Genomic DNA, 216619 nt, shown 5'->3' with positions numbered 1-216619 from the left:
CACTCCTAAGCTCCTTTGCAGGGGAATGTCATCCAACTCCAAGTCCTTTAAATCTTTGGCTCTTTCTGCAGCAGGAAATGCTTCCACTACATTGTGGTCATTAGAGGCTATTTTATGTAACCTTAAATTTGACTGAGCCAGCATGTTTTGTGCCTTTGTGAGTATGTCAACAGCTTCTTCTCTTGTTGCTGTGGATGAAAGACCGTCATCAACATAAAAATGTTTCATTATGAACTGCTTTGCATCATGACCAAACTCTTCTTCTCCCTCAACTGCAGCGCGTCTCATACAATAAATAGCTACAGCTGGGGATGGACTATTACCGAAGACATGAACCTTCATTCGGTAGTCACAAATGTCTTTGTTGGTATCATTATCCACATACCAAAGGAATCTCAAATAATCCCTATGATTCTCTCTTACTTCAAAACAGTAAAACATTTGTTGCACATCAGCTGAAAATGCTACTGGCTCTTTTCTAAAACGCATAAGAACACCTATTAGCGTGTTGTTTAAGTCGGGTCCCCTTAATAAGACTTTGTTAAGGGACAGTCCTTCAAACTCTGCACTTGAGTCAAAAACTACTCTCAGCTGATCAGGTTTTTGTGGGTGGTACACACCAAAGGATGGTAAGTACCAATGTTCTTTGTCTGAGTCCAAAGGTGAAGCAACCTCTGCATGGTTGTTGTCCAGCATGTTTTGAATGAACTCTGTGTATTGTCTTTTCATTTCCGGCTTCCGGTCCAGTGTTCTTCTGAGTGACTGGAGGCGTTTGAGTGCTTGCTCTCTGTTACTTGGAAGCTTTGGTCTAGGAGAGCGGAATGGCAAAGGTGCCACCCAGCTATTACCTTCATTCTGGTACACTTCCTTTTCCATAATGTCAATAAACTCTTTATCCTCTACTGACAATGCTGGTTTGTCATCATTTTTTGTTCTGTCAAACACTGTTTCTCCCAGTTGACTGGTAGCTGTGTTTTCTATGTCCTTTTGGAAGATAGGTGTGGTGCTGAGTTGGTAATTACAACCACTTAACTCCTTGACTTGAAACATATTAGGGCATGGGCAGAAGTAAGATGCACGGCCGTTCTGAAGGACATGTGTTTTGAGCACATTCACATTAGTAGGTCTATGCGTCTTCCCCATGCAGGCTTCCCCAACTATCACCCAGCCTAAATCTAAACGCTGTGCATAGGGCATGCTGTGTGGCCCATTGATTCTCTCTCTGACCTTATGAACTTGAATAATGTCTCTTCCCAAGAGCAAAAGAATAGGTACCTGTTCTTCTACAGGAGGCACTTTTTCAGCTATTTTCTGTAAGTGTGGGAACTTCATAGCAACTTGTGGAGACGGAATCTCTCTTCTGTCATCTGGAATCATGTCACACTCAATGAGGTTTGGAAGTGGGAGCTTTACTCTACCATCTATTGACTCAATCGTAAAGTTTAATGCTGTTCTGCCAACATTATCTGACAGTCTGAGCATGTCCTGAGCTTATAAGTGTCTGAGCGTGTCTTAATCTTAAAGAGCTCAAAAAACTGAGACTTAGCTAGAGACTTGTTACTTTGTTCATCAAGCACTGCATACATCTTTCTTGCCTGTTCTCTTTTTCCCTCTGGATAGACTAATACAGGACTTATTTTTGAACATGAATGTGGGATATCTACATCACCACAGACTTCTGTGCATTTAGAAACAACTGAGACATTTTCTCTATCCTGCGTCTCCCCGCCATCATTTATCAGCTTCACAGCTCTCAGCTGGAGCAGGGGGTGGACCTGGATGTAGCACTGCTAAATGTCTGTCGCTGCCACAGTCCATACACTTTATTTGCACCTTGCAGTCTCTTGCAATATGCTGGGTAGAGCCACAACATTTAAAACAGATTCTGTTTTCTTTTAAAAACAACTTGCGCTCATCTATGGGTTTTGCTCTGAAACTTTTACACTTTTTAAGTGGATGAGGCTTCTTATGTAAGGGACAAACCTTGTCAGGGCTTTCTATAAGCTTACTGTAACTAGTTTGAGATGAACTAGCCTCTGTAGGGATGTCTGTTTTGTGTACAGTAATCACTTGCCTGTTGTTGCTTTTGAAGCTTTTCTCTTTTTTGAAGCTTACATTGGCAGAAGGTGTGATATCAAAGCTTGGGTCATTTCTTATTTTGGCTTGTTGTCTTACAAACCTTGAAAAAACACTGAAAGGGGGAAAGGTAACTTTATGTTCCTCTTTGTACTTTGCACCCGTTGCGATCCATTTTTCCTGTAGTCCATAGGGTAACTTCTCCACAATGGGGTTGACTCCGCGAGCTGTGTCCAAATATGAGAGTCCCAGTAAGTATCCCCATCTTTTGCACATTCAATTTCCTGCAGAATGTCACCCAGCTCTCTTAACTTTAGGTTGTCTCTGTTGTTGAGTTTGGGAAACTGCTCGATCTTTTTTAACAGTGCATTTTCCACTACTTCAGGAGAACCGTAAGATTCCTCCAGTCTTTGCCACACAAGGTCCAGTGCTACAGTTGGACTAAAGATGTTGGCTGAGCGGATTCTTTTTGCCTGTTGTCCAGACTCAGCTCCCAGCCATTTGACCATTAAATCTAGCTCTTCTTGGGCTGTAAGGCTCAAATCTTTAATAGCATTTTGAAATGACGTTTTCCAAGACCAGTAATTCTCGGGGTGGTCATCAAACTGCAGAAGTCCTGAACTTAACATTTCTCTCCTTGCGAGATACTTAGTAATCTCCTGTACACCTTGTGCCTCTGTTGATGATTGAGGAGTGTAGAACGGATGTAGTTTGGGGGGGTTCAGTCGCTCTCTGTGTTGTGCTACGTGCGCCACTTTAGACTTAGCTGTTTCTGCACTGTGTGAGCTGTTATTGTCCATTTCTTCTTTCATAGCTTTTTCACACTGTTCACGTGCAGCCTTATGGCAGGCAAGTGGATCTGTTGGCAACAAAAAGCCTTCAAAACTAATGTCTGAATGTTTTTGAACATACTCTGCCGTACGCTGTTTTGAGCTGGCAGGTGGTCCCACTAATGGATAATTCTGTTCAATTTTTGAAAGAACCTCCTCCTCTTCGTAAACTGCAACTTCTGCTTCTGCAGCTGCAACAGCCTTCTGAGAACTCAAAATATGCAAATTAGCCTCGAGTTCGGTTTTCTGCTTCATCATGGCTGCTTCTTTTTCTGAGAACGCCAACTGAGCACGCGCAGCCTCTGCTTTTGCTCGAGCTTTTAATGCTGCAGAACTTGTGGACGAACGTTTGGACGTACATGAGCGTGTAGACTTAGAACATGCGTCTGTATTGCTTGCGTTATCCTTGTTCTCCATGTCATCTGCTTTACCAGACCTAAGGCTCTTGAGTGATGTGCTGAGTCTCTCCTTGTGGTTGCGGCCCGCTGCGCTGTTGTTCTTTACTATGCTGTCCTCGCCCTGAGTTCTCAATTTCTTCAGCAGCTAGACAGCTAGACAACGATGCTCCAATAACCAAACTTCTTTCCTTTTTAGCGGTTTATTGAAGAGTGGCCTCTGACCACTGCCATCACTTTAGCCATCGTAAACTGAAACATACAAAACTGCGTATTAGCAAACGAACTAGCGTTTTGTTACGAGCTAAAATAAAACATTTACACCAAAGTTACATAAAACAAAAAGCAATTAACAGATACTTACGAACAAATCTTGTCCGACACACAACGTACGAGAATAACAAACAGCGTAACTATGAACCGCTCGGTGCTGCGTTCCACCATCTTGGATATTCTCTTTATGATTCAACGTCACTAAACAATATAACAAAATATCCACCAGGGGTGCTCTAGTGCGGTTTTCAACTTACTGGTCAGGCTTTCCTTACAAAAAAGCAGCACACAAGGATTGAAAGTTCAACGCCACAGTAGCTCATATTTCATGACACTTTGTGAGGATGGTCACGTAAGCTACTAGAAGCAGTACGTGAAGGGAAATGTGAATTGTACAATATCACGAGATGTTGCAAGAACTTTGGAAAAAGCAACAAAAAAATCCCTTATTCCACTTTAAAATGATGCACAGCTGTGTGTGCATATCAGAAGTGAACGTTGGCATAAAATCGTGGCGGAAACGAAAAATGCGTTCAAGTTTGCTGTTATAACTTGACTAGATGTCGACGAGTTCAAGGCTTGCAAATACTTTTCCGGAGAACCGTTTCAGATTTGGCACCAATATTTATACTTAGCCTTGAGCGTCTCCCTTGTAATAAAGCCAACACTGTTACACTGACTCAGCCCGTCTGGGTTTCGCACGTGAATAAAACCTCTGAAATATCGGATAAGTCACCATGTTCCAAAGCAGGCCATGATAAATCAATGAAATGTATCCAAGAAAGGCCTTAGAAATGTGTTTGAGTGAAGTTCAGGACATTGTTATGTTCACTGGTGTCCAGCTTAACCACAACAGTAAAAAAAATCATATTAAAGACCCCTAATTTTTAATGTAACTGGGAAAATCAGTCTTGCAAACAGAAAACACACACAAGGACAGCTTAGTCATTTATTTTTATTTTTTTACAACTCATGTCCATACAAAAAGCAAGAGCTGATTTTTTTTTTCAGTAGAAACCCCAAATGCCCCCCACCAATTGTAAGGGAGATGCATGGCATGTACTGATAGCCCACCCTTTTTTTTTTGGAGGGAATTCAACAAAAGCAAACTGATTATGTATCAAACACCTCTTTTATACATGCTTTAACCATAATCCTCGAACTTAAAACATAGTACAAGCTTCTTATTTACAAAAGATAAAAAAAGTTTAAATCAAAACAGATTTCATACTTGATTCCATAGTTTCTTTGAAACAAGCGACCAACCAATCCATCCGAGGTTAGACAATTTACTCCCAATTTTGTAAGGTGAAAAACACCTTACATGCGGTTACTTTTTCCATTGTAGGTTCCTCAGTTTTAATAATAAAAAAATGTGAAAAAGGAAAAAAGAGCTTTGTATGTAATGCTTTACAGTCCTTTACGACTTATAAGGCGTTTTAACTCAACACTCCACAGGAGGTAGTACTGCTGACTCAGATGTCCATCTCAAACTGGCTGTCATCTGCAAAGAAACGGACAAAAAAAACAAAAAAACAATTAGCATTTTTAAAAAAACAACAACAAAAAAAACGGTTGCATCAGATAAAATCACCCCATACGGTCGCGCCCTAATGGACAACAGAGAGGCGAGACACCGCCGAACTTATCAGCATGCTGTGTTTACAGACAGACGGAAGGGAGGGGAATAGAAATGAATTTTGACATCTGAACCATTTGAAAACCTTCAAAGCACCGACCCATATTTAACCTGAAAGCATCTCAACGTCTCTTTAGATAAACCATCACTGTATTTACCTTCAAAGTCAACAGCTCAGACCAGTAAACCTGTTTTTATGAGCTGCTTCTCCTCCGGAGCCAAAAAAAAACAGCCACATTTGCACACACGCATTGAGAAAACAGAAGCAAAATGGGGAAATATTTACCTCCGATATCCTTCTCTTCCTCCTCGGCTTCCTCTTTGAGGTCCTGCAGTTTCCCTATATGGTGCGCGTGTGTGGCCGGTACCGTCACTCCGGGGATCTGCGGCAGGCAGCACGGCGGCGTCTTGGCGAGAGGGGAGTTCCGACAGTCCAGGAGGAACTTCCTGTCATAGATGATGCGGGTGCCTGCGTTTGGAGGAGACGAGAGAGTGAGAGAGAGTGAGAGCGAGAGAGAGAGAGTGAGAGAGAGAGACAGAAAGACTCGTGTTCACTCTTCGGCGAAGAGTCAACATGAACTTCCTTTGCAAACAGGGATGTGGATTTATGTCGTCTTTGAGGCAAAAAGAAAACAAGTTCGACGTGCTTCCCTTACCTTTTTTAACCCCCTAAGCAGTCAAATCCACAACAACATTTTCAAAAACCCTCCAGCTTAATGATAAAAAAAAAAACATGTTGACATCCTGTGATTGAGAGCTGTACATTCAGGGTCAAAGGCACCCACGGGTTATGTCATAGATGATCTGTTTTGAAAACTTGCACCATGTGGCATTGGGAGCGGTCTGTTATTCTGAACTGGAGTTTGAACTGTTCTGCGAAGTATCAGCCTGGCTGAGAGAAAACATGTTATGTAATGGGGCTTGGACAGTTGATCCTGGACAAAAGGAAGCTGAGGAGGAGGAGTTCAGCATATGGTTTATGACGAGACTGTGCAGAAGAAGAAGAAGAAACATGAGATGGAATGCAAGTCAAAACACAGTGGTGGGATCTCTTGCGCAACTTGTGTAATTCAAACAAACAAAAAAGTCTCCCCTGCGCATTAAACATTCACTCCTCTTCCTCTCCTTTTCAATTCGTACAGCATGTCCTTTATGCACCTCTAACTCAAACGGCTCTGATCTGAGCCCCAAATGCACACCCTCTGCAAGTCACGAGTTTGAAACTTCCTTTTGTTTTCATGCGGGAGGATTGGGGTGTTTGTTTTCTCTAGCCGTTTTTAAAGGACCTGTGCGGGAGGAAACGAGCCACATTAAGCGTCTGACTGCTTAAAAGAGTGAAAGAGTTTAAGAAGAATACTTTAAGATGAAACACTTTGAAGTAGGAAGTCTTAAAATGTTTGGGTGACGTCAGCAAAAAGACATCACGGATAAAGAAACTTGTTGCTTATGGCACGCGTGTACACTTGTCAGAACTATGTTTTGCTTTCAATCCACGTGTTTTGCATTCAACGGTGTTATCGCGAGAACACACGGGAAAAACAATAAAAACCCGAATTGGCGATTTTAATACTTAAATTACTCGAGCTGTGTGTTACGTTTCTGAAGGGGGGATACATTTGCACTTTGCAATAGTGACAAACAGAAGCAACGCAGCAGTGAGTCGGTTTTCTTACCTCCGGGCGTGGTGGAGAAGAGGGTCCCCCCGGGGGTCTGGCTGTAACAGTCGGGCAACTGGGACCAGTCCTTCAGGGTGAGGACCCTGGTCGGGATGGGGCAGCTCTTCGCTTGTTTCGTGCCAGTCGACATGTTCGGTTTAGACGTATCAGCCCAGTTTGAGTCGCGGCTTTGCCTCCTCTCAGCTTTCCGCGCCGTGAAAGTCAACTATTGCAGCGCTTTGTGGCCGAAGTTGGTTTAAAAGTCGCAACGCGAACGACGACAGAAGCTCGTAGACGCGACCATGTACTGCGTTTGGAGCCCACGCAGCTGCTGCAGCCAGACTTGGATGTTTTTGTGCAGCGACTCTGTGACACGTGGGGGCTGTAATTATGAGGTGCGAATCTTTTATTGCACGGGGCAGCCTGCGAGGGCGGTGCTACGACGCCGGAGGGGACTTGGACAATAAGCGTACATGCAGGTTTACTGTCGATGCTAATCTCAATAAATGGCAGCCAGTGCTCCACTTGTAATCACCTCTTTACACTATTTGAAAGATTCACCTCGAACCAAATTAATGATAATGCTTTCTGTCTGAGGGCGGGGTGAGGAGGTTGTGTGGGTTTTGCTGGTATACAGAAAAAGAAGAAGCGCATCTCCTCGTCATGCTCTCAATCATAAGTGGCAACACTGCCACCTACCTGTGAGGTAGGTGACCAGGAGGGGACACGTTTCTCACGAAGCGCTCATCGCAGTTGTTTCTGAACTCGAGTGTCGTCTCTGCTTGTGACGTGTTTCTCTGGGACTCAGTGGCTCTGCAGAACCGAGCTGAACGGGACACAAACAAACTTGGTTTTGTATACAAACTAAGGACGTGCCATAAGAATCTGAGTATGTTTTTTGACTCATTTTTAAAGATTTCATTGCTATGTTACTGGGAGGAAAAAATACCAATACATTTTTTTAGACTCAGCTGCAGTTTTCCTTTTGACCTCATCTGTTTTGTACATCCGGGGATAGGGGCAGGTGGATGCTTTCAAAAGAGGAAAAGAAGCACTTGCACTTGCCAACCACTGGGAGGCGACGTTGTCCTGACCAAATTTGAGGCCTTTCATCTATAATTATTATTCAAATTGATTTTTCTGCTGAGTGTTTCCCCCGTGATACAATGAGATGCATAAATGATAAATTGAAGTTAGAATATTTTTTCCACAAAAGCATATATTAATCCAAGCATTTTCATATATTTTTAATTCACTATCAGTGGTAATAAACAAAACTTTACAAAAATCATGTTGCACATGTTGCATATTCATATCTCTGCGAAATATTAAAGTTAATTTGTATGACTATAAGGCTGTATATAGCCAGTAATAAACGTATTTATAAATGTGTTTAGGCTGCATGTGGAATACAAAACAATTCTGGAAACATAAATACACACATTGTGGTCATTTGCGGAGCTTAACTTTTTCTAATGTGGTTTTGACTTGAATTTACAGACGTAAAATATGCTAAAACAAGGTTTCGCTTGTACATTAACAAAAAAATAATAATGACGACAAGAAGTTCAGCCGTGAAATAACATCAACATTTGACCGAGACTTCCTGTTGTATTTTTCTTCCTGCACACGTAAGAGACACAAACCGCCGCCGTCTCTGATTGGTTCAGAAATATGGAATCAGATGACGTAAGACGTCAAAGGAAAAAGGTAACTTTCGGTCATTTCTGGTTCAGACACGACTGGACTCCTTGTGCTGCGCTGCCGCCGGCGAGGTAAGAACGTGCCGGACACGCCGGGATGTGAGCGTCTCAAACCGAAACCGAGAGCCCGTTGTCGCCTTTCTTTCGAGTCGCGTTTGGGGTAATTTAGAAGGGCCACACCGAACAGCTTCACACCGCGTCCTCGGCGGGCGAGAAACTTGCTCAGTGGTACCAGTAACATGAGGCGGCTTTTCTTTTTCTTTTTGGGTCAACGTTTTGTCTGCTGCTTCCCTGTTTTTAGTCAGTCCCTAAAGAATATCCTCGTTAAAATGTGACCAATTTCCGCAGCTTTTTCTTTTAATACGCCTTATTGTGCTGGCAACTTTATGAGGATTCTAAACTAGATTAGGTTTAGGCGGAAATAACGCAGCAACTATATATAAATATATTTTGAAAAGTCTTATTTTTCTGGGGTATATTCGTCTAAAACTGGTTGTCACCATGGCGAGGGCTCGTTCACGCGCTCCTGTTATGTTGCAATTGCGCACAGGTGTTATATCAGTGAAGAGACGGATGTAACAGAACATTCTGATATTATTGTGGGGGCAAAAAAAATGAGCTTATTTGAATATTTCTGTATCAGGCGCCAGGCTGACACGAACCAACATGCGGTTTCCACAGGTGCGTCATTCTCCAAAAATGAACACGTCCCATCATTACGTAGGTCCCCCAAACCCACCTGGCCCTCTCCCCTGTTAATTTTAGCATTAAAATAAGTATGCTGCGTATATTTCAGTGTAAGCGAATTTAAACGTACTGTAATATGGGTCAGAGAAAGAGACAAATCCAATTTTTTTTAAGTTATTCAATTTAAGAACAAATATATCAGAGGTCATTTTTGTCATGCTAACATTAAAGCTAAATCAGTTAGGTCATTTCAGTTTGAAACTGATGTAATTTTTTCAAGCTAATTTTTAAACTATGATTGTGTTTTCTCTTCCTCTTCCAAAAGTGCTTTCTGTTATCTGTGCTAGTGCGAAATCAGTGGTGGCATGAATGCACCACGTATATAGAGGCTACATTCTGCAAAGCAGCTTCCCCAGCTTTTCTTCCCATGCCATTTTAAAAATAGACGTTTCTGGTTCTGTAAAAATCTTTAAAACAGTCTTAGTTTTGATGCATTTATTAAATAGTTTTTATTTTTTCACAAAAAAGGATCTGTTTAAGGGGAAACTGATTCAAATCTTCAACATGTGGTCTCAAAATGTGTGTCGGCGACACTGTTATTTTTAAAATGCAGAAAAAACCTCAAGTTACGATAACGACGCAAGTCATAGCTGAGCCATATTTTCCACAGTGATGTTCGCACCATTCTCTGTGAGCTCTTTCAGTCGGTTTCAATAGTGAGCATCAAGAACAGTGAGGGTTTGTGCAGAACTGGTGTCGTATAATATTCCAAAGCAGGTTATGATTTTAGGGAACCTAACATATAGTGGCTTACCAAATATTGCATTGAAGCAGTAACTGTTTGGAAATTTGCAAATTTCAAGATAAGGTTTCCAAGCAGTTGGACGCACATGTCACTCCACCCTTAGCAACTGCATAAATAATGAATACTACACGTTACAATTAACCCTTTGTTTAAACAGACTCCAGCACACATTTTTATGTTTGTTCATCCTGGTTGTGTGTTCAGCCTCTTTTGTTTTTTTAAATCACACTTTCACTGGTTTTCATCTCCTCTACATCCGCTTCGGTGAGGTCATTGTCGAGCTGAGCTTGACCTACAGTGGCCCTTCCACTGACCACTGAGTGGGGTGAGCCTCAAGAGCATCGTCATTGGTTGTCTGACGCTCTATCCCCTCCAGCATGGCTCCAACGGCTGTTATTGGACGGCAGCCAGCCGGGCCAGTGAGGACGACGTGTCCACTCTGCTTCATCCCTCTGTGACCTCTCAGATGACCCCCTGCCTCTTTAGTTTATGAAAGACACCAGGTGTTTCGAGTGAAAGGGAGGGATCAGTTGTGACTTGAGAAGGTTTTACTTAAAGCTAGAGGTTTGCTGCCTGATTTTTACAGAGTGAGGGAAGAATCTGGTAAGTGATGACACTGATTGTTGTTGTGGCGAATGTAGAAATGTCTTTTCTGCTTGCAGTTGTGTTGGTTAGATTTGTTGGCAACTTGTGAGATTTTCACTTCTTGGATTTTAAAACAGTTATTTTTTCTAGTTCTATTTTTTTTTCTTCGGATCTCAAGTCTGCCATAATTGAAAACTTCCCTTTTTTTACTGGTTGATGCGGCGGAAGCGTCATACATCAACAGTTTAACATTAAATAATTATTGCTCTTCACTAAATCTAGATATAGGCCAGTGAGAGAATCTCTCAATATAATAACTTTGTGTAAAAATAACGCAATTGACCAATTATGATACAAATAACTTACCCATGCCTACCTCGGTAAAGACAAATAAGATCAAACTTTATGATGCAAACTAAGTCAGATTTTTTAGCATTTAAATTACATTTTATTTTAATATTGAAGTGTTTTTATGTGTGTGTTTCTGGTTTTAGCTGAATCTGTGGGGACATTGGACCAGAAACCTTCATTCTGCGCCTGGGAGACCTTGTGAAAATCTGTCTGCGGTCCTTTCCTGTGCCAGGATAAAGGTCCAGTCGCGGTTGATAAACCAAGGTCTGCTTTTCACTTCCCTTCTAAACGCACCCAGAGAGCATCATGGGCGCCCAGTCAGACTCAACCCTCAAGTCAATCCTCCTCTTTCCAGTCCACCTTCTGATCTGGCTGTACTCCCTCATATCCTTCTTGCCCTGGTACTTCATCACCGGAGCCGGCCAAAAAAGGACGCAGTCTACGAGAATGAAGGCCCGCTCCACCACAGGGTCCCCAGAGGGGCCGTACCGCTCTGTGGACCACTTTGATTCCCTGGCCACAGAGGACTTCCCAGGGAAGGACACGCTGGACAAGTTGTTCAAGCACGCAGTGGAGCGCTTCGGACCAGCCGATTGTCTCGGCACCAGAGAGGTGCTGAGCGAAGAGAACGAGATCCAGCCCAACGGGAAAATGTTTAAAAAGGTAGGACTGTCTAATTTTTCCACTCTTACCTGTTCGGGGGCGTCTCTAAAGCTTCATTCAATTGTTTCTCCGTGGAGGTGATACTGGGAGAATACAGGTGGCTGTCCTACAACGAGCTGGACTCTATAGTGAGCGAGTTCGGCAACGGACTGGCGGCTCTGGACCAGCAGCCCAAAAATACCATCGCCATTTTCTGCGAAACCAGAGCAGAGTGGATGATAACTGCTCAGGCATGCTTCAGGCACAATTTCCCATGTAAGGAAAACCCACTGCAAGCTGATGTCTTGAAAAATGCATACAAATAAAAGGGGGGGGAAAAAACGAGCTGTATTTAACTCGCCGTGTTTACAGTGGTGACGTTCTATGCCACACTGGGAGAAGATGCGATTGCCTATGGACTGAACGAAACTGGAGTCACTCACTTGGTCACCAGCGTGGAGCTGCTGGAAAGCAAACTCAAAGTGAGTTGATTCTTTTAAAGCCGTGCTTGAAAATATGTGTGTCTAATTATGTGGTTTTTAAAGGCCATCATGAGACCTAGAAGAAGACAGGAGTATAATGTGGTTTATTGTGCATAAATCAATTGAAGACATTTTAATATGTGCAGAAATTAGATTAGGCGTGACTTTAAATGAAGGCTCTAAACTGTTTTTGATTGTAAAGTTTTTCTCCAAGCATGATATCATAATGTTCACGTCACTCTATGGGAGATTTAGCAACTATATAACCATATTCCAAAACAAGGAAGGGTTTGAGTGAATTCATTCAGGGATAACAAATATTGCAATCCTTTCTGAAATCACAAAAATGAATATTGTAGTGCCATTTATAAATCATTTGGAATACGTCAGCTGTTTTAGTCACGTTTTACTCAAACGGGTTTTGCAAATTCAGAAAGTCTTACATTTATTTAACTCAGTTTTGGCCCATAAAAAAATCTGAAATACACAAAGAATTTCAGAAATTTTGTGGGGGCGGGGGATTTCACAGGTGAAGTTAATTTTGTTCCATTATTTGTGGTATTTAATCGAAAGAGGCTCGTTATCACACTGCTGTTAAATCATAATGCAGGAAAGTAATAAACACTGTTGGAAAGAGAAGCGTCCTCAAAGAATCAGCCCTCAACTGAATCAACCTGCAGAAGAATTGTGTTTCTGAAACTGGCCTATTAAAATCTAAACATTATCATCATATCAGATATTACCAGACTTGGCTTTAACACAGGGAAATCAGTAATTGGCTGAAACCTGTTATTGATAACTTTCATGAAGGTTTCTCCACACTACAGAAAGATATTAAAATGGAGTACTTGGATTTCAGTTTTCTTAAATGGTCAGTTGAATGAAATATAAGTTAAGTAATTTATCATAACTAATTCATGTTCTAGTTTAGTATCAAGTCTTAAACTTTAAATTAGTGGAAACCCCGGATCAGAGCTGCAGGATGTTGATTTAACACAACAGCTGAACGATGCAGCGCAGAACTTTCCAAACAGCGCTGGACACCCGACGCCTGTAACATGCTGTACTTTCCCCGGATAAAAATGCCGACGCATGGTTGTTTGTTTTTTGTGATCTGGAAATGTGCCAAGTGAGGATGGCGATGGAGACAGACTGACCAAACGGGTCCAATTGTAAAGTAAACTAAACGACTCAGGTTGCAAAGAGGTTTGTGGGACGAACATCTGATTGAGGCGTTAACGCTGAATTGGATGTTTGCGTACAGAGAGTCAATCAGGTTGATCAGAGATCACCGGGTGTCATGAATCAGCCAATGAAAATAGACTAACCTTTATGTTGAATGATTCACATTGACTGTTATATTTCTACAGAAAGTACTACCGCAGATTTCCAAACTGAAGCACATCATCTATGTGGACCAGAAGAAGATGAACACAGAAGGCTACCCAGAAGGACTTTCCATCCACAGCATGCAGGCGGTACGGGACCTGGGCGTCCTGCCGGAGAACGGTGTGCATTTCTTCAACTTAAGTCGTTTTTAAATTACTGCCTGCAAAAGACAGTGAATGTTTTATTTCTCCTGCAGCGGCGAGAGAAGTAGTGACGCCGCAGCCCTCCGATCTGGCCGTGGTGATGTACACCAGCGGTTCCACAGGCAGACCCAAAGGGGTCATGATAGTCCACAGCAACCTGATCGCGGGGATGACAGGCCAGTGTGAACGCATCCCTGGACTTGGGTAAGTTTCACCAGTCATCATCATCATCATCATCACTCATTTTCAGTGATTATGAAATAAAAATTCTTCAACATATTCGATGTTGAAACGTCAACATCGAATATGTTGATGTGTCAGGGTGGTAGATCTGGAGGAATGCCTGACAGTGACCCCTGTTCACCACTCAGTTGATTTCAAACATTGTGTTATTGTGACAGCGTGCATTTCAAACCACCGGCTAGGGAACTGGTAGTCAAAGTTCCTCATTGTTCAGATAAATAAGTGGAAGAGAAGATGATCAGTAACGACTGGATGTATCCTGTGTGTTTTGACAGACCTGATGACACTTACATCGCATATCTGCCCCTGGCTCATGTTCTGGAAATGACAGCGGAAATCTCTTGTGTAACATACGGCTGCCGGATTGGTTACTCATCCCCCCAGACTTTGTCAGATCAGGTAAAAATGGCTCACAGTGTGACGCAGCCCTGTGTTTTGTCTCGTAATCATGTGAAAGTTTGTTCATAGGAGTAGCCTCGCCCGTTTTGAGTGAGAAAATTATTGCTGATCTTGTCAGTTCATTGGCCTCTGTTGCCTTTAGTCCACCAGAATAAAGAAAGGAAGTAAAGGAGACTCCTCTGTCCTCAAACCCACTTTGATGGCAGCGGTGCCGGTAAGAATCTACAACTTTATTTTGCAGCTTTTTTTTTTCTTTTCTTTTTTACTTTTTCATTTTCCAATAAAATGAAATCCATTCATTTTTCCGCTGAAACAGGAAATCATGGATCGAATCAACAAGAATGTAATGAGCAAAGTGCAGGAAATGAACTACTTTCAGAAGACACTGTTTACTCTGGGCTACAAATACAAGCTGGAGCAGGTCAAGAGAGGCCATGACGCACCTCTCTGCAACAAGTAAGAAACCTAAACGCCGCTTCTTTCCTCCCCCACATTAGAGCGCTTTTTTCCTGGCACATGACGTGATGCTTGTTTAGCCTCAAATCCAAACAGTCCGTGATGCGTCTGTGCAGGTTGCTGTTCCGGAAAGTGAAGAAACTGCTGGGCGGGCGAGTGAGGATGATGTTATCCGGCGGAGCTCCCCTGTCCTCGGCCACTCAGAGGTTTATGAACGTGTGTTTCTGCTGTCCGGTGGGCCAGGGCTACGGCCTCACCGAAACCTGTGGAGCCGGCACCATCACAGAAGGTATGTTGTTGGGGGTTTCTTTTTGGACAGAGGCTGATGTTTGGCCAGAAGTCATCAAAAAAACAAAACATGGACACAATGTGGAATGTTTTCAACATTAAGTACTGGTCAGGCTTTGGAGCCTACATCCAAATGCACTAAACTAATTGTGGAAAAATTTGGATTATGTTCAATAACAAAATTCACTACAAGCAAAAAAATGAGCAAAGATGTAAAGTGGCATACAAAAGTGTTTTTCATGTATTCAGCAACAAACCATAATGACATTTAGTTGGATTTTATCAGTCAAGTTCATTTGTATAACATTTCAGCAACAAGACACTTCCAAGTGCTTTACATAATAAAAACACAAAACCAAAATGTCGCAAACACAAAAGTCAGTCACCAATTTGAGAACAAGCACGACATTTAATGAGTGTCATCATTAAATCTGCGTCCCATTCATTCACTGACATTGAAAACTGATTGGCTGTTTCTGGAAGTTTCTTCCAGATTTGTGGCGCATGCAAGCTGAATACTGCTGATGTTGCATTATCCGATTTCCCGAAATTAAGAAAATTGGTGCTTATTTTTCAGGGAACCCCTAAATTTGCTGAGAATGAAATCTCAATAGTGTTCAGTGACCAAATGGGGTCCTGGAATCTCAGGAAGATAGCAGGGATATAATAGTGGAACAGTTGGGAGGGCAGGAATGACCGGCTAGTAACTCTTCAGAAATCCCATTATTTGAAATTCATTTACCATCTGTATTGAGATTCATATTTTTGCAGTAATTGACAGATAAAATAGTTTATGTCTGACTGACTTGAAAAGAAGACGAAGGAATAACCCAGTGACCGTCTGGTTTTGCAGTCGCAGACATCAGCACCGGCCGTGTTGGAGCTCCTCTGATTTGCTGCGAGATCAAGCTCAGAGACTGGGCTGAAGGTAGAACTCTGCAGCACGCTGCTACATGCTGTAATCGGCACAACAGCAACTATTTTTTAATAGGGGATAATGAGCAACCTGACTGCTCTGTTTTACCTCTCAGGGGGCTACACCAGCAAAGACGAGCCACATCCAAGAGGGGAAATCCTGATTGGCGGTCCCAACGTTACCATGGGTTACTTCAAGCAAGACGGCAACGATCAGGACTTCTTTACGGACGAGAACGGCCAGAGGTGGTTCTGCACCGGAGACATTGGAGAGGTTTACCCAGATGGCTGTCTGATGATTGTAGGTGTGTATGTTGCCCAGTCTGCTTCACTCAACGGTTCTGTTTGCAAAACACGCGCACACACACACACACACACACACACACACACACACACACACACACACACACTGCTTATTGATTTGTAAAAAGCAAAGCTGGACTTTCACACCTATTTTTTGTTTCCGAAGATCGCAAAAAAGATTTGGTGAAACTGCAGGCGGGGGAGTACGTGTCTCTCGGTAAAGTGGAATCTGCTCTGAAAACCTGCGCTCTCATCGACAACATCTGCGCTTACGCCAACAGGTGAGCCACAGATCTGATGTGTGCTGATATAAAACATTACGTACCGGTTAACTGCTATCAAGAGTTTTTTTTTTTTGGTTTGTTTCCAGTGTCTTATACCTTTAAGGCTTTTTGTGTTTACAATAAATAGGTTGAGCTGAACCGGGATGTCCAGCGTAACCGGTCGTGAAAAAGCTTCAGGCTCTTTGTATGGTCACATGAAAAGAGCCGCATAATGGAGCAGAACATGGAAACTGTCCAACTATGTCTGGGTGAAGATTCAACCAGCAATATTGAAATACTGGGACTTTAATCTAAAAACAGTCAGTTTGTTAATGGGGCTGGACGACGTGGCTGAGAAATGCATCACAATATAAGCATTTCATAAGCTGATATCGATAATTATTGATTAGTTTTAAATGTCTGAAATACTGCCAAACTGTCGCCATGACCTTTTCCTCTTCAAGCAGAAACCTTAAACCGATGCTGCGCATTAGTCAAGTTGTTGCTAGGTAACCAAAGAGCACGCGAGTTAGTTGATGCCACCAACTTTGCTTTGCTGATCAGGGACGGCTGAGCAGCTAAAATCTTTCCTCTGCCTACATCCCCCAGAACGCCATGCGGTTCTGGATCGGAGCTCTGTGAAATTATGAAATATTCTACCAAACGCATCCAAATGGTGATCTGTCATGATATATAGTCATTGATTTATTATCCAGCCCTCGTGGTCAAATAGTTAAGTTAAAGGCTTGTTGTTTTCGGCTGACATTAACTTTATACTGTAGAGCTTTGGTTAATTCGTACAATACTGACACAACCTGCCGGAGCAGATTCTGTGTGGTTGATCTACACTGACTCACACAGAGCCTCATTCATGATATATAGACATGAACAGTCCTCTTTGAACAGTCCGCTGCCAGAGCGGCACTCAGAAATCCCGCTCGACTCCTCGTACGTTTGCATATGCAAATATAGATGCAGAGATAACCAGTAGTAAATGCAAATGAAAACATCTTTAAACAGTGTGTACGGTGAAAATATTTGGTAAAGCACTTTTTATAGCAGAGTCGTGTTTGAAAAATAAATGGAGTTTTTTGATTTATTTATTTTTTTTGCTTTCCCCACGAATAATTTTCATTGGCTTGATCTTTCAGTGTTTGTGCCATTGGACGGCTATTGTATGAAAATAAAATGTTGACCTTCCTTCACGTTGACCCTGTTCCTGCTGTTTGTTCCTGCAGTGAACAGAACTATGTGATCAGCTTTGTGGTTCCGAACCAGAAAAAGTTGACGGAGCTGGCCAAGCATAGAGGCATCGGGGGGAAGTGGGAGGAAATCTGCAACCATCCTGAAATGGAAAAAGAGGTTCTGAGGGAGATCACCGAGGTCGCAGCTAAAAGTAAGAGTTAGCTGACAGGATGCCTGAGTCTGGATTGAATAATTTATGTTTTTGATTCTTGATACTAATCCAATTTATAAGAATAGAAATTTACTGAATCCAAGTTGTTTGTGATTCCACATTTATAACTACAATTTTTTTTCTGTTTTGATATGACTCCTTGATCATTTCTATGCCATTATGTGCAGACAAAAAGGCAAAAAATATATTCTCTTCCTTACTAACTTTAGTGACTTGATTGTCATAAGATTTAATGACTAGCGTTTCAGCTGCTCTCTGTGCAGCCGAGTTCAAAATGTGTAATGGCGTACATCATAGCTTCCCAGTCCAGCAAACCAGAATAGACTCTTTACAATTAGCTGTGTAAAATGTGGTTTTTATGGCTGGGAGTGTGGCTAAAACATGATTTTTGTTTTTTTAGTTAAACTCCAGCGGTTCGAGGTTCCGGTAAAGGTGCATTTGAGTCCCGAGCCGTGGACCCCAGAGACTGGTCTGGTGACAGACGCGTTCAAGCTGAAGAGGAAAGAACTGAAGAACCACTATCTCAACGATATAGAGAGGATGTACGGGAGGAAATAGACATGTTTAAATACCACAGTAGTCGATATTTGTTCCTGTAAATAATTAGCCAGCTTTGCCAAAACAATGCACAAAGGGAAACGAGTCTGGAAGAGTTCACGTCTCGGTTTTCAGGAAATATATCTGACAGAAACGTACGCTACTGTAGGCTGCAACGTTCCATAAACGATTTCCGTCCATCTCTTTCTGACGCGTTACGAGATTAAAGATTATGTGATTTTGTTTTTGTTTTGGTTTGGGGGGGTTTTCCACGTCGGAAGCAGCCATGGTGGTCGTTTACCAAAGTGCCTGAAAGGCTCTGCCCTGAACACTTTGGTTCGGTTTTCAATTCTGATTCCCAGTTTCAAGCTGCCGGCGTACCACAGGATTTAAGAGGAAAGGAATAATCTGAAGCTGTACATAGTCGTTGCTGTCGATCCGTATGTGCTGCTTTTTATTTATTTGTGTAGGATCTACGGCGGTCTAAAGAGATGCACTGAAGTAGCGGGTCTAATTTCATCAAAAGGGTCAGAGACTTTCACAGCACTCCACTGCCATCTGCTTAAATCTACCACTAGGTGATTTGAAAAAAAAAATACCACTGTTGTCCATATGTTTCTAAATAATTGCTGTGACTTCCAATACAAATATTAACTAAGGTCATCCTCGGAAGAGGCTTGGTGTGCGCTTTTTGTACAACTGGAGTATTGCCGTTACTGTGCCTTCAGTCTGCAGTACTTGTGGTAGAACTGTAGGAAGAGCCAAATATGGAAAAAACAAACCAATGTTTCAAAAAAAAACTTTACTGCCGTGTTGAGTTTACATATTTATTGAATATTATGCCCAGTTAGAGAGAAACAGACAATGATCACTTTTTGCTTTTGTTTTTTATGCAAATAATCATGTCTGCTTGTCTTTTTTTTTTTTTTTTTTTGGTCAACTACTGTTTCTTCTTTTTGTAAAGACTCAAATATGTAAAGAAGGTCACTCAGGAAGAAAAGTAAATATATAAAATTGTGAAATTAATTGTCAAATGAGCGGGTCGGGCTTCCATAGGAACATTGAAATGACAAAAATTTTCCGGGCACCTGATTTATTTAAGAGCCGATGCGCTCAACATGAAGATATAGTCCCAACTGCCCCACTGTAATAGTCTGTGCATCTTAGTTCAATGTGTACACTTGGTCCACACGTCATCATCTTCAGAGTGTTTTTCTACATATTGTACCTGTTGTTGTATTGACGGGTTTTCGCCGTCGGGACTTTGAGACGATGGCAACCACTTCCGGTTGCGTTTGTCACTCCAATCATGACCGCGTTGTATCTGTTCAGCATTTCAGAAATAAACACTTTTTGGTTTTTTTTATATTTGTGTTTTGGTATTTCTCCACTCTTCCACCCTTTTTATTAAATGTTGAAATACAAAGCGTTGAGGCGGGGAGACTGAAAATATGTGGATTGCTGCCAAATCAAGTGAAAAAAATAATTAAGCACATCGCGTTCTGCTTCCACCTCAGAGCCACGCGTCGCTTTGTGTCGAGCTGACCTGTTTAACTCCCAGTGAAACGCACCGCTCTCGTCGGTCGTGAAAGGGCAAAAATGTTGATGACTTTGAAGAGACTTTCAGCTGAGTGTTGAGAAACCGCTGGCACGCTTTTCCAAGAGTAAGCGCAACTTGATCTGTCTTTTGGTTTAAATAAACCGGAGGACCAGATAAGGTGAACAGTAAGCAGGAGCAAACAGGCAGTCCAGTTAGTATCAGATGGTTTGGAAGGGATTCAGTTTCATTTTGGTAGATTTCTTTTGTACATGTCTGTAGAGCAGTTTTTTTTTTTTTTTTTTTCTTTTTTGTGCAAATTCCTGTGCCACCGGTGGCACAAATCTTTTCCTAGTGCTTGTGGGTTTCCAGTAATTCCCTTGCTTCCGTTTCAGTTTTTGAGAACTGACCCTGACTTCCAGGAGAAGTTGTTATTATTACTCAGGACGTTTCCTAAAACGGTGACCAAATTTGAAAGCTCTGATCTTGGAGCGTGTTTTAGACCTTTTTGCCTCATGGTGGAAAATACTCAGTTGCCTCATAAAGCCTGGATTGTTGCCTTTGGGAGATGTCCCGTTATTCATGGAAAAGTTTATAAGCCCACTCCCGCGGATCAGATTATGCGTCAGTGCCGTGAACGTTGACGCAACAGGATGCGTTATTGACTCACATGCCTTAGAAGAGAGCCTTCTGTGGTGAAGTCAGAGGGATAAGTCTGCTATATAGAAGAAACTTTTTAAAAAAAAATTTCTTTTTTAGCAGCAGTTTCTTTGTTGCAAATCCTGCTGCTAAGTTGGATAAACTCATCCTGTTGTGATTTTACCCAAGTAAGGCTCGCTGATGGTTTTTGTAAAGTTTTAAGCCAACACGTTGGCCTGAATGTCTGTCTACAAATTCAACACGATTATCTGTGAACAATCTGAAATACAACAAAAACCGAGCCTATACAAAATGAGGAAAGGTTGGTGCTAAAACCTGAGATCACAACATTCAGGACCTGCTGTGGATTCCTCAAACTCGATGCGTCTCCTCTGATTTGTCTAAGATGCTTCAGCTACAATCTAAAATACTTCAAATTAATTCTGAAATCATTTTTAACATCACTCAGCCTTTCCTGTGAATAATAACTCCAGGCATTCAGTAACTTTTCAGTACATAACACTAAATTTACATTTTAACTTTTTACTCGAGTTACAATGTTTACACCCAAAAAGAGCATATTTTATTTTGTAGAAAAACAACCAAAATATTATCAATAACTATCTGTTTTTGTTTTTTTCCCCTGGTATTTCCTGGCAAAGCACAACAAGAGCTGCAGGAGTGGGTTTTCCACAACTCTGGATTTGTTTCCACAGCATTTTCAGTGTAATCAATTACAGAGGAAACTGATATTTAGTTTTCTTAGAACACTGGAAAGAGAAAAAAAATAAAATAAAGATCAGGACACAATCCTAAACACAAAACAAAAGCAGCTGAGGTGAGCTGGAGTTATAATGATCTGCGAAGTAGAAAACGCTGAACTCAGCAATGCTGCAGAATTAAGGACAGTAAAAATAATATAAAACTTCCACTTTATTTTGTCCACTTTTTTTCCTTTTCTTCTAAACACAATATTAATAGTCTAAGTGTAAATCCAAGTACAGATTGTTTTTGATGAAAGCCACATTTACAGAGTGACTGAACTCTAATCACCGCGGGGAAACAAATCTGCATCATTATCACACTCAAAGAAATCCTCCTGATTCAGGCTGCTGAGCATCTTCAACTTTTGCAGTAATTTGTAGTTTCAAATGTTTGAAATTAAAACATTTCAAGGCTCTTTATTGTCGCGTGTGACTTCTCAAAATTAAAATTATTGGCACTCGATTTATACAGTTTTACTTTACAGAAAGTAAAAAAAAAAAAAAAAAACAAGCCTCATGAAAACGTAGCTGCCGCCGAGCGTCCCGAGTTTATAAACGCGGAACACGAGGCTCAGCTGTTCCAGTCTTGAAATCGGAAACAGTCGCTGGCGATCTTCCAGACGGGCTGATCGCTGTTCGGCGAGGCCTGAGCTGTGAGGAGGAAGTTCTGGTTGAAGAATCGCTGTTTGTTCCCTTCGAACTTGACGATCCCGCCAGTCACTACCAGCAACGTGGTCTGGCCTTGGGTTGCTTGCTCTGTGAAAAGACAATGTTACGAGGATGTTATGAGTTATTACTATTCCTTTTTTTTTTTTTTTTTTGCCTAAAAGTGATTTAAACTTCACTCACCGTGAACCGGCTGGCAGTCCAGAGTTTGAACCTGGAACTCGCTGGATGGCAGCGACTCGAAGAACTCGCCCAAAGCGTCCTGTCCTGAAACCGCATTGCCGTTCCACACCAACGTGGCTTTGTCCAGGTAGAGCCGGGTCAGGTTCTGGAACACACAAGTCGGTGATTAACAGCGGCCACGAGTGACCCGCACCGCCTTAAAACAGAAATTCCTCTCCTCTGCTGGACTGGGTCTGAAAGTGTTGGTAATCTCCAGATAATAACGCTAAAAATGAACTGAAGTAGTGGTTTTCTGTGTTACTATTAAATTGTATTCCATTTTTTATGTGACTTTTATATTCCACATCCAATAAATTAGCACATTTTTTAACTGTAAAAAGATTTTTTAAACTAATTGAGCAGTCACACAGTTAATGTGATTGTCACATTTGAATTTTTACGATTTTTATGAGCATCTAACTAGCAATTTATAACTTCCTGTTTCCTCACAGGTATAAATCTGATGATCTTTTTTGCAACTAGGCTCGATGAGTCATATTTATCAGACGCTACCTTTCTCATGCCTGAAAAAAGCAAACAAAAGGCCTGCCCTACCATAATAAATGTAAATGTGAGTTGTTTGCCTATTCAAACGGGACTATAAAAAGGGTGCGAGTCACTTTAATAGAGGGTGTACCACCATCAACTCTTTGAAATTTGAGATTTCCACTAAAAATCTGTTGCATTCTGTTGAAAAATTTAAAATGATTCAAAACATGACAAATATAAATACAGAAATAGTTCATCATGGATTTAAAAACAAAAAAGTGGACAAGTCAATCTGTCCTGCTGTGAACTTGTAGTGCTCTCCTGAAGTGGAAAAGGAGTTAAAGTATGGAGAGCTTATATAGAAGGACATTTAATCATTTTTTTGTGTGAATATAATAATGCAGCAAGAAAAGATGAACTTATTTCGATTGTTTGTTTGTTTCTTTTTGCACAAAGATTTAGTCTGCTAACAGATCTGAAACAAAGATGAGTCCTGGATGCCACTGCTCCCTGCTGAGGGAACCAAGCAACAGCACATCTTTACCAATATATACAAACACGTCTCCAGACTGCGGTTCTTCCGCCTGAAACAGACCCACACGTGGGCATGCAGGGTACACTACAACTCGAGGGGACACGCTTGAATTTTTCACTCTGGGAACAAAGTGCCCACCCTCCTTTTCTTGTCCACGCAGTCGTAGTAAATGTTAACAAACTCCTCGGCGTATCTGCAGGACTGGTCGGCGTGGGTCCGGAAATCCTGCAGGCAGACAGAGAGATTTAAGGCGAAGCAGATACATTAAGAAGTGAGAAAGCACGAGGAATTTAACTGGTTATTAGATTTGTCCCCCCCCCCAAAAAAACGAGGAGCACGCGCACAGAAAAACAGCTAGCTAGTTAGCGGTTTTGAAATGAAAATAAACTTGATAAACCTACCAGAGTGCTCGCCATGTCTGCTCATAAATGAAACGAAACAAATAACAAGAGGAGACGGTAAGAGTTTGTACGTGTTAATTGTATTTGATCTTCCCCCCTCCTCTAATTTATTCGGCTAAGAGCGCGTCCATCTTGCATGTTTTACTTCCGCCTTGCAAGTTTCGTGACTACCAAAATAAGATGTGCGCGTTGTCGTTTTAGCCAAACCCAACAGCGCCACCTAGTGTGGATGCTTTGAGGATGCCGGTAAATTGTCTTTTAAAACATCTGACAATTATTTTTTTTTTTAAAAACTCTTTGAGGAGTGATATTTTATTTAATTATTCTCTTAATTTATTTTTTAATTTTGATCAATTACGATTATCTAGTTGTGAATTTTCTTTATAAGAATATACTTTAGTATATATTTTTATAATCTTGGTTTTTGACGTCGCAGTTCAATTATCAGTGGCTGCCGTCTGGCCACTCCTTAAACACCCCCTCCCCCAATTATTAATGTTTCTATGAATAAATATGTTTTGTGAGGAATAATTCATAATAATGACTAATAAATGATTAATTTATAGACGCACAATTGATGCATTCTACGTCTATCAAAATCAAATGTATTGAAGATCAGCGTCTCGTCAGGCTGGAGCAGTGGCGGACTTTTATTTTGAAGAGACCGACGTGCACGCACGTCGGACGTGAAGCTCACGATTTCCTGAGTCATCCTCCAGCTTTCAAACGCTACAACTGCGGGCCCACCGTCACCGAGCGATGGAGAGCTCCGTGTCAAACGTGGAGGTCTGCAACTTAGCCTTCGGCGGGCAGCTCGACAGATTGAAACAGGCCATGCTGTCCGACAAAACGCTCGTCAGCAAAACGGACCAGGTCAGCGTCCCCGCCTTTGTGCACTCTGCATCCTCTGTGACCGGTGAGGGAGGGGAGCTAATGTCGGCTGTGTGTGGTTTCAGGACGGCAGGACCGCTCTCCACTGGGCTTGTTCTGCCGGACACACCAACATCGTGGAGTTTCTACTCGGCCTGGGAGTCGAGGTCAACCTGCAGGATGACGTGAGCTCAGCTTTGAATTGTGACGCGTTCCTCCCTCGTGACGTGTTGACGTAAAGGGCTGTTATTTCAGCGTGATGTGTGATCCACTCCCCCAGGCCCTGTGGAGTCCTCTGCACATCGCTGCATCCGCAGGAAGAGAGGACATAGTGAGATCTCTGATAGGCAGAGGAGCCCAGCTGAATTCAGTTAATCAAAATGGATGCACCCCTCTGCATTATGCCGCCTCCAAAGACAGATACGAGGTACAGTTGCAAAAAAAAAAAAAAAAATTAAATGCGAAAGACTCCATACTTGTGTATGGGAGTGTAATTTTATCCCTTTGCATTCTTCATCTTGTCACATTTAGTCAGCTGCAGCCTTGATTGTATTTTGTTGGGTGTGACCGATCAACATAAAGCAAAGTGACAACTGAAGTGGTTCTCAATAAAAATCCAAAAAGTGTGGCATGCATTTGAGCTAAATGCTACATTTACAGCCTCTACCAGTATGTTTATTTGTGCTTTTTTTTTCTGAAGTTTTGCCACAGATTCTTAATTGGGCTTATGTCTGGACTCAAGACATGGAAAAAGCTTTACTCTAAATCATTGCATTGTACCTCTGGCTGTCCATTTATGGTAGCTCAGCTTGAAGTTGAACTTCCACCAGTCTTTTGCACACGCCCGAAAGGTTTTCTTCCAAAATTCTTCCATCTCCTTATCAACTTTTCCTGATGATGGTGTTCCCATAACAGAATACTGCCACTGCCAGGTTCTAGTTTTAAATTTAACAAAACAGGCTTATTAAAGTGAGTTGGTGGGGAAAAAGTTAATGGGAAAGAAATACATTCTTGAAGTATAAAGAGAAATTGATTGTTAGAGTAAAATCTTTTTACATTACCTAAATTATAGCTACTCTATTGTGGTGTAGAGATTTTTTGCGGGATAAAAATGCAGCAATGGCGGCATTAAAACAGCCTTATGCCGTTTACTTTTTTTTGTCTTGTTTTGAGTAAAAAAAATATTATTTTCTTCAGGAGTGACTTAAAAGGCATTCTATTTGTGTATTAAAATGTCACCCAGCCCAGGTACTTCTGGGCTGGGTTAAGTCCCAGAAGTAAATCACCTCTGGGCTGACCTGTCAGGGGTCAAGAATAATCGTATTAATCACTTTACTGCTGAGGTGAATTTACAGCTATCTCTGATATAGGTCTCCCTGCACCAGTTCTTCTGATTAACCACAACCATAAACCAGGATGTGAGGGAAATTCAATGTAATTCAAATACTTTATTCGTCCCAAAGGGGAAATTAAATGTTGTAAATCATATCATCCAAATATTGTTAAAGTGTCACTGTGGTGAAGTTCTCAAAAGTCAACACTTGAAAGAAAGAAGGAGAAAAACATCTATTTACCTCTTTTTGCATATTATAAACACTAATAATGGATATTTTGTTTTGCTGACTTGCTTTGTAAAAAGAAAAAAAAAACGATGCTGTCAGAGCTATTATACACAGAAACACAATGAGACTGTAAGTTTCATCATGTTGTAATCATTCAGCTACAATTGGCAGCTCTTGAAAGAGGAGATGCAGACAGATTAAATGTTTTAGATTTGAGTACAGATTCTTTGAATTGTAAGGTGTGAAACAGTATCCACTGCAGTGTATGAAGTGAACAATGCAGCTTTTATTATGCTTGGGTTAAGAATGCAGGTAGTCCAGCCTCACCTTTGTGATGTGAACTCCGTGAGAATTTTTAATGCAGGCACAAAGACAACAAGTAACCTTTACCCTTAAGTGCAATTTAAAGAATCACAAGAGAAATGCACACAATTTAAAACTCTCGCAGTTTCCTGCAGATTACAGATCCACCAGGTTACTGTGCCATCTGAAAGTCTTGAATGTGATGGAAACGATTGTAAAAATCAGTTCCAAATTGAACAATAGAGACGCAAAGACATTTGAAATATATTCACTTTTGTTTGTTTTGAATCAGCTTAAATATTTTAGCTCTCCTGTCCTTCCTCATGAAAGAAACCGATGAGTGTGTAGAGAAACAATCTGTAAATAATAAAAAAAAACAACAGAAAATCTAGTTGAAATGGCATCGTGTTGGGTCAAACAAATGCCACAAATGCACACTGTAGAGAGAGATGATGTCGATAAGGTCCGCTCTCCTTCGCCCAGCGAGAACATATCAATACATTGCCACCCTCTCAAAATGACAAGCCAGGAGACGAACAGACCGCTTGTGGTAACCGGAAGAGTTGCTGAGGTCAACAGCCATGTTAGTTGTTCGTTTCAAAAGAATCTGGCCTTTAGTGTGTGCCAAACCAAAAGAAATCCTGCTGGGATTTAGAGGAACCAGCAGTCGCTGTGGAAGGAAGTGATTCGATCAGATGAGACAAAAATAAACCAACACTCCCAACACTTTCCCATTGGTCTCGGCACTGAGGACACAGTGCCGCAGTGAGTCAGGGGTGGCAGCATCATGATGTGGTAGGCAGAGCTAAATATAGGGTGGTTTTAGAGAAGGGTTGGGAAATAGTCTCTTGCTGAAGAAGGACTTGGAGGATTACTCCAAACATGCAGATAAATGCACTAAAATAGTTTTAAATTCAGATCAAAACTTGTTTGTGTTAAAATGACCTAGTCAAAGTCCAGACCTAAATCCAGTGAGAAATCTGCAGAACTTGAAAATTGATGTTCACCCGAAAAGACCTGGAGTTATTTTTGTAGCAAAACATTGTAAAGTTTTCCTTCCAGTTCCAAAGACAGTCCGACGGCTTAAAGAAAGAAAAAAAATCTAAAGTAAGTTGAATAAATTAGTCACATTACGTAAGGTACTTTTTTTTTTTTTTTTTTTTTTGTCCATTACTACCAGTGGAAAACTTCTCTTACAGTTTCCCAGTGGTCTCGGCCAAGCCACCCTCTAGTTTTGCTCTCACATCCTACGCGTTTGGTTTAAATTTCCCCTAGCAAGTGGCGATCGAAAGAGGCCCTTGGGGGCGGCGAGACTTTGGATGAGGAAACGGGCTTTTCTCATTTGACAGGAAGCAAAGTTTAAAACGGGGTTACGGGCGACTGGCATGCGAGACAATTCTGTCCCCTGTTTGCAGATCGCCTTAATGCTGCTGGAAAATGGAGCGGACCCCAATGCCACAGACAAGTTGGCCTCCACTCCCCTGCACAGAGCGGCGGCCAAGGGCAACCACCGTCTCATCCAGCTGCTTCTCAAGCAGAGTGCCTCAACGAACATCCAGGACTCGCAGGGCAACACGGCGCTGTACGTGGGCAAACACGTGTCCAAAAATGTCTCAGCCAGCGTGGATTTAAATATGTAGAATGAAAGTCGTAACCAGACCAATATGTCATCAGTTGAAGTTTTAACCTGACTTTTATAAAAACATAAAGGCACCAATTTATGTATCTTCTCTCTTACAGCCATCTTGCGTGTGATGAAGAGCGTGTGGAAGCAGCCAAGTTGCTGGTAGAACACGGTGCCAGCATTTATATTGAGAACAAGGAGGAGAAGACCCCCCTCCAGATAGCCAAGGGTGGTTTGGGGAACATACTCCGCCGGATCGTGGAGGGGTGATGCTTTCACCGACTCGCTGGTCGTGGTTTGGTTCAAACCGCTACCGTCGCATCCCGATGAAAACCATCATCTCACTCAGTCCTTCTTGAGCAGGCCCATTGTTATTTGGTGTGGTCGGTGACATGTGAAAGAGGCACTGGTGATGAAAAGGGGTTGGACTGTTTTTTGAGGCTGATCAGTACCTCCTGTTGGGGCTTTCAGACCGACGTGTCTAAGCACAGTTTTTGCAGCAGCACAGCGCGTTTTCTGTGAAAGTTGAAGTGCAGAAATGGCGAAAACGAAACATGAAGTGGCAATGAAATCTGGTTGGAATAAATTTGTTGTACTTAAATAAAAAAAAAGTGACTTTGTGATTGTTGAGGCTGTTTTATTCCTCACTTTTTATTACTCTATTTTGTAATGGAGTCACAAATGGCTTTGTGCTCTGTGCCATTCTTTTTTTTTTATATCTTCAAGGACCAATTTCTAAAGTATATTGTCTTAAGTTTCTTGTTACGCAAAGTGCTAAATTTAACTCCTGGTGACTGACAGTACAGCTTCTGAAGTCAAGCTTGACCTGAAACATCAGTAAGTTAGAATGTACAACAAACAGCTATGAAATCCAGTTGGGTCCAAATTGAATTTCAATGAATCCAATGCATTCCACTGAAATTCCACTCAACTAAAATATAGTTCATATGTGACGATAACTTTGTAGCTGACGGCCATCTTTGTAGGTGTCATTTTTGCATATGAAAATGCATATAGAATCAAAATGCCAAAGATGTTGCAAGTAAGACCATACAGTAATCACTGCATCAACCAATGCATTGTTTTAACAACAGAATAAAAAAGCTTGCATTTCTTTATTTTGTACTTTTGTTTTAATACAACCTGATACTTAAACATTTTTAATCAAGGCTGTCCCTGAAGAGCTGTTTCGGTAGACAATGGACGTATTGTGATTTGAACAGTGGGAGTCAGAATAGCTGTTTTACTAGTAATACCTAGGAAGTTTTGTCAGACATCAGTTATCGCGATAAGTGGAAGACCCTTATAACCACGTAGTGCATAATAGAGTCAAGACACGCCAAACAGGCGGTGGTGGGAAATGGCCATGAATGACTTTTAGCCGGTAACAAAATTGCCTCATCAATTTCAACCTCCTGGCCTCAGTCCAAATCTGTTTCTACATGAACAGTTTTGGACTGAGCCTATTTCGGCATGAACAAAAAAATTGTAAGTATGTTATGAATGTTCCCTGTAACTGAAACTATTTGTTCTGAGGAAGCTCATGAAGTCATATCAGTGAAATTCATACAGCAGGTGTTAGTTTCACACAGATGTCAAGAATCGTCCTTCACGCGCACGGACACATCTACAACTGTTATATGAAAAGAGAGGAAAAAGTACAGCTTTTTAATAAAAGGACTAAGTCTGTGTGTAGTTAAGTTGCATTTCTGGTCAAATTTAAATAAACTCAGTCTGCTAGGGGCCTGAAATATACATTAGTGTAAAATGGTATTTTTCTCTAGTTGTCATATTCCATGACGACAACCCATATTTCACATTTTGAAACAAGTTTTGTCAGACCTAAACAATTTTTTTTTATGTTTTGTCTAAATATTTCACAGACTCACTTTACAGCAATCTGCAATGATGCAACTCTGCATTGAATTTCTTTTTTACCATATTGGTATTGGTCCAATTAATAACATTGGGCCAATATTATCAACCAATATCTACTTCCAACTTGTGGCTGGAGGGGTAGGATAGTAAAGGTGAACATTTTAGCATGTCATTTATCGTTATCATTTTTGTCACAATAAGATTTAGATTGATTGTTGTCACAATAAATTCCAACTGATGTTTAAACACCCTAAAAACTGTCAACATTTTTTGAACTGTTCATTTGATCAATTTCAGTAAAGATGTACTCTGAAACATTTCATAAATATCACATTTGAAAATACAAGTAAATGCAGTTAACTGAAGCAGACACTGTGGTAAAGTCAGTGGTGTAATTTTTTCAAGGTTTCAAAAGCGTAGTGAAATATATAAACAACATCGGTAAATCTTGATTATCAGTCACAGCTGTAATATCAATATTGGTAATCTATCAGCTCAAATTGTCATCGGTGCATCACTATTTTAAATATGTCACTTTATAGTGAATCAACATAAAGCGTTTTACTGTTTGAATTTCTTAAATAGTTTTATTTTTTTATTTTATTTTGAATTATATTCAAACTTAATGTCAAACATTTTTCTCATCTTTTGAGTGTGGTCCTCCATTGTAAATGTGGTCCCTTAACTCCTGCAGAGCCCTCGTCCACTGGAATGGACATGATCTTTTTATTGGATTAAACCAATAAAAAAAATTAAGGAATTTGTTATTTGCATGATGGACCCTGCAGATTGGTTTCTTATTAAACGAAAACAATGAATTTTAGACTCTCAACTTGACACAAGTGAGTTTCAGGCGTCAGGCAAGATAAATATGTGAATGAAAGCTTAAAAATTCCACGCAGGCCTTTCTCGTGACGTCATCACGCTCTGAGAAGGAGGAACTGCCCGGGTTGTTTCCTCGCGTCCAGAGGGGTTATAAAATAAACGGGCTCCAGCAGTCATTGTACTTCGCCGTGGGTGGGGATATCATTAAGACCGAAAGAAGTAAGAAACGACGGACCCGTCCAAAAGACGCGAAGAAGGTAGATGTTGAGTTTTTCTAAGCTATGCGGAACTGCGTATTTGTACAAAGTAGCATCATGCTAACCTAACTAGCAAACATAGCCGCTGTTGCTACTCCGCGGTTTAAAGGACACCGCAAGAAACAGGAGCCAAGGTTAAAGTCCGAACTGAGAACTTCAGCTGAACGCGTTGCTGCGAATGGTTTTAAGAGGATACTCTGCTTTGATTCCCATTATTCAGAGTGTGTGTAATGTGTCCCGTGGACCGGGATTGAGTAATCAAGTTTGCTTTCGTCTCCGGCTTTCAAATTAAAACAGTTTTAAGGCTAATGTCCGTTCAAAAATGCGGGCGTGCGTTTACTGGCACATGCTGGGAAAGTACTTTTTACAAGTTTTCACTTTCAGTTTTGGTGAGGGGGTGGCATGAGAATTTAAGAGCTTCCTGCTCCGATCACAGCTCTCTTGGGAGGAATTTTGACACGTATGCAGAGCAAAGATCACAGTCCATAATGTAAACACACCGCCTTTTACAGCAGCTTCACCCCATCCCCAAACCGATCAATGCTTGTGTATAATTAATAGGTGCGAGCTGCACATCCTGATTCAGAGGCATATTCACACCGGCGTGACAACAGGGAGGTTGCAGTTAAAGCCACCCTGATTACGCAATTAAATTGTTGCCATGAATTCCTGACATGCTTGCCAACTTCCTGAGTGTCAAGAACACGGTGTGCCATTCCGTCCATAAAATAGGTTGTGTGCTCATCTATTTGCATCTGTATTCCTGGAAAGGAAAAGTGTTCAAGGCTTCCCTCGGTGCTCTGTGTCGTCCTTTGAGAAAAGTTATTATTGCTGCCTTGTAATGGAGTGCCGGGTTACTCCCTTTGAAATGCCCATCCCACACATGGTCTATTCAGCGTCTGCATGTGATGAACGCTCCGGCTGCCTCTCTTAAAGGGCCCATTTCCAAGCCTACATATTACCCAACACTTTCTGTTTTCCCTCCTCAGATATCCTGCCTCTCTCCAACTTTTACCCACCCAGCGATTTCCTCGCCCAATTATGTCTGAGCAAGGCAATTTGGAGTCAGACTGCTGCATTGACTTCTCAAAGTTCGACAATCGCTTCCAGTCTTTCCGGGGATCCACCCTGGCTCTGCAGGTCCCGCCTACACGGCTGGCGAGGGCGGGCTTTTACTTCACTGGCAATGCAGACCGAGTCCAGTGTTTCAGCTGCAATCAAACGGTGGAGGACTGGCATAGTGGAGACACGCCTTTGCAAAGGCATAAGGAGGTAAATATATTTATTGGTTAATGTAAGAACAACTTGTTTTCTTTTTTGTAACAACATTTTTGATGTTGTAACTGTATGTTTCTTGCTTGTGCAGGTTTCTCCATCATGCCGGTTCCTCGAGTGCTGCCACCCAAACACCATGAAGCCGAATTATATATCCCCTGTCATCTACGACGAAGTTGTAGAAGATATGCAGTACCGACTGTCCACTGGTGAAGTGGTTGACGAGACCCTCTACCCACGGATACCTCACATGAAGAGTGAACAGGCCCGCCTTGACACCTTTTCTTCTTGGCCCTCCAATTCGCCCGTAAGACCCAGTGACCTGGCTCAAGCCGGCTTCTACTACTTGGGACAGGACGACCGGGTGGAGTGTTTCTGCTGCGGCAACAAGCTGAACAGCTGGGAAAACGGAGACCGCCCTTGGGAAGAACACGCCAAGCACTATCCCAACTGCTTTTTCATCCTCGGCCACGACGTGGGGAACGTCCCGCTGCTGGACAACGCAGATGAGCCGATTTTGGAAGATGCAATCGTGAACCAGGGGAAAAATATGGAGACTTTCAATGGGAGGCTCAGTAGCTTCGCTCATGTTCGGCATCCCGTCGACCACGAGAGGCTCGCGAGAGCTGGTTTCTACAGTACAGGTAGAGCACAGATATGAAATGAGAACAGAGAAAGTGTTTAATGCTATTGTGGCATTGACATACAAATGTTGGCATTGTCTCTTTTTTTTTTCTTTAGGGGAAGAAGACAAGGTGTTATGTTTCTGCTGTGGTGGAGGCCTAAGAGGCTGGCAGCCCGATGAAGACCCCTGGGTAGAACATGCTAAGGAGTACCCTGGGTAAATGCTAACTTTTTATTTCTGGCTGTATTACTATAGTCCACCCACAGTGATATTCTTGTTGCTGTATTTCTTTTAAAGCTTAAATGTATGTGGGTTTTTCTTTTGATTAGCTGCAGCTTCCTGCTGGAAGAAAAGGGAGTTGCATTTGTCAACAACATTCAACTAAAAAAACATGAACAAAGTAGTGCTGTGAGTATTTATTTAGTCTTTTTCCATTCTATGTTTATCTGATACAACATGATAATCATGTTGGCTTGATATTTTATTACTTTACATGTTTGGACAAATTTATGAGGAAAAAAGCCCTCAGTGACAAATGTTTGAGCTTCCAGACCTTATGTTGTATGACGGTGTCAAAAAAAACAGTTTGAATTTCTAAGGAATAAAGCTTGACATCTTAATACATCTATAAATTGTGTTCAGTTTCAATTTGTCACATCACAACTTAGGTTTTTAAGTAACTGTCAAAATTCATAAATTAACCATTAACTAAATTCTATTGTCCAGGTTTTCTTTGTTCAGGATTTTAAGCTGGACTTTAAAATCCTGGTTCTTAATACAAAGCAGATTTCTATTTTTATTTATTTGCAAAACAAATGTGAAAACAAAGCTATTACATTTGTGCTTTAGAGATTAGGCTAACTCGGGCCTCGATTTCTCATTAAAGGTGCTCAAATTTGATCTTAACACCATTAAATTACGTAAAATAATCCTACCACATTGTCCAGTGGATGCTAACAAGCACTGTGCTAGTGTAGGATTTGTAAAATATAGAGATAGCAAAAGCCAAGGAGTTAATAGTTAATATTTTCCTAGATGTGACAAGACCTTGAAATTTGATTTGGGCAAAGAATGAAATTTTGGATTGGAAAATATTAACAATACTGTGATGTTGGTTTTAAATGTAACTTTTATTGCTGTCGTTGGGTTTCAGTAAATCTTGTACATTTTCTTTTGAGTATCTAATGTCATTGGTTAGATCCCAGTATGAATTATTTGGAATGTGTTATCACTCATAACTTTCAGCTATTTTAACGCATTCCTGAACATCATGCTGCATTGATACTATCTAGCGTAGCATTGATACTATCTACTGTGTTCTTTTGGTAACAAAATAAATTGCTGATCTTTTGCACCTCTTTATGTATGTGAATGTGCTTTTTACTGTTATCAGCACTATTGTTGTTTCTCTGCATCAATTTAGTCATGTGCTGGAAATGACTCCCTGTTTCTTCTTCTAGGCTACAAGTCATGAGAATGGATTTTCAGCCAATGAAAAAGGTAATTGTTTATATAGTGTGATTTAAATAGAAAGCCTGAAAATGAACTGAAAACCTAAAAAAAAAAGATTGGCACCATCCATTGAAATTAATTGGGTTCTTCATTAATAACTGTCAGAAAATATTCTAAAATTACCATACTATTTTTTATTATTATAATTACTTTTTGGAACCCTGTGCTATTGCTTACAATTCTGTGGATTTCTCTTTTTGTACAACACACAATGTACTGATCTGTAGTAGAATTTCACACAAGTAATTGGCCATCGTCTAATTTCTTCCACCCGTTTCTTTTAGATGAGGACCCGATGGAGAAACTCATGAAGCTGCAGAGAGAAAAACAGTGCAAAATCTGCATGGACAGAGATATTTGCATCGTCTTCATCCCGTGCGGTCATCTGGTCAGTTGCAAGCAGTGCTCGGTGTCGCTCGTCAAGTGTCCGATCTGCTGCGGAGCCATCACACAAAAAATCAAAACCTATGTCGCTTAAGGGAAAATAGAAGCTGCTGTCTATCATGGATGCTGCTTTATGTTCGAAATGTAATAATTTAAAGCAGGTGTGGTAGTTAAGTTATTCTCGGAGGGAATTTCTAGGTTTTCACAAAGATTAGCAGCATATACACAACAGATTAAGAGGTGGTTATTACTTTATTTCTTTTTTACTGACTGTTTCACTACTGACATGTGTTTGCATTTATTTTTTTTTTTCCACTCACAAGGAAACTATGCTTCAGCACCATGTTGGCCTAAAAAAGTGTGTGTGTATGTATAATAAATTAATGTACTAGTTTGATAATTCATGTATATTAGATACCCTGTAATATGCTTACTGTTGTAAATGCATTTTAATTATAAATATATATTTTAAGGAACCAATATTTTCACAATAGCTGTATATTGTATGTATAGCATATTGTTATTGTGTCTTTGTTTTAATTGGTGTAACATGCATGTAAATAGACTTTTTGGGCAAACATGGTTTTCTTCCTTTCTCTAGTTTTGTGTGATGACTCTAATTTTGCTTTATCCTAAGTTAAGTGGCTGAGAGGTTTCATTCACTGTTATTTCTCTCACATCGCATAAGCTAATACACAGGCTGAGATGGGATTTTATCATAATGTCTTTATGTTGGAAGATGTCTATTTTGCATCTTTTCTGTAAATTAACTAAATAAATCTTGAATAATTTGACTTGAGGTGCATTTGTGTTTTGTTTATAGCTTCAATGTTGACTTTTTTACTGTGACTGCAGTTTCAAACAACTCCACACCAACTTTCACCCATTAGGCAGGAGATTTGACAACTATTCCAAACAGTATAGTATATTCCTAATTTATATGTTGATTTGAAGACAAGATTTGAAATCGGATGTCTTGATATGATGGCATGGGCAGCAAATCCATTAAAGCGGCTCAGCGGCAAACTGATCTTTTACTCTGGAGTGCGGACATAAGGTCAGCCAAATGAATTGATAGTAAATTGATTGCAATCAGTGTTGTAAGCTGATTTACATACATTGAATGAAGAGCAGAGGGGTTGATATTTTTGTATATTCCTAATGTTCTTGTGGACCTTTTGAAATTCTGGTTTATTACACCTTGTTTTAAAGGAGTATATAACTTCAGTCACAATTTCTTTTAATTTTTTATTGTTTGCACTTCAACTATGAACTGTTTTCTGTTTACGTTCTAAACAGAGTATTTTAAAGGAGTATATAACTCCTTTAAAACAAGGTGATACAAGTTACACAGTAATTACCCAGTCTTACTGGTTTAAATCGGCTATAATCGGTTAAAAGCCTGTTTGTATGTCCATTCTGTTTAATTGTGCGCTTTAAATTTTCCTATCTGTGCAGAAGGGCAGGCCCCCCCCGTTAAAATTCGGTTGTAGTACCCATCGGTGGCCACTAGATGTCAGGCCATCGGCTGTGTTGCTAAAGGGGTCGGTCGATGTGGCCGCTAGGTGGTAGCTCTGCACCAGGATTTCCTCCTCCTAGGTCGTCGAAACAACAAACCGAACTACGGAGCGAGCGGGGTGAGAGAACGTCCGAAACTGCCTCTGACCGCGACTTTTAAACTCTTTTTTTAACAGATTTGTAGCGGGATTGTGCGAGAGACTGGTTAAGAATAAGAAAAGTTACGATTGTGCCCCGACTGCATTTTACAACAAGGTAAGTTAGCTGTAAAATGGCGGAGAGCTATGTGGAACTTAGTTGATTTGTATTTTGCTAGCCAGGCTAGCTGTGGAGGAGCACAGAGCGCGGATGTCTGCCTTGAACCGAGTCGCTGCGCTAGCTCGCGGTACAGAGCTAATTTGGTCGCTAGCTGGCTAGCGGAGTTATTTTTCGGCACAACCGCTGAAATCACACAATTTGTAACACGAAAAAACGCTCTATCGTTTTTATGTAGACATTTACCCGCAATTTATTTGTAAACAAAGTGTTTGGTGCTTATGCAATACGGTACTGGAACTCCCGAGGCAAGATGGAGGACGCAAGGACGTGATGTTTTTTTTAGGTAAGGCTAGCGTTAGTTGTTAACATGGCTAACTAGCGGTACTTGTTATCTGCTTGCTAAATGCAGTTTAACTATTAATATGTGCTTACTCTGGGACGCATTTTGTCTGTAGGTGTTACGTGGGGGAAAAAACGGACTTTATTCTCGCATTCAAATGGTTGATTAGCGTCATTGTGTATTGGCTAATTTTTTTTCCTCTTTAGCTTAGGCTAGTACAGTAGAGCTTACGTTGTTTTGTTATGATGTGGTCCCACGGACGTAGCGAACGAGTTTTTAGCTGGAAAATCCGTCTGAAATAATCCGTAAATGTTCGCCGCTTTGCTCGTTCGACGACAAGCAGCGAGTTCTCGCCGAGTCGTGCGTGCTCAGTTCACCGAGTCCCGACAAGCTAACGTCGAGGGGGGGAAAAGACGCGGAGATCCTCGGGTTCCTTAGCTGGTGGCGCTAGCACCAGCGGCGCACCGGCGTCAATTTTGACAGGAGCCGACGAAGAGCGCAGCTGCGTCGGCGTGCTTGGAGTGAGTTGAGACGGTGATTTTTTTTTTTTTTTTGAAAGTCGCCGTTAGCCTCCGTTCGCAAAGACCCGGTTCAAGGCTTCGCCCCTCTCGACGCGATACTCCGTTGCAACTTTACAAGCGGCGCAGCCCGATTTGGCGCCACTTTTTTCAGTCTACACCCATAAAACCGGGTCGACTTGTCAGGTACAATCCCACCGCGAGCGGGGAGTCGCGCGCGTGACGGTAACACGTGAAGAAACGCTGTTTTGAGATAAGTTGCCGCCAAAGGCACGTTTTCCCTGCGCTTTTCTGTTTTGAGCGCTTCCTAAGGGACACGTCTTGTTAACAAAGCGCCGCTTTGCGCGTGTCGAACGTCGAAATCTTCCGATCGTTTCACGAAGTTTGCTCAGATACTTGTTTGTGTAATTTGTGCGCCTAATGGAAGTCGCACTGGACCATTTTTTTCCACCCCCCAGAGCGGCAAATCGGCACGGGAGGAGTTTGTTTGCGTCTCCCAGGACTGAACATTTTGTCTCTTCGTGGCGTTTTAATTCCAGCCCTTTATTTGCAAAGGAAAGCTTTTTCCCAATTTCTTTGCATCGTTAGGAAAAATCCCCCCTAAAAATCAAAACACCCCCAAAAAAGTTTTTAACGCGATATTGTGGATGTCTCGTTTCACAACCGTGCGGCGCTTCTTTTTTTTTTCTCCTCTCTGTGGCCTGTTGATGTCGAGCCTGCCCTTTCATTGGTTTACATATGCATGGGGCGGAATGGACAGCACCATATTTGGCCTTTGAGGATGAAACTGCCTGCTTGCCCGCGTGACGTCATGCGTAAACCAAAAGAACCGAGGAGAGAGCAGCCAATAGGAGGGCAGCAAGCGTGACAGTCGAGTTGGTGTCCGCCCCCTGTTACCATGTGAAACTTTTTTTTTCTCCCTCCTCTCTAAAAATTGGTTTCTCTCTACAGAGAACATTAATGTTATCACATAATATCGTTCTCTTAATTTGACGCCGTTTCTTGATTAGCTTTTTGAACCTTTTTCTTTCTCTTCTTTTTACTGTTTTCTAGGTCACATGCAACCTCCCCTGTCTCATTTGTGAGAATAATCTTAAGTCAGTTGTAAAGTTGACGTTAACCAGAAGATGTTACAGAAATGATAGCAGCACCAGAGATACCACCAGAGTTCGCCTACCCTCAGTAAGTAACTACTTTTTTTTTGTATGTCATATGTGCAACACAGTTTGACTTTTGCTGGTGGATGATGTTCACTAAATAATAAACATACACTACACTGTATAACAGCAACCATGTAGCCAAATGCAGTTATGATCAGTGATGAATTGCAACTGATTTGGACAGTATGCAACTTTCGAAACAATTTTGATAGGAAATTTGTAGTGGGTTTCGAAACTACCTTTTTAAAACCTTGGCATGTCTTTGTAGCTGTGACCAGCCCGAACCTACAGGCAATGTTGAAGTTGATATAAATGTTTAATCTTGTTACTTTTTCCTGCCTCTGCCAGGGACACAGATACCAGATTCTCCTCAGACACAGACTTCTCTGAGGATCTCGATGGAAGAAGTGGAACTACAGCCAAAGGAAAGGTACGGAAAGCATAGATAAGGGCTTTTTTTTTTTTCAGTAGATATTAGTCGAGTTGTAGTTGTAAACATACCTCATTTCGGCGCTCTGTGCTTTCTGCAGGGTGGGAAGAAAGGGAAGAAGGCGGCAGGGGAGAAAGGCAAAGGTGGAAAGGGAGCAGGCCGCATAAATGGCCACCATCAGGAGAATGGCATGGAAAACATGATGCTGTTTGAGGTGGTAAAAGTGGGTAGGAGTGCAATGCAGGTAAAATAACAACCCATGTATGACAGTAGAACAACAATAGTTACTGTTTTCTGGCTGTATTTGAATGTTTTTAAATGTATTTATCCCCAGTCTGTTGTTGATGAGTGGATTGAGTCCTACAAGCACGACAGAGATGTTGCACTGCTAGATCTCATCAATTTCTTCATCCAGTGCTCAGGATGTAAAGGTGTGTTAGTTCAAAGGTCATCAAATGCCAAATATACGTTTCATAAATTATCCCTCCCTTTGGCAGCGTAGTCAGATGTGCTCTAACTAGACTTTATCCATCAGGCGTGGTGTCGGGAGAAATGTTTCGCAATATGCAGAACTCTGAGATCATTCGACGAATGACAGAGGAATTCGATGAGGTAAAGCATCTCGGATATCATTACTGTCGTTTTTTTCCCCACTAATTTATATGGTTTTTTTTTTGTTGTTACCCCCCAAGAATAGCAGAAAACAGATTTTCTTTTGTAGTTTTTAAGTCTGTTTGTTTTGCCGGTCTCCCCTGTAGGACAGCGGCGACTATCCTCTCACCATAGCCGGGCCCCAGTGGAAGAAGTTCAAAACAAGCTTTTGTGAATTCATTTCCGTGCTAGTGCGTCAGTGTCAATACAGTATCATCTATGATGAGTACATGATGGACACAGTCATCTCCCTCCTCACTGGACTATCAGATTCCCAAGTCCGAGCCTTCAGACACACCTCAACGCTGGCAGGTAAGTTTTTAAAATGCATACTTTCTTTTCTTTTTTTTAATTCCAAGTAAGCTTGATTTTGTAAAAAAAAAAAAAACATTTTTGCAATAGTGGAATTAGTTTCTTCTAAAAGCTGAAGTGATGAAACGGAAGCAGAGATGCACCAGTCAGGCCTTGTCTGGTTGATGCTATATCAGGTTTAAAATAGCCTGTTCTCATGATTTTTGTTTCCTTTGTTTTAAAGACTGTTAATGCATGGAAAAACAATGAGCTGCAGGTTCTTTGATGTAAACCACAGTTTGAAGTTTCTGACTAAAAATAAAGCAACATTTAGATAATCTCCGTTAACACATTAATTTGTATGTCCCTAAGCTGATTTCTTTTTTGTTATACCTTAAAAGTGCATCACAGTACATGATGTTGATTGATTTTTTTTTTCCATAACTTGAAATGAGAACAAAGAGAAAATAAGCAGATTGACATTTCTGGTCATACTGAGAGAAATCTGTTCGTGCACATAAAATCAAAATATAGATCAAGTGTATTGTTCGGTTAATGTTGACCTGATTATTGAAATAATAGAAACTGGAATACTTATCCCTCCATTGGAAAAAGGAAAACCAAAACACCTGGTGTGTTAAAGCAGATATTGTAAACCAGGGATTTAATAATATTTAACGTCAGTCACGCAGACTGACGATCCTCCTGCGGCTTATTACAATAAATTAACTAACTCTTCCTCATCATACCAACAAGTTCTGTTGGCTAATGCTAATGACCCAGTCAATCGATTCAGACTTGCAGAACCAAAGAAACGTTTAAAACATGCAGAACATGTTGGTGACCAACTCCTTGTTTAGCACAAACATTTCTTAGACATCTCTGTTATATCTGATGTAATTTTTAAACACATAACTGACATTGAAAAATTGCAATTTTTTAAAATCACTTCTTTAAACTTCCACACTGAAAGGTTTGTCAGCACATCCTGGTAGAGCTTAGTGTGGCGATTGGAAAAAAGATGCCATTCTTGAGTTTCTCACTGATCCGAGCCAGTCGAGTCAGTTTTGGTGTTTGTACATCGATTCACGCACATTGCTTTGCATCAACTTTTGTCTCTGCCATTTTTGTCCTTCCTGACAGCCATGAAGCTGATGACAGCCCTGGTGAATGTAGCTCTAAACCTGAGCATTAACATGGACAACACCCAGCGCCAGTATGAAGCAGAGAGGAATAAAATGGTCGCTAAAAGAGCAAATGACAGGCTGGAGCTTCTCCTTCAAAAGCGTAAAGAGGTGAGCACTGCAGACTCACAAGGTGTTTGGATGCAAATAGAAGACCATATAATTAATAATATTAGTGGTAGTTGTTGGTGACGTAGCAATAGGAGAAACACTGTACAGTTTGTTTCAATGTTGCATGTTGTTGTTTGGAAAGTTTCGTTTTTGCATGCATTTTGTGCTTGGCCTGCAAGCTGAACATCACTTGCTTGCTTTATAAATTTTTTTTGGTAGTACACCACTAACAGTGATGGTGAAGACTGGTTAAGCTAGGTATATAGCACACTAATCTAGGTGTGGATTGCAGGCCATCTTTCATTTCAAATGGTCTATTTGCAAGGTGTTCATCCAGAGCAGGTGTGCAAGTATGAAGGCTGTTTTTTCAGCAAATACTGCACCAACGTAAATGTAAAGCATAAAAGCCTCATCACTTTCTCTGCTCCTGTACACACACAGCCACACAGCGAGGTTTATATTTGAGATATTGAATTTGGCGCTTGGGCGCTAACGCACGTGTCGAGTATAAAAACCTTGCGCATGCCCAATGAGAACTTTTTTATAGCGCATCCATAAACCGGCCAAGTTATAGTCATGCATTCCAGTTTCGCTTTGAGAATGTGAGACTGAAGTGAGCGCATATGTCTTGGTGACCAAAGAATAATGGAGTCATCTTCTGGCTCTGTGGTTGCTCTTGCTATTTGGTTAAAGTTAATATCGATGAGCCACAACAGAAGCCAATTACAGACTGGACTTTTTCCATCCAGAGTATTTCTTTCAAATACTGTATTCACTTGGCTAAATAACCAATCATCACTAGAAAAGCCACAGTAGAAGGTCAGTAATACTCCTGTATCTGCCACAGTGAAGCAGTAAACCACCTGGAGGATACGAGCTAATGCTGCCTATGTACATATTGGCTTCACCGCGTTCTCCTGCTCAGTCGGCTTCTAAATACTGAAGCAACATAACAAACCAGTGTGCCCTCCCTTCACTCCCCCCTCCATTTCGTTGTAATGGTGTTGCATGCTAATGTGGCTCATGATGACACCAGTTGTGGCGGAGAAGAAGAAAAAACCCATCGCAACCTTCCCTGCTGCTGTAGTTGATCACGAAAGAAAACATTCAGCAACATTTCCAGAAAGACAGAAATGTGATGCACGATGTGTCGGCACCAACATATGTATCGACCGATACTAGTCTTTTTTTTTTTAAATGTATCGGTATCAGTCTGATTGGAGGAAGAAAAAAAAAACTTCTCGAATATTTATTTTAAACGTTTTGTGGGGAGGTCGTTGATCATGTCGTAGTTGTTTGATCATGTGATGTTCTTGAAATGCAGTGCTGATATTGAAACTATATATACTCATAAGATGAATTCACTATTATATTTTGCATCAACGTATTTTTTTATTTTGCAGTCGATATCATTCATGTTGAGTAGTTGTTGCAGCTCTAATGTGGAGCTGTAATTTGAGAGTAAGTGTGTGGGTGAATAATAAAGTGCGGTCGTGTACGACTCTTTCCCCGAGCAATGTGTTAATACTAAGGCAACATTTACTGGTTTCCCTCTTACTGCGGAAACTATAGATCAGCTTGTGAATCATGAGTTGAGTTTCACCAGTTAAACTATATCACATTTCTTCTGACATTTGGTGATGGAGGTTTGCGAAAGACATCTTAAAAGCAAAACTCCTCAGAGAGGTTTTCCCACCAACTCTGCTAAAAAGAAGATGTGTGGTTTTCCACAGCCAGATAGCCAGGCTGGATGATCTTTTATGTTATTAGTGTCCAGTTTGGAAACACTTTTGGCCATGAACTAGGCAGATTAGGAACAAAACAAATTCAGGAGTTCAACGTTTTGATTAGTCGTCCATCTCCTTTAGCCCTCTCCCAGCTCTGTAGTTGGTGCTGAAGTGCCTGTTTAGCTCTGCAGTCGGTTTAGAGGCGCGAGCAAAAAAAAAATGCTAATGTTTTGATCAACCAGGAAGTGGAGAGTGATCTTATTTATAAAAGCCCGATGCTGATTGGATTTAAGTTTTTTTTTGTGTGTTCTAGATAAAAACTATACTCAGTCGGTAGTAGAGCTCAGCTGCTGTAGGGTTTTTTAAAATGCGATTCCAGCTTGTTATACAACAGCGTCCATACAACCAGGTATCCATCTGTTAGCTCAGTTTGCAGAGGTGTGACATTGCGTACCGTCACATATGGTTTGTTTCAACCCCTCTAGTTAACATCATTTAGGATTCCCATTTGACTTGCTGTTTATTTACCATTTTTTAAATTCTGTTTCATTTCAGCTCCAAGAAAATCAGGACGAAATTGAGAACATGATGAATGCAATTTTCAAAGGCGTGTTCGTTCACCGATATCGGTACGTCTCTGAATGAAACCTTTTGTCGCGGAGAAGAGAAACCCAAAATCTAGACATCCTCTTTTCTGAACGGATTCTTGTGCCTACAGAGACTCGATAGCAGAAATCAGGGCCATCTGCATAGAGGAGATCGGTGTGTGGATGAAACTGTACAGCGATGCCTTCCTCAACGACAGCTATCTGAAGTACGTGGGATGGACGATGCATGATAAGGTACCGTGCTCTTCAGATTCATCTTTGCTGCTGTTATTGGTAAATTTGTAGACTGCAGGTTTAAATATGTGTTTCATGTATGTATTTAAAAAAAAAAAAAAACGTTTGAATATCCCGCGCTGTTTCTGACTTGGTTTCAGCAAGGGGAGGTACGTCTGAAGTGTCTGACAGCTCTGCAGGGCCTCTACCACAACAGAGAGCTCAATGCAAGACTGGAGCTCTTCACCAGCCGCTTTAAGGTCAGCACCACCTGCTGGACGACTTTAAAACTGCAGTTCTGATTTTAGTTTTCCAAAGAATGGGGAAAGTCACACATTGAGCATATTACTGTGTTTTTATTGTGACAAATGACTTATTGACCCAGATTCTTTTCTTTATTTAAATTTTTTCTTTAGGATCGGATCGTCTCCATGACTCTCGATAAGGAATATGATGTCGCAGTACAAGCGATTAAACTGCTCACACTAGTCTTAAAGTAAGTCCGTTGGTTTTAAAATGTAGGGACGGGCAGGCGTGAAATAAATCAGTTGGTTTATATAAGCTTCAAACAAAAATTCTGTCATGTGATTCATTTGCTGTTATTTAAAGCAGAAAAACAACAGTTGTTCCTGAAGCTGTTTAAATGTTACAATTACTATTGCACTTTGATTTATTTTTTATAAAAATACTGACAAAGATTATTAGTCATTTCCAAATTATTATAGCTGAGGATATTTTTGTACTCTTCCTCTTTATTAATAATCACAGCAACCAGGCTTTGTTTTGATACTTTTAATAAAGAGGGGAAACATCAGATTTTTCAGTGTTTAACCTGTCTATCTGAGCAAATCAAGGAAAGTTTTCACTGGCCAATTACTTGGTGCAGTTCTGGGCGATCTACTCAAGTCCACTGTGTTCCAGATTATTATAAAAATTGGAAATAAGTGTCATAAAGATAAGTTTTTGTTGTGCTATTAAATTTATACATGGTATTTTATATCAGGGCTCCTTGAGTCACTATGATTCATTTCAGAGAGCTGGTTGATTAGTTTGTCTGCTGAGCTCAATTAAAGGAAATCCACTTAAGGATGTTCCACATTATTGAGCAGGCCACAGGTTTCAAGCAATATGGGAAATAGAAAAGATCTCTGACGAAAATCATCAGATAGTGTAGAGCCGTATTACAAGATATGAAAGCATTAGACATTTGACGAAAACGGAAGCGTTATTGTACTGTGAAGAGATTTGTGGCTGATTCTGAACAAAGGTGGGCATAATGAGGAAGGTCTCTGTTAGACAAATTAATCGGACTGAGAGAGAAGCTGTTAAAATGCCCTTACAAAGCAGCAAACAGTTACTTGAAGCTGCTGGTGCCTCCAGAACCTCAAGGTGGAGGATCCTCCAGAGGATTGTGGTGCATGAACCTCCTATTGGGCCCCAAACCAGCTCCCAAGCAGAAACGGTCGCAGTGGGCCGAGCTGTACATGAAGATTAGTGTCCAGACAGACTCGTTCACTGGTGACCGCTGTGCAACCCTGGAATGGTCCAGATGGACGCAGTAGTGGATTGGTGTGAACGGCCACCACATCCCAACACGGCTGTGATGTCGGCAAGAAGGTGGCGGAGTCATGCTTTGGGCTGAAATCATGGGAAGAAAATCATTAGTCGGCCCCCTCAGAGTCCCCGAAGGTGTGAAGATGACCTCAGCAAAGCATATGGACTTTCTGACTGATTACTTTCTTTCATGGTTCAAAAAGAAGATCTGTACCTTCAGTAGCAAAATCATCTTCAGGCATGACAATGCATCATGTCATGCTGCAAGGAATGAGCATATTTCTGCTCACTGTGTTCCATAATAATTTGGAACACGGTGTAGTGAGCCACTTTATGGCCTTAAAATGTCTTCAATCCAATCAAACAGTCACACAGGTCCTAAATTTGTCATGTCAGGACTATATCATCTTGTACATTCTGTTTATGCTTTCATTTATTTTCAAATTGTGGATCGTTTCTGTCAGGCAAAAGTTTGAGTCACACTCAGACATTATTGCATTGTGTTGCCCAAGACGGCTTTCCTTGCTAGCTAGCCAGCTCGTTAACATTTTTGCGTCTATCATGGATAAGTGCGAATTTATTACCCAGTTGGAGGGACGACGTTTGCACACTTCTGTGGCGATGCAGAATGTCGCCACAGAACGTTCTGCGTCTCTGGCGCAGAATTCCATTCTTAACGGTCTTTAAAAGTTTTAGTAGAAACCATTGCACACATGGAAAGAAAAAACTGCTGCCAAGCTGGCACCTTAGTAAAAGGAACTTAAAGTGGTGGGAAAAGGTTTTGGAAAACCTGCCGCTTCGGATAGCTGTGAGCAGTTTGGTAAAGCTGATGGTGTTCGTCTCTGCAGTAGTACGGATGAGGTCTTGACGCCCGAGGACTGCGAGAGCGTCTACCACCTGGTCTACTCGGCACACAGACCGGTTGCAATCGCAGCTGGAGAATTCCTCTACAAGAAGTACGTCAGAACTTATTGAGCCATTGCCTGTTTTTCTTATTTAAAAAACCAAAGAAAAAGACAAGATGCGAGACTCTCGCTGACGAAGCATTTTCCTTGCAGATTGTTCAGTCAGCGAGAACCAGAGGAGGAGGGCGCCCCGAAAAGAAGAGGCCGGCAAAGCCCCAACGCCAACCTCATTAAGACCACTGTCTTTTTCTTCCTGGAGAGTGAGGTAGGCGTCTCGCTTCCTGTTCTCTGGCCGGAGTACATTTGTCCACTCCTTGCAGGGCTGACTCTCTCTCCGTCCTTCAGCTCCATGAGCACGCGGCTTACCTGGTGGACTCCCTCTGGGAATGTGGTGCAGAGCTACTGAAAGACTGGGAGTGTATGATCAGCTTACTGCTGGACGACCCCATGCCAGGAGAGGAAGGTACGCCTCCTTTTCCTTCACAACGTCCTGCGCTAAAAACATTCCTAAAGCAGAAATGTCGTCCAAATGAAGCTGATTGTTTGTGTGTGTGTAGCTCTTACAGATAGACAAGAAACAGCTTTGATTGAAATCATGCTGTGCACTGTGCGTCAGGCTGCTGAATGCCATCCACCTGTTGGAAGAGGAACAGGCAAGAGGGTAGGAGGGATGCTTTCTTTTGTATTCCTGAGAAGAATACAGGATAATGATTCCTGTATTTTCGTGACATGAATGCACATGTGGGAAAATGATAGCGTGTGGAAATGTTTATTTTTCTGGACATTCTTATTTTTTTGTAAGCTCTATAACTTCCTTCATTCTTTCTTCCTTTTTTAGCTTATTTTTTCTGCCTTGATCTTCTGTTGTCCTATTTTACTTCCTTCCTTCCCTTTCTTTCCCTGTCTTTCCTTCCTTCTCTTTTTACTTCACTTTTTACTTGCCATTATTCCTTCGGCTTCCTGTCTTCCTCTTTCCTTCTTTTTTTTTTTTTTACTTCTCTTTTTTTCATTTTTACCCTTATTTGTTTTAACTTCATTTTTTCCTTCCTTCCCAATTTCTTCATTTTTTACTCTCTTTCCTTCCCTCCATTTTCTATATATTTTTTTTCTTTTATATTTTTCTAAAGGTCCAGAATGCTGCTGATCTGAGTCTAGGAAAGTTGGCATATAGACATAAAGAGTGAATCTTTGTACATTTAAAACACTTCACCCTTGCCACCATCTTCAGTTGCTTTGACTGTCCATCCAGGAGTGTTTACAGTCATATAAAAGCAAACCAGTGTCGTAGACAGTCTTCTAACTGGTTTCCAATTCCTGATCAGGTGATGACGGCGAAAGAGAAGAAAACCCAGCTGGACGATCGGACACGAATAACGGAGCTGTTTGCCGTGGCTTTGCCGCCTCTACTGGCCAAGGTAACGCCGCATCCCACTTTTGTTTCAACACACATTGTTGCAAAAAATAAAAATTATAAATAATACCCTGGAATGTACCTCCTCCCCCCCACAGTACGCTGTGGATGCAGAGAAGGTGACTAACTTGTTACAGCTGCCTCAGTACTTTGACCTGGAGATTTACACCACAGGACGTCTGGAGAAGGTAAGACGGGTTACAGAGCAGAATTATTTAGACTATTTATGTGACTAACAAAATGATGTCACAACAGCGGATTCGTCAGTCGTACAAACTTTTTTTTTGTTCATTTATGCACAAAAAATGCTCATTTTTTTATGTTGGCATAAAATATATGTGGAAAACAGGACACATCTACCACTAAATGATTAAAAAAAATGTCAAGAATATCCAGCTTTTTTTTTTTCCAATTTAATTTCTAACTGTAATTTGGCAGCCAGTGTTTACAAAAAAAACCTGCTATTCATTCCAGTTGTGCTTTTCTTAGCAGTCTTTATTGTGAGCTTCAAAATAAAAGCTTTAGGTCCAACTCGAGACACAATATTTTATTGACATTTTACGTCACTCCACTTTACTGCATTAAAATTCATCAGCATGCAGGTGTGTGGGAATCTCTCAGCTCTTCCTGCTGAATCGTTTCTCATCAGATTTCCCCGTAAAGGTCAAATTTAACCGTATTAGCCAGGAAGGGGAAAACGGGCCGACCTGTTTATCAAAGCATTTGTATCTTTTTATTACTCCAAGAACAACGCCCGGGCGGCTCCACTTTACATGTATCGATCCCTTCCTTTTTAATAAAAACCCCGGCTCCTTCGGGGCAGGTTTGTTTTCCAGGATAAACGATCAAGCCGATGGCTCGGGACACTGAAAACACGCGGGCTCGTGTTATCTCACCGATCCAATAATCCGGCTTTGTACCACCGGGCCTGAGGCGAATTGTTCCAGCTTCCCTCTTGTTATTGTTACTAATAGATTCTTCCTCCAGAAAATGCGGTTAGCGTCGGCTATTGATCTGTTTACGGCTCTCCGCAGCACCTGGAGGCCCTTCTGCGTCAGATCAAGGAAATAGTGGAGAAGCACACAGACACTGAAGTTTTGGAGTCGTGCTCCAAGACGTACCACGCCCTCTGCAACGAGGAGTTCACAATCTTCAACAGGGTAGACATCGCTCGCTCGCAGCTCCTGGACGAGCTGGTGGATAAGTTCAGCCGGCTACTGGAGGACTTTCTACAAGAGGTAGGAGCCACGTCCTCCTGGAGGCGGTTTTTATCAGCATCTGGAGCTTTGGAGTCAAAACTTTCATCACACTTTGAACCACATCCAGATCATGAATGTTCTCAAGCATATGGAATAAAAATCCATTTGCAAACTGCTAAAATATTAATAAATTCCTTTTTCTTTTTTTTTCCCCCACATTGATAACTTCCTCTAGAATTTTGAAAATTTTTCTGTGAATTATTTATTCTTTTCAATCAGAATCATTGATTTTTGTGGAGCTAAAATAGAAATATCTTCAAGAAATTTTGCACTTATGCATGTTGGTAAATGTGACTCCTTGTTACTCGCCGTGTCGATGGCGGATGATAAGTTCACATTAAGTAAAACAGAGCAGCAATGTAGAAGTAATACTGCCCCCTGCAGGTTGGAGTCGGCAGGCGCTTAAACCCAATGTTTTTGATCATTTTTGGAGAAAGTTGCCAATAATCTCACATGGATGCTTTTGTGCGAAGAATGTGTTCATTTTGCGCTAATTTCCACAATCACGGATTTATGTAATTCAGCAGTATTTAGTTAAAAATGGCTTTGATTTGATTGAGAGACTAATATTTAGCAAATATTTTAGTGAACAATATTTGATTTTGCATCCGTCCGGAAGTAAAAGGTATGGTGGCCCAGATTTGGTCCTCAGACCTCGAGTTTGACACATGCTTTTGTTTTTTTCTCTCTTCCTCTCTCTGTACATAGTTGAATGATAACAATATATCTCTCACCAGGGTGAAGATGCGGATGAAGATGATGCTTATCAGGTTTTGTCGACTCTAAAGAGGATCACCGCGTTTCACAAGTATGAACCCATCGCCGCGCCGATGCGACTTTCCTCCATCTTAGGGCATCGTTAACATGCGGTGGTGTTTTGTTTGTCGCAGTGCACACGACCTGTCAGGGTGGGACCTCTTTACAAGCAACTTCAAGCTGCTCAACACGGGTATAGAGAATGGAGACATGCCTGAGCAGGTAATGAAACATCCACAGCCGCCTGCAGCGTGACTCAAGAGATTTCACACTCTGCTACGTTCTTCCCTTTTTATCAAGCTGTAATGCATTTTTACGTGATGGTCCAACACAAAGCAGAGTATAATTGTGGAATGGTTTTCAAAAATAGAGCTATTAAGATACAACCTGGGCAAGAAGGCAGATGAATCAAAAAACTTGGCATAACTAGAGGCTGAAATATGACTCAAAACTTTGCTGGACGATAAGTAGTCCCAGAAATGATTTTGATAAATGATAACATTGTCGTTTTGATGCTGTTTTCAAGTAATATTTTGATATTGGCATAATGACGCAGGTTTTCCCTCTCGAAGACCAACAAACTGAACTCTGAAAACGACTCTTGACACTGGAAGACATTTAAAACGTCCAAAATAAAATCACCGAAAATGATCAACAAAAACGAGACAAACACACAACAGAAACCATGAATGAAAATGAATTGTAATGTTGACGTAAATAAAATCCCCCTCTAAAAATACGAATCATCAGAATGGAAATGATCAACTCATTTTAATTTGTTGTGCGACAGACTTAGTGGAGGTTCAGTTTTCAGCAAGACAATCCTAATCGTAGAGTCTAACCTAAAGCTTCTCATGTTTTGAAGGGGCACAGTCAAAGTCCAGGTATAAATCCAACTGAGCATGTGTGATGGGCCTTCAAAACTAAGGCACCAGAATGCTCTTCATCTGCTCTGACTTCTCTTGAACTCTTTGAAAAATACAATTCTGCTGACATACCTTAAAGTTTGTGCACTTGCAGCACAATGTGAAAAGATTTAAGATGTATTAATACTTTTACTAGGTGCTATGGAGTCTAAATACAATATTACTGATCATCTTTGTCTTTTTTCTTTTTGTTTTTACCTGAGCAGATAGTCATCCATTCGCTGCAGTGCACCCACTACGTCATTCTGTGGCAGCTGGCTAAGTTGTCCGAGGGCAGTTCGAGAAAGGTGAGGCCTCTCAGTCTTTGTTTTGAAGTTAAATCGGGGAGAAACACGAGTGAACGTCTTGAATAAAGTGGGTTTATTTTGCCGTCAGGATGACATGGTCAACCTGAGGAAGCAGATGAGGGCTTTCTGTATGATGTGCCAGCGCTACCTCACCAACGTCAACACGGCCGTCAAAGAACAGGTGACGCGGGACGGGAGGAGAACCTGCAGCACAAACTCCGCTCGACTCGTAGATGTTCTTGCGCGTGACGTTTTCTCGTCCTGCTCCAACAGGCGTTCACCATCCTGTGTGACCTTCTGCTCATCTTCAGCCATCAGATGGTCTCGGGGGGCAGGGAACACCTGGAGCCTTTGGTTTATTCGCCAGAGGATTCCTTACAGTCGGAACTGCTGTCTTTCATCCTGAACCACGTCTTCATCGACCAGGACGACGACACAAACAGCACAGGTACGAATTAAGATCCGAGTTTCCAGATCGCCTGCAGCTGCCACAGTGAACTCCTCATGATCTTCTAGTGTTTTTTTACTTTTAGATGGCCAGCAGGACGACGAGGCGGTAAAGATCGAAGCTCTGCACAAGAGGAGGAACCTCCTGGCTGCCTATTGTAAGCTCATCATCTACTGTGTGGTGGAAATGAGGACCGGAGCGGACATCTTCAAGCAGTACATGAGAGTGAGTTTTACTTTATTCTTTGTCGTAATATTAACAATGGTAATGGGAATTTGCAAGATCAAAAGCTGAATCAGTGGCGTTTTGTTTTCTGTTTCTCAGTATTACAACGATTATGGTGACATCATCAAGGAGACCATGAGCAAGACTCGGCAAATTGACAAGATTCAGTGTGCCAAGACGTTGATTCTCAGTCTGCAGCAGGTCGGTGAACACGCTCGGTTTGGCTCGGTGGCTTCTATGAAGCCCATTCGAAATGTTTCTTCTGTTTTTCAAATGTTCAGGGTTCTATCTAATGTTCGGACATTTTCAATGTTTGTTTGCCTGCCTGTTCTCTGGCTGCAGCTGTTTAACGAAATGCTGTCTGAACTGGGTCACGGGTTCGACCGCTCCTCCTCCGCGTTCTGTGGAATCAAAGAGCTGGCGCGCCGGTTCTCCCTGACCTTCGGCCTTGACCAAGTGAAAACCCGAGACGCCATCGCCATGCTCCACAAGTAAGGCTCCGTTCTGTCCTCGCTGCTTCGCTCGTGTTGATTCTGTACGTGAAAGTTCGACAAATGTCACCTTCTGCTGTGTTGCCTTTTGCAATGCAGCTTTTCTTCTTCTTCTCTTTTTTTGAGTTGTAATACTGTACTTCAGTGTTTCCCAGTCCTCCAGGGACACTGCTCTGCATGTTTATGTTTCTCTAATTAGGCACACATGATTTCAATTGATGGCTGACTCAACAGGCTGTTACTGAACTGCAAATTTCTGAATCAGGTGTCTTAAATCGGGGAACATGCAGCCAGGGTTGGAAAACACCACACGACTTAACAATTAATGGATAGCTAACAATTTAGGTGTTATATTTTCAGTAATTGCAATTCCTCAATTAGTTCACAATTATTTCAAGAACCCATCACTGTACCGGCAAGAAACATTACATTTAATGGTCTGTGATGGATTGAATAAATAAAAAAAATGAACAAACCTCCAGATCATCATGGAAGTGTCTACTTCCACCTTTTAGGTCAATAAACATGGTTTAAATTGAAGTCAGAATTTGGAAAATATTGAAAGAAATTTTATTGGGTCTTACATCCATCAATTTGCCTCATGTTCCATCTGTCTTTGATTTCTCTGGTTTTTATAGATCCCACATTTGAGTCTGTAGAAATATCTCTTGAAATATCTATTATGAATTAATAGTTAACGTGGGGATGGTGGGGAAAGAAAGTCTTAGCCTCAAACAGTTTTACATTTAGACTTGAAACACACAGGAATGTTTTTTGGAGAGCAATGCGCTCAAAATCAGAAAAGGGTTTCCTACACATTGTCTTTTGCTGTGGATTATTAACCCTCCTGTTATGTTCGTTTCTGAGGTTCAGCAATAATGTTTGTGGGCCAATTTGACCCACAAACATTTCTTTTTGCATCCGATTATTAACTCCAATACCAGCCATTTCAATCAATATTTGTGCAATGATGTTTTATTTCTCAGAAATTAAGGATTAATGACGACAACCTACTTGTTTACTCAATTGAAATGTGAAAAAAAAACCTAGACACAAAAAAACAAAACAAAATACTTTTCTTGAAATTGATCTTTGGTTAAAAAAAATAAAAAATTCTTTATAATTGAACTCGAGACACACATACTGTTCAGGGTCAAATTGACCTGCTGATTGAAATCAAGACAAATGAGTCATACGGAGAGTATTTATGTTTCCCTCCACTTCTGCTGAGTGTCCACTCAGTGTGGGTGGAGTTTGCCCACAGGGAACAGAAAAGATAACCGTCATACGGCGTATGAACACCTGCTTCCTCGGAGTTTCCTAATGAAGCAAAGAGAATAGTGAGAAAGTGGGCTTGTGTGTGTGTTGTGTTTGTGTGTGTGGTAAAATATGGTTCATAGCTGCAAGAAAACATAAAGAATTTGACTTTTTTAAGTCTTTTTTTTTTTGCACTTCAACTTGACTATTGGGTCAAATTGACCCAAACAGTATCCATGGAAAAAGTAGACGTATATGTTACATAAGTGTAAAATGAATAAATTTTAAATTTATCTGTAGAGTGCACCTGTTAAGTCAAATAGAAAAAGTTTCATGGGGGGGGAAAAATACTTCCATCTAGTTAAAAAAAAAATTTTTAAACTTTAAAACAGGTCAATTTGACCTGCAACATAACAGGAGGGTTAAGCTCCTCAGTGTAACGTTCAGGCCGACACTCTAAGGAAATCCCAGCAAGTAGTAGATTGCAGTCCAGTACATAACAAAATTCATTTTACAATGTAATAGGACAGCTGAGCCCTATAAAGTGGAATCACGGTAATCCGAACCAAAGTGATAAATGCCCAGACCTCTTCAATAAATATAAACTTACAGGGAGTTGGAGTTTATAAACAAAGAGTATAAAAAGGAGATTATTCTTTGCAGGAATGCTCGGCTTAAAATACTTTGGTTTTAAGCGGCTTGTAAACGTGTCTAAAATATGAGCGGTTCAGAGCACCGCTAGCTGGGAATCGAGTCGGGTTTATTAAGCTCCCTATAAAGTGCTGGAGACGTCTGTGTCGTGTAAACCGAGGACGACTTTTCAAATGCACTTTTCAAAACACTGGTCTTTATAGTGAAGGATGAACTGTGTGTTTTATTTATTCCAACAGAATTTATCATAGAAGGTTCATATAAAAAGAACCAGACCTTTTTATGGGGGCTTCAACTACTGATTACTTTGTAATAAATTATTCTATGGATTATTCTCACGATTAGTTTACGAATCCGAACAATTTTTTTTGGCTCTTTCTGAAGCTTTATGTTTATTTTAGACTTATTATTTTTTAAATAGGAAGTTTAGATGCGCATTAAAATATGCAAATAAGCAAATAATTCAAATACTTTTTTTGAATAAGAGAAATACACATTTATTGCCTACAATGCAATAACATAACATTCTTCTGTCATACACAAAGGATGCATCTGCAGTTAATTTAGTCAACTAATGTTTATTCAATTAAAAATTAAACAGTAAAAGGAGCCGAATGTGATTTTTATTTATTTATTCAGATTTTGAACACAGAAAAGCTAAAACTATGTCATTTAAGGAAATCTGGGTAGATCATATTTTCAGGAAGTTATTTATAATCTTTTTTTAATGTATTATTTCTATATTTTTTTCGTACAGTTTCAGTGTAATTACTGTTGAGGGAAGCGTTCGTTGTTTTCAGAGTCTGTGTACTCCAGTTAATGATTAATCAATTGCTAAATTGGCTGGCAATTATTTCAACAATCGATTAGTCACGATTAAGTGTTTCAGCCCAACTTACTTATTTCTCTGAGGGTGTTTGTTCTTTCAGCAAATAGCTATTTTTAGTCTGCTTATTCCTGTTAATGATCAATTGACTACTAAATGAGTTGACGAGCATTTCAGTAGTCGAGTAATCGCTTTCAATTTGAGTTATTTTAATGTAATTTCTAGATGTTTATCATATTTTTGCTGCGAGTATCTTCGCTTAAGTGAAAGCGTGTTTTTCCCTCTCCCTGCGTTTGTTTTCCAGGGACGGTATAGAGTTTGCGTTCAAGGAGCCCAGTCCTCAGGGAGAGGGAGGTCCTCCCCTCAACTTGGCCTTCTTGGACATCCTCAGCGAGTTCTCCTCCAAGCTGATGAGACAAGACAAAAGGACTGTGTAAGAGTTCTCTGCTTGTTTTCCCGCTGAACGTCGGGGTGCTGCTGCTGCTGCTGCACTCCGTATCTGGAGCTCCAGATACGGAGTGCAGCAGGTGTCTTTGACAAACGGAGCAACTGGCGTTCTGCTGCCCCAGTTGGTGGAATCTGCACCTGGTCTTGTGTGTCAAGTTGGTTGCTCTAGACGCGTCTGACATGCCTTTCCTGTTTCCCCCCCCCCCCGTCAGCCACATGTACCTGGAACGCTTCATGACGTTCCAGATGGCTCTGCAGCGAGAGGACTGCTGGCTTCCGCTGATCTCCTACAGGAATTCGCTGCAGGCAGGCGGCGACGACGACACCATGTCTGTGATGAGCGGCTACTCCAGCCGGGGCTCCTCGGTCCGCTCCAAGAAGGTGAAGCCCCCAGCGGCGACGGCCGGAACGTCGGCGGCAAAGCGAAAGCTGCCGGAAGGTTTGAGAATGCCAACCTTTATCGATTAGCGTCCGCGGACCTCTAAATGTTGACCGGGGTCGAGCATCTGGCGGTTTTTTCTTGTTCCAGAGGAGAGCAGCAGCGGCGACGTCTGGCAGCAGAGCATTCAGACCCCCGTCATGTTGCCTTCCCCTCATCTCACCTCCACTGCCATGCGGGACCCCAAGAGGGGGCGGGATGACAGCTACATGGGGGTCTACGCGCTCCCCCACGAGCAGCAGCCGCCGCCCCACCCTCACCCGCACCAACAGCACCATCCGCAGACGCCTCAGCACCACCAGACTCCCATGGATTACAAGTACGCACGCCTCACTTCCTCCACCTCCTGCTGTCGGTTTGCTTTCAGTTTCACGCGTCGTCCTGCCATCACTGTCCCACATGGGAGGAGTTTGTAAAATAAAAGCGTTATGCAAAGTATGAAGGTGGATGAGTGTGGATGTGACGCGTCTCCTGGTCTGGATAGAGATGGGGGGGGAAAAGGAAAATTCTTCTTTGTCTCCTTCCTTTTTCTCTTTCTTTGCCCGTCTCCTTTTTTCTTGTCTCCTTCCTTTGTTCCTTTGTTGCTGTCTCTTTCCTGCCTCTGTTTTTCCTTTCTTGTCTCCTTCCTTCTTTCTAGTCTTTCTTCCTTCCTGTTGGCTTTCTTTCTTCCTTGTCTTTTCTTTCCTAGTCTTCTTTCTTTCTTCCTTTCTTCCTTGTTCCCTCTCTTCCTGGTGTCCTCCTTTCCATCCTTGGTTTACGTTTTGCCTTTTTTTGTTCCACTTCCTTTTCCTCCATGACATTTCCAGGTTCCATGTTTAAAGCCTGCTCACCGTGAAAAAGTCTCACAAAAATTTAAAATAAAGTTGCGAATCTGAATCTAGGAAAGATCAAAATAGTTCAAATAAAAACAGACCCGACTACAGTGGGACAGAGCTCAACATAGGATCAGATGTTCTCAGACACTTTTAACAAATCTATAATCCTGTGTCATCAAATCAGTGGGAACTAAAACTCCCCCTGGCTGTGGGAAAATGAACAAAGCTGTCAAAGGTAATGCAGTTTTTCAAAATACATTTACGCAAATTAGTCCACGTAAATCTCTCATTAGATTCCTGATCCACGCCTTCTTGCAGCCGACTTTGGCTATTTATTTATTTACTCGTGAAGTTCTGCTCCTTCCAAAATCGCAGTGTTAAAGCTTATTCCTGCAGGCAAACTGTCAGAAGTTTCCGTGGCGTGAAGCCGTCTAAACAGGGTTGATAACAGATAACGGTCTGTAGTGCAACAGGCTCAGGAAGAGTCTGAGCTGCGCTGGTGCTTCCAGTTCAAATAAAAGACTCGCTCCCAAACGTTCAGCCACAAACATCACCTTTCAGCAGCCGTTTATTTGTGCTCACCAAAAAAATAAAAAAAAATCACCATATCCACAATGTAGAACCTTCAATACCGCAAGTTTTCCTTATTAATTCAGCCAGGCTTGCGTCCAGGGCAGCGATTCAGTTCAGTGGTTCGCTCGCTGGCCAAGCGGATGGAGCCAGGATGCATTAGGACTCCGTTCAGAGTCATTCCCCGTCCGCGCGCTTTTTAATTCAGAGGCCAAAACCGGTCGCAAAACTGTTTGCACTCCGCCGCCTGCCAAGCGGCCGGGCCCCGCTCTGCTTATTTATTTGCCTCAAATGTCTCGCGGGCGCCCGGCCAACGGGAAATTGAAGCCGCGCCTGACACATTTAGTGCCATCTCCAGTTAAAACGCCAGAGGTAGGAGGAACTCATTCGTCCTTGTGCGTCCAGTTCCCAGGTGACGTGGATGCTGGCCCAGAGGCAGCAGGAAGAGGCGCGCCAGCAGCAAGAGAGAGCCATGAACTACGTGAAGCTCAGGACCAATCTGCAGCACGCCATGTGAGTCCCCCTCGAAGGCCAGCTGCTGGGCAGAAAGGCGCAGGTCGCCGCTGTGGTTTGCTAACCGTATGACTTTCTCTTTTTGTCCAGCAGCAGGCGCGGCACCGGGCTCATGGAGGAGGACGAAGAGCCCATCGTGGAGGACGTGATGATGTCATCGGAGGGGCGGATGGACGACCTCAACGAAGGCATGGACTTTGACACCATGGACATCGATCTGGTAAGACGCAAGGAAAGAGTCGCTGACAGTTTAGAAATAAACTGAACTTGAGAGATTTTTTTGTTGTTTTTTACATTGCTGCTTTCTAGTGGCATATTTTTAGATTTGGGAAGAGACCCAAATCTGTATTAGACTTTCATTCAAAGAAATTCCATGAGAAAATATGTGACTTTTAGCCTGTTTGGTGATCCATGAATGCACCTCACTAACTAGAAAACCGAAAGCCGTTTTCAGTATCAGTGAGATACAGGAAGCAGAGACAAACTTTAAAAAGTTTAAACGAGTTTTCTGTTCAGAATTACCACAAGTTTCCCCCGTTGTACAAGAGAACAAGACTTTCAGCAGATAACAGGAAGGTTAAAGGCGAGTACAACGAAGCTATGCTGTCTTTGGACCAGGACTGGAGGATATGGTTTCAAAAAAAGTCAACTTTTTATTTCTTTTTCCTACCAGATATGATTTAGATGGGTTTTTTTTTTTTTTGGTTTCTTTTCTGAAAAAGAAAAAAAAGTTATAAATGAGAGAACACATCTTCAAAAAGGAGCCTTTATTTCAGTTGTCCCTCCTGTGAGTTGTACCAGAGCATTGAAGCCAGACTACAATGATTCTTTTTAACTGTGAGAAAAAGTTGCTTTCAGGAGAATAAGAATAAGTTCATTAGATTAATAAAAAATTTTTTGGTAATTCGTTCTTCTAACATTGCGACTTTATTCTCATGTTATTACGACTGCAAAGTTATGACTTTAGTTTTTGTAAAAAAAAAAAAAAAAAAAAAGAAAAGACAAATCTTAGTCCACTTTGTATTTTGTCATAGACGTGATCTCATTTCAAAGTCCAAATAATTAGATGCTGTAAAAATCGTTTGTCAAACAAGATGGCCGCCCTGGGTGTTCTTACATAACTCTCAACTGTGGACATCCAAGGAGTTTGTTGCTTTTGGGGCGGGCGTCCAGATTTTCCTAAAATTAAATCTCCATAAACCAAAAATGTAATGAATCAATTTATCGCTCAGCTCTAATTTGAACTGTTTAGTCTGCAAAATGTTTGGCAGGAAGGCTTTAGAAAACATTTTTATATCCTCCTGCACCATATTTCTTAAGGACAAATGAGGTAAAAGCAGCACAGAGATAAAAAATGAGCCATAAAAGTCTTGACTGCTGCAGCGCCGATCATAAATGTTGAGGAAACCACCTCACCGTTGCTTCGTAGCAGCCAGTTCTTGAATGCACCGACACCAAACTCGCCTGCACACAGATGTAGTTCGTCTATGAAAAGAAGCGCAAATTCTTAAAAGCAAGAACTTTTAATTATCCACTTTTTCTTTGTCTGTTGTCAAACTTGAAAAGAAAAAAAAAGCCTCAAGTATTTCAGAACATTTCTGGAGATTAAACCATTTCAGCACCAAGCTAGCAAATTTTTTTTTTTTCTCTCTTTGCTGATCTTGAACTTTAAACCTCAGCCACAAATGGCTTCTTGTACTTTTGTTGTTGTTACCGCCACCTACTGGCATGTTAGAGATCCTCAGAAACAAAGTTTTAAAAAATTGCATAAAAATACTCCTACCGTGTTAAAAACTGACAGCATTTGTCCTTTCTTTGTGTCCATCAGCTCCTCTGATGGAAATGTTTTTGTTCGGTGTACCGACTGCAACATTTTCCAGCAGAAACCGCTCCAAGAAGCGGCTGACTTGTAGAGAAGTACTGATTTATGCCGTGTGCTGGCGGTAGCAGCTGTTGGTACAACATTAAGATTGATAGCAGAACCACAGAGAGCATGTAGATTTACTTTAAAACCCACATCTAAGTTTTGCCCTGCATAAATATTTCTTGTTTGCTGGGAGAAGTTGCATCAAGCGGTAAGCTCCAAAAATTGTCTAAATTGATTCTGAAACATTTTTTCCTCATGAGTAAGGAGGTTTGACGCAGAGCTCGCCTTGATCCCCCCTCTCCTCTCTCTAAAGCTTGACATTTCTCTTCTTTCAGCCGCCGTCTAAGAACCGCCGCGAGAGGTCTGAGCTCAAGCCGGACTACTTTGACCCCGCTTCTATCATGGATGAATCGGTAAACTTTTACGTTTTTTTTTTTTTTTTGGTGTTTATTTCCCCCCCCTCCAATCCTCTCTAGACTGTGTTTTATTTATCGCTTGGCAAACAAATCCCAGTATTTTCATTATGCGAAGCTGAAATTAGTGGCTTGTAAATGAGACGTTTGATTGGACAACGTTCAGCGGAGTGCAGTCGTTTTTTTTGGCCACACTCCCGGCGCTGAGCGATGCCTTGCGAAACCTTCGGAAAGGTTCATTTGACCAGCTGGTGGCCAAGTGCAACATTATTGGGCCTCTCGGTGCTGCGATTAATGCTAGTGTAAACAACCTACAGACTGCAAGACCGGCCCCTAAAATTCTCCTTTCAGCTGGCAGAACGGGAACATGGGGACTTAATGTAGAGGGTTTTTTTTTTTTTGTTGGTAGTTAAATCTAAAACTGGATCTTTAAAATCAAATCAGCAAATAAGTTCTCTTTTCTTCAGTTTTTCTGTCTGTTGTGGCTGAAAAAAAAAAGAAGGTGGGGGGGGGAGGTTATATTTTATTTTTTTAAGCACAAAATTGAACGTAATCAGTTTAGAGGGACACAAAAGAGAATAAACTGTAACTATGACAAACTTTTAGCCGGTTGCAGTCATGAAAACATTGCGGTATCGTTCCTCTAAAGTCATTACTTCTTTTTTTTGTGTAGTTTGGGGTTTTCAAAAACAAACAGCGGCAGCTGGATTTAACCCTGGAAGAGCTCTGACAACTCTACTTGTCTGTTCAGTCAAAGTCACATTTAACCATGTATTTGCAACTAGTTTTATTTAGCTTATTTGTGCCAGAGCAGTTGAATGCGTAATGCCTCGCAACAGTTTGTTTCACGCTACAAATATTTTGTCATTGTGTCTTGTCAGGGTTTTATGTGACTTACAAACATTAAGTAGAGCATCACAAGGATGCCTGGTTTTCAAAATTTGTTTACCAACATTTGATGATGCTAACATGCTTTGATATGTAGGCCCTTTTTACTCTGATGGCTCAAAATAAAAATCCAAGAAGTGGAGTTTCGGAAGCGACCAAACTAGGGACTTTTGTAATAAAGAGGCTCTTTAGAATTGATTTCTAGAAGATAAATCCAGGGCAAAGGATAGATTTGGAGTTTGCTCCTGTTTACACTATTGCACAGTCTAATTTTTAAATGGTTTTTATTTCTCTCTTACTCATGTTGTAGTTTCCATCGTATCTCTCGTTAAGTTTGTCAGGTTTTGTCCAACTTTAAAAAAACCTGACTGTATTGTACTTTATATATTTTTTTTAAGTCTGTTAAAATAGCTCAGTTAAAGTTCATGCTGCAATTGAGAATCCATGGAGTGGTAAAAAAAAAAATCCTCTTCACAAGACCATAGTCTTCAGTCAGAGGCTTCTTCAGAGTTGCTCTAAGACACACTGCTACTGGAGAGACAGTTCAGCATCTACAAAAACAATTTAAAGAGAAGTTGCAACATTTGACATGAAAGTGTTTTATAATGAGTTTGATCTATTTTGGAAAGAGAATTGGAACATTTGTTTCCTCTTCTTTCTCGTTATAATCTCCTTTGAGTTGGTATGTCACATATAACACAATCAAGTTTGAGGTTGCAACAATATAGTAAAAAAATAAAAATAAAACATCTGGAAAGAAATAACCTTTGTGTGCATGTGTTTCTCCTAGGTCCTCGGGGTGTCCATGTTTTAAGCTAAACTCCAGAGGATTCTGACGCTGGGATTGCAGAAGAGACGCTTTGTATTTAAAGAGAATTATTAGATGCGAAAACAGAAGTGTTTTCTGTAAGAAAAAGTAAAATAAAAATAATGAAAAAAAAAAAGAAGAGAGAAACAAAACACACACACACACAAAAAAAAAACAAACACATTCTGGCTTGTACTCCACGTGGACCAATGACAACCCACACTCAGTGTTGCTTGCTCAGAGAGGACTTTGTTTCAGAAACTTTTACTTTTATAATCTTGGGTGAGCTCTTCCTGTCCGACGCTAGTGTTAAACAGGCCACTTCCAAAACTTAGTAGAAAGCAAGACGTGTCTGAAGAGAAAAAAAAAATCAATAGCTTTTCTTCTTCCTCCTTTTTTTTCCTTTTCTTTTTCTTTTTTTAAACATGGGAATGAATTGGTGTGTTTTTAACTTAAGAAACTTTTTTTTTTAATTTTTTTTTATGTCTAACCCTTTTTACAATTGTAGTAAGTTACCAGGTGTGAAGTAGTAATTTATAAACAGACTGTAGTAGCTTGCTTGTACTGTGTTAGCCAAGTGGATGGAGGTCTTTCTGTTTGTGCTTTCCTTCCTCTGCTCCCGCCCCCCCACCCCTCCTCTTCTTGTTTATAAGTTTATTTTCCTCTATCTCTTCAGTTTTTGTCGTTTTCCCCTCTCCCCGTTGTTGGGTCTGAGTTGAGGTCCTGATAACCACTGGTGGTTAAAGATGTCGAGACGTCGCATAGAATCAAGTTTAGATCCCTTTCATGCTGTGAAGATTCCCGTACTCCGAGTTCCAGGCTCCCCGTCAATCAATCGGAGGTTTTTGCTCGCTCCTTTAGGAAAGCAGGAAAAAGAGAAAAAAATCAAATAAAACCTGCCCTCCCCTCTTAAACAAAGAGTGGCGTCACTGTGGAAGGTAGCTCAAAGAAAACGCCCCCCGCCCCGAACGAACCTCTTTTGTTTGTTTTTTTTGTTGTTGTTTTTTTTTTCTTAACTAAATTCTCACAGCAAAATGTTTAAAATGGGTATCTCCGCATTTTAAATAAAAGTTATATATGAATCGGTGCTGATTTTATATATGTGCTTTTTTTGTTTTTTTCTTTTTTTTTTTTTTCAAATCTTAAGCCCGAAAGTTTGAGAAATGTATAAGTAAAACTTAAAAAAAAAAAAGAAAAAAAAAAGTGAAAAGAAAGCATGCGAAGCCATGCGTCAAAGGAAGATTTTTAAATTTGTATTTTTAAGTTCCTATATATATATATTTTTTTTTTCCCTTTCTTCTTCTTTGTCTTGATACCGTCTTTGAATTTCTACCTTTTTTCCTACGTGTAAATTAGTTTGGATATAACTAATGAAAAAGAACTTGTGAAATTGAGCTTTTAAGGTTTTTTCTCAGCATTGAAAAGAGTCCTGTCACAAATTATGATGATGATGATGGAGAAAAAATAAAATAAATGATGCTTCTAGATTTCAAACGTCTCAACGTGTAAGGCAAGTCGCTCAGACCGTACCGAACTCCGACGTTATTCAGCAGCGCTGTGGCAGCTAGACAAAAAGCTTAGACTTTGACATATATTTGTCGACACGAGTTTCAATGAAATGTTTTGTCTACTGAGGTCGTTTATTTTGTAGTCATTCCATGCTTTAAGCCTTAAAAAACATGCTCGTGGAGGTCACCTTCTCCTCACAGTAATCTTCCATGTCCGAGGCGGATAAATTGGCTCTTAGAACATGAACTACAAGGTGGTCGGATGTAATGTGATAAAGTAGATAAACAGCCTATACGTGTTTTTTGCCTAATTATTTTATGTAAGTAAAAGACAAAACTCTTAAGGAAACAAAAAAAGTAAAAAAAAAATGGAAAAAAAAAAGTACTGTTTGTTTGTTACTTACCACTACATCGGTATAAATCCTTATTAGATCATGTGTACATAAACAAAATTTTATTTCTCTCCTTGCTTTTGGACATTTCTGTTTTATTCTCCTGCACTCTTTGCCTACAGTCTTGAGTTATTGTCTATTATCCCATCCTCCTTTACAGTCACTTGTTTTTTTTTTTTGTTTTTTGTTTTTGTTTTTTTTTTCTGATTTGTACTTGTCTGGAGACAGTAACTTTTGAATAAAAATCAACACATTTCCTCTGTGGTATAGCTTACTTTTTCAGTGGTTCTCGTTCTGTTTTCGTTGGTGCCATCGGGTCGGAACCGGGCCTGCCTTTAGTGGAAGAAATCCCGGTATTGTTTTCTAGCCAAGTGCATGCCGGTAAATCAGAAAACCTTTTAACATTGGGGGGCGGAAAAAAAAAAAATTCAATGTTGACCTCGTCATTTCCTGTTTTTAAGCAACAAATGTTCATCAGACTCTGTTGTGAATTATCCTGATTTCATTCAATCCATTCTAACAGAAAGCAGTGTGTTGACAATTGCGGTTCTTATTTAAGAAGGCAGTTTACTTTCATCAGTGTGATATGGTTTCTTCCAAATGTATAAAACAAATTTTAATGAAAAAAACCCAAAAAAAGTTGGAGGAAGGAAAACACTAAAGTACGGTGGCGGAGGCATCATGGTATGAGGTTTCCTCTTAAGTTGGTCTGGCCTATTTAAAACATGCTCATCAGTTTGATTAGATCAAAAATACTTTGTCACGTTCTGCTCCAGAGGAAGCTCCTATGAAAAGGCTGTTTCAGCGAGAGGGACTGAAAATGTGCAATGACAAACTGAAACGTAATCCCACCAAACTCCTGAGCAGAAAATGAACAACTTCATGCTACGGACATTTTAAAAGGCAGTCCTCTGAAACAGCTTAAAAGGCCGTTGAAATGAGATTAAGAGAAAATTTTCAGCATTCATTCAAACATGGAAACCTGTGCTGATAGAGCACAGCTGCTGTTTCAATGTTGAATGAAATGGCTTGGACAACCACAGGGAAGATGGCGAACCTAATTGATATGCTGAAATAAAACATCTTATTTTGCACTTTATATTTTCTGAATTGGTTGTGTGAAACACTTAATTAGATGCAAATCATGTTTTGGTGCAGCTATCGGCAGGGGCGCTGCCAGGAATCTTGGGGCCCCCTGTCAAAACATCTAATCGGGTCCCCACACGCATCTGATGTTACAATTTTTTGAGTCTCTCCGACGTCACAATTTTAAAGACTTGCAACTGCCTTGCTTTCTTTGGCCCAATACTGATACTAAGCACATTATTTATTGCTCATGAATTTTACATCCAACAGTCCACATACAGTTTGCAAGTAAGTTGCTTAAATGTTTTTCTATTAGTTTTAGCTTATCGAAATGTCTCGACCCACGAGGAACAGTCGAAAGCACACGGAGCGATCCAGACGCCTCAAAAAATATGTAGTTGCATTTTAGTCAAGCAGAACTTTAATAGAAAAAAAGTTTATTCACTCTTTCCCTCTCCCCCTTTTTTTCTGAAAACCTAATTTTATTATTTTTCTTAGCAGCATAGTCACAGCCACAGTCGTTCTTGTTCGCCATCAAGCTCCAAGCAGGAAAAAACCATTTCATGCCGATCCAGGGGAGTTCAGGGCAAATATGGACGTGTGTTTTTTGGTCTAGGAGTGGGAACATTTAATTTTTACAACTAAAAGCAATCTCTGAAAATACAACATGATTAATTTTGTAATTGACAGAGCCCCAATTTGTTTTGTTTTTTTATTTTCTATGAACAAAAAATAAATAAATTGTGGAGGGCCTCCTGTCAGTGAGGGGCCCTCAGAGTTGTCATCACGAGGCCCCTGCCTATCAGTCAGTTTTATATGTGGCACAGCAATATTAGCTTTTAGCTTTTATCTCACGACTTCCAGGGACTTTTCTAGTCGTTTCTTCCAAATATTAATTAAAGATTTCCCTCTTGAGTAAAAGCAGAGCTCGCAAATAGTAAACATGTTTTATCCTAACATGCTTTACTCGTGGATAAACAGTTTTGTTTCCTTCCCTTAAGCTGTTTCAAACCCAGATTAAGTACCTGCACCAGGCTGCTCTGATGTAATTTACATTCTCGACACATGGAGGCAGTGCACTCCAAGCCAGTCTGCCCCTGCTGACATTCAACGCTCCCATAGATGATGTTGCTCTCTGTTACATGGATCTTTTGCAGTTGGGTGAAAATGTGCTTTCAGACACCCAGTCTCCATCTCAAAGGGGCCTTTTAGCAGGAGCGATGCTTTGTTGTGCTCAGACACACAGCGCTGTTAGTTATATGATAAAAGTGGTCTCACGAGGTGGCAGAAGAAAGAATGAAAGCTGCAGAGACTTCTCTCTTTTTTTTTTTTTAAAGTGCATGATTAATACAGGGGGCCTCAGATCAATGCGGGAGCACCAGAATAGGACCTGGCAGAGAGCTCCCCTTCATGTTTCATGTTGCAGCTCATAACACATGAAGAGGCTCGTCCATCACCGCGTCAGGCCGCCTGTCACATGTCGGCTGTCGGGACGTACAAGAGGTGCAGAAAGGCACTTCCCTCTGCTGCTCTGTTCGATTTGTCCTTTGAGCTGTCGGTCCTCGCATGCGCTCCTGAACCAGTTTCACTCCCAGTTGATTCCACGTCTCTTCTTTCTGTGCCAAAATAATGATTTTTTCTCTCTCTCTCTCCCTCCTGCTTTTGTTTCCACGGCAGTGCATTTGTTTAGATGACTTGGGTTAAATTGTGTGGCTGCCGGGTTTTAATCACAACCACAGACCCAGCTGGGGCTTCCAGCTTCTATTTACCCCTGATAACCTCTGCGTTCCCATTTTCATCAGCCCGTGTTGTGTTGTGTTGTGTTGAACCCTCAGAGGCTTCCGGGAGGAACCGGGCCTCCAAAAACTCTCACACGCATGTAAATGTACGACGGATAATTATCACCAGGGTGGTGAAGTCAAAGCATGTGACGTGACTACTGAAGTTGCTTTAAATCGAGAACCCTTCGCATGTGCAGTCCAAAAGCTTTGATATGTTTTATTTAGGCCTCATGGGATTCACGGACACAATGTAGCTCATGATTGTGAAATGGAAAGTAAACTATGTATAGTTTTCAAACCTTTTGAGAAAAACATCTGAAAAGTGCAGCATGTGTTTGTGTTCAGCTCCCTTGAGCTAAAATGACCTCTATAAAAAAAGGAGGTCTTTTTATAGACCTTCTTTTGTTGCGAATAGAGCTGCAGGTTTTCCTTACTGGATTTGCAAAAGAAAATGGAAATTTTTGCCCATGTGTAACATAATAAATATTGTACAGAATTCCACTTGTCATCACCCATGCTTTTGTTGTGAAATAGCTGGAGATAAGTCAGCTGTGATGAAGAGAATCTGCTACAAATAAAAAAAAAAAAATCTAATTCACTCGTCATTCGCAAAGTTTGCGGGGACTTGTGAGTTTCGCCAGCCATCGTAACTTTTTCGAGAATCTGGCCAATCACCTTAACGTTTTCTGTGTTTCCCTTTTTTTCTGACCAATTTTGATCAATCCTCTTTGTCCCCTTTTACTTTAACTTCCTGTGTGATGCTAAATGGCAACATCTGCATGTTTTTGAGGCGTAAACAGTTCATGTGAACTTGATTGACCAATACGAAACTCCTCTTTTGCACTTTGACATCTCCTCGGGACATGATTTTGTTTCTATTCAGGGTGATATTTCAAGAAGTTTTTGAAAATGCTATTTGCTCCTGAAATATTAACTGTGTTAAAATCCTGTGAAGGTTATGTGCAGCACTTTCAACTTTTGGTGAAATGCTGTGGCTCACAAAAGATCAACTTTGATTACAACTCTTAGAGAAAAAAGTGTTGTAAAATCAGTCACAATTGCTTTAAAGGACTGATTTATGGAGCACACAGCTTATATGTGCTCCATAAATAGTTGTTGGTTTAGTAGCCAACAACTATTCTCCCACCCGAGTTGTTGCTCTGTGTAGCTCCTCCAGAGTCATCACAGCTAAACAGTCAAGATGGGTGTTCATCTGTTTGCTAATTATCTAATTTATGAAGGCAGAAAGGTTTTGTTTAGGAATATCAGGCTAAAGGGAGTCTGTACACAATTGCATGCCACTAGTTTCAGATGTTTATTTAAAAAGCTTTGCAAAAAAAAAAAAAAAAGTATAATTTTTCTTCTGATTCACATTTAAGCACCGCATTGTGTTTGCCTGCCACATAAAATCCGAGCAAAATATGCCGAAGCTTAAGAAATACGAGTACGAGGCTCTGGAGCAGGAGATTTTTTTCTATGCGTTTTAAAAGAACCTCTTTACAGAGAGAATCAAACCTGAATAGTCTCCTGAGATGAGATAAAGCAACAATGTTTATGCCATGAATAAATCATTAATGAAAGGGTTGGTTATAGTCTGCTCAGCTTGTAAAGGCAGACAAAAAAAAAAAAAGCAGCTGACCCTGTTAAATCATTTACCCGACCCTTCATTAGATTAAGCACAGGGACTTAAGCGTACAGACAGACAAACCTCCAGGCCAATAACTGTCAGATGTCCAAAATTCATCCTCATCCTGCACTAAATTTAAACTCTTGTTTTTGTTTTTTTTTTTCTTTTTCTTTTCTCATGTCATTCCAGCACTGTACTCCGCTTCCAGTGTAGATCTGGTAACTGAATAAAAAAGCGAAAGATAAGCACTCCTGGATTAAGACGAGACGCCGTGTGGGCTGTAACAGAGATGTCAAGGTGCATGTGAAATGAGAAGAGGCATCAATGCCTTTCATTATAAGGAGCAGGTTTCACCAAAACAGGCCCGAACAGGTTGCAGATTCCTGCAGAACGCTATGAATAGAGCGCCGTGGGAACCTACTGTCTGCCTCCTGTCGGTTTTCTTCGTATTGACACACGGGGAGAGCGGCTAAAGGTATGCTGAATGAGCGAACGAGTGACAGGCCTATTGTAGTTGGAGGATAGGAGCAGGAGGATTAGTCTCCTTTTGGCACTGATGGTCCTCGGTGTGGAGGGAATCTGTCATCAGCGGAGCTGCAGGTGGTCCACAGCTCTGAGCAGGGGGTCTCAAGCAAGAAAACAAGTGGGGTTTTCAGCTGGGAGCGGGGCGATGTTTACCCTGAGTAGCCCTGGAATCCGATTCTCTATACCTTGGCTCCTCACCTCTGCTCTCATTGTGGCTGTGCCGCCACTCCTCCCCACCCGACCCACGCTCGTCCCCGCAAAGGGGCCCGAGCTTTTGGAGCGAGTGTAATAATGCTTTTCCCTGCAGGTAGAAAGAAAACCAGATTAGGTTTTTTTTTTTTCAATTAGAGGCACTCACACTGAAAACATGCAGCGCTGCTCCAAACAAGGCCAGCATCTCTGCACTGGTGCAGCAGAGAGCTGAATATTTCAGCAAAAATTTTCACGACGGCCATTTATCCGTCGTGAAAAATGGTCAAAGAAAGGGCATTTTTTGCACCGAAACTAGAAATATTTATTACAGAAAACTACTTTTAGGGTCAAACCATACATAATAGAGTCCAGAGAAATGATGTCCACTGATTTACATCGACAACCAGGGTGACCATGATTTAATAGTCACCCTGGTTGTCATGGCGGCCATCTTGAAAAATGGCCACCATCTCGAAAGTCCAGTGGCTGATGGGAAATATGAAAAACAATCTGAGGAGTAAACATATGCATTTTTATGCTTGTAGACGCACTTGAAAATTTGTCGAAGTCATAAGCTGAACCACGCTGCCCCCCCCCCCTTCGAGCCCATTCAGAGGTGACCTGCGGATGGCTGGATGGATTTCTGGGCCGAGCCAGCACCAGTTGAATCATGAGTCTCTGCAAAAGTTTGGATGAGTGTCTCATAAGGGCGTGATGAGACAGGTCTCATAAAGATGACGGAGAGCCCCCTTCATGTCACCGGCCCCTGCCAGAAAAGCCCTGTGATGTACGAGGCCCGGGACACCTCTCCTAATAAGACTCATCTCTTTAATTGGCTTTATGGTGCAGCTGCCCAAATGACACCGGCGTGCGGACGCGTGCGCGATGCATGCGTGTGTGCGCACTGACCCCGTCTGAACCGGGTCCGTTTTGTGCATGCATGTGCTTCTTTAATGTGCCCGTGTGGGTGGAAGCTCATGAATGTTCCCGTTATTAGATTTCTCACTTCCCTTCCTCCTCCAGAGCGGAGGATGAGCAGCCTCATTAGGAGGAGAGCACTTCTACTGCTGGCCATGATTTAACACCTTACCCAATCATAATTTATTCAATCTATTCTTAAGTATTGCATGCACTGCTAGATAGGGGTTAGGTTATGTAAGGGTGCAACAGTGCCTTGTTTGAATGTGGTATGATGATGATTATTAATCTAAGGAAGCTGTCGATGGTGAGCTACTTTAAAAGTTCATCAGTTGCAGAGGCTGGACCTCAAAATCGCATGTGCTGTGTTTCATTTGAGATGCCATGTGATAGACCGTAACAGAGCACTGCGCAGTGTGAGGAAAACATGGTTCTGAACAGTATCTACCTGTCTAATCACTCAATACTTGGCTGGTCCTCCTATTTGCATGAATTACTGCAGCAATGCGCCGTGGCATTGAGGTAATCAGCGTGTGGCAATGTGTGGGTGTAATGGCAGCCCAGATTGCTTTGATAACGGCCTTCAGATCGTCTACCTTGTTGGATCTAGTGTCTCTCATCTTCCTCTTCACAACAGCCCGTAGATTTCCTATGCGGTTCGGGTCGGGGGAGATTGTTGGCCAATCAAGAACAGGAACACCATGGTCACTGAATCAGCTTTTGGTGCCTTTGGTGCAGATGTCAAGTCCTGCTGGAAAATAAATTCAGCATCTCCAAACAGCTGGTCAGTAGAAGGAGGCGTGAGGTGCTGTCAAATTTCTTGATAGACGGCTGCATTGACCGTAGACTTCAGAAAACCCAAAGGATCAACACCAACAGATGACATGGCATCCCAAATCACCACTGACTGTAAAAAATGTCACTCTGGACTTTGAGCAAAGTGGATTCTGTGCCTTCCCACTCTTCCTCCAAAACCCAGAGACCTTGATATCCATATATAATAGAGAATTTACATTAATCTGAAAACAAGACTCTTGACCGTTGCACAAAACGGTCCAGTTTGTTTTCTCCTTAGCCCAGGTAAGACTCTGGTTCAGAAGTGGGCTGTGAGGGCAAAGGCGACATTTTTAGTCCATATCTAGTATTCATCTGTGTCTGCAATAGATTTTGCTGGACAATCTTCTCAAAACTGTGGTTCTCCCTGTTGCTGATGCACCGTTTTCCTACCACTCTTGTTCCTGTCGCTCAGTTTTCAGGTATGTTTGGACATAGGAGTCTATGCACTACCACCGTCTTGAGCAATTACCTTTCATTTTACCCTCCTTGTTAAGGGTGGAGCTGACTGTCTCCACCCTTTACAATTAAAAAACGTAATAAAAAACACCAGGTACAAACACTTTTGGAAGGTTTAGATTAAGCAGATTTAATGAGTACGAGATGTTTTACAGGGAACTGTTGCATTTTTCTACTGACTCCAATCAGAAAAGTGAGGGAGAAGGAAGAAGAGGGAGAGGAATCAGAGGTGGTCAAAGACGAGAAGAGAGAGTGCAGACACGGAGAAGGGGAGCTGGTACTCGTTAGCGCGCTGTTCATCAGTCTTGTGGGGGTCAGGGTTCAGGGAGCCCCAAGGCTCGGTGTGTGACCGGTCACCTTTCACCCCTGACCCCCGCAGCCAGCACCTGGAGCTGAGGTATTTCCTCATAACGTTAACTCCTTTATTATTGATTCGCAGCTAGAAGGGCAGAGGCCTCGACGCACGCGAGGAACTGAGACGTCTTCAGATGTTTCAGCATTTGAATTCAGAGAAAGCGCCACGACCGACTGTTCCGGCTCAAACGAGGGCAAGGTGAGAGAAAGAAAAAAAAAAGGGGACTCAAAAGAGGACAAGGAGGTACAGGAGACGGAACAGTCGGAGAAGAAAAAGGAGGAGGAGGGAAGTCGGGGTCACAGCTGCGATAAAGAGGTCGGAATGAAAGATGTTGCTTCGATCGGACTGGGAGGAAAATAAACATCCTCCCTAAAAATAGTTTGCTGTCCACTTCATGCAGCCCAGCTCTCACTCCAGCCAGGTGTTGGAGCAGCTTTGCTCCCCATAACAGCATCAGGATCGCCCGACTTTTCCAAGCAAACCGGCTTCATAATGTAAAAAACGTGTCTCCGGGCTTTGATGTGAGGGTTCCTTCAATGCTCATAAGACAAACAGTCGGGGGATATCTTAACCCCTCAAATAAATATGACATGCCTGTCTTAACTTCATATCTGCTCCTGCCTGTTGTGGCTCAACTTTGACCTTTCTCCGTGACCCATGCTGTTGACTTTCCTTCTCTCCGTATGTCTTCATTTCCCTTGAAGAATGTCTCCTGAGCCGAGGCGAACTGCTTGGAAATCCATCTGAATGAAGCTTTTTCTTTTCTCTCTCTTCTGGCTGATGGACAGATTCCAGTTTGATTGAACCCAAATGCTCAAGGCAAATAAGACAAACAAGAACACACACACACACACACACACACACACACACCTGTGTCTCCCTCAGCCTATCTTTCATCACCCTGCTTTTTGTTATGTGTCCGTCTTCCGGGGGCCCCCCTCCTTTCGCTATTTATGCCTGCAGAGCTACTTTGTTGTGCTTTTAGTGGCTCGGTTTGCGGATGGAGCAGATGCTGGAGCTGATATTCCCTGATCCTGCATTGAGCTGAGATAAGAGCAGATTGATGCCCGAGTTAGGGAGCATGGAAGTAATTGCTGTGGCTTTGATGATCCCGGCCGAGAGCTCTGCCTACTAACAAGGACGTCCTCATATTTGGGATTCTACCCCCCAGTCCCTACAGGTTTGAAATAGTCTGAAGACGTGTAATATTTGCATTAATATTTGCATCGATGTACCTTGACCACACATCATGTATGGGCCTCTGGTATCCTTACAGATGGATTTTTGTCCCCTCTTGGTAGAAATGGTAAAGCTTTTTCAGATTTGAAACATTGATCTACAAATTTCAGTATGGTTAAGGTCTCACGTTTGTCTACTTTATGTTTGAGATCATTGTTGTCCCTGTTGCCCAAGTTTCAACCATCAAGCTGCCAAGTTGAGGAAAATCAGACTTCTCTTTGTTTAAGCTAGTTTGTGCAAAACATCACCCTGCACGACGATTGTCTGACCATAAAAATACTTCAGTCAAGTGTTCATTTTGGAGAAGGTTCTTATTTGTTGGACCCTCAATATAAAACTTTCTTAAACCCGACCAGGAACACCAGTGTTCCATCATCCGGTGCTTTGTGAGCATGAACGGTGACGGTTTGGTACTTTTGCTGCCTCCATTCATCGTCTATAGTCTATACCCACCCACCTATCTCTTCAGAATCACAGAGGCAGCTTATACCTATCTACATAAAAACTCTGTGCAGAAAGAACCCGGCCCGGGATTCAAACCCAGGACCTACCTGCACTACCAGCTGCACCACCGTGCAGGCTTTTTCTGAACTCGTTTCTTCTGAATTTAGGGTCAGATGCCTGAACTTTCCACACAACTCGGTACTCTGGAAGCTTCTGGAACAATCCGGACCGCAAGCCTAATAAAAAATGCAGAGTTCCACTAAAACCTGCTATATTAAATCCACTTTTAATTTGCTAGATTTGCCATGAAGTGCAGTGAACGATCAAGCCAGATTTGTGTCTAAAGATCGCTGATGGCAACAAGGAGGCCTAAACTTAACGTGTAATTTCTGCCTGTGATTAGAGTGAGCTAACCTCTGACCTACACTGTGGACATGTTTGTGCAACAATGCGTGCTCAGATCTGATGCCTCTTTTTTCTTTTTCTTCTTTTCTCTTCTGTTTTGTTCCGAGTGTGAAATCATGCATGCGTACATGAGGCGTTATAATGCTCATCTCTTTGTTTCTAAGGCCATGCCACTGTGACCGTGTGCGTATGTGCCGCAGGGGGCCTCCTCCAGGTTTTTTTTTTTTTACAGCCTCTTTATTTATAGCCTGCACAGAATCACGCTCAGCTGAAAAAGCTATGACATAATCAGGCTGACAGATAACATTCTGTCTGCAGATAGAGTTATCTACAGCTCTGAATATAAGCTTATTTTCATAGAATAAAGGCTTCGCGGGAAATGAAAGCGCAATCAGATGACGTTTCATTCGCAGGAGCGCGAGGCTTGCCTGCTGGGGTTACACTTGGATTATAAATATGTGATCAAAGTTGCAGCAGCCTGTACAATTTCCCAAAGCACCCGCCAGCAGGAGGAAGGGGGTGGGGGGGATAAAAGCCCCCTGATGAGGTTGTTCGGTGGGGCGGTGCTCTGATTAGAGATGGATGCTGGTGGCTCTTCAGCCGAGATCTGAGCAATCTGTCCTGTGTTCTGCTGTGATGACGCCACTGAGGACATGTCAGGGACACCAGGCGGCAACAATGACATGTTGATCCCACGGGCTTTGGACGGTTGACCTGACGCTTGACTGGTACAAGAGGGTTCAGACAGGACGGAAATCCAAACAAACAAGCCAATCTTATCTCAGCCCTGCTCCGGCCCTCAACTTCAGCTCTTCCTGCTTATTCCCAGGGAGTTGCTGCTTCTCTGTGGGAGGATCAGGGACGTCTGGTATAAGTGGGCTAGTAGGGCTAAGCACTCCCTGACATTTACAATAAAGTTGTTAAAATAAACAACTTAAAAATAACTACCTTAAAAGAAATACATTTTATAAATAATGCATCATTTTTTGCTAAATTTTTAACAAATCTGGTGTCAAACCGCCTGGACAAAATCCCTTATCAGAGTTTGACTGCGCATTCACACTTATTCACACTTCCCCAAGCAAACCGGACTTTCCAGGCAATCAAACTAGAGTTTGATAAAAGCGGACCAAACAGGGCTGGTGCGAATGCACCCTTAGACACTTAAAGGGGGATCTCCTGTAGCGAGAGAGGTGATAAGTGGGAGATCATTACAAGCCCTGAGCCAGAGCCAAATGAGATGACGCACACTGCGGGATCATAACGCGGGGCGAAATCGGTAAGGACACTGGGATGAAATTAGACGCTAAACCGCTCTGTATCATTTCGCAACAATAATTTCTTCAGCGTGTCAGCACTGTGGGCTACTTGCTCCGGTTCCAGCGCTGCCTTAAGAGAGCCAGCGCTCGGTTCGAAAAGGGGAGAGCAATGAGTCAGATCCTCGGCTCCAATTATATCTGCATCCCTGCAGTTTGCTCCCTCCAGCCGGCGCACACATCCCCACATAAGACTCGCTTTGAAATCTAAACTAGCTGCCAGGGATCGCCTGTAGCTGTCAAGAAAAATAACAGGCCGGCAAACAGAATCACACAGGCGGCGTCTGCTCCGACAGGAGCTTGTTGACCATCGCCGAGCCAAGGGACCGAAGGAGAGGGAGGAGGGGAGCGAGTCGGAGGGTGAGCTCACAGAGGTCGCTTTGAAGTTTCTATTCAGGTCTTTGTCCCATTCAGGCTGCTGGCAGTAGACATCTCTACTTGGGGCCGGGCCCCTCCCATCATCACACCGTCTCCCTGCTCACTCACGCGCACGCTGGAAAAGAAAAAGCAAGCACGTCCGCAGGTCCTGTCCATCACACAGGCCTTAATTAGAGCCGATTCAAATGCACCCTTTTGTACCCTTCTCACTCTCCTCTCTTTCTTTAACCCCCCACCCTCTCTTTTTCTCCCTTTCCTCTCGCTTTCTAGACCCTTCCCCACTTTTGTTGCCCTCCTGTTTCTTGGCAGGGAGTGGGGCACCTCTCCAGACATTTTCTTCTACATGCCATGAGCTCCCTCCCCTCCCCCGCCATCCTCCTTTCTACCCAACCATCCCTCTGAGTCTGGAGGCCGAGTGTGACCTAATGTTTGACAGACAAGCAGCCCCGGAGAAAGAACTCATCTATCAGTGGCTTGTAATTCTATTAGGATGGACAGAACAAACCCCCCTCCCACCTCCAGGCCAACATTTGGCATATTATCTCTATCCGTTTAGCTTTTCTTCTAAGCCTCCAGGCAGTAGGTCTACAAAATACCAACAAATAACCAAAGTGAGTTGACAACATGCAGCGGCCAGGAGAAGTACGAGTCTGTCTTTTTCACTTTTACAATCACAAACTTCTATGTGTTTTTATTAGGATTTTGGATGAGACAATGTGGTGGAGTTTGGAAGGAAAATGATGGTTTTCAACTCTCTGGGGAGGAAAAATGGCATAAATCTGACCAGACAGAAATGGTTTCCCACTCGTTTTTGCAAAAGACCTTAATCCCGGTCTGACTGAATGGGGCGGCTCTACGACCAGCAATGTCAACATCTTAACCAGAGAGTCTCAACGAGATTTGGTCCCAATTTTTGACTGGGCCATTTTTAGAAATCAATATAGTTTGACTCAAATCATTCCACGTTAGCTCTGACTGTGTCTTTTGCAGCCTCTTACAGGATTTCTTTGAAGATTCAATTGGATTTAGTTTCATCTATCTTCCCATCAGGTCTGACAAAATCTACTAAATCTTTTAGAGCCGTGGACCCAACTCTTGCTTCCATCTTTGTACTATATTGATTCTGTCTATTCTTTTAAAAAGCATCTGTTTTATGAAGATTAATTTATTCAGACAGGCTATTTTTTTTATTAGCAGGTTTTTAAAATCTGATTTATTCTTTGATGCTTTAAAAACTAGTCAGGTCAGGTCAACTGCATGACACTCCATTGGCGTGATTCAGATGTCTTTCCACCTCATTAGTCCAGTAAACTCGGTTCTGATGGGCACATTTACATTTGTTACACTTTTATCTGGTGCAGTTCACTTTCATATTGCACTGTCAAAAAGACCTAATCCTTTAAAAATCTTGTTCACCTCCTTGCCTGTGGTGGCGCTGCAGCCACTGAAATAAACGACACAAAAAACTCGGAAGAACAACAACTTCCTTCTTCACCAATTGAAAACAAAAATTCGATTTTAGTGGTTGCAGGATTTCTCTTTTGACTTTGGTAAAACAGCCATTTCTATCTCCGTCGAGTGCTGGAGTCGTTTGTTTGTTTAGGTTGTACTTACCCAGAATGCCCTGCGCTATAGTCTCTTCCTGCTTTTAGGGAAGTCAGCAGTCCGCTTGCATTCACATAATGCAACTGAGCTAGAGTTCACTTCAACCGATTCGAGACCCAAAAACGTTTCAGGCGAACCGGCGTTTGCGTTTTTGGTCTGCAACTAGAGTTCGATTGCGGATTCACGCCTCCACAAACGAGGCGGTCTTTCTAGGTAAAGGAACTAGAGTTCGGTTGAAGCAGACTAAACGGGGCCGGTGTGAATGCACCATGGTTAAAAAGCCGGGCAGAGAGACGTTAAAGCTATGAACATGACGCTTCCCCATCATGATCGATGGAAGAGATGGTTTGAACGTCTTCTTTCTCTCCTCTTTGATCCTGCTCTGCATCCATAAAGCCTTCTATCAAATCCACTTGGATTTGGGGCCACACTTCAGGTACGGTTTGAGCTTTTGAGATGCTAATCAGCTGTTTCCAGTTGTAAAAATACCTTGTTACCAGTTAGGCATCAAAACAACTGTCAGAAAATAAAAAAAGCAGGAGCAAAAATCCTTCCAGCATTCTCAACCAGATGGAACAATTATCTAAACATGCAACGCCTCCACCAAGAAAAAGAACCCAAAAAAAAAAGACAATGAACAAAAGTCTACACAATGTGAATGGTATGTTCAGATTTATTTGTAATGCTGTGTTCTTGTCTGACCAGAGGACCTTGTTTCACTTGTCTTCTTGTACCAAATTGGACATCTTGTAACTTGGAGTAAAAATGATTCCAAACAAATCTTGATTTAATATTTTCCAGTCTTAAATTACATTTTAATAGTGCACAGTTAATAGTTGGATGGAGAGAATGTCCCACCTGAGCAATATATCTGTCCAGATGGACAGCCATGTCTTGGCAGGTTCCATTTTCAGGTGATGGATTGAACTTTTCTCTGTGAGATGTTCAAAGCTTGGGATGCTTATTTATGGCCTAGCCCTGACGCACTTCTACAATAAGGATAAATTGCACTGAAATGTACTTATTAGTCGAGTTCTGCAGGCAGTTTGTTGATCTTTATTTCGGGAGAGCGCAGAGTAAAAGCAGCTGGGTCCAAGTGCATGCCGCACTTTTCAGATTTTACTTCGAAAGACGTTTTGAAAGTTGTTTACAAATGTTTACAGAAAATCCTCAGTAGATATTAAAGGTTTTGACAAAATGTTGAAAACTACGTGGCACTGCGTGTACACTATCCGTGTTCTGACTGTCTCTTCCACAGAGAGTTGCCTTGTTCTTCGGCGACTAACTCAATTTCTCCCTAAAATCAAATCTAATCTGATAAACTGGGATGGTATAATGTGGCAGCTTAAGATAGGAGGAGCCCATTCCTCTACTAATCAGCATTCTTATCAACATTCCCCTGTGTTTATGTGTCAACAAGGACTGCCACATAAAACATCTCTTCTCATTAAAGGGAGAGCGGAGAGGAGAAGAGAAGAAGAAGAAGAAGGCTGGGTTGTTAAATCAGGCAGGGCTTGTTTAGCACAGACCGTTATTTGTCTGTAATCAGAGCTTTCCTGTCAGTCATAATGACTGAGACGAATAAAAGAGATGAGGGAGAGCGGAGGAAGACGTCTGGGCAGCAATCAAGCCGACCGCAAACAGGAAATGTAAGTCTGCGGATGCCCCGGCTGTTGTGTTTGGCCTCGCTGATGTTGCTGTTAAATGAAAAGCAGCATGAACGGCTCACACAGCAGCCTTCAAGTGTCAGCTCTTCTCAAAATAGCCCGTTTACATTAGCCGCCTTTTCCCACTGCCTCAGCTGGCGCTGGTGTTTGGAATGGATCTGACTTGTTTGTCTTTATGCCCCTCGCGTTTCCCTTCAGCCGAGGCTTCGCCGGCCGGGAGTCGTGTGTTTGTGCGATTCTGCGGGGTTTGTGTCGTCTCTGTGGTTAATGGCTGCTGGGTATTGATCGGATCCGGGATCCTCCCATCGCTCTTCAGACAACAATGGCTGACCACTTGACCCCGTGCATGCCAGACCGTCCCCACTCGCTCCTGAATCCGCGGCCCGTCGACGGGCCCCTGCAACGCCGCCAAGGCCGCGGCACTTTCGGTTCCTACCACGCCTGGCCCGAGGATCACAGAAGGAAACGGGCCAGAATTCATTAGGAGCAGATTAAGAACAAGAGCGGAACACTTCGGCTGTGATTTATTTTCACTGTGTGGTTGCTGGACTAACAACACGCCAAACAGAGGCTTCATCCAGGAATAATGATGTCATCATGGCTTGAGAGTAAATATCAAAATGAGAAGCATCCGTGTCCTCAGCAGGGTTCAATTTGGACTTGAAGTTGAGAACACAGCAGACTTGTGTTGCTTTAGGAATTACGGCGAAAGACTATTGAGCGAACTAAACATTGTTGCGAAATATTTTTGGTAGCTAGTTGGAAATCTTGCAAAAAGAAAAAAAAAAGAAAAGAAAAAAAGTGAAATATCTGTGTTATCAAACCCAGATGGAGAGGATTTCCCATTTCAGTGCTGTATATTATTATTAAGTACTTTTCTGGGAGGCTAACATCTGGCAAGTTTAGTTTTAGTGTCCCTCTGTCTGTGAAACTGTTGGATATATATGGCTAAGAAGGTTTCTATTACAAACATAACTTGGTTGAAACGACTAATTTCCTTCGATTTTGCTCCCAGTGAGTCAGACATGCTGGGAATCTTTGAAAGTTGTTTTGACCAACACTTTTCCAGACTTTCAAAAGTTCTTTCAAAGCCTGTTTTTTTTTTTTTTTTTCCTTTTTAGACTTTGGCTTTTTATTCATTTTCTGTTGAAGCCTTGTGATGTTCTAATCCTGAGGTGGTTGAGTCTGTTTTCCCGTTTTCACAGCAGCGGGGTTGACGCCTTGTGAGATGTCACACCTGCAGGTTATTCACCGCTCAGCAGCGCGGCGTCTGCAGGATCAGTGTTCCTCTCTCGCAGTTGCCTGATCGTTTCGTCTCGGTTGTGACAATCAGCCCATCTTGTTGTGAAACCGCATTCTCCTCGTATCCACAAGTCGGATATTCTGAGCTCATTATTGGAAAGGCCATAAAAACACCCACTAAAGTAGGAATAGTGATCAGTATTGTTAGCAATGTATCACATGTCAGGACCTGTGTTTCCATTACAAATGTGCATAAAAATCTCGTTGAAAAAAAAAAAAAAAAACACCATTTCTCAATTGTGGTTTTTCCATTAAAATAGAAATGCAATTAAAATCACATGTGAATGCGCTCGTTTATGTGAGTAAATCATCAAAAACACATGCCGCTACATCATCCTCACAACACTCCCTGTCATCTCCTTAGTTATTTCGGTCAGTAGTAACATCCTGTTGTTGGTTGACTCATTCGAGACGAAAGAAGTGTTTCCATTTCGGTTTTGCAAAACACACTAATTTCGATACGGCCTCAAAACGACCTCGTCTCAGTGCCAAAACTTTACATGGAAAAACAAGAGTTTTCACGAAATTGCCACGTCTCCACTAGGCAAATTTATTTTCGAAATGTCAAACTGCGCAATTTCAAGGTGAATGGGAACGCAGACACTCTGAGTCTTGATAAAGAAAGTGGTACATTATCAGTCGACCACTTTTTCTAACGGGAAATATGGAGAGACAGTCATTAGGAAGTATTGTTGCTAGTTACAACAAGTAGCAAATCCACACCAGAACATGCTCCATCCACTTTTTTTTTTTAAAAAGCACCAGTACTTGAATCGACTCGCTGTAATTTAAGAAACCATCCCATCTGCGAAAGCTGATGTCCAACAAAGCAAGAGAAACTTTATGCACTACTTATCTTCCATACACAGCTGTCAGCCCTTGTCCTGTCACATCATAATCAACCTTCATCAGTATCAGAATGACTTCATTGTTGTTTCCGTTGGGAAATTTTCCTTGCAGTCAGGGGAAAATCACGAACGCAATCACTCCACAACGTTGGCAAAAGCACAAAATAAAGCGCCGGGAAAAATTTCTGCACAAATGTTCCTTTTCAAAAAGTGATCTGACTAAAATGACAACGCAGTCTCAGCCAATCACATTTTAGATGTAATCTGAATAATGGCCTGAGTAAGAGAAGAGTTTTTTCTTTTCCATCTGTTTGGTCCTTGATTTAGTCTGTCTGAATCACTTTCCAGATGGCAGGAGCTCAAAAGCACCATGAAATGGGTGATTGAGTGAAATGGTTATTTGTAGTCTTCTGTGTGACAACTTTTATTAAAGCTGTTCCTCTTAAATCAGGTATTTTGGTTCAGAAAATGTTGCATTTTTACCATTTGTTTCGTCCTGCTTTTGCCTCCAGCTCTTACGTTGCCAAGCCAGGTGACAAAAGCAGATGCAAGCGCAGATTCCATCACAGACGTTTTATTGAACGTCAGCTTCTGGTCAGGGAATTATATCTCTGAATATGCTAAAGCTAACTAAAGGTGGTGGACTGGACATCTTTCCAAACCTTCACTTTGGTCTACATTTTGTTCTTTGTGTATTTGATCTACGCACATTTTTAAAACACGACAAGTAAAATGACCAGTGTCATACTGCGCACCGACAAGTCTAAGAAAGTCGAGGAATGACGCACAAAAGACGGTGACAAGTCGAAGATGACCGCGCCGTGGAAAGCTTCAGGCAAGAACAAAACTACGTCTGACAGAAAATCTGTGAGTTTACCTGAAGAGGGTCGTGTGGACATGGGACGTCCTCACAATGTGAGGGATTTGGGTAAGAAGGTCAACCTGAGACGTGGGATGCTGATAAGACGTCTATCAAAGACGACGTTTTAACAGAAAAAACAACTGATTTCTTATGAAAAAAGGCACAGAAACCTGGTTGGGCAAGTGTGAAAATCCTCAAGCTGAAGTGTTACTTCGTCATGATAATGTAAAATGATTTTGCAGTTGTTTTTTAAGAAACGTTTTACTGTAAAGCTCCTCAAAATTATGGGGTTGTTTGTTCCTCACACTCGGATGTCTTTTTGAAAATCTTTCTGGAGATGATCCCTACAAACAAAAGTTACAGGGAGGAGAAGTTAGTGACCACAAATGTACAAAGATGATCAACTGCTTCTAAAACCTCCGTCCATACAGTGTCTGTACCCTCTTCCTTGCAGGGTCGTCACCATGAAAACATGTTAAAAGCACTTGAATTGTGTTGCTTTTTGTGAACGTGAAAAACATTTAGAGTTGCAAAGCGCTCGCCGAAAATAACTCCCTAAGCCCAGAGCGTGAATTGCAAACCCTTGTCTAAGCTCTTGGCTTTTCTACTTCAACTTATCTTTATCATCCTGAAACTCTGCAGTGTAATCCTCACACAGTGACCATTTATGCACACCACAAGCAAAGACTTAGCAGCTGCCTGCTCTGAGCAGTTTTTAAACCCTGCGGGGCGACCAGCTTGGGTAAAGTGGACATTTCGGGCAGGGGCCGTTTTGGAAGAGACGGTGGCCTCATTAGAACAATGCAGACAAATGAGAAAACTAGTGTTTCGGATGAATTAATCCGGTCTAAAATACAGTTGTGAGCATGATCGGGACTCTTCAGATTTAGAGCAAGGGGCATTGAAGAGAATTAAAAAAGGATCCAGAAAGTTAAACATCAACGACTAAGATAACGGTCACTAGAGAAGATTTACCATTTCCTATCACAGTATCATCAGAGTGTTCATTATTAACGCATCTTAATCTTTAACTTGTTTAAACAAGTGTATCCTCAACCCCTCGTCACCTCTTCCCCCGGCCTCTCTGGTTCTCCATGGAGGAAAAAGAACACCGTTTTGTTTTTTTTCTGCCTTTTTTCTTTTTGGCTTATAGCGAAACGGCTTGACAAGCCTTGGACGAAAAATCTGCAACAGTCGCCTGTGAGTTCAGCCAAGACTGTTAGGCTTTTGACGTTTGTGACTCTCAACGGCCATTTATCTATCTGCCTTGAGCCAAGACAAAAAAAAGAAAAAAATATTATTAATAATAATAATAATAATAATAGCCTCTGCGTATTTATGTCCCTCTCAGGATGATCGCTTCCATCAGCGCTAACGTTCATCCAATATACAGAGCAAACCCCGTGCACTGTGGATTAAAAATGATGCCCAAAACGGTGACACTCTAATCACCCTCAGCTGCACTCTGCAACTCTAAATCAAAGGTCAAAAAGTCAGTAAACACCAAGTCTGCCTAGCATCTGGCCGCTGGCATGTTTTAGCTGTTGGATTTCTGGTCTGAAGGCATGTTTTCTCATCGCTCAGGCAGAAACACATGAAACTTTCCATCGTGAACCCCCGCCCTCCGCCGACGGACCCAAACAGCTGCGCTCTTCAGGCAGCAGCGATATTAAAGTGCAAACTGGCTATTTATAGGGACATAAAGATAAATTAACATGATGATCTCACTCTTTGAAAATGCACCAGCTACTATAGAGAGTCTGAAGGGTGGAGAGAAGCTTCCTAATGGGACTGAGTGTGGACAATAGCCCCACTTGTCCCCACATCTTCTGTGTTTTTTCCTGGTTTAATAAAGCCTGTGGTATACAGCTCTGAAAAATACATATAGTCCATCTGTCACTTGCTATAATCCTCTTGTTGTGACTGTGCTGGTGTTTTGTTCTTCGGTTTACGCGGTGCTATTTCCACACTCTCACTTGTTCCTGAGGCAAATCTCTGTAAAATTGCACGCAGCCGCCGCGCTGTCTCTGGACTTCAGAGCTGCTGTTTGGTGCCACTCCTGACAAACGCCGACTCGCGTACATCACCGTCCCCGGTGAAGCCGTGTCCCTATCGGTTGGGCAGCGTCGGCTGCAGCTGTGGCGTCGCATCAGAGCCGCAAAACCGGAGGTATCCGATTGGGTCACGGCAGATCAGGTGTCCAACTGTGACTAACTGATTGGCCGATGAGTTACCAGGAGCCCCAGAAGTTCTGTGGACGTCTCGCTCTGTGGCAACCGGACTGTGTTTTGCCACTGCTGTGGATGCAGCCATGACGCAGCGGTCGCCGCCGCCGCCAACCGGGGATGTTTCCACTGCAAGTGAAACCTAAAAATAGAAATACGCCGGGGCAGTTCCATCCACTAACTTCCATTGTAGCTGTTTGGGTATAATGTGAAAGACCAAAGGAAGTAGTGCAAGACTGGTAAGAAAAAGGATAAGGGCCACCAGGCTCTCGATTTGTTTTTTACAAATCGAATCTGAAAATCTGCAGCGAACATTTGGAATCCCCTCCTTTGCAGTTCTAGTTACAGGAGTCTCTAGTCTGTTGAGGCCTTGAACAAATGTTCTTCCATTATTGGCATGCATTGGTGCTGCGCTCCAGTTGGGAAATTCCAACTTCCCAGTCGAAAAGAACCAACCGAATCGCCCTCCGAAGCCGGGTTTCCCACCGGGAAACCGGGAGCAACTCCCGACTGGAGTCCTCTTCGCGCTCCAGCTCTTGCAGTTCCTTCCATCAACAATGGTGAGATGATGTGGTGGGAAACGTGTTTATTTTACAAGACACACATGTGAGAGTGCGTCTGTAGTCAGTGTTGCATGTAGCGCCTGCAACAATAAACAGAGCAAATTAAAGGGATGTTTGTGTATGAAAAGTAAAGCCTAAAATGATGTTTGTAGGAGATGCCGCAAACAATGTTTATGGGCGTCGCCATGTTGAAATGCTGACATCTTAATTAGAAAGCTGTTTCCTCGGTTCTGACGTCAAAACCCACTTGGGGTTCCACCTTCCAAGCCGACTGGAATGCAGCATTATCTCCGTCCATGATCTCCTGAATACACTTTTATGTGTTTTCACTTGGTAAAAGAATCCTTCAGACCTTTTCCTCTCACCTCGGTGTCTGACAGGTAAGACCCTGATGGCATTCTCTGAAGGTTAGGGGGGGGTCCAACTGCTTTGGCGAGGCGCCGTACCCGGCCTGACCCCGCGGTCGGGGGAAACGTCACGCTGTCCGGCAACCTGCTCCATTCTGCTGCGGATTCAACGACCAGCCGCCCTGAGGTGACGGGGCAGTGGTTGAACCTGCAACAGAATCTTAACAGGTCTCCCACACTGGAAAAACACACAAATATAAATACCCTCAGATAATTATAGTGTATGGAGCGTGAAGCATGTGTTGAGCTTATCGTCTCACAAAGATTTATGGGCTGTCTGCAGACAACAGGATGTTGGAAGGGAAGAAGAAAAAAAGCATAATTTTAGGAAGCAGAAAGCACCTCTTAAAAATGTCTGTTTTCCTCCCAATTACACAAAATCCCACCCCTCCCTCCTCCTCTCTCTCTCTCTCTCTCTACTGGAGCCCCTGCGGCCGTTTTGGTCGCCACCGTTAGGGGGCGGCATTGTTTGCATAAACGCGAGGCAACAGAAGGCATCGCCAAGCACAAAGGGGGCACAGACACGGACATGATCAATTATGTGTCAAGCATTTCTTCCTCGGTGAATGGATGGCTCGGTGGCTACAGGGCTACCGGGCCGCCCATTGTCTATTGACGCTGGGAGACGAAGTTCTCATGCAGTTCATTATCCCCCAAAGAGGACAAACAGCGAGGGACCCAAAGAGGCCATTAATCATCATTCCCTTCAGAGAGGAGAAAAGAGGCGATCAAACCAGCAGGTACTGTAAGCCCAGCACTGCAAACACTGGAAAGTTGTTTTTTTTATGGTTTAAACAAAAAGGATCATAAACACATTTGCCTTTTTTTATTATTATGATGATGATGATGATGATCAAGGTCAGCACAGTCATCGCCATTAAACAATATAATTGAGACTTTTATGACATAAGTAGCTCGTTTATGATCAATTCCCCTCTCTTATTTAAAGTGGGCCAAAGTTTTTTTTTTTTTATGAACTCCAGTAGCCAATCCCACAGCTCGCTTCTGCTTTCAGTTTGACGAATAACTCCAAAGTCCATTTCAGTTCGGGTCGATGGCTCCGGCCGAACCGGGAAGGTGAGGGGAGTAAGGTGTGTGTGTGTGTGTGTGTGTGTGTGTGTGTGTGTGTGTGTGTTGGGAGGGGTGGGGGTCACCTTAATAACACCCTCCACCACCTCCACCATTCCCTAACCCATTTTCCTCCTCCTCCTCCGATCCCCTCCACGTCCCCATGAATGCCTTCGCTTCCTGCTTCCAACTTCGGACGGAGCGCCGTGATTGGCCACAGCGCACGCCGTGGGCCGTCCCCGCCCGCCTCTGCCCGCCCCCCTCTCGGCTCGGCTCGAGTTACCGAGCCGGAGCTAGGGCTGTTGCATACACACACACACACACACACGCACGCACACGCCACTCCGCACACACGCACATAACGCGCAAAAGCGTTCCAACCGGAGTCTTTTCGAGGAGACGATTTCTATTTTTATTTTTTTATTTTATTGAGGAAAGGAAAAAAAACAAAACAAATGAACGCGGAAAGATGGGAATGTCGCCGAGCTGATTGAGATCTACTCCTCGATCCCCCCACCTCCACTCCCCCCTCCCCAACAGACGCAGGTCGGATTCATCCTCCTCTAACACTTTGGGTCCAAAGAGCGGCGGTGCATTTTTACGCGCTGGGCATATCGCTCCGGGAAGGCGGACCGAGGCTCTGCACGCAGCGCAGTCCCCTCACGCTGAGAGCCGGGAGGGATATTTACAATAGAAACTCCCGATTCCTTTTAGCGGAGAAGAAGAATAGGAGGGGAGAGAAAAAAGGAGAAGAAGAAAAAGAAGGAGGAGGAGGAGTGAAAGATAACACTGGAATGAGGAGGACCTCCAAGATTCCTGGCGTGCTGCGGAGTTGTGACTGATGGATGAATGTGGTCATCTGTAGGCTAAAAACGGGCGACAGGTACAGGAGACCAGCGGGGAGCTTTTGACCGACCGGATTGAAACGTTGGAGGTTTTTTTTTCTTTTTTGTTTGTTTGTTTTGTTCGGGTTTTTTGTTTTTCCTCCCTCTCCTCCCCAAATAGGGTTAAAGAGGGGGAAAAAAAATTTAAAACAGCCACAGGTCATCCAGGACAGTCGTTTCCTCCAGATCATCCTGCGCACACATCGCTTCAGATCAGTCAAGGACGAAACGAGCAGCAGTCGGTGGAGAGAGAGGAGAGGAGAGGATTGATCAGACATATCGATAGCCGGGATAGGATCTGGAGACGGGTCTGAAGAGGAAGTCGGACAGGGGGACATGTATCTGACAGCGACCTCGCATGCTCCCGACTGATCCCGAGCTCAACCTTCCCACGGGCCGAAGCGCGCAGCCAAGGCGCGACGCAGCGCGGCCCCTGCCCCCCGCCGTCCCCCCGTCGCTCCGGCTTCTCCGGCTCTCTGTCCTCGGCGTGAATTCCCCCCCTCAGCATGGCGGGGCTCGGATGTTGGAAGTATTACCTCTGGATGTTTATTCTAACGTGCAGGTCGGCGCTGCCCTCGGCCAAGTCGCTGGAGACGATCATTTGGAGCTCGCAGAATCCCAAGTAAGTCCCGAGTCCTTCTAGTACAACACGAGCAGCAATTGCTGGGGAAAAAGTTGGAAATTGCATTGAGGTTCTGCTAAATTATATAATATATATATATATATATATTATATATATATATATATATATATATATATATATATATATATATATATATATATATATAGTTTTTATACATAATTTGCTTGGTTATAATTACCAGTCCTGCACACTGGGAGGTGTGTGTTTATATATATATTTACTCCACAGTGGGGGGAATTTCCCAAACACCAACAACCGCAGCTCAAACAATATCCAGCACGCAGGCCTTCACTTTAATCACAATAATGGATCGTTGATTATAGTAATTTATGGCAATATTACACGCAGCTTTTATTTTCAGACTCCAGTCTCCCAAAGTTTGGGGGAGTTTATCCTTAATTTCCTCGCACAGCCTTGTAATTGGGTGTTATTTGCTAAAAAAGAGGGGATGGATGGAGGGTCGTAGGGGGTGTGAGTCATGTAAACTGTTGCAAAGTGTGTCAAGGTGAAGCAGTCATCTCTCTCTCTCTGTCTCTCGTTTTATTTTTCGCCTTCTTTTTTCTCAAGCACTCTGTGAGGCTTCAAACATGAGGGCCACCTCGTATTCTAGATCTCACGGTTCTCCACTCCCCACAACAAAGAGTCCAAGTGAATCCACTTATAAGAGGCGAATGGTTTAAAGAAAAATAAATAAATAAATAAATACACTTAAAGAAAAAAAAGAAATCACATTTTCTTAATTGCTCTGGCTGGGTACCAGGCTTAATTTCTGAAAGCAAAAGGCAAGTTTACCTCCTCCTCCTTAAAATTCCCATTATTCCCACCAAAAAGAAGCAGAGCGGAGCCCAGACTTCTGATAGCACATTATGCTCTGGCAGCAATTATCACCCACTTAGACGTGACTCCCGCGTTTTGCACGATGTTGGAAAGCGTTCATAAAGAGGACGGGAGACGGGAGGGGAGGGTAAACTGCAAAAAAAAACAAAAAAAAAACTGGATGTGACCTTCATCTGAGCTCAAAGCAGGCCAGGGGACTGTTGAGACGGACAGTAGCTTTGGCCAGCTTCTAACTGGAACTTAGTCATTCAAGTGAATCCATGATTTATCCCCCAAATGTCAGATGTCATAGGGGCTCGTTGTGCAGCCAGCGAGTAGGAATATTGCTGCCATGTTCACTGGGCTGTGTATATATATGTGTGTGTGTGTGTGTGTGGCCACCGCTCTAATGGCAAGACTACGGTCCATCAGCTTTTATTTGACTCTGGCTGCGCCGCGTATATACACCACACACTCTCACACACACGCATACACATATATATTTATGTACATATATAGATATATATGTATATATATAAACACACACTAGATGTGGTGTATTGAGGTTTTAAGACGTCACTTGATCTTTCTCATAAGCCGGTTTTCCCTCGTATCCAGAAGCGCTGTGTTGTTGCAACAGGCCCTCAGCGCCGTTCCTGCTTCTTGATGGAACGTCGGGAGTTCAGACAGTTACCTAGACGATTTATTTGCCGACTGGTATTTTATGGTCCGTACTACAAATTGGATTGAACTGGACCGTTTGTGAACTGATCTCAATCTAGCTGCGTGCTCTGGATCGGTTTGGGCTGAATTTTGTTTGAATCTCAGTTCCGTGACTTGAAAAGCGCCCAAACGGAGCCATTTTTGTGGAATGTGGCGCTGGACAGATAAGTTGAGCTTTAATCTGCATTTATAGATTTTGTGTGCCTTTTTTTAAAAGTCTGGTGTGAATTCAGGGGATTCCCAAACGGTTTAAAGTAGCAGTTCACCAAGACTTTCATCACCAACTTGTAACAAGTTCGTATTGGATGGATGGATGCTTTTGGAAATATTTCTCCTGCTTGATTTCAGTAGCAAAAGTTATCATCTTGCAGTTAGAAAGTTGTGGGCTCAATCTTGACTTCCTCATGTTGACGCTTCTCTTGGAAAAGTTCTTAACTCTACCAATCTGCAGATTATTAAAAAATATAGAAAAACAAAACCGAAAAAAAAAGAAGAAAAAAAAATCAATATATTGTCTGTTTGTGCTGTGATTTTAACAATTTAGGAATACACTCAGCTAAGTTGGGGTCACGGGTCTCAACTCTGTTACATTGTGAGCCTGAAGCTAAACCAGTTTGGATGCATGCAGCTTAAAAAATCCTTTTTAATGAGAGGTCGGAGAGAGAGAGAGAGAGAGAGGGTCTGGCCGCGAGGAGCGTGGAGCCCAGCTGTTGCTGCATACTGCCGGTCAGCTGGCCAATAGGAAGGTACGACGCTCCCGTGGAGACAGACAGACAGACAGATAGACTCGACCTGCTGGAAGTACTCCTAGTCACGAAAAGTCCTGAAAGTAATGGCGTGTCGACCAAAATGTGAAGAAAAAAGATTTCATTGGGGCCAAGGTTTACTCAGCCATCTTTGAGAGAGCCATTTTTCACTCTTGCTGTAACAGTGTCCTGTGGCTCATTTCTCCTTATTATATCATGTGCAAAGAAAAAAAAAAGGCCCTTTATTTGTTGAGGCATGAAAAGTTTTTTAACTTGATTTAATTTCAGTTAATTTCATTTGAAAGTGGAATTTTCTGTCAGGAAATGGAGGAGCCCGGTTTCACCGAGTGTTGTTTAAAAATAAAAGGTGCAGGTCGGGTTGTTTTGTAAGTCTGCAGTCACATGAAGAGTGAAGGACGTGTTCAACACGAGCCGACGCAGCCGGGTTCGCTGCTCCATGAATCAATCGCTGCACGTCAACGACGAAGCTGAAGTTCTGCACGTCCAGAACTTTGATTTGAAAACTGCTCATGATTTAAACAGGTGTTTCTTTCTGTTGTTCATCTAAACGAAAGCAATCATTAAACGGTACGACTTTAATGATCTGCTTAACTTGCAGCAGCACAAATCATTGTTGTCTTTTATGTTTCAAATCAAGGCCTTTTGATAATTTTTTACATTTTTTTTTTGCTTTTGTTTTGAATTGTTGCGTATTTGGAATAAAACTAATTATAGGATGGAAAATGTCAGGGTTGCCCATGTCTGTAACACACACACACACACACACACACACACACACACACACACACACACACACACACACACACACACACACACACACACACACACACACACACACACACACGCTGCCACAAAGCTTTAATCAAAAAAAAAAGAAAGAAAGAGAGGAGACATTTATTGATTGATGATGTCACCTGGAGAGAATGTCTCCGAAGGTTACCACGCTGCTTTTGAGGAGAATATTGGAGATCATTTCTCCATCTGTTCTCTTTCTCTCTTCTCTCTCCCTCTCTGCTCCTTGTAAAAATCCCCCAACGCCGGCTGAATATTTCATAAAGTTCACAGTGGAACAATAATGCACTCTGCAAAGTGTTCTCTCAAGCTAATTATCCTGCTGCTCTCCCCTCAGAAAACAATAGACAATTATCTTTCCCCTCTCTCTCTCTCTATCTTTGCTTCTCTCTCTCTCAGTGTGTGTGTGTGTTTGCTTGGAGTACGTTACAATGACAACAACAGCAAAAGACAAACCTGCTTTCCTTGTGAAATGTATCCATCAGCTGGACGCCGCGAGAAGGCAATAAAGGAGCGGGATACATGCGCCGCAATCAGCATCAGTCTTCCCTGCTCGCTGCTGCAAAGTCCCCCGTCTCCTCTGCTTGTGTTGCTCTGTGGTGATAATAGGAGGAGAACACCTATGGAAACGTGCAGCGCGCCGCGCTATCTGGCGACTTATCCAGATTTACGACGCCTCACTTCCTGTTCCTGCTTTGGGGAGCTCTGCTGCCTCAGCTAATAAATTAACTTAGCCCCTCTGCATGTGCGCTGTGCCACATGCACGCACGGCCTGACAATACCAGCGCTTCCCTGCAGGCCTTGAGTTATGAGGCAAAGTATTGGGAAACAGCAGCAGCAGGTTTGGGGCACTAGGTTGTGTGCATATATATATATATATATATATATATATATATATATATATATATATATATATATATATATATATATATATATATATATATATATATATATATGTATATGTATTTGTGTGTGTGTGTGTGCGCCTTTTCACATATGCAGCTCCTTTATAGATTTTCATGTGAGGATGCAATCACTCCGGCTTCGGCAGCATCAGCAGCAGCGTTATCAATGACTGGGGCTTGCTTAATTGATTTTCCCCCCAGCATGCTTGAACAGGCAACATACATCTTTGCCGGGGCGCTGCTGACTTGAAAGAAAAACATAATAAGAAGTAACGTCGTGGACGCTTGTTTGGCTGCAGGACGCATGAGACCTTTTTCATATTTAATTTGACTTTGGATGAGTGACTAGAGGAGTAGGGAGGGTGGAGGGGTGGGGTTGGGGGTGGAGGGAGCAGGCGTGGAGAAGAAGACTGGATGTGTCAACTTTCCCAAGCCGGTAAAAGAAGCTCCCCCAACATTTGATCGGAACAAATCGGATTAGCTCTCATTTAGCTGAGTGGGATTACCCCAGAAAATGTCACTTTGTTATGACTAATCACGTCCCATCCGTTTGGGTTGGAGCCCTCTGCGAGCGACGCCGTAAACACACACACACACACACTGACTCTCTTTCTCGACGTCCTCAGGAATGTCACAGTGATGCCAATTTTACAATAATCTGACAAGGTCGCTGAGAGGGGCTCCTGCGCTGTCCTCTAACCCTCCTCGGCTAATATTTACCCCATGACCCCTCGGCTGCCTCGGCCTGTCGGCGGCGGCAGATCAGCAGAAAGCGAACAAGGAGGTGACACACTTCTAGGTTGTTTTTTTGTTTGTTTTTTTTTTTTTTTTTAAACTTCCTGCTCTAGATTTGTCCTCCTCACACGTAGGTTTGCAGGCACTTTTCGGTTTCGAGGCCCCACAAAGGAAGGAGACATAACGAGTAGACGGGACGCATTTTGGCGTCGATTGCAGACGATAGCTGTGGGTTTCTTCCCCTTCTCCGCTGTGTGTGTGTGTGTGTGTTGGCCGTTGACCTCATCTGGTGCTTTTGCATCAGTTGCTTATTTTGCTTTTGCTCCGGTGGCTTGGAGATTAAGCTGAACTTGATTAGTGCTCCGATATTTATCAAGCCCCGTTTACTTTTTTTTTTTTTCTCCCCCAGACCAGAAAAAATAATATTGTGTCGTTTCTGGGATGATGTGGCTGCAAGTTTACTGTTAGATCTGCTCTGGATCAGTTTAGCTGTAATTAGTCTCTGTTAGTTTTGTTTCGTTATTAGTTTTTTTTTCCCCCTCCCGCAAATAGAATAATTGCTCTCATTATGGCATTATTTTTTGCTTTGGATTTATAAAACCAGAATGAGTTTCTGCCTTTGTTGTCAAAAGCAAATATTTAAAGGTTTCTTTGGTGTTGCCTCTGAGGTCCACGGCGACGCCGTCTCAATGCAGCAGTGATTTCAGTGGCAGGTCTTAAAACAACAGCAGGAAAGGGAGAAACCGACGCAACCTGTCGAGCGAGAGAGCCGGGACGAAACTTTGGGGACTGGATGGAAAAACAGGATTTTTTTTTTTCTTCTACCCGGGGTAACGCTGCTCTCCCTTTTTCCCCTCCCCGATTCCTTCTTGCCGAAACTCACCTTCCCCGTCTCTGCCCCCCAGAGTGCACCCCCCCCCCCACTCCCCTTCAGACTCCTATCATGTTTCCCCTCTGATAGAGATCTCATTACACACAGAGAGGACTTAGAGCCCGAGCCCCAGTCAGAGAGGAGCAGGGACGCTCCGACCAATAAGAAATACCTCGGCAAAGCAACTGGCCCTCGGCCCTGTAAATGCGCCCTGTGTCTCGGTGGAAGGGAGGACAGCTGCGTTTGCCCTCCTCGTGTGTGTTGCGCTCCTGCGCCGCCGACGTGACTGTTGTTTCAGCGGTGTGTAACGACAGATTCTTCATTTGGTTTATCTACACGAGGCACCTGGCCCCTCAGAAAAGCACTGGGTGCCGTGTGTGTGTGTTAAGGTTATTTTAGTGGAGGGGGGGGGGGGAACGCAGCATTTTCATTCAGCGTATTTTTCTTTTTTTTTTTTTTTTTTTTTCTCGGTTCCAACCAGATGGACTCACTTTATCCACTGGTGGTTTTGGCTGCCTGGTCGCTGAAAGCTGATCATTCTGTTTTTTGTGTGTCGTTGATGCATTCATTTCTTTATATTCAAGCAGTGGTGCACATGAAACCAAGCTGCATTCCCCAGAAATGGGGCGAGTGGGATTGGCAGCTGATTTTTTTTTTTTTCTGCGTTTGGGAGGGTGAGGGGTGGTTATCTTTCATGGTTGGATGATTTTTTTTTTTTTGCTCTAATGGTTCTCATGACTCACCACAGTTGCAGTTGTTATTCTTTCGGGACATATTACAGCGAGAACACCTAAATGCAATGAATCATGTGGAAAAATGTGGCGAGCTCCGTCAGGATTGTTCTTTCAGTCGGACGTAAGGACTCAAGTTCATTTCGGTCTATTAATATCTGCGGCGTTGACGAAACGCTTCTGTTGTCACCACACGGTTCTTCTCACATACTTTGAGGTACTTTTTAATTCAACCTGGAATGTCTGGTCGAGGTTTTGACACGAGCTCATTGCCGATGTTCCAAAAAAAGTCAGACGATTTCACAACTTCTGAAACTTTCTGTCATTCCTGTAGTTCAATGTTGTTTTTTAACAAGATGTCAGAGTAATTGGAGTGTTCTGCGCTCGACATGAAGTAGCTACCCAATGTTGTTGCTGCACACTGTCAGTCAGCTGGCTGCTACACTTATCCCAAATTTACCGGGATGACAAATTTGGCTTCTTCGACATGTTTTTAATCATCAGGAACTGAAAAGAGTCATGTCCGTATGTATTAAAAATGAAAACAATAAATGCAAAGTATAGCAGAGAAAGCATCATCATAACCACAAGAAGCAGCACAGTTTTTTTTACCGGAGGTAGGAACAAATGTTACTCTCCTGTCTTAAATACAAACCGTTAGTTGAAATAAAAAATATGACATGTTCTTTTTGTTTAAAAAAGTTAAAATGAAATTAAGTTGCTGTGTAACTTTCATGTAATGACAGTGTAATACCAGTCCCTATTTGAGATATGTGTCATTTGCCAACAAAAATGATGCATGTCAAAGTAGTTTGGGGAAATACAAGACTTTACACGTTAAGACTAAATAAAGAGACACACAAGACTAAAACAGAACAAAATTCTAAAATGTAAATTTTTGACGCGACTCTATTACACCTGATTCTAAATGTCATTACATCACCCAATGAGGTTAATGTTCTGAAGATTCTTCCATTTATAAGATGCATGTGTTGGAAAGAAAATAGTTCTTAATTTCTTTACGTTATCTTTAAGTCAGTTAAAGTACTAATTCTATCTTACCTAAAGGACTTGCTCAGTATTTCACTATGCTGCTGTATTCTGTATGAAAGTGAGCAACACCTGGATCTACAATAGCAAAAAAAAAAAAAACTAAATCAATTTAAACTTTTGCCTAAGAAGTAAAAAAAAAAAAAAAAAAAACTTCTTAGACCACAAGCTCATCCCTGTGTCATCTGCATAGAAGTAAACCAAAGCTGAATGTAGGTCATTTCTTTGGCTTTGAGTTCCTACTTTATCTTGATTGAAGAACTCGGCCATTGTGAAAAGAGGATACAAGTCTATAAATAACTGTGTTGTCTGCAAAGACGTGAACTTTGGCTTATCTGGAAAGTCGTTTGGGTGTTAATTTTACCTGAATCTAGACACATTTCATGAGTCTTCTTGACATTATGTTGCAAGTTTAGCTTATGTTAAAGAAACTAACAAAAGTGTCCTGTGTATAAACACATCTATCATCTACATAGAAGTGAACTGTAGATTGTTCTAGACATATGCAAAGAGTATTTTTATACTAGAAAAAGCAGGAAATTGGTTCTAAAATTGGCCCTTGAGAAAAGAAACAGCTTTACCTCTAAAACTTCATAGTTAAGTTCTCTTTAAGCACATGCCGGATCCTTCCAGTTAAGTTGTTTAACAACCAATTTATTACAAAGTCAGCGGAGCATAAGTAATCCCAGTAGAGCTATTGTTGCAATGCTCAAGCTGTCAGTGGGTGGAATGATGTACAGATCACACACAATAAAAAAAAATCACTGTTTACAAAAATAATATTTTCGCATAGTTTATCCTTACATTGCCCAGCCCTAGTCATGTCACTTTGTCGCTGATAAATGATTATATATTGTGGCCCTTGAACAAACACTCTGGCTGTCCAAACTGAGTGTCTTTAGAATTACCTCACTGTACTCTCTCATTAAGGCGTGACAGTTCATGAGATTAGACTCTGTGTGTGTGTGTGTGATGAGTCACCCAAAGCTACGACAAACAGTGCGATGCCAAGCTTATTACACAGCCACAATTCTTTAAGAGTTCAAATCCGCATTAATTTACGACGGAGGAGTGCCAAAACAGTTGCACATTATTGGCTTCGCGGTCTCCGTCTTGTGCAGTTTGCTGCGAGTTTAATTGGATGTTGAATAAATTGCACATAAACGTGAAAATTGTGGCGCTTTCGCCTGGGTCTCGCTCTTCACACGGCAATCGCTGGCTCGCGTGAAAGGGCAAGTTTGTGCTTATAGAAGTGAGTGAGTGCTTTAAGTGCGTGCGGTTGTCCCATTGTTCTTTGTCCAGCCACAGCGGAGCATTAAGGAAGTGTTAGGAGCGTGCCAGTGTGCCCCTGTGAAAGTGTTGAGGGCCTGAGTGGTGGATGAGTGTGGAGTGGCTGAACGGTGGCCGACTCGCAGGCTGTTAGCGACCCGGCTTTATTAGACGGAGGGCCCGGCTGGCAGCGGCCGGGAAGTTCCCACCGACTCCGGCTCTGCCAAGCAGAGAGACGCGGCCGCTGGGGCTGGAAACCTTCCCTCGGGGGTTTCTGCTGCCTGCTTCGGCTGCGCGTTTAGCTGAATCGAGAAAAAAAAAAAAAAAAAAAAAAGGAAAGAGAAAAAAAATCAAGGGATGCAGAGTTACAGGAAGTGGAGGAGAAAAAAAAAGTTGAATGGGCAAAGTCTGCCTTTTGTTTGCCGTCTTAGGTCTTTTACATAAGAGCAGTTCATAATAAGGGGATTAAAACGAAGAGGAAAGGAAGCTAATGTAGAGCGTTGAAACTCAGCCTTGGGCTCAACCACACATCCTTTCAGTCCAGCATGGAGCTCCTAGATTACTTCCATGTGTCAGCGCGAGGGAGACAGAGAGGGAGAAAAGAAGAAAGGAGGACAGGCAGGGAGAAGTGGAGAGGCTGAAAAGCGAGCAGACCGGGATTGGTGGAGATCAGCGGCAGCGTTGGACAGTGGAACGGATCTGTGTGACAGCCATCTCTAAAACCATTACCCCGACAGCTCAGACTCGGGGAACTCGTAACCTCCTCCTCCAGTCTGACCTCGGAGACTTAACTCTTTCTCACAGAACCCCTCTGTGTGCGGAGGAGGCCGGCCTCCTCAGATGCCAGTCCCCAACAGCGGGCAGGCCGCTTTAAAGGCCAGCTGCACTGCAGCGACTTTCAAGACGTCAGGAGTTGTCACTGGTATACAAGCGACCTGGGATATGTTTTCCCTCCAGTTTGTGGCACTCCAAAGACTTTTCGTGGAAAGGTTTGAATTAAGCGTGCCAGGACTTTGTGGGAAGGGCTGACGGATTCCAACAACTAATGGCAAAAAGATGTGGGACGGGGCAGGACGTGCATGTTTATTAACAAATAAAAATTGGAGAAAGGGTTGAGGTGGGAATATAAATCGTGAAAACTTACCGCTCTGTTACTTTAATGCAGCTGCTCTAGAAAACAAACAGAAATGAAAACGGGATTCTTCCAACTTCCTGTTTTGTGTCGATATTTGCAGAAGGTTAAAACTGAGGATACGTCTTGGTCTCCACATTTCACTGTCAGACTTATTAGAACCACAGGAAACCATTTCAGCGTTTCAGCGAGACGTTGGTGATTTTAACTGTAATTTTTAAAGGTTTTGCTGTAGCAGTCTTACTTTTACAGCAACCAGAACTAGCTAGCTCGCTAATAAACTAGCTAACTTACTATACAACAAAACCCAAAAAACATAGGTACCATAAGAATGAATGTTACATTATTAAATAGCGTATTACATGTTTTTTTTAAATTGAAACCTAAGTGAGCCTTACTTACACAATGGATGATGTGTGTGTGTGTTTTTTTCTTTTTTCCAAGAAGAGCCTGGATGAAGTATGACCACACCAAAGCAGCTCTGAACATACCATTAATGATCATCATGGAGCCCTTTGTTCAGTGTTATGAGTACACTAATGGAGTGACGGGGTAATTGAATCGAGTGGTAGGATAATAGAATGATAGAATGATAAAGTAATGGAATAGTGTGGCAGCAGCCAGCTCTTCCCAAGGGATGCCCCCAGTAAGTGTGTCAGCATGGCAGATGGGCGGTCTGCAAGGGCTCCCCCCCTCTCCTTCCCCCACGTTAATTATAAAGCATCATAATCCATCTATGGCACACAGAGCCAGGACATGGAGACTATTAGGGAGAGTGTGGAAATGGCACGGCGTATAATCCTCCAGTCTTTGCCACTGTTAGATTTCCAAGGCATGAAATATAAATCATCCATTTCTCCATAATAGAATGTTTCTCGTGGCGCTCGGGGAATACTTTCTTGTTCTTCTGTCTGTCTGTTCGTGCTGGTCTCGGCGAGTGTGTGTGTCCCAAATTTCCCGATGCTAACTGGAAGTTTTGTTTTTCCTTTCCTCCCCCCCCCTCCAAACTTCACTTATTTCCCACCATGCCCACAGGCAAGACAGACAGTCCCATAGAAAAGCATTTCAGTTTGTGTGTGTGTGTGTGTGTGTGTGTATGCGTGTGTGGGTGTGTGTGCAAATTCGTGCCTTTTTTAACCCATTCTGCCAAGCCTTAGCTCAGCCTTTTCTAAGCAAACTCCCAGCGTGATCCCGGTTCCCCCTTGTGCTGCTGAGAGGAGCCAGAATAAAAGGCCCTGTGGGACTCCCGCTGCTCCCAGGCCCGGTCCACGGCCACTCTGCCCCGCAAAGGCCCGGGCCTGGGATTTGGTCCGCGCCGGGGCCCCGTGTGGCAGCTGTGACTGACGCTTCAATCGGCTCTCCCTGGGATGTCCCGGCGCAAACCCCACATTCCCTTTCACGCCTCGGAAACGGACGGGTGAGGGTTGGGGGGGGGAACAATTACACACATATTCAGCAACCCCCCCCCCCCACCCCCACCGCCACCCACCCCCGTCTTATGTCCACAATCCTGCAACTCTGATGTATGGCCATTTACCAGAGCTATAAAAAAACATTTGCAAAGTTTCTTGTGTTTCGAACAACTTGCAAATTAGCTTAGTCGTCTGGACGGCCCGTCTGGAATGCCATTATGCATCTGAAGTTGCTCTTGTTTATTTAATGTCTTCCAAGTCGCCCTGTCTCTAAGTAAACACCATAACTTTGCTATCTCCTTTGAATTTCCCCAGATATTTGGAACATGTAAGTGTGGCGGTGGGGCAGAAAAAGATTGGAGCTTTAAAGTGGAGTTAATACTATCATGTATAGATTGTCTGCAAATTGAGTTTGTTTCTGGGCTATTGGACCAGGGACTCGTAAGCCAGCGGGATTTAAGTCTCTTAATTGAATTATTTTGATTGCTGACTTGATGGATGGAGTCATGTGGAGCGTTTTTGCCCTGAGTTTTTTTTTTTCCTTTTTGTCTTTTATTGTCTGATTGATTCTTCTTCCAATAGAGAAACTACCAGACAGATACAATAGGAACCTGTAATCAATCACAACTGCAAACCTGAGCTTTTTTTTTTTTTCTTTTTCAACGTCGGGAGAGAAATCTGCCCGCCATCAGGTCTCAGCTCCACAACCCGTCCAGACAACGCAAAAGCAACAATGACATCACATAGCACGGCACCCCTAATTCTAATCTTCCCATAATGCAACGCTAAACCCCGCAGAGACCCATGGTAAAGGAGAAAGGCTTTTTAAAAAAAAATGCCCCTACTGCTGCTCCTCCTCCCATGGCCTCTGGCGCAGTATACGTGTGTGTGTGAGTGTGTGTGTGAGTGTGTGTTCATGCATGTTTGGAAGAGAAAAAGAATCCAAGAGTGAATGAAGATGTCACTGTCAGACTCCTGCCTCTGCGTGAGCCCGCTCCAGAAAGGCCCGCATTGACGGCCTGTGTGTGTGTGTTTGTGTATGTGTGTGTGTCTGTGTGTGTGTGTGCGTGCGCGGGAGCCCGTCGGGGGGTCCGCCGCTTCCCCTTCACGCCGCGTTCCTACCGCCGGCATCGGAGCTCGCCGGGACGCGGGTCTATATTTCATCCTTTTTCATATGATGGGAGGCCTCAACCCTCCCCGACACCCCCTGTTTCATCTCCCTCGCACACATGTTCCCCATTAGGTGCGTGTTTATTCTCCCACATGATGTGCTCGGCCGTGGAAGCCTCTCATCTTCCCCCGATATTGGAAAAAGCGGCGAAAGGGGGGCTGCTAAAGCAAACACAATATCTGAAGGAAGGAAAAAAAAAAGAAAAAGAGAGAAGAGAACCTCTCGGCTCGCTTTATGAACTATGGAGAGAATAAGAGTGAGGGCCCCGCGTCGGCTTGATTTAATGAGTATCCGAGGGGTGGGTTTCTCCCTCTCCCGTCCCCGCAGTGTAATCTGTCGCTCTGTGACGTTTCAGCCCCGCTAATCGTCATGTGCGGCTTCTCCTTCCGCTCTCTCAGCCGCGCACTGGAAAAAAAAAACCCAAAACAAAAACGTCAACTGCTTTTAGCTATTCTCATCCGTCTTTCAAGTCCCCCCCACTGTGGAACATGACAGGCCCGAACCTCCGACACGTCGCTCCTCTCTTCTCCTTCTCTTCTGGAAAGATGAAAGCTCTTTTTTCTTCTCTGCAGACGAACCTCGGCGAATCCTTTCTCCCTTTCTGCGCGCCGAGCGCAAAGGGCCAGGCGTCCCCCGTTTGCTGCGTTTTCTACTGATTTATTTATACACCTCCTGATTGTGGCACCTCTTGCCTGTCAAGGATCCCAAGTCGGAGCGTTATGCGGATTCAGATTTCAAACATACATGAACGTATTCATCTTTTTGCTCTCGTTTATTCATTTGTGCCCTTTTTCCTGTCCTGGAATGGAGTGGCGTGATTCTTGCCATCAAACAGAGCTGCTAGCGCGCCTCTCTCTCTCCCACAATGGAAGGGAAATGATTCAGCTCCTACCGGGGGGGATGAGGGGGAGGATCTGGGGGGCCAGAGGGGCAGTCGCTTCAAAGCAGCGCGCCTGGCTGAGGCTTTAACCCGCCATCTCTCCGCATTAGATCTGCGTCCCGTGATGAGCCTTTGAAGGGTGTGAGCTGCTCCGGCCGGGGAGATTGCAGTGGCATTGCACGGATTGAGCATTGCAAAAAAAAAAAAAAAAAAGTAAAGAAAAAGAAAAAAATTGGCCTCACTATTTGGTGGCAACACCGGGATGGCATCAGTGTGTTGGACCAAAAGTGACAATGGTGATGAGGGCAGCAGCTGGGACGTCCACACACACCCCACAGACACACACCCACGGGAGCAGAACTTATTACGGATGCGTGTTGTGCAACAATTCAGGAGTCAGCTGTGGTCTGCTTGTGCCGATTATGGCTTGAGTGCGTGTTTGCAGATGGCTGCAGTAACGATCAGATAGCCCTTGTAATGGAGATAGCCCAGTTCGTAACAGCTTCCTACAGCAACGCGTGGGGCGTCTCGTACGAGGCCGCAGCCCGGCCCGGTCACCGAGAGAACAGACGAGCCGTTTATCATACGGCCTGCGTCTCGCCCGGCTCTCGTCATCAGAACAGACAGAGACTCCCGCTGCACCAGTTAGGCCGTCCTCCCCTTTTTGCGTTCGCTTGTTAATGAGCCTAACGATGTGTGTCTCTCTGATTGCATCAGTCAATATGTTGTTCAGTATGGGCTTTTCAGAGATCCACTGACAACTTAAGCATGTCTGCCTGGATAAGATCTTCCATCCAGGGAGGAGTTGTAAAGGGGAGGCGAGAAAAGAAAGAGCTACTAATTTGTCTTGGATTTGATGGGACATGTGTAGCTGTCTTTTACAATCACGAGCTCGGATTGTAAGCAGAGAATAGACTTGTCAGTCACATTTTCTGATAAGAAGCTGCTTTTAAGGCGCAGAAGGCAGCTGTGTATTAAAATTGTTGTGCCCTACTTATGGCAGTGAGTTATCTTGTTCCATATGTGTCGCCGTCTCCTTCGCGCTCAATAGTATTTGAGTTTTCCTGGCGTCCGGTGCTGACGTGTTGACGGCTGTTTTAGCTTCATGCAGACATTTTGCTTCAGTTCCAGCACCAATTTGTTTTGATTGGAGATGCACCGACTGGGGATTTCCTGACGGATATTCATTTCCATTTCTCCATTTACTGAAAAATGTGCCTCCAAGTACATTCTGCACATTGGCTTAGATTTCCTTGTTTTAATGAGGAAGATTTAGGGTTTGACCTGCCAATTATGAGTTATAGTCGATAAGGGTATTTTGGCTAATTCTGATCAATGTCTGACTGATTAATCTCCAGCTATGATAATATGGACATTTTTCCACCACTTTTATCTTATATAGGCCTATATATATACATTTTTTAAATGCATTTTCACCTTTGTTAGTGTAGTGCAGTGTCTCTGCAATGGCTAATTAAGGGGTTTTCTTAGCCTAATAACTAAGTCAAAATACCATGCAATATATGCAACAACTTAGAAAAGCAGAGAACACAATATTTTAACTAGTAATCATTCTATGGTTGTTGTTGTTGTAAAGTTGATAATGCTGTTTTTATTTTGATAACCGTCCTCTCAACTAGTTAAGTGCTTTGTTTACAGAATATTGTACATATTTGAATATAACAAGGTAACAACCAGCTCTTGCGATTTCTCTTATTCATTTATTTATTTATTGGTGTTTTCAGCCAGAAATGCAAGAAGTTGCTACATTTGGAGCGCGCCTACCAACTCTCCACTCATTATCCCGCCTTCTCATTTATGAAACGTGGGGAAAACTTGCCTGTACAATCTGTTAATGTGTATTTTTAATGGGCTTGGATCACATTCAATCAGTGGGACACGGTACTATTTATATACGTCACATTGCTTCTCTGTTTAAAAGAAACCCGCTGCCGTTGTCTTGTAGTGGGATTTGCGACGATTAGCAAATCCCACTGGTTTTTCCTCCCGTGCAGCTGGAACACGCTCCGCCCAGGTGTAGCGTCTTTTCCAGATTCACACTCCGACTTCAGATGCAACTCAAACACCATTAATGATCGACTTTATCTGCTCAGATGGCCAGTCTGAAGACAGCTGCATAACAGGATGGAGGATGGCAGCTTACCAGCGGCTGTCGTAAGAGGTAGTGGTTCCCTAAACATGGCGGCTCTTGATTTTTGCTGTCAGAAATATCGTCAAACGGCTGGATGTCATTTTTGTATAGGCGAGGGAAAAGTTTCGAGGAATTCTAAGAATGTTGAAAAGGAAACACAATTTTTTAAGGTCAAACGTCGCAGTTGTCAAACCGTGTCGGTTCTTCTTCGTCTGCAAAGTTTTTCGGACTTGATCTGCAGCTGTGCTTCTACGCTGTTGAAAGTAGAAGCTGCAGGCAATGCTGTGCACGTCAAACTGAGGCGTAAAAAGGGACAAAGGGACGTAGCTCACATCTGAATATTGTCAAGAAATCTGGCACATGAAGGTGCAGCCATGGTTTTGCCATATCCCGCATGCAGCTAGAGAATACTCTGGTCACTCCCTGTGCTTTCTCTGGAATCTTATTAAAAGTACTGTATTTTTAAGGGTTTGGAAATTGTACCTTTTTAAAACCATGGATATTCTTTTCCAGTAACCAGCCTATCCCCTGTTTGAACTCCTCACTTTTTTTTTTTTTGGTGCTAATGTTGGTTTTGTTCTTTTGTGGAACAAAAAAAAAAAAAAAAACCTAGAGCCCCTTGACACTGATAAAAGCCATTTCTTTTATAAGCCACACAGCTTTTGATTGATCTGTCCCATGGTCTTGATCCTTGGGCTTGGCTGATTAAACCTATCCATCAGCCTCTCTTATCAGCGCCCTAACAGATCGACTGCAGGACACCGAACTAAACCCCCTCTGCATTGTTGCAACACAGAAAAAGTCAAAGGGTAAGGACAGGGAGGGGAGAGGTTTACCAGAGCTCCCTCTCGTCAAGGCCCTGAGAACAAAGCAAAAAAAAAAAATCCCCACTTTGTTATTCTAAAGTAATAGCCCTGGTACAGAAATAAGACTTTGGAGATAGCCATCCATCATGCTATTGTCACAAATGTACCACATGCACACAAGCACCCGCGCTCCTCCGTTGTGTGTATCGCAGTAACCTCTCGAAATGAGGTCGAGCTGCAGCGCCGCGGATTGTGACGAGGGCTTCTGTCCTGGAGAGAAATCATAAAGTAATGCTTCCTGTCTGGACAGTGTTGGGCCCGCACCACTGATGTGACCCTGCCCCCGGTCATATCTCACACACAGACATCAGCCAGATAATGACGTCCCTTTCACTGACAGGCTGTCATTCACATGCCTGCACAAGCAACCAGCACGCACACACACACACGGATCGACGAAACACACGTGCAGCTAGCTCGAAAATGAGGGCAGACAAGCATGCTCACCGTTGTGAATCACCACAGCGATTTGCAAGTCAAATTATGTATCTTTTTTCTGGAGAAATTTGAGGCGCTCATCTTCCAGGTGACTTCTAAAGAGAACGCATCAAGGCCACTAAAACGAGGATGATTGCGCGTCGCTTTCGCTCTCGTTTATCTGCGCGCATCCATTACCGTCAGGCTGTCAAGTGAGTGAAACCCGCAAACAGATGGGCTCTTCAGGATCACATATGTCTGATTTTTCTGGGGAAAGTTTGTTAAACATCACACCTCCTTTATCTTCACGCTCGTGCTAACACTCGGGAAATCAACTTTTTGCTCAATTTAAACATGAACACAAACATGCTTACGGGACGATGTTATCGCTTTTTTCTTCTTTGTTTTCCAGGCTGGTTCAGAAGCTCTTTCTCTGCATGTTACATCAGATAAAATTAAAGTTTGCAACAGACTGACTTATCGTCGATCCATCAAGCCAAGTTTACACAGTCTGAATTATGATGTTGAAAGAAGATGGTTTATTGGAATCCTGTTGCAGCATGCTCCACAGAAGCAGGTGTAGACCTGTTAGCTTGCCTACTGGCTGCTTGTACATTTTTATTTTGTAAGAAGGGGAGGGAGGCGTTAAATATTTGTGGGTTTGGGGGAGGTGAGGAGCGTTGAGCGGCCACATTCATTAACCTGGTATCCAACTAATCTCCTGGCTAATTCATTTAGTTCTCCCAAGTACTCCTATGTTTTAATATCCTCTCGGCGCTGGCCGCTTCATGGGATGTCGCCGGAGCGTAGCCATGGCGATGATTGTGTCATTATTTTGCAGTCAGATGAGTGATATCCCAGAGGGCTCTGGCTGAGTTGTCCAGGCTGGTTGAGAGGGACTGATTAGAATTGCAAATGGTGGCCAAGTGTTGTGTTTATTGTGTGTCTCAATATTGGAGACAATCAGGCGAATCAAAGCCCTCAGCTGGAGGGATGGGACTGAGGCACGGTGGGCCTCTCTAGTTGGCACCACGTTCTTTGCGCCCCTCTCTCCGGCTCCCCTCTTTTCTTCCCTCTTTTTGCCCTCTCTCTCAGTCCACTCGGTCGTGTGGGTATGTCCTGAAGTGCGCGGACACAGCTGTTAAAAGAACCCAAGAAGCAGACAGAGAGAGAGAGAGAGACTAGTCTAGTGCTCTCATCTGTTGTGTGGCAGGCCTCTCACGCAGCTGAGAAACATTAAACATGCTTTATGGTAATGAATGAGCCAGCGACAGACATAAATATCAGTCAAAGTGGTGACGGTTTCGAATCGTGTTGTTTGCTCGTAACGCAAATTTGTCATTATTGCAGATTATTGCAGAGGAGAGCTACACAAGCTTGGAAACGCTTGACTATCTCGGCGCTGTTTGTGCTGACGGGCTCCGTTAATGGAACATGTTGGCCGGGCGCCACGCCGGTGATGGCTCGGTGACAGGCCCGTGGTGCAAAGTGCCCTGCAAACACACATGTTCCTCCCAAATCGCCCGCGAATTGTTCTTCCTCAACGATCGGCCATTATCCCAATATTGACTCACTGTTTGCACAAGACTCGCCAGAATCCATCTGAAAGCCATCCAGCGCGGCTGCGTTAGACAGGAAGCCTGTGTTTTAGCTGTGCGTGTAATTCACTCTGTCACTTGCACACAGAGAGGCCCATCTTCTCTTGTTTCGCTACTGTTGGCTTTTAAAGAATGCCTGTGTGCATATAACGTGCATGCTATGCGGGAGCGGGTGTGTTTTCGCGAGCTCTCTTGCATGCATATGTCCCTGTTGGAGTGCTTGACAATTCCCCTCGGTCAGACGTGCGCCTCATATTGCACCGCATGACCAGTCGCAACAGGCTCAAGTGAGGCCCAGGTACAGACATGTATCCTGAGCAGGTATTGCTACAGGGAGTAGACTGTTATAGCTTCATTTTATTGCGCCACACATGGTCTTTTTTAGCTCTCATTTGCCTTGGGCTGAGTGAAAACTAAGTTAGGAGGAATGTGTCCACGCTGCAGAAATGTGTCAGCCTTTCAGAGAGTTTTCTCCTTTGGACTTTTGAGCGAAGTGAGTGAAGGCCGGCGGAGGCCTCAGATGTCTCGACGTGAAATGATCAAGAGTCGCCGGCCTTGAAAGGCGGCAGTCAGCGTACGCCGGGACGCAGACGCTCGCTGCCTGTTTAGACAGGGGTTGCGTGGCGTGACGCCTGACAAGAGCCTGATGAGGGATGTTAAGACTTGTGTGGATAAGGAGAAGTAAGAGAATGGGTAAGAGGGGAGAGCGCGTGTCACATTGCCAGCCTGGCTGAGTTGGTGAAAGGAGGAGAGGGCTCACGAGGCGACATCTCGTCAGCCGTTTCCCCGTTTCCCAGGGAAGCCGGTTTAAGAACAATGCAGAAGACAAACCGCCAACCACTGACGAACTGAACTGACAAAGGAAAAATGAAGGTCGCTGTTTGTTGGTGACTGAATTATTGCCGTTGTCTGAGAACAGAGACTGTGGAAAGGCGCGGGCGTCTGCGCCGCGCTTGTAGCCGACACGTATCACCTACCGGACTCCTCGGCCCATCCATCTCGAGGCGCTCCTGACAATAGCAGGAATGTATTAAAAAAGAGCTAGTCAGGAGGGAAGGGGACACAAGATAAATATTGTGTTAGTATTTTTTCCCTCCCGCTCCCTTTGCAATTGTCTCTCACTCTGACAGATGAACAATGGAAGTATTTTGAACTTTGCAGCGTACGATCTTTTATGTCTGGGTTCAGAGCGGTGCTGTCAGAGCCAGACGTGCTCTGGCAGAGATTGATTGATTTGCTTTCTGCGCAACCGTGTCTTCCCTTTGTTCTTCCAGGAAGGCTTTGGTTTCTCTCCAGATTGTCTGGCTGTGTCATATTAACACCTGTTAACAACACGCTGCCTTATAAAATACCCACTCAGCTCCACTTAAATCGTAAAGGGTTCACATAAAGTTCTAACAGGAAGTAGCTAATGTCTATATTATGAGACGGAGCAAACATACGCTCTGAGGGACCAAATATTATTTACTGTTAATGTCTCTTTTATGGCGTCGTTTAGGTATTTAGGTATGGCGGTAGAGTTTCTGCTTCATGTCTTCTTGCTAGGAAACCTTCAGATGATCAAGTATTAGGGTACAACAAGGTTTTCAAAAGTCAGTTGTAAAAATTGCTGACATTTTTCATGCAGTTTCTTCTGTATCTCATTGAAGCAACTAATCAGACAGAGTTTTGGCAAAGAAGTGCTAACCTGCTGCTAAGGCACTTCGGGCTAAAATAACAGGAGAAAACGACATTATGGAGATATGTGTAGCCATGGCAAACAGAGAGTGGCTTGACTAACCAAAGAAAATGACTGAACTGAGTTAAAAGCTCAATTGGCGAGTTAAGATTTGCGTGACCGTTAACTTGAATCCAAGCAGAAAGCCTGAGGAACGAGCCAGCTAATGTTAGCTTGTAGCTTGTTGTGTTGCTAAAAAGTACACAATAGTCCACGCAAAAGGGAAAGCTCAGTTGGAAATTGCTAATAATTTAGCTGTTTTTTTTCATAAAAAAATATTTGTTTACCAAAGTCTATTTTGTCCTGACAAAAGAGGACAACATTTTTAGCATTTGTAAATGTTTTAAATTTTGAACAATAAAAATCCCAGCTTAGAGAAGAAATCTTGAATTTTGGCGTTACTGGCTAACATGTTGTAACTCGTGCTAGCTGTTTACCCCCTTACATTGTTTCTTTGCAGGCTTTAAGCTAAACTATAATAAAAATGTCTAAGCTAATGTAAATAATTGATCTTCTTGCTGGCTAGTGCCTAATTCTGACTGCACAAACACACTGGAACCAATATTCTTTCCCGAGAACAAAGCAAATAAACATATTTCCCTAAATGTCAAACCAATTCCTCAAAGAAAAACCTCATTAGCAATGGGTGTCAGGTTTGTTTTGGAGTCCCCCCCCGCCCGCCTGCCCCACGCCCCCTTCCTGATCACCGACTGATTTAATTCCCAGATGTGTCAGTGCCAAAATATACTGCTGGGCAGGTCAGCCTGAACCTTTCCCCCACCCCACTTCTGAGAGTTGTAAAGACTCTGAAAACAAAAGAAAAAACAAAACAAAACGAATCACCGAATTGTGGCTCTAAAGTGCAACAAACCTCACTTCCCCCAATGAGTTTTCTCTCCCTTTTGTTTTGCTGTTCAGTCAGAAAACCCGATCCCTCCAGCTCCAGCGTGCTGAGATGGAAGGACGATTGTTCCAAATGGATTAAACTCTGGCTGGTTCTGTCTGTGTCAGAAAGAACGAAAAATAATTGGGATAAAATATCTGTGATTTCAGCTTTTGTCCCTGTTTATTCCTGAGTCTGATTGAATGCAACATTAAAGAGGGTCTTTTGAATGCCTTTTGCGAGCCTATTACGGGAATTGGAGATGCAGACCATAAAATGTCCTCTGTAGCAATCTGCGCAAGCTGTGTGGGTTTGATGATGATTATGATTCTTTTTCTCTTTAGTTAATCCATCCGTTCCTCCAGGTGGTTGTGGGTAATATTAGGTGAAGAAAGGTGGATGGGGGTATTGTTTGCTAGAGGAATCTTTTGGTTAATGTTCTCTTGCCTTGCTGAATACAGATATTCAGGGAGGACTGGGTTCAGCAGCGCCTGGTCCTCGGGGATTCCTCTCTCTGACTGTTGGACATCAAAATTTGGCTCGACGTGGGGGTGGGGGGTGGCTGGCACGACAACACACACTCACGCTCACCCACTCAGGCCTGTGTGCCTACATGCGTCGCACACATCACACATAGACAGTGAGCTCTGGCCAGGCGGGTTTGGCTGTGACTGTAGACTGGGCCTGTGGAGAGATCTTTATGGAGCAAGCAGGGCCCATCTGTGGCTGCTCCTCTGTGATGGGAGGCAGCTGGCTATGTGTGTGTGCGTGTCTGCGCGAGTGTGTCAGAGAAGAAACCAAGGAGAAGGAGGAGGAGGGAAGAGAGGCTTGTGTGTCTTTAGGTCATGGAACAGTCCCAGAACTCAGGCTAAACTCAGGCTGAAACTGACCCAAATGGTTTTGTTTCAAGCCAAGCCAACATCATCTTTTCTCTTCTCCTTTCCTTTCCTCTCCTTGCCTGGCCTTTCCTTTCCTTTCCTCCTCTCCTCGCAGCCCAGCTGGAAGAGCTCAGTCCCTGTGCTCCTGGATGAATAACTGGGGACCCAAAGAGCAGCAGTCTGGGCTTCCTCTCTCTGTCACTGATACCAGGGATGACACTCAATCACATCCACGCACACCCTCGCTCACTTAAACTCCCCTGCTCTTAAAGAGGGATGAACTCGGCACTGACAGAAACCACGGAGGCCATAAGAAGAAACAGATTACACTCTTTCTCCTCCCTAATGACTTCTCGCAACCCCTCTCGCTCGACAGTCCTCTTCAGCTTGTTCGCCTCGTAACAAGGTCCACTCCTGTCCTCCTTGTGACAAGGCCATCTGGACGTCATCTCGTTAGCTCGTTACAGCCTCTGATTGTGCGATGCTAGCCCTTCATGTGACAGTGATAGAGGGCGAGCATACTGAGCTTGTTTGGTGAACATGAGAGGTGTGTGTCAGCCGCGCTCGCGTCTGTGTTCTCGCTCGCCGGTGTGCAACTGCTATGAGTCACACTGAATCTGATCTGCTCTGCATGCCAGCCTGCTGACTGAGCCATCGGGAGCTAGCGAGCATTAGCCTGTGAGAGCGAGAGGGCGTCTGTGTTCACACGTACAAAAGCGTCTCTCAGCGGGGTGGAACTCAGCACTCTCAGCCTTCCCTTCTTGCCTCTGAAGTCGTCGTTTGTGTCTGTCCAACGAGGACGGCCCGAGGGGGGAAACTCCGAGCGTTTCGCTTTTCAGCAAGTCGCTGCAGCAACGCAGGGGCCTTCTGGAGTCAAAATGCAATGTGGCCCGAGCTCAGTTTATCCACCGCCACCAGTTTTTGCTCCATTTCTATAATAAGGGCCAAATCTTTCCTGCTTTGCTAAACAATTCAGGAGCCAGATGGATCTCGTTTTGCTTAATTTCAGGATGCCTGTGTTTGTTGCTACGCCTCGCTAATGTGTGTGTGGCCCGTGCGCGCGCCGGGGCGACTTGTTTACTGTGTTTGACATGTGAGCAAATCAGTGTGTGTACACTGCGGGGTGTGTGTTTATGTGTGTATGTTTATAGTCAGGCCTCCTTAAGAACATCTGCCCTTGCAACGGCCTGACAGAAGCCAGCTATGTATACAAGCAAAAGCGTTTTAGCTTCAGGCGACGAGAACAGACCCTTTGACCAACCTACCTTCTCGCGAGAAGCTCAAACTGGTGCTGGGTCTGTGCAAGCAGTGACACTTTAGTGCTGCGTGTGTTTCTCCCTTGTATGAAACGAGAACACCATGTCAGGGCTCAGTGGATCTCAGTCACATATTAGAGAGCGGAGACATTTCAGAAGCTGCTGTTTGAGTATCTCCAATCTGAGGCTTTGTGGATTTTTCTCGCCGGATCTGAAAAAGCGGTTCTGGGCTTAAACAGTTCCTGCTTGGAGACAGACGTTTCAACATTTACAGTCTTGATTGAGGGCTGGAAGCATTTGTGACCGGCATGAGACAATCAAGCAAGTCGGTAATCATTGGTTTGAAGACACGTCCTGTTAAGTAGAAGGAAGAGTATTAACTTTCTCATGTTATCATGAAGCAGCCACAAATTTTAGTCATTTTCTCTGACAGGTCAATGCGTCGCAGTGTGTAATTTTGCTAGCCAGGCACTCCACAAATTTGGCAAAACGTAAAACACATTATGTGTGATGGAACATTATCAAAGCACATCGCTGTAAATAAAACTAGATGCAGGCCAACGCTGGCGGACAGCCGGGAGACTTCAAAAGACTTGAGGATCGAGGGGAGGTCCAGGGAAAATTGAGTTGCAAGAGTTCAAAATTGCTGGTCACTGACACTTTCTATTCAGTCCGACTGCATTTCAGTGATTTTTGAACGTGCAAAAAATGTCAGTTTGCTGATGTGTAAGGATGGTGAATTATCTAGTGGCATTGTAGTAAGAACATCAGTGCATGGTACACTTTTCTTTCGTTTTTGTCTTGGTAAAAATGTGGAAAATTGTGTATGAGTTTCTTTTGACTTACCAATTGCTCTAGTTGATGGTATTTCATCCAGTGAAATTGCAATATGTTGCAGTTGGTGGTTGTAGTGTGCCAAAATGTTAAAAAAAAAACATCAACTTTGAGAGGTAAATGTTCTTGTAAGATTCTGTGTATCAGCGGCATAACACTTGCATAAAACAATCCTTTGTTCCTTTCTGATTACATTGTAACCTTGCATCACGGTTACAGTGGATTGGTGGGTGTAGTGGCCTGTGGCGTATTGATTGAAATGGCCAGAAATATCTCTGCCTTATGGAAAGTGTCATCTCTAATAACAGGGGGGAGCAGCCAGAGTAATTTTTTTTGTGAGGATAATGTAGGAGAGAAATAATAATTGGTGCTGCAACACTTCTCCTGGTGTGATAATTACCATGGTAATGTTGAGGGGATAAAGTACCTGTTGTGCTGGCGATCATGTAAGGAAGGGAGGCTGCGTACGTGAGCTTGTTCCAACATGAAACACAAGAGGAAAACAGAAACAGCCTGTTGCAGGAACCGCAGGCTATAGATCTTCTGGAGGAGACGGATTACATAGTTCGATAAAATATATTTTAAATGAAAATGTACAGCATGCCGCTGATGGTGCTCAGGAGGAACAAATCAATTTAAGACCATTCAGCTGATATGAGCTATCCCAGCCTCTTTCTCTCCGGGTTCCCCGGGTCCCGGGTCCATTCATCCGGCAGCAGAGGCTGCCTGCCAGTGCGGCTCAGGGCAGGGGCTCGAGTCGACCGGACGGGGGTTGAAAACACAGGGGGAAGGGGTGGATTGAGGCTCTGTAAGGGGCTTTGAGTGGGCCTGAGTGTAGGCGGCGTTTTATCCGAAAGTCGGCGAGGGCAGGACGCTTGAATAGGGGGGTGGCTGGGAAGTTGGGCTGGGAAGGTCCAGGATGCACCCCACGGTGCTTTTGTGTGCCTCCACATGTATATATGTGTGTGAATGTGAGTGTGTGTGGGGTGAAGCATATGTGAGATCATGTGCTCATATTCACCAGTGGAATGTAAAAAGAAAGAAGAGGGGTGGCGGGGGGGCCCTCTCTTTTTTGCTTCGTTGTTTTCTGTTCTCTCTCCACTGTGCTGCAGCGTAGGTCTGTTTGGATAAGCTCTTTACAGGATTGAGCATGCTGCGGAGCTGTCCAGATGAAACAAAACCAAACCTCATTTGGTTGTTTGGAAAATGACTCCGTTCTATTTTGCTTGGTGCCGGCAGATCCACCTCGTTTGACACGAGGGGGATCGAGGCTGTCTCTCACGTTCGGGGTCATTTCCCAGAAACATTATTCGTATCTGCACAGCTCTTCCTCTGTGCGCTCCGACTTCTTTCATCAACAGGTCTTATGGGTCTCCAGACAACGAGAATGAAAGATGCAATTCAACCTCCCCTTTTTTATCCACCCTTCCTCCCCCAAACCCCTTTTTTTCCCTTTTCGACCTCTTCAGAAATACAATAACGTTCAGTCACTCGTCTCCTCCTCTCCATGGCGTGGCTGTGTGTTTCACCGGAGTGGTGCTGATTAAGCCCACAGAGAGACAAACAGGAGACAAAGTCCCTGCCCACCAGTTTAGTTTCACATCCTGGACTGGAGCTGGGCTGCAGCTTGCCAAGTGGAGGGCTTTTAAACTGGGCTAAACACTAATTGCTGCCCTATTTCTTTTATGCCGCTTCTTTCCCATCTGCGATGGCGCTTCCAGACCTCCACAGCAGCCAGAGCCTCATTATAGCAGACAGTTAACAAAGGCTGGGAAACAGAAGCAGAGAATTCACTTAGGATAGCTATCTAACCGCCAACCATGAGGCCTGCTTCGGAAAATTGAATCAATGACAGGAGCCGGCTTGAGATAAATCCTTCAAGGATATGAGGATATTAAGATTCTGAGAATCTTAATTGTTCATCTAAATTATTGCGACTCTGACAATGGAGTGAGCAGGACACGGGGCTCGTTGTTATATTCCAGAGCCGGTCTTTTTTAACGTTGAAGCAATTTTGTGGAGGGGTTTTTCACAAAAAAGGAGAAATCTGCAAAGCAAATAATACAAAACCTACTTGTTGAATGAGCCCTTTCCTGTGTTTTCCGTAGGTGTTTTTTTTTTTTTTTTTTTTTGTGCATGTTTGTAAAGTGAGGGGGAGGATGGAGACGGGTGGGGATGAGAGAAAAACCAAATGAGGGAAATGTTGAGGAGATGAATAAGAGGAAAAGGATAAAGGAGGGGAGAATGAGATTGCTGAGTGGAAATAGAGGGGGGGGGGGGGTGAGATCGGGGGGACGAATGGAGAGATGGAGGGGGGGTGGGGGGGGTCAGCAACAAAGCCTGCGGTTGCTATGGAGACATGTTTATGCCTCATTGATGCATCTTGTAGATCCAATTAGAGGCTGATTGTGTCTGTGTCTTCATAGACATTTGCACGTGTATCCAGGCCCGGTGTGCATTTAGACACACACACACACACGCACACACACACAAAAAAACATATGTCTGCTTAAACACACACAAAAAACAAGCAGGCATAAGCAGAGTGCTGCTGCTGAGCACTAGCAAATTATTAGAAGTAGGACAAAGGGATACCCCATGTTCTCTCTCTTATCGGCCTCTTGAATTAGCACAACCCGCGTCCCCTCAACCCTCCCCTTACCCACCCGCCCCCACTCCCCTTCAAACCCGCGAGCGTCAGACAATAGCGGGGAAATAACGTCTCACCCGCGTCCAAGCCCTGGGATGGGAGAGGGGGGCCTGCTTTCCACACATGCTATCATCATGGCATCATAATCAGACGGGTGTCGGGAAGCAACGTTTTCTGTAGTTTTCTTATCACATCTATCCTCTGTGAATGAAGTCATCAGGCTGGCGATGCCCCCATCCTCCTTGAAGAATGGCCATGAATGTTAATCCGGTCATGTTCATTTTCATGGGGTTTTTTTTTCCTTGGAAAAAGAGGACTCTTTGAGAATCTTTTAGAACAATGCCTGACTCCTTGCCAGCGTTTAACATCATTAGAGGAGAAAACCTCGAGGTCCCTCTAGAGCTGCAGCAACCATAGATTTTGTGGGAGATTTCTTCATCTGCTGAGTTTTTTTCTCCAGGGCAAATATTATTTTCTAATTTTGCTCTTTATGTACTAAATAATCGTAATATAGCACAATTACTTTTGGGTAGCCAACATGCTGCATGCTACAGCGGCAGCTGCTTAGAGCCTCCAGGCCAGCAGAGGGCCCCATGGAGCACTTGGCCTCTTCACTAACTATATGCCACATTCTTGTTATACCTCCATCTGTCAACTTCCTGGTTGGTTTTCCAGATGGGTGGTGGAACTACTGAAAAGCTGGAGGTCAATGATAACTCTGAAACTTAGTCCGTTTAAAACTGTGTAACTGGAATAAAACAAAACTTAAAAGAATTTCTAATTAATATTTTTTTTGGAAATAATGTGTTAGTTTGTTCATTCCTTTCATTCATTGTAACTTTGTAGGAGTCTTAAGAAGCCTTTCTGAGATTATTAATCATTAACATCAAGGTCAGAGGCGGCGTCACGCTGTGTCCATGTGAGAACATAGCCCCTAACTTTAACTGTAAGATTGATAAATTAATGCTGATTCAGGATGTTCTGTGGCACAGAATTGAATTCTAACCAAACAACTTTGCTGTCATGCATTCAGCTTTCTCGTATCTCCTGACATCCAATTCCTTTTTCGAGGAACCTCAACAAAGCTGCTTGTAGCTTTTTTCCTTTCTCAAACTCCACTCAGTGGAAGCAGTCACGGTTATGGTGAAAACGGTTTTCTTCTGTAACAACTTCCGCAGTGAAGAGCGTAGCTGTGAGGAGCGGTAGGCTATGTGTGGTGCATTCGCAGATATAAAAAAAAGATCATATCTTTGGTTCCCGACCTCTGAATCCCAGATCAGGATCGATCCAGCGTAAAATTGTCTCATCTCAGCCACGGGACGATTTGCCTGCTCATTTCTACCCTCCACACACTCCTCCATTAGTCTCTTCCGGGAAGAGGTCGTGGCTTTTTCTTCTGCTTGTGAGAAGAGCAGGTTATTTAATGGTGAAACGATGTGTGCGATGATGAAATGAGGGGCTGCAGATAAGGTGAGATTATGCTCTGAGAGGGAGAAAGAGGGGAGACACTGACACAGACAGAGAGAGGGACCCCCCACCGCCCCTTCAGCCGCTGATGTCTTGTTATACCATGAGGGATCAGAAAGAACAACAAATGCATCACGCGTTGCTAAATCCTCCTTAAATCCGCTGGCATGGGCAGATCGAGCAGATAGCCCCGCTGCTGGGCTCACTGTCTGCGATCACCACACACATACACACACACACACACACACACACACACACACACACACACACACACGCACACACACACACACTCGCGCTTATACATGAACACACCCGTGGTCAGTCCGGCTGTCTGGGTTAATGCTTGGCTAACTGGGACAACAGAGCTGAACCATGTTGACGTTTTAAGCCCCAAACAAGTCCAGAACAATGATTCAGCCCATCTGCCCCCACCGTGCGTTTCCACCCTCCGTCCCCAAAAGGAGTGCAACCTCAGCCCTTTCTGTTGACGCTCCAGCACTCGCACACACTCCAGCACTGGCCAAACACACCGCCGTCGCAAACCCGTGCACCTTTGCCCCCCGGTCTTCACACGCATTTACACACACCGGGCCTCCTCCTGTCCCCCACCTTTAGTGAATAAAAGGAGAACAAAAGCCGATCTGATTGAGTTGGCAGCAGAATCCACGGGGAGAGGTACTGTAAGGTCAGATGGATTATCTTAATCCTCCAGTAGATGATCATGACGGGTGGTGATGGTGGTGGTGCGGCGGTGTGTTGGTGGATGTACCAAAAAGCCTTAACCCGCTCAGCTGACCGCTGCTTTCCCTCCAGAAACAACCTTCTGAAGTAGCAGCATCGCTGTTATTATGCTAAAGCGCAGGTCTTACCCCAAACAACGAGAGTATGAAAAAGAAATCTGTTGCATTCCTTCTATAGAATCCGATCCGAAGCGGCCATTTTGTGTTACTGCACCTCTCTCTCTATCTTTCTCTCTCTCTCTCCTTTCTTGCTAACTTTCGCTATGCTTTGAGTCATGTCCAAGTATGAGAAAAATCTTGATAGGATTTGTGTGAGACACTCTGTTGACTTGTTCGAAGGCCGAGTCAAGCTGCAACAGGCAAGCGTTTTTGCCTCGCAGGTTGTCTCAGACGAATCTAAACCTGTAATTCCCTCGGCTAAAAGTATTAACACTATATAAACTCTGCTTGATATATGTGGCTGCTTGCACATGCCATCCCTTTTATCTGGAAGTAACAATTTGTCGTTTTTCTTTTTCTTGCCTCCCTCCAGGTTTCTTCCTGGAAAGGGTCTTGTGATCTACCCGGACATCGGGGACAAGCTGGATATCATCTGTCCCAGCGCGGACCAGGGCCGAGATTACGAGTTCTACAAGCTGTATCTGGTGAAGAGAGAGCAGGCGGAGAGCTGCAGCACGGTGCTCGACCCCAACGTGCTGGTGAACTGCAACAAGCCCGGAAAGGACATCAAGTTCACCATCAAGTTCCAGGAGTTCAGCCCCAACTACATGGGCCTGGAGTTCAAGAGGAATGTCAACTACTACATCACCTGTAAGTTTGTCACGGTGGAGGGAGGAGGGGGGGGAGAGACGAGTCGATTTGTTGACGTTTGGCGTTTTCGCTTTCGTTCAGCCGAAGAAGCCTGACTGAACAACAGGGGTAATAATCTCTGTGCTTCACACTCAGTTACACACAGTCACACCCGGGAGTTTCCTTGTTAAATTGCATTTTAATGGCTGCCGTGGCAGCCCCATAGCAACGACCGGAGTTTCTGTGCCTTGCTTAAGGCAAAGCGGTCAGAAGTGATTACGGTGTTAAATATTCCCTATCATTGTAAGATGCAAACGGGGAACTTTGAGAGTTTTGTTTAGGTTTTCAAGTTGTTTTGCTTCCTGTTTGTCTTATTTTACACTTTAGAAAAGATCATAATTAGGGATGCCTCAACAATTATCTTATTTTTGCTTCATTGTTAAGGTATAATTGATGAGGCCTTGTTTTTTGTTGTTGTTTTTTTTGTAAAATGAGAACATAAAACTAAAAGTCCAGGATATCAGTGTCTTGGATCAAGGCAGAAGGACTAAAGAGCATAAATAATTTATCAAATTTATTATCAGTGAGCTGTAAATACAACCTTGATAGTAGCTCTTTTGAGAGCAGCTAGACATGCAATAATGCAATTTTATGCAATCGATAAACCTTTGCGACTCGAGAGCATACAGATGAGTACTTCCGATGACAAATATGCAGACATGTTCTGATTTCAGTTTTGGCTGTCTGTAATGAAAGCCCTGAGCAATTCTGTCCTGGACTGTGCCTAGGAAAGTAATCCTCTCCACTGCGCCATCCAACTTGCAAAGGTACCAAATTATGTTCGAGAAATCAGGCTTTTGCTGTTTGACAAAAATGTAATCCGTCCGTTTGTCCATCAGTCCACCCAACGAGCCCATGGTGTCACGGCGCTCATGTTGACAGTCCACGTCTTAAAACGAGACGTCAAGTTTATGGTGAACGTCTCACATGCAGTGGAAATAAAATCAAGCAGCACATAATAATTCAGCCTTCAAAGGATTCTGGCTTTATCGGCATGAGAGGAGCCTCGGTTTTCTCCTCATCAAAGCCCTCCAGCTCAAGCTGCCGCAAGCTGAAAACGGAAACCCAAAATAAAAAAATTAAAAAAAGGCCCATTTTTATCTCTGCTCTCACTTCTGATTTTGTTTGAGGCATACAGATCTATTTGAGTAAACCTCTTTTCTCAATCAGATTGTTCCTGCTCAAACAGAAGGTTGATGATATCTCCAGCAGACGCCCGAGATGGGATCTGGGTGTCGTTACTGAAGTTTGAGGAGCTCTGCGAGTAGAGCAACATAAAACCTTACACATAAGTCACAGTTTATTAAGAAGGATCCCAAACTGTGCGCTGGTGTTTGCTTTGGGTCGCCATGCCTGACATCTACTTGTTGATACTCCAGCTAACCTGCAGCTCGCTCTCACATGGGGTTGTGTTAAACAACCATTCTGATTGACAGGAGGAAATGTGAGTCATAAGTTTGAACCAGCACTTGAGAAAACATGAGAATATACCATTGTGTAACTGCAGTTAAAATTCCACCTCTCTCACACCGTCGTTGGGAGTCTAGACTACTTTGGTTGACAGAACAAAGTAACAAAAAAAAGAGAAACTGTTGAAGGAACAGATTTTCTTTAAGATAGACTCAGAGGTAAAACACAGTTGATCATTCAGCATAAATGAATAAGTGAGTTTGAACAAAATTCTTGTTGTGCCACTTAATTCAATGAGCTGCAACTTTGTAGAAGACGGATTCAAGAAGGTTCAAACCACAAAAATCCCCAGTCTCACTCTGAGTTTTTAAATTTAAGGATGTATTAATGTTTCTTAAAGACAATTACACTGGCAGGAATTTTGTAGCTGATTTCCAACCTCTAGTTTTCGTGGAGCTTTAACCTGGCAATGTGTTCACTCAGTTCGACAATAAGGTCAAAATAAGGTCATTAGCATTACACTGGAGAACCTGAGTGACAAAGTGACTCAGCCGTTTGATTGAGATGTTTTGGTTCAAGTACACATCTACGTGTTACAGGACAGAGTCATACTTCTACAGTAGACCTTGCTTTCACCCTAAGATTCCCTGAAAGGCTGCCAGCACTTTGAAACTCATCTTGCTACCTGATACGCTCTACTCCGATCAGCCTTCCTGTTATCTGTTGAAAGTCTTGCGTTCTTGCGCTCACAGTCTGAACAAGCACGACATGCCTCGGCACGCTAGCTCCTTAATAGCTTCTTGGATGTTTTGTGCTACTTCTGACTTCATGCTTAGGCACCTTGCAGATACCGAAGAATGTTTTTCACACACAAAAACGCTGTTGTCAGCTCGACCTGTTAGCACATAGTTTGGCGCGTTCACTGATTGCAAAAGAGGTCGTATTTTTGAGTTTCCAAACACTGGCTCTCGTTAGACCCAACCAAGCTTAAAACAAGTATACTCTTTCTAAACATTTACAGTCGCTGTGTTCATAGGGAAGCAAATGAGTATGGAGAACCATGCTGTTAATTTATACTACAAGGTTTTTGCAGCATCAAGAAGGCTTTATCTAACTTTTGCTCATTTAAATTATTTCTTCCAAGCTCAACTCGTTTTTCTTTTCTTTTCTTTTAATTACAGCCCGTCGTTAAGCTCGTCCCAGGACACCACCACTCTATGCCACATCCACATTTCAAATTGATTCTTCAGTAAATCAGTAAAAACTATTAGAAATGATCCACAAATTCAGAGGCAGTGCCTGAACTAATATGCAACAAGCTGTGTCATGCCAGCGAATGGCTGGCACAGTGAGAAATCAATAGATGCTCTGCAGGCCACGAGACAAAAATGAACCCACCGCCAGTATCGGCTAATGAAGCTTGGCGTATTACATCGCTCCATCAAACGTGGCCAAATTAAGCTAATATTTTTGGGAATATCAATAAATCACTTGAGAGATTTAATCTCCTCGCGTCTCAGTTTAAGTCTGTAAAGTATTCAAAAACATTAATGCGACTGCAGCTTCTCTGCTTTAAAGCGGCTTTTTACATCCTCCTCTGAAATGGAAAAATAAAAAAAATACACACACAAGCGCAACTTAAATTAAATAAATTAAATCCCACATAAATTTTTCTTTTCATCTGTTGCAGTTCAATCAATATTTGTGAAGTCTCCCTCGCAGGGAGAACGCAGGGAAGCGTGAAGCTTGAGATGTTATCACAGCGACAATTTTCGTGGTCGCTCCGCTGGCAGCATGTCAGGGGGGCTTCAAGGAAATATTTCTCTGAACTTTTAATGCGCCCACATGTTTTTCACCCAAAAACAAAAAGGAAAAGAAAACCCACCTTGGGCATTCTTGTCACTTTCTTCGCCTTTCCCTCCTTCGTGGGGCTGCTCGGCATATTGTCTGCTGATTACATCATAAATATTTTAACTAACTTTATTCCTGACATGTGCGTGGGCTGGCACTCTGACAGCCGCTAACTCCGACATTAAAGCAAAAAATAAAAAATAAATAAAAATGTCAGCTTTATCTCGGGCTGCTTCTAATTTTTATGTGCAGCTTTCTTTTCTCTTATGTGCAGCGGCGGTCTAACCGATGTTTGTTTTATGCAAACTAGAGGAATACTTTACACTTCCTCCACTGTGTTCCAGACTCATAGCTAGTTGCAAATCCTTCATGAGGCTGATGGGGGATCATTATTAGCTCATACACTGTAACGTTTGCATGTCAGCCGTAATCGGATGTGGCGTCCGTCGAGGTGTTACATTAATGTTGTTGTTCTTTGCAGCAGGAGAATCATGTTTTATCTATACTTCACGCGGCCTGCGCACACACACTATCATTTAGTTAATGGCCATGGGTGGCTGCTGTAGGAACCTCCACTAAGCACTTTTCCAGCTTTACATAGGAGATAAGCGTGAGATTATGTCAAAACCAGATTGTGTCAAAAACCAGTTGTTTCAAATGCTGTTAAAGTAACATAATGATGAATAATGGTATCCATTACATTCAGTTGTTGTCTGGTTTTTGATCCAAACACTGAAACAGCCCAGAATAAACTTCTGCTTAATCTGCTGGTCGTGGAATCACTAAAATATCACAAGCTAGGATTAGCTGGTTAGCTAGTAGCTAGGCAATGCTGCAGTCGGTTGTTTAACAAGCAGTTTGTTGCTTGTCGACTGGAGAATCACTGCCTATTACATGTTTAACAGCATTGTAATGGTGAAGGGTGGTGCTGTTGTAGGTTCCACTCCTGGGCGGTGCGTGTTTTTAGTGTCAAACAGGCTAATTTCTTTTTTCCTGTAAGTGACGGAAAATGGCCTTCTTTAGGCAGCCCTGCATTACTCTGACTTCTCATTAAAAGGGGAGTTTCAACCAAATTAAAGCTACAACTTTAAGTTTTAAGTGTTGTGTAAGTCTTGACAAGATCAAGGTATAAATTGAGTAAGCCTATTTCAGGAACGCACCCTGTCCAGGTCATGATGTCCAGAGTGGATGTGTGTGTTTGTTGAGGCCCCCCGCCCTCCGGCTTATCCGTTCATGGAAGACGTGAGTGAGTTATCCCACGCCTCTGCTGGGAATGGGGTCCGGTCAGCCAGCAGAGCGGCGTAAATCTGCTCTGCCCATAAAGAACTGGCTTATCTGCTCTGATTAATGGCCCGGCATGGCAGACACCATCTGAGACGAGAAGAAGATGCATAAGGAGTGGACATTCCTCTGGACCCTCCAGAAGTCTTTTTTTTTGTCCAGCAGACTCCCTGCTCCCGCTGACCAGTGATCCGGTTCTTTTACGCGGGGTAGAAGAGGCAACAAAAGTTGCAGGTTGATGTAAACAGCAAATGGTATATATGTGTGTGTGTGTGTGTGTGTGTATCACCATGGGGGACCCCCGTTCACTTGGTCCTGTCCATCCTGGCCCTACTCTGACAGGAGTCTTGGGAGGGGTCAAAGGTCACAATGCAAAGTCAGGGAGGGTCACAGAAACACCACAGGAGGGTCAGCTATCATAACTTTGCACTGATCTAAAGTCCAGACCAGCACCAGCTTGTGCTGTCTATCAGCACCACATGCCCCCTGTGCACACACACACCTACACACACACACACACACACACGCACACACACACACACCCACACACTCAGTCGTATTTTCATAACTTGTGGAGACTTCACATTGACATAATCAATGTGAATTATCACATTGACAACCTAACCCTTACCATAATCCAAGGATTATGGTAAGGGTCAATTAATGGAAATTAATTTCTACAACCTAACCCTTACCATAATCCTAACTCTAAACCTAACCATCTCAGACCTAAACACTAACACAAAAACAACAATTTCCCTCATGGGGCTCAAGAAAATGTCCCCACAAGGAGCAGTAGTCCCCATAACCCCACATTGTAGACAAGTTCCCATAAGGATATAAAAACCTGGTACGCACACATATAAACATGTATACATATACACACACTTTCTAAGCCCTCTGCTGCCTAAGTGAACAAACTGGTTATATTTCATAGCGTTGTCTAAACACAGGATATCGAATGAGCTGTTTGTGTGGAAAATGGCCCGGGTGTGTTTGGGGCTCGGAGTGAGTGGCGAGGTGATTCTGGACAGGAGGCTTTTAGGAAGGGAAAATATAATGGGGAAAATGAGCAGCGGAGTGAGGAAAAACGAGCAAAGGGACATATAATGAATATCTACACAGACAGTTGCAATACATCACAGAGCCTCCATTTTCTTTCCCTGTCGCCCACCAATTGACATAATGTTGCATGACTCGCTTCATGATTGGCCGGCTGTGGCTAGCTGAGTCTCTGTTCCACATAAAAAGTTGAGACTGCGCAGCGGGAGGCAGAGGAGCCTGTCGACATGCACCTCTCCCCTGTCTTGATTTTCCTGAGGATCGGGCAGGAGTAGGCCTGATCCCTCCTGACAGCTGTCACTCTGCATCGCGGCGCGCCGTCCCGGACTCTGACACGTTGCCGACTTCCTCGCCAGAGTTCCGCGACAGACTAGAAGACGCTGTCTCACCTCGGTAAATAACATAACGCTGGCTCGCAGCAAACGCTGAAGTCGACTTTGTTCTTGGGGCTCAGCTTGGTTGACTTTCCGGCGAATGCTGTGAAATTTCCTTCGTTGTCGATTATGTGTTTTGACATCTGCACATAAGTCAGTAATGAAAAAAAGCTGTGCTCATTTTTCTGAGTCACTGGGTGCTGGCCCAGCTTTTAAAAAACAAAGCTGAAGAAGATATCTGACTAACAGGATGTGACCTTCCATGCTGTGCTCACCTCCTCAGATTGTGTTTAGGAACCATGTTGGATATCAGTGTCTCTAATTGTACTCATCTGTCCAGCTAATGGGATGAGACAATCTTTGATTCACAAGAATGAAGAAATGATAGTTTATAAATTATTTTCCAAAATACTAAGAAATCCCCCTTTTATTTATTTATTTTTTGTTTCCACAGATAAATTAGAGGGACTACAATTTGTTTTAAATATTTGGAATAAAAATCTGTCCACATAACACAATAACACAAAATAGCTTTTTGTGTTATTGTTAATCACTGTTCAGTATACAAATATAGTTTTGATCAAGCTATTTTAGAGATTTTCACTTTAGGAAACATTTGAAATTGTTAAATTGCCCTTTAGTTTCACATTAGTTAGAAGGATTAATAGAGATGCTAAAATTCAGCTTTGCTAGCTATTTTAAAACTGTTGTAAATTTTCTGTATCTTTAGTTTTACTCCTTGAGAAAGTTTTTAAGCAGACGCTAATTGCTAGATGCATCATTAGCAGCTCACAGATATTAAGATATTACTTACAAATCTTATTTATCTTAAACTTATTGCTGATTGGATGCTCCGAAGCAGATCCTACCGTTAGCATTGTTAGCTGCTCATGGTTAGCCTGTCATAATTTTTCCTGCCTGAAAATTATTTTTATCTTTAGCACCAAGATGGGAAAATGTTACTTTCAGCATTGCTAGTGGATAATAGCTAGCCGCTTACTGCATTTTAAAGTCCTTACAAATTATTCGTATCTTAAAAGGTTTGAAGATTTGTCAGCTAGCCATATGAGAAGTCTTTATTAGCCAACTGTGATCAAAGTAACAGTTTTAAGCACAAAACAATCAACAGCATAAATGGTATTGGTGTGTTAGCTAAGTATTTATTATGACATATATCTTGGATTTTAAGGTTTACTTTAAAAAACAAGACTAATTTCACAAATTAAAAGTCATGCTGGCTTAACTAGCATGATTTTGTCATGTTCCAAATAACTGTCTCAAACATAGATCCAACAAGGTGTTAAGCCTAAAGCACCTTCATATTTTAGGTTCATAATTATAGCTTACACTTAATTTAATGAACACAAGCTGACAGCAACTAGACAGAGCTTTGTGAGACACACATGAGTTTGGTGGAAAATGTTGCTATTTTGTCATTGGGATTTTCTCCTCAGCCCCACATGACACACCTCTTCCATCTAAACGTCCCCTGAAGGTCCGCTCTGTGCATCCAGAGTGCAGCAGCTATGTTGCCTGGCTGTACAAGTCACTCCTCGTCCACCCGGCAGGGAGTTGAAGGTTGGGGCTTAAAACATTTCTGCCTCTTGCTGCCACCGATCATCAGATCCTCCCATTTACAGGGGCCCTCCATCAAACGTGCGCGTGCTCCCACGGAGGTCCTTGCTTTAATGCTGCAAAGAAGCTAAGAAGCACAGTGACATGCGCTCATCTGAGGCAAGTAAATAATTAAATGCCGCAAAGGCATTTAGCCTGAGATGCAGCACAATACCAGTAATTTCATTAGAAAAAGCGTTAAATGTCATCTTTTAGAGATAACATCAGATTACCATAATTAAATCACAGCTATTTAGGGTGGGGATGCAGCTGTCAGGTCGAAGACACGTGGATTTTCAGATTACAGGGATGCAAATAACTCGCATATTTTTAAGTGGCAATTACATAAGTTCTTTGTTGTGAAGAGCTAACAGTTGCCATCTGCTAACCCGTCTTTGTGAAAGAGCACAAAAACATTTTGACGAGAGGAAAGAGAGGCTTACGCATGCTTGATGTGAATGGAGAACAAAAGACATTTTACTTTGTTGAGCAATGGTCAAAAAGTACATTTTGAACGACAAATTGAGATTATTATCTGTGCTCAGGACAACCATCCTTGTACACAGTTTAGCTCCTTAAACTTTTCCAGTTCGAGTTGCGACCACAAATGTTAGTGGATACTTTCTATGAACGTGTTTAATAGACCAACAGAAAGTAGTGGAAGGAGCATGATAAATGGTTTTCAAAATATTTTACATATAGATTGTTGTGCTTTTCAGGATCCATTTAATATGAATCACCTTAAAAAATCTATTGCTACCAATTGCCTTAAGAAGCATCTCAAATACTGAATGCTGTAAAAAGCCTCTATGTGTAATTTTAATGTCAGTACAAACATGTCTGTTGTGTGGAGGCCTGGAATGTTTGTTCACCATCCCCATATTGAAACATTGTGAAGGCAGCATGCTGTGCAGATGTTTATTGTTGACAGAAACGTGAAAGCTGGTCAGAGTTGATGAGAAGATGAATGGAGTTAACATTACAATCATCGAAGAAAGAAATTTTCGTCTGGAGCGGAGGATCGCCTCCCAGAAGGACAGTGACTTTGGTTTGCACCCAAGCCTTTGCATGTGTAAAACGCAGCCTGGTCCCACACTTACTTACAGATTCCCCATCAAACGGAGGACCTGTAACCACACTTTCTCCTTTACCTATTTTACAAAGAAAGCAGGAGCAAAAATTTTAATCTTTAGTTGCACAAATTTGTCAGAAAAGACTTTGTTTTATTCGTGATGAATATATGAGGTGTTGGCCGTTTTGTAAGTGTGCATGGCACACTTACAAAACCTTAACTTGTAAAGCAGTTTGAAGCCCATTTAGCCTTTCCCTTGCACTTTTAAACGACACAGATCTTTGCAGTAATTTATCCTACAGAATACATGCGAGTATAATGAGACAAAATGTGAAACCTTTCACAAAATATGACTACCTTAGCCGAGCACTGCTACTTATTCATGTTAATGTTTAAATACGGCTCTGGAAAATCTGGAGAACATTTAAAATAATCAGTTTCTTTGATTTTACTTTTATATTGGAGTAAAATGAACATTGTTCTTCAATTCTATGCCAACATGCCTCTGAAATTCCAAGCAAAAGTTTAGTATTTATTTGCAGAAAATGAGAAATGAAGTGCTTTCAGAACTCAAATAATGCAAAGAAAGCAAGTACATATTTATTTAGACACAACAACAGTAATGTTTTAACTCAAGAAGAGTTCAGAAATCAATATTTGGTGGAATAGCCGTGAGGTTTTCAGTGGGGTTCAGTGTACTGGTCTCTTAATGTGTTTTTTCCAGAGCTGGATATGATCAATGTTTAACATGGAAGGAAGTTCACTTAAAAAAAATGAAAATAAAAAATCCATAGTGGAAGAGGATCTGATCTAAATATGTGTTATTTGGGTTGCTGGTTTGCGCTTACAGCAGCTAATCAGCAACCTTTAACAGATTTTGTTTTCAAAGCGCACCCCGCCAACAGGTCAGGCCAGCGCCGGTGGAGGAGTCTGGCCCGGGATAAGGGGATTTAACCCCCTCGTGAGTGAATGCAGCCCTGTGTTTATTAGTGTGCCAGTGTAATATATGGCTTTCTGCTTGCTTTGCAAATCTATCCAGGCTGCCTCCGCTACTTCTCCTTTGGATATTTCATTCGCTGAGGGTTAGCAGGCACAGCGTTATTGTTGCTGGTTATTGCCTTTCGTTTATTACGGGGGGGGGGGAGTTTGTTTAGAGGGGGAGGAGGGGCGCAGTGGGGTACTCTGCCTCAGAGAGTGGGGCCGCTCACATGGCCGTGCAAGTGAGTGGTAACCATTGGTTACGGCTTAGCCCGCCGCTGCTAGATGAAGCTGATATATTCATGTATTCATCTCAATTAGTCGGTTCCAAACGCAGACACTCATCCCTTCCTCGGCTGTGCTCCGTGCTTATCTTATTAGAATATTTGATCCTGCATGCAAGACCTCCCTCACTCTCCTGCACACCATGTCAACTCTTGTTTCCACTCTTCAAAAAAACCCAAAAAACCCTCCATTATTCTGCCCTTATGTTTCTGAGTGTGTGTGTGTGTGTGTGTGTGTGTGTGTGTGTGTGTGTGTGTGTGTGTGTGTGAAGATGCGGTGGGAGGTCTGTGTTCAAGTCATTTTGGTTGATTACTCAGATCTCCTCTCGGCATGCAGACCACGAGAGACCGCAAAGCAAACTCGGAGAGAAACAACAGTGTTGATTTTTGTTTCCTGCTCTTTGCTAACACAAACTTATCTGCTGACTGTCCCTCCTCCTCCTCTTCCTCTCCCACCTCCCCAAAGGCGACTCACAGTTGTTGAACGTGAGTCTCGTACTGGTTTGAGCTAAAGCCGCCTCTGTTCTTGAGTAACTATACTCTTAATTGGAAGAGTAATGTAACTCTTACAAAGGTCGGTCTCTGCAGCAGCTCTTATTCAACGCTCTACACAGTCGGTAAAAACTCCCATCACTTCGACTATTTTGCTGGTCTTTCAGTGAACATACAGGACCAGCAAGAATGAACATTTAAAAACTTGAACTTTATAAGACTTTGGTATACCTTGACATCATTACGCACTCCATGCCCGGTGCATGATGGGAGTTGACTGAGACGATTGTGTGTGGTTTTTCTACTTAAAATAAAATAAAATAAAATAAGCAACAAGAACAGAACAAAACAATGGAGGCTGTAATCTAAAACTCTCGGCACATGTATTTTTCCATTTCCATCAGAGACGTCTTGAGGTTGTTCTCCCTCCTCTTGTGCCGACAACACATAATCTCGGCGCATTTCGTCTTCGGCCAATAGCTGAGCTCAAATCACTCAAGCTCTCTGTCTGTCAGATTGGAGCTCGCTCTCCCTCTCTCCCAGCCCTGGACCCGTGGTTTTGTCTTTTCCAAGGCACGCTCTGAAATGGCTTTGTTTTCCGACAGCCATTCAGTGGCACTCTCAGCCAGGGCCTGCCAAAAAGAGGTCCGCCTCCCCCCTTCTACCCCCCCGAGCTGGAGCCCGGGCCTGTTTACACAAACTCATCGGAGAAATGTGGATATATAATTATAGAGGTTGTTAGTTTTAATGTTGCATCCTCTCAGTTGAACGGGGAAGAAAAAAAAAAAAAAAAAAAACAACCGCATGCTTGGTCAGCTTCGATGAAGGGTGGCTGATGAAACTCTGACCGAGAATGGCGTGAACTTTTCTGCAGAGACCGTTTCAGAGACGGGGTGGGAGAGGACGGCCAGGGGAGGTGAGGGGGGAGGGGGACGCTTTTTCGACAGGATCGAATCAGCTACGAGTTAAGCAAACAAACATGAATCACGAGGCGGTGATAGAGATTACTGTGGTCGTCCGACGCATAAATACAGAGTCTAAATACTACTCTGCAGGGCCAGGGCCGAGCCCGTTTCTGTGAATTCAGCTCGGTGGCAAAATGTCCGTGTTCCATTCCAGCGCGACCACAGGCGCACAAACACAGTAACAGGAGTCGACAAACACACAATGAGGCGTGTGTGTGTGCGCGTGCAAACACACAGGCATAAATAAGCACAAAGCCACATAAGCAAATATATATATATATATAATATACACACTCATATGCTCACAGAAGCATGCAAGTAGATGCACACATAAAAAAAACAAAACAACACATAATGTGGCCTCACTCATCCTATCTCTGCAAAATTGCTGGCGTTAATAGGAGCTGCCGTAAGCACTGTGCATTCGTTAGCGCACCTTTAAGAGAGGCACGGCTGAGCTGAGTACGGGATCTCTTCAGTCAGCAGTCCCACAGGTGTAACACGCGCGCGCGTGATGGATGGATGCGGGGAAGAAACACGTCTTTAAATAAATATGTGCCGTGTAGTTCGGGCCCACTGCGACGCCGCGGTTCAGTGTTCAGGACTTGCATTTTGCTTCCTCTATTCCCACTCTCCTAATTTTTCTTCCTGCAACTTCACCTTTCTTGCCAATAGGCAAGAGCCAGGACACCGGGGTTTTATAGCATCACGGTGTGAACTCAATGATTTAAAACCAAAAGGCATCAAAAAAAAAGAAAAAGAAAAAAGCAACAATTATCCCATCTGTCCTTCCATCCATCTTGTCTGTACACCCATTTACCCTTGCAGGGTCACTCTAAGCCGGGTGCACCCCGGGCAGGTCGCCAGTGCTTCACAGATCAACACCGAGATGCAGCCATGCGTACACACACTCCCTCCTTCTGACAATTTAGAGAGACCAATTAGCCAAACCTGCATATTTTTGGACTGTGGGGAATGCCAGAGCACCCAAAGAGAACTCATTTCTGCTCGGGGAATAACACATAAACTCCATAATGAGAGGTCTTGAGATATGGACTTAGGCAAAAAAATAGACAAAATACCTGCTTTAGTTGTGGTTGAGCTCCTAGCGTAGATCCACATACGTATAACACTTTAATGAGCCTTTTCACACGGTCTGAGGAGAAATAATGCAAAAAAGCTGAAGTGACTGTAGGGCTGGACATTGTGGCTACATCACAGTCAATTCTGATCATTGTTAATTATCTTTTTTTTGCTTTTAATGTCTAAAACACAGCCAAACTGATTCCTGTTTCATCAACAGTTTGCTCATTCGCAGGCGATGAAACACAAAACAAGGTCCTCAACAGGTTGTTGCTCGGTGACCAAAGGGTGAGTGGGGTAGTTGATGCCACCAACCTCCTGGCTGTGAGAAGTTGAGCAACTAAGGCCTTTCCTCCTCTGTCTACATCCCCCAGAATGCTGTGCGGTTCTGGATCTGAGTTTAATAAAATTCTTGAACAATCGACCCAAAGTACTTTCTGTTTACGAGTCTATTGAAATATATATTGTTGTTGATTGATTACCCAGCCTGATATTAGTGCAGGAAACCTTCTTTCAGCCAGTTACCCACCAGAGTGTAGCAGCAACAGGACAGAGAGGATAAGTCCTGGGCTCCTCAACTCTCCACACAGGGAGTTTTGAGGATTGTATTGTTTCCTAGGAATGCCAGAACACAAGAGTACAAAATTAAACAATGCAGCCCATAATCTCAAACAATCTCCACATGTAGTTTTCCATTTCGATCCGAGACATCTTGAGGTTGTTCCCCTTCGGTTTCTGCCAAAAACACATTCTCAGCATACTTCTTATCCGGCCAATAGCTGAGCTCAAACCTCATCTCTCTTGTCTGTCAGATGGAGCTAGCTTGAACAGAGCCCGCAGTCGGCTGCCCGCCATTGCTTGCCAATTGTTTTGGGAACGGCGTTTGGGATAGCGGTGCTCCTTCGGTGCAGTTCTTCAGCCGACTGAGCGGCAGTGTGCAGCATCAAATGGGGGAGGTGCGGTGCTGCGTTGGATAGGTCTTGTGTCCCAAACAGGACAACTTCAAACCTTAGAAGGCAAAACGACGACATGATCTAAAAACCAACCTACTCCCTACCACCCAGTTTCCTCTCCTCCTCCTCACATCTCCATCTGCCTCCTCCTCCCGTCTCTTCGCTCCGCAGTGACGGATCCTTCAGGAAATTGTTTCGAGCCTGCCAGACATTTTTCTCCTGTAGCTGTTTATTTGTGTTTAGGTTGGGTCGGTTAGAGAACAGGGCGTCCGGATCCTCTCTCCTCTCTCTCTCTCGCTCTTTCCAAGAGGAGGTTAAGCTCCTGAACTCTTTTTTTTTTTTTTAACCATCTTGTGCCAAAAAAAACACTGGTCCCAGATCAGCGCGGGTTTACCGTTCAAGTGATATAAGAGGCGAGGAGAGAGGAGCGGCCCGAAAAGACCCGGGCTGGGCTGGTTGGGATGCAATCAGTGAATGTGCGGGCTTTGTGCGCATTAGGACGCAATCAGCGGCCCTTATTCTCTGCGGTCCGCTTCTGCTCCCTGATTGGGACTTTGGCGAACACAGGAGAGGAGGGAGAGCTTCTCTGTTCCTGCTTTCTGCGTGTCAGGGCTGGAGAAGCCGCACCGCTGTGTAGGAATCTCTGGTGCTTCACACATTAGCTTCATTGCACCCTTTCCCTTGTATCCCCCACGGCATTTTTTCCTTTTTTCATATCTGCCTCTGTGTCAGCATGTGTCTGTGTACGTGTCACTGTGCATTAGGACTGCTCTGACCAGAAACAATGTTGGCTCCAGTCAGCTCCCCTAACATGTTAGCAGGTACTAGAGAAACCCCCCACACGTCCACAAATAAATAATCAAACCACACGCAAGGGACACGTTTTCGCCCACACACCTATCCTTGTCTTTGTTTTTTTTTTGCAGATTTTGATTCAGTGGACAGCAGATGGGCTGACATCGACTCTCTCTCTCTTCCATAACAAGTACACCCTCTGTCTCTATCCCCAGCCTTTACTGGCGCTCTCTGCTCTAATCTAGTGCTCGGGCAATTAGGCGGTTATTTGTTCATGGGATACAGCAGGCATAAATGTCATTGATTGCCATTGACCGTTTTCCATCACTCAGATTGCAAGGATTTTGCTAATATCCTTCCCCCCTCGTTCACCTTCGTGTTTGGTTGAAAAAGTTCAGCAGAGAGCGTTGCATCCACTCCACCGCACAAGCCTCTCCCCTCGCCTTCCGAAGGCCTCATCCCATTTTGCTTTGCATCACCTGTTCGAGATGGGAAGCCCGGCGAGCCTGCGGCAGGAGTTATCGTTTGTTTCTTTGTTTGTTTGTTTCACCGTCGCTGATGTGTGTTATTGTGCCGTGCAACACAAGGCCGGCTCAGTTGTCATAACTCTCCTCCGGAGGCCGGATTGAAAAGGTCAGTGGAAATGAAGCCGCTCTCGTTGTGGACAATGGATGGATTCGGCGCGTGCGCGCACTAAATCATTTTAAAACATTTGCGCAAATGCAAAACCCCACCCGGTTCCCTCCTGCCCATCTCCCAGCCTTCTTTCTGATCATATTTTACATGCACCGGCAGGAAAGGCGGTGAGCTCCAGATACTTCGTCTGCCACCGTTCGGGCTTGTTGACTTGTTCCAATTCCTCAGCTCTGGTTTCCCTCAGGAGGGAGTTCACTCGCAAATTACCTCCTCAGTCAGTTGAGGTTTTCAGAGCCCTCGTGCCCTTTGACATGCCACCGCTATCTCAACACATTCCGATCCATCCCAGCGGTTCCTTTATCGTGATGATTTGTGGCTCGCCGCTCTGTAGGTGGATCGACTCCTCTCTGGAGTCCAGAGTCCCAAATCACCTTTCCTCTCGACAGCTGCAAGAAAGGCCGGTAGAAGAAGAAGAAGAAAAAAAGACAAGCTGGGATGGATGGATGGAGGTGGGTCCGTTTTTTTTTTTTTTTTTTTTAATCAACATCTGGGAGTTAGCGAGTGAACCGGGGTTCACCTCGCGCGATTATCAGTGCAAACGAAGCAAGATGAAAACTTCAATGAGCCTCCCACTGAGAAACAAGCTCGCTAAAGAGGCCTTCTGTGTACATCTGTCGGCTGATTTTTGCACATGTGTAACCTGACGATATCAGTACCACCCACCAATACTTAGGAAATAGCTACCGGGATTTATCATCTGCTAAGCTTCATACAAAGGCATTCCCAAAGGGGGCAATGTAATAGGATAATACGAGCTGCACTTTTTGTTAGCAGGCACTTTGCTTTACAGTGAAGGTTACATGTCAGTTGAAATAGACATTTTAGGCTAACTACATGGTGCATGCACCCCTCATTTACTTAATAGTGGTGCAAACAAAGGGACAATGGTAGTTTTCTGTCGAACATGAGTGACTTACTAATTATCTCCTACCATAATGGTATACTATAAAAAAAGCAACAAAAAACATTTAGAGGGAGCCCTCTCTCTGCAGATCATCAGAAACATGATGTTGTTCTCAAACCTTCCTCTGAAGGATATATAATTAGCATAAAAAATTAAAATGGATGCACGTTTTTCATTATGTTTAAAGCTTCTGAGAGTACACCGATTTTTCTTTTATGAAAGTCAGATGGGATTCCAAAGTACTTTTTTTTTCCTACAGGGGCATTCCACATATTTTCTCCACAGCAGGGCTAATGTGTTGAGGACATGATGTGTTGAGGCAAGCAGGTGACACCCAAATATTGAACCTTCTGGCCTGCATGCAGCAAACCTGCACAGCATATTAACCCGAAGAGCAAAAGCAAGGTGTTGGTGGCATCATGGTGTGGGGAGAGCTAGAGAAATTGATAGACATAAATACAGAAGAATCAAGAAAAGCTGCTGGTGTTCGCAAGAGACAATTGGATAAACATTAGCTACAGAGGAATTAATAAAGCCCTAGCCTGGGACTTGAAATTGATATTCACAGACAATTCGCATCCACACCAACCGAGCTTGAGCTGTTTCGTAGAGAATGGCAAAGTGGCTACGGCTAGTGTGTCTCTGTGCAAAACAGAAACATTCCCCACCCCAAAATAAAGTCACACTTCTCAGCACATGGGTTTCTAAAAAAAAAGGCTTAAAAGCCAATAATCTGTCTTTCCCTTAAAATGATTTACTACTTTGTCACACTACAATCCCAGTGAAACACAGTGAAGCCTGTTGTTTCAAAGTGACAACAGATGACAAACTTCAACTGGTGTAAATGCTCGGGCAGGACACGGCGAAACCTGCTGGCTGGATTTTTTTAATTTGATATAAGCGACAGAAGGCCATCAGTCAACTCACCAAAGATCCTTCTAACAAATGAGGACGGATCGGTGGGAGCAGGGATGAAAGTCGAAGCTGGAGTGCAGGTTTAAAAGTCACGTTGACTGATTGTCAATGCAGATTAATGGGCAGTTGTTTGAAAAAAATAAAAGGAAGAGTGGGCATCTCGCCCACTGTTGCTGTGACAAGGGAGAAGAAGAAGAAAAGAAGCAAGATGGGATTAATGAAACACTAATGCAGAGATTCCCCACCCCTAGTTTCAACAAGGATGAAACTGTGTGCTCCTGGTCAACTGCACACATTGTTGGCCGAAAACAAGCCTGCACACACAGACCTAATGGTTGGAAGCGAGACAAACAGCGACGCAGCAACTCCCACATGAACAATATTAACCTTTAGCTTTTTGAGCTTGTGTTTGTGGGTGCGTCTGCGCCTCAGCATGTGTTGCATCTTCCCCTAACCTTTAACTTGCGCCAATCAGAAGGTGAAATGTCATTTTTTTCCCCCTCCCTCTCTCTCTTTCTCGCTCTTTCTGACTCTCTCTCTGACCCAGTTTCTCCTTGACTTACTCCTCTCAACACGCAACATTGCAGCTGCTGTTTGTCAAATGATGCAGCATCGGAGAGGGGAACTACTGGGGCAACTCTGTACGCGTGTGTGTGTGCGCGTGTCGCTCCAAAAGTGTTTGTTCACCTGTTTGTCTTGTGCGCTTAAGGGATGTTAATGCATGTGTGCTGAAATTCGGCAGCGCCGCTTTTTTTTAAAAGACGATAATGATCTAATAAATGAGGAGCGACATTTACAGCGAACAAAGAAAAAAGACGCGCTTCTGAAGTTATTGTATGATCAAGCCAGTGCTTCTTCCTTTTCAGCCGAACTCCTGGCTGATGTGAGGGGAAAGAAGCCTGCCGCTGTCACTTCCTCAGGCTCCTTTCCCAGTTTTTAGCCTGCAAGTGATTTGCACTAAACTGTTGGGGTTTTTTCCGGGGCTGCAGCTCGATGATATCGGTGAAAAGAGCCATTACTGCCAATTAGCTACTCTGTCATTAGGGAGGACTGTGTGGGCTACTGGCAAAACTCTCCACACAACGGACTAAGTTACAGCTAAAATAGCTGGTAAAGTTGAAAACTGCCTTCTAAAAACGTTCCACATCGGCAGCGGTTCAGTCTTCGCAGGTCTTAATTTTACAGGCGGTCGTTATGGTTCTGGAATTAATATTGGAATAGCTTTGGGTGCTGGCGTTGCGTTGCATATTTTCAAAAACTATTTGCATCAGCTTAAAGCATTACCAGCAGCAACTCCCCGCACCCCACGCCCCCCAGCAGGTTACAGAGTTTTAATGCACCAATCGACCGCTTTCAAAACTCTGCACTCCCTCGGTGTACACCTGTCAGGTCGTGTGGGTTTCAGGAGAAAGGAGCGCCTGCACACCTCGAGCAGGCCGCGCTTGCATTTATATGTGTGAGCTTGTGTGTGTGTGTGCATGTGTGTGAGCGCTCAGTGGATGTGTGAGTGATTAGGTAAAGGCAGGGCTGAGCAGGAGTCAGTGGAGAGAGACTCAGGAAGCGATGTGCTTTAAAATGAGTCTGTCCACATCATGTCATGTTGGAGCGCGCTCAGTCTGTTCATGTTTGAGACAGATGACTTGCTCCACTCCCCAAGGTCCCCCTGTTATTCTGCATCCTTTATCTCCAACTGATCCGACACACGGCCCACGCCATGTGTGTATGTACGTCTTTACTTGTCTGTGCCGGAGTGCGTGTGTGTGTTTGTGCTTTGACTGCATCATTGTCTTCCACTTTATTGTGAGCAAGGATGCACTGAATGCACTGGAGTGCCTTTTTTTTGGTATTGTATTTTTTCCTTCCTATGTCAAATGGATCGTCTGCGAGGAGGCCCAGAAACTCTCTCAACTTTGGACTTAAAAATTTCTCCACATCGTCAGCTCGGCCTGGAGCGTCTCGGTCCGATTTCACGTGGAGTTGTGAAAAGCGGTACACATGCAGGACTCTTCAAGATGCACAAAAAAGTCTCTTGGAGGTAACGCCCTAAACCCAACAGAAAGCTGGAAACCACCATTTTGACATTTTACACCCGTATTTAGCTCACGGCAACAGAGAAGTGAAATGCATTTTTTTCCCCCTCTGTCTGACCCAGTTTCCCTTGAACTTATTCCTCTCAACACAACATGTCAGCTTCTGTTCACCAAATGATGCAATTTCAACGGGCACTTGCAGGAGTGTGTGTTTTTATGTGCCTCTGATTGACAACGTCCCCAATGAACTTGGGTGCTAACTGGGGTGACGTAGTATCACCCATAACGACGCAGGGCGAAGCACCGCCAAGGTTCTTGAAACTTTAATTAGTTGAGGGCAGCAAAAGAGGTTTTGGGGCTTAAGAACTGCTGGTGTAATTTATTTGGTTTCTTCCTGAGTTAGATGAAGTTACTTCTTTTTTTTTTTGAGGCCTTTCTATTCTCTCAAAAACTCCTAGAAAGTTTTGACTGTTAAAGGAGTAGAAAATTTATTTTTGTTGATGCAGGTAGAAAAAAAAAAGAACGGTTTTAATTGCTCACCCATAAACTCCACCACCTTGGATCGTGGCACATAAAGCTATAAAATCTGGTACACATGCAGAAATCATCAAGACGGACAAAGTAATTATTGGAGGTATGCCCTAAACCCAACAGACTGTTGGCCATGTCGGGCCACAATCATCATTTTGACTTTATGCATGGTAATGACGTTCCCTCCACCCCCACTTTCTCTGTCCCCGTTTTTTGTTCCAGATATTCCAGATGCAGTTTACTAAATGATTCAGGGTTTGCATTTTCATGATCCAGCGCTTGCTTGACGATGTTCTTCAATTAAACGGGGCATGAACATTCGAGGCCAATCGTGCTTGAAACCTCCATCCATCACTTGGGCCCTGGAGCCAATGACGATGGCAGAAAGTTAAAAGTGTTAAGTTTTTTCTAAGTCAGATGTGCTGATTCTTAAAACCTTAAATATTCACCCAAAAAACCCCATTCTGCTCACATGCCAGGGTTGACAACCATTTATTTGTGAGAAACAAATCATCAGACCACTTCTAGCTAAATATTAATTATTGGTATGCTGGTGTTTTGTTGTTTTTATGGTGATTTGCTGTAAAATTAATGATCCACTGAGACATAATCTGAATCTGAACTTTGATGTTGTTCTGCAGGTTATAAGTTTGTCCTAAACCCCAAAACGAAGTCTTGTTTGACCCATTTTGGGTCAAACTTGCCATTTTGACATTTGATGTAACAGCTTGCAGCTTATTATTTTGATATTAGAGGGTGAAGTACCACAGGAAGTGGGCGGGGCCAGACCTCAAACTCTTAGTTTCCGTGATAAAAGAAAAAATGACGCAAAAAAAACCCCTCAGTTGATGGTAATCAGGTTGGAAACAAAAACATGGGGAAAAAAAGTGACATAACTTAAGCCCCGCCCACTGATAAGACAGAGTGGCACATTTTAGCCTGCACTCTCTGACCCCATTGATTTCATTACCACACAGTTTCAACTAATGAACCTCTAGTCGAACACTACTGTGTCATTGGTTCTGCTCTACATCAGACATAGCTGGACATCAATCCAACAACAGCAACAGGGAACATCCTGGTGAAATCTGTGGCGAAACGTATCCACCGCTCCACCGAGATTTCAAACAGCCATCTCCAGCTCCTGCTTCGATCGAGGTTTGTGAAATTCGGCACACATATGTAACCTCTCAAGATCTTCAGTAAAACCAAAAAAGAGGTCTCTTGAAGATATCGTCCAAACTCAGTACGCGAAGGGAAGTGTTTGTGCTTCCCGATGAGAGACCGGGGTTTGCGGCCTGTTGAGGTAAAAGCTCTGTCCCCGCTGGATCCACTGTGGAGGTGACAGAACAGACACCCACAGAGAGAGAGAAAGAGAAAGAGAGAGAGAGAGAGATGCCAAATCGCTCTCTCTTTCTCTCTCTCTCTCGCTCTGACTGCAGACTGGGATGCTGGCACAGACACTCCCTGTCTTTGAGCTGCACACAAAGACACTTTGGGAGCTGCTGACAGGTCCTCTGCAGAGGTTAAAAGCTGTCATAAGTAGACTTGAAGCACCAGCCCAGTGGTGCTGGCTGTGCAGGGCCTTAATGCCCAAGCCTTTTGCTTGGCAATGCAGAGCTGCTTTTTTTGACTGATGTCCACGGACCACACACATCCAAGCCCATCCACGATAAAAAAAAAAAGAAAAAAAGGGGGAACGGATTTGTTCATGAATATCTCTGAGCATATAGACGCATTTTTCGCAGGCCATGCACACGCACCGCGATAAGTGCACATGCCCACACGTCGCAACTTTCAGCACAGTCATTCAGATGTACACAGAATCCAAAGTACACACATTTAAGGAGTCTAATGGAGCGTTTAAGAGAAACTCTGAGTGTGAGTGAGAGAAGAAAGCTGGCATACACACACTCACGCACACGTGCATGCAATCTAAAGCACATATGCTTCCTCCACTTAAACAGAGAGCGATCACCTCCCACCTCCTCTTTCCAAACTCAGCTCGGCGGTCCCTCCTCCCCTCAACCCCACACTTCATCACCTCCTTCCATATTCCCCTCACAGGCATATGCACGCACGACTGTCCTCTGTGCACACACACACATGTGCAGTTATGCCAGCACACATCAGACAGATCAGGTCTCACTCATCTGCCGTTCCTGCACTTTTTTCTGGAGAAGAAAAAAAAAAAATCTCATGCATCTGCATCTTCTTTTGGCCTCCCTCGCCCTGTGCTCCACACACAAGCCCCACTTTTACCCCGCAAACATACATTAGCGCATGCATGCACGCATGCAAAAAAAAAAACACACACCTCTATTTTACCTCACCCCATCCCGTGCTGTAGCAGAGTGCTTTCTGCCGAGAGGATTTAGAGGTACCCTGTAATTTTGCTGCTGGAGGAGCTTTTAAGTCCTGCCTGATCTTCTGGGTATGCAGGCAGCCTGCGTGCGTGTGCGTGCGTGTGTGTGCGTGCGTGCGTGTGTGTGTGTGCGTGTGTGTGAACATGTATTTGTTTATCTCCACACCCATGTTGCTGTCTGCTGACTTCTCTGGACTGGAGGGATTCTTTTTGTTTTATGCAAAAGTGTGACTAGCAAGTAAACCTTTTGACATTTTTTGATGTAGCCACAATACAGTTTACCAGGACGTCATGTGATAAAACACAAAACAGCCCTTAACGTAATTACTAGGACAAGGATAATTATTTGTGGTTTAAAAGAATTTCTTTCATAATAGAAGTCCAATTTCTTTTTGTCTTATTTCCGTCTTTTGTCTGCAGTCTCGCCTGTAAGCTTCAGTCAGACTGGATAGATTCTCAGTTGGATCTGAGGTGTGGACTTTGACTGGGACATTGCTGGATTGGAATACAATAAAATCTAAACCACCCCATTACACTCTTACTGCCTGACTTTTAGGATCACTTTCTCTTTAGGCGTATCCCCATAGCATGATACGGCCACCGCTGTCTATCACCATGGGAACAGAGTGTTCAAGTTGATGTCTAGCGTTAGTTTCCAGCCTTGCGTATTATTTCTGATGTAAAAGACAGCACTTTGCTTAAAGCGGTGTCCAGTGTGGCTCGTTACTACAGTTCAAGATTAATATTGACTGTTAATAATAATAATAATAATATTATTATATTATATTACAATTCACAGGTTATTCACGCCAGTTTGATCCAGATAGAAGCTTTTTTTCATTTTTAATTGGGGCAGAAAGATTAGAGACAAATTGAAATTCTATTCAAATGCAAAGTACTAATCTTTACATAACTGCACTTTTTGCAATCTTTCTCAAGGACAAAATGTATCCAGCTCCAAACAGAGCGGCCCCGGGTCCAGCTTGCACTTCTCCGAGCTGGCTGCCTTTTAATAAACACCCGACAAATGTTTCTTTTAATAAGGTAAATCTGTGAAAAAAGACAGAAAAAAGTCCAAGTTTTGGCTCTCCGATAGTTTACACATTTCCTTCCAGCAACAATCAGATTGTTTCATTTGTTTAATTGAACTATTACATCATCAGGTCAGTTTAAAAGAAAACAAAAACAAAACAAAAAATACATAATTGTACAAGTGTTTATTAAGTTTGTGACAGGTTTCTGGCCCTCTCAACTCGACAATTTTGGCCCAAGAGACAAAACGTTTGGACGCTCCGTCCCAGCCTGTCAGTTTGGGTGGCTACAGCTGCTCCATACTCTCTGTTTTCCCTTAATGGAGTAAGCAGTGCTGTGTAATATATTTTGGGACATTGGTTTTTAACCTGACCTCGAAAACATCCTCCCCTTGTTCTTCACGATGGCGTTTGCTCACTACTACTCCCTGACTAACTGAAGCTATGCGGCTACACAGAGATAAAAGTACGCACGGTTGGCGCTGATGCTTGTTTTTATTTCGAGATGTCAGAGCAAAAGGGGAGAGGAGCTGCAAAGAATAACGCCAAAACAACCTATCGATACAAACATTACCCTCTTTATCGTTGAAGAATGCCTTTCGAAACGCAACAGTGTTTGTAACGAGACAAAAAGTGAGCCAGCGTGTGTGTGAGAGCTGGAGCAAACTAACCGGGATGTGGGAGAGGAGCTCCCCCTCTGGCTGAGGAGTGACGCAGGGGAGCAGAGCAACAGTTGCATTCGCGGCGGGCAGCTAAGCGCCGCAAACCTTGACCCCTTACCCTGCTCGGCGTTACACCACGGCCAGGCGGCTCCTGGGAGCAGACGGCACGCGGTAACATCAGAGCTCCCGCGTGGCGGAGCTTTAAGCGGAGAAGCAGAGAGAGAGATGAGAAAATCAGCTGTGTCCACCCTCATTACTCAAAACCACATTTGTTCTGACCCAAATTCAATATTGGATACACAAAATGGCATAAAAAATTTGCGTGTCAAGCGTTGAAGCTGTGACAATTTTATATTGTCTGCCAGGTTCTATTACGACAGAGAAGCATGAAGCAGAAAGGAGAGAAAAAACACCAGCCCAGCCGGGAGCTCGACTCATCTGAGATGATAAAAACAAAAAAAAAACGCATCTTCTTGGCTGATGCCAAACCTACAGACGAGGCTACGTGGGAGAGAGATGGCGAGCGGGAGGGCTGGAGGTTGATTACTGATTTCCATTCCTATTTCTGGGACAAAAGAAATGGAAGTATGATGGGCTGGGACATCTATTTAGATCCATTTCATTCCACTATAATCAGGCTTTAGCCATGCCCTAATACTCAGGATTAGAAAAGGTTCAAAGTGCAAACATCCAGATCCCCCCAGTATTATTCCAGTCTGTCAACCCCGGTCTGTATGTGTTTTTTCGTCCACATATGTGTATGTGTGTGTGTGTGTGCGTGTGTGTGTGTGTGTGTGTGTGTATGTGTGTGTGTGTGTGTGTGTGTGTGTGTGTGTGTGTGTGCGTGCTTCCCCTGTGTGCGCGCCAGGTCTGCCGGGGAGGGTTATCTCTGGAATCAGGCACATAAACCTAATCTAACCCTCCCTGTGCTCGTTCAGGAGTGAAATATTTTGTGCAAATAGGCTCTCTTTTGCTTCTCAGCACTTCAGTTCTGCCCGACTAATGTAAACAAAAACCCAGATAGGGAAATCGCAGCTCTGAGAAATGGACATTTTTATTGCGACCGCTCTGTTGGACGCGTAAACACGCCGACTGGAATGCAGTGTGTCGTTCGGTGTCCCCGCTCTGCTCGAAAAGCGCGATGAAGCGGCTCCGGTGGCGTTTTCCTCTTCCCGCCTTGACGCTAACCGGGAGTGATCCGATGGCGTTTGTTGCCCGCTTATGTATTTATCTCCCATTTCTCTTTTTTTGGGGGGGGGGAATGTAGACATTATTGGCGGTGGTTACCGCGCCTAGCGTTTTTCCCTGCTTTTGCTCGTCTGAGTGGGAGTCTGAAAGCTGTGGGTGAGAGGCAGCCAATGAATGTCACCTCTCATCCACATTCTCATTAAACAACCTGCTCTCTGTCTGTCACATGGGGCTGTATCCATCCCCGCGCTTGTGCTCTGGGCAGATGTTGCGCACGCAAACGTGCACGGCGCGCCTCGCTCCACACTGAGCCTATTGCTCTGTGTGAAACCTTCCCCCACTTCTCCTGGGCCGAACAGGAATAATAAGCAGTAGATGATTCATGATGGATATGGGGCAGGTGGGGGGTGGGGGATGTATTCAGCAGGACCACCTGAGTGACCTCATTTAGCAGACCTGAGAATAAATATAGACTCTAGCCTGAGCATGTGTTGTCCGGACCACTCAGCGCCGGTATCCCGCCACACGTCTCCCACTCCTCTCCCCAGAGCACCTTGGGGAGCAGGCCCTCCTCTCCACCCCAAATCTACTTTTGTTTTAGTTTTTAGTCGATTGTCAAGATCTCCACTCGTATGCGAATGTTAAAAGGGAAATTGCTGGGATTTTCATGGCCCTCTGTCGAAGAGGCAACTCTTTCTGTATTGTTACTAACATAAATCCAAGCTGGTTTTGTCGCAGAGGCTCCAGCTAACGACCAGTCTGGATCGGACCGAGACCAAAAGGTCCGTTTGTTCGCATCGCCCTCGTTTAGGCCGCTGTATTCAAACTCTGGTTCATTTGCCTGTAAGGTCTGGTTCATTTGGGGAGGTGTGAACACTTGTGTCAACTTTGATGCGGACCAAGAATCCAGCAAAACAGAGTTAGCATAAACAGCCTCGTTTAAGCCTGGAGTTGCTTTAGGAGTGTGGAGGTTTAACATCAGCGGGGAGGGGTTTTTGTTTTAGGTCGCCTTTAGTTAACCCTGAAAAATATGATGAAAATGTGCCTTCCTTTTAGCCCACACATCTAAATTTAGCCTGAACAAAGATGTTTAAAATCAGGTTGCACAGCGGATCAATCCCACCCCCCCTTTTCAGCCACATTCAGACATCTGCAGATGTCTTTGTGCAGCAGAACTTTCACTTTTGGCTTTTCTTGCACTTTTTCACATTAATTAGAAGAAAGGCATCATCATCTTTTGAATTTGTTGCTGACGGCGTTTAGCCGCTGGCTTCAGGCTCCATTACCAAGGAAGCTGAATTTATATTATACGAGTTAACTACTGCAGGTAAGACATCATTTACTTACGACGTTTCAACAGAACTTTACTTTAAAACAACCTCCTTTAATATGTTTTCTTGTAGGCAAAAATACAGTAGAAGAACATATGTAGCTCTGGAACAGGAGCTTTGCTCTTGGCTCACGTCGTTGTACTGTAGATATTTCCCAACATCAACATTTGGCACCTGGTTTCTCTTATGACTTCAGCAGCTGTAGATCTTTTGTTCTCCCACTAGTCACTCTGTGGCCAACGATCCACACCCACAAAGAGGGTCTTAAATCACACAAACCCCCTCTTATGGAGCCAGCCGCTTTCATTCAAAAACGCAGCATTCCTTCATGCAATGACCACTTCTTTTGGGTATTCTGGACCGCTGAGTTTGTTCCACTCAATCATTAGCGGCGGACCGGTCCCGTCTTTGTTCTTCGTCCTGTCATTCCTTCATCTCTCCCTTGTGTTTTTATCTCGGCCGAGACACACAGGAAGACCCAATTCCCCGCTTTCCTCCCCTCCAAAGCGCGACATGACTGTTGGCCTTTTAATATCTGGAAATCCAGATTTGGATTAGCGTCAGCGCTCGGGGATGAAACGAGAGGGACCGAGAGAGGGGGAGAGAGAAAGAGACGAGGGGAAAATTGAACAAGAGCAAGAGAAGATAGAGTGAGAGGCTTTCAGATTAAAGCACCAAAAAATAAATAAATAAGTAAAGAATCTGGCAGTGCGTCCTTGTTGTTGAGTGGGGTTAGGGAGTTTGACAAACGTAGCTGGCACAGTTTTAGCGTGATCTCTTGACACGATAGATGTGAGTAAACCGAAATCAGCCGAGGCAGAGTCTCCGGGTCCGTTTGAAGATTTGCAGCGCTTTTTTTTGTTTTGTTTTTGTTTTTTCAGCGCGCAACAGTTGGTTTCTGCAGTTGATTTCCATCTTGAGCAGCGCTTAAAAGATGGATTCGCAGAAGGAAATGTGGTTATGATCGGACACAGTTAATCAGATTATGAAGTTCCAGCGGTACAGTAATGGCTTGAATTATGTGACGTTGTACATGGTCTGAATGCAAACAACATGTGAAGCGATCGTCTTTATAAATCCAGCTCCCTTTCAGTCGTTGGGCTAAACAGGAGCCTCAAAGGGCCAACTTATCATTATGCCACATCAGCGATGCAGAGGCCCCGTTCAGCCAGCCTGAAGGAATGGTTAATTTAGACGACAGGAGTAAGTTAACACTGAGAAGATTTGCTCTCCCTGAGTGGATATAAAATTCACTCTTAGTGAGATTATTCAAGCGCCTTTGAGCCTGAGCTTCAAAGAGGTTCTACTTTCTTTCTTTCTTTTTTTTTTTTTCTGGTGTAACTTTCCCCTGGAAATGGAGAAAAAAGGGAAAGAGGAGAAGAAACTGGGTGTGAAATCAGAGATCAGGTTATAGTGCTTGTATCAGCACCCGGTCTATCACAGCCGGGGCCGGGCCTGGTCACCTCTCAGTCGTTGGACGATTGCTTTAAACGCGTCACGGCTCCTCGGTTACACTGCTGGGATAAAAACAGCCTCGATTCAGGCCGGAATAATAAAAATAATTAACTGACTCTTCCCAAATGAGAAGACTTACCAAAAACTTAGATTACTAGAAAAGTATTTCCTTCCCTCCATTCTCAACTCTTGCCTTATACCTGTTACTCTTGCATCAGTGGATGTATCCAGGACCTTGAAAATAATGTGATTCAAACAATATTCATAAAAACCATGATGACTGTATTTCTCATCTGCGACTTCTAGCATTTTAGGACCTGTAGGCTGTGTGGAGTGGATTTATTGCACAAGTGCTACGTTCATCGGAATGGATGTCACGATTGCACACAAAGAAGAAATTATGTCACTTCTCATAGTCCGACATTTGTGTTGAATATACTAGGTTTGTGTATATACGTTGTGTGCAACTTGGAGTGATTTGAGAAATCCAATGATTCAGTTTGAAAAATAGGCGAACTGAGATGACAAAACTGCTAATTTTTTTCACTATCTATGGAAAATGCACAAGTGTGTTTTAGTTGGGGTCCAGAAAAGTACTGAATTTTGTAATAAGAAATATGTAAGAGTCCTATTTGATTGTTTATGTCACCAAAAAATCTCAAATTCTGGATTGTTTTTATTCAACAAATGAAAATTTGAGTCAAATTTTCACTTGACTCAAATTTTTCACAGTGAAGCTACATTTCCTGCTGACGTCTGGTGAAACTTGAAAATTGTGTCACTTTTTGTGACGAACATCCTGCTTTAGGTTCACTTTTTATTGCAAACGAAACTAAAAAAACAAAAGAAAAACCTGAAGCTCTATTTTAACTCTCATTCAGATAAAACACTTTCGTGACTCACAGCTGTTTAAAATCGTACCGACATACCAAATCCCATCCAACAAATTTATTTTGATGTATTGTTTAGGTAAAACTACTTAACATTTGGTTTAAAGAAATAACGGCGCAGCTTTCATAGATCACAGGACGCAGATAACTCAGCGGGGCTCGCTAAGCCTGGAGCTCGTTCACATTAATGCTGCACGTAAATTTGAAATGTTGTTCTGTTCGTGCGCGGCACTTAGATGTCCCGGCCCCTCCTGTATATTTCAGTGTCTGCTTCACTCAGCTGTGTTGAGTCTACACCAGAATTTCAGGGGGGGGAACCAGGGGGCTCGGTTGATTTCGCCAAAGAGCTCCTGACAAGATGTTATCGCAGCGAGCCTCACAAATTATCACGCACTCCGGCTACGCTAGCAAAATGTTGTGCTTGCCCTCGTAATTTAGAGGCCGCGCGCCATCTGATAGCGTAACACAATATTAGTGCTGTTCATTATTTCGTTTTGTTCAATTTCTCTGAAGTAAAAAAGCTGGACTCCCTCGGGATGGGGGGGGAGGTGACAAAATGTCAGCATTAATAACACTTAGGAATGACAGGACATGAATCAACTAGATGAGCCTTTTCTTGTGTGTGCGTGTGTTTTTCCGTAGCGCCGGAGCCACATTTCAACAGCTTGATTCGGGAGTTTATAGCAAGTAATCGCATGTAGAAACATTGATTCAGCCATGCCAGTAAGTATTCCAGTGTTTGTCGGGCATTGTTTCGACCCACATCCCCTCCCCTCCTTCCTCTGCCCAGTAGCCAAGTTTGCTTCTCTTTGTGCTGTCATTAGATAAGCATCCTCTCCAAGACAATGTCATCATAATGAGGGTGCCATCTGAAGCAATCACCCTGGGAGATGGTTATTGAGTTAAGAGGGAGGGAAAAGGAGGGGAAGAGGCAGACATCGCCGACATGTATATATAAAAAGTGGAATGATTCGAGGCTGAGATGGATAAGGCGAGGAAGAGAAACAAAAGCAATTGGGAGGAAGGAAAATGGCAGAGTAAGCGGACATGGAGATCATTTGGGGATTTCCAAAGTTAGAGCCACCGCCTCATGTCCCGATGCACACACACATATACAACCTCGTGCTTAACTGCTCGGCGCTAAGGTCGGAGTCACACTCTGTCTCCCCGGGTCATTATCATGGGCCTGAAAATAGACGGCCAATTGTGTCGCGGCGCGTGAAGAGACCGTGACATTGGATAAACAACGCCAGACCCCTAAACTCTCCTTCCTCGGCCGGATCAGAGCCGGGCTTTGAAACGAGCGGAGACACTCCGCGTGTCCGTGCACTAATTTAGAAATGGATGCAGCAAGAACTTTGAGCGAGGCATTTAGCTGGCTGCACCACCAGTAAGTGGTGACACATGTGGCCCAGAGGGAGTTGGCCACTCGAAGGACTTGGCAGGCGGCTGGAGCCTTCGTATCCGTGCCTCACTGCTAAACTATGTGCAAACAGAAAACACACACAAACTCACACACACTGTTTGAGGTCTAACCAAGTTCCTCTTCGTTTGACTTCACTATCTTATGTTAATGAGAGGTGGCGTTGAGAAGAGCTGGCCGCTGATTGAGGGTGAGAACTGCTAATCACTGGAACAGCTAATCAGAGCTTGTCGTAAATATTGATTAGTTCTGTGCGTTATGGACGTGCTCATTAACCAACGTGTCACCATCTCTCCTTTTTCTTCTGCCTTCCTTCTTCCCTTCACCCTTCCCTTCCTCCACCCCCCTGTACTCCCACCTCTGCCCTCCAGCAACCTCCAACGGCACGATCGAGGGCCTGGAGAACCGCGAGGGAGGCGTGTGCAAGAGCCGAGCCATGAAAGTCATCATGAAAGTCGGGCAAGGTAAATGTGCGCTCACCTCGCATGTAGAACACAAAGAAAAGCGCTGCTGCCTTGAAGCCATGTTTCACTTTGGTGTGACATTTCCATTTAACGCCGTGTGTGCCTGCCGTGACTATGTCCGCCAGCAGCGTCCGACGAGACGCGATCTCTGGAACTGTAACGCTGTTCTGTGTAATACACTTGCCAGCAGGGTTTCTCCAGTTTTTCTTTCAAAATTGTTACCGACCTCTGTGTCACATTTAAATTTGACTGAAATAATGAAGTTGACATGCTTTTGATGTTAAATACTTTCAACAAATTTTCTTGTATGATTTCTATTTTAACCCTGAAAATGTTTGATTTCTGTCAAACTGTGTTGTTCTTTTGTCAAAACGTTTTAGTTTTAAAATTGAAGTCATTACATGGCAATTACAGTAATATTATAGCTTATGCCATTGCCCTGATGAGCAGGAGGGCAGAAAGCTATAAAGCCAACTCCTATAAGGCTACATAAGTAATCTAATTAGTTAGCTGGTTCCTTCTACAGTATACAGTGTTATGCATAAATATAATAACAGCATAAACGCCATTACCCAAATTATCTGCACCCTCTTACACATTTCACTAATTCTTGGTGTTATATGAGTTGATTTTTCTCTTTCGTTGGCAACATTCAGCCATGCTTTTCAATCAGTGGGGGCTCGTCCGGGATGTACGAGTGCATTACAATAACTCTGAAAACAGTTAATTGGCAGTTCAATTCAGAAAGTAAAGCTAAAATGTGAAATTAATTTCTATAATATAGTGAAGTAGTTGAAGCATTTATTTCTGTTAATTTTGATGAATGTCACATAAAATGCATGGCTTTTTTTTCAGATTATTTCTAAGGAAGCTGGCTGCTGTGTGTTTCCAAGCATAAAATTATAAGAAATCTGAAGGAAATAAATAACTAGAACAGGGTGCTCAATAAAGCTTCAAAAACAATGACGGACAAATTTTCAGAATGAAGACTTAAACTGTGTTTGTGGTGTTAGTACTCCAGAACCAGTGACAATGCCAGAAGCGTTTTCACTGGGCTAAGGAGAGAAAGGACAGAACCACGGCTTAGTGGTTCAAACTCCTCTTTTCACATAAAAGTAAAGAAGAAAAAAAGAAGTGCATTACTTTTTTTTATTTGGAAAATCAAGGGTTAAGGTTAGAATCCATGTTTTTTCCTTCTCTCATTCATTGTTCATTTTGAGATTTTATAATTGGCTCATAAACGAGACAGCTGAAATGTGTCTCGGTTACAATATTTTTACAATTAACTGCTTTCTGAGCTTTTTGCTCATGTCATCTGATGATGGTGTCACAGTCAATTGGATTCATCTCCTCCGAAGTGGAGATAGGTAAAGTGTTCATGAATAAATCCATATAAAATATCATACAAATGAGCAGAACCTCAAATATTACAATTCAAATCAAGGTGATTCATCTTCACATAAAGTTCAGGGACCACTTTGGGTTTCTTGAACCCTTTATAAGATTCTTTTTTCTCCCCCTCAATAACTACAGCATCCTCTACAATTATTGGCAATATTTGGTGAAGATGTGTTCAAAACCCTTTGACTATCTGTGGAGACTTTATGGCTCTAGGATGTAACTAATTCCCTGCTTTGGAGATATTCTTCCTCCTGAGTGTGGCGGTGAGATAAATATGGGTCCTTGTCCAGCCGTGTTTATCTCAGTTGCCTTTAAGCCTTTTAATTATTGCACTGACAGTCTAGATAGACGAGTTTAGACAAGTACTTACTTTCATGTTGCCATTTCCTGACTTGGGAACGCACATTTCACATTACTTAAATGGTATGTTTTCTAGATTTTTCTATTTCGAAGAGGAGCCAAGATAACTTGACTTCAGCAGTTATTCAATATTTTCCATGGTCTGTTAATTAAAAACTTTTAGCGACAGTGAAAAGTAAAAGTAATGTCTCTCCCTGGTGAGATTTGGACAATCGAATATGGCAGATTTTTCCCTCCACCTATTTAATTTTTTTAAATTAAAATTACCCTTTTCAAAATATTTCAGTGTAATTTTTGTCTATTTTTCTATTAAAATATTTATTTGAACGTCATTTTACACACTTGTCTCAAAAATTGTGTCCTTTAAAGACGATTTGGAGTTACTAATTAACCCAACAGCCATGTTTCTGGACTGCAGGAGGAAGTCCGAGTACCTGGAGAGAACAAATTTTCCTGAACAAGGAGAACATGCAAACTCCATGCAGCCAGACTTCTAAGAAAAATGGAAACTTCAACCAAAAACGAAGCAGCTTACAGTGCAACTCGCAGATGTCAAGTGCAGTAAAGCTGCTTGATCATAATTAAAAGTGAGAGATGCTAATTATCCGTTGACTCGTGAGGGTTTCTGTTTGTGGGAAGCGACCGCGACTCAGGACCCCCGCGCGCACCGATTCCTGCAGCTGCAGCGTGATGAAGGGATCCGATTAGCTCGCCATCGAATCCCTGGCCAGGAATTTTGGATGTGAAGTTTCAAGTTGCGCTGATGGAAAACGGACCGCCGCTGTGTACGCCGCGATATATGATTACATAGGCCCGCATCATGACGGATGATTGTATCCACGTTGCCCACCCTGGGCCCCGCGGGGGGAATCGAGACATGTTGAATGACTCTCATGTACCGACGAAAAGCCCGCGCAAGTCGTGTAGAAAAGAAATTCGAAAAAAATAACAAGCAAATGACTGATGACTTGCGTGGAATAACTCTACTGTAGTTGCAGGAGTCGCCCTCCGATATTCCTCGGCTGCGATTCTCGCCCCGCGAACGAACGCGTGCTTGAAATGCTCCATGTAAGTGCGAGGCCCGGGGACAACGTCATCTTAAAAACGCTGGAGGTAAACAGGCGAGTTCTGTTTAGATATCCTTGGACGCGGCATTTGGTTGGCGTCACGCATTTCTCTTTTCCGCTTCGCGATCCGGACCTCTACATCCTGGCTTTGACAGAGTACAGTACACAGATGTGTTGCTGTGTAAACAGTTCCTGCGTCCTCAGAGCCGTTTGTTTTGACCCAAACAGACAGTAAGAGGAACATCTGCCCACCACGACGATCCGATCCCAGACTAAGAGTTGGATCTCGCTGAATCAGAAATAAACTGAAGAGACACTGTGGAAAAAAAATAATAAATGAAAAATTAAAAACTAAAATGGAGCGTGTGTGGGAATCTGTGGATGTGCCAGAGAGTGAGATGACAACACTGTATCCTGTGCAGAATGTGGGGGAGTAGAAACTAACAAGCTGCTGATGCTAGCAAGGTTTGAGCGGGAACAAATTCAGCAGCTGCGGTGAAAAAAAATACCCACAGCTATCTCAGAGACAGACAGGCTCTGCGTCTGCTCTCCATCTAGGTCATTTTGATCAGCCGATGGCCTGGGATTGCGACTCTTGCTTGGGGGTGGGGGGGCCTGACGGCAACGCAGCGTGAACTATCAAAGAGAAACGGTTCCATATTCTCCGACTAACGGGAGCTGAAAACGAGATCGGTTCGCCGGGGTGTGGTGGGGCTCGTTTTCGAGGAAACTTCCAGGAAAGTTCCTCTCAGTCGGGGTCTGCTGCCGTGGCTCCCGGCTGTTCCTCAACCTCGGCAGAGCCGTGCGCTCGTTTCCCGAAAACGCTCCCCTGGCGGAGCTGTCAGTCACCATCGATGTGGCCTAAAAACCCTTTTTTTGGGGAAAGATTCAGCGCGCCCAGCTGCCGCTGCTTTCACAAAGTCGGTTTCTGGGGCTGGGATGCGTAATGCGCCCGTCCAGCCCTCTGGGCTATTTGAAGCGTGGTGTTGATTTGGCTGCTTTTAAGAGATTGGTTTTTTAGTTGTTGTTTTTTTCTTTTTCTTCCATTAAGTTTCAAGGATGGACATCCTCCTTTTCTCTTTCCTACTCTTGCTGTTCAGCTGGTTGCTGTGAGTGCAGAAAGTGCTGAAAATGTCAAATATAATTCCCAGAATGAGGGCCTATTTTAAAACCGAATAGGTGGCATATAAGAAAGTACTTTGACATTATGCATTTCAGGGGACTTTTCCTCACTATTTCCACTTTACGAGCGGCTGCACTTCCTTCTTGCTAGCATTCTCTTTTTAATGCAGTGTTAGTACAGATAAAACAGTAACAAATAAAATATATAAATAAAATGCATATTTTAAGAGCCCGTTCTGGCGTCTGCTAGTTGAGGCTTTTCTCTCTTTTATTAGCTATTTGATGAAACTTAAAGACGCCGTGCCTCAGGCCAATATCTCTGCATATTTTTTTTCGTCTCTTCTCTAAAATTAAACGTAAAAACCCTCACTAGACTAATCAATAATGAAAACAGACATTATTCACTCCCCCCCCGAGGCGCTTCCTTCTGCAGCCGCACTGTGTTTTGTCTTAGCAAACACAATAAAAAAAACCCAAAGCCCCGCTCGGTTATGACCCCAGATGTTATTGTGTGTTCGATTCAAACATCTTCCGTCTCTGCAGCTCGGTGCCTTCTGCTCGCCAAGATCGCCTCCTCCCCCCGGCCCCCAGCGCCCCACTCTCCTGCGTCCATTTCCAATCTTTCTGCACATTGTGCTGTGTACTTTGGAGGTTGACTCCAGTATGAAATGTGCACAGATTCTTTTAGAGACACATTTACGATGCATGTGTGTTTGCCAGTATTTTGTCTTTTTAGCATTTTGATGTCAAAGAAGCTTCAATGTTTGGAGTGGAAAAAAAATAAATACTAAAAGTACTGCATGACTGCGAGAGAAATGCAGATTGTTCAAAACTTGTGGAAAAAAAGAGAAAAAAAAAAGAAAAGAAACTGGAAGAAGCGCGTTGGGTGGCTCAGTTGGTAGATGCCAAAGTCCTCAATCCGGTTCTCCTGGGTCCCATTCCTGGTTTTGGGTCATACGCTGCAAAAACACAAAATCTTACTCAGTAGGTTTGCTCCAGTGTCCAGCGGAAATATTTCAATACTCTTGAAATGAAAGAAAACTAGCGTCCAAGTAATTTTTAAGCAAGATACAGGAGCTGATTTTAGGTCAGGTTCCAGATATTTTTATTCTCACTTATAATAAGACATTTTTCCCACTTGATGAGTGAAATAAGCTGCCAGGTGAACTGAAACTTTTTCACCATTTTGAAGGGATCATTGACTTAAAGCACCAGCCAATATCTTGCTGAAAAATAACTTGTAGACCAGCTTTGTCTTATTTCAATAGTACTGGCATGTTTGCTCTAGAATCTGGGCAAAAATGCTTTCAGATTTTGTGACATTAGTGTGTATTTTCCTGGACACTGTTGAATAACGGTGACCAGTTCCTGGAAAACCCTTGGAAAAAAGAAAAGTTGAAAGCTGAAGTGTAATGCTATTTTGTCGCAGATGAAACATCTGCATGCCACACTTCAAAGATTTCTTTGTAAAGGGTTGAAAACCATGCATGAGCCTTAGTTCCAATTCACCATTATGCACTAATACGCTTTAAATGGTAAAAATCATGCTTTTTATGTCACTTATTTAAATGTCTGGGTCTGGGTTTTTTTGGCTGTTGTTTTTCTTTTCTGCAAAAAAACCCAAAACACTAAAACGGAGGAGAAAGTGCCTGAATGGAAAGCTCATCATTTATAAATCCGCTGCTGTTCAGCAGTCTCTCTCCCATGTCACCTTGCTCATTAGAAACATGTTGACTCACTGCCACGCATGCATCTCTCCCTCCTCGCGTCTTTCCCTCCATCTACGTCTCCCGACATCCCTGTCTCTCCGCTCTGTCACTCCATCATCATCGTCTCCTCTCCTCCCCTCTTTCCCTCCTCCCTTCCTCTCCGTCTGGTAGCTTGGCACTTCTGAGTTAGTTGCTTGTCTGCCTAGCTAAGGAAAATGTCAAACAGCACGCACAGGAAAAAGAAAAAAAAAAAAAAAGGGGTCAGAACATTAGGCGGCGCCATGCACACGCTTCAGTGCCGGGCGCGTGCGCGTTTCGCAGCGAGTCAGATCAGTGTTGTCCGCACGCATAACCACCGCGCCCCCCCTCCGCCCCCTCCGCCCCTCTGTCATGCGTGAATGTTCCCACTTCTCACTCCTGTCTCTCTCTCATCAATTATTGACAAGGCACAACAGCTCACGGCGAAGCCCGGCGCTGCTGCAATCAGCGCCGGGCCGAGGCTGCGGTCAGGACATGGAGAAGATGGAGCTGCAGAGGGGCCTCCACCATCCCATACAACAACATGAACGGAAAAAAAAGAAGAAGAAGAAGAAAGAGACACCATAGTCCAATTCCTTTTTTTTATCTTCCCATCCACACCCAAATCATTTCTCATTTCGACTCAGGATTTAGCCATAATTGCTTGGAAATAGAAAATTTCCTGCCAGATTGACTGGCCCCCTTCCTATCATCCGCCCGTGCTTGGCCACACACACTTCCCACGGGGGACTCGAATACAAATTGCCTCCCCACGAGCCCCCTTTTTCTGCCCCCTCCTCTCTGTCTCTCTCTCTCTCCTCACAGCCCTTTGAGCGGGCCTTGGGGCAGATGCAGATAACCACGGCGTGGCAGAAATATCTGATGGACTCCTGTGGAATCCATCTTTTAATAGTGTCTGACTGTCTTCTGCCCCTCATGAAAAAAGGAAAGGAAACCCGCTGGAAGACTCTCCACTTGTTTACCGCAGCCAAGCCTTCAAAGTGTGTGTGCTGAAATCACAACAGACAGTCAGATAAACTGTCTGTTTCCTCTGCGCTCCCCTCGGAGCTCACACAATCCCCCCCTCCGCTTCTCCTTCTTCTCCTCTCCTCGTCGTCCTTTTTTCCGGTCCTCTTATTACCCCCGCTTCTCCCCGTGCCCCCTGTGAAGTGTGCCTCTTCTAGCAGAGTTAAAGCCAGGGCAATAAATAAGGCATATTATGGCCTTTTAACGTGATGAATAATGTAAAACAATAAAAAGTTAATATATAACTACTTTACCCCCATTCTGCCAGGCCTGAGTGTATTGTAAGTATATTGAAGGTGTGTGTGTGCGTGTGTGTGTGCGTGTGTGTGTGTGTTGTGTGTGGGAGGCTCTCATGAGTGTGTCGGTGTTGGAAATGCCTGTCTGAGTGTTTGCTGAAGGAGCTGCTGATGTAGATGTGAGCTCACTTTTTTTTTTTTACTACAGGACAGGGATATCGGCGTGTTTCACAGGCGTTCGCAACGTCCCCCCCACCAACCCTTCCTTTTTTTTTTTCCTGCTTTCATCTTCCCTTCTGACACAGTTTCGACACGGGCGAAGATAACCGTCTGTGTGTATAAAAGATATATCAAAAGATAATAAGCATAATCCTTTGCTGTAGAAGAGGAACAAGTCATTGTAATTCATCGCATGCGTCTTTCCAAGGCTGACTTTTTTTGTGTGTTCTCTCTCTTCTTCTCTCTCTCTCTCTCTTTTTTTTCTCCTTTTATTCTCTGTTTTCCCACAGACCCAAACGCAGCGAACCCAGAGGCGCCGGAAACCCAGGAGGACAACTCGATACCGGAGACCAGCAGTTCCGGTCCGCCCGACCCGAGTAAGACTGGGCCTGTGATGCCAGGAATCCCTGGTGAGCGCATTCACACACGCCCCAGACCATTAGCTTCCACTGTCAAGGAACTGAAATATTTGGCCCTTTTCTCTGAGCTGAGTAACTCCAGCTCGGTCGGATTGGATGGAGAACGTACACTCCGACGCATTTTCAAGGATGCTTGGCTGGACTTCGTTGCTTGACTTTGACTAGGCCTCACTAACACATGAGTGTGTGTTAATCTAAACCATATCATTGTTTCTCTGCCTGGGGATTGTCCTCCCCTCAGTCCCCACAACATGATGCAGCCACCACCATGTTTCACTGCAGGAGTCACCTGATGCTGTATCAGAGTATCGGTCACTGAAACTACTGATTATTGTAACTAACGTTATTCTGTTAATTATTCTGACAATTGATGATTTGATCTTAAAAAAATTTGAACACTTATCACATTTTTCATGTAGCCTCTTTTCATACAATTTGCAAATAAAAAATGCAAATAACTCAACTCCTTTAAGTAAGAAAATAAGCCTTTTGTTGCCCAAAATGCAATAACACAGCATTCATGTACACTTTATTCTTTGTAACAAAAGATGCATTTGCAGCTAAACAGAGATTTGTCAACGTCAACATGTGAAAAGCTCAATCCTTTTGTCTCGACTTTACATCCGTACAGTGAAGCAAAAGGAACTTAATCCGACAATTACCTAATTTAATCCAGGTTAAGCTAAAACTGTGCCACTTGAGGAGCTCTGGGTAGAATACATGTACGAAGAAAGGCGTTATTCTTTATCTTAAATATTAATTAATTATATATATATATATATATAGTATCGATTACTGCTATGAGCTTGTTCCTCTTTCAGAAAATCAATATTTTTTGAGTCTGTATCCTCCAGTGAATGATTAATCGATTGCTAAATTGACTGATGATTAATCGGATGAATCGCCTCAGTCTCAAATCTAATTTTGAGTTGGAGACGGAAGGCGAGTTGAAAACATTTCATTCTTGCTAGCGATGAACATCCTACTCATGGTTTCCTTTCAAGCAACAAAAGTCAATCAGTGCATTTCAAAATGAAACTTTAATTCACTTCCTTAGATAAATATTTCAACCGGGGGTGAGAAGAGCTTCCTTAAAGACATAAGAGCCCCTGAAGCATCTATGACTTCATTGGTGAGTCAGAAATGCAACAAGGCCAGACTTAATTTGGCTTAATGTGGCTCCAGAGGGCTAAATTCTGTCTACTACTAGATTTGCATTGTTTTTATTTCATTTCATTTACATTGTATCTAAGGAAGTGAACCTGTGGCCCAGTTTGACAATGTTTTCCTTCTTTAAACATGTCTGATCCCATGAGTGGTTTCCTTTTCGCAGCTAACATGTCCCCACATCATAATACTGCCACCACCCTTATTTATACTCTTACACATGTTGTTGCAAACTCCACGCTGAATATTTTAGCTTTTCATTTAGCTACTCCTCTCTGCAGGCCGGATTATGAAGTGCGCGTCTAGTAGATTGGCAACGGATTCTTCCACCTGAGCGTCGGATCCCGGCAGCTCCTCCCAAGCGTTACCATGGATATCTCGGCTGCCCCTCTCATTTTTAAACGTTTCCCCTTCATCTGTTCACTTCTGTTATTAATACATGACATCATTCGGCTTTGCGAGCAAATGTAAAAAAAAAAAAAACTTTTTCAAACAGAATACCTACATCCTGGAGGCTGCGCTAGTAATTCATCACATTCGCTCTCGAGGGAGAAAATTAAAAATAATAGTTTAGCCTTTCAAAGTATGCTATTCCTCATATGGCTCTGACACGCTTCAGGCAACTCTTAACTCAGCATGCTGGAGTGTTTGCAAAACCAGAGTTGCTGACAGGATAGAGTGAAACTCTCCAAAATGCAGGTTGTGATGAAAAGACGTAAAACCACACCCTAAACAAACACGGCTCGCCCTGAGTCACACAGGGAGTGTGCTGCATGCTGGGAGACTTGACGACAGACCTTTTTATTACATTACCTGCCTTAAATCTCAGTAGAGATGCACTTAAATCAGCCTAATCATTGCAGTTGTTAGCTATTTACATCAAGCAGTCACTCCACTTATTTTTGAGAGCGCGGAAAATCTCGCAAAATCAACAAATCTCATTTTTTGAGCTAGTGCTTAACTTTGAGGGTATTTCTAATTTTCTGTATAAAGTGTAAAAACACTGGCTTTCAGCGCCAACTCCAACCTGAAGGTGGCAGTTTTTCATACTCAGCCTGACTTGATATGAACTCATAGATTGGATCTCTGTCTCTTTAAAAACTCCTTCTCACAAAGTCATCATGACATGGCTCCTCTATGAACTCTGTAGCAAAGTTTTACCAGCGTCACACTGTATAATAAATATAGTTATTATATAATAATAAGTATAATAAACTCAGTAGATTCGCAGTTCCATTAGGTGTTTGCTGATCGCTGGTGGCTAGTCTGAAGGAGTGGAGTCGTGGAGGAGGGCTGATCTGTGAGGCGGAGGCTTGGACTCAAAGGGGGTCCAAAGGGGGTTCTGGGTCCAACCAGCCATTTTCCACAACTGAATGGTTGCAATGGAGATGAAAGTATTCTTCACGCATGCACGGAAGAATCCAGACGCGTTTTTGTTGAGGGAATAACATCTTAACTTGATTTGAAGCTCAAAGAGGTTGATTTTACACAAAACTGCCTCTCTTAGACATACTTATTGAATGCAGACACTGACATTTATTTGCATTTTAACAGGTTTATTTTAAATGGGTTTTACATTTACGTCACACATTCAGGCACCTCCGGCCGTTTGAGAGCACTCGTTGTCTTGGTATGGCCCAAAATGAAGATGAGCTGCATCTTCTTCACCACTTCGCCTTTTCCTTCTCCTTCTTCTTCTTTTCTCCAAAGAGCGGCTGCTTTGCAGGGAACTTTTTTGACTTAGTTCACAACTTTGTGCACCACAAACCCCCCACTTCTGCCCTCAAAAGTTCACACTGTTCCGCCTGTCCCGATGTGATAAGCAGCTCTTTTCTTAATAGTTGCTTATTTGACATTAGCTGCTCTAAAAAAAGATGTCCCTATGTCACTTTTCCCTGTATTCTTGGGGCTTTTCACCTGCCTGCCACTGTTGGATCAGTTATTATGTCAAGTGAGGGTGGAATGAAGGACGAGTGGCGGCGGGGTGGCGGAGGGGTGGGGGGGGACTGATATTTCAGGAATGAAATTTCTTGACTGCCTCTCTTCCCGGCTCGCTCAGAATGTCCGAAGTTCCCTCAGCCTCCGATTTCTCCCGATAAGAGCAGAATTGGTAGCCTTCAATCACGGTGTTCGGCTGCGATAGAGGCTCAAGGCGCGGTTATCCCCTTATCAATAAATGGTTAAGTGCAAACGGGGGCCGGCAGAGTGCGGAGACACAGTCATTAACGGGGCTGGCAGGCTCCTGAGGTATGAGACTTTTGTGTGCCTGTGGAGGTAAGAGGGAGGCGGCGGGGGTGTCAGGGGTGAGGAGGGGTCACGGACAGTAAAAGAGTGATGGCTGAGGCGAGGGGTTGGTGTGGGGGGTGAGTGCTGGTCTTTGGCAGCAGCTGCAGCATACATGGAAAACAGATTTGGTTCCTCTCGGATTTCAGTCACTGGCGGAGCCAGCCATTCCCTTTCCCATCCCATCCTGAACCCCCCACACCCCCCAACCCCGAACAAAAGGATAAAATAAAATCAGATGTTCAGATGTGCCCTCCACATTTGGTTTTTCCATCGCGCGCCTGGCCTCTGACACACAAAACATGTCGAACAACTTGCCCCTCGCTCGCATCGCTCCCCCGAAATAAAAAGGAAAAAGATCAGAGCGGGAATCTTTGTGGTGCTGAGTGTCGACTTCGGATTTCATTGGCGAGGGAATGGGTGTGTGCGAGGGGGGGGGCTGCTTTGATTGAGCTTATTCAATTAGATTACATCAAGGGGGCTGTTAGTCATGTTGAGCAAACAAGAAAGTGGGATGCACTCAGAGTTGATTTTGTATGGTCTGCACATGTCAGGACAGACGGACCGTGAATGCGAGGCTGTCTCTGAGGGACTTCTTGAAAGTTACTCATAAAGGAGTTCGAGGAATGGGCGGGGGGAAAGAGACATTGTCTCCTCCAACGAACAATCAAAGTTCTCTTTGCCAACCCTCCTTTACATTCAAATTAAACGAGCAAACGGTGATGCAACCTCTTTTTTCAGTCCTTCTATATATATCCACTAAAATGCAACATTAAGGAAACAAGAACAGATAGTTTTTATGTGCGCTGCTCTTTTTACGGCAACTCCTCAGAGCCTTGCAAAAAAGTCTCCACAAACCCTTGATGCCTCTTCACTTTTTTCCACGTTACGACCAGAGGCTTCTAGATCAAAACCAGAGTGCCGCATAATTGTGAAGGGATACGGAATGGATAGATTCTACAACACTATCTTAAGATTTTATGCATTTTGGCAAACCTACAAAGAGACCGTTGCACAACGTGTCAAAGGTGACGACAGAGGAGCTGGAAAGATGCACTGCTCAGGTGGGAGAATCTGTTGGCGCAATTCAACAAATCTGGCCTTTGCAGAGGAGATCCAAGAAAAAAACAATTAGATGTCTTTTTGTGCAGTTTGCAAAAAAAAAAAAAGAAAGCGGGTGAGGAAGATGATGAATGAAATTGAATATACCTTAATAATTGTTCTAATACTTGGATATTGTCTACATTCATAAAAAAAAAATCCCCAAATATGAATACAACTCAGCTAACTGTGAATTTTATACGAAGCAAAGTGTTTGCAAAACATGGCGGTGGCAGCGTCATGTTGGGATGCTCGTCTTCAGCACGAATAGCCCGGCCGGTCAGACATACGGGCAGTAAATACTGTTTGACGCCACAAACTGGAATGGTTTAGATCAAAGCATACCCATGTGCTTGAGTGCCCCAGTCAAAATCCAGACCTGAATCCATTTAGGGATCTGTGGCAACAGATGCTCTCCATCCTGTCTGGCTGAGCTGGAGCTACAGAAAGAAAAGAAAAAAAAAACTGGAGAATTTTTCTGTCTCTGCGTCGACAAAGCTGGAAGATATTCACCCTGAACAGAATCTACTTTGGTCCGTTTCTATTCACCTTCTGATTATTCAGTGCCTTGAGTCAGCATAGCATAAAATACGGTGAAGCTTGGAGGTTTAACATAACAGGATTAATCGGAATTAATCGTTATGACTCGATTATTGAAGTAATCGTCAACTATTTTACTAATTGATCAATCGTCAGAAGAATTGATGGATAACTAAATTACTTGTTACTTGCAGTCCTGGTTTTGTTCATTTGCAAAGCATATGGTGAAATAGATTTTTTCATTTAATCAAAGTCTTCAAGCGTTGCTCACATAAATCTGTAAAGTCCGAGTCATGGAATAAGCAGAGACGTACATCAGGAAACAACTGAATGATAGTTTGCCATTCATCACAAATCTTTCCTCTGTGCAGCTCAGAAAAGGAATAAATTATCTCTGCCTTTTGGTGACCTTCCTCTCCTTAAGCCCCCCCTCTCTCTCTCTCTGCAGGCCCCAAGATCCAAGATGATCCCGGGTCCTCCTCCAGCACCGACGGCTTCTTGAGCTCCAAGGTGGCCGTGTTCTCCTGCATCGCCATCGGATGCATCATCTTCCTCGTGCTCATTCTGCTCCTCGTCATCCTCCTCATCAAGATGCGCAAGCGCTCCAGGAAAAACGCGCACTCGCAGGCCCGCCCGTCGGCGCTGTCGCTCAGCACGCTGTCCAACCCCAAGCTGCCCGGCGGCACGGCCGGCACCGAGCCCAGCGACATCATCATCCCCCTGCGGACAGAGAACAACTACTGCCCCCACTACGAGAAGGTGAGCGGGGACTACGGTCACCCGGTCTACATCGTCCAGGAGATGCCGCCGCAGAGCCCTGCCAACATCTATTACAAGGTTTGACGCGCTCCAGGGGAGCCGGCGGCGATGGCCAGGAGAGAGGAGCGCTTGATTTACGTTCTTGGGAAGAACGTTTTCCTTTGAATCTTTTTTTGAGGAGGGGGGCGCGGGGACTTGAAGCAACCCCCCCCTCCTTGTTATTTGTACCACCTGCTGCACAAATCTGGAGAAACACGTACTGAGCAGTCACCAGCGGGGTTGGGAGCTGACTGATGAGAGACCCCGACCGTCGCCCCTCTCCTCCCTCACCTCCCTCACCCCCCCACCAGTATGCGTCTCCCCTCCGACCCCAACCACTCCCGGAGAGTCTGGACTGGACCAACAGATGGACCTCTAGCTTCCCTGTCCCTGCTAATGGACAGGATATAACTTATCTCGGCTCCCCGAAGTACAGCTTGTGCTACACCCAATTAAACACGCCATCCCCAGCACACAACCGGCCGGGAAGCAGGCAGGCAGGGGGTGGAGGGGGTTGCCTCTGGTGAGCAAGTAGGAAAGGAAAAAAAAAACCCAACATCAAGGTGTTTGTACGTGTGCACCACTGTGCGCGTTTCGTGTGGGGGGCCTACCTCCCCACCCTCCCGCCGTTGCTGGGCCAGGGAAACTCTCCAGATAGCTCAGGTATCTTTACACAGTGTGTGGAAAAACGTGCTCCTCTCCCTTACGCACCTCTGATGTTTGCCTTACTTACTATTTTTGATGGAGGAGATTTCCTCGAACCCTGATTAAGTTCACGAAGCAGTTGTATTTTGTTAGACTTTTCCTACAAGTGCACAATGTATAGAGCTAAACCCATTGTCATAACGACTCCCAACCCCTCACCGCCCACGCCATCTCGCCGCTTTTAATCTGTTGACACCCCACTTTTACCTGGACTCTTTGCTGTCGAGGTGTGTATGCTTGCATGTGTGTGTGTGTGTGTGTGTGTGTGTGTGTGTGTGTGTGTGTGTGTGTGTGTGTGTGTGTGTGTGTGTGTGTGTTGCACACGTGGAAGTCCTCCCCTCCTGCTCTGCTGAAATGAGTTCCAGCATTGCTCTGGCACATTTGTGTGTGTGTGTGTATTTCAGGGTGTGTCCTCGTTGAGTGCGGTTGGACATGTCCGGACCTGTTTCTCTAAGAAGTGTGGAGACCTTATTGGATTTGACATCGAGATACTGTATCCAAAGCATGACAAGTAAAAAAAAAAATAGAGGGTGATGCGCCGACCGACAGACGAGATCTAGCAAACACTCTTGAGTGCTCCAAGTTGGCACCGATCGGAGACCTTACTGTCGGATCGGCTTTCAGACAGGCAGGCAGGTTGCTATTTGTTCGCTTTATCTCCTGGAGCCGCAGTTGAATCATCCCAAAAAAAATTTAATTTGAGGGGCGTCGGTCAGATGGCTCTCCGCTGATTGGCTAGCCTACAGAGGTATGATGCCCCACATATAGGTTTGGACAGAGAGCCGGACTACAGTATCATCACATTCCAATTGGCCGCCATCTGGAGATGAGTCAGCGTGTGACTAATCTACGTGCCATCTCCATGCCCACTCTCACCACCCGACTGGGGGCGGGAAGGACGAGGGGGAGAAAAATTGTCCCCGTGACTCGGCTTTAGCTTGAGAGGACGATGGAGGTGGGAACGGGTGAGGCGGTGCCGGCTGAGGCACTTTCGTTTTCGCAGGCCTCTCTCTTACCAGCTGTGCTGTGAATAAAAATGCTGCGTGGAATATTCAGCGAGGACACTGCAGCTCAGCTATCACACAGCCCAGGGCGACAGCATCAAGGCGGGATTTTACTGCAGCTGCACGAGTGTAAATTTGAGGGGGATGTTTTTGTGTGTGTGCACACATAGGTGCTTATTTGTGCTTATATTTGCAGTTTCCACTTAGTGGATGTGGGCAAATTTTGTCTGCTGCTGTGACAGACAGTATTTTTTTTGTTTTTTTGGGACTGTGCATCTCCTCTAATGGAGCATACAGCACTGCAGTCAAAGCTAATGATGTCTGAGATACGGCAAGCCACTAGTGCCAAATATCGGCAGTCAGGAAAATGTCAGTGAAAACTTTGTATTTTACACCAGCAAGTCGTATTTTGAGCACTTCCTTCCTCATTGATCTCGTTGCCTGTTTATGAAAAGCCAAGGAAAACGTTCTATCAGATCGTAGAACGTCACTTTTTTTGTTTGTTTTTTCCTTTTCATAAAAATACAGCCGTTCTACATCTGTATGACACGAACAGATGTAGGTAAGAAGCGAAGCGCGCTGTAAAGTAGGTGAACTCCTCCCCCCGAACAGAAGGCCATATTTTACACCAGCAAGTCACAGCGATTTGAACGCCTCCTTCTCAGCGCGTACGGTTCGATCAAGTCATCAAAACATCTCATGCCACATGAACACGGAAAAAAAAGGCCCTGTATCTTGGGAATGCCACTTTTTTAGTAGCTCATCGTCGGGCCTGACTTAAAAAGTGGCTTTTAATCAGTCTGACTTTGTCAGCAGCAATTTTATGTACCGAAAAAACATAAAATGTTACCATTATTGGTCTAGTTTTCTAAGGTAAATATCTTTGGTATATTTGAAATAAGACTAAACTACAAGCAATCATGGGCTTAATTTAAGTTAATACATAACTTCTTTTCACTGATGAAGAATTACTAGCTTTACTGGCTGATTATTTTGCTTATAACTAGTATTTTTTCGTAAATATGAAGTAATTATTGACATAAAACAAGCCCGTACATCTTGCTTAAACGACGCTTGTGAGTCCGTTTTTGTCCTATTTCAAGCGTCCTATTTCAGGCATTTGCACTAGAAACCAAACCAAAAGCACTTGGTAAGGTTTTGTGGTTTTGCAGCGCACCAATATTTGGCACTCATGTCTTGCCATAATATAAAGGAAATAGGGAGAGCCATAAAGGACGACAAGCTGTCGTTTGCGCCCACGCGCCAACGTAAACACATCCAGACTGACGGGTTCAGGTTTGCTTCCGGTCAGGGGTAGGGTGCGTAACGTTTACCCAGCGACAGAGTCCAGCCCATCATCAGCCAGCGCTGACATCACCCTCGGACCGGCGCTGCAGGGTTAAAAGGCGACCCCGGCTTGAAGACTCGGGGAGGACTCCGGTGGCTCTTGCGTGTCGTTAACCTCTTGAGTTAACAACCTCAGCAGCTGCCGGTGATTTTGTGTGTGTATGTGTGTGTGTGTGTGTGTGTGTGTGTGTGTGTGTGTGTGCGTGCGTGCGTGTGTGTCCCTGTGTTTTAACTCAGCATGCGCCCATCTGCAAAACTCATCTAGAGCATATATTTTTGTTTCGGATCACCGCGCCTCTATTCATCTACACCAGCTTAGGGAGTCATTACCAAATTACCACAAAGCATATCTCATTTTCATTCATTCTAGCGACCGCTTAGTGTTATTCAATTTCGGGAGGAATTATGGAAAAAAAATAATAAAATAAATAAAAATAATAATTAAAAAAAAGAGTAAGCAGAGAAATGTAAATATATGGATAGAGCCCTGTTTAAGATTTAATTTCCACCTGAACACTGCTCATAAGAAGAATTTAAGATTAGATTTTTGTAATGGAGGATGTTTGTAAATAGCCGTCTTTTTAAAGTGTGTTTTGTATGAATCCTTGCAATTTCTTTTTTGTTTGTTTTTTTTGTTTTTTTTGTCTTCATTTTCTTTTTCCTTTAGACTTTTAACTGAATATTGCAACATGTGCTGTCTTTTACGCAGCATCCAGTATTGTCGAAAAAGTCTTTGTTACCACACGTGTTTTAAAAATATTAATAATAATAAAATAAAACTAGGATTCAGAGAGGGGGAGGTTTTGCTTTTATTTTTTGTGTTCAACAGGAAGTTTTACGTCTTCAGACTGAACCTTTGTCACCGAGTGGCTTTGAAACAGGACAGGTTGCTGGAACGATGATGATGATGATGATGTTGGAGGCGCGGCTCAACTCTGCATATGACGATGACGACTGTGTTATTTCGCTCCATTTGAGCCTCTTTCACCCATGGCGACGCCAAAAGAGAAAAGATGCTGGTCCAAAAAAAAAAAAAGAAGAGTCTGATTTCAGCTTTTATAAGTCTAGAGGGCCGGAAAGGGGGGAAGGTTGCAGGGAAGGAGGGAGAAGGAGAGGCGGGGAAAAGAACGAGGCCTCGTACGAGAGCGTGACAGTGGCCCGCTCGCCAATAAATCATCTGGTTTACACCGCTCATTATCTCCCAGGCGGTCTTTTGTTTTAAAGATGCTCCCTCTCCTCCCGCTCTCCCGCTGCCCTTCTCCTTTGTCGTCCCCTCCTTCCTAATTTAGCACAAGGATGCTGTAAGGTGGTTTCTGCTGGGTTATTATTTTTTTTCTTCTTTCAAAGCCACAGTATTATGATTTATTTTTCTCTCAATGTGCATGTGAAAGCAAAGACCTGTTGAATTTACTTTCCTTTTGTTGGAATCACAAATGTTATTTTATGTTTTGTTTTCTTCTTCTTCTTGTCATTCACTTATTTACCACTTCTCAGCGTAACCTGTCGGCACCAGCTACAATGGAAACAAACGTTCCACCAGTTTGGAAACTACAGCATATTGATAAATAAAATTTTTCCCATGGAACTTGGTCTGGCGTGATGTTCTCTCTTCGATGAGTTTCACACGTGACGTCGCATATGTGGGCCAAAGCATTGACTTTTGGTTTCATCTCAACTTTCACTTCCCCACAGGGCTTGTGAGCAACGATTTATTTATTTATTTTATTTTATTTTTTTCTCTAAACAAAGGCTCTCTTGTTGTTCTCCCACCTGGGTCGCGGGGTTCAGCAGCTCCTCCAGAGTGACAATGTGATCCCGGTTTACTCACACATGGCTTGTTGTTCATTTCTAGATCGTCAGCAGTTCTCCTCCGGGAAGTCGAGGCGACGTCTCCACCGCGCCGCTCTTCATCACCGAACGTGTGACAGACGTGTGGCCAAAATCACGACATGAACAATTGGTGAATAAGCTTAGCGTGGTTCACCACACTGAACGTGTAAGCTATGCAAATCTAGAGAGTAAAAGGTAAAAAGAAGACAAAGGTCATCTTTAGGTGACACTCTGAAAGCGTTGCTGGTTTTGAATAATGAAGGTGCTTAGAAGTAGAAAGGAAAAAAGAAAAGCAAACAACACCTGAAGGTCAACACATCATCTAAATTGTTACCATTTCTGATGATCACTTCCTATGACCGCCCTTGCATAAAAGGCTGAATAAGTATTTGTTTATTTCGATGTGTCTTTAAGGCCTACGTTAAAAATGTCAACAGTGCCGAGTGCTTAGGTCAATCACTGAAATTATTTCTCTGCTGGAATAAGGAGAAGCATGTTGTTTTGGAAAGAAAATCTCAGGATTCTGAGGTTTATGTAAATTTTCTTGGTCTTTCGTAAAATTGCATTTTAAGCCGTGTGACATTCTCGAATATTCACTCCGTTCCCTCTGACAGAACTGATGTAAATGAGTCGCCTTCGTACGCCGCCTTGCTTCACACTCACATCCAGGCTGCCAAATTTTATAAGTCAGGACTTTGTAATGGCCACTCCAAGTAACCGTCCTTAAGTCACTTTGTTGTTTTTGGCAGGCGTTGAGTCATTGTCCATTTCGAGGACCAATTTGTGTCCAAGTCTGAACTTCCTCGCTGATGACTTGAGATTTGGCTTCAGTGCTTCCACGTGAAGTATTGTTCTCTTCTCATACTGCCATCTATTTTGGGAGCTGCGTCAGTCTGTTGCCCCGCAAGACACCCCCACAACGTGACGCGGCCTCCTCCGGACTTCACAGCTAGCGCGGTGTCCTCAGGCTTCAGATGCAAGCCTTCTCCTCTCTTTAGCGAGCGTAGTCCAGGTGATCACTGAAAACCAGGAATTGAGAGCATTTGCACTCTGTCGCTTACAGAGTAAAGGCCTCTTCTTCTTCTTTGCTGGTTGACCTTTCTGATGATGTCAGTACAGGATTCTCTGGATGATGACTCGCTTGCAAGTTTTAGAAGGTCATGTGAGATTATTCACATGACCTGAATCACACATTTCAACACAAATCAACTTCAGTTCTGAGTCCGTCTCCGTTCCTTCACTTTATGATTGTTGGATCTGCATAAACATAAATGCGTCAATAGACGAGCGCTCCATCACCAAGCACCTCAAACTTGCACCCAAGTTCGAACCAGACTCTGGGAGTCCACGTTACTTTTCCTGATATTTCTGCTCATATCTTTTGATTTTTTTCCCCTATTTTCTCAAATAGAAGTAATCCCAATTGACCCAAAACAGTAAATGTTTAAAGCCATACAATGCCGGCCAGGAAAAGAAGCTGTTTTTGTTGTTTGGTTTTTTTTAGTGCTTTTGCAATTACACGAATGATTCGAGTACCTCGATTATTAAAATTTCTCGAGGAAAATTCATCCGCCCCGATTATTTATCGCACCGCGTTCCAGCCGGGTCGTTATTTGCGTTGCGCAGCGCTCTGACGTGACGAACGAAGGATGGACACAAAAATGGCCGGGCTAGGCGAGAGTCCATCTGTTAAATTAAACTGAATTTAAAATGACTAAAAGCCGGAGTGCAGACATTTTATTGAAAGGATGTTTGTGAGCCTGCCTCTGTTTATTACACTGAATATAATTTCAGATTTTCGCATAACTTTTCTTCAGGTTAATTTAAAAGTGAGCTGTATTTGTCACAGGCTGATTTTCTAAACTGTATTAAAGTTATTGCTAGGGAAGCTGAAAAATTGGACTGATGTCCATATTCTGATAACACAGCTGTTATGTTACCAATGTTTTATTTTATCAATTTTATTTTAAGAGGGCAGAACTCAACTGAGTATCTATAATTTCACTTTGCTTCATGTTATCTGCTGCCTTGACAAAATTTGGAGGAAGTTCCAGAGGCATGACTGTACTTCCTGTCTCCCTGGCCATCTCGGAGCAAACACCGGACGCCCACGCTCGAGCCGCCCCCACCGCCCCGACGCTCACCCCAGACCCTCACCTCAGGGGTCAGTGCAGCCCAGATGGCTTTGTTCTGATACATTAGTCAGATTGAAATCACAAGCAGGCTTCCATACATCCATATTTGCAGGAATGCGGACACGGCTTTTTCAGCGCCGTAACCAATATCCGCATCAGCCGCACTCTCTGCCCCGGTGTCCTCCAAAATTACGTTTCTCCATACATGATTAAATCTGATTGGCCGCACTCGACATTTCCATTGCGTTTGTCTGAAATTACAGTCTGTGTTTCTCTCTCTCTCTCTCTCTCTCTCTTTTTTTTTATGTGCACGACTGAAGAGCAAACGCCAAGTCCTCGGTGAAAGCGGAGATGGCATGAAATGCTATTAAAGTGACGGGGCATTTTTCCCTCTGACAAACACATCAGTGTTTGTGGGCCTGGCTTTCATGCTGATGATGATGTGAGCAGAGACAGAGTGGGCGAGAGAAGAGACTGATGGCAGGGGAGAGAAGAAGTCAGGGCAATGAGAGACATGATGTGCCTGTGGCTTCACAAACCCCACACCCCCTTCCCCCACTCACCCACCCTCTTCCTCCTGTCCAAGCTCCCCCTGCACCCTCACTGTTTCTGCATGCGCCCCAGGGCAGGTATACGTTCATCTGGCTTCCTGGCTCCGTCCCGAGACGCCCCCACAGACCTGCGTTGCTGTGGATTTATTAAACCCCCCCGCCTCCCCCACTAAGCTTCTGTGTGTGACGGCTTTCTATTTTCACTTACATCTCAGACTGCAAGCGTGTTTTTGAGGAAACATAACAGACGAGAGTTGCAACAGCAAAATGCTTCCCCCAGATTACTCTGTCAATGATTTAATCATTCTCGTAACGTAGAGCCACTACATAACAGCGAAAGCATTGCTTCCCCTTGAACCTTTTTGCAGCCTGTCGTGTTGTAACCTTGACCCATTTCCGTGGGTTTTTATGTGACAGACCAGCACAGAGTGACTCTGACTGTGTAGCAAACAACCCAACATTCAAAAATAAAACACAGGACGGCACAAGTGTCCACCTCCCACGATTTAAATGGATGGACAAACCCTAGTAAGATGAGCATTAATCAGAGAAGCAGACAAGAGGAACTTGGTAACTCTGGAGGAGCTGCAGAGCGACGCACTTCAGAATATGTTAAGACAACCATTAGTTGCTATTGTGCACTCCACAGGTACGGTGTTTAATGAAGAAAATAAAGGAAAAAGAATTAATATGTGGAACACATGAGACCAGTTTTGGCCGACATGCAACTCACTTCATCCGGCAGAAAACCAAACAACGCTCAGCGCCGAGAAACACGGTGGGGCCGTCAAGCTGTGAGGGATGCTTTTCTTCAGCACTGACAGGGAAGTTGTTCAAATCACATGGGAAGACTGGATGAAGCCAAACTGGGAATATTGTTTCAACAGAAACTCGCTGCAGCTTCAAAAGGCGTAAAATAGGAGAGGAGGTTTACTTTGCAGCTGGACGCACAGACAGAAATAAGACGGAACGATTCAAACAAGGGGTCTCAAAACTGAGGGACCTTTTTTATAACTTTCTGATGCTCAGCTTTTACAGACTGGAATCAAAGAATTATGCCACAAGCAGGACTCTGTAAAACCTGAACGCACGCTGAGGAGGCTGTTCTTGTCATCGCATTCAGGTGTATTTGGAGCAGCTCTGGGATACGGATCATCAGTGACTGGAGGTTGAGACCCCCCTGCTAAGGATCAGAGCACATTCATAAAACCGTTCAGTCGAGCTCCAGAGCTAAATGTGGCTCCCAACGTGGAATCTGCAGACTCTTCATAGACACTCTCGATCCAAGCTGGAGTCATTTTACTGGATAAAATGAGTGAATATTGTAGTGCCTGGATGCACAAAGGTGAAAGAAACAAACAAAAAAGAGAGGACTAACAACTACATTGCACATTTATTGTTGTTGATTTGGTCTATCAATTAAAATCCCTGCAAAAATGTAAAAAAGCACTTTATATATATATAAACTATAAATATATATATTGCAAAGCATTGTATTATGAACAGTACATGTTTTTGTTTGTTGCTTTTTTTATCCCACGACTTGATGGCTCTCATGTCTTCATAGAGGAAACAAAACTAGTCACCTGGGAAAGCAACAGCTGCCACTGTTTTTGTGAAGACAATTTAATGTTTTTTCCCCCCCATCACAGTGAAAACCATCTAAGAACCAAGAAAGCTCTTCTACCTTCATGTTCACATTTTTCTTAATTTTTTTTTTGGGGGAAAAAAGACAAATTTGTTCCCTTTGCTGGCATTAGAGCCTCCAAAACAAGCAAAGCTACAATCTTTTATTTGGGAGCAGAATTTGCACTTTCCTTTTGAACTTTCGAAACCAGTGTACGGAAGCCTAGAGGGGACTTTTTTTTACACACTTTTACATTGCTTTTATACTGTAATGTGACAATGTAACCACTTTAAAATAAATAAATACACCCAGCCATTTTTTTGGAAATAAGTCAATGTCTGGAAAAGGTGCCCTTTTAAAAAACAAAATCTCACCATTGATAAGTCACAATCATTAGGCACTGCACTGTTACCTAGCAACCAAATCCATCTCTTTCATATTTGTTCAGCTGGTTTTCCCATTGAACAAAGGTTGCTGGAAAAGACAAGGGTTCTGTTGTTGATTTACCATTCAGAAACCACTTGATGCATTCTTGATGATTGCACAGAAGGCGCTACTTCTGCTTTTCAAATATCTACAATTGCATAATTTCTCTTCTGTTTGCAGCTGTTGTTCATGCGCGAGTGTGAACGTTGATTTGGGGGCGACGTGGCGAGCAGCAGCTTATTGGGATTTGAAGAAGCAAGAGACTCATTCTGTAAGGAGTGCGGAATAGACAGAACTGAGCAAACAGTAATCTCATTATTTAAGCATGATTTTGTGCAAAACATGCAATAAACATGTTTTGTCCAGCCCATAAACTTATGCTGACCTGTTCAAGGAAGCGAAGTAGGTCCCTCATAAAGCCAGAACTTTTGGGGTCAGGAAGCAAAAAATTACAGCGTCGTCTTCTGCTGCTTTTATTTATTTTTTATCTGCAACAGGTTGTCCATTATCTCCCATTGCATGCCTTGCGTTTTCTGTTTTGACAGGGCTGGCACGGCTTGCGAAGCCACAAATGGAATACAGCAAACCAGATGAGGGAAAAGAATTTAAGAGCACTGGTAGCTGGCGCTGGTTCCAGCCTTCCTTTCCACCCCCGTCACGTTACTTCACACACCCGACGCGAAGAATCCGCCCGCGCGTCGCAGACGCCGCTCTTGATCCGCGGAGGTGAGTAACTTTAAACCTGTGCGGCTCCCGAGCATCATGGGAGAAGGTCTGTCAGGTTGGCCTCTTAAGTGTTCGACCTCCTGCTGTGCTTTTCTCATAAAGTCCGTCCAGGAGGCCTGTAACTCACACCAGAATCAATATGACATGCGATGGGGGCATGTTCTTTCTCATGTAATGTACACATACATATTTAATGAGTTAATGCATCACTCGGCCGTTCATAAATAATGCAGGCCTGCTAATGCCTTTCATCAAGTGCCGCTCATCAAATATCAAGCAGATTTTTGGTCAATCTCTGAGCTCGCAAGGGGAGGTGGGAGGGGGGGGGGGAACCTGAGATGGCACGAAGAAAATGGAAACCGAGTGCAGGAAAAACCACAAGAAGCGAGTTCATCAGTCAAGCAACGACATATACTGTAGATCATTCTTGAAAGGGCTAATTAATGTGTTTCAAATCCCAATCAGCGAGGGGGGACCATATCTAAACAGCACTCCGCTTTAATCCCTTCAAGAGGAGCAGGAAGCGGAAATTCCACCCGCCACTGCATGTCTGTCAGATTTTTTATGTTTTATTTTCCATTACACACACACACATATATATATGATGGCTCCCAGCTGTCAGGAACATATTGATGGCATTGTTATGACCAGAACATGCCTGATCAGGCCCGGGCCGTGGCAGGGATCCAGGTCGAACCGCAACTCATCAATCATACAGAGTCTGAGAGAGAAGAAGCAGAGAGTCTTGCACACACGAAGGCGGGAAAGAAGGAAAAAAAAGAGAAACGCACGAAAGAACGAACATGCCGGGGAAACAGCAAACGGCGGCTGGCTGCTGGGTCACAGGTGTGGAGAGATCGAGAAGGAAAGTGGGAATTATTTCCCTACTTTTCTGTCTCTCCCTCTCTCTCCTATAACCCCTCCTTCCGTTTTGAAGAAATACGGCCCCCTCCCACCCACGTCTTTGAAAACATCCCATTTCCATCCACATTTCCTTCACCCAATTTCAAGAAACCGGCAGCCGATTCGCCCCCTTCGGCTTCCCCACTCTCCTGCCCCTCCGTCTCCTTCTCTCAATTAGGCCGTTGCCTCAAATCTCAGGCATTATCTGCACAGGCCATTTATATAACATGACTCCAAAATGCATTTGCACAATTTTCCAATTACAGTATTATGCCTTGAAGCTCTGGTTCTCTCTGTCTCTCTCATTTCCTCCCTTTCACTCAAGCTGCCCTTGATGTTTAACACTATAAAAGAGAAATAGAGGCACACATTTATACTTTTTAAGTAATAGTCCTTTGTTCCCTGAGGGATTATTGGTGTTTACAAAACTTTGTTCTCAATTGTTTTTAGGCTGTGCGCTGTTTATGTTCTGACCTTTTTGAGCGCCGGGTTTGTAAAAGAGGACAAGAAATTCAGGCTGGAATTAAATTGGAAGAGATTGACTCAAAAAGCTGAACATTTCTGGGACTGCATCATGACAATAAAGAAAAAACTCAGAAACAAATAATAACACCGCCTTATAATAAAAGGAAGAACATTTACTCCAAGCAAAATAAAGACTTTGTAAGAAGGCTAAAATTGTAAATTAAAACCAAACATGACTTGGTGACATGGAGTGCAAAAAAACAACAACAACATGAGAATTAAACCAAAACATTTGAAATATTTTTACATTGATACAGGAGGAAAATGACTGGAAAGAGGCAGATTCAGCCTTAAGTTACTGACGGCAACTGCGATGCCAATAAGAAAAACAGACAATGCCACCATTTACATGAGAAAATAAATATTTTGTAAAAACTGAAATTCACATGAAACTCAGTGAAGTTCATAAATGGTGACAAAACATAAAACAATTTGCTTCTGAAAGCTCCTTTGTCTCTTGCAGCATTGTTCCTGTGTTTGTTTGCTAAACTATTCTGTGCCTTTTTCTCATTGATTTTCAAAAGCTCTTGGCGCTTTATCTTGTAAAATGGAACTGCTTTTGACATTGTCAAGGTAAAGCAGAAGTAAACTAAGCGCACTAAATAAAAATAAAAGCTGCCCTCGACGTTAGCATCTAATCCACGTCCTAGGATTCAGTGTTTAAAACCCGTCCAGATGGCAACGACAGCCAGATCTGCAGTGCTGTAATTTCGCCACTCTTTGTGCTGCCTGAAAAATTCCAACGGCTTTTGAAAGCGGAGATGTTGCGCTTTCCAGTCAATATCAGGTTGCTGTGGTAATTTAAGCCCCGCCATAGCAGAGAGTGATATTAATCTGAGGGACACTCTTTAGATAGACGGTAAATTGAGAAAAAAATAAATAAATCACTAGACATCAAACGTTTCAGTTGTTCTGGATAAACGGGCAAATATATTTTCCCACAAAGTTTGAAAAACTTCGTACAATTAAAATACTTGAAACTTCGGGCTCAGAGGGTTAACTGTCAACAAATGTAGTCGTCTTTGTCATACAGTAGTGTGTGTTAACGTCTGGGGTCTGACACATTCAGGGAGTTGGCAAACACTTCAGTTTTTTTCACATCACAACCACAGACTCTCCATCCATCAGGCCAATGATTTGCAAAAACATGTGCAAAGTCAACAAAATGATCTTCCTTCCGCAGAACTTCTACAAACAATTCTCTGTCAGCCAACTGCATGAAAACCAAAATGAAATGTTTCTGGGGTTTGTAGCTGTGGCACGGCGAAATGTGACAGAGAAATTGCAAGGGAAACGAACGATTACAGAGGGCACTGTAATAATCTAAGACGAATCTTATCTCAGAGGTATTTTGCTCATATCCTGGATTCTCTCAGGCCCACACAGCTACAGTTCGTAAACGGAAACTGGATCTTAATGCTGTTTGGTGTCCTTGAGTTAGCGCTGTCCAGTTTGATTACCACCAGCGGCCCTTCCGGTCCCTCCAGGGTGGCCGCCGCGCGCCGATTGGCCGGTTGTGTCAGTGTGTGGAAACCCAAGCTGATGCAGGCGTCGCTGACCACCCATCTGCAAACCAACTGACCTAAATACTGCGTAACATCTGTGTGGTGGGGGGGAGAGGAGCAGAACGATGCTCACAGAGCTTGTGCATCGTGTGTGTGTGTGTGTGCGTGTGTGCGTGTGTGTGGTGTGTGTGTGTGTGTGTGTTTGTGAAATCGCATTGGCCTCGAAATGTTTCCTGACAACGGCAGTGACAGAATAACAATGTCTCTCAGCCGAAGGAATCTCTCAATGTCACCCCGACCCAAGCTTTTTTTTTTTTTTAAATGTATTTTATAGGGAACAAATTCACAGCGAACGCCCAGCTGAGAAATTAAAACCAAGAAGGAGCAGCCGGGAAACATCACCAGTGCTTTCTATTCTTTCTTTTTTTTCCCTTTCCTTTCTCTCCCTCCTCCTCCTGCGACGCTGTGGCTACACAGCGGTTGACAGGATGCATTAGAGAATCCCTTAGTGAAGGGTGACTGACCTAAACATGTGACCTAAGTGCTGCCCTAGTTCTGAGAGTGCCACATGAGATCAAGACCATTTCACTCATCTGCACTTTGTAACTGGCTGCAGACCAACAATGCTTTGCAAGTTAAAGGATGACCTCCAGTACAATCCTTCTCTTTTTTAGCAACAGTAGGGAAAGCTTTGAGGGAATAAATGTTACTGGGGCGACTCGTTTTCTCATTCTGCGAGCTAACATCGGCGGGACGACAGTGGGACTTTGAGGGTAGGTGGCTGGGTGGGGGGGTGAATATTCATGAAGGGCAGGGAGCCATTTGAGCGTGGTGAACACTCCCTCTTACTCCACCTCACACACACATCGTCCTGTCACAAAATCCCGAACACTCGAGGAAGTGCAAGGACTCGTTCCATACCAGCAAGCACATATTCATCTCACGCTTCGCTGCTCTCATTCACATCAAAAGCGCATGCTCATTACACACACACACACACACACACGCACACACGCACACACACATGCAAACAAGCACAGCCATTAGGCTCAGTGGCAGATCTAGTGAGACTGCTGCCCAGGGCGAGCCCCTCCCTCCCTCTCACGTCCAGAACACCATGTTGGATTCACGAGAACGGCATTTTTTTTTTTTTTTCCACAAACAGAATTAAGGTTTCATAAATTCAAAGCAGTTCAGTGTTCACTGGAGGAATGTTCTGTTTTGTTGTTTGTTTTCTTTCCAGATTGGATCAGTGTGGGTTGGGGCTTTTCAAAGTGTGGTCCGCCGGTTTTGACCACAATTCAAAAGCCGGTACAGAGTTTGCCCCCCGGTGCCGATCGACAATTAAAAACATGCCAGTTGTAACACTAAGTTGTCTTTTTTTCTTTTTTTTTTTTAAACCAAAATGTTTGGCTTTTGTTGTCATTTCAGACAAAGTTGTACCACAAACATTGAACAAATTATTATCAATAGAAAAGAAAAACTTGACTATTCTTGTCATTACTCATTGCAAATCTAGCTTCTGTTTTTAATTTTATAATCAGAAGAACCACAAAAAATCTTCATGGTAACCAGGCACACATTTCTTGTTATTATTATTATTATTTTGTCATTTAATCTACGACTTTCAGCTTCATAAATTTGCAAGTGTGGTACAAACAGAAGACACCACTGACCTTGGAAATTATGATACTGAACTAGAAAAGCAGTTCATACTCATAATAGGAGTAGGGTCCTGAATCTGCATTAGCCACGGTGCTAACACTGCGCAAGAAAATGGCGTCCTGTGCAGAGAGCCCTGAGACGTCGTGTGACTCGACTTCTTCCAAGAAGGTTTTGAAAGCATCTAAACATTTCATATAAATGCTACTGTTTGTAAATGACTGCTTGAAAATGGCCTAAGGGAGAACCAGCCTGTCATGGGGCAATAATGAAAAGTGTGTGAGCTTTTGACCTACAGCTGATCAAACGCAGTGGAGATTTAATTGAAAGCCAAAAAAGTATCAGATACCAAATTCATCAGCCAGCCGATCTGTGCAGTAATTTATTTATTTTACCAGCACTTAGACTATAATAAAAATCGCAATAGGCAATAAAACATGTATTTTTCAGACGCTCATTCTGCCCGTTAGCACAATGACACCCTGGGCAATGAGCCATGTCCTCCGTATTTGAACCGCCACTGATCACTTCTCCCACAAAGATTCTCAGACGATGAGAATAATGTCTCTCAAAAGCAGCTGTTTACGAATCAATTAGTTCAGCGAGTGCATTATTTTTATTTGATATTTTTCTGGTGCAAAACAGCTCCTTCGACTCGACTCAAGGCAGAATCCGCCACACACGGAGAAGCACCGAGAAGAGACAGCCCAGATTCAAGCAGATGGTTCCTTGTAGCAACTAACAGCTGGATCCATGCTTCCTCTTCACAGAGACATTGTTTGACATTACGATCATCAAACAGAGCTGTTTCACCCCCCGCCCCCACCCCACCTCTGCTGTGTTATTCCGATATCGGTATGCAAAGGCGGCCACACAAGGGAAGGCGGAGGAGGAGTGGACGGTGTGATGAGAGGACGGGGCTCGGATGCGATGAGAGGGGCAGGCAGGCAGTCAGTTTGGCACGGAGACAGCGGATTCCATTTCCATGCCAATCTGCCTTGTCTCTCTCTGAATCAGACTTGACCTTCACAGGCTGATGACTCCGGAGGCCTGGGACCAGGCAGATGCTTAAAACCAGACACGCACACACGCTGATATGTTACAGAAATGGGAAAAACATTCCCCCCTGCTTCTTCTTTTTCTTTGTCGTCTTTTTCTTCTTCTTCCGCGCACGCGCTGTCCGTGTTTGTGCACGGCAAGCGGGGGGCTGAGAGGGGAGGAGGAAGGAACTCTCTGGGTTGATTTACAGTAAAGAGGGAGTGATGTAGAGGACTGAAACGGGACCAGACCGTCTTCGGAGAGCCAACCCCTTCCATGCAGATGGCTCTGTTTTTCATCTTCTCCCCTCGTGAGATCTCATTTTCTGTGCTCTGTTCAGCAATTTCAACATTTTTTTTCTTCCCCCCACCTCAACCGTTTTGTGTTTGTCTCCATAAAAATACCAGCATATTCCCTTTCAACAAAACAAATAAGCAAAACAAACAAGTCTCTGTAGGTTCGCCTTCCACTCTTTGGATGCGCTGTGCCTTGCGAAAGCATTCGTGTGCCTGTTCCTTCCACTTCCACACGTTTCATTGGGTTCTTCTGTAAAGGAATCTAACTCAAAATCATACAGTTGTAAACTGACAGGAAAGCTACCCCGTTTTCAGGCAATTACAGCTGCAGTTCTTTTGTGGAATTATCCGTCCGTTTTTGCATTTTCCCCCCACATTCTTTGAAAAATATTCACGCCTGCTGATGACAATGTAAAGAGACACACAGCTCAGTGCAGGCAGACCTCACACCGGAACCCAAATCCAGATCTCCTTGTTGCAGCATTGCTAGACGGCTATGCCACTGTGCAGCTCACCCAGTAAGCTTGCATACGTCATCTTTTTAAAGTTTTGGCACATGTTTTCTGGACTAGATGCTTTGGTTTGAGCCATTCATTTGCAGCTGAGTGTTTAGGGTTGTCCTGCTAGAGGGTGAACTTTTATACTCCAGTCTCAAGATTTTGGCAACTTTCGACAATTTTCCTTCCATGATTGACGTTTTCGCTCCATCCATCTTTCCCTTCAGCTCTGACCAGCTTTCCTACCCCTGGTGCATTCATGCTGATGTGCAGCGTTAGTTTGCTGCCATACATTTTGCACATAATTGCTTTCAAACCTTTTTCCACATTTTCCTGGATGGCTTAAATCTCATTATAAATGGGCCTTATTATGTATTTTTTTTCCTCCCATAAAAGCCAGAATTGTTGATCAGCTAAAAGTTATGATGGCAGCAAACGCTCCAAACCTGAGCTACGGATCTCTGCAGCTCTTCCAGAGCTCCTCTGGGCCTTGTGGCAACTTCTCTTACTGTCGCTCCCCTCGCGCAGCCTGTCGGTGTGAGCGGCTCGCCATGTCTTGTAAAGTTTGTCGATGTGTCATATTGTTTTATAACGCCGCCGTAAATATTCACGACGCTGTTTCGTTCACTAATGTCCTCCAACAAACCTCCGAAACCTTCAAAGAATACGTTATTCTTTGACTTTAAATGAAATGCAGGTGCCGTCTTTTCTTTTCGTTTTTTTCTTTTTTAACTTATTCCAGAACTTCCGAAATTAATGGGATGCATCAGAGTGAAAGGGAGCCGAGCACAACGGTGTGTTTGCCACGCGATAAATAATTTTGAAAACTGTCCTTCCAGCTCACAAGTATGCCCCGCAAATGTGTTTGAATCAGGCTGAAACGCATCAAAGTACACCACTGTGATGTGATAAAATGTGAAAGAAAAAAGCTGAATACTTTTGCGAGGCTCCGTGAAAGCCCTTTTGGGGTCCAGCAGCGAGCGCCCGCTCGCTCCGTCTGCCTCCCTTGTGTTTCTGTTTAAGAGCCAGACTAAAATAGACCTTTACAAGTCATCTAATGAAAGTGACTCCGGCTCCTCTGGTTAATTGACCACCTTTAATAAGTGGCGAACTGCGGCGGTCATTAGACTCGGGGTTGCTGTGGGTCACTGCAGGGGTGAGACAAAGAAGAAAGGAAGGAGCGAAAAGCAGGAAGGAGAGAAAGAAAAAAAAACACAAAACAGGTAGGTAATAAAAAAGCTTAAATTCTCCTTGTTCTGAGGTCTGCCCCATTTTTTATTTGTGTGTGTGTGTGTGTGTGTGGGGTGTGTGTGTGTGGGTGTGTGTGGGGTGTGTGTGTGTGTGTGTGTGTTGTTGACACACGCCGCCTAAGGGGCGCACCTGTCCTGCTAACACATTTAACATACAACACAAACCGTTGTCCGTTTGCTCCGCAATCATTCCATAATTTCCTCCCTCCACCCCGAGCTGCTTTCACGTCACGTCTCCGCCGGCATTACAGCAGCTGTTTGTGCTTCTTCATTGACCAAATTTGAAGTGAGAGCCGAGGAAAATGGAAACACATGCCCTCTGTTTTTGCATGAGCCTACCGAGCTGTCTGTGATTTTCGATCCTCTCTTATAATTTGGAAACCGCGGGTGCTAAATGACCACAATCATCTAGTCTGTCATCACTGATAGGGGAAGAGATTTCTGCCTCTTTTTTTTTTTTTTTTCCATGAGATTCAGATGATCAGGGAAACCTCTGTGAAGACGTGCGTTTCCTCCTGATGACCCCATTTTAGAGAAATATTGCAAACAAACCCGCCATCCTTGTCCCTTATTATGTGCGCCGGCCCTCGGGTGTGCGCTTGCGGACCCGAACCCCGTCGCGTTATTGAACTGAAATTGAGCCCGCCGCACATTTCCTTGGAGTATTGATTTAATCAACCAAATATCTTGTTGAGGGCCGTATCATCTGATGCAACACACACCACTGCCGGCAAAAAAAAAAAAAAAAAAAGAAGCGATCCATCTCCATTTAGCCGGACAGGCCCTTGTAGTCTAAACACGGAACCATTACGCATGGTTTAACATGGACACTTTGACCTCTGGGAGGTGGCAAGGCCAATGACATCATTAGAGTAGTCAGTCTGTGTGGCGGAGCGAGACTAATTGCTATCAGACCTCAATCACAGCTAATAACTGCTCAGATTTGTTTCGATGCTCATATGATCCACTTTTAATGTCCTGAAAGGTTTCTTAGCGCCGTCATACTGATGCAGGAAGAAGCTGCTTGAAGCCTCGTTTTGGTTTTGTTGCTACAGCAGCTCTTAGGAAGTCTTTTTCCTGAGGCTCCGTCACTCCATTGAAAGGTACCCGAGCTCACAAAATAGCTCCAGGGTGATTTTCCAAAATGGAGATAAAGCCCAGACTCTAAATCACTTTCAAAGCAGCCTCTCATCTGGGGATGCTTTGAAGCCCAGGAGAGGGGCTCGAAAAAATCGCCACCTGGAGACTGACATTCTGCAAGGCCTGGCGTTTATCCTTCTTCGACCCTGAAGTCTGGGGCCTGACGCTTGCGGTTCAGGTCCACGGCCGGTGTCCTGTCGCAGCAGCCTGGGCTCGCCCGATAGGCGCCACACATCGCCTCGCCCATCACGGCTTTGTCAACGGCCTCGCTGGACCGTGAACAGGGGTAGGCCACTGTGGAATGTCGGCAGAGCCAGTCCCGGCCTTAGATGGACCAGCGCACAGATGAGCACAAGCAAAGACACTCACTCACGAGCGCCAAGGTAACCCGATCCAACGACACAGGAGCTGCCTCGGTGTGCGGCTAACTGCCTTATCTCCTTCTGGCCGCGCTCCTCTTTCCTCTCAACATTCTTTCAGGTATTTGGTCGAGACCTTTTCTCTTTGTCTGCCCTTTTCAAAGACCTGCTTTATGCTGGGAGCCCTCCAGACGTAGCGCTGCAATCTCTTTACTGCCTTCCTTTTCGTTCCTTCCCCCTCTCTCTGTCTTCCTGACCACACATCCACAGGACGAACTTTCTCGCTTTCTGTCGCACTCCCAAGCACAGCCTCGTACGTCCAACTTTGTTCTACTCTAATATCCCCGCACAATCCCAATCCAGAATTTAATACACAAAGACAGCTGGCCTCAGGATACTTCCATATCTCAAATAATAGAGTGAAAAAGGAAATTGACAATAAAAAAGCTTTTTGTGAACAGCGTTTTAAGTACTTCTCAATTGACAGAAAGGTTGATTTAAGTGTCACAGTACATTGCCTTCCAGTCCTCTGTACTACTAACCAACTTTCCATATCTGGCTCATTGCTTCCATTCGCCTTCTATTTCGGTCTTCTTCGATCTTCCTTTTTTGCTTTGTACTTTAGGTGCATTTATTATGCTATTTGAGAAAATTCATGGAAACATTTACCAACAGCGACGAAGAACCACGCGGAGGGTCGCTGCTCCTGGATGATGCAACATACTTCTAAGCTCATGTCATAAAAGAAGCAGTTTCTTCTGGTCAGGCAAAAAGTCTTCCTTGTCCTGGATGTAGGCCTACTTATTCTCTGTGATCTGCTTGGCTCCACATCCATGGCGGTGGTCTTAACAAAGATCTGCCTGTTCCCCTTCAAACAAGGGTTAATGGACTCCTTCTGGAAGCTGAACTTGGAGATTATGCTGCCCTTTTATAGCTGTTTACAGGAAAAGATCAGCCTCTGCTGGTCAGAGGTAATGTCTTGGCTTGCGCGGTCCCTGTCGTCTCCAATTGGCTCCACTTCTTCGAAGAGGGTCTTACAAGTGAGGGCTTGCAACACGCAATACCTCAGATGCAGGATCAGGTAGACGTTGCACTCTCTTTTAGATGTTGTAGTCTAACAGGGGTGCTGCTGTCCTCCATCTGCTAACCATCAGAGATCAGCCTCTTCTGGCCAGGGGGAATTCCCTCTCCGGGATCCAGGCCCACACTGTTGTCACTGTGCTCATCCTTCATCGCCGAGCACCTTCAAATAGGTCTCCGGTTTTGTCCAAATGACCTTTGTTATTTAATGCATTAGTTTGAAGATGACAAATGAGGCACCCCTAACACCAGAGAGAAATATCAATACCTCTACAATATAAGACCATTGGTTTTGGCCTCTGTCTGCTTTCCCTGTTGCTTCTTCTTAAGAGTAATTTCTATATTTCTCCTTTATACGTTCGCTGGAAAAAAGATTGTCCCGAACGGACACAATCAAAAGTAAATTGCATCCATCTCATTTCTTTGTTAGTGTCTTTCCAAAAAGGTTTTATTTTTAGATAGGCCCAAACTTGACTGCAGTTTGCATTACCATTTCAAATGATTTCCTCCATGGATGGCTGTGGCTGAGATATTCTGATAATCTGGTAACTCTTCCACATTTGCTTCCAAATCTCCAAGGCATGTCACAATGTGTAGTTTTTCTTGCGCACATTTCCTTGACACGTTCAGTCAGGTGTGTGCTTTTCACTCACAGCGCTGTGTGCAAGATTTCTGATGCGAGTTCTCAGCAATTTTTCTTCCTTATTTGACACCAGATTGGAGGCTGGCGATGGAAGGGATGTTTACCACTGAGTTGCATCACCACACTGTTAGCGCCCTACAAGCGTTTGGGAGCTGGCGAGGGTAATTGCTGTGATTTTGAAAGTGAAATGTTATCCCACTTTTGCTTAACATGGAGGTAAGCTACTGAAGGGCTTCTCTGTTGCGTTTCTTTGTTTCATAACCGGTGAAATTCATTCAGGTGACGGCAGCCCTGGGCTGCTGTCAGCTGGGCTATTTTATCACCTGACGCTGCGGTAATACCTTCCGATTGTTGTTTTGCTTCATCTTCCGAAGGTCTTCCCGGAGAAAAACAGCCCATCTGTGATATGCGTATTTTTATTTTATTTTTTGCCTAACATGAAATAATCAACAAATTTAATACCATCATTTGTGGCAGTTTGTTCACCTATTTGAATATAAACATGCCAGCACTCTGTGAACTGCAGCAGCAGCAGGAACGAAGGTAAACTCCTTTTTGAAAGAACGTGTTTTGAAATTTAAAGTGCCTTGCAAAAGTACTGTGACATTTTCCTCTTTTTCTCATACTAATTGATGTTTTTCTTTATTGACTTTATGTGACAGCCTAACGTGATACGACATGATATAGTTGGGAGAACTTGAAAAGTGTGGCGTGCATTTGCATCGAAACCTCATTCTTCTGACGAATGAATGAAAGCGAGAAGTCACTTCGCGAGTAAATAAAACTCCATTCACGTGCAGCTGAGGAGAGCAGGGGGAATTTTTGATAAAACAATATCCAAAGCTTTTAGCATGGAGGACGGTTCAGTCCATGAATCCAAAACCAATGTTGTTCAGGGAGAACGCGAGAGTCCAGTGGCAAGTCTGGAGGGCGCGCAAAGATCCACCTCTCAGGTTGGAGGCTCTGCTGCCGCAAAAACCATTAACGATGCACTTCATAAATCCAATCCGAGCCCTCGTCAAAAGAAAACCATAAAAATCCAGAGCGAGTTCAGAGTTTACCACATGTCATGCAGCAGAAACAGAACACGTATGGAAAACGGTGCTCCCCTGATGCTTCGCTTAGTGTCTAAATCTACTTAACATAAACATATTTCTCATTTCCTGGTTGATTCAGCAAAGCCAGGAGGTTGTGTATATAAACCAAATCCGAGGGTGAGAAAAAGGTCACCATCGGGGCAGAAGTGAAACTTTTGTGCCGTGCCGGGCCGCAACAACAGACGCTATTCTGACGGCTCCCCACACAGTCATTCTCATGACCCCTGGAGGTCACATATTCTTGAAATTTGATTATGGGTCAAAATGCCCTGTGTGAGAGAAGAATGAAAAAAATGAGCCTTCGCATCATTTTATGAATGGAGGCTTGTCTTACACTGTTCCACCCAGATACGACCACGAAAACCATAACTGTTCTTTACTGGTTGTGATGTGGCACAACCAGTAAAGAGAAAACCACATCGTTGATTCAGGTGAAAAATAAAATCACTGCTTTGTCGGAAATATAATTGTGCAGTTGACCCTGAAGAAGGTACTGCTAAACTTCTGTCAAATAAACCTAAAAATGTTCTTCACTTCTGCATTTGCAACATGTTTTGCCCTCTCCGTTCTTGCATTTCGAATGAGCTCTGTCTGATAAAGTGATGCGCAAGAATTGTTTTCATTTTTAACCTTTGCCCTTTCCAGACAGAGGCATTGTTTGTGGACACTAGGAGCATTTCGACCATAAAGACACAGAGCCCAAATGTCCTGGGGGATTTTTCCAGTGAGCTAACAGATTTTTTTTTTTTTTCCAGCACTGGCTCTTTTCATTTTCCTCTGTGGTCTGAGGTAAACAGTAGATTAGGCAAATGAAATCTGTATAAGCGTGAAACAAAAATCCTCACTGCAGTAATGCGGAATAAAGCTGTAAGACAGGAGGTAGCGTCATAGAATCACTTTATTATTATTTTTTTACCTCTCTAATTTTTTGGAAAACATTTTGCCAAGTAACGCAGCATAAATCGCTGATGTTTCTACGCGAGGGAGAGTTTACTGACATTAGTCGCCCTCGCAGTGTAAATCCAGTATTTTCAAAGTCACAAACAGTTGCAATCAAATGTGAAATCAAACACAGGAAGCAAATATAATTAATTCATAAATACACTGCTTATAAAATGATCTAACGTTAAGCTAGCGGGTGGAAACTGGCACCAATCTGCCAGTTTCCAGATTGGTGGGCTTGTGCAAATCTGTGATTATGGCGTCTCAGTTTCTTTGAGAACCTTTGACAAAATCTTAGTCCGAAAGGTAAGCTGCCATTCCTTCTGCCTAGTTTCAGGCTTTAGCAAGTTGGTGTTGTGAAATCTTTTTCAATTCCTCATTAACATCAGAGTCTTCAAGATCCCAAATAAGGGGGGAGAAAATGACTCGATTCCTGTGGATGTTGATGGAAGTGAGTGCCATCTGAACAGGTCAGTGATGTTAAATGCTGTTTCGACAACTCTGTTTGCAGCTCTTGACATTGCCTTTAAACATGTTGATCACACAATCCATCTGTTGGCTCCATGTCGATTTTTGTTTTCGGGAAAGCGGGACAAAGCGCGTGTGCCGTGGAGGCTGCGGTTGCCAGCCTGGGCGGTGGTTTGATCAAACATCGGTGGCAGCGTCCAGAGGGCAGTGGAAATGGACGCTTAACTGTGCTACCGCAAGACTGATTGATGTCACTCAACCACTTTGTTATCTACAACCCGGAGCATTAACGATGGAGTCTGACTGTTGCATGCTTCGTAGGCACGGGCTGCCCATGATCTCACCACATTGAGTCATAACAAAGTGTCTGTTAGGGGGGGTTATGTTGCAAAAATATATATATAATGAGGATTCTGGCAAATGTCTAAAGCACTACTTTAATTCTAAAGCTTTAGTTTGGCTTAGGAAGACAAACTAGACTGTTTGGAAATATTCCCAAGTTTGACAGACAGTCATTGTCTGGACACTAAGGTGGTGCCGCCCGTCACTCTTATCAACGTAATGCTGTTTTAAAGCTTTACTCGGCAACCACTGAGCGTGAATGTTAAACAGACAAACTCTATTTGAGTAGATTGCTCAACGAAATATCCAGCTAATATTGACTTGTTCTATTTGTGTGCAGCAAGACAAAGCATTGGATTTTAAATCTTTGACTGAGTTCATTCTGTTTAGACCTGCACTCTATAATCTAACACCACAAACACCAACATTATTTAGCAATATTTAATCATTTGATGACCGTAGTAATGCATTTAATCGCATTATTTTAGGATTACAGGCTTTTTTAGTATTGAATATAGAAAAGATGTTGTTACTCTAGTTAGCCATTTGAAATTGTCAGACTTTTTTTAATTTTTTTTTATTTTAGGGGTGCGGTATGAGAGTTGAAGAGAAAAAAGCTGAAGGGAGGATGAGGAAGTGAGCCCTTCAAAAGTCAGAGAAGGATGTGCTTCAGTTAACAGAATAATCACAGATCACAGCAAGTCCCCCTTTAATTGGTGTAACATTTTTACCAGTAAGAGGATGCTTTGGTTTCAGATTTCTTGCCATGGTTCTCACTCCAGTCATTAAGTCCACATTAAGTCAGGGAGTGTTTACATTTGTGGCTCAACTGGCGCTTGACGACGTGCCAGACGCAGGAGAATCGGTCTGCGCAATCTTTTCAAAGCGCGCCTGGACATTTTGTCTCTTCAGCTCCGACCAGGCAGAAGCATGACCAGCTTCAGCACCTTCACCCAGAAACTAACAACAACAACAACAAAAAAAAGCAGAAAAAACCCACTTCTCACATACATGTGTTGTCCTGGCAAGACGTTCCCGGAGCAGGAGTTTTTCCTCCAGAGAGATTTCAACAGAGATACTTCCTGTAATGCTTTTGGAAGCTTGTAATAACAATCACAGCCTGTCAGCTGCAACAAAAAGCATGTTTGCTTTGGCGGCACGATTTGCTAATGTAGTCGTTTCACGGTGACTGGTCAAAGCATGTTAAGTGTGTGGGCCAACTGCGAAGATAAGACTGAAACTTAGGGGAGTTTAGGGGGAGAGAAAGACTGCAAGTATTTTCCTTCCAGTGAATTTAAACACTCTGATTTTGTGCTAATCAGATCCTGAAGTGCATTCTGCGTCTAAAATCTGAAACCCTACCCTTAAATCAAAACAATTATTTTCCTACATGCACACTGCTTCACAAAAATGAAGCGATAAAACAACGTAGTTCTAATCTTTTACTCCCTTTGATCAGAGGTTTTAATGGTTCATATGTTGGATCAGATGTAAACTTCTTTCAACCCCTTGAACATTTGGAATGTTTACATCGGAAACCTACACAAATTAGTCTGTAGTTGGGAGATGGGAGAGAAATCCAAAACATAAGTGGGATTTATTCGCTCACCAATAGAGAAAGTTATTAAAAGTCATGTTTTTTAGTTTGACAGAGGAGACATTTTCCCACAGTAAAGCACGGTGGTGGCTGTGTCATGCTGCAGGGTCGACACAGAGTAGATAAGATGGATGGAGCCAAATAAAGGCAGACCCTGGGACAATGTTTATTATACAAAACAAATGGACATGCATACAACGGAGAGTTTAGATCAAAATATTTTCATGTGTTAGAATGGCCTAGCCAAAGTCCAGACCTAAATTCAATCGGGTATCTGCCATTATTGGTGGCCATTCTAATCAGCCTGAGCATTCAAGGCAGGCTACATTGCAGTAAGCATAGTAATAGCTTAGCAAAGAGCAAGCACGAGAGTGATTGGCAGCACTAAGACCCTCCCCCTGGCTCTGATTGGTTGTTTCTGACCCAGCTGTGTATTTCCACAGTTAGAACTGGGAGAAGGCATCAGAGCTCAATTTTGCTTTTACAAATGATCCGTCTCAATACAATGCAGTCATGACACAGTGACAGTTTTAACAAATATGTAAAAAAAAATCCCATACCATAAAGTTTGTGGTAGTAAAGTGACCAAATGGGGGTTGAGTGTCGTTCATATAACACTCGGTCCTGGTTGTGACATTCAGATAGAGCGCTGACATCTGATTTGGCCTCTCACTAAACCGACAGGTGGAGTGCATCTCACTGCACACGGGGGCAGATTTCAATCAGTGTGCATCTCCGAGGGCCGGCCAGCATCTTCAAAACCCACCACGCTAATCTGCCACGGGATAACCGATCACACTTCGCGGAGCAATTGCACCCCGCCACCTGCGCAGATGCTCTTTCTCCAGGTGATCCGCAGACTTCTCGTCGTGCGTGCGCACATACGGGCACAATCAACACAATACCTGCGCCGCTTTTTGGAGAGCTTTTAGACTAATCAGCTCTGACAAGTGGAACAAAACAATTTAATACAGAGCTGATTTCACATCTGAGCGGTTCGTCATTTACATAAGCTTTTCACAGTCTGCTCACTGAGCTGCGACAGGCATGCGGCGTGCCAAGAGAGACCGAAAAGGCTCGCTCCGAAATATTCTGCTCCCCACCTCTTTATCTGACCTCACCAAGGAGAGTGCCGCGCATGCATGCAGAGGCTCATTTGGGACACACATGTGTGATTTTTTTCTTCTTTTTTTTTTTTCTTCTTTTGGCCCCGCAACCACCCTGTTTCCATCTTGCACACACAGTCGCAGGCGTGCACACGCGCACACACTCCCAGTGTCCTGTGGTTAGCAGGGAGAGGAAGCAGTGGCGCGTCTCTGTGCTGACTTAATGTCTTTTAACAGTTTGGCTCCAGGACCAAGGGTTGGTCAGAGATGAGCTCGAGCCAAAACTGGGCCTGATCGTCTGTGACGGCAAGAGAAAACCCGAGGCAAAGTGGGTTTGTGCGTGCGCGTCGCTTGTGTGTGTTTGAGAGGTGAGCGCCCTCACTGGCTCTCCTCTCTGCCCCTCATTTTCTCCGTTACGGCGTGTGTGTCCACATGTGTGTGAGCCCATTTGCCGGCGGAGGCGACAGGGGACAGAAACACCAGCAGACTGAATTACCCTGGACAAAGCCATTGACCGAGGCATTAAAGTGACAATAGAATATTTACAGCACATGGAGCCGATTCAGTCCACTGTCTAATATGCAGCACATCAATATTCTGTAAAACACTCATAGCACGCTGCAGTGGAAACTGCCCAGCATGGACATACAATGCATTATATCATTATATATATATATATATATATATATATATATATATATATATATATATATATATATATATATATATATATATATAAGGATAAGAAAAAAATTCTGCTATGCCAGAAAACCCTGACATATGGACATCAGTTCATAACCCTTAAGCTCAGACACATGGGTTATGCAGGAGGACACAGTCAGTCAGAATGAAAAAAAAAAGTGGAGGTTTTGGAGTGGCTAAGTCAAAGTTGTGAGACTGAGATGACGTGGAATGACTGAAAATCCTGCAACGTGGCAGAATGAAAGTAATTCTGCGAAGAAAAGCAAAAGAAGTTAAGTAAAATTTCTCCACAGTGACGTAGAAAACAGTTATTGCAACTGTTGTCAGTGGGGGGGTAACTACTTTTTCACCCAGCCTGGGTGAGCCAGTCCCCTTTTTCTACGCTCTGCTTCGTCCAGAACTGTCTGGACCATCGGCGATTGAGAAGCGATTTCCTCCTGGAGGCCTTGCCTCTGCTGAGGTTTTACATTTTGACCCAATCGCCAACTTTCTTCTGTGACGTCTGCAACGCACCCGATCGACACCAAGATTCTTACTGGAAATTCGCTGTAAACATTCATTGCTCCTCTCTGCAATGCACCTCTTGAAAATGAGATCTGGATCAGAATGGGGTTTTAACTGGTCAAATCAAGGAAATAAATAAAATTAAAAAATCCTCCGCTGTGCAGAGAGAAGTACAGACCTGAACAAGATGGCTGTTAATGTCAATTCTGTCCATTAATAATTAGATAGCAAAGGGAATTATTTTTCACATAATTTGATCCTGCTGAAGCTAAAACTATACCACTTGAAGAGTTTTGAGTAGAACGTGTTTACAGACAAAGGTTTTTTTCCCCATCTTAAATGCAAATGTCTATATTTTTTTGATAGTTTTTGCTTAATAACGCCTCTGAGTATGTTGTTCTTTCAGCAAGAGTCCAGGTATTACTTCAGTAATCGATGAATCCCATTAAAGGTTTCAGCCCTAAACTTTCCTGCACTAAAACAGCTCAGAAAATCAATGTCTCTGTTCACAATTTCTCTTTCTGTTCGTCGATTGAAATTCTACCGGAGAAATCCAAGCAAATGGGAGAAATCCCTGACGGAGCAGCGAGGGAGATTAGAATAGAACAGAATTGCTTGGGAAGATAATGTCCAGACTAGTTTTAACTTGGAAAGATTGGAAAAATAATACCTCAAATGATTTAAACCCTTTGAAAAATACACTTTGTGCTTGTTGGGTTATTTTTGTCTCACGTTAAGATTAGTTTGGTGATCTGTGACACTTAAATGTGACCAAAAAAAGTCACAAAATGAATAGTAAAGTGGGGTAACACTTGAGGATGCCGGTGCACCCCTCCACATTCGTCCAGACAGGCTAACCCACTAACTGGTGCTGACTTGAAGGCAAACTGGGAGGCAATGGGAAGAGAACGGGGCAGGGCGGGGAAATGACTGCTGCTCTGCTTGACTGAAGTTCCCCTTGGCGCTGGAGAGAACAGACTGCAGAGGCCTCACCTCTCAGGTGGCCGCCATGTCACCTTGTCAGCTAATATCTGACGCAGTAGAACAGCTGCGTCTTACCAGTGTTTATGCAAGTGGGGATCGGCGGTGTAGTTACGCAGAGCCGTGCCTAAACATTTAGGAACGATTCGAGGTTCCCCACCTCTCATGCGGCTCGACTCCAAAAAATAGAAAAAAAATTACAAATCTGCATCGGATCACCCAAACATGTCACTCACGTTTTCAAAAAGTTGGGCTAACCGCTGCGCCGATCCCCACACCCCCACCATATTCATAGCCAGTTAGATCATACTCGCACACACCGCAGGCCTCTCTACCTCCTGTCTCAGTTTCACAGTCCAGAGCCGGGCGAAATAGCCAACACATGTTGGGGAAAATAAATGCGGAGTGTTGGAGGTCAAACCGTGGTCTCCGCACAGCTCTGCTCTCATTTAGTTAAGTACAGACCACCGCATACTTAGCTTGATTGTGAGACGCTGTCTGCCGTCGCCCCTTTGCTCCTTTTTTAAATATTTTATATCATCCGTAACTCGCAGGCTGCGGGGAAATTAAGAGCACTTTCCAACAGCCGTAACTCGAGAGAAGAAACGAGTCAGCCGAGTGCTGCATGTTGACAGTGATGTATTTACGCAGCACTGATTAGAAATGTACAAACTGCTATGTTACATGCATTAGAGGAGAAATAGAGCCTGATGTATTGCACGTTGGCATACGGCGCTGGAGCGGAGTGTTGAAATACAGAGCTGTGGTCCAGGCCCTTCGTAAGAGCGGGGCCCGTTTCTCCGCTCCTTTGGCGTCGAACATGCCCGGCAAGAAGATGTATGACAAGGTTCTGCAGGCTTTATGCAGCGGAACATCATGCGTTAAACCATGACTTCCTTATGTTACAGCAATTAAAGAGGGGAATGTGGTGTTTTATCATGCGAGCTGCAAAAGTTCTTCTTCTGTGCGCATGAAAAGTGTTTCTAAATCTGCTGCCTCCATAAAGTGAAAGGGAGAGAAAGAGAACAGAGATCCCCACGCCAAGCGATGCAAAAATGACACGGATGAAAACCATTTGGGGTGTTCCCAGGATGTCACAGAGCCACAAACTAAAGTAAAAAAAAAAACAAAGAAAAGAAAAACTCAGAATCTGTCCGGATCTGGCAGGCCATTTCTGTTCTGGCGTTTTCCTCCTGTTGTTGTGGAATTATCGATCTCTCTGTGGCTGCGACGGGTTGGATGCCTTTGTTTAATAAAGCCTCAGAAAATGTGTGCATCAGCCATTTGTTCAAATCTGGCATGTTCGCCTCGCAGGCTTTCATTCACAGGCTGCAACAAACGCGCTGCCTTGAGTCTCAGGAGGCCACGGCACTGGGATAAAGGTGACCTGGTAGTAAAAGTGGCTAAAAAAAAAAAAAACTTCATTAACTATTAATATGGATGATTTATGAGCTAGTAATATTGAAGGGGAATAAAATGAAATCTTTAAACTGTGACTGGACTCCTTGGGTGCTTGTTAGCTGGACTTGGCCTTCTGCCATCAACAGGAGGAAGCAGCAGAGTCGTGGCACCACGGGGGGGCGGAGCCTGTTATTCTGTTTCCCCGTTTTAGAACAGACGATAGGCTGATCAAAACACTACATTGTTGTTGTCAAATTATTTAGAGATTTCATCATGTTATTAAAAGCAAGTGACCGCATGGCGGAGTCATGCTGTGGGTTAACTGGGTTAGCATTAGCACTGTCAGCTAAGTAAAGACTCAAACTTCTCATTCTTGCTCCAAAATGCTAAAACCGTAAGCCATCAGCCATGAGCCAGGCTTTTTTTTCACCAAGTTGGTTTTAATTCACAATTCAAACACGTGTCAATAAATCTGCTAAATTCCAACCAGTCTTCACTTGCTGGTGTAAGTTTTAAGATTTTCGCTGATCTGTTTTCAATTAAGAATCGGTTTTGTAATAACAAAGACATACAACCGGACTAAGAAAAGAAAAAAATAGTGGGAAATTTTCCAAAAAACTTTTACATTTTCACTCTGACACCCAACATTTAAATATGATGGTCAAACCCGAGCTCAACTTGCGACTTCCTAAAGATATAAAACAAGTTGTTAAATGAGCTGACGCAATCGTTCGCAATGTAAAAACACTCAGCAAGCAGCAAATGAGTTTATGGTGAAGTAAAGCGGCAAGTTTAGCCAAAGCGAATGAAAGTCTTTACATTTTTGTTACAAACGAGTTATTTCATTAGGATTGAACAATGATGGAACGCTGCATTGACAAACTAAAAGTTAATTTGATGTCTAAGATTGAACACACCCCAAAATGACATTTTGTTGTGTAAATTCTCTATTAAGTAAAAGTCAACTTTTGTTTCTCTACTTTTAAAAGTCTTTTTTTATTAAAAAACAAACAAATAAAAATAAAAAATCCTCGACAACTCCCCAGACACCAACTCTCACATTTCATTGTTTACAAGCAGAAAATGAAAACGTACGAAGGAAGGAACGCTCCGGCTGCGTTCACTGACACAAACGCACAAAAAGGAAACAGCAGTCCTCTCCTCACGAGGTGTGAAACTTTCCCCTAGCAGTCGAATTAGAGGGGATGGAAACAAAACCAGGGAGTGATCCTCGCACTGGGTGAGAACCAGCAACAGGAGACAGATGAAAGAGTCCAGCTTGTCTGCTGTCCTTCATTAGGACTTTGTCCGGGATGCAGCTGGATGTACTTACCTTTAATAGTGCTGATAATTAGCCCTGCCATTCTACATTCGCCTGACATAAACACACCGCCACTGGCTCACGCACACACACGCGCTCTCCGCCGAGTTTATGACTTGGACGGGAATCATTATCAGGGATAATTTGAAAGCAATTTCGAGGCTCACCTATTACCTCTGTTTTGGTTCCTTCTGGTCATTAGCGGAGCTGTCAGGAAGATTGAATATTACACATTTCGAGGGGGGTCTCTGACTCCAGGTGTCAAGAGGGGTTAGGAAGAGCAAACGCACTGACGGGAGCGCAAAGCCACCAGCCGGTCCCACGAACTGGACCTGCGCTTGTGCTTCCAGCTCCAACAAAATGAGCCTGGTCAGTGAATTTGGCCCGGCTGTGTTTAGGAGAGAGTTCTTGCTACTTGTTGTGGGCAACGGGCCGCCGCAGAAAGTCATTCTTTTGTTCTTTTCACCATCCGGAGTGAGAGATTAATCACCTTTCCAGGTGAGGCAAGAGGAGAGGGCTGTGGAATATCAATAAAGAGCCCAATTATATATGTGAGGTGCGACCATTGTCTGCGTGGGATTAATTATGAGGCTGCATTTTACCTGCTGATTTTATGAAACCCTTTCATGTCTCAGCTCCCATCTATTCTTTGGTCATTAATATGCAGATCAAAAAAGAAAGAAAAAAAAAAAGAAAAAGGAGCCTGATTTTCTTCCAGCAAACAGCGAGGTCATGCTTCGAATTAACATATTATTAATCTACATAAAACTGCTCTAAAGACACAGTCTTATTAGTGTCGCTGCTCTGGGTGCAGTTTCACATGGCCTGAACCGTGACAAGCCTGAGCGGGCTTGTTATTCTGAATGTAACACTATTAACTTTACACTGGTACAGTCCATGGTATCCGGCTGAATGACGCTGCGTTCAGGGGCCCGTGATTTACAGCTCCTGTATCAGATGTCGCCCCGTTGTAAACCTCACTACTCGCTCATCTGTTTCAGCTCTAAAGCCTTACAGGGTGAAACCAGAAGACAGAGCAGGAAGTCGTGTTTTTTTCTCTTTATTTTTTATTTTTTTACTTTTTTATAATGGAATTTAAAAAAAAAAGAGGGAGGAAACAAATGTTCCACTAAGCCACGTTTACTCAGATGACCCGAAACAAAGCACTCGATCGAACCACATTTTTCTGCTACTAGAGCCACAAACATTTTTGCAGTACGCTTCTCTCAGCTTGACAAATCTACAGTCTGGACATTTTATTTAATTTTTTATTTTTTTTTGCCATTTGTTGCAAAATAACTCAAGCTCAATTGGAGTCATGCCCTGTATTTCACTCCATTCATCTTCCCATCATGTCACAGAAATTTCCTTGTCCCTGCTCAAGAAAAACATCTGTGTAACTCGATTCCGATGCTGCCGTATTTTACCGTAGAGATGGTATGTTTTGTGCTCTAATTACAGGATTTCTTCTGCTGTTGCAGAAGGAGTCGATAATTCACTGGATAGTTTGTGGTTGTGACGTGTAAAAGAAAAAAGAAAAGAAAAAACGTGCGAAAGGCACACAAATACTTTTGCATGGTTATGTGATTAGGGCTCCCTGAGAGGCCAGGCAGACGAGGCTGGGCCTATGAATAAACTACCAGAGAGTTGTTGGTATTTACAAGCTGGATGCAAATGTCAGAGTCTCTGTAGATCATCTGCCGCTCTCCCGCTGAGGTCTTCGGACTCCTCTGTATTCGTACGGCGCTTTAACTTAAAGCTGGAGAAAATTAAATCACGGAATCATAACGGCGAAAGGTCAAAATATAAATATTTCATCATGTGATATTTTCTGCGTAAGGGGCCGGCGTTTACGCGGACTGATGTTCAGGCTGTGGGAATGCACATCCATCAGGCTTCTGCGTCTTTATTTTGACGGGCCAAGGTCACACTTTGACGAAATAGCTAAACTCGGACCGGGGTCGGAGTTGAGCGCGATCCGTCGGGGTCGGCGTGCGATTCCCATGTTGTAATTATCACCACGGGTAAAAATACAATCACTTCCTTAAACAAAAACAAAAAAAACGCTGATTAAAGTGGCTATGATAATCCACACAAAATACATAGAAAACACTGGTCACAGTTCAGTAATTTTACTACATTGAACCTCTTACTTTCACTTGATGAATGTCACCCTGAAGTATCGACACTCCTGAGTAACATTTCTGTATATTCTACCCACTGTGAGCAACTTCAGGAAGTGAAGAACAAATGTGTTTTTAGCAAAATACACCGGATGCAGAAGCACAGCTACGGTTTAAAATACATTAAACAATACAAACACTACGTACTAGAAGAACTTTACTGGGTTCTGACATGCAAATACTTACCTGTTGTATTAGTTTAATAAGATATATAATGAAAAAACGTAAATATTTTTTCTGCCTTAATTGTGTTATTGATTTGTATTTTCTTTTTCTTTCATTTTAGTCTTTAAATTACAGGATTTTGCCCATAACTTTACACTTTTTGTCTGCATTTCATTATTTTTAAATATTAAATCAGATGTTTTGATCCGTTACTCAGTACTTCGGTAACTTTTTTATCTAATACCTTTTCAGTCTTGCTTGAGTAATTTCCCGGATGGATACTTGGTGAATATGTTAAAGTTGTCGAGTCGGACAGTTTCTGAACGTGCGTAGCATTCAGTGACATGTTGCTGCCTCCCTCGTGACCCCCAGTCGTTTCGCTGAAGGATTTTTGTTTTTTTTTTCTCCTCATACGCGTTACAGGAAAGACCCGTTCGGCTTTCTGGAAACGCTTCCTGTTGGGAAAGAAGAGGTCACTCCTCGAACCGCAAGCTGTTTTAAACCAAAGCAGTTTCCTCGTGTCATACATTTTTGTTTTAAATCTGCGTGGGAATACCGTGAAAACTGCGGCATTTGTTCTCAAGGTTATCGTACTGAGAGGATCTCGCGCCGGCCCAAAGTAGAAACGCATGCAGAGAGTGACAATGAGCAGGTGATCGCTCTGAACCATCTGCTTACGATCAGTCACCTTGTTTCACGGACGTGTTGCAATAACTAACAAAATCAGTTGTCAGATGAGAATATCCTCAAAATCAAGGTTTGGAATCCACTTCGGTGACAAGTACTGAGGTTGAATTTCAAGTGAATGTTATCCGTTAGCAGCAAACATTAAACCAGTGAGAGGGACTCTCACACAAACAACCTAAAAAGAGGTTTGAAGCCTTTATATCCTGCCGGAGATGACTATATCAGCACAAAATATGATACTTTTTGATCTTTATAGAGTGGCGCTAAGAGTACAACTAGCTAATATTTTCTTGTACAGGTATTTAGACTATTAGCTCTGGCGGCCAGCTTGCTTTTAGCTTGTCAAATGTACGTCCAAACAAGTGCTGCCATACAAAGAGCGACGTTCACCACATCTTTCTTGCCCACACAATGATTTTGCAACCTTTTTCTAAGCATTAAACTTGAAGGCATGAACAAACAGAAACAGGCGGGGGAAGTGATTCCCCTCCAGACAAATGGCTCTCTTTTGGACCACAGAAAGCGTACGACGCTGACATATGGCGGGCCTGAGCAAGGATGGGGTGGAACTGAAATGGCGGAAAATCTTTGTAGTGTTTGCTCCGGCTCTCTTTGCGTAAGTTAATTCATTTTAACACTTTGGGCAGATCAATAGGGCTCCATACCTGCCGCTGGTTCGGCCAATAAAATGGTTGAGTAACTCAAGTCTCGGCACCCTGTCCTGGAGCGCCGAGGCCTACTTGTCTGTGCAACCCCCCTCAACTCCACACACCCTTTTCCTTTCTTAATGATCAGGATTAGAGAGGCTGGGGCCTCTACTGTAGGAGGAAGCAGCTGCTTCCATGCTCATTATAACCTCACAACTCCACAGAGTGGTAACAGCTGGAACACACGTTCCAGAAGGAGAGAGCCGAGACACTATGAAGATCTCATGTGGCAATAGGCATTCCACGGCGAGCGGCTAGCGGCGGCGCTGCGGCATCGCATGTCACGCAGATGACAGGGCGGGCAGAGGTGGACTGACTGATCCATTAACGGATCCGTTTGTTTTGCCGCCTCGCTTTGGGATCGCGCGTCGACTCAAAATGCCGCACAACTTCCCGTTGCAATCATGTCATCTCGTAATTACCCCCGCGTTTCTGTGTCTAGATGAAGAGATGGATTCGCCATAAAGTGACAGCGGAGTGTTACTTAATAGATCACTTTAATCAAAGTGATCTGCAGTGTGGTTAAATGACAACTGTTATCTCTGGCAGACGATATCAGCTGCTGATGATGATAACAAGATGAGGCGGGCTAATGAAATGAGTAGAGGGGGGTGGGTGCATTGATAAGGCTGCCTATTCAGAGTCTAGACTCCAACGCTGCTTTAATGACTTGATGATCCTTTGAATTTATAATAGGACAGGGCTCATCTGTGGAGGGATGATAAAGACGGAACCTTAGTTTGGAGCGGTTGATGGGCCATTTGCTTTGCAGAACCTCTAGAAGCCTCTGCATACCTGCAGGGGAAGGCAAACAGATACGAGACGAACGAAGGGGGGGGGAATAACACATTTGCACCCCTAACTCATAACATATTTACTCTTCCTGTTGGTTTTTGAGCTGCTCTACATAACGAGTTCGCTGTGCAGCAATTACACCGTCGGCGCTCACAGATCACGTAAAAAGGAGCGCAGGGAAAGAACGGGCTGTTAGGAATTTTAATTACAAAGCTCAGGCTTTCCCTCCGTTTTGCTAAGATAACGATTCTGTCGTTGTTTTGACATGTTTCGGTGTGACACGCGATTTGTGCGGCCGGCATGGCCGAGCTATCATGCCCGGGAGGGCCTCACCAGAACCGTGCTCACAGAGCAAGACCGGAGATGCACCGACTGGGGATTTTGTGGTTCCGTTCCTATCACAGATTTTTGCTGGTTTGGATTTCATCCATCTTTTCTGGGTAAATTGAGTGATAAATTGAGCAGTAACACGTTTACAATAAAACAAAAGCGTAATTTCTCTTAACTACACTGCTGCAGCATTGAAAACCTACTGAGTATTATTTAAATGCATCTGTATCTTCAAAAGAAAGTAAATGCAGAAGAGCACCGTATGATAAACGATATTTCTGTTCTTTTCAGGAATATGACATTAAAGTTAAGCTTGATATCTGAAAGGAAAGAAAGCTGATGGTTACGTCAGACTGTTCATTTATGCGTTTGTTGTTAATATTCAATGAAGCCTTTCTGATATGATTGATCATTATTTATTTATATTGAGACTAGTGTCAGAGTATGCAGCTCTGCACATGAGCACATCTTCGCTAAAATTTCAAAACAAGGACAACGCGATAAGGACTTTGATATCGTAAACCGTTTTTATTGTAGCAATTAGCGTGCCTAGCGCCGTTCGTATTACCGCCAATAAAAAGCGTTCCCTCTGTTATCAGCTGACGCATAACTCCCTCTGGCAGCAGCCTCGAGTTAATTTTCTCAAGGCTTCCTGCAAGTTTTAAGCTTCCAGGAATGTCATTCTGAAACGAAGAAAATTGCATCCCTCAGTAAACTGGTGCAACCCGTAAAATGATCTGGTCAGAGCAACCCGGTACCGTCTGCGTCGCTTTCACTGAAGGGAAAAGATCATTCCTCTGCATGTCGAAATCAGAGGTCACTTTGACCTCAGAGCGGTGGTCAAAAAAAAAAAAAAAAATACCGCAAGAAGGAAATAATCTTTTGATTTGTTTGTCCGGAAACCAAGCGCACCAAGTTGAGGCACGTGGCAGCCGGCTGAAAAAAACTCTCAAGCAGACTCTTATTAATTCGATTTGCTGGAAGTGCGGCTGAGATTGTGCAGTCACAGAAGCTCCCTACAGGTCAACATTTCCATCTGTGATGTCTTCTGCAGCGATCTCCTGAAATTTTCCACGTGGAAAAGGGGGTCGAAGCTGACCCTTCGCTGGTCTGGCTCTCAGGGACTCAAAGGGAATTGGGCATCTCTCAACAAAACCCTGCTATGATCTTGTAGCTAAAGCTTAAACTGCAATTAACAAATTTGTCGAGACAGATACAGACACCCATCACCTATTGCTCTGAAATTAATTACAAATTCACCTTTACTTTATAAAAGAAGACTATGTGGATCCTGTCGCTGTATGCCTGAGTTTAAATTCAAACTATTTTAATACGTTGGATCATTTGACAGAACTGAGTGTGTGCTTTCATTTTAGCATAATTGTATCTCGTTCTCTGCTTTGATCCTGCAAGCTTTGACTTATTTTTAATACAGTTAATAAACCTAATTAGACCAACGAGTGTGCCTCTTAAAGCCCCTGTTAAAATTACAGCCACTTCCACGACAGCTTGCTAATTTAATATGTCTGTTTGCAAAGTTACACTTTAATTCAAATGACTTTTAGCGAGCAATATTTTTTTTTACGAGGCAGAATAAAAAGATGCTCCAAACTTATTACCTGGCTGGCGCTGGGCAAACAATCGAATGGTGTGTGTGAACTGCTGATGGCCCAAACGATACTTACAACCAATTCATCATCAATAAATATATATTTAAGACAGTCAGGTTTATAGCTGAAATAGCTATTACATGCTGAAGGAATGTCAAAATTTGGTATTTGCAACAAGGCTTGTTCCCAAATCTGGCCTGCCGTAGCTTTTTCTGTGGCCCTTCAGACTCCAAATTACATCAATACGTTCTTCCAGTTTTTCGCAAATCTGCAAAATTCACACAAAATCAACAAATCTCCACATTTTGCGTCTGATTTTACTGCAACATCTCAGGACTGGTCAAAAACATTGAGTCGAAGCGACAGCAGCCTTACTTGATGTAAAGTCATAGTCCATAATTGATACGGTATGTAATAAAAACAAAAGTCACATTAACATCACACATTAGCACAAATATAAAAAATTCTTTATTCCTAATTTCTATATTGGCGTCACAAAATATGGGATTTTGGTTGCAGTGCAAAAACAAAGGGGAAAAAAAACACTGAAATAATCACAAAATCTTGGTAAAGCATCTATTCATTGATATTTTAGCAATTTAATTGCTACTATCAATAAATTCAGGCACAATTGGCCTTTTAAGAACATTCAGGTGTTTGATAAGGCCTGAAAAACTAAACCTGTTTAGTTGTTTTCCAGTGAAAGGGGCTAGAATTACTGAGACGACCTGCAGCCTGATTCTCTTCCATCTGTTCCTCTTCCTTTTACGCAGCGGGTTCTTCATCATGGCCGGTGGCTCACTCCTATTTTCTGCCTTCGCTGCGGCAAAGTTTGACAGGGGCTGGCTGTCAAGCGGGTCAGCACCGCAGCCTCCGGCGTCTTTATCTTTTTTTGGGAATTTCAACGCCGCGCTTCGCCCATCAGTCACTGCAGAAGTTTCTGGAGTTCTGCCACAGAGTGAAGACTCGCTGCACGAAAGTAGCAAGACGCAGTTGCACTGAGCAGCGCCGCTCTGACAGGCTGCGCGGCCCTCCTGCGGAGCACGATCAGTTACAGGCACACCGCTTTCTGGCAAGACACCGAGCACTTTTTTTATTTTTATTTTTTTAATTATTGCTTTGCCCTCTTTTCTGTTTCTTTTTTTTTTTCTTGTTCAGGGAAAGATGTGAATCAAAGTGTATTTAAGCACTGAACTTCCGCCAAACTTATTTAAAAGTAGAGATTTATTTCCTCAGTGGTGTTTTGGGGGGAAAAACATTTTCACCAATTTAAGTGTACCCTTCGGCTTCTTCCGATTTTTGCCAAAGATAAAAACCAATTCTGTGTGGAGGGGGGGATAAAAGTGCAATCTTCCTGGTTATTGTGGTGTGCTTATTTTAGCTAAACTTCCATACTAGCTTCACAAGTGTTTCCAGAAAATAAGACCACATTTTCTCAAATATTGCTACTCCGTCACTTTAAATCATTTGCAAATCCATCTAAATTTTCTACTCTGTGGTTTTAAGTGTCTTTTGTCCCATCTTATGTGTAATCCGCTGCTCTTACATGGTCATTACTCTTTGGTCTGGAGGGCAGAAGCTGAGACGGTGCCACTACATTTCAGACAGCCACTTTCTCTTAGCGTGTTTAAATCAAAACATGCTTTTGCTCATTGGTTTTTGACCTAATGTGAGTAGAGGTCTTACATGACACTTCAAACATGGCACACTTCTGTAAAATCACGGATCTGTTGAGTAGCTGAAAAGCATAAACACATAAACGCAATACTTCTTAACTTTAACACATGAATTGGTTCAGCTCTTTGAAAGGAGGATGGAGGCTCTTCATTTTTAGCTTTTGAGCCAGATTAAATCTTAGTTCCACCGCCGTTTATTTGTTCTGTGGAGCACCACAAGGCTCCATTCTTAGTCCTCTTTTTTTTTGCTGAAAGTTCCTTTAGTTTTTAAATTGTGCGTAAAACACAGTCTCTTGCTCTTGTTCAAATGTATGTAGCTTACTGTGGTTTTATTGCATTACATTGTCTTCTTTGTCTGTAATATTGCATATATTTTGTTCATTTTAACAATTAATCTGACCCTGTGCCTGTTAAAAACTCTACTTTGTACCTATGACTTTTCATTTTGCACCTTTCAACGTCCATTTTGTACTTGTGAACAATTTTGCTCTGATGTAAATCATTGGTTATTTTTTAATTAGCCGTATTAAAGAATCATGGAGATAAATGGGAAGAAACAATGCCATAATCTCACATGTAACTAATTAGTTTCATTATCTGACAGCTTCCTATTGCAGTTTCCCCAATTCTTCTGGTCTTATCCCTTTTAAAGAATTTACTGTTCAAAAATATGCACATAGCCATGCTTATGAAGGTAACCATAATTAACATATTTGGATCATTTCACTTCATATTCTTACAGTTTATGATAAACAGATTATAGGTTGCTGAATGAGGTACAAACGGTCCTCCTGTTTTGTGGGCACAAAACCTATAACTTCTGTATTTATGTTTTATGTTCAGTTTTTTGACGTTGTTTTAGATTTTCACTTGGTTTACAAACATGGCGGTAAAAGATGTGGCAACTACAATTCAGTATTTACCACCACTGGCTTTGCCAACGTTTTCTGCACAGCTGCAGCAAAGTGCCTGGCAATTGTTAACGTTGCAGACTGGGAAGACCTTCATCATCAGCATCTGATGGGGCGGCAGTGAGAGCAGCTCGAAAAATGAATGTGCTGAGGCAGAGATCTGCCCGACACGGAAACACTTAGATGCTGAATGACTGCCACAACCTCACTTGACACCTTCAAAAATACCTGTCGAAATTGAACCCGGCTCCTTTTGAAGTTCTCCTCGACTATCTATTTTCTCTCCTCCCCTCGCTGAGGAAATCTGAATACATCCCTGCAGGCTGGCTGGCAAGGCCAGGGCCGAGGCGAGGCGGAAAGCGGCGGAAATGCCCTTTCTATAATTCCCCACTAATTGTCTGGAAGGCTCTGCGTTCAGGTGTGGAATAATACTGACCCGGCTGCGCATTGAAATTCTGCTGCTCTACTCCCCGGGGTCACATTCGCCATATTCAGCCTCCTTCGCGGAGCAGCAAATCTTGAGTTTCGCCCCTCTGCATGAAGTAATGAAGAGCAGCATGCATTTAAAAAAAGAAAGTAGCTCCTCCTCCACCGTGACGAGGCCCTGGCACCTCTGGGCCCATTAACCCGGCAGTGCTGTGACAGGTAGAGACACCTCGCACCAAGAAGCTCTGAACTTTCATTAAACCTCAGAAGAGGTGTCAAAATCGTAACAAGCACTTTTATGTTGCTACATTCGTCCCGTCGTGCCCCAGCGGCTCCTACAATAGGACGAGGCAGAGAGTTGGGGAGAGGACAACGGAGAGCGGAGACGACAATGGAAGGTAGGCGAGACAATGAGAGACAGAGGGGGGGAAAGAAAGACAAGGAGAAGAGATTTTTGCATGATAAAGTGACACATGACAAAAGCTCCACAGCAACGCCATGGCAAGACTCCTTCCCATTGTGATCCCCGTCACTGAATGTATGGCCTGCGCATACATCCGCTACTGCAAATTCCCCTGATGACTAATGAAGTTGACACAGAGCCCCTCAGCCATTCACGACTAGAGGCCTGAATTATTTGTTGAGATGATGCAAGCAGGCAAACCGTGTTTCCAGCTATCAAATCTCCGTGAAAAACGGTCCCTCTCTGTGGGAATTTTCTGACGAGGCGCGCCTTTGATTTCGGAAAAAAAAAAAACCCTCCCGTCTCTGTTTTCCACATCAGCACCGCGCTCCTCCGGGTGGACGCCTCGCCGTGCAGCTGTGGGGATGTGAGGAAGAAGAGGAAAAAGGAAGAGGCCAAGTTAAAGCTCATTATGCCACTTGCTTACAGGGCGCTGTGTGTGTATGCTATTAGCCATATCTAAAGTGTAATTGTACCACTGGGGTGGTGGGAAGAAAAGGGGAGCGACTGGGGAGGGAGATGTTGGGGTGCCAAGCTTTCTCTCAGCGACTAGCGAAGTGTGGTAATCTCACACACCATCTCATTACAGTCTAAACCCCCAGCAGCTGCTTGCATTAGACTTTTATTACACGCTGCCGCTCACAGCTGTGCTGGCACAGCCCCGGACAGGATGGTGAGAGACGGGAACAAAGACAGACAGACACGAGGATTCCAACGCAACATTTGGCTCCCATCAAAAAAATGAAAGAAAGAAAAAAATGCCAAAAAAAGTGGAAATATTGAAGCAGAGGGTTGTAACGACCCTAACAGCCTCTCAGTATGATAACCCTGCAGTCCCCCTCTCCCCGTTCTCTACCCCAACCCTTACACCAAGGCCAAGGACGGTTGCACAGATGGACCGAGTCAAACTCAGTCAAACTGGGATTCAATCAAAACTGCCGGAGCGCCGGTCATGCTAAAGCGTCACGCAGGGGAATGCTTTCACAAGCATTTGTCTCCTTCTGGAAGCGGTACGGAGCGGCAGCGCTCTGTTATCTCTGCAAATACACCGCCGCTAAAAACAAAGGTGGGAGATGTGATTAATGTGCTGCGGCGCATGAATGCAAGTAGTGTTCACAACTGTATGACCCGGAGCTCGTAAGCGTTGCGTTTTATACGCAGGGCCCGCAGCAGGGATGTCCTCGGTTAATGCTGCTGACCTTAATGTAAGCAAATTCTACCGCCGAGATGTAAATACGCAGCTGATGTGATTTCTGCGTAATCTGATTTCGCTTAATGAAGATTATGCGCAGGAAATCTGCTTCAATACATTCAAATGTAGCATTGACGAACCTTTCCTGCCTAAGTATCCCCAGCTCTATCCAGTTCACCCTCTGTCCGTCTGGGAGCATGCTCTGCTGGGTACGGCAGATGAAAATATTGTTCTTTAAACTGACTGCAAACTGGACCGGACATAAAATGAAACAGATTTCTCTTTTTTTTTTCCTTCTTTCAATTTCTTGCTTTAGGTGAGTTGTGTGATGTAGCGACGAAGAATTTCTCAGCAGTCAAACCAAAAGATATTTAGAAAATTTAAGCGCAAATTGCATCACAAAAAGAAAATATATCAAAGGTCTTCTTTGACTATATGAACACTCGATTGCGTCAGACAGTTGATTGTACCGTCCTGCCAAACAACATTTTTGTTTTCATACGTATGAAATTGAATCATCTGAAGCCTGTGAGGTTTCCAGTACATTACAGGTCAAAACAGATAAACATAGGAAAAACAACCACACACAAGCACACGCTTACACACACTTGTATCTTAGGGCAATCTGGAGGACCAATTGACCCAAAAGTCATGATTTTGAATAGTGGGAGGAAGCCAGAAAACCAGGAAAGAGCAAATGGATGCACATGGAGAACATGGAGAACATGGAGAAAAACTCTCAAAACAAAAAAAACAAGTATCGGTTTGTGGTTAAGACATAAAACATGCGAAACCTTTTGAACCCAGATTACCGATGTGATATGCAAATCTTTTTTTCAACTGCAGCTGTAGGAAAGAAGCTCATCTTGTAGCATGTTTGACTTCAGCATGAGATCCACTGACCTACTGTAAGCTGGATGCAAATTCACCTTCTTCTACCAACACAGAAACTCTCTCGACCATACCTCCTACTGACATTCCTAATTGTTCCCAAATGTGTTTTTGTTCGCTGGTGATTTTACTCTTGTTCAGTTGCCTGGAAGTACTAATAGTGACTCAGCCAATCACAGGGAAACAACTCAATGCGTATTGGTATCTGGACAAGGTGGAGAAGATTTATGAAGCTCGACCTGAACACCAGCCAGACGGCCTGGTTTGAGTAATCTGCTGATATACTGGGATTTTTACAGAGAGCAACATTTTATGTTTACAGTGAAAAGTCCAAAAAAGAGAGAAAACAACAAAATATTCAGTGACTGTCAAAACAAAAGCTTCTTGTTGATGTCAGAGGTCAGATGATCATGGGCAGACTGGTTATTACAGAAGCTGAAATAACCTCTCATTACAACAGAGGAATGCAAAATAATATGAAAGCACATGAGTCAGACGAGCACCAGCAGCAAAAGTCCACATTTCCTTCCAGTCCTGTCAGCTGAGGTCAGGCTGCTATTCACAGAGGGTCATCAAAATTGGACAACGACGTTTGTGGCCCGATGTGACTCTAATTCAGCCGCAACATTCTGATGATTGGGTCAGAACAACATGAAAGCATGAATTCATCCAGCCTTGTATTGATCCTACAGGCTGCTAATGGGGCTCTAATGGCTCGGCCAATATTTTCTTGCCACACTTTGAGCACTTTGGTATCGTTTCAGCATCGCTGAGCTGTCCGGCACTGACCGACTGTTGCTGGTGAGCAACAGCTCAACATCATCACAGCGACGAAGAAGAGGTGGTTGACTGGTGTGTCGCTAGGCTGTGCAACAAAATAAAATCTCTTGCTGTTGTAATAATTTACTTCTTAATGCATTTTAACAACTTTGGTGGGTAATATTTGATGCCTTTCCTTTGCTGTGGTCGAGTCGAGTTTATCTATGCAGCACGTTTCAGCAACAAGGCAGTTCGAAGTGCTTTACAAGATAAAAACATCATACAGGAACCAGTTATGAAACAAGTAATAAATATTACATTTCATCAAAAGCCATTAGCAAAATCATCAAGCAAATACACATCAAATATAATGAGAAATGTTCCAGTTCTTATGAATCAAAGGCATCGCTAAACAAAAGTGGGTTGCCGCTATTGTGGTTGCTTATGCAACACGTGTTGTTCGGCTGAGTAAACAACAACTTCCAGAGCCCTAAGTGGCAATTTGTAAAAATGCATTATTAGCCGAGCAGCTTGTTATTTTAAATGTCACAGTGTTTCTGATAAAAAAAAGTGCAAGCCATTATGATGCTGCTACGTAAGATGATGTTCTGAAGTAAAATATGACAGCGACAGACAAGAATCAGAGGATCTAAAAATGTAGGATTTAAAAGAAATCCTACCTTTTTCTTGTAAATCCTACTTTTTAGAAACCCCTACGACAAAATTTACTTTTTCAATCTTTTTTTATGCACTATGGATGGAGAAGTCCAGGACTTGCACCTGGATTACATTACAAATTGATTCTGCTTACAAAAACAACAACAAAAAATATTTTCATGTCTTCCAGGGAGCAGGATGTGTTGCATTAGAAGCAATCGCACATTCCACTTTAAATAGTTGCTGTCATTTTGCTCTGTGCTGCTTCAAATCAGTCAAAGAGTGCAGAACAATTCAATGATGCAGATGCAACTTTCTTTATTTTTTTTTTACCCATCCAACACCTGACTCACTTTCAAGAAGCAAATATATTGAGCATAACTCGTGGAAAAGAATATCAAAATGAGGATTAGATACGCGCTTAATTGTAGGACACGTATGTAAAGCGTGAGAAAAGCATTATTCAAAGCAGCAAAGGTTATTTCCAGAACTGGCACTTAAGGTTCGTTCCATTAAAGCAGACATGTGCATGAAAGCTAGATAAAGGCACACGAGTCGGTGGACTGAGGTGCAGAAGTCTCGGAGGTGGGAGGAACAATCAGGACTAAAAGCTCTTTATGGCAGCTCATCAGCTCAAGAATGTTCTTCAGGATGTAGGCGGAGGTGTTTCCCTGTCAACAATCACGGAATCACTCATTAACCAAACCTCAGAAGATTCACCTCAAATGTAAACTGCAGCCGTTCCCCAACAACAGCAAAAACCAATGGCTGAAGAAGAAAAAAAGGAAAAACAAAACCGGGGGTTGTTTTTCATTAAGTTCAGCTAGCAGATGATGGAAAAAAAATATACAGTTGCCCTCTTTAATGGCTTGGACAACCTCAGCGTGATTGTGAGAGGAAGTGGTGTTTATTGATGCGCTTCCTTTGTGACTTTAAACCAAAAGCATCAGCAGTTACACATAATCTCTAAGCGGGACGGAGGTTTTAACTCTACAACCAAGGCGTTAAAGATGTGGAATGTTGCTGGACTGGCTCAGTCAATCACCTGACTGGATTTAACTGCATACCACACGCTGAGGAGGAGAATGAAAGGGGGGGAAGAGTCCCCAAAACAAGGAAAGAGATGAATGTGGCAACAGACTGGGAAAAGTCTGGGAAAACATAAAGGATGTCAAGGTCTGCGGACTCAAACTCAAAGTCAGTCGGGACTTTACTTTCTGTTGAAAAGAACCTGTGATTTTGTGAGTTTGCCCACAACCGGTCTGTATTGAATCTATGGTAATATTACAGCCTAACTGAAACCACAACAAAGGTCATTTACACATTATTACAGTTTTCATTTCCTTTGACTTTTTCGTCAAGAAGCAAATATGCCGAGTGGTGCATAATTATCGAAGGACAGTGATTCAAAGCTTTAAATTTACCTTTGTTTTCTAGATTCTGATTGTACTACAGTCATAAATAACATCTGGGCCAACCAATAGGTTTCCAAAGACACCTAATCAGTAAATAAAATTTGCCTGTGAGTATTGTCTCCGTATGAATATAGCTGTTGTGTGAAGGCCCCAGAGGTTTGTTAGGGAACATTAGTGAACAAACAGCAAAATGGAGACACCAGGCGGGAAAAAAAGTTTTGGAGGCAGAATTAGGTTATAAAACATCTGTGAAATTCTCAAGGAGAACTGTTCAACCCGTCATCTGAAAATCAAAAGAATATGGCCCAACAGCGAACCCACTGATATGGCAGTTCTCTTTAATCGTCAAAATATCTGAGGACATCATTATTCAAAGAAACACCCAAGAGGCCGATCATAGCTCTGGGAGAGCAGCAGAGATTTCAGGGCGTAGTACGGTCGGACCAGACCAAAGTGGAACAGTCGATGTGCGGTCACGTGTTGCGGGATGTCCTCTTTGAGGCAACGAGACACACCATGCTGAGCTCTTGTGAAACCCCATCCTGCTGCAGTATATGTCATGTACATTGTCTGTTATTGGAAGCCAACGTTGGTGTACCGAACACGTCCAACAGATGTAGTAGACAGATCGCAAGAGTTGAGTAGTTAAAGCGAATACACAACACTGATATCCTAGCGTATTCCTATGTATACAAACAGGGCCATGAAATGTTGACCAATCACACCATAGTTTTGTATGCAGAGGGGGGTAAAAAGTTTGTCATGGGGGGGTTGTAATACGAATAGATGGACGGCAAGGTGCTAAAGACAAATTGATGTGATTTGAGTCGTGCAACTGCGACGACGACAACTAATTTCTGCATGTCGGCCAGATGAACCTTTCGAATAGATTGTCAGACTGAAAACTACACCTCACCCTGAACACATCAACCCAATTTGAGGACATAGTGTTCAGAACATTCCTTTCTTCAGCTGAGACAAGGTCAGAGATGATGGGAAAATAGATTCAACTAAAACAAAGAATAAACAAGACAATCCTGGAAGAAAGGATTTCAATTTGGACAGAGGTTTGTCTTCGAGCAGCATCAAATCATACTGATGTGTTAGAGTGCCCCAACATTCAAACCTAAATCTAACTGAGAATCTGCGGCAAGACTTAAAAACTGATGCTTCCGGCTGCTCTTCATTCAATTTAACTAAAAATAGTTGATATTCATACTTTAGAAATTTTCAAACGTGTACAGGCTAAGCCAAACTGCAATACCTGTGCAGTCAGTATCAACTCAGGACAAACAAAAGGTCTAAATCAGAACAGTAACACCAACAGAACGAAAATCTGCAAGCGTAGATCGTCTAAAAAGTGCATAAAGCTGTGAAGGGTCTTAATCCACCAATTACAATTTAAGTAATTGAATGCCACCTAAATTGTTCGTCAGTCATTTGAGTCCATGAGCGAGTATTCTCCTCCTGTGAACCAATTAAATGCCATAGTCACGCTGTAAGCTTTGCCAGCCCCTTAATTGGGCATGCTCACACTGCCGGGAAGTAACGACCACATAATCAGATGACTCCGCTTTATTTGGCGTAATTTTCCTCAACGACCTCAAACAAGCCAACTTTACCTTTTACACGTTTTTCTTTTTTTTTTGTGCAACATCCTAATAGCAGCTAAATTCTACCATGTGTCCAGGATGAATGAATTCAACTGCACAGGTGTTCTTGTTATTCAGTCTGTTTCGACTGATCCCTGCATGGATGGTGTCTCTGTGAGGCGGCATGTCAGTCTGTGCCACCTTGGTGTGTGTGTGTGTGTGTGTGTGTGTTTGTGCCTGTATCTGAGTCTCACCTTGACTGTTCTGTGAATGTGGCATACTTGTAGAGGACACTGGGGCACCAAGCCCAGCTGGGGAGGGAGATGAGACACAGCTGGGGATAATTAAACCCAGCACTGTCTCTGTGAAAGGGCCAGGGCCGCCAGATTGGCTCGGTTCCCCCCCCTCCGCCACCTCCCGCCCTCCACTTCCCCAGACAGAGCAGCTTAAATTGAGACCGCATACATAAAAGTCTTCCCCCCAACCTCTTTTCTGTCTTCCTCAGTTGGGGAAAACAACACAAATTCGACAGTGACACAGCAAAAGAAAGACAAAAAAAAAAAAAAATAGATCCAAGAGGCAACCAATGTGACTTTCCCATCATGAAATTACTCACACAGTCAATTGCCTTCATCCTGTCTTTGCGTCACAGTGATAGATGGCAAACCAGTTGCTGCTTGTGGAAAGATAATTGGCCTGAGCCCCTGATAACATGGAGGTTAACAGCCACAAGCCCGGCCAACGCTATCAGCTCAAATTTGCCTTGGCTCTTCATGAAACATGGACGCCGGCCATATCACAGCCAGGGCGCAGCAGCATCAAGCTGGGCCTTGGGGTTTGTCTGATTCGAGGGAATTCTCCTCCTTTCTCGACTTTTCCTCCCTCCAAAAATGCTAATTCATTTCCAGTGGCAGCGCTCTGACTCTCTCCGTCACTGGACCCGCAAAAGGTTTACTTTGGACGTGGAGCCTGAAAAGCGAAACCCTCTCCGGATCGCCTGAATATCTTTTTAAAAACCTGTGGGGCGAGCCAACTCAAACAGTTTTAGAAGGTACAATGAATTGACCTGTCCCGCATTTGAATAGGCCGTATTTGGTGAGATGATAAATACCGCTTGCTAAGAGCCATCAAGGCACTTGCTGCTGCCAAAGTGAGCTGAGGTGAATGACCTAGTGCACAAAAATCTCCGAGCGATTAATCAGGAGCGTCTCGGGGAAGGAAGGCGCTGCTCTCTCTCTCTCTCGCCGCAGCCTTCAGTTCCCCCAACTGTTTGTTTAGCTGAGTTCAGCCTGAGCCGATTCATTTGATTACGAAGACACTGAATTGGCTCATTAATGGGACTGTTAATGGCGTCCTCCATCACCCTGGAATCACCGCATTACGGCAGAGGCAGTCGACTCGCCGCGTGCATTTTTTGCCGCCTCCACTTTACTGGTCTGTAAAATTTGACTGCAGACGTTTTATTTGCCTCTTCGAGGCGGCTGTGCTCGAAACATACTCGCCTGAGGGCGGGAGCCGGGGCCGACACCTCACGGCGTTTCCCGCTGCACTTCACGGGGCCTGTAAATAATGCAACGTCTCATTCACCTGCGTGAAAATTTCGTTGTTCCCACCGGCGCGAGGGGAAAACGAAGCAGTCCGCTGGGAGATTATTAGCTTGTTGTTAGCTCATTTATTTTTCTGATTAAAGCTTCGATGGCCGGTACGGGGGAACATGCAATATGTCTTCATTACAGAAATCATTAGAACGTGTTCGGCGGGAAGAGGGAGCCTGATCGCAGCTCTTGTACGTGGACTGCTGGAGGATTTTTTGATTAAATCCCGAGGCGGCGGCGCGGACTCGGATGAAATGAGCTTCGTCGGCAGCGATATTGCCACTTATTGCCTGAGCTTTCACAAGAAATTATATTTTAACCAAGTGAAAGGGGCTTTCTCCGGTTGGACTTATGGGCGCCGATCTAATAGAAAGATGTGCTGGGCTTTTAATCATTCAGGTGTGTGTTGCAAAATAGACTCGGGGGTTCATTATCAGGTGGATTAGAAACAATACCGATAAACCCTGTAATCAGAGCAGTCTCCAAACAAGTCGGCTGTGTGTTCATTTGCCTTTCATATTTGCTCCAGCCTCGGCAGCCGGTGGAGAATGACACTCATTTCATGTCAGGGTAACTACGGAGATGAGCGAGCCGAGCTCTAGGCCTTTTTCCAAAACGGTGCGCACTCACAGAGCGAGCAAAGCAAACATTGTAATTTTTAAAGCACATTGCGTCTGCGAGAGGATCATTAAGCCGAGGCCTAATAAACGCAGCTAACCATGATGGATGGCCGAACGGCTTCACAGTCCCCTCTCCCTGCCGGGATGAAGATAAGTTGCCCCTGCGATTCTTTATATGTGGTGACGTCTCCTCTGGGTTCTCGCAGTGAGGGGAAACACTCCTGCTCGTGAATCCTTCAGGCTTCAGAAGGAAGACTCCATTCAGCTTGTTATAGTAACACCTATGACCGTGCAGGAGCCCCTAATGAGCGGCGAGCCAGCCAGGAGAGCAGCGCGCGGACGACAGAGAACATAAATCTCCCGTCCTGCCCTGCGGCCCCACGGGGACGGCGCGAGCACCAAAAACCGCACGTCTGCTCGAGCTCGCAGAAAGTGTACGTGCGCGCGTGCCGGCGCACTCTTAATGCAGGCGACGGAGCTGAAGCGGTGTCCTCCTGGGAGACTCATCTACGACAGTTGAAAGAAGCAGGTTGTCTGAATTATGGTCTAACAATAGTGTTCCTCTCTCAGTCTATAAATGAATCCAATATGGGCATATCCATCATTACTGCAGGACTTGCAGTCAAATCAGGCCCTCTTTTTATTTCAAATGAGGTTCGGGGATGAATTGGGCATTGCACCGAGACCACCCTGAAGGCACCATCCTTTTCTTTAGATTAAACTTTAAGGGCAACTGACCTGAGAGAGGTTTATAATAATGGTATGATGCGCCTTTAAAGAGGTGATTTGCAGGCCGACTTCATCCCTTCCGCTTTGGGCTGCAGTGCCTTGCAAAATGATTCCTACCCCTTGAACACGTTCACATTTTGGCAGCCGCGGTGTTAGTAGAACATAATTGTAAGAAAATCAACCCACCTCTCGTTTGTACTGAAATTTCTATTCCTTGGTACATCAAATCATCTACAGGCTCCGTCAGATTAAATTGAGGGCATCTGAAAATGTTACTTTTCAGATCTTACATATGTTTTCCCTTTTAATCCCTGAGCAAAATTTTTTTTAATAAAGTTTTTTCTGATCGGAGATGAGACAGGCATCTTTCGAAATTTGACAAAGTAATGCAAAAGGTGTGCAAAATTTATAGATATAAAAAATGGAATCTCAAAAATCAAGTTTTTTTTTGAGATTCCATTTTTAGTAACATTACTCAAAATAGCAATTTCACTGTCAGTTATATATACATATATTCACTATATAGCCTAGATTACTGTTTGCATCAGGCTTTATTTAGGTGCATCAGAGTGAAGGGGGTTGAATTTAAATGCACACCACAACAATAGAAAAAAATCTTACTAGGTATTACAGCAACCAAACCCTTGATATGACTATTTTTTTTTCGCCTGGTGATTTATCTTTACTGATGATTCCAACTCTGAAAAACTTTTTGACTTCATCCTGTCATTGGCTTGCCAATTCAAATTGTTAATAATATTTGTGTTGGTAAAGTCAAAAGATTATTTTTAAACACGTTTTCGTGGCCTTTGTTTGCCTGTAGACGGACAGGAAGAAGAAATGAGAAAGAAGGTGACAATTTGGGGTCATGACCTTTGCATATTGGTTGAAAAGTTCCATTTCTGCTTGATAGAACTGATTGCGTTGGTCTTTTTAGGGGTATCAGAGAAAACGGGGTTGAAAATAGAAGCACTCTAATCCTGTCATACTTCCTCCAAAACAGAATTTTGCACTACTTTTCTGTGGTCTGACACGTAAGGGCTGAAAAAAAAAGTTTGTAAACTTTTTTTTTCAAAAGGAGTCTACGAGTTTGTTTTTAGTTCAGGATAAAACTCTGTGTGGCCAAATATAGCAGGACAGACAGACAGCTTCCATTTGTGCCAGAGGAATGCATATCATATTGTGTGTCTGTGAATGTGTAAGAGAGAGACACTTTATGTGCAACTTATATAGCCTTGGGGAGCTGCTATGGTCATATTTTAATAACTCGCACTATGTTGGATTATGTACCGTGGGCTTGTAATATCACACCATCAGGGCAAAGTCCTCACAGATTCTCTGTTAGCCGGCCCTTAACCGAGAAAAAAAAAAAAGAAAAGAGAAACACGTACCAAGGGACTCACCAAAACATTGTTTTCAGTTCTGCTGCACTTGTGAAAATGTGAGCTCCCACATGATTCCAGTTCAAAGGTATCCCTTCGCCGTTTTGTCGGCCTCAGCATGCAGCTCGGCCTCTGCCGGCTGCGAGGAGCAGAGCTCCAGGTTTAATAGGCCTTAAGTAGCACAGCCCCTCTGCTGCCTTTGAACACCAGAGGGTCTCTCTCGCTCTCTCTCTCTCTCTTTCTCACTCACAAACACACATGCATGCTGTCGGTGTGCATTCGCTCTGCGGAGCGAGCAATAAAATACAATAAAAACCTGTACAACGGTGGCGAGTTCTCCCGCACACATCAAACGGGGGGAGTAATGTGTGGAATGATGTGAGCGTAGTCCAAGGCCGGGATGCCACTCATGGTTGTAGTGTTGTGGTTTCCACTGTCCAAGGAGGCTTTAAGGCTGTGACGGGAAAGCGTGAGCTGTTAAAGAGGGGGGGGGGGGGAATGCGATCTTCTTCGTTCGAACAAAGTGCAAACAGCACAACTATATGGCTCTCACATGCTGGATTCAGAAGATGGCTCCACCATGCACCGCCTTGCTATACAGTGCTTTGGTATTTATTCCCTTGCGGATTTATCATAGTTTTCCCTCGTTTGTCACTTTGATCTTCAAATAAATTTGAACATTAGGCAAAGGTAATCCTTAGCATCAAGGACGTTTCCTATCTACTGCAGCAATAACTCTCGCTGTAGAGGAATGTACTCCCATTTGTTGGGAGAGAGGGAATTGTTGTTTTGCAGCTATATTAGAGGGCTTTCAGTCATGAATCGGGTGTTTGCATTGCAATTCAAGTCTGAATTTGGACTCGACCACTCCGAAACACTGACTTTTAGTTTGTTTACAGGTGTATTTTGCGGAGTACTGTTGCCTAACCCCACCGTGCTTGAGCTAAAGGTCACAAAATGATGGCTGGATATTCTCTTTCACAATTTTCAAGTGTAAGAATCTGTGGTTTCATAATATTACAGCGAGTTGTACAAGCGCTGACACAACAATCTCGCACAACCGTCCCCATGTTTGTCTATCGATACAATTTTCTTTCCCTGAAACGCAGTTTCTTTTACTGCAAATGTAAAATAAATAAAAAAATAGAAGACGCACCTTCCAAAATGTTCTTCCTTGCTAAATAATAATATCAAATGATAAAATAATATTTTCTGAAACCATCAAATGATATTTTTTGTCAAATGCAAGCTTGGTCTCTGTGATTCCAGCCGCATCGATGGCGTTCCTTCCCTAGTCTCTCTTTCTTTTTGCTGCATTCTTCTCTTGGATCAGTCGTGGATTAGCTCTGCACCCGAGAAGGCTGAGCATTGTTGCACATTTTCTCCATTTGTACACAATGCCTCTCACTGGTGTTTGTTGTAGACCTCAAAGTCTTAGGAAACGACTTTGTAACTCTTTCCAGACATAGATGCCAATGATTTTGTTTAGGTCAAAGCAATGGCGTGTTGCTCTTTCACAAACTCACGCCTACTTCACGTTGTCAGACAGATTCTGCTCAAGCGATTCCTGGATTTTACACGCCTGGCAGTCGCCAGGCCTGAGTGTGGCGAGGGGATTTATAGTTAGCTTAAAATGCAGTTAATTCATAACTGCAACAAATTGGAGCAGATTGGGTTGGATATTTGAAAACAGAGCTTTTGTATTTACTCCAGTTTATCTTGTTGGATTTGTTATTTAAAAATCTGGAGAGGAAAAAAAAAATCTGCAAGGGGGCATTGCAATAGCAATAAAACAAGTAAACAACAGAGAGACGCTTCCCCTTCTCTCTCTCTCTCCTTTTTCTTTTTTTTGGTTGAAATATAGAAAGTAAAATGGCCCTGAGCGCACACGCAGCATGGGAGCATCTGTGTGGGTGTGTGCTTACATGCAAGCGCGTATGCATATTCCCGGGTCTCACCGTGAGCTATCGCATAACTCAGGAGGCACTGAAGGAGAAGAGGAGAGAGGGTGGCGGGGATGGGGAATGAGGGGCGACTTACAATTAGCCTTCTGCCGAAAGCGCAGCCTCGTGTTTACGCTTTACTCATGCGGTAATTACATATGTCGTCTTTTGTTTTCTATTTCCCATAAAGCGGGGTAACATAATGAGGGAAGAAGAAGAAGAAGAAGAAAAAAAAGTTAATTTCTGCGCAGCATTGTGTAACACTACACAGTGCTCTTTTTGTCTTCGAGCTCATTTAGGCCTCGGAGGATGTCTATGGGGTTGGAAATGGGGAGGAAGGAAGAGAGAAGGGACTGTCAACAGGGACATTGCGTCTCTCCAGATGGGAAACTTCTGCTAAAGCTGTAATGAGAACGCATAACGACTCAAACAAGCTTGATGGGACCCGACGTCGCGGCGGCCTCTCGGAGAAATATGAAACCCAAAAATCTATTAGGCCTCTCTTCCTTCTTCTCCCCCCGCGTTGTGTCCGTCTTCCCTAAAACGCTTCAGGGAGGGGGGGACACGTTTTAATTTCTGCGTCACTTTGGATAGGACGCCGACAAGCTGAGCACAAGTGATGCAGAAAAAGAAAAAAGGAAGAAAAAAAAAAACCCAACCCAAACAAATAGTAGGAGTGACTGCTCCTAATGGGGCTGTTTTCAGCAGCTGCGTTAACAAGCCCGTTTGATTTGCTGTTCCTAAGTGAAGTTGTCAGCCCATGTGTCCGGGCCGGTTATGTTTAGGTCGTCTAAAAGAGTTGGTGTTTTCTGGTGGATAATAATAAACGCTAAAGGCTTGACCCCGTCGCGGCTCCTCCCGGCGCGCTGCCCCACGCTCACACTCAGAAACAGGCCGTGACATCCTCCTCCAGCCGACGGGTCGGGAATCCGTCACCGGGCGTTCGCACAATAACATTCATTACCATATCAGGCTCGGCGAGAAACAGCCTCCGGTTGTGGCGGACCCCATTCAACAACCATCATAAAGCACCATATTGCTTTCGCTTTAATCTCTCATGTTCCAAATTAGGTTAAAATACTTGTACCTCTCCGAGTGCCGTTCTTTACACATGCAAATGAGAGAGCGCTGGATTGTCTGCTCTCATTTCCATAATGTGAGCCGTGAAGAAGCCTCAGATTTGCTTGGTTGATTTTGAGCTATGTCTAGAAACAAAAACCATACTTGGCTCCACATCAAAGCATAAAGAGCTTTTTATTTATTTTTTTTAGGAAAACCACATTACACATGTAGACATCGAAGGTCAAAGGTTTACATACCCTTACGGCAATGAATGTTATATTTTATCATTCTTTTCTAAGTGCATTGTCCGACCGGAGTGATTTATAACCACAATTTTCAAAATATTTGCGCACAGAACCAAATTTTTACATGCACCCCCAGTCATTTTTGCAAGCAACTTGTAGAGAACCCCATCCACCCCCCACTACAATTGCTTTTAGTAACCATCAGCACACTTCTGACATAACTGGCTGGATGTTTGTCTTCTTGGCAGAACTGGGTTGCTTTCCTGGCACGCTCCCAGACTTGAAGCATAGGTTTTTCAAGACGTTTAATCCCAAGCCTGCTTTATCCATTACGGAACCAGCTCTGATATGCTTCTGGGGTCGATTTCCTGATGCAGCGTCCAGCTGTGTCCAGATTTCAACATTCTGACCCGAGCGGCCACCTTCAGATGAAAGGAAATTGGTTTAAGAACAACCCAGGAATCATTAGGCCTGTCGGGTGCTCACCACCGCGAGCGAGCGAGCTTCCCGTCGCTTTGAACTGGGAGCGCGAAGGGCCAGGAAAAGAAGCCTCTGCTCCAAAACGAGACTCTCAAGCTCGATTAAAATTTACAGCTCCCCACATGG

General features: G+C 43.4%; 7 protein-coding genes across 11 annotated transcripts; 5 read left to right on the top strand and 2 right to left on the bottom strand.

Moving 5' to 3' along the window:
* Window positions 1–4515: 4515 nt before the first annotated feature.
* Window positions 4516–7248, bottom strand: eif4ebp3l (eukaryotic translation initiation factor 4E binding protein 3, like). The gene is made up of 3 exons (XM_055034291.1): window positions 6887–7248; window positions 5500–5682; window positions 4516–5078 (listed from the first exon to the last, which is right to left on the bottom strand). The coding sequence occupies exons 1-3, from the start codon at window positions 7017–7019 to the stop codon at window positions 5050–5052; spliced, it is 345 nt and encodes a 114-aa protein (XP_054890266.1). The 5' UTR covers window positions 7020–7248; the 3' UTR covers window positions 4516–5049.
* Window positions 7249–8649: 1401 nt separating this feature from the next.
* Window positions 8650–19842, top strand: acsl4a (acyl-CoA synthetase long chain family member 4a). 2 transcript variants are annotated; one of them, XM_055034284.1, is made up of 15 exons: window positions 8650–10666; window positions 11143–11662; window positions 11740–11917; window positions 12014–12123; window positions 13494–13632; window positions 13709–13859; window positions 14174–14297; window positions 14440–14511; window positions 14614–14753; window positions 14870–15042; window positions 15895–15969; window positions 16073–16261; window positions 16426–16540; window positions 17761–17918; window positions 18340–19842. In XM_055034284.1, the coding sequence occupies exons 2-15, from the start codon at window positions 11306–11308 to the stop codon at window positions 18495–18497; spliced, it is 2139 nt and encodes a 712-aa protein (XP_054890259.1). In that variant the 5' UTR covers window positions 8650–10666; window positions 11143–11305; the 3' UTR covers window positions 18498–19842. The 2 variants fall into 2 exon arrangements, with proteins under 2 accessions (XP_054890259.1, XP_054890258.1); XM_055034283.1 differs by having other exon boundaries at window positions 8650–11662.
* Window positions 19843–21567: 1725 nt separating this feature from the next.
* Window positions 21568–23889, bottom strand: nxt2 (nuclear transport factor 2-like export factor 2). The gene is made up of 4 exons (XM_055033925.1): window positions 23730–23889; window positions 23467–23553; window positions 22266–22410; window positions 21568–22172 (listed from the first exon to the last, which is right to left on the bottom strand). The coding sequence occupies exons 1-4, from the start codon at window positions 23742–23744 to the stop codon at window positions 21988–21990; spliced, it is 432 nt and encodes a 143-aa protein (XP_054889900.1). The 5' UTR covers window positions 23745–23889; the 3' UTR covers window positions 21568–21987.
* A 526-nt stretch (window positions 23890–24415) lies between these two features.
* On the top strand, window positions 24416–28711 carry psmd10 (proteasome 26S subunit, non-ATPase 10). The gene is made up of 5 exons (XM_055034721.1): window positions 24416–24602; window positions 24686–24784; window positions 24880–25026; window positions 27880–28046; window positions 28205–28711. Exons 1-5 carry the CDS (start codon window positions 24489–24491, stop codon window positions 28356–28358), a joined length of 681 nt encoding a protein of 226 aa, XP_054890696.1. The 5' UTR covers window positions 24416–24488; the 3' UTR covers window positions 28359–28711.
* A 2179-nt stretch (window positions 28712–30890) lies between these two features.
* Window positions 30891–35638, top strand: xiap (X-linked inhibitor of apoptosis). The gene is made up of 7 exons (XM_055034718.1): window positions 30891–31048; window positions 32038–32320; window positions 32415–32967; window positions 33065–33164; window positions 33278–33356; window positions 34409–34448; window positions 34745–35638. The coding sequence occupies exons 2-7, from the start codon at window positions 32090–32092 to the stop codon at window positions 34936–34938; spliced, it is 1197 nt and encodes a 398-aa protein (XP_054890693.1). The 5' UTR covers window positions 30891–31048; window positions 32038–32089; the 3' UTR covers window positions 34939–35638.
* Window positions 35639–36398: 760 nt separating this feature from the next.
* On the top strand, window positions 36399–63096 carry stag2b (stromal antigen 2b). Of its 4 annotated transcripts, none has more exons than XM_055034175.1 (34): window positions 36399–36481; window positions 38532–38660; window positions 38987–39068; window positions 39169–39312; window positions 39403–39499; window positions 39604–39680; window positions 39827–40031; window positions 41154–41305; window positions 43588–43661; window positions 43751–43874; window positions 44015–44113; window positions 44270–44349; window positions 46256–46363; window positions 46466–46577; window positions 46658–46775; window positions 46870–46973; window positions 47635–47727; window positions 47822–47911; window positions 48758–48961; window positions 49720–49790; window positions 49873–49960; window positions 50871–50951; window positions 51040–51132; window positions 51225–51399; window positions 51485–51624; window positions 51724–51825; window positions 51967–52115; window positions 55154–55282; window positions 55509–55735; window positions 55826–56054; window positions 57526–57633; window positions 57724–57853; window positions 59836–59913; window positions 61592–63096. In XM_055034175.1, exons 2-34 carry the CDS (start codon window positions 38617–38619, stop codon window positions 61613–61615), a joined length of 3831 nt encoding a protein of 1276 aa, XP_054890150.1. In that variant the 5' UTR covers window positions 36399–36481; window positions 38532–38616; the 3' UTR covers window positions 61616–63096. The 4 variants fall into 4 exon arrangements, with proteins under 4 accessions (XP_054890150.1, XP_054890149.1, XP_054890152.1 ...); XM_055034174.1 differs by having other exon boundaries at window positions 36406–36617; XM_055034177.1 differs by having other exon boundaries at window positions 36407–36617; window positions 57727–57853.
* A 22815-nt stretch (window positions 63097–85911) lies between these two features.
* efnb1 (ephrin-B1) lies at window positions 85912–164909 on the top strand. Its single transcript, XM_055033933.1, is given in 6 exon segments — window positions 85912–86998; window positions 87000–87121; window positions 116387–116664; window positions 146710–146802; window positions 154251–154370; window positions 159919–164909. Coding segments are annotated over 6 exon segments (1149 nt in total). The 5' UTR covers window positions 85912–86857; the 3' UTR covers window positions 160314–164909.
* The last annotated feature ends 51710 nt before the right edge of the window (window positions 164910–216619 follow it).

The sequence above is a fragment of the Poeciliopsis prolifica genome, unplaced genomic scaffold (assembly GCF_027474105.1).
Source record: "Poeciliopsis prolifica strain line A6 unplaced genomic scaffold, Auburn_PproV2 SCAFFOLD009, whole genome shotgun sequence".
In the NCBI taxonomy this organism is placed as follows: Eukaryota; Metazoa; Chordata; class Actinopteri; order Cyprinodontiformes; family Poeciliidae; genus Poeciliopsis; species Poeciliopsis prolifica.
The sequence above is the reverse complement of the archived record's forward strand: the minus strand, read 5'-3'. Positions and strand labels throughout refer to the sequence as shown.

Coding starts and splice junctions, on each gene's coding strand:
- eif4ebp3l (XM_055034291.1), bottom strand. CDS start 7,019: ATGTCGACTGGCACGAAACAAGCGAAGAGCTGCCCCATCCCGACCAGG. Junction 5,683..6,886: donor CTTCTCCACCACGCCCGGAG/GTAAGAAAACCG, acceptor CTCCAAACGCAG/GCACCCGCATCATCTATGAC. Junction 5,079..5,499: donor GGAAGAGAAGGATATCGGAG/GTAAATATTTCC, acceptor GTTTCTTTGCAG/ATGACAGCCAGTTTGAGATG.
- acsl4a (XM_055034284.1), top strand. CDS start 11,306: ATGGGCGCCCAGTCAGACTCAACCCTCAAGTCAATCCTCCTCTTTCCA. Junction 15,043..15,894: donor AGCCGGCACCATCACAGAAG/GTATGTTGTTGG, acceptor CTGGTTTTGCAG/TCGCAGACATCAGCACCGGC. Junction 16,541..17,760: donor ATCTGCGCTTACGCCAACAG/GTGAGCCACAGA, acceptor TTGTTCCTGCAG/TGAACAGAACTATGTGATCA.
- nxt2 (XM_055033925.1), bottom strand. Junction 22,411..23,466: donor GCGTGGACAAGAAAAGGAGG/GTGGGCACTTTG, acceptor TGTGTGTTCCAG/AACCTGACCCGGCTCTACCT. Junction 22,173..22,265: donor GGACTGCCAGCCGGTTCACG/GTGAGTGAAGTT, acceptor GTCTTTTCACAG/AGCAAGCAACCCAAGGCCAG.
- psmd10 (XM_055034721.1), top strand. CDS start 24,489: ATGGAGAGCTCCGTGTCAAACGTGGAGGTCTGCAACTTAGCCTTCGGC. Junction 24,603..24,685: donor TCGTCAGCAAAACGGACCAG/GTCAGCGTCCCC, acceptor GTGTGGTTTCAG/GACGGCAGGACCGCTCTCCA. Junction 28,047..28,204: donor TCGCAGGGCAACACGGCGCT/GTACGTGGGCAA, acceptor TCTCTCTTACAG/CCATCTTGCGTGTGATGAAG.
- xiap (XM_055034718.1), top strand. CDS start 32,090: ATGTCTGAGCAAGGCAATTTGGAGTCAGACTGCTGCATTGACTTCTCA. Junction 32,321..32,414: donor CTTTGCAAAGGCATAAGGAG/GTAAATATATTT, acceptor TTGCTTGTGCAG/GTTTCTCCATCATGCCGGTT. Junction 33,165..33,277: donor CATGCTAAGGAGTACCCTGG/GTAAATGCTAAC, acceptor TCTTTTGATTAG/CTGCAGCTTCCTGCTGGAAG.
- stag2b (XM_055034175.1), top strand. CDS start 38,617: ATGATAGCAGCACCAGAGATACCACCAGAGTTCGCCTACCCTCA. Junction 39,069..39,168: donor GAACTACAGCCAAAGGAAAG/GTACGGAAAGCA, acceptor TGCTTTCTGCAG/GGTGGGAAGAAAGGGAAGAA. Junction 55,283..55,508: donor AGACAAGACAAAAGGACTGT/GTAAGAGTTCTC, acceptor CCCCCCCGTCAG/CCACATGTACCTGGAACGCT.